Source organism: Mus musculus, chromosome 2 (assembly GCF_000001635.26).
Source record: "Mus musculus strain C57BL/6J chromosome 2, GRCm38.p6 C57BL/6J".
Classification (NCBI taxonomy): domain Eukaryota; kingdom Metazoa; phylum Chordata; class Mammalia; order Rodentia; family Muridae; genus Mus; species Mus musculus.
Genome location: NC_000068.7, coordinates 55,410,505 through 55,698,862, shown reverse-complemented (window position 1 = coordinate 55,698,862; position 288,358 = coordinate 55,410,505). Strand labels below are relative to the sequence as shown.

At 36.5% G+C, this 288,358-nt stretch overlaps 1 protein-coding gene across 19 annotated transcripts; it reads right to left on the bottom strand.

The window, feature by feature from the left end:
• Nucleotides 1-100,717: 100,717 nt before the first annotated feature.
• On the bottom strand, nt 100,718-287,065 carry Kcnj3 (potassium inwardly-rectifying channel, subfamily J, member 3). Of its 19 annotated transcripts, XM_030247725.1 has the most exons (13): nt 286,972-287,065; nt 285,810-285,836; nt 283,732-283,822; nt 277,456-277,807; nt 276,433-276,635; nt 275,842-276,022; nt 271,712-271,867; nt 270,924-270,988; nt 270,283-270,414; nt 267,166-267,485; nt 260,961-266,810; nt 251,821-252,037; nt 100,719-104,052 (listed from the first exon to the last, which is right to left on the bottom strand). In XM_030247725.1, exons 11-13 carry the CDS (start codon nt 261,660-261,662, stop codon nt 103,466-103,468), a joined length of 1,506 nt encoding a protein of 501 aa, XP_030103585.1. In that variant the 5' UTR covers nt 261,663-266,810; nt 267,166-267,485; nt 270,283-270,414; nt 270,924-270,988; nt 271,712-271,867; nt 275,842-276,022; nt 276,433-276,635; nt 277,456-277,807; nt 283,732-283,822; nt 285,810-285,836; nt 286,972-287,065; the 3' UTR covers nt 100,719-103,465. The 19 variants fall into 19 exon arrangements, with proteins under 19 accessions (XP_030103609.1, NP_001342047.1, NP_032452.1 ...); XM_030247723.1 differs by lacking the exon at nt 267,166-267,485 and having other exon boundaries at nt 275,842-276,100; XM_030247736.1 differs by lacking the exon at nt 267,166-267,485.
• Nucleotides 287,066-288,358: the final 1,293 nt, after the last annotated feature.

Genomic DNA, 288,358 nt, shown 5'->3' with positions numbered 1-288,358 from the left:
ATCAAGTGTAAATCTTGAATGTTAGCATAGCCCTAACATGACAAAAAATGACAAAAAGCTAGTCTACGCTTAAGAATGCCACTGCTGTTTTTGTTCTCAATTAAGGGACCAGGTTGGTGGAAAAACCGGGTAAGTGGTTAATACTACTTCCCTATTCTTGATACCCCATATTCTGTGAAAAGCAGGGAGCATCATGCTACAATAAAACAAATGTGCAATTCTGTATATTAGGCTTGTGAACATTATCTCTTTGTCAAGCAAAGAATGGTACAATATAATATGCTATTGAAATTGTATATGGCATAAATTTCTCTCCAGAATACTAGTAGATATGTGTGCATATAACTGATATTTTAAAGATTACAAAGACACTGGTACCACATACCAAAGCCTATATACAAAGCCTAATATACATTTTTTCTGATTAACTTATTTTCAACTCAGAAATTTATTCCTCAAAATTAATGTAAGTTGCTAGATATTGCCATACTTTTAACACAGCTCATATCTTTGTTTTAGACTCATTAGACCTACACAGAGCATGCTGAATTGATGATAACATAGGTATACAAGTTCATATGCATTATTCAAAATTATATGAAATAGGAGAATTTCTATTCTCATTTTTATAATGTGGCTAACAAAAATGTTGAAATGCTTTGTGTTGCTTACTTTTTTGACTCATATTTATATATGACAACATAGCATTTTACTATATTAAATGCATATGCCCAGAAAAATACATATTTGAATTTATGTTTTTAAAGAAAAACATTTTTAAAGTTTGGATATTGACTTCAATTTAATAAAAACACATATACTTATGTTTGTGTTTATTGATTTTTAATTTTAATACGTTTTACTTAAAATACAATATCATTATTTGCTTCCCCTCCTTTTGTTCTCCAGACTGTGTACCATACTCTTAAATTGATGAACCCTTTTTATTACTATTTTACAACACACACACACACACACACACACACACACACACACAAAGCAAGGGGGACATGGATAGAGAGATCTCTTAGAATAGCAAGCAAGCAGAACATAGAGAGATGCAAACTGGAAAAGCTGGATCAAGCAGAGCACAGAGAATCAACTTGATTCTGTGATTTGATTTCAAGTCTTCTCCAGGCCAATGCTAGTCTTTTGCACCTTCTGTTCAATTAGGAGATGATGGTTACCAAAAATATGTGAGTTCCACTTAATGCATCTTTACGTATATCTCATTGTGTTTCATAGGTGTTATTACTGAACAGAAATAACTCCAAGACTATTTTATAAAATCTCAAGAAATTGTATTTTGTACTACCAAGTAATACATAACATTAATCAAGTGTTCGATTTTGCTTATGTTTATTTCTTAGAAAGTACATTAGATTAATCAGGGAAAAATATGCTTCTAACTCTCGAAAACTTAACAAAACTGGCAAATGATGTAATAAATATGTCATTTGTAAGCCATCAATATTCTGTGCTCTTTATATCCACTTTGTGTCAAGAAGCAATATGTTTAGCAACCATCTTAAAAGTCTATAAGATAATTGATCTTAGTTTTAATTTCCAACCTAAACAAGAACCTCTAGCTCCTTCTAATTTTATGTTTCATACACAAATGAATAAACAGTTATAAATAGAGACACACCATTGAGTTCAATCCAAATGAAATTGAAATATTATAAACAAAAGGAAAGATAGAAGTGCACATAGACTGTTCCTATGAAATCTGTAAGGATTTGACTTATGCAAACACAGTCTGCATCAGTTTGTGTGCAGAGCCACCTACCTGCTGGGAATCCCTATGCTGACCATGTTGAATTTCACCATAACCAATTAGGGAGGTGAGATTCAAACAATCAATTAACACTTTGGCCAGTTCCAGGAATATGTATGCATGTTTTTATTTCATGGTTAATTTGAAACTGTAAAAATTATCACAAAACTAAAGAACACTTAATTGAGTGTCTCTGCTCGCAGCCTGCACTATTTTTCTGTGAATTTTGAATGAAAAGAAATTTGGGGAAGATATTTGCATTTATATTTGGGAGGGTGAGAAGCAATGGCTTAGAGAAGACTAGTCCTAAACTCATCTGGATTTGGGCAGGTGAGACATGATATTGACAGAACACTGAGGGGTGTACGAAGTTTTCATTGAGAAGAGCCTGCTATGAGGTGGACATTGAATTTCTAGTAAAGCATCTGCAAGTCCCTCATCAGCATCCTAATCTGAAATTTTCTAAAGAGCTGGTGTAGCCAGAGTCATCCAACTCTGAGGGGATCCTCCAAGTAAGAATCAAACAAACACACACACACACACACACACACACACACACACACACACACACACACACAAAGCAAGGGGGACATGGATAGAGAGATCTCTTAGAATAGCAAGCAAGCAGAACATAGAGAGATGCAAACTGGAAAAGCTGGATCAAGCAGAGCACAGAGAATCAACTTGATTCTGTGATTTGATTTCAAGTCTTCTCCAGGCCAATGCTAGTCTTTTGCACCTTCTGTTCAATTAGGAGATGATGGTTACCAAAAATATGTGAGTTCCACTTAATGCATCTTTACGTATATCTCATTGTGTTTCATAGGTGTTATTACTGAACAGAAATAACTCCAAGACTATTTTATAAAATCTCAAGAAATTGTATTTTGTACTACCAAGTAATACATAACATTAATCAAGTGTTCGATTTTGCTTATGTTTATTTCTTAGAAAGTACATTAGATTAATCAGGGAAAAATATGCTTCTAACTCTCGAAAACTTAACAAAACTGGCAAATGATGTAATAAATATGTCATTTGTAAGCCATCAATATTCTGTGCTCTTTATATCCACTTTGTGTCAAGAAGCAATATGTTTAGCAACCATCTTAAAAGTCTATAAGATAATTGATCTTAGTTTTAATTTCCAACCTAAACAAAGAACCTCTAGCTCCTTCTAATTTTATGTTTCATACACAAATGAATAAACAGTTATAAATAGAGACACACCATTGAGTTCAATCCAAATGAAATTGAAATATTATAAACAAAAGGAAAGATAGAAGTGCACATAGACTGTTCCTATGAAATCTGTAAGGATTTGACTTATGCAAACACAGTCTGCATCAGTTTGTGTGCAGAGCCACCTACCTGCTGGGAATCCCTATGCTGACCATGTTGAATTTCACCATAACCAATTAGGGAGGTGAGATTCAAACAATCAATTAACACTTTGGCCAGTTCCAGGAATATGTATGCATGTTTTTATTTCATGGTTAATTTGAAACTGTAAAAATTATCACAAAACTAAAGAACACTTAATTGAGTGTCTCTGCTCGCAGCCTGCACTATTTTTCTGTGAATTTTGAATGAAAAGAAATTTGGGGAAGATATTTGCATTTATATTTGGGAGGGTGAGAAGCAATGGCTTAGAGAAGACTAGTCCTAAACTCATCTGGATTTGGGCAGGTGAGACATGATATTGACAGAACACTGAGGGGTGTACGAAGTTTTCATTGAGAAGAGCCTGCTATGAGGTGGACATTGAATTTCTAGTAAAGCATCTGCAAGTCCCTCATCAGCATCCTAATCTGAAATTTTCTAAAGAGCTGGTGTAGCCAGAGTCATCCAACTCTGAGGGGATCCTCCAAGTAAGAATCAAACAAACACACACACACACACACACACACACACACACACACACACACACTGAAGTGGTGGCAAGACAGGAAATAATTTAATCAAAAGACATATCATATTAGGGAAATAAATTCAACCATTCAACCATTCAACCTAATTGTTGTGTTACGAACATGAGCTTTACTTTAAATAGGGAAAGAATTGAAGCATATACAAATGATGTCTGTAAGAATATTTTATGCAGTGTTGGTTAAATTTACCTTGATAGGTGATGAGATTAATTAGGCAGACACTGTTTGGATGATTAACATATCTGTTTGCAATGTAGAACTCTGACTCTAAAAAACCCCCAAATTACAGATATTGGATGTAAACAGAGGTGTCAGGCTTTAATTCTGGATTTGGTTACCATGCAATCTCCAAAGAGGAGTGAGTGCTCCTTATCAAAATCGGTTTCTAAGTCCATGCAACAGAAATGTCACATGGTAGCCAAGCATACCCATATCAAAACTCTCTTCTAATTAATTAGCTTTCACTTCCATTTCCTGTGTGATATATCTTGTGAACATCTCTATTCTTGTACTTTTCATACTTTATTAGAGCCATTTACGAGTTCACCTCCACTAAAACAATTACCCTCATGGACAATGACTGAGATTAGTTAGTTATCCATTTAATTAACTTAATACCAATGCCTAGAAAGCAATGCCTCTCAGATCCAGAATTTATTTCAGCTATAAATTCATTAACTTCTTCTGATCTGTACAGACAATTCTCACCAAACACAATCATGTAGGTACCTAGGTTGATTTATGGTGCTTTTTTCAGCAGTACTTTCATACCTCCTCTGACCCTTTTTTCAACTCCATGAACATGCTTAATTCATTTCTCCTTTCATTGTGGTTTTTCATGTTCTCCACATACACTAACTTATGCTGCTTCTGTGATGATTTGATTTCTATGAGATTCCAATAATGGTGGCACTTGGCTTGAGTTATATTTAGTGTCCTTACTTAGAATGATCTTATAACTGATCTATCCTGTCTTCTCAGAATATATGCATGAGTTTTCCCATTGATTTGCAATAATAGTAAGGCTTGACCTGTTAAGTAGAAATAACCAAATACTATTAAGTAAATACTTGAAATGCAGGAAGTCTTGCAAAAAATGAGTTTAAAAAATCTTATGAGAATAAGAAAGTATGATAACCTCAATTATGTACATACTTAAAAGATAGATTAAAATTTCAAAATAGTTATTTAAGATATATGTGTTTTTTAATGATGTACCTTGAAAGAAATTCGATATAATGCCCACAAGACATAAGAAGAAAGTCTATCTGGCATTATTTATAGTTATATCTATACCTTTGAGTTTAAAATCTATATTAGTTGTGATTTGCATTGATTCAAAAACCTTCATACTGTCCCTACCACTATAGCAACATAATTCCCAGTATGGAGAATCAAGCTGCTGTGGTCTCTAGGATGTCCCACTGCTTGCTTTGGATTTGTTCACAGCTTCTGATGCATTTTAATCTGCACCCCAACCCATATGGCTACACCGAGTGCACTCAGAATTAGTCTCAGGTACATAGTTACTCAGCTCTAAGACAAAAGCATAACCATGTCAGGCACATAAGTTGTTCATCATCAATGCAGTAATTTATGACTCATAAAGATGTGATGTAGACCCTCCTGAAGCTTATTAATTTCTAACTCCTCTTAATATCAGGATCTAAATCTGGCTTTTCTCCCAGTATGAGGGGCATGCTCAGAGAAGATGGATACTCAAAATGTTTTCACCACTGAGCGGGGGTAGGAAGCTTCCATCTGAGTAGGAGTTCAGGATCTGTTCTGTGATTTCTGTTGCTAAGCAACTGCTTCCTTTGTCTGCTCTGTTCAGAACAGTTGCTTTATTTATGCTCAGTTTAAATGATGCAGATCATAATGTGAAACCATAAAAGAAAATAGAGAATATTATGAGAAAATTTGCTTCAGAAATTTGCAATATGGTGCAGAAACTAATGAGCATGAAAGCAAATAATGTTTTAATAGGAAAAAAAACCCTAAAAAGTCTGTATCTCTCAGTTCTATTACATGAGAGGTTTTGAACAGGATACAGAACAATGACTTAACTTTTGACATTATCTAAGAATGACAGAAACACAAACAAGCTCAGAGGCAGGAAGTCATTAACTACTACTAAACAATCTTTAGAGAAAAGTTTAGAAAAAAAAAAACATTTTAAGTACCAGATGTTGAGATAAATGTGTTAAATTAAAAATAAAATTCTTAAAATTAAAAGATCAAATAAAGGATGGTTCAAGGATAAATGAGGAAGAATGTATTTCTCAGTTTTTCAATTTTTCCAAGTTTAAGAATCCTTGATCTGTGTGTGTGTGTGTGTGTGTGTGTGTGTGTGTGTGTGTGTGCGTGCGCGTGCATGTGTGTGACCAGGTAAAGGTGTTTTCTGCCAAGCATGATTATCCAAGTCAGTTGAAGACTCACATAATTGAAGCAGAAAACACAATCTGGAAAGTTGTACCCTAATGACACACATGAGCTCACACACACACACACACACACACACACACACACACACAGACACACACACACACACACACAAACATTCACACACCATTAGACATAAAAACGAAAGGAAAATTTAAAAGTCTACTCTAATTCTGACCCTCACATACAATAGAATTGAAAAAATAACCCTCCTAGTTGATTAAAAAGAACTTCACCCTTTTATACTACCTGTAAAATTATTTTAGTGGTTCTGAATATATTTTAAAGCCAATTGCTACATTAAAAGGGTGTGGTCTCTAGAGTAGTTACTAAAGTTTTACACATGTCCTTAGTTTCTTCTTTAGTAAGAACTTAATGTTTATTCACTTATTATGAGCAGTAAATCAATGTGTGTCAATAAGACCAAGTTATATTAACACTTTGAAGATACTAGTGCAAACATGCAGTGATCGTTGAAGGTAATACTAGTATTACTGTTATCTCTATTAAAAAGAGAAAAACGGACAGCATGCAGAGCCACGTTTTAAACACACATGCTTTGATGTAGCTCTGCCTGTTGAGAATTTGCTAATCTAAGAACTATTTTTACTGCATTTCTTTCCTATGGTAAAATTTTGTAGCTAACCGCCATCTCTTTTGAAAGCCTTCTCATTAGGAATTATGGTAAAACACTATATATTTCCCTCTGTGCCCTGGGGATCGTCAGTCCATATTGGTCCCCTGTGGCAAATGGAGCAGCAGGACAGATCAGATTATGGAAGCCCCATTAGTAAGGACTGACATGACAACATTCCTGCATAAGCATCAGAGAGATAGACCCACTTTATTCAGGGTGAGTCAAGGTTTTACAGTTTGGGAAAAGAAGGTAGGGATATCCAGGGTGAGAAAAGGTCACTTGCTGAAGGCTAAGACACTGAGATGTCTCCTTAGCATGGGGTAGTATTCCAGGAATCTCAGGTTTCTTTTACAGAGAAAAGGAGTTAGACCTGGAATTTCTTAAGGGCTGCACAATATTCCACAGGAGGCAGAATGGAGTCTGGATCCCTCAGCTAGAAAACAGTAAGCCTTGCTGACAGAGTGAGTCTGCCATTTTTCACCATGCTCTAAGAGCTTTCAGGTAATGTCAAACTTCAACCATAGGACCAGGGTTTTCCTATACTAGATAATTAGAATCTTCTGTGTTTCCTATTTTTATTCTTAAGACTATATACCATGATTATAAAGTCCTTGCCCTGCTATGCTATAGTTACAAATGTTACCTAAATATATCCTATTCCTGCCATTGATTTTTATGTCTCTCTACTATTCCTTAACATACTGAGGTTTGTAATGATAAGCAGATTTGAAGAAGTTGCAACCTCAGCTTTTGGGTAATTGGCTCAATTAATTATGAATGTCTTCATGCCTTCAGTTTTACTACATGTAGAAGTGTTAAATAATAATAAGAACCAAGGACTGTCTGATCATTATTGGAATCACTAAATTCTTACTGTCTTTATTATGGCTTATAAGATTAGATATTTAAAAATATTTTTCATTTATATTTTTGATAATTTTTTACACTATACTTTGATCATATTATTGCCCTTCCTCCAACTACTCCCAGATAACCCCAATATTACCTATTCAACATGTTATTCATTCTTTCTTATTAAAAGAAAAAGAAAAGCACACATAAAACAAAAACAACAAAGCCACCAAAAATTATGGAGTACAATTTATATTGGCCAATCACTACTGCCGTGCAGTATAGTTTGCATAACCAATGCCACTTCACTGGACAAAACTGATTTTCACTTCCTAGCAGGTATCAATTCCTTCACTCTCTGAACTTGGAGACTGTGACTTCCCACACAAGATTTGCACACATTCAAGTCAGACACGCTCTCAGAATGGAGAAAAGGATGTGGTTTCAGAATTCCAGCCCTATTCATGCAGATATGTGAAATTTGTCCTTTTTTATTCAAGTCAAAGAAAAATTATCCTGGGCACATACCCTAAAGATGTTGTAACATATAACAAAGACACATGATCCACCTTCTTCGTTGCAATCGTATTTAAAATAGCCAGAAGCTGGAAACAGTCCAGATGTCCCTCAACTGAAGAGTGTATACAGAAAATGTGGTACATTTACAAAATGGAGTACTACTCAGCTATTAAAACAATGATTTCATGAAATGTGTGGCCAAATGGATGGAACTGGAAAATACCACCCTGAGTTAAGTAACCCAGTCACAAAAGAACACACATGGTATGCACTCACTGATAAGTGGATATGAGGAAAAATGCTCAGAATACCCACAATATAATTCACAAACCATATGAAGCTCAAGAAGAAGGAAAACCAAAGTGTGGAGGCTTCAGTCCTACTTAGAATGGGGAATAAAATAACAAAGAAGGTAGAGAGTGAGGGGGACTTGGGAGGAAGAGAAGAGGGGGGCAGGAAAAGAAGGGGCCAGGATCAAGTGTAGGAGGAGATGGGGAGAATGTCAGAAGGTCAGGAAATTGAAGAGAAGTGCATAGCAATTGGGGATGGGGATCTTAGGTTAGCCACCAGAAAGTCCCAGATTCAAGGAAAGTAAGAGGCCCCCAGTGCCCAAATGTGGATGACATTCACTGAAATACCCAACAAAGAGGAGAGAGAGCCTGTAGAGATTATACAGAGAAGTTAGATATGGCCTTCAAATGACTGATGGGGCTACCCACCCATCTCAGAAATTTGAACCTAGGATTGCTCCTGTCTAAAGGAAATATAGGGACACATTGTGGAACAAAGAATGAAGTAAATACCATCCAGAGACTACCTGGGAATTCATCCCATATGCAGCCACCAAACCCAGACACTATTGCTGATGCCAAGACTTGTTTGCTGACAGGAGCCTGATATAGCAGTCTCCTGAGAGGCTCTGCCAGAGCCTTACAAATACAGATGCAGATGCTTGCAGCCAAACATCAAACTGAGCCTGGGGACCCCAGTGGAGAAATTAGAGGAAGGACTGAAGGAGCTAAAGGGGTTTGTAATCCCATAGGAAGAACAATATCAACCAACCAGAATCCCCCAGAGCTTCCAAGAACTAAACCACCAACCAAAGTGTTCATGGAAGGACCCATGACTACAGCCACTTATTTAGGAGAGGATTGTCTTATCTGGTTTCAATGAGAGGGGAGGCCCTTGATCCTTTATAGATTTCATGCCCCAATGTAGGGGAGCTCTACAGGGGTGTAGTGGGAGTGGGTGGGTGTGAAAGCTACCTCATAGAAGCAGGGGGGAGGGAGAATGGGATAGAGGGTTTGTGGAGGGGAAATGGGGAAGGGGTATAACAATTGGAATGTAAATAAATAAAATAACCAATTTAAGTAAAAGGAAAACTTAAATCAAACATTTGCAGGAAAGTGGTTGAAACTAGAAATTATTATGTGAAACATATTAAGTTCAACATGAGAACACAAATGTGGCATGTCCTATGTCAGATACTGACTTTACATTTAAATGTGTATGTATGTGTGTTTTGTACCATTTATGAAAATAGAAAAGACCATGAGAGGGGTGAAAGAAAAATTAAGGAAGTGGAAAGGGGAGGAAAAGGAGAAAATAATGGAATATATGTAACATAAATACAAATGGTGGAGTTATATGTGGCAAGTTAGAAAGCCAGCAAGAGCTTCCCAGACAAAAAAGAAAAGAAAAGAAAAGAAAAAAAACAGTGTCTGTGTGTGTGTATGTGTGTGCGCGCACACACATACACACACACCATTTTTGTGATTGTGTGACTGTTACTCTTAGAAAAATATGAGGCTCCACTTTGATAGAGTAACAATTTGTGTATTCTATATGTAGTTAACTTTTAATGACATTCACATCTGGAAGTCAATAGTTCCTAAACTGCATCAAATAGAGAACAGTGTGTGGAAAGCACACTACTTTATTGTTTTTTGGGTTTTTTTTTCTTTATTAACCTGAAGTAGAGAAGCAATGAAAAATCCAAACAAGTAATATTGCTCACAGTGAGCCAGGGTTACATTTCCTTATTGACATATACAGTTTCCATGTGAGTCTATCAATATTCTTTCACCAAACAAAAATTATTTGAGTATATATATGAAACTATAATTTTTACAATATTTTTATCTTGTTAATAATACACTATAATAAAAATAGTTTTTATCAAAATTACTATAATCATCATCTGCTAATTTGAAAATAAATATTTTTATTACTAAAACCTTCTTTGGAGTAATATGATTAATGGGCTTGATATTTCATATGTGTTAGAAATTAAATGGCTAATATTTCTTAAAAACAAGTTTTTAAACATTAACTTTTCAAATTTTAATAAAAGATTATAGAATTAATATGCTTATTTAAGGCAACCCCATAGGAAGACCAACAGTATCAAATAATCCATATCGCTGGGAACTACCAGAGACTAAGCCCCCATCCAAAGAGCATATGTGGCTATGGACTGCCTTTCTGGCCTCAGTAGGAGAGGATTCACTGAATCCTGTAGAGACTTGATGCAACAGGGACAAGTGATGGGGAGGGAAGTAACCTCTCAGAGGCAAAGGGGAAAGGAGGAGCGGTAAAGAACTGTAGGAGGGGTACCAGGAAGGGGAGGGCAACATTAGTAAAATAATGAATTAAAAATTTAAAAAGTAGAAAAAAAGAAAGAAAATGCAGAAATAATAATAATAATAAAAATTGACTGGGATGTGTGTTGCACACCAAGAAACAGTTATGAGGACTAACTACAGTACAGGACAACGACTGTGGTACAGAACACTCACTCTACTAAAGAAGTGGTTAGTATCAAGCATACTATCAAATAGAGTGAGATTTTAATGTACACAGAAAAGGAATGAAACAAGCAAATTGTTGGAATACTCAAGAAAGGAGATCCATGAAATGTTATGCCCAAATTGCAGGTACCCTAAGGAGCACTGAGGAGCCAATTTCGATGAAAATACACGAGTCTTTATTACAAGCAAAGTTTCTCACCATCCCTGTCAGAGTGACAGCCCCAAGTTTAGGGATACAGAATTTTTATTGTGATTACAGCAAACTTGGGGCATTTCCATGTGTGTCAGCAAGTTAATATTTTTAAAACAGCATTTCTGGCGTAATCTGCAGGAACCAAACACGAGGGCAGAACCACCTGACAAGCAGGATGGTCAGGTTATCTATTTCCTGCAGGATGTCTTAGGTTTTGTGTGTGTGCCTTGATCTTACTATTGTAGCCTGACTGTTGCTAAAGGAGATGGGGTGTAATATTCTTCCTAGAATTGGAGTTTTCCCTGGTCTTGCACAAAATGGAGTTTCTTCAAAGAACAAGGATGTTTGGGCTTTACTAATGTGATCATTTCTAAAAAGACAGTTTTTCCTTTCTTTTCTTTCTTTTTCTATTGTTTTGTTGAGGACCAGTTCATAAAATCAAATGACAGCAAAAGCCGTACAAGTATCAAAAACCACTGTATCAGGCTGGCTAATACATAACAGAGAGTCAAAACATCCAAATGATAGACTTTTTTTCTACTTTTTTTCTTTTTCTTTTTCTTCTTTTTTTTTTTATAGTTATCCACTGAATACAAATAGGAATTTATACAGCAAGATGGAAAATTTATATTTTAAATACATAATAAGAAAAAAAGACTATGTATGCAATGCTAATTCACTTGTGTGATGTTAAGACCTACTGTTGACCTTGATTAATTTATTTTATATAATAGCCTCCTGTAACTTCCTGTAGCAGATGTTGGTATAACCTTTTTGTTGTTGTTGTTTTTCTGAAGGTGATCCAGGAAGCAGGTGACTGGCAATCTAAGGATTCATAGTGTTGACAGTCTAGATGGATAGAACTGTAGGGTAACCTAGGGGATGATTAATTTGGCTTTCACATTTCCTTTTAAAGACTCAATGAAAGATAGTATTTTAGAAAGGCAGAAGGAATGTTAGAGCCACAGGGGAAGGATCTCATTAAGGAAAGCAAACATTCTAAACACAAACAAGTAAATACATAGAGGGGTAGCATGCGCAGGGTCTGCATAGCTCCGAGAGTCACGTGAGGTTCAAGCACTGGAAGAAGGAGACCCTTGCCCCCATATCTATCCCAGAAGCTTTCTCTAATAACCACTTGCAAATGTAAAAAGCAGTGCAGTCTCACTGGGCATACACAGCACTCGTAAGGGAAGCCTCTATGCCTAGCAGTAGATGTCAACACAAAATTTATATCACTGACATTTGGGGGTAGTCTCATAATATTTCACCAGGTTGTATTTTTTAACCTTACAGGTCCTTTGTATATATATATTATGGCTTCCACTTTTGTGTCTTTTATGGAACTCTATGTGGACAAATGTGTGTTTCTCTGTGTTCATATGTGCTTCCCTTGATTTTTCTTCAGCTCTCTTTTTTTCTGTTTTTTTTTCTATTTCCATTTGCTTTGTTATATTTTATTTTACTATTATTTAGATTATTTATTTTATGTGAGTACACTGTCACTAGGCAAATGGATGGACCTGGAAGACATCATCCTGAGTGAGGTAACCCAATCACAAAAGAACTCACATAATATGTACTCACTGATAAGAGGATATTAGCTCAGAAACTTAGAATACCCAAGATATAAGATACAATTTGTAAAACACATGAAACTCAAGAAGAACGAAGACCAAAGTGTGGACACTTTGCCCCTTCTTAGAATCGGGAACAAAACGTCCATGGAAAGAACTACAGAGATAAAGTTTGGAGCTGAGATGAAAGGATAGACCATCTAGAAATTGCCATATCCAGGGATCCCTCCCATAATTAGCTTCCAAATGCTGACACCATTGCATACACTAGCAAGATTTTGCTGAAAAGACCCAGATATAGCTGTTTCTTGTGAGACTATGCTGGGGCCTAGCAAACACAAAAGTGGGTGCTCACAGTCAGCTATTGGATGGATCACCTGGCCCCCAATGGAGGAGCTAGAGAAAATAACCAAGGAGCTAAAGGAATCTGCAACTTTATTGCTGGAACAACAATATGAACTAACCAGTACCCCCCAGAGCTCATGTCTCTAGCTGCATATGTATCAGAAGATGGCCTAGTCTGCCATCAGTGGAAAGAGAGGCCCATTGGTCGTGCAAACTTTATATGCCTCAGTATAGGGGAACGTGTGGGGGACTTTTGGGATAGCATTGGAAATGTAAATGAAATAAATACCTAATTTTAAAAAAAGTAAAGAAGAAGAAGAAGAAGAAGAAGAAGAAGAAGAAGAAGAAGAAGAAGAAGAAGAAGAAGAAGAAGAAGAAGAAGAAGAAGAAGAAGAAGAAGAAGAAGAAGAGCAGCTACATAAACCACACACAGGGCAGCAGGGCAGGCTATGAGCTTTCCAGGCAAGGCTCTAGCCTACTGAAGCAAGGCCTCTCAAGTCTCAGAAGCCAAGTGGGCTTTCTTCCTGCCACTGCCTAGAAAACGTGTTCTGCCTCACAGCTCCAGTCTCCCCCATTCCACAACATCAATGGAAGGCATTTCCCACTACATAGTCTCTGTATGCTACTTTAGCCTTTTCCTTTTAAAACCCTGTCCATAACGCTGAACATGCAAAAAATAAACATGGAAACCAGGAGAAAAAATTTACATTTTCAATTAATTAATTAATTAATTAATTAAGACAGGGTTTTTCTGTGTAGCCCTGGCTGCCCAGGAACAATTTGTAAAAATTTGCATTTTATTTATTTATTTAGACAGGGTTTTTTTTTTTTTTTTTCTGTGTAGCCCTGGCTGCCCAGGAACTTACTTTGTAGGCCAGGCTGGCCTCAAACTCAGAAATCTACCTGCCTTTGCTTCCCAAGTGCTGGGATTAAAGGCGTGAGCTACCATTGCCAGGTGAAAAATTTACATTCTTAGCACATGTGTATGAGAATACATTTTTCTTTAAATCTTGACTGCTTTTCTTTTAAAAAATAATCACTTGATTTGCAAGGTAATATTGATTTGCAAGATAATATCTCCTTGTTTTCTTGGGAGCTGCTGTATTTGAGACGGTATAATATAGGTAGCTAAAGCATCCAAACTCACTATGCAGATGAAATTAGACTCAAATTCCTGATCCTTCCACCTCTTCTTTCAAAGTGCTGACTTCAGTTAGTTTGGTTTGTGATTTCTCTGGCTGCTTAAAGCAACTGGTCCTTATTTTTCATATGTTTGTCCCATAACCTATAAACTCTAACTCTATCATTACTACAAAAATGATCAAGTACTTATATTATTATTCAAGTCTTAGTTCTTAAAATACTGGATGAATGAATACTGAGCATCCTAAATTAATTATCTATTAGTTTTGGGGGATTTTAAAGGGGATAAAGCTCCTTATTCATCACAAGAACATTTTAAGTGTTAGAGAATATTATCTCATATTGAAATGCAAGATAGAATAAAAATATATTGTATTTGTTTAAAATTGACAGAAGAATTGGTCTGTAATTCAATTGTACAAATAGGAACTAGGTCATTTATGATGAATAATAAATATACCCTATTTGAGATATATAAAAAGAAATGCTAAATGAATAATTGACTTAGAATAATTGCAGTCTATCTTGGCCAATCTATATAATCTACTTCATTAGTTTTTTCTCACTGATGAGAAAAATTAGAATTTTTCTGGTTTGATTTAAAATTCCTTGTAGCTTGCTAACAGTTCAAGTCAGAAAAGTGAATGCTTATGTAAATACACACCATTGGTGTTGATAAAACAAAACTCAAGATACAATTCAAAAATATCTGCTTTTAAAGTACTCCTGTATAGAAGCAAGGGTTTTGTCCACATGCTGACCAAATTAGACATAATTACACAGAGAACATAGACATAACAGAATTCCCACTTAACACGCTAATATTTTTCTGTTGTGTTTCTAGTTATAAGCTCTGTGTCTACAGGACTTAAAGAGCTCAGAGCTATAATGAGTGGATTAAAAGCACAGCCATTTGGTGCAGTGATGTTGTAAAGCATTGCAGGAGGCACCATCAGTGAGAACAGCAAGATGAGCTTTGTTAAGGGAACTCTGCCACCCTTTGCAAATAAAATTCAAGCTGTTCTTAAACATCAGTCCCTATGCAGGTTGCCTTCCAGAAGTAGAATTCTTTCCAAAATTGCACTATGAAAGTTCTTCCCCTGGGGATGTCAATTAGATTTGAAAAAAAAAAATCATTCTGGCTTTTAACACTCTGATAGTTCTTCACTTATTTTTTCTCCATAAGCTTATGCCACTACATTAAAGGGGAACAATCCACTTGTGTGCTTTAAATTTCTACATAAGTGTTTTGTCTTGTGTTTTTTTTTTTTTTAACAGTCAATGCCAATTTTAATTGCTGACACATTTAATTACCCAATTCTGTTATGATTAAGTCTTTACTTGCCGGCTTTAAGATAGAACCCCTCAGTGTTAAAAGTAAAGTCTTGATGTGTGTCCTGATGATGCTCAGTTAACTCTGATAATAATCAGACTTCTGAGGTCTGCTTCGTTACTGTTTGTGTGTTACCAGGATAAAGTTATCTTGACTGTCTTTCTTTGTCTTGTTAGATTTTGTAGCAGTTTTCAAATGAACAAACCACTGGTGTCCATTATATTTTGGAATATCATTCTTTGCTCTTTCATAATGTGATAAGCAGAAAGCGACCCCTGATAAAAGATAATGATGACACAGAAGGAATTTAGGGATTGACTTTGATATTTTCTTTATACAACATCCATGATGCCAGGTTGGGGAGGGAGGGCAAATATCAAGTTTGTCTTCTCTGTCGTGAGTGGTTGTTGATTGGTTTTAGAATGTATAATAAAATATTTAAAGGAAAAATAAGATACAATGGTAACAAAACACAAATAAATAAAACTCAAAGAATTTAATAGTCATGTTTAAGTAAACTTTTAAACTTTTTAAAAGCATCTAGGTAAATTTCCAAGCTCTATCTCTCAGCACTATTGCACTAACGAATGTATACACACACACACACACACACATAAACATACACCACCACCATATCTGCCACCACTACCACCACCACCACCAACAACAACAACAACAACAACAAAATATTCTACAAGGTATTTGAAAATCGCATCCAAGGATACGTCTGCATACTATATACTAATCTGTACCTCAACAGAACCTGTGTGCTGTGGCAAAAGCTCCTCTCAGATTTCTAGATTCTTTCCATTTCCTTGGAATACATGTAAAATAGAAACAAAGTAATAATATAGCTATCAAGTATTCAGAAGATGAGAGGACAATACTGCTTTTATTCTATGAACATAAAGACCTTTAAATACATTAATTTTATTTTTACTATCGATATTTGTGTTTATGTGGCCATATGAGAGAATAATAGGTGTATGTATTTGGGGTGGGAGTGGTGACAACAGAAAAGAGAAAAGGGTTTCAGAACCTCAGGGGCTGGGGTTTCATTTAGAGTGGCTTTTCCATGGGTTCTAGCAACTGAACTTGGCCTCTAGTGGAACAGCAACTACTCCTAGAACTAAGCCATCCACCACTACAGCCCCTCAAAATCCTTCCTAAGTGGATTTTTATCATGACTTTTTCCATGGCAAAGTTCATCAGCAAATTGCCTTAAAGAATGTTTTGTTTTTAATTTATTATATAGAATATTTAAAGATTAAAGAGAAAAAATGTGATAGTTTGACACTACAATCTTTTAAAACCGTTCTATATTTTGTTAATATTTAAGCATCTGCCCCAAACACATACACAGATATAGACACAGACACACAGACAAATAGACAAGCACATACTCACACATGGGTAAGATATAGATTCTTCACTATTTTGATTAAAAGTACCTAGTCAAGAAGTAACAGCTTAATCCAAATTGGCTATTTAGGGAAGATCAAAGATCAGATAACACAATTCAGTTGTTCTGCATTAAGGATATAATAAAGCTTAATTCCAAAAGATTCACAGTTATGTCAAGTGAAATTCAAAAGTTTCCAACAGCATTTTATAAAAATATTCATATGTATGACTTTATGCAATTACTTTTAAAATATCTTAAATATCATAGCTAAAGCCAACGTGATGAAAAACATAGAAAAAATGGACTTTGTCAAAATTAAACTTTGTTGCCATAGCATACTAAGGACAGAATGCAAAGCAACTCACCAAATGAAAGAAAATATATCATATCCTTGTTGAGAGATCACTGCCCCAAATAATCTCATAATCTTAAAACGAAACATCAAAACACTAGCTTAAAAATGGGAAAAGTTCTTAAAGGGATATTTCTTCAAGGAAGACTTACACTTGATTAACAAACACTTGAAAATACGTTTGTTCATATAATAACTCATTAGGAAGTGAAAATCAGAATCATGGTAAATATTATATAATTGTGATAATTGCTGATAATTGCAAGTGATAAAAACAGAGAATTATAATATTAATGAGAGGAAGGGAACATATATGAATTACTGGTAAGAATGCAGAGTTGTGCCTTCCTGCTTGCATCTACTCCCAGGAAAAGATCCTGTGCCCCAGTCCTCCTCCCCCAACCCCACCCAAAGACAGCTTCCCCCCTAGGGGTTATTAAATGTCTAGATATTTGTGTGACATAGCTAAAGAAGAAAAGAATACTGACAAATGTCAAAAGGTAGGATAGATTTGAAATGCGTCAATGGATGAATTTATAAATGTATGTTGAACACATATACAATGGAACACAATTTAGTTTGGTCAATGTTAAAAAATTGACACACACATAATGCAATATGGTTGAACTTTAATGATACTTTATATATTGAAAATACTAATAAAGTGAAAAAGAAACATAAAATGACAAAGATTGTGTGTCTGCACATATATGAGCTGTTGATTTGGACAGTTAATAAGGAAGGAAGAAGCATGGTCGTGGCAGAAGGCTGAATGAAGAAAGAACATCAAGCTATTACTTAATGGATAATAAATTTCAAAATTAAAAACAGTGATGACAGTTGTACAGCATTGTAAAAGTACTTAATGTCATTGAAATGCTTCTTTAAAATATTAAAATGAATGTATGCTTTATCTAATTTTAATAATTGAAATTGAGGTGGAAGAGGGTAGGTGTGTTGAGGAGCACACTAATAGAAGCAGGGAGAGCAGGGAAGCGATAGGGGGTATACAGAGGGGAAACTAGGAAAGGGGATAACATTTGAAATTTATATTTAAAAAAATGTTCATATAAACAGACCCATAGCATAGAATCTTCTAGGGTTGGCTTGTTTCACTCGAAAGCATTTTTTGGAGAGTAGTTTCCCTTCTGTTGCCAATTCTCCCATGCACTACAATGTTTTAGACCCCATTACAGGGCTGGGTTTGGCTATCATGCTTGAAGCTGCTATTCATTCACTATATTCTTTTTATGTTAACATACACCCCCATTTCTCTGGAATAAATGTTCAAGGGTCTACTGTACCTATGGCAACTGAATTGTATTTTTAAATGATATTACCAAACTGTTTTCCAGAAAAATTGTACCAATTTGGACCCACAGTATATGAGAGTGTTAGAGACCCCAGTTTCACACCCTCAATAACATTTGATGCTGCATCTTTAAAAGAAAATATTTATATTAAAAGCAAAATAAAAAACAAATGAGAAAAGAAAAAAATTAAAATGGATAATGTTTAGTTCAGAAGTTGCCTTAGTTAGGTTCACACTCTAGACCTCACCGAGAGTCATCTGAAGGAGTCTTAACTGAAGGGGTCTCCAGATGAGGTGGACCTGTGGCCATGTCTGTGAGAGCTTGTCTTGATTTATTATTGCTATAGAAGTGTCCATAATACTGTACAATGTGCTTTCTGGCATCCAACTCGCTAAATCTCAGTTCTAAAAATGAAAACCCTAAGATGTGGCCATAGGTAAATGTAAGAAGAATTTTATGACTAGAAAGACACAATTCGCAATTATTATTTGAAGATGAAGGCAAAGAGTAATAGTAATGTAGACAGCAAGCAGTGTTCAGAGACAGAAAACAAGGCAAAGAAAACCCAGTCTCACAGTCATAGAAATCTTGTCTGCCAACACTTGAATAGACTTAGAAGCAATTGTCCTCCAGAAAGCAGCCCTGGTGAGTTCCAAGACTGATTCTGGCCAGGTTACTTATACAGTAGACTCAGGCACTGATCCTTCTCTGCTATATTACTGTTAGAAAACATGGTGTCTTTAAGATCTGAAATTTTTGAATGTTTTATTTCATCTATAGAAAATTAGGGGGGATATATGAAAAGAAATTAATTGAAACTATAGATATAATTTTAATAAAAAAGAAAAATTACAGTAATGTGAAAATGTTAAAATTAAAATTAGGTTCTTTGACAATATTCATAAGAGATGAAAACTTACTGTAAGAAAAATTTAGAAAATTAAAGAAACAGAAGAGATTTTAGAAAAGTAATAATAACAATGATATTGAATGACATAGTTTTCAGCTGACTATATGGAGTAGTCACAGATATATGGAGCAACACTAAATACATCCAGCTCTGTGTATGTGTGTGTGTGTGTTTGTGTGTGTGTGTGCATGTATGTGAATTAAAGAAAGAATCAAGGGATATTGGGGGTATAATTGATTGAGTGATAAAAATTTTGTAAATCCCATGTTCATGAATAAAAATTTAAATATGTATAAATTTCAAAAATGTGTTACTATTTCAAATACCCTGTTGTTGGCCTGTAGTGTATTGTTGGACTGAATGACAGTCCGTTTTGCCTTTAGCATTCTGCTTTTTCTAAGAATTATTCTATAAAGTGGTTGGTTTTTCCGTAGTGAAAAATAATAAATATAAAATAGGTGACTAATAAAGGAACATATTTAGAAAGAAAACAAAATGTAAATAGTTGTATGATGCATAGATTTTAAGTATTACTCAAGACTAGAGAAATAGTTGGTATGGTGTGTTCAGAGACCATAAGTTCACAAACCAAAAGTCAATATAATATTCTTCAGTAACTTATTTGTAGGGTTAACTATTACATAATAATTGAAACTAAACTTTCAAGACACGTCATTTTATTTATACGTTTGAAAAATATGGAAAGATGTCAGACAAAATTTATTTTTGTTTGTATATGTATGAATTTTACAATAAGCGAAACAAGTTTACTGATTTAGAAGCTCATATAACATCACCTTGTTTTCCATTTTTGTCAATGACAGGAATAAAGGTGTTATTTGAAGGTTTAAAGTATTTCATATCATGACTTCAGGGACATTTAACTTCATCAAGCCACTGTTCTATAACTAGCATGTAAGTTGTTCTTCTACAGTACATATAATGTTAGAAATAAAAGGCAAAATAACTAAAAATTTTTGTTTACATGTAAGCACTTTGATCAGCATTATCAAAATAATTTTATTATCTTTTTGAGATTATAAAATATTTACATTTCTCCCTTCCTTTTCTTTTTTTTTTTTTTAACGTGTGTTTTTAGTTTAATTTTAATTCCTATTCATATATAACCACCCTTTACAAACATCATCTATTGATTTAAAAACATCTAGTGAATAATTACTGTATACAATCTTTCTTTACTTGAGGAGCTCCCTCTCAATAGTCACCTTAAAGTGTAGAACTTGTCTCCTTCCTGTTGCTTTTTTCAGCTTCCTTGAGAATAATTGCTCTTCTCTCCCATCTTGCTACTACAGCTGCTTTCCATTTATGGTTATTTTTTCCTGTTTTTGCATTTTATCTACTTATGTCTTGAGTTTTCTAAAGTCAATACAATCATCCTTTTTAGGATCATGAGTTCCCTACAGTATTGGTGTTCAATAAATGCTGAATATATACAGTGATTGGTATTAACTGAGTTCCTGTCTAATAATGCCACAGACCAGTGTGTGTGTGTGTGTGTGTGTGTGTGTGTGTGTTTGTCTGTCTGTCTTCCTATGTGTATAGATGTGCAAGATAGTCAAGTGTCCAGGTGCTGTGTGAGTTAGAGTTTTTCTGAGGTCTAGTAAAGATGAGCTATTACTGACAACTCAGACTAAGAGAAAACTCAGCAACTAAGATTGGCTATATTTTTATTTTTAATAATTTCTGCTTGTATGTTATATAAGAGAAATATCACTGTGGCCTTATTTGTTTATTAGCTTCTTTTTTTTATGATTTATTTATTTTTTTTTCCATTTTTTATTAGGTATTTAGCTCATTTACATTTCCAATGCTATACCAAAAGTCCCCCTTACCCACCCACCCCCACTCCCCTACCCACCCACTCCCCCCCTTTGGCCCTGGCGTTCCCCTGTACCGGGGCACACAAAGTCTGCGTGTCCAATGGGCCTCTCTTTCCAGTGATGGCCGACTAGGCCATCTTTTGATACATATGCAGCTAGAGTCAAGAGCTCAGGGGTACTGGTTAGTTCATAATGTTGTTCCACCTATAGGGTTGAAGATCCCTTTAGCTCCTTGGGTACTTTCTCTAGCTCCTCCATTGGGAGCCCTGTGATCCATCCATTAGCTGACTGTGAGCATCCACTTCTGTGTTTGCTAGGCCCCGGCATAGTCTCACAAGAGACAGCTACATCTGGGTCCTTTCAGTAAAATCTTGCTAGTGTATGCAATGGTGTCAGCATTTGGAAGCTGATTATGGGGTGGATCCCTGGATATGGCAGTCTCTACATGGTCCATCCTTTCATCTCAGCTCCAAACTTTGTTTCTGTAACTCCTTCCATGGGTGTTTTGTTCCCACTTCTAAGGAGGGGCATAGTGTCCACACTTCAGTCTTCATTTTTCTTGAGTTTCATGTGTTTAGGAAATTGTATCTTATATCGTGGGTATCCTAGGTTTTGGGCTAGTATCCACTTATCAGTGAGTACATATTGTGTGAGTTCCTTTGTGATTGTGTTACCTCACTCAGGATGATGCTCTCCAGGTCCATCCATTTGGCTAGGAATTTCATAAATTCATTCTTTTTAATAGCTGAGTAGTACTCCATTGTGTAGATATACCACATTTTCTGTATCCATTCCTCTGTTGAGGGGCATCTGGGTTCTTTCCAGTTTCTGGCTATTATAAATAAGGCTGCTATGAACATAGTGGAGCATGTGTCCTTCTTACCAGTTGGGGCTTCTTCTGGATATATGCCCAGGAGAGGTATTGCTGGATCCTCCGGTAGTACTATGTCCAATTTTCTGAGGAACCGCCAGACTGATTTCCAGAGTGGTTGTACAAGCCTGCAATCCCACCAACAATGGAGGAGTGTTCCTCTTTCTCCACATCCTCGCCAGCATCTGCTGTCACCTGAATTTTTGATCTTAGCCATTCTCACTGGTGTGAGGTGGAATCTCAGGGTTGTTTTGATTTGCATTTCCCTGATGATTAAGGATGTTGAACATTTTTTCAGGTGCTTCTCTGCCATTCGGTATTCCTCAGGTGAGAATTCTTTGTTCAGTTCTGAGCCCCATTTTTTAAGGGGGTTATTTGATTTTCTGAGGTCCACCTTCTTGAGTTCTTTATATATGTTGGATATTAGTCCCCTATCTGATTTAGGATAGGTAAAGATCCTTTCCCAGTCTGTTGGTGGTCTTTTTGTCTTATAGACAGTGTCTTTTGCCTTGCAGAAACTTTGGAGTTTCATTAGGTCCCATTTGTCAATTCTCGATCTTACAGCACAAGCCATTGCTGTTCTGTTCAGGAATTTTTCCCCTGTGCCCATATCTTCAAGGCTTTCCCCCCCTTTCTCCTCTATAAGTTTCAGTGTCTCTGGTTTTATGTGAAGTTCCTTGATCCACTTAGATTTGACCTTAGTACAAGGAGATAAGTATGGATCGATTCGCATTCTTCTACATGATAACAACCAGTTGTGCCAGCACCAATTGTTGAAAATGCTGTCTTTCTTCCACTGGATGGTTTTGGCTCCCTTGTCGAAGATCAAGTGACCATAGGTGTGTGGGTTCATTTCTGGGTCTTCAATTCTATTCCATTGGTCCACTTGTCTGTCTCTATACCAGTACCATGCAGTTTTTATCACAATTGCTCTGTAGTAAAGCTTTAGGTCAGGCATGGTGATTCCACCAGAGGTTCTTTTATCCTTGAGAAGAGTTTTTGCTATCCTCGGTTTTTTGTTATTCCAGATGAATTTGCAAATTGCTCCTTCTAATTCGTTGAAGAATTGAGTTGGAATTTTAATGGGGATTGCATTGAATCTGTAGATTGCTTTTGGCAAGATAGCCATTTTTACAATGTTGGTCCTGCCAATCCATGAGCATGGGAGATCTTTCCATCTTCTGAGATCTTCTTTAATTTCTTTCTTCAGGGACTTGAAGTTTTTATCATACAGATCTTTCACTTCCTTCGTTAGAGTCACGCCGAGATATTTTATATTATTTGTGGCTATTGAGAAGGGTGTTGTTTCCCTAATTTCTTTCTCAGCCTGTTTATTCTTTGTGTAGAGAAAGGCCATTGACTTGTTTGAGTTAATTTTATATCCAGCTACTTCACCGAAGCTGTTTATCAGGTTTAGGAGTTCTCTGTTGGAATTTTTAGGGTCACTTATATATACTATCATATCATCTGCAAAAAGTGATATTTTGACTTCCTCTTTTCCAATTTGTATCCCCTTGATCTCCTTTTGTTGTCGAATTGCTCTGGCTAATACTTCAAGTACTATGTTGAAAAGGTAGGGAGAAAGTGGGCAGCCTGTCTAGTCCCTGATTTTAGTGGGATTGCTTCCAGCTTCTCTCCATTTACTTTGATGTTGGCTACTGGTTTGCTGTAGATTGCTTTTATCATGTTTAGGTATTGGCCTTGAATTCCTGATCTTTCCAGAACTTTTATCATGAATGGGTGTTGGATCTTGTCAAATGCTTTTTCTGCATCTAAGAGATGATCATGTGGTTTTTGTCTTTGAGTTTGTTTATATAATGGATTACATTGATGGATTTTCGTATATTAAACCATCCCTGCATCCCTGGAATAAAACCTACTTGGTCAGGATGGATGATTGCTTTAATGTGTTCTTGGATTCGGTTAGCGAGAATTTTATTAAGGATTTTTGCATCGATGTTCATAAGAGAAATTGGTCTGAAGTTCTCTATCTTTGTTGGATCTTTCTGTGGTTTAGGTATCAGAGTAATAGTGGCTTCATAAAATGAGTTGGGTAGAATACCTTCTACTTCTATCTTGTGAAAAAGTTTGTGCAGAACTGTAGTTAGATCTTCTTTGAAGGTCTGATAGAACTCTGCACTAAACCCGTCTGGTCCTGGGCTTTTTTTGGCTGGGAGACTATTAATAACTGCTTCTATTTCTTTAGGGGATATGGGACTGTTTAGAAGGTCAACTTGATCCTGATTCAACTTTGGTACCTGGTATCTGTCCAGAAATTTGTCCATTTCGTCCAGGTTTTCCAGTTTTGTTGAGTATAGCCTTTTGTAGAAGGATCTGATGGTGTTTTGGATTTCTTCAGGATCTGTTGTTATGTCTCCCTTTTCATTTCTGATTTTGTTAATTAGGATTTTGTCCCTGTGCCCTTTAGTGAGTCTAGCTAAGGGTTTATCTATCTTGTTGATTTTCTCAAAGAACCAACTCCTCGTTTGGTTAATTCTATGAATAGTTCTTCTTGTTTCCACTTGGTTGATTTCACCCCTGAGTTTGATTATTTCCTGCCGTCTACTCCTCTTGGGTGAATTTGCTTCCTTTTTTTCTAGAGCTTTTAGATGTGTTGTCAAGCTGCTAGTATGTGCTCTCTCCCGTTTTTTCTTGAAGGCACTCATAGCTATGAGTTTCCCTCTTAGAAATGCTTTCCTTGTGTCCCAAAGGTTTGGGTACATTGTGGCTTCATTTTCATTAAACTCTAAAAAGTCTTTAATTTCTTTCTTTATTCCTTCCTTGACCAAGGTATCATTGAGAAGAGTGTTGTTCAGTTTCCATGTGAATGTTGGCTTTCTGTTATTTATTTTATTATTGAAGATCAGCCTTAGTGCATGGTGATCTGATAGGATACATGGGACAATTTCAATATTTTTGAATCTGTTGAGGCCTGATTTGTGACCTATTATGTGGTCAATTTTGGAGAAGGTACCATGAGGTGCTGAGAAGAAGGTATATCCTTTTGTTTTAGGATAAAATGTTCTGTAGATATCTGTCAGATCCATTTGTTTCATCACTTCTGTTAGTTTCAGTGTGTCCCTGTTTAGTTTCTGTTTCCATGATCTGTCCATTGGTAAAAGTGGTGTGTTGAAGTCTCCCACTATTATTGTGTGAGGCACAATGTGTGCTTTGAGCTTTACTAAAGTTTCTTTAGTGAATGTGGCTGCTCTTGTATTTGGAGCATAGATATTCAGAATTGAGAGTTCCTCTTGGAGGATTTTACCTTTGATGAGAATGAAGTGTCCCTCCTTGTCTTTTTTGATGACTTTGGGTTGGAAGTCAATCTTATCAGATATTAGGATGGCTACTCCTGCTTGTTTCTTCATACCATTTGCTTGGAAAATTGTTTTCCAGCCTTTCATTCTGAGGTAGTGTCTATCTTTTTCTCTGAGATGAGTTTCCTGTAAGCAGCAAAATGTTGGGTCTTGTTTGTGTAGCCAGTTTGTTAGTCTATGTCTTTTTATTGGCGAGTTGAGACCATTGATGTTAAGAGATATTAAGGAAAAGTAATTGTTGCTTCCTGTTATTTTAGTTGTTAAAGGTGGCATTCTGTTCTTGTGGCTGTCTTCTTTTAGGTTTGTTGAGGGATTACCTTCTTGTTTTTTCTAGGGCGTTGTTCCCGTTCTTGTACTGGTTTTTTTCTGTTATTATCCTTTGAAGGGCTGGATTCGTGGAGAGATAATGCGTGAATTTGGTTTTGTCGTGGAATACTTTGGTTTCTCCCTCTATGATAATTGAGAGTTTGGTTGGGTATAGTAGCCTGGGCTGCAGTTTGTGTTCTCTTAGTGTCTGTATAACATCTGTCCAGGCTCTTCTGGCTTTCATAGTCTCTGGTGAAAAATCTGGTGTAATTCTGATAGGCTTGCCTTTATATGTTACTTGACCTTTTTCCCTTACTGCTTTTAGTATTCTATCTTTATTTAGTGCATTTGATGTTCTGATTATTATGTGTCGGGAGGAATTTCTTTTCTGGTCCAGTCTATTTGGAGTTCTGTAGGCTTCTTGTATGTTCATATGCATCTCATTCTTTAGATTTGGGAAGTTTTCTTCAATAATTTTGTTGAAGATGTTTGCTGGACCTTTGAGTTGAAAATCTTCATTCTCATCCACTCCTATTATCCGTACGTTTGGTCTTCTTATTGTGTCCTGGATTTCCTGGATATTTTGAGTTAGGATCTTTTTGCATTTTCCATTTTCTTTGATTGTTGTGCCGATGTTCTCTATGGAATCTTCTGCACCTGAGATTCTCTCTTCCATCTCTTGTATTCTGTTGCTGATGCTCAAATCTATGGTTCCAGATTTCTTTCCTAGGGTTTCTATCTCTAGTGTTGCCTCGCTTTGAGTTTTCTTTATTGTGTCTACTTCCCTTTTTAGGTCTAGTATGGTTTTGTTCATTTCCATCACCTTTTTGTATGTTTTTTCCTCTTTTTCTGTAAGGACTTCTACCTGTTTGATTGTGTTTTCCTGTTTTTCTTTAAGGACTTGTAACTCTTTAGCAGTGTTCTCCTGTATTTCTTTAAGTGATTTATTAAAGTCCTTCTTGATGTCCTCTACCATCATCATGAGATATGCTTTTAAATCTAGGTCTAGGTTCTCAGGTGTGTTGGGGTTCCCTGGACTGGGCGAAGTGGGTGTGCTGGGTTCTGGTGATGGTGAGTGGTCTTGGTTCCTGTTAGTAAGATTCCTCCGTTTACCTTTCGCCATCTGGTAATCTCTGGAGTTAGTAGTTATAGTTGACTCTGTTTAGAGATTGTTCTTCTGGTGATTCTGTTACCGTCTATCAGCAGACCTGGGAGACAGATTCTCTCCTCTGAGTTTCAGTGCTCAGAGCACTCTCTGCTGGCAAGCTCTCTTACAGGGAAGGTGCGCAGATATCTTGTATTTGGACCTCCTCCTGGCCGAAGAAGAAGGCCCAAAACAGGACCTTTCTCAGACACTGTGTTGCTTTGGCAGTTCCCAGGTGGTACAGACTCTCACCTAAGCAGACTAAATTCCTAAGTTCCTTGGAGTCCCGGGACCAAGATGGCGACCGCTGCTGCTGTGGCTTAGGCCGCCTCCCCAGCCGGGTGGGCACCTGTCCTCCGATCCGGAAGGTGGCCGGCTGTCCCCGGCCCACACAGGGTGCTGCCTCAGCGCCTCTGTGCTTCTGCCTGTTCCAGAAGCTGTCAGGTTCTCTCCTCCCTTCCTTTTCTTGCCTGTGTGATTTTCTATATAATCCTCCTTGTTATGCTTTAATCTCCTGGCCTCATTTCTCAGTAATTGTTATATGTGTATATGCACACACACACACACACACACACACACACACACACACACATATTCCCTAAGTATAGCCTGCTCAGTCTATATAATATTACTTGTATGCGTGTTTTCAAGATTTATTTTTGAATAAAAAATGGCTATGCTCTTCCCTGTCAAAAAAGGTTTTTCCACCCTCAGCCTTTATTAGATTTCTGAGTAGGATTGAGGCCTCCTAGATTTTTCCCCTGTCTGCTTTGACATGTCTCTTATGCTCAAGGATGTTATGACATCCTTGTTAAGTTCAAGATTAAGTACCCATGTTGTTGAGTTTTTATAGACATAGCTTCTGACACTACAAAAAAAAGCATTACTTCCTAGAAACATGTTTTCAAAATTGAATGAGGATGTTTTTTGTCAATATGACTAACTATTTTAAAAGATGAGATTTAAATATTGTAAAGAGAAAACAAAATTCTGATTATTTATAGATGGCACATTTTATAAGCAAAAAATCCAGAAGATTGAACAAGAAAATCATGAAAATTCATAGGAAGTTTCTGCAATGTTGTCATCCATAATATACATACATACATACATATACTGGTACATACATACATACATACATACATACATACATACATACATACATATACTGGTACAGTTTCAAATATAAGAGACAATCACTTAGATATCACAAGTAAAAAATTCTATTATAAACATCTAATCTATTTATAGCATGCTTTTGTCTAAAATGTAAATGCTGTCTAACATCAAGATCAAGAAAACATGTAAATTGACAGAAATTAATTCTAAAGTATAACTAATAAACCAAGGTCCTTTGTGAAACACTAAGTAAACTACATTAAGAAGTGGCATTTAAGCTGGGTGTGGTGGTGCACGACTTTAATCCCAGCACTTGGGAGGCAGAGGCAGGCAGATTTCTGAGTTCGAGGCCAGCCTCGTCCAGGACAGCCAGAGCTACAGAAAAATCCTGTCTCAAAAAGCCAAAAAAAAAAAAAAAAAAAAAAAAAAAAAAAAAAAGACTAAAGCAATTGGACTTTCTGACATAAGTTAAATGTCTCCCTTATGGCTTGGCTAGTCATAGGCTGTAAATAGGCACAAATGCAGAGACACTTTTATTTTTAAAAAGTAATTCTTCAAAAATAAAATACAATTATACTGATCAAAAGTATAAAGATCCCAGGGGCTAAACCACCAACCAAAGAGTACACTGCATGTACCCATGGCTCCAACTGGGTATGTAGCAAAGGACTGCCTTATGTGGCATTACAGGGAGAGGAACCCCTTCCCCTTGGTCCCATAGAGGCTTGATGGCCCAGAATAGGGGAGTGCTTGGCTGCTGAGGCAGGAGTGGGTGGAAGGGTGGGGGAGGAAAGGATAGGAAGCTTGTGGGGGGAGGAATTTGGAAGGAGGATAAGGTTTGAAATGTAAAAAAAACAAAGTAATCAATAAAAATGAAAAAAGTTGTATGAGATAAATTTAAAAGAAAAACCAAAGTCTGAAAATAAGAATTATAATGCACATTGTTCATATTTTGGTTGTAATACTCTATCGAACGACACCTGCGTCATGTATATAGAGAAACGGTACAAGTGCTATCAACAACAACGATTCTGAAAAAAGTGATTTTGGAAGTAAAACACACTATTGACTTGTGTTATAAATGTGTAAAACACACATATAAATACATGAAAACTCATATACATGTGTAAATATGTATCTGTATAAATTATTGAAGCATATAAAATTATGCACACATTTGCAGTACTAATTGGTTTGGAAGGGTTAAAAGAAAATAGGATACATGGGTAAATAAGAGAGAATGGATCTGGCAAGAGTTGGGTAATGAAGGTAGAGATGAACAAAACACATGTGAATCTCTCAAAAAGCTAATAAAAAAAAGTTACAGAAAGATTTGATATGGATAAGAGAGTTAATTCCAGTGGGGGTAGGAAATATAAGAGAAATCTAGAAATTCAAAAAATGACACCAGGTTATAACAAATTGAAAATTAATCAAAAATAAGTTTTTAGGACTTGACATATATATCTTTTAATTATAATTATATTTTATCTTATTGGGTCAGAACCTTGTGCCAGCTTGTCCCCAAGAAGTGTAAATCCAGCTGTGGACTTCTTCTCCAGCTGCTGCATCAGTTTGGAACTCACTGTTACAGAGGAAGGTGATGTTAATGAAGTCAGTATGCTCCTCCTCTGTAAAAGAAACTTTTATTCAGAGGCTTACAGTTGAATAAACTACACCCTCTAGCTCTTTCTGAATTTCAGCTGGCTAGTTCAACACAGCTGTTCTGACTGTAAACCCTCTCCAAGCTAACTGATTCAATCTGGCTTCTCTTGGTTTCTCACTGAATTGCTCTGCTTGGCCTCTAACTATCTCTGGCAATTTGTTCTAATCTTGTGGCTCCTTATTCTTTGGCTCATTCTGTCCTCACCTGTGTCTTTGTAAAAGTGTCCCAGGAAAATAGCCTCTGCTGTTTATGAACTTATCTGCACTGTACTGACTGTACCACAGAGAACTGACTCAACCAAACTCAAGTTCATTGCACTGACTCTAATTGAACTCCACTAAACTAAAAGGAACTGCAGGAACCAAATTGGCTCAACTTAACTGACCTGAATCTGTGAACTGAACTGCATTGACCACAAGAACTGAACAGAACTGCCGGAACTCAACTGAACTCAATTTTGTTCAACTGAACTACACTGAACTGAACTCAAGGAAACTCTACTGCACTTCCTGAACTCAACTGAACTGCGCTTACTGAACTGCCCTCTACTCCTAATTTAACTTTGTACTACTCTTAACTAGCCTCGTTTTTTCTATCTGTTCTCATGAGATTTGGGCATATCCTCTCTCTGACTCATCCTGTCAAATCTTTCTCTGATTTTTGACCTTCAATTAGACTTCACTTTCAAATATGACTACTTCCTTCTACAAACTAAGTTTGATTCATTATTTGATTTAAAGTCATGTACTAGGGTGTATCTGTATTACAGCCAGAGAGATTAAATATGTACCATGCTGTCAGTTCACATAGAAGGCCTCTGGATGTGATCTCTTTCCAGAGCTGTGTTGTTTAAAGAGGATTAAAGCTCCTCTACATAATTAAATCTTGTTTAGGCAACAGTATTGCTGAGGTTTCAGACGTGAAACTTTCCTGTCACATCTAGAAGAATATCTTTGAAGAGACATGATGGTTCTCTGTAAATCTTCAGTGATTTTCCCTGAGACATGATTTTGCTAAATTGCTCATTTTGCCCTAGAAGAAAAGGTCCCCCTAGTCTCTGTATCCTACAGAAGAAAAACCTCATCTTCTCATTGGTGAATCATCATAGCATCTTTTATAAATTGTATATAAATTGTCTGATATGTTTTTCCTTATCTGTAGCATACTTTTTGTTTTATACTGATTTTTGGAAAAGAAGATGATGTTGTTGAAATTCAATATATTATTTTATATTTATAGTTCATGTCCCTTTTTTCCAATAAATTTTTGCATAATCTAAGCAGAAATAATTTTCAGTTCTATTATACTTTTTGTTTAACTTTAAGCCTTTTTTCTTCAAGGTTTTATGTATATAATGTGAATAAAGAATGAAGTTTTATTTCCTTTTTTAAAAATAACAGTTGAATTATGATCACACTGTTCAACAGGTTTTTATTTCCCATCTGAATTGCCTTGGTGACAGACTACATCGATAAGTTGATTTATGTGTATTTATTCTGAGTTTGTTTCTGGACTAGATTCTGTTCCATGGTTGTTGATGTCTCTGTACAAAGCAGCATTGTTGCCTTGGCTTGTCTCAGCTTCTATTTGTTCTGAAAGAATCTCCATTTTCCGGAAATCTTGAAATCAAGTCATCCCTACCCTCTCACTCATTTCTACTCTTTCATAATCAATTTTGTGGTTATGATGAATTGCATAGATGGTTTTGCTCAATAAATATGCTGGGATTTCCCTTGAGATTGCACTTAAATTATCTAAGAATTTTGTATATTAGCGAACATTTTCTTCCAAAATCCAAGTACTTCTTAGGTTAGATTACATTCCTCTTTTTTCCACAATACCTATATAATTTCATGTAGAATTTTCTAAATCTTCTAATATATATATATATATATATATATATATATATATACATACATATACATATATGTATATATATGTATCTGTACTATGATGTATTTAATTTCAACTTATTTTTCATAATTTTTAATAATTGGTTACTTTTGTTCCTGTACATGTGTGTGTGATATTCTTGCTTATATGTGCTGTAGTATACAGACATACATATAGAAATCAGCAGGAACTGTAACTAAATTCATAGAGAACTTATTCATAAAAGTAGAATTAAAAACAAAGATCATAAGAGCTCATAATGAATGGCTGTGATCTTTTATTAATCTACTTAACTCAGTATATAAAAAAAGGCATTGCAATATAAAGAATACATGCTGTCTGTAATCATACCTTGCAATAAAACAGCACAAAACACTCATGAATGGTAGGTTATTATGGAAAATTAGTAAATAAGTAGCTAGCATTATCCCTATTCAAGGATCATAGTAAAACTAAGTGATTCAGTTAAGTTTAATATATGCATGTACTACATCTTGGCTGGACAATATTGTTTGTTTACTTGCTTTTTAACAAATCTTTTAAAATGAATTTTCTTGAATTTTATTTTGTGAGTACAGGAGCGGGCATTCACATTCCACAGTGTGTAAGTGACAATAGATGAAAGGTTTACTATCAACAGTCAGTTATCTTGGTTATGTGGGTCTCAGGGATTAAACTGAGGTCATCAGCCTTGGGAACAGGTATCTGTGCTTCCTGAGTAATCTCAGTGAGATAATAATAAAATCCAGCTTTGCCTTCTTCTGCTTTGCCCCCCTCATTCCTCCTTCCTTGCTTCCCTATTTCCCCCAATAAATCTCTTCTCATGAAAAAAAAATTCAGCATTAATCAGAATATGCAACATTCGGTAATATAAGCTTAAGCAATAATCTATTATTATTTTCTCATAAAATTGGTACTATTCTCTTTGTGAATCAAGTTGTCTGATACACATTTTACTTCTAAAATAACACATCATCAAATGTGCTTGAGTTCAAAAGCTGTATCTAATCATAGAGTATGATCACTACAAATTTAACTATGTACTACATAACTTATTTTCAATAAATACAAAATTCTGATAACATTGTATTTATTTTACTTGATTTTTTTTATTGAATAGATTTTATTAAATTTATTTATTCATTCCATTTGCATGCCAATATCAGCCCTTCCTCCCCTCTTAGTACTCCTCTCCCCCTCATCCCACACACATCAAGTTGATATAGAACTAAGCACATCCTCTCCCCCTGAAGCCAGACAAAGCTGTCCATTTAGGGGTGTGGGATCCACAGGCAGGCAGGCAATAGGCTCAGGGACAACCCCTGCTACAGTTGTTTGGAAGACCCATATGAACACAAAGCTGCTCATCTGCTACATATGTGCAGGAGACCTAGGTCCAACTCGGTACTTGCTCTTTGGTTGGTGGTTCAGTCTCTAGGAGTTCCCTAGGGTCCAGGTGAGTTGATATTATTGGTCTTTCTGTAGAGTTCCTGTCTTCTCCAGGTAACTCAAATTTTCTGTCAACTCATCTGTAAGATTCGTCAAGCTCCTTCTATGTCTGGGTATGACTCTCTACATCTGTTTCCATTGACTGATGTGTAAAGTATCTCAGAGAACAGGTAGTCCTGGCTCCTTCTGCAAGTATAATGGAGTATCATTAATAGTGTCAGGGGTTGGTTCTTACTCATGGGATGGTTCTGAATTTGGGGATGTCATTGGTTGGTCATGCCCTCAGTCTCTGCTCTATCCTTGTTCCTGAATACCCTGTAGGCAGGACACATTTTGGGTCAAAGACTTTGTGAATGTGTTGTGGTTCTTATCCTTCTACTGGGAGTAGTGCCTGGGTAAAGGAAGTGGCCATTTCAGGATCCATATCCCCCACTGATAGAGTTGTCCCCTTAGACCTTCTGGGGCCTCTCCCCAACTCAGGTCTCTGGCACCTCTTAGAGATTGCCACCCCAAATCAATTACCTTCTCTACCTCCTGCTCTACCTACATATGATCTTCCCCAACCTGTACCACTCCCTCTTCCCATCCCCTTTTCCATCTACTTCTCTCCTTCCATCTATCCCTGATATATATTTTGTTTCCACTTCTGAGAAAGATCCAAAATTGTACCTGTGTACAGTGCTTTTTATTTGGCACCTTTGGATCTGTGGATTATAGCATGCTTATCCTGTACTTTACTGTTAATATCAACTTATTATTGAGTACATATCATGTATGTCCTTTTAGGTCTGGGTTACCTCACCCAGGATGATATTTTTTAGTTCCATCCATTTGCTTTGGGAATTCTGTATGATTTCATGTCATTTTTAGCAAAGGATGAAAATTAACTAGACTTTTAAAAACAAAGATGTGATTATGCTTATAAAAGTTTTAGTTTTGAGTGCAGAAATTTAATGTTGATAGATATCAAAAAACATGAAAATTCTAAAAGAAATTTTCAATAAAATTATATACATAATAGATCAATAATGTTTCATACTTCGTTAATCCCAGCACATGGTTGAAAGAGGCAGGCAAATTTCTGAGTTTGAGGTCATCCTGGTCTACAGAGGGACTTCCAGGATAGACAGGGATACACAGAGAAATGCTATTTTGCAAAAAACAAAAAACAAAAAACAAAAAAAGCAAAAACAAAACAGAACAAAAACCAAAACCAAAAAAAAAAAAACAAAAAAATTAAAAAATGGGGAAAAATACAATTCTATAGATTGAGGAAATGCAACAAACTCCAAAGAATATATAGTTCTATGAAAGGCACATGAACAAACATCTTAGTGAAACATTTGAAATGTAAATGCAAAGAGCTAGTTAAAAATCACAGTATCCCAAAAACAATGTATGTGGTAGTGAATGACTTACTGGGAACACAACTATCAATAAATAAATAAATAATAAATAAATAAATAAATAAATAAATAAATAAATCCTTCCAGTCCATCCTTTCTGCTGGGACAGACTGCTACCTAGACTATTCCCCTAAAGACTCCACATCCTGAGCCATCCCAAGAGATCCCCTGTACTCAGGGCATATCACACCATAGCCTGAGGCATCCAATGAAATCCACTGCACTCAGGGTAACTGACATGCCAGCCTGAGGCATCTCAGAAGATCAGCTGCAATCAGGGCAACTTGCATCCCAGGAGATCTGCTCCCCACAGGGTAACTGACACCATAGCCTGAAGGCATCCTAGGAGATCTTGTACACAGAGGAGAACTGGTCAACTGACAACACAGTCTAAAGACATGTCCAGGACTTTGTGGCATGCAGGGCAACTGACTTAACAGACTGAAAGCCTCCCTGGAGTTCTGCTGAATACAGGAAAAGTCTGGAAGCTCCCCTGGAGAACAGTGTCACACAGGACATCTTGACTGCTCCTCTGAAGACCCAACAGTCTGAAGGTCTCCTAGGAGATCTGCTGTAGCCAAGGCAACAGATCAGCAGTGTTTCTTCTCCTCTGAAGACCCCACAGTTGGAAGGCCCCATGGAATGTCTGTGACAGACAGGGCCACAGGCCTATAAGGAGACCCAAAGCAACCCAGGGACAAAAGAGGCAGAATCCAGACAGAGTCACCAGAGTAGCAAAACACCAGGGAAAACCAGATGGTGAGAGGCAAGCACAAGACAATAAGCAACAGAAGCCAATATACGTAGGCATCATGAAAACCCAGTTCTCCCACCACAACAAGCCTTGAATATACCAACTCATCTGAAAATCAGGAAGCTGACCTAAATTTCTATCTCATGAAGAAAATAGAGTTCATTAAGGAGATAAAAACTCACTGAAAGAAATAAAAAAAGCACAGGTAAACAAGTAGAAACACTTAAACGGGAAACAAATAAATCCCTTAAAGAAATAGAGGAAAACACAATCAAATAGGTAAAGGAATCAAATAAAGCAATCCAAGACCTAAAAATGGAAGTAGAAACAATAAAGAAAACATAAATGAAGGCAAACCTGGAAATGAAAATCTAAGAATAAGGTCAGGAATTACAGTTGTTGATCATCACCAACAGAATAAAAGAAATAGAAGAGAGAATCTCAGGTATAGAAGACACTTTACAAAAGATTGACACAGCTGTCAAAGAAAATTCAAAACATAAAAACTTCTAACCCAACACATCAAGGAAATTCAGGATACAATGAAAAGACCAAATCTACGAAAAATTGGAATAGTGGAGGATGAAGATTCCCAGCTCAAAGAACCTGAAAACATCTTCAACAAAATCATAGAAGTCTTCCCCAAACCAAAAATGAGAAGGCCATAAATTTACAAGAAGCCTATAGTACACCAAATAAGTGGGACCAAACAAAAAATCCTCTAGGCACATAATAATCAAAACACTAATTGCACACAACAACAATAACAACATTAAAAGCTGTAAGGGGAAAAAGACAGGTAAAATAGAAAGATAGAGCTATCAGAATTACACCAGAAAACAGAGACACTAAAAGCCAGAAGAGCCTGGTCAGAAATCATGCAGACTCTAAGAGAACACAAATGCCAGCACCTGCTGCTATACCCAACAAAACTCTCAATCAACATAGATAGAGAAATGAAAATATTCTATGATAAAAACCAAGTTCAAACACTATCTATCTACTAATCCAGCCCTGCAGAGGGCTCTAGAAGGAAAACTCCAACACAAAGAGGGTACCTACACCAAAGAAAAGACAAAATATTAATCATCTCACAACAAAGCCAATAGGAGAGAACCACATGCACATAAAGCCACTTACAAAAACAAACATAACAGTATCTAACAGTCATCTGTCTTTAATATCTCTCAATATTAATGGACTCAACTCACCTATAAAAAGACATAAGCTAACAGACTGCATATTCAAACAGGATCCAGCACTTTACTGCATACAAAAAACATACTTCAATAAAAAAAAGACAGACACCATCACAGGGTAAAAGTCTGGAAAAAGGTCTTTCAAGCAATAAATATTCATAAGTTGTCATCCTAATGTCCAATAAATAGAATTTCAACAAAAAGTTATCAAGCATGATCAAAAAGGACACTTCATATTCATCAAAGGGAAAGTCCACCAAAAGAAAAATCTCAATTCTGAATATCTATTCCCCAAATGCAAGGGTACACACATTCATAAAAGAAACTTTACTAAAGCTCAAAACACACATTGAAACCCGCACAATAATAGTGGGAGACTTCAACAACCCACTCACACAAATGGACAGGTATTTGAAACAAAAATTAAACAGAGACAATAAAAGTAATAGAGCTTATGAACCAAAGGGATATAACAGATATCTACAAAGCATTTCACCCTAAAACAAAGGAATATATCTTCTCAGCACCTCATGGTACCTTCTCCAAAATCAGCACAAAATTGACAATTGGTCACAAAACAAACCTCAACCAATACAAGGAGATTGCAATAATTTAATGCATCCTCTCAGATCACCATGGTCTAAGCCTGTTCTTCAGTAACAACAACAACAACAACAACAACAACAACAACAACAACAACAACAAAACCAGAAAGACCATATATAAGTGGAAACTGAATTCTCTACACAATGATAACTTGGTTAGGGAAGAAGTAAAGAAAGAAATTAAAGACTTTCTGAAATTCAATGAAAATGTTGACACAACATACCTAAACATATGTGATACAAAGAAAGCAGTACTATGAGGAAAAATCATAACACTAAGTGCCCTGGTGAAGAAACTGGAGAGAACATACACTAGGAACTTAACAGCACACCTGAGAGGTCTAGAACAGAAAGAAGCAAACATATCAAAGAGAAATAGACTTCAGGAAATAGTCAAACTCAGTGTCAAAATCAACCAAATAGAAACAAAGAGAACAATACAAAGAATCAAAAAAAACAAAAGCTGTTTCTTTGAGGGAATCAACAAAATAGATAAACCCCCTAGCCAAACTAACTAAAGGGCCCAGTGGCAGGGTCCAAATTAAGAAAATCAGAAATGAAAAGGGAGACATAACAAGAGAAAAAAAATTCAAAAAATCATCAGGTCCTACTACAAAAGCCTATACCCAAGAAAACTGGAAAATCTAGACGAAATATATGGATTTTTAGACACATATCCAATACCAAAGTTAAATCAAGATCAGGTAAGCTATCTAAAACAGGCCCATATCCCATAAGCAAACAGAAGAAGTTATTAAATCCCTTCCAACCAATAAAAGCACAGGGGCAGACAGATTTAGTGCAGAATTCTACCAGACCATCAAAATATACCTAATACAAATATTTCTCAAATTATTCCATAAAACAGACAGAACACTACTTACCACATTCTATGAAGCAACAATTACTCTAATACCTAAACCACACACAGACACAACCAAAAAAGAGAACATCAGACCAAACTCAGTTATGGATATCAAAGCAAAAATACTCAATAAAATTCTTGCAAACCAAATCCAAGAACAGATCAAAACCATCATTCACCACAATCAAGTAGGCTTCATCCCAAGGATACAAGATTGGTCCAATATACAAAAGTCCATCAACATAGTCCACTACATAAACAAACACAAAGGAAAAAAAAAGACATGATCATCTCCTTAGATGCAGAAAAAGCATTTGACAAAGTACAACACCCCTTCATGTTAAAAGTATTGGAGAGATCAGGAATTCAATGCCCATAACTAAACATAATAAAACCAATTTACTGCAAACCAGTAGCCATTAATCAAATTAAATGGAGACATACTTGAAGCAATCCCACTAAAATCGGGGACCAGAAAAGGATGCCCACTCTCCCCATATCTATTCAATATAGTAATCAAAGTGCTAGCTAAAGCAATAAGACAATAAAAAGAGATCAAGGGGACACAAATTGGCAAAGAAGAAATAAAGGAAGCACTATTTGCAGATGATATGATAGTAGACACAAGGAACACCAAAAACTCTACCAGAGAAATTCTCCAGCTGATAAACAACTTAGAAAAGTAGCTGGATATAAAATTAACTCAAATAAATAAGTAGTATTTATTTATACAAATTATATGTAGGCTGTGAAAGTAATTAGTGAAACATCTCCTTTCATAATAGCCACGGATAATATAAAATATCTTGGGGTAACTCTAACTAAACAAGTGAAAGCTCTATATGACAATACCTCCAAGTCTCTCAAGAAAGAAATCAAAGAAGATCTCAGAAGAGGGAGAGATTTCCCATGATCATGGATTAGCAGAATTAACATAGTAAAAATGGCCATCTTACCAAAGACAATCTGCTGATTCAATGCAATCCCCATCAAAATCCAAACACAATTCTTCAAAAACATGGAAAGAGCAATTCTCAAATTTATCTGGAAAGGAAAAAAGCACAGAATAGCTAAAACAATTCTTAACAATAAAACAACTGCAGGAGGAATCACCAGCCCTGACCTCATCCTATACTACAGAGCAATAGTGATAAAATCTGCATTGTATTGGTACAGAGACTGACATGTTGGTCAAAGGAATAGAATTGAAGACCCAGAAATAAAACCACACACTTATGGACACTTGATCTTTGACAAAGAAGCCAAAAGTATACAATGGAAAAAATGAAAGCATATTTAATAAATATGGCTGGTCTAACTGGCAGTAAGAATGTAGAAAAAGGAAAATAGATCCTTGCACAAAGCTCAAGTCCAAGTGGATCAAGGACATTAACATAAAACCAGATATACTGAATCTATTAGAAGACAAAGTGGGAAAGAGCCTCCAACTCATGGAAAAGGGGAAACTTTTCTATAGAGAACCCCAATAGCTGAGGATCTAAGATCAAGAATTGATATAAGGGACTTTATGAAACTGAAAAGTTTCTGTAAGGCAAAGGACATAGTCAATGGAACAAATCTGAAAACTACAAATTGGGAAAAAAACTTCACTATCCCTACACCTGATAGAGGGCTAATATCCAAAATATATAAAGAACTCAAGAAGCTAACTATCAAAAAAAACCAAACAACCCAATCAAAAAATGGGATATTGAAATCAACAGAGAATTCACAATAGAGGAATCTCAGATGGCTGAGAAGCACCTAAAGAAATATTCAAAGTCCACAGTGATCAGAGAAATGCAAATCAAAAAGACCCAATCAAGAGATTCCAATATTATGGCTAAGATCAAAACCTCAGGTGACAACACATGTTGGTGAGAATGTAGAGAAATAGGAACCCTCTTCCATTGCTGGTAGGATGGCAAACTGGTCTGGAGGGTCCTCAGAAAATTGGTAATAGATCTACCTGAAGATCTAGCAATACCACTCTTAGGATTATACTCTAAGGAAGCCCCACCAGGCCATAGAGGCACATGCTCCACTATGTTCATAGTGGCTTTTTTTGTGATAGCCAGAAGCTGGAATCAACCCAGATGTCCCACAACAGAAGAATGGATCCAGAAAATGTGATTCATTTACACAATGGAATACTACTCAGCTATTAAGAACAAGGGCATCCTGAGTTTTGCAGGCAAATTGGTGGAAATAGTAAATATCATCCTGAGTGAGGTAACTCAAACCTAAATGGACATGCATATTGTGTACTCACAAATAAGTGATATTACTCCCCACTCCTATAAAAAAGTACAGAATACTCAAGATAAAGTCCACAGAATTAAAAAAGGTCAACAAGCTAAAGGACCCAAGTGAGGAAAAAGAAAGCTATCGTAAGGGTGTAGAGTAGGACATGGGTGGGAAAAGTGATGGAGAAAGAAGGGAACATGATCTAGTATTAGGTGGTGGGAAAGAACAGAAGTGTTGAGGGCCAGCAGAAAGAATGGAAGCAGGCCACTTCGAGAGGTAGGAGGTAGGGGGGACTCTCCAGAATGTACCAGAGACCCAGGAGGTGAGCGACTCTCAGGACCCAATGGGAGAGACCTTAGATGAAATGCATTGCAGTGGGAAGGGGAAACTTGTAGAGCCCATCTCCAGCAGAAAGCAGGACATCAAGTGGAGAGATGGGGTTGCCATCACACAATCAAAACTCTGACTCATAATTGTTCCTGTCTGAAAGAACTGCAGGGACAAAAATGGAGAGGACACTGAGGGAAAGGAGGTCCAGTCACAGGCTCAGGGTGGGATCCAGCTCAAGGGGAGGACCCAAGGCTTGACATTATCACTGAGGTTATGGAGAGCTCAAAAAACGGAGCTATCATGACTGCCCTCCAAAAGACCCAACAAGCTGCTGAAAGAGACAGATGCAGATATTTGCACCCAACTAATGGACAGAAGCTAGTGACCCCTGTGGTTAAATTAGGGAAAGCTGGAAGAAGCTAAGAAAGAGGGAGACCCTATAAGAGGACCAGTAGTCTCAATTAACCTGGACCCCTGAGATCTGTCAGACACTGGACCACCAACAAGGAAGCATACACCTACTGATACGAGGCCCCCAACATATACACAGCAGAGGACCGCCGGGTCTGGGTTCAGCCAGAGAAGATACACCTAACCTTCAAGATCCTGGAAACACCAGGGAGTCTAGAGGTCTGGTGGGGTAGGAGGTTAGAGGATGGTGACATCCTCATGGAGTCAATGGGTTTTGGAAGGAGTCATGGGATGGGTAATAGTAAGAATGAGGGGTACAAAAATCTGGAGTGTAAACTTAAAAAAATTAAATAATTTTTTAAATGAAACCATCATTTTCCCTCCAAAAGAGTCAACCTATAATATGTTACAATCACAGAACTTGTAATTGAATGTATAATACAGACATGTAGAAGGAAAAAATATAAATAAATGCGTACATAAATAAATCAGTAAAATGATTTCTAATGATCTTTTTCTACACTCATAGGTCTGTGTCTTGCCCAGCAATCATCACAGAGGCTTCCTCTGGCCACAGAAAATGGAAGATACAGAGACTCACAGTCAGACATTACAAGGACAGAGAGTGTAAATTGGAGGTCTCTGTCATCGGTTCCCTCTACTCAGAACTCAGAGAACCCAGAAAAGGAGGGAGAAGAAAAATTGTAGATATCAGATGGGTGGAAGGACATACATAGAAAAAGTTTCCACTTAATCAAATAACCAGGGCTCATACAAAATCACAGAGACTGAACAGAAATCTCAGGTCCTGCAAAGGTCTACACCAGGTCCTCTGTGTTTATAAGATGGTGGTTGGCTTGGTGTTTTTTGTGGTCTCCTAACAATGGAAACAGATGTATCTCTGAATCTCTTTCCAGGTTTTTGAACTCTTTTCTTCCTATTGGGTTGTCTTCTCCATCCTCAATATGATGGCTGTTGCCTTATCATGTTTTGATTGTTTGTTTGACTATTGGCTCTTGGAGGTCTGTTCCTTTCGGGAAGTGAAAAGAGAGGTGGGTCCAGGGCAGAGGTGGGGTTGGGAGAATATAGGAGTAGTAGATTGAGGGGAAATTGTGGTTGGGATATATTATATGAGAGAAGAGTATATTTTCAAGTAAGGAAAAATAAAAGAATTAATTATAGAAACAGAGTGCAATGCAAACTTCCCCCTCCTATATAAGGAGCAACTGGTAGTTAATAGCTACTGTGTTGGATTCAATTTATTAGGATTCAGTCACTGGTAAGAATATTGACCCCATGGTCAGATGAATGTGAGAAACATTAATTGTACTAATGGGTGAAAAATAAAATTGTAAAGAGGACATGAATCTGGAAGTAAGATATGATGAAGGAATAGGAAAGGTTGAAGTGAAGAGTGAGGAGCAAATATTCACATGAGTTCAAATAATATTTCTAATTAATAAAAATAGTAAATGTGAAATTAAGATAGCTTCAAACAATGGATAACCAGGACTTTGTCATCAGCAGTGTCTTGCAGAAGAATGACTAAGGGAAATAACTTATGCTGAAAGAAAACAATGGGAAATTAGATAGAACATTACATAGGAGCACAATTTAATAAGCTAAAGGATACAAACACAAATAATACAACACATTTTTTCCTTCTGTTTGAATGTTCAAAATCTTATCTCTTGGTGGAAAGGATAGTTGTGACATCCCATGATAGGAGAAGAATGTTCAACAAAATATTTGAAAAGCAAATGTAAGTGGGGGTAAAATGATATAAAGTTAGGGTAACAGCTTGCATATTATGTACACTGGTAAAATGGTATTATCAGTGGGGTATCACATTTGTTTTCTATTTACATAGAGCACCAAATCTACACAAAGACATATCTTCATGATCCTGTTAATACATCAAAGTAGAAGTATAAAAATATTAAAGACATTCACAGAAACGTAGATAAAGGAAAAGAAGTAATCCCTGTGAATAAAAACAATAAAAAGACCTAAGACGCAGGATATCAATAAACAATGGAAACACAAATAGCTTAAAATAGCAGTTAGAGAGCATCAATGGAAACATCACGGGATACTTCATACATGCCATCACGTGTTTTGTGTGTCTGTTAAAACTTAACATTAAATATAAGAAAGATAGCAATCAAATAACTACACTTTAGCATGACCTATATTATACTGATTCCATGAGCTCAAAAGTCCTAAGTTCATGCAAATAATTATGACAAGTACTACATGTAGTGAAATAGAATAATAATGTCAATAGTAACAGTTATTGTAAGGCTGTATTTGCGATGAATTTTATTAAATCAGCCACAGTACCAAGTACTTCAAACTCTTAATTTACACTGGCCCTCCTTTCTCCTCCTAGGGATGTCTACAACTAGATGTAAATGTATATTTTTCTTCGTTGCAAATATTCAAAGTGATTCTTACTGAAAACCATGAAGCTGTGAGAAACTGAGAAGCACAAGATTCATGATGCTTATGAAATCCCAGTGAAGACTTAAAGCTAAAAGGAGGTTCATCTTCCAAAATATGTCAGGACAAAGACTTTCAAGCGGGATGGGATTTTATTCATACAGAATCTGCCGTTATGTCATTATAAATGGTGCACAGGTACAGCTTATCTTAGTAAGTGAATTCAAAGTGGAGAAGCTGCCTTTATTTCAGTGTGCTTAAAAACGGTTATTTCATGGAGTTCAAATTTTAATTGTATATGCATAGACAAATATACTCATTTTTAAATAAATTATGTGATATTGCTTCCTTGTATCCAGAAGCTAAACTATGAGTATAAAATTATAGCGAGGATCTGTAAACATCCTATATATCTCATGGCTGAGTACAAAGGGTAGCATAAGATAATACAACCTCCACTTTCTTGATTTCTCTGGATTTAAAGTGGAAGAGGCAAACACCACTAAGAAAAAGTCTGATGCTAAAGGCATCTGTATCACATGAACATATTTTAGATGAGGTGAGGTCTCCACTCTTACTCATTATATATTATTTGTTTGTAATATTAAGGCATAATGTATGCATGAATATAACTCTATATAGTGTAAATACTTAAGTATGACATTTACTAGTAGATTATTGTCTGATATTTACTCCCTAGTTATTATCAATGTTTACTCGAAATGAATTAAATTAAATGTATTTACATTTCAATTGCTGCTCCCCTCCATGCCCCCCCTCAAAGAGTCCTCCATTTCTCTTCTCTTCTTCCCTGAAAGGGTAGGCCCCCCAACTTTGTATCCCCCCACCATGACACATCGACTCTCTGCTAGACTAGACACATCCACTCCCACTGAGACCATAAAACACAGCCACTGTCTAGATTGAGCTGCAAGTCAGCTACATCAGAGCCTGGGTCCTCATTCCAGCCCATGTATGTTCTTTGGTTGGTGGCTTAGTTTCAGAGAACTCCCAGAGGTCCAGGCTAGTGGACTCTGTTGGTCTTCCTGTAGAGTTCTGTAGAGTTCCCATCCCCATTAGGGTTTTCGATCCTTCTCTCAACTCTTCCAAGAGAATTCAACTTCTGTCCAATGTTTCTGTGGTACCTCATCTGTTTCAGTCTGTTGCTAGGTAGGGCCTCTCAGAGGTTAGTTATTTTGATGGTCTGGTAGAATTCTGCACTAAATCTGTCTGCCCCTGTGTCAGGGACTGGTGCTTGCCCATGGGTCTCAATTTGTGCTGATAATTGGTTGTCCATTTTTTTCTGTCTTGGCTCCATCTTTGTCCCTGTATTTCTTTTAGACAGGAGAAATTTTGGTTTAACAACTTTGTGGGTGAGTTTGTTTCCTTATCCCTCCAGTAGGGTGGAGGTTCCTGCCTGGCTATAAGAGGGGCCTCTTCAGGTTTCATATCCCAATGTTAGCCTTCTTGGCCCCACCCCTGATAACTGCAGATTTCCATCCATTTTCCAGGCTCTCTGGGCCTGTCTCATAACTCTTCCCACACCTGATTCTGCCCTCCATTTTCCTTACCCTTCCCTCTCCCTGGCTAATACCTCCTTCCCTCTGCCTTCTATGACTATTTTGTTTTCCCTTTCTAAGTGTGATTCAAGCATCCTTGGTTGGATATCCCACAACTGAAAAACAAATATATATATATATATATATATATAATATAAATATATATATATTTATATATATATATGTAAAACGTGGTACATTTACACAATGGAGTACTTTTCAGCTATTAAAAAGAAAGACATCATGAATTTTTCAGGCAAACGAATGGAACTAGAAAATATCAGCCTGAGTTTTGTATCCCGGACTGAAAATGACTTGCATGGTATGTACTTACTGAAAATTAGATATTAGACAAAAATATAGAGAATACCCATGTTATAGCTCACAGACCCAATCAAGTTAAACAAGAAGAAAGGCCCAAGTGAGGATGGTTGAGTAACATTTGCCTTAACAGTTTCAATTTACTCCTCCTGCTACACTCATTGTATTCTTACCTGGTGGTGGTGTGTGTCACTGTCGTCACATCTTTCTCCTTCTTTCCTTCCTCGACCTTCATCTAGAACTAAATGGTTTTGGAGTCCTCACACTTTTTCATTAATTTTATATTTTATTTCCTTCAGAAGGTATTAATTCTTTGCCTTTTCAAGATTATAATATGATTACAGCATTTTCCCTTCCCTTTCCTTCCTCCAAACTGTCCCCGCTATCTCTCTTTGCTTCTTTCTTTCTTTAAAATTCATAGCATTTTTTTATGGCTATTTCATGCGTATTTGTGTGTGTGTGTGGCGGGGGGGGGGGGTTGTTGCTGAAAATAGCTGTCTCTGTCTGTACGACTTTACTTGTTTGTATATTTTTAGAGCTGACCATTGGGTATTGGATAATCAACTGGTGTGCTTGTCCCTGGGGAAGATTTTCTCCTGCTCCAAGTTTTGCTCAGTTGCCTGTAGTCATTTGTGTAGGGCTGAGGCCTCAGGGGCTTTGCACCATCCATTGTGGCATGTTCATTTTTGACATCCTTGTTCAGCTCATATTTGTGGTATTATGCTTATGAGACTTTATAGGTCTATTTTATGACATTACACAATCCCACAGCAAACTTTCTGACCCCGTGGTTCTCCCTTTAATATTCCTGATACAAGTAAACTCAAAAAGTTCATACTCCTAAGATATTAATGCATACTTTCCATGATAATTACTATGATAATTTTATTAATGATTCTGACATTGAAATATTAATACCATTCTTATTATAGTGATCATTCATAGGTATCCTTGAAGTGAGCACTTAAAAATATTATAATCCTTCACACTGAATGTTTCAAACCAGAAAGGAAAGAAGTTAGTAATATACAGCACCCACACAACTGGTTAATACCAGCTGCAAATGATGTGGTAGTTGTTACACATACATGGGCATTCACTGCTTTCAGAAAAATCACAATCCAAACAATTCTGTCTCCATTTGACTTGAATTCTCTTGTTTCAATTTCTCCAGCATTGCCCAAAGTGAGCCCTTTGCTGAATATCCATTAGTTGACTCTCTGCCTGCAAGTACCTACTGCTTTCTTTTTAATACTTCTTTCAGGAATATACATCAAGAAAATTATATTATATGTCTATTTCCGAAACTCTCCAGCCTTCATTTTAGCTGAACGACAAAATTTCATTTTTAAAGCATGATGAGTGCAGGCTTTATCACCTGACTTTCTTCCCACCACCCACAGCCCTAAGTCTAACCTGCTGGAATATTGAGTTATTACTGGTTTCTTTCAAAGGGCAATCAACACATGCAGAACTATATTATCCTCTATCATCATTTCCTTCAAAATATTCAGTCTGAAATTTTTCATAAAAGTTTTATTCTTTCAAAGGCTATATTGTAGTCGCTTTCTATACCACTATGCAAACCTCCAAATGAAATGAAAATTTCCTCAAATATTTTCGCAGTTTATTTCTGTACATTCTCTTCATTATTTACAGCATGCATTTAGTCTTTAAGCAGTGTCTTTTCCTACTAAAATATTAAATTCTAAGTCATTTTAATTTATATTTGAATAAATATATTATATAAATTGCACACATATACAGATCAGCATGTTACATTTCAGAGCATGTGCATATCATACAATGTATATCTCAGAATATACCTCCTTTTCCAAACATTCAAATTTTTCTTCATTATGATTATCTATAATTAACCTGCTGTACTTTATGACACTAGAGGTTCCGATTGTCTATAATTGTAACTTACCACCTACTGAACAAAATCACCTACCATCTCTACTGTCTCCTAACTGCTTTAGAAATCACCTTTCTATTTCCAGCTCAAACTTGTTATTTCTTGAATGGGAAAAATCATGTTCATTATAGGCATAGTCAAGGCACATACTGGGAGCACAATTAATAGCTATGGATTACATGTGTCTCAAGCCCAGACTTACATCTTAAAGGAACTCATGGATGCGATATTTTCATTAATACATGCAATTGTTTTCCATATGCAGGGCTCCAGGAGAAGTTCAGTATATTACCTGTCACTCAGTTAATGTATCATTAGTATGAAATATTTGACAGGATCTCTCTCTCTCTCTCTCTCTCTCTCTCTCTCTCTGTCTCTCTTAGATAAGAAAGAAAGTTAGATGGAAAAGGGTCTGTCAATATAGTTAGACTACTTCCTGCTGATTAGGGATATAGAGTTCCTTGGTGCAAGTCCAGTTTCTTCTACCTAACAAACTGAAACCAGAAGAATCCAACAAGCAACAGCAGTAATCAGCAGCAGTAACCGTGCCTCATAGGGCTCCAACATTCATATACCTTCTGAACAATAAATAATATTAAATGATATATATGGTATATATATATACTTATATATAATTTCTCAACTATGCAAAAATGAAGATGCAATATGAATTGTATTAGGAGTGTCACAGATCCAAAGGAATAGAAGCATCTGCACTATAAGTCAGCTTGTCAGAAAAATACAAAGACAGGCAGACTCAAACACAGGCAGATTCCTGTGTTCATGGTCAGTCTGGACAGAGAAAATTTAGGTCCAGGCATTGTTGGCATGGTGACTCCAGGGCAGGGTCCTACACAGCTATCTTATTATCTGTCTCTTGATGCTTGATGTCTCTTCCTAAGAGTCAAGTGGCTAAGGTCATGGGTTGCTGATTCATGGGGTGGTCAACAGGGAACCTAGAAAAAAATAACTGAATTGATGTGTAAATAAAAAACGGGGCTTTTGGTCTGCCTGAGATGAGCTGGCAAAAAGTGGTAATAGTTCTTCCTCAGAGTTTTCTCCAGTGATAACTGAGCTGGCTGGAGGTCTCTGGAGAGTGAACACAGATCTTCAAGAAGTTTTTCTTATAGGATTTCTGATTTTCATTGGAATATCTATGAAGAGGAAGCAACTCTTCTAGAATTTTTCATGGCTCTTTTAGAATTTTTTTCTAAAAGGATTTCTGCCTTCCTATTTTTCTTCTTCTTTATCCATTAAGGTTTTATCTTTCATTCTTTTTAAAAAATATTATCATCCCCTAAATCATTCTCTCTATAAATACAGTTTTACATCTTTGTCAAACATGTTTAGAAACATATCAACATATGCATGCACACAAATGAACATAATATCTTTGAAATGGTCTTAATGACATATCATTAAAGCACCTTTAAATACTATGCAACTATGTCTTTCAATAGTTGCTACATTTATATAATGCAATATGCAATAAATACAAAATAAATTCTTTCTGTAAGTCTTCTCCATAAGTTCATTCAAAACAGTGAATCCACCCTTGGCTCTAAATGTATTTCATTAAAACTCCTGTGTTAAACCATGGCCCTGGACATGGTTAAGGTGGAGAAATGGTTCCTTGATGCATTATGGGACCAGTAATAGGGGTAATGTTCTTAAATTTAATTACTGCTATGACTGCTATGACTATTACTAGTCTTATTATTAGTTACAGGAATGAGGCAAGAGCATATGTTATATGGTAAATGGCAATTGCACACTATCTAAAGTTTCCTTAAGTAATAAATACAACATAAACATAGTTTTTAAAGTTTTGAGTAAGTTGTCACATTTACTTGGAGAAACTGAATAAAGTTTTTCGTACTCAGAGGCCTTCACTTATAGACTAGTCACAGCTACTGAATCTATAACTTTTTTTCTGCAAAATAAAAATAGCAAGTACTAGTTGCAGCTGTTCAGCTTTGCTCCAATAGCATGATGAGTGCTGACCACTGTGAGACAGAGTCAACATGCTTTCTTAGATATTCTTTCCTCTATCAACTATTATTTCAATTAATCTCCATCACCTAAACAGAAAAGTAAGGTAGATGTATTCATTGCTGGAACAACTTAGTATACTGTAAAATAGTGTCAACTGTTAAGATAGTTTCTAGAGAAAAAAATAGAATATGGGGGTTGTATTCATATGGGATTCAAAAGAAAATCAACAAATTTGCATAGCATTTAAAAATATGACAGTTTTCTGGCTAGCAAATAAATATTTCTGTTATGGTCCTTACATTAGTAAGGTTCTATTAGGAAAGCTGTACAGATGCCCACTTTGATCAGAAAAGGACTACATTTTATATTTTGGTGCCATAACTGAATGATGTGGGTATCACATTGCTGGATTTGTTTTATTTCAATGTGACATATGAGATGATATGTTCAAGAATGTGTTTTGTGTTGCTATATTTTAGTGCTTGTGGCTCTGATTTTTTATAATCTTTTGTTTTATTCGAATTTTTCATTTTTCTTGAAAAATTTAAAATGTATCTCTATATTACATTGCTCACTTAAGGAGACTTTTCTAGATAGTACACAACTGCCTTTTATCATATAGTGCATGCCCCTTCTCATTGGATAGAGGTAAAAATATATATTAGCAAAGTTATCTTCGGTATTTGGAAATATATATATATGTGTGCTTTCTACTTGTTCTTCAACTTTCTTGCCAAAGGCTGATCAACATCCCAAACAGTGCTTTCTACACTAATCCCTGTATTTTATCTTCTTATAGTCTAGGTAAATAGGACAAACAAGGGGAACAGATCTGCGGGCAATAGATGTGGTTGAAATGAGATATAGAAGTGTGCTAATTAACTGGTAAAAGTGAGGTAGCATAAGATACAAATATGAGATATTAAACATTAAATCATTAATAGGTAACACCTATGATGAGGACAGAGTCTACAAGATCTTGTGATTGTTAATGTTTCTTCTGGTTGTAGTAAAACTGAGCTATTGTGTAGTCTATATGTTGCTGTCTCTCCAGTTTCCTAATTGTTGAATTTTAACTCAGTATGGCAGTGAGTTGATCCGGGGGAGAGAGGGAGAGAGAGAGAGAGAGAGAGAGAGAGAGAGAGAGAGAGAGAGAGAGAGAGAGAGAGAGAGAGACTACATAACCTAAAGGAAAATGCTTGTGGTTTTGATACTTTAAATTTTCAGATGGACAGAGACAATGCACTGTTACTATTTACAATAAGCGAAATAGGGTCCATTATACATTCAATTTATTACTACTTCAAACCATGTACAAAGTCTAATATCAGTGGAAAAGAAACTTGAGCCTCAATGTAAAAGTAACCTATATTTTTCTAAGGGAATAGAAATAATTTTGGCTTTGATTTAAAATCCCTAAGATACATTGCTAACATTGTAATTATCTGAAATTTTAAAATCCTGTCACTTTGGACTCCATAAAAATTAAGACCTTTTTCTCAAAAATCATCATTGGGAAAATACTTAATAATGAATATGAGAAAATATTTGTAGCTCAGATAAAAATGTGTTAGAATTATGAAAAGAGACTAAGACAAATGTAAAAACATAAGAAAAATTAATATAGCAATTGCTCTACTCTTTTGATGTTTACAAAACATCATTTTTTTATTTTATGGAAACTTGGCTTTATTTTTTCAAAATTGAACACAGTTATTACATATTGTCTATGCTTTGTATGTGAACACACACACACCTTAAGTCCTTTATTTTCAAGATAATTACAACATTGCATTTTAAAATAAGCTAACAGAACACCTACTATATATTGAATAAAATTTTAATAACAGAAACGTCTCATATTTCTACAGGCTAGAAAATTAAAGATCAAAGCACTGGCAGGGTCTGTGCCTAGAACACACTTAATTGCTCAGAGCAGCTGAAAATGAACTAATTTTATTTGGTTAATTTTTATCACAATAAAATTGCTACAATGAAATACCATGTATAATATAGATAATTCTCCTTTTAAGGTGTCAAAAGCAATGAGTGATAAAAATGACTTGGTAATGATGTTATTTCATAGTTTTTTGTGATTTAAGTGAATATGATATGGTATCTCTGGACACATGATAATTAATGTTAATTGTAATGTGAATGGGATTTAGGTGAAATCTAGATTTGTAAAGCACACTTCTGAGTTACCTGTGAGGGAATTTCCAAAGAGAACAAGCTAACCAGAAGTTTTCCTTGAATATGTTGGCACCATCACCTAGTCTGGAGCCAACGGAAGAAATGATTAAAGGAAAGAACCAAATTCACTTTGCGTGTTTGTTTGTTTTGTTTCTGCTTCTTAAATACCATGATGTGACTTCTCTTTATCTCCTGGCTTCTTTTTATTATGGATTAAAATCTCAGAAAGCAACAAAAAAGTCAGTATTTTTCTCATTTACTTTCCACCTGATATTTTGTTGCAGCATTGAGAACAGTTTGGGTATTTATATCTGAAAAAATAACATTCTTCATGAATTTGCACTCAAAAGATATTGTTTCTATATTTTTGCCTGAGTTTTTAATTAAGATATTAATTTTGTGCTTTGCAGAATGAACATGATTATAGAAGAAATTGAAGTTGCAGTATAAGCCCTCAGGGATGAAGCTAAATGAGAATTGCCCAGGATTGTGCTTCAACTTTATATTAGATATCTGTATCATTCATTGATTACATATAGTAAAAGCAATTTAAATGGATGCTGGATGGTAAGTCATATTTCCTTGAGGCTGTTAAAAAAGATCTGTTTACATATCTGAAAAATGCCATAATGAAAAAAATCATTCACTTTACTGTAAAAGGCTTTATAGTTTCTCATAATACATCAAAATGCACTTAAGGAAATGCAACTTTTCAGTAAATTTACTCCTGTGTGGTTGGTAATATATATGTTGGTTTAAAAGCACAAGGTAAGTTCTAATGAATGATATTAGGAAAAACTACTGATATACTAAATAAAGTAACAAAATATATGAGAAACTTTGCATTAAGATAACATCAGCTTTAGCCTTTTTATTCTTTTCAAAGCATGGAATAGATAAATGGGAAAATTGTTTCCCTACTCTCTGTGTACTAATGTGTAAAGAGTAATAATCTAATAACCCATTTGTAAATAAGAAACACATTTTATTCATTTGAAAATGTCAGAATTCTGAAGCTTCTGAGCCTTGGTGCATTTAGTTCTCACAATGGAGGTTTCCACCATGAAGAAGCATGCTCCACAAAACATTTGGTCATGGAAACAATGCACCATTTGATTAGGTGGCTGAGAAGAAAATAGATCTTTTGTACATGATGATATTTGCATATGCACACACACACACACACACACTGTTCTTTAAGAAACCAATATGTACCAATTTTTTTCTTGCTATTAATATTTTGTGGCATGATCTTATCTAAAATCTGCTCAAAGGGAACTGTGGGAAGAGAAGCCTTTGATCTTTGATAAGTAGTTGATCCCTCTTCACTAGACAGATGTCCATTTAATAGAGGTCATGAAGTTGCACACAACATGGCAACTAACAGAGCAGTGTCATCTCAACATGACCACAGATCTGTCAGGTCCTCAGCTTCCTTTCTAGTTCCTAACGAAATGTGCTCTGAAACTGAATCCTTTTCTAAGCTGTACTAAAGATTCTGATGGATGACATTTGTAGCTTGTGACAATATAAAGAATGGTTGAAAATGAAACACAAAATTTTTTACTGGCCTTTGCCCCAATTTTAAGGTCATCAACTTCCATGAAAAACTTGGACTATTTCTTTTATAAAGTTGGAAAATGCTATACCTATCTTAGCAATAGAATGGAAATAAGAATTACAAGTAGACACATTTAGAATATGACCAAAGACAAACTTCAATGTCGTAATCATGTTTTCAGCTTTGAATTGCTTTAAAATGTGTTGTATTTGAAATAAATATAATGCTTATCACTTCTGTAATTATTTTACTATATTAGATGGTGAAGCCATTGAAATAAAAATATGAAGACATGTGTATTTTATTTTAAACATCATTGCTTTATCCTGTCTTCATATTTTCCAGTATTTAAACAATTATAATTATATCTCCATATGTCAAAGTAAAATTCATTCTATTTGCTTTTAAAATTAGTAATCTGTCATATTCTCTAAAATATATGACACAATTTATTACTATTTATTATTATAGTCCTCTTCTATTCAGTGAGTTAGTACATTACATATTTAATACACTAATTACAGTTGATGGTTTCCTGATTCCTTCTTATATGATGTCTTAGTCAGGGTTTCTATTCTTGTACAAACATCATGACCAAGAAACAATTTGGGGAGGAAAGGATTTATTCAGCTTATAATTCCACACTACTGTTCATCACCAAAGGAAGTCAGGACTGGAACTCAAGCACGTCAGGAAGCAGGAGTTGATACTGAGGCTACGGAGGAATTCTACTTACTGGCTTGCTTCCCTTGGCTTGCTCAGCTTGCTTTTTTATAGAACCCAAGACTACTAGCCTAGGGATGGCACCACTCAAAATGGGCTGGGGCCTCCCTCCTTGACCACTAATTGAGAAAATACCTTACAGCTGGATCTCATGAAAGCAATTCCTCAAGGAAGACTCCTTTCTCTGTGATAACTCCACCTTGTGTCAAAATGACACACAAATCATGTCAGTACACATGCATTGTCATTTACTGTACATACACATAAATATGTATGTGCATATATGATATATATGCTAAATTTCATTTATTTATAAACAAAGAGTAATTTTATCTGTATATGTCACAGTGAAAAGCCCACTCATTACACTGATCATTCATTCTAGTGCCTATACTGACATACTTGTAGTTGGAAATGTTGGTTTTGTGGTAGTATTGATTTTCTTAAGATTCAATGAAGCTCATAGAAGCAATGGTATAGCTCAGTGTCTTAGTGTTTTATTGATATGAAGACACACCATGATCATGGCAACTCTTATAAACGCAAAAATTTAAAGGAGTCTTGCTTATAATTTCAGAAGTTTAGTCCATTATCATCATGGAGGGAAACATGGTAGCATGCAGACAGACATACTACTGGAGGACCCAAGATCTCTACACCATGATCCAAAGGCAGCAAAGAGGAGACACTGCTCCACACTGGGCAGAAATTGAACATAAGAGACCTCAAAACTTGCCCCCTATCCCACACTTTCTCCAAGAAGGCCACATCTCCATAGGGCAAGCATTCAATTACATGAGTATATGGGAGCCATGAGTATTCAAAAGACCACACTCAGTAACAGATTATTAAAAGGACATATTCTGTGATTTAGCTTTGATTAAGGTACTGTGAAAGAGAGTTTAAGCAATCATGAATTCCAATCAGTATACTCACATTCATTTTTTCAATGCTACCATAATGGCCAATTTGTAGGACCTCCTTTTACTTTTCTTAGAAAATGTTTTCACAATTCCATGACTAATAAAACATGTAAGCATTTGTACATATTCATGTTTCTCTTTTTTCATTCTGTTAGTTATATATTATTAGTAGTAAGCATGAATTTTCCCAACAACTGTATTTCTAATTATATTTCTGATTAATATGTCTTATGAAACTAATAATAATTATAATAATCAAAGCTATAAGACAATGTGTAGTCAAACCAAACATGGCTGTTTACCGAAAATCCGTTTAGTCAAAATTTATTTTCACTTTCTCATTCTGCTGGACATCGTTCATAATATTTTATTTAGAATTAGTATATTTATGAGAATAAGTTTTAGACCATATTATTATATATCATATAATAATTACATTAGTTATTTTTCTATTGTTCTGATAAAATACTATGACCAAAGCAAATTATAATGGAAAGTTTATTTTGGCTTATAGTTGCAAAAAGAGTAGACTCCATCCTGGCAATGGAGTCATGGCCCCAGGTAAAGGAAGCTGGGTGCCACACCTTCAATCACAAAAAGGAAACAAGAAGCAGAGAGCTAGTTGTATGTGTAGTTATGGTGTAAACTCAGAAATCCTATCACCAATGATGTACTTCCTCTAGCAATGTTCCACCACCCAAACTTCTACAAACTGGGCACCAAGTTTTCAAATACTTGAGCCATAAGAGACAGTCTCAATCAAAGCACCACACTGAACTTGCCAACATATTTTTCATTCAAAACTATACTAAACTTACATTTTAAAGAGTTTACCTGATTCTTCTTTCTTCTAAGAGAAGGAAATAAGCTTGGATTTAGCCCTAACTCATCTGTCTTTCCAAGTAAGGGAAAAGTTTGTCAACTGTTTAGTTTTGCTTACAATACATAATAAAAGAAGGGATGAAAAAATAATGACTGATATCACCAATAAATTCCTACTATTATCATTATTATTTCATGTACTTTATTTTATTTTGGTTTATTGTTTTATTTAACCAACTCTTAGAAGAGATTTTAGCACATTGATTTTAGTTATTTTCTCTTAATATTATTTAAGGGAAGTTAATGTTTCCTTTTATTTAGTTGCATCCTGCAAATTTTGAAAGCTGTCCTGCTATTATTTTACTAAATACTGCTTCTTTTCAAGTATAATTTATTGAAGCATGGAATTCAACAGTATTGTTAATATTTAAATACATTATTTCTAGCTATCTATTGTATGTTGGTTAATACCCAAGTGGTTTTGCAACAAGGGAAATTCCATAAATATTTTTCTAGATAACCTATAGCTTCTTTAATGAATTGATTTAGATATTTACAGTCTAAATGCTCTAAATGCTACCCCCTTCTACTTCCTCCCTCACAGAGTCCCTTCTGCAAACCCCCTTCAATTTGCCTCTGAGAGTATGAGTCTCCCTGGGTATGCCCCCTACTCTGCCAAATCAAGTCTGCAGGATTATGTGAATCCTCTTGCACTGAAGCCAGACAGGACAGCCCTCTGCTGCATATGTGCCAGGAGCTTCAGTATGTAAGCTCTTTGGATGTTGGCTCAGTCTCTGAAAGTGACAAGAGGTTCAGGCCAGTTAGCAGTGTTGGTATTCCTGACGGGTGCCCATCTCCTTCAGGGACTTCAATCCTTCCCCCATAAGGGTATCTGGCCTTCAACGGACATTTAATTGTGGGTATCTACATCTATTTCATTCAGCTGCTGGATAAAGCAACTAAGAGGACAGTTATGCTAGGCTCCTATCTGCAAGTATAATGGAGTGTGATTAATAGTGTTAGAGATTAGTGCTTGTCTATGGGATGGGTCTCCAGTTGGGCTACTTATTCTCAAGTTGGCTGGTCATAATTCAGTCTCTGCTCCATCAGTGTCACTGCATTTCTTTTAAACAGGACAAATTTTAAGTTTGAAACTTGTTGACATTTGCTTTTTGGTACAATGAATGATTTTTTTTAACAACAAATATTATTCTCTCTTAAAGGAATGCAATAGTCTAAGAAAATGTCATTAATTTTTATGATTATAGTTTGGAAATAAATTTTTCCAAAAAGATTATTATTGAAAGCTTGACCTCCAATTTATACTGCATCTTGAAACTCCTTTCTCAGCAGCTATTGGCAGGCAGTTAGATAAAGCTAAGGGAAGAGGCCTTTGCACTACATAACCTGCAGTCTGTGTTTATGCAAACGACCTTACTCAAACAAAATGGTTTATACACAAACAAAGGACACGGTAACTGAAATTGCACTAAGTGGAAGCAGCAAAGACTTCACCAGGAAAGGGAGGAGCACAAAAAAAAAAAAAAAAAAAAAAAAAAAAAAAAAAAAAAAAAGGTAATAGAATAAAAATGGCTAAGTTTATCTTATGCATCTACAAAAGTATCAACAAATTGATTGAACAATGAGGATGGGAGATTAATTTATTTCTGAATCCCTTACTAAACGTTTTATTAGGAGTTGGGAACCTGTCAGAGGAAATTGACAACTGGAGGCCTTTCAAAGCTGCACATTTTTCCTGTTTCTAGGGTATCTTTCTTTCTTTCTTTGCTTCCTGGCTATTATAATAAATATAATATAAACTGCTTTATTCTGACATGCTCTTCCACCAACTCACAGGCTTAAGAATATGGAGCCAAGCAATTGTGTACTAAAATCTCTAAAAATCACAAAACAAAGTATTCTTTTTTTATTTATATGTAATCAACATCATAAACATCATGTGTTTTCTGTCTAATGCAATAATTAATTCACCCCCTCTTGCTATTGCTATGCATGTGCATGTGTGTATGTGTGTCTGTCTGCCTGTCTGTCTACACACACATGCATACATGTGCACACATATGGATGACAGCTGATGTTTGCAGTGCACAGACTCCACAAGAGTGTGCCCAATTCCAGGGCAATAGAGGTACAAGCAGTTATGAGCCATGACATGCAAGTGCTGAGAACAAAACTCAAGTCATCTGGAAGATTAAAAAGTGCTCTTAACTACTGAGACATCTCTCTAGCCCCCAGTACGGAAACATTTTTATTCACCATTCTATAGAGTTTTCTAGTTACTTAAAAGTATTTTTTAACAATCCCATTGTAATTATCACATTTTAAATATCCCATTTATTTCCTTATTTTTTCCTTTTTAAAAATTTTGTTGGATTTTGTCTATTTGTATATCTGCATTTGTATACGTATATGTGTGTGTCTGTGTGTACACCTACCATATTCACATATGGGTAACAAAAGACAACTTAATGAAATACCTTTTCTTTTTCTACCATGAGGGTTTTCAGCAAGTACCTTTAACCAACTTCATTAATATTTCAACAGATACATTTCATATTTCTTTTTTATATCTGTTCTAATTGAATATTTATTTATAATGATCTCCAGCACAGAACTATACTTTATTGTTTGACTTTCATCACTGTTAATAATGTTTTATAACTTAAAACTCTATGTATACTATTGCTAACATATCTATGCAAAGATTGTCTGGAATATCATTTTCATTTACACCAATTTGTCTGTATATCCTGTGTGTTTTTTGAAAACAAAATATAGAGTTAAAATTTAATAGTCAATCATTTGATAGAATTGCTTTATAAATTCATTTATTGTGAAACTTTACTGTTTTAGTCACAATGGATTTAGAAACATCTGCCAAACAATGATGTGGAAATATTAGTATGCAAATGGTTTCAGATTGGCCTTTATTAAAAAAGTGGAACACATTGTTCACGAAAGCCATTCAAGGTCTATTTTCAGAATCTAATTCATCAATTTTACAATTCTTATTCTGCCTTGCTATGAAATTCTATCACACTTTTATTTGTACTGTATGAAATATTGATGTGCAAGAATAATAGACTTGATTTAATTAATGTGCAAAGGAAAGTGACAGTCTAAAATGTGTATAGTAATACTTTGAAACAAGTTTCCATTTTTACTTTCTAATAAGTCACTCATCTGTAAGTTTCTCGTGTTCTAACTCTGTGTTTAAAGCCACTTACCCATTCTCTGCCTACTGTGCTGATGCTAGAATGTTTGATCTTTTGTATCATTTATTTGCTTCTAACATCTCAACTATATACAGATGATATAACATAGTTTTGAAACTCAGAACCATACACTTCTAAACTTTTAAACTATAATAAGATGTAGAATCATTTGAATCAGTAGTAAATTGTGACATTGTTTATCTAATGCTATTAATGATATTGTTATGATTAGAAATGTGAATGGCTATTTCAGCCAGGGAAACAGGTAGGCTAACTTCCTGCAGATTTTCATCTCTCTCTCTCTCTCTCTCACTGATCTTCCCATTTCAATTTCAATCCTTTAGTGTTCAGATCTGCAGTTGAACAATTGTGTTGTCCTTCCCCCACTTCATCTCTGGTAGATTCCATAGATCTTCTCTTCCTTACCTCCTTACTCTGGTTCCTTGCTGTGTCCCACTCCCTGCTGCAGCAGGCATTGATGGTAATTCACAGGTCACTTTAGCCAGGAAAACAATTAATCCAACTGCAAATCTTACCTCTCTCTCCATACTTCCAAATCCAGTTCCCAAGTTTCATCCCTAGTTCTATAGCAGACCTTCTGCTGTGGCCTATCCCCATATTATGCCCTTATTCCTAGGGAACTAACTATGCATACTCTGTAGAAACCCTGTTATCTTCGTTCTTGGGATGTCTCTCCATCACCCTCAGCCCACCTGCCTTTCTAAATTTCAGATTCCTTCCAATACTCAGGCACACATTTAACTTGACAAATCCAGTGCTCACACCTATCAGAACGAAAGATTTTCTGAGAGTCAATTGATATTCAGCACACTTTCTTTAGGACCAGAAAGGAAATAGATACCAACCAACAAAACATCCACCCCCCAAAAAGATAAGACCAAATGTCAACACCTATTGTAGAGGAATTTTAATCCAGCAACATAACTGCTCTCATCAATCTAAAGACCTTCTAGGTTTCTGAGATGTGGCTGGAAAGCAGACATGGGTTTAGTACACACCTTTAAGACCTCTGGCTGGAATACTTTAGTATACATCTTTAATCCCAAGTAATGACATCTAATTGGTGGGGGGGGGCAGATAACGTGATGAAACAGAGAAAGATTTGACAAAATGAGATAGAGATAGGATATGCCCAACTCTCAGAAGAAAAGCTATTTAAGAGCAGCTCAAGCAGTTGAATTTAGTTCAGTCAGTTGGGAGTCAGTGTAGTGAGTTCAAGACATTGGAGATGAGTTCATTCCTGACTCAGTGCAGCTCAGCAGAGGCTGTTGAAGTCAGAGAATGAGAAGAAATCAGATTAGAATAAGTTGCCAGGGTTAGTTTGAGGGCAAGCAGAGCAATTCAGTGAGCATCTGAGAAAACCCAGATTGAATCAATCAGCTTGACAAGGAGTTTGAGCAAGGACAGATGAGTTGAACTAGCTAGTCAGAAAGAATTAAAAAGGGTAGGATTATTGGGTAGTAAGCCTGCAAGATGACCATTATGTGTGGGAAATTAAAGTTATTTTTACAACCTAGAATTACAACCCTCCCAATACTAGAGGCCTTAATGAAAGTGTAAAAACACAATTGATAATAGCCAGCATAGTATGACTCTACCAAATCCCATCAACCCTACCCTAATAGTGCCTCAGTATTGCAACATAGCTGAAGTATGAGACAAAGGCCTTCATAAGTATGAAAAAGTTCCTTAAAAGAGGAATCTAATATGTCTGTCAAACAAATCCATGAAAACACACAAAACAACAAACAAACAAACAAACAAACAAACAAACAAAACTAGGAGAAGGAAATGAATAAAACCCATTCAAGATTTAAGAATGGAAATATGATCCAATAAAGAAAATACAAACTGAGAGAAATCCTGCAATGACAAATTTAGGAGCTTGAATAGGAACTACAGAGGCAAGCTTCACCACAAGGGATAGAAGGAAGAAGTCCCATGTGGTTTCATGTTGTGTTTCCACCTTACCACTGGGGTGTCAGAAAGCTAATGGGGACAAAACTCAGAGACACCAAGTTCCTTTTTTACCTAATGAGATGCAGGGCTCCTCTGATGCCCACATGCTGCTCAGGGAAGATGAAACACAGCCTATGATCAGGGTCCCAGCCCATGCTTCTCTGGATAAGAAACTGTGTGGGCTGGGGCTGAGGCAGTGGTTCCTGGGCATCCAGACACCTCTGTAAACTGTAATGAGTAGAAAACACTGTGCTGCAGGCCTAAGATGAACCCATGGCAGGCAGGGGAAGGACAGGAGGAGCAGGGATGGGGGTGAGGGTGAAGGTGCAGGAGCAGAGGGGATGGGGCAGGGGATTTGAGGTGGGGCAGGGAACTTAGCTCACCGTGATGTCAGGGAGTGCTGAGGGGCCTCTAAGGGAGACTTAGGTGCAGCTTTGTATCATGAACTCTTTGCCTCCATTGCAGTCTCTAATGAGGGAGGCAGTCAGTCCTTTATTGTCCAAACTGTTTATTCATATAAGAAAAAGATGCATACAAAAGAAACAAGTTACTTGCTAGAGTAAAATAGACATCAAACTAAAACTATTTAGAAGAAATAAGGAAGGATACTACATACTTTTCACAGAAGAAAACAAAACAACAACAACAACAACAAAACACCTAACAGAGTACAGTGCAATTATTGTCTATGCCCCAAACACAAAGGATTTCAAGTTCGAAAAAATAAGAAAAAACAAAAAGAAAGAAAAAAAAACTTCATTTTTACAGTTTAAATAATGCAATGATAATCACAAGCTCCTAATGGGAGACTTCAACGTTCCACTCTCAGGTGAAAAAGACAAATGCAGAAAACAAACAAACAAACAAACAACAACAACAAAACTAAATGGAGAAATGCTGGAATTCATTGAAGTTATAAACTAAATGGACCTAGCAGATACTACAAGACATTTTACCCAAGTACAAAACAATGTATGTTCCTCTCAGAACCTTATGGAACTATGTCCAAAATTGACAAAATTCTCGGGCACAAAGTTAATCTCATCAGATACAAAAATATAGAAATAACACCCTGCATTCTATTTTATCAGCATGGATTAAAGCTGGATATCAACAACAACAGAAACAAGAGAATGCATAAAAATCCATGGAAACAATTATGTACTGAATGAAAAAATTTGGGTCAACAGAAACTACGAAGAAACTTAAAGACTTTATAAAATTGAATGGAAATAAACACAACATACACACAAGTATGGGACCCAATGAAGGCTATTCATAGCACTAAGTGAGGACCCACACATACACAAAAGCAACTTTACAGCATACCTATAAAAAACAGCTCTATAAAAAAGGGAAGAAATCACACCAAAAAGGAGTAGACTGTAAAAAAATACACAAACTCTGATCAAAAATAAATAATATTGGCACAGACAAGGGTGTGGACCACAGAAGCTAGCAGCTTCTGGGACAGACGAGAGCCACAGAGCTACTGAGGCAGCGCCATTTTCAGGCTCTAGACACCCGGCCACCTTCCCAGCCAGAGGACAGGGGTCTGCCAGGCCTGGGAGGTTTTTGCCTCAGAATCCTCGGGAGCCATTTTGGTTCCAGGACTCCACAGAAAGTTGTCTGCACAGATGAGAGTGTGGACAACAGAAGCTAACAGCTTCTGGGACAGGTGAGAGCCACAGAGCTTCTGAGGCAGCGCCGTTTTCAGGTTCCAAATATCCAGCCACCTTCCCAGCCAGAGGTCAGGTGTCTGCCCAGCCCTGGAGGCCCTAGCCTCAGAATCCTCGGGAGCCATTTTGGTTCCAGGACTTCGCAGAAAGTAGTCTGCACAGGTGAGAGTGTGGACTACTGAAATTAACAGCTTCTGGGACAGGCCAAAGCAACACAGCTTCTGGGAAAGGTTCTGTTTTGGCGATTCATCTTCGGCCAGGAGGAGGTCCAAACGCCATATAACTGTGCACCTTCCCTGTAAGAGGTGAGCTTGCCTGCAGAGAGTGCTCTGACCTCTGAAACTCAGAGGAGAGAACTAGTCTCCCAGGTCTGCTGATAGAGGGTAACAAAATCACCAGAGGAACAATCTCTAAACAGAGACAACTATAACAACTAACTTCAGAGATTAACAGATGGAGAAAGGTAAACTTAAGAATCGTACTAACAGAAACCAAGACCACTCACCATCATCAGAACCCAGCACTCCCACTTCGCCTAGTCCAGGGCACCCCAACACACCCGAAAAGCTAGACCCGGATTTAAAAGCATATCTCATGATGATGCTAGAGGACATCAAGAAGGACTTTAATAACTCACTTAAAGAAATACAGGAGAACACTGCTAAAGAGTTACAAGTCCTTAAAGAAAAATAGGAAAACACAACCAAACAGGTAGAAGTCCTTAAAGAAAAACAGGAAAACACATTCAAACAGGTGATGGAAATGAACAAAACCATACTAGACCTAAAAAGGGAAGTAGACACAATAAAGAAAACCCAAAGTGAGGCAACACTGGAGAGAGAAACCCTAGGAAAGAAATCTGGAACCATAGATGCGAGCATCAGCAACAGAATACAAGAGATGGAAGAGAGAATCTCAGGTGCAGAAGATTCCATAGAGAACATTGGCACAACAATCAAAGAAAATGGAAAATGCAAAAAGATCCTAACTCAAAACATCCAGAAAATCCAGGACACAATGAGAAGACCAAACCTATTAATAATAGGAGTGGATGAGAATGAAGATTTTCAACTCAAAGGACCAGCCAATATCTTCAACAAAATCATAGAAGAAAACTTCCCAAATCTAAAGAAAGAGATACCCATGAACATACAGAAGCCTACAGAACTCCAAATAGACTGGACCAGAAAAGAAATACCTCCCGACATATAATAATCAGAACAACAAATGCACTAAATAAAGATAGAATACTAAAAACAGTAAGGGAAAAAGTTCAAGTAACATATAAAGGCAGAATTACACCAGATTTTTCACCAGAGACTATGAAAGCCAGAAGAGCATGGACAGATGTTATACACACACTAAGAGAACACAAATTCCAGCCCAGACTACTATACCCAGCTAAACTCTCAATTACCATAGATGGAGAAACCAAAGTATTCCAGGACAAAACCAAATTCACGTATTATCTTTCCACAAATCCAGCCCTTCAAAGGATAACAGAAAAAAACCAATACAAGGACTGGAACCATGCCTTAGAAAAAACAAGAAGGTAATCCCTCAACAAACCTAAAAGAAGACAGCCACAAGAGGAGAATGCCAACTTTAACAACAAAAATAACAGTAAGCAACAATTACTTTTCCTTAATATCTCTTAATATCAATGGACTCAAATCCCCAATAAAAAGACATAGACTAAAAAACTGGCTACACAAACAAGACCCAACATTTTGCTGCTTACAGGAAACTCATCTCAGAGAAAAAGAGAAACTACCTCATAATGAAAGGCTGGAAAACAATTTTCCAAGCAAATGGTATGAAGAAACAAGCTGGAGTAGCCATTCTAATATCTAATAAAATTGACTTCCAACTCAAAGTCATCAAAAAAGACAAGGAGGGGCACTTCATACTTATCAAAGGTAAAATCCTCCAAGAGGAACTATCAATTCTGAATATCTATGCACCAAAATATTCTGCTTTCATTTTTTTTTAGTTTTTACCTTTCTATAATTATTAAATATAATTAATGTATAGTGATTTGCTTAATATTATAATTCTATATCATTGACTATTCTGTTAACAAAGGCATAAACATTTTAACATTTCCTGATTTATATTATTGATTTTACTTAGTTCTTTTTACTCATTATCTTTTAAATTTTTAAATTAAATTAAAATCTAAAGTCTTATATCTATAAAAAAAATAAAATAAAAGGGCAGCCACATTCATTAAAGAAACTTTAGTAAAGCTCAAAGCACACATTGCACCTCACGCAATAATAGTGGGAGACTTCAACACACCACTTTCAACAATGGACAGATCGTGGAAACAAAAACTAAACAGGAACACAGTGAAACTAACAGAACTTATTAAACAAATGGATCTGACAGATATCTACAGAACATTTTATCCTAAAACAAAAGGATATACCTTCTTCTCAGCACCTCATGGTACATTCTCCAAAATTGACCACATAATTGGTCACAAAACAAGCCTCAACATATACAAAAATATTGAAATTGTCCCATGCATCCTATCAGATCACCATGGACTAAGGTTGATCTTCCATAACACAATAAATAATAGAAAGCCAACATTCACATGGAAACTGAACAACACTCTTCTCAATGATACCTTGGTCAAGGAAGGAATAAAGAAAGAAATTAAAGACTTTTTAGAGTTCAATGAAAATGAAGCCACAACATACCCAAACTTATGTGACACAATTAAAGCATTTCTAAGAGGAAAACTCATAGCTCTGAGTGCCTCCAAAAAAAAACTAGAGAGAACACACATTAACAGCTTGAAAACACACATAAAACTCTAGAACAAAAGGAAGCAAATTCACCAAAAAGGAGTAGAAGGCAGGAAATAATCAAACTCAGGGGTGAAATCAACCAAGTGGAAACAAGAAGAACTATTCAAAGAATCAACCAAAGGAGGAGCTGGTTCTTTGAGAAAATCAACAAGATAGACAAACCCTTAGCCAGACTTACTAGTGGGCACAGGGAAAGCATTCTAATTAACAAAATCAGAAATGAAAAGGGAGACATAACAACAGATCTTGAAGAAATCCAAAACACCATCAGATCCTTCTACAAAAGACTATACTCAACAAAACTAGAGAACCTGGATGAAACAGAGAAGTTTCTAGACAGACACCAGGTATCAAAGTTGAATCAAGATCAGGATAATGATCTAAACAGCCCTGTATCGCCCAAAGAAATAGAAACATTCATTAATAGTCTCCCAACCAAAAAAAAGCCCAGGACCAAATGGGTTTAGTGCAGAGTTCTCTCAGGCCTTCAAAGAAGATCTAATCTCAGTTCTTCACAAACTATTCCACAAAATAGAAACAGAAGGTACTGTACCCAACTCATTCTATGAAGCTACAATTACTCTGATACCTAAACCACAAAAAGACCCAACAAAGATAGAGAACTTCAGACCAATTTCCCTTATGTATATTGATGCAAAAATCAATAAAATTCTTGCTAACCGAATCCAAGAACACATCAAAACAATCATCCATCCTGACCAAGTAGGTTTCATCCCAGAGATGCAGGGATGTTTCCATATACGGAAATCCATCAACTTAATCCAGTATATAAACAAACTCAAAGACAAAAACCACATGATCATCTCATTAGATTCAGAGAAAGCATTTGTCAAAATCCAACACCCTTTCATGATAAAAGTCTTGGAAAGATCAGGAATTCAAGGCCCATACCTAAACATGATGAAAGCATTCTACAGCAAACCAATAGCCAACATCAAAGTAAATGGTGAGAAGCTGGAAGCAATCCCACTAAAATCAGGGACTAGACAAAGCTGTCCACTCTCTCCCTACCTATTCAACATTGTACTTGAAGTCCTAGCCAGAGCAATTAGACAACAAAAGGAGATCAAGGGGATACAAATTGGAAAGGAAGAAGTCAAAATATCACTTTTTGCAGATGATATGATAGTATATATAAGTGACCCTAAAAATTACACCAGAGAACTCCTAATCTGATAAACAGCTTCAATGAAGTAGCTGGATATAAAATTAACTCAAACAAGACAATGGCATTTCTGTACACAAAGAATAAACAGGCTGAGAGAGAAATTAGGGAGACAACACCCTTCTCAATAGTCACAAATAATATAAAATACCTTGTTGTGACTCTAAAGAAGTGAAAGATCTGTATGATAAGAACTTCATGTCTCTAAAGAAAGAAATTAAAGAAGATCTCAGAAGATGGAAAGATCTCCCATGCTCATGAATTCACAGGATCAATATAGTAAAAATGGCTATCTACAGATTCAATGCAATCCCCATCAAAATTCCAAGATAATTCTTCAACGAATTTGAAAGGGAAACCGGCAGATTCATCTGGAATAACAAAAAACCTAGGATAGCAAAAACTCTTCTCAAGAATAAAAGAACCTCTGGTGGAATCACCATGCCCGACCTAAAGCTGTACTACAGAGCAACTGTGATAAAAACTGCATGGTACTGGTATAGTGACAGACAAGTAAACCAATGGAACAGAATTGAAGACCCAGAGATGAACCCACACACCTATGGTAACTTGATCTTTGACAAGGGAGCTAAAACCATCCAGTGGAAAAAAGACAGCATTTTCAACAATTGGTGTTGGCACAACTGGTTGTTATCATGTAGAAGAATGCGAATCGATCCATACTTATCTCCTTGTACTAAGGTCAAATCTAAGTGGATCAAGGAACTTCACATAAAACCAGAGACACTGAAACTTATAGAGGAGAAAGTAGGGAAAAGCCTCGAAGATATGTGTACAGGGGAAACATTCCTGAATAACAATGGCTAGTGCTGTAAGATCGAGAATCGATAAATGGGACCTCATAAAATTGCAGAGCTTCTGCAAAGCAAAAGACACCCTCAATAAGACAAAAAGACCACCAACAGATTGGGAAAGGATCTTTACCTACCCCAAATCGTATAGGGGACTAATATCCAATATATATAAAGAACTCAAGAAGGTGGACTCCATAAACTCAAATAACCCCATTAAAAACGGGGCTCAGAACAGAACAAAGCATTCTCCCCTGAGGAATACCAAATGGCAGAGAAGCACCTGAAAAAATGTTCAACATCTTTAACCATCAGGGAAATGCAAATCAAAACAACCCTGAGATTCCACCTCACACCAGTCAGAATGGCTAAGATCAAAAATTCAGGTGACAGCAGATGCTGGCAGTGATGTGGAGAAAGAGGAGCACCCCTCCATTGTTGGTGGGATTGCAAGCTTGTACAACCACTCTGGCAATCAGCCTGGCGGTTCCTCAGAAAATTGGACATAGTACTACCGGAGGATCCCGCAGTACCTCTCCTGGGCATATATCCAGTAGATGTCCCAACCGGTATGAAGGACACATGCTCCACTATGTGCATAGCAGCCTTATTTATAATAGCCAGAAGGTGGAAAGAACCCAGATGCCCCTCAACAGAGAAATGGATACAGAAAATGTGGTACATTTACACAAAGGAGTACTACTCAGCTATTAAAAAGAATGAATTTATGAAATTCCTAGGCAAATGGATGGACCAGGAGGGCATCATCCTGAGTGAGGTAACCCAATTACAAAGGAACTCCCACAACATGTACTCACTGATAAGTGGATATTAGCCCAGAAACTTAGGATACCCACGATATAAGATACAATTTGCTAAACCCATGAAACTCAAGAAGAACGAAGACCAAAGTGTGGACACTTTGCCCCTTCTTAGAATTGGGAGCAAAACACCCATGGAAGGAGTTACAGAGACGAAATTTGGAGCTGTGAAGAAAGGATGGACTATCTAGTGATTGCCATATCCAGGGATCCATACCATAATCAGCTTCCAAACGCTGACACCATTGCATACACTAGCAAGATTTTGCTGAAAGGACCCAGATATAGCTGTCTCTTGTGAGACTATGCCGGGGCCTAGCATACACAGAAGTGGACACTCACAGTCAGCTATTGGATGGATCACAGGGCTCCCAATGGAGGAACTAGAGAAAGTACCCAAGGAGCTAAAGGGAACTGCAACCCTATATGTGAAACAACAATACGAACTAACCAGTACCCCAGAGCTCTTGTCTCTAGATGCATATGTATCAAAAGATGGCCTAGTTGGCCATCACTGGAAAGAGAGGCCCATTGGACTTGCAAACTTTATATGCTACAGTACAGGGGAACTCCAGGGTCAAAAACGGGAAGTGCGTGGGTAGATTGGTGGGGGGCTGGTTATGGGGGACTTTTGGGAAATGTAAATGAGGAAAATACCTAATTAAAAAAAGGAAAAAATCAATAATATTGAAACAAACAAACCAAAAATACCAATAGAAAATTTGATTCTTTGAGTATATCAATAAGATTGAATTACTAAAAATCAACCAAAATGCAGAGAGACACAAATTAACAAAATATCCAAATTAACAAAATTAAAAATGAAAAGGGTATGTAAAAACAGCTACAAAGGCAGTCCAGAGAATCATAAGGACACATTGAAAAACTGTATTCTACTTAACTGGTAAATCTAAAACAAATGCAAAATTTTCTCAATGCATTCCATTTACCTTACCAAAGTTAAACCAACATTAGATTGGCCAATTAAATAGATCTATAAGTCAAGAGCAGTGACTAAAAGTCTCCCAACCAAAGAAATGTAAGAATGCTTAGATATAGGTGGTTATGGCCTAAAATTCTACCAGACATTCAAAGAAGAGTTTACTTAGAATCACTCTATGAACTAGAAATATGGTGGGGGTGTCATTACCCAGTATACTGTACAGGGAAATAGTACCCTAATATCTAAACCACATAAAGACCCAATAAAAACTTGCAACCCTATTCTCATTATGAACATAGACAAAAAAATAAAATTAAAAAAAAAATCTCACTAATGCAGGAAAGTCCTTTGACAAAATCTCACACCACTTCCTGATAAAAATCCTGGAAAGATTAGGAACAGAAGTCACAAACTTCAATAAAAGTAACAGGCAGCAAGCCCATAACCAACACCAAGTTAAATTGAGAGAAACTCAATTACACTAAACTCGGGAAAAGGAAAAGGCTGTCCACTCCAGTCTTAGCTAGAGCGATACGAGAACTGAAGAAAACCTAAAGGTCATAAATTTAAGAGAAAGAAGTACAGCATAAGTAATAGCATTATCCCAAAGTGAAAGCATTGAACACAGAAAGGAGAGGCGGACCCAAAACAACAAACAGCAATCTTAAAACAGCAATGTTGAGGAGGCGGCCTCAGCCTCAGCAGCAGAGGTCGCCATCTGGGTTCCGGGACTCCGCGGGACCTAGGAAATTAGTCTGAACAGGTTAGAGGGTGCGCCAGAGAACCGGACAGCTTCTGGGACGGACGGAAGCACAGAGCTGCTGAGGCAGCACCCTTGGCGGGCCGCAGACAGCCGGACACCATCCGGACCAGAGGACAGGTATCCGCCTGGCTTGGGAGGATGCCTCAGCCTCAGCAGCAGAGGTCGCCATCTTGGTTCCGGGACTCAGCAGAACTTAGGAAATTAGTCTTAACAGGTTAGAGGGTGCGCCAGAGAACCGGACAGCTTCTGGGACGGGCAGAAGCACAGAGCCGCTGAGGCAGCACCCTTGGTGGGCCGCAGACAGCCGGCCACCATCCGGACCAGAGGACAGGTGTCCGCCTGGCTTGGGAGGCGGCCTCAGCCTCAGCAGCAGCGGTTGCCATCTGGGTTCTGGAACTCCGCGGGACCTAGGAAATTAGTCTGAACAGTTTAGAGGGTGCGCGAGAGAACCGGACAGCTTCTGGGACAGGCGGAAGCACAGAGCCGCTGAGGCAGTACCCTTTGCAGGCTGCAAACAGCTGGCCACCTTCCGGACCAGAGGACAGGTGTCCGCCTGGCTCGGGAGGCGGCCTCAGCCTCAGGAGCAGTGGTCGCCATCTTGGTTCCAGGACTCCCTGGAACTTAGGAATTTGGTCTGCACAGGTGAGAGTCTGCACCACAGAAGCTGACAGCTTCTGGGAACTGCCAAAGCAACACAGCTTCTGAGAGAGGCCCTGTTTTGGGCTTTCTTCTTCGACCAGGAGGAAGTCCAAAAACAAGATATCTGCGCACCTTCCCTGTAAGAGAGCTTGCCAGCAGAGAGTGCTCTGAGCACTGAAACTCAGAGGAAAGAATCTGTCTCCCAGGTCTGCTGAGAGACGGTAACAGAATCACCAGAAGAACAATCTATAAACAGAGTCAACTATAACTACTAACTCCAGAGATTACCAGATGGCGAAACGTAAACGTAGGAATCCTACTAACAGGAACCAAGACCACTCACCATTATCAGAACCCAGCACTCCCACTTCGCCCAGTCCAGGGCACCCCAACACACCCGAAAACCTAGACCTAGATTTAAAAGCATATCTCATGATGATGGTAGAGGACATCAAGAAGGACTTTAATAAATCACTTAAAGAAATACAGGAGAACACTGCTAAAGAGTTACAAGTCCTTAAAGAAAAACAGGAAAACACAATCAAACAGGTAGAAGTCCTTACAGAAAAAGAGGAAAAAACATACAAACAGGTGATGGAAATGAACAAAACCATACTAGACCTAAAAAGGGAAGTAGAAACAATAAAGAAAACTCAAAGTGAGGCAACACTGGAGATAGAAACCCTAGGAAAGAAAACTGGAACCATAGATTTGAGCATCAGCAACAGAATACAAGAGATGGAAGAGAGAATCTCAGGTGCAGAAGATTCCATAGAGAACATCGGCACAACAATCAAAGAAAATGGAAAATGCAAAAAGATCCTAACTCAAAATATCCAGGAAATCCAGGACACAATGAGAAGACCAAACCTACGGATAATAGGAGTGGATGAGAATGAAGATTTTCAACTCAAAGGACCAGCAAACATCTTCAACAAAATTATTGAAGAAAACTTCCCAAATATAAAGAAAGAGATACCTATGAACATACAAGAAGCCTACAGAACTCCAAATAGACTGGACCAGAAAAGAAATTCCTCCCGACACATAATAATCAGAACAACAAATGCACTAAATAAAGATAGAATACTAAAAGCAGTAAGGGAAAAAGGTCAAGTAACGTACAAAGGCAAGCCTATCAGAATTACACCAGATTTTTCACCAGAGACTATGAAAGCCAGAAGAGCCTGGACAGATGTTATACAGACACTAAGAGAACACAAATTCCAGCCAAGGCTACTATACCCAGCCAAACTCTCAATTACCATAGATGGAGAAACCAAAGTATTCCACGACAAAACCAAATTCACACATTATCTCTCCACGAATCCAGCCCTTCAAAGGATAATAACAGAAAAGAAGCAATACAAGGACAGAAATCACGCCCTAGAACAAGCAAGAAAGTAATCACTCAACAAACCAAAAAGAAGACAGCCACAAGAACAGAATGCCAACTCTAACAACAAAAATAACAGGAAGCAACAATTACTTTTCCTTAATATCTCTTAACATCAATGGTCTCAACTCCCCAATAAAAAGACATAGACTAACAAACTGGCTACACAAACAAGACCCAACATTTTGCTGTTTACAGGAGACACATCTCAGAGAAAAAGATAGACACTACCTCAGAATAAAAGGCTGGAAAACAATTTTCCAAGCAAATGGTATGAAGAAACAAGCTGGAGTAGCCATCCTAATATCTGATAAGATTGACTTCCAACCCAAAGTCATCAAAAAAGACAAGGAGGGGCACTTTGTTCTCATCAAAGGTAAAATCCTCCAAGAGGAACTCTCAATTCTGAATATCTATGCTCCAAATACAAGGGCAGCCTCATTCATTAAAGAAACTTTAGTAAAGCTCAAAGCACACATTGCACCTCACACAATAATAGTGGGAGACTTCAAAACACCACTTTCACCAATGGACAGATCATGGAAACAGAATCTAAACAGGGACACACTGAAACTGACAGAAGTGATGAAACAAATGGATCTGACAGATATCTACAGAACATTTTATCCTAAAACAAAAGGATATACCTTCTTCTCAGCACCTCATGGTACCTTCTCCAAAATTGACCACATAATAGGTCACAAAACAGGCCTCAACAGATTCAAAAATATTGAAATTGTCCCATGTATCCTATCAGATCACCATGCACTAAGGCTGATCTTCAATAACAAAAAAAATAACAGAAAGCCAACACTCACGTGGAAACTGAACAACACTCTTCTCAATGATACCTTGGTCAAGGAAGGAATAAAGAAAGAAATTAAAGACTTTTTAGAGTTTAATGAAAATGAAGCCACAACGTACCCAAACCTTTGGGACACAATGAAAGCATTTCTAAGAGGGAAACTCATAGCTCTGAGTGCCTCCAAGAAGAAACGGGAGAGAGCACATACTAGCAGCTTGACAACACATCTAAAAGTTCTAGAAAAAAAGGAAGCAAATTCACCCAAGAGGAGTAGACGGCAGGAAATAATCAAACTCAGGGGTGAAATCAACCAAGTGGAAACAAGAAGAACTATTCAAAGAATTAACCAAATGAGGAGTTGGTTCTTTGAAAAAATCAACAAGATAGATAAACCCTTAGCTAGACTCACTAGAGGGCACAGAGACAAAATCCTAATTAACAAAATCAGAACTGAAAAGGGAGACATAACAACAGATCCTGAAGAAATCCAAAACACCATCAGATCCTTCTACAAAAGGCTATACTCAACAAAACTGGAAAACCTGGACGAAATGGACAAATTTCTGGACAGATACCAGGTACCAATGTTGAATCAGGATCAAGTTGACCTTCTAAACAGTCCCATATACCCTAAATAAATAGAAGCAGTTATAAATAGTCTCCCAGCCAAAAAAAGCCCAGGACCAGACGGGTTTAGTGCAGAGTTCTATCAGACCTTCAAAGAAGATCTAATTCCAGTTCTGCACAAACTTTTTCACAAGATAGAAGTAGAAAGTACTCTACCCAACTCATTTTATGAAGCCACTATTACTCTGATACCTAAACCACAGAAAGATCCAACAAAGATAGAGAACTTCAGACCAATTTCTCTTATGAATATCGATGCCAAAATCCTCAATAAAATTCTCGCTAACCGAATCCAAGAACACATTAAAGCAATCATCCATCCTGACCAAGTAGGTTTTATTCCAGGGATGCAGGGATGGTTTAATATACGAAAATCCATCAATGTAATCCACTATATAAACCAAATTCAAAGACAAAAACCACATGATCATCTCGTTAGATGCAGAAAAAGCATTTGACAAGATCCAACACCCATTCATGATAAAAATGTTGGAAAGATCAGGAATTCAAGGCCCATACCTAAACATGATAAAAGCAATCTACAGCAAACCAGTAGCCAACATCAAAGTAAATGGAGAGAAGCTGGAAGCAATCCCACTAAAATCAGAGACTAGACAAGGCTGCCCACTTTCTCCCTACCTTTTCAACATAGTACTTGAAGTATTAGCCAGAGCAATTCGACAACAAAAGGAGATCAAGGGGATACAAATTGGAAAGGAGGAAGTCAAAATATCACTTTTTGCAGATGATATGATAGTATATATAAGTGACCCTAAAAATTCCACCAGAGAACTCCTAAACCTGATAAACAGCTTCGGTGAAGTAGCTGGATATAAAATTAACTCAAACAAATCAATGGCCTTTCTCTACACAAAGAATAAACAGGCTGAGAAAGAAATTAGGGAAACAACACCCTTCTCAATAGTCACAAATAATATAAAATATCTCGGCGTGACTCTAACTAAGGAAGTGAAAGATCTGTATGATAAAAACTTCAAGTCTCTGAAGAAAGAAATTAAATAAGATCTCAGAAGATGGAAAGATCTCCCATGCTCATGGATTGGCAGGATCAACATTGTAAAAATGGCTATCTTGCCAAAAGGAATCTACAGATTCAATGCAATCCCCATCAAAATTCCAACTCAATTCTTCAATGAATTAGAAGGAGCAATTTGCAAATTCATCTGGAATAACAAAAAACCTAGGATAGCAAAAACTCTTCTCAAGGATAAAAGAACCTCTGGTGGAATCACCATGCCTGACCTAAAGCTTTACTACAGAGCAATTGTGGTAAAAACTGCATGGTACTGGTATAGAGACAGACAAGTAGACCAATGGAATAGAATTGAAGACCCAGAAATGAACCCACACACCTACGGTCACTTGATCTTCGACAAGGGAGCTAAAACCATCGAGTGGAAGAAAGACAGCATTTTCAACAATTGGTGCTGGCACAACTGGTTGTTATCATGTAGAAGAATGCGAATCGATCCATACTTATCTCCTTGTACTAAGGTCAAATCTAAATGGATCAAAGAACTTCACATAAAACCAGAGACACTGAAACTTATAGAGGAGAAAGTGGGGAAAAGCCTTGAAGATATGGGTACAGGGGAAAAATTCCTGAACAGAACAGCAATGGCTTGTGCTGTAAGATCGAGAATTGACAAATGGGACCTAATGAAACTACAAAGTTTCTGCAAGGCAAAAGACACCGTCAATAAGACAAAGAGACCACCAACAGATTGGGAAAGGATCTTTACCTATCCTAAATTAGATAGGGGACTAATATCCAACATATATAAAGAACTCAAGAAGGTGGACTTCAGAAAATCAAATAACCCCATTAAAAAATGGGGCTCAGAACTGAACAAAGAATTCTCACCTGAGGAATACCGAATGGCAGAGAAGCACCTGAAAAAATGTTCAACATCCTTAATCATCAGGGAAATGCAAATCAAAACAACCCTGAGATTCCACCTCACACCAGTCAGAATGTCTAAGATCAAAAATTCAGGTGACAGCAGATGCTGGCGAGGATGTGGAGAAAGAGGAACACTCCTCCATTGTTGGTGGGATTGCAGGCTTGTACAACCACTCTGGAAATCCGTCTGGCGGTTCCTCAGAAAATTGGACATAGTACTACCGGAGGATCCAGCAATACCTCTCCTGGGCATATATCCAGAAGATGCCCCAACTGGTAAGAAGGACACATGCTCCACTATGTTCATAGCAGCCTTATTTATAATAGCCAGAAGCTGGAAAGAACCCAGATGCCCCTCAACAGAGGAATGGATACAGAAAATGTGGTACATCTACACAATGGAGTACTACTCAGCTATTAAAAAGAATGAATTTATGAAATTCCTAGCCAAATGGATGGACCTGGAGGCCATCATCCTGAGTGAGGTAACATATTCACAAAGGAACTCACACAATATGTACTCACTGATAAGTGGATATTAGCCCAAAACCTAGGATACCCAAGATATAAGATACAATTTTCTAAACACACGAAACTCAAGAAAAATGAAGACTGAAGTGTGGACACTATGCCCCTCCTTAGAAGTGGGAACAAAACACCCTTTGAAGGAGTTACAGAGACAAAGTTTGGAGCTGAGATGAAAGGATGGACCATGTAGAGACTACCTTATCCAGGGATCCACCCCATAATCAGCATCCAAACGCTGACACCATTGCATACACTAGCAAGATTTTATCGAAAGGACCCAGATGTAGCTGTCTCTTGTGAGACTATGCCGGCGCCTAGCAAACACAGAAGTGGATGCTCACAGTCAGCTAATGGATGGATCACAGGGCTCCCAATGGAGGAGCTAGAGAAAGTACCCAAGGAGCTAAAGGGATCTGCAACCCTATAGGTGGATCAACATTATGAACTAACCAGTACCCCGGAGCTCTTGACTCTAGCTGCATATGTATCAAAAGATGGCCTAGTCAGCCATCACTGGAAAGAGAGGCCCATTGGACACACAAACTTTATATGCCCCAGAACAGGGGAATGCCAGGGCCAAAAAGGGGGAGTGGGCGGGTAGGGGAGTGGGGGTGGGTGGGTATGGGGGACTTTTGGTATAGCATTGGAAATGTAAATGAGCTAAATACCTAATAAAAAATGGAAAGAAAAAATAAATAAATAAATAAATAAATAAATAAATAAATAAATAAATAAAAACAGCAATGTTGCTTTAAATTTTCAAGAAATGTTTTGGTTCTGAGCTAAATATGAGAGAACATTGCTTAGTATTATCAATTCTTTTGTTGTTGTTGTTTTGTTTTGTTTTGTTTTGTTTTGTTTTGCTTTATTTTGTTTTGTTTTGTTTTGTTTTTCTTTTTCAACATAGGGTTTCTCTGTGTAGCTCTGGCTGTCCTGGAACTCACTCTGTAGACCAGGCTGGCCTTGAACTCAGAAATTCACCTGCCTTTGCCTCCCAAGTGCTGAGATTAAAGGTATGTGCCACCACACCCGGCAGGATTATTAATTCTTACCCTGAACAATACATCCCCTTGAATAACTTGCACACTTATGGAAGTTATATGAGATTTTATAGCCACAAACTAAAGGAAAGTAGTTATATTCCAAAAGTTTATAGATTATAGGGAACTGTGGAAATCTCTCACAGAAGAATTAGATGTTGTCTTTTATACGCTGTTTTAGATTTTGTGGAGTCTAGAAGTTGCTGAAACTTAGTATGTATTTGAAGAGCACTATCTGTATTTACAAGAATGGTAGGTCAAAGGATAAATAAATGTACCACAATTTCTTCATCCATTCTTTGGAGGAGGGACCTCTAAATTGTTTCTACTTTCTAGCTATTACAAATAAAGCTGCTATGAACAAAGTTGAACAAGAATCCTTGTGGTATGGCAGGGCATCCTTCGACTATATGTTCAGGAGTGGTATAACTGGGTCTTGAGATGGATCACTTCACAATTTTCTGAAACCTCCATATTGATTTCAAAAGTTGTGGCACAAGTTTGTGTTTTCACCAGCAGTGGAGATGTGTTCATGTGACTTTACATCCTTGCCAGCAATTACTATGACTTCTGTTTTGGTCTTAGTCAATCAAAATGGTTTAAGGCAGAATCCCAGATTCTGATAGGTAAGAATGTCTTCAAGTGTTTCTTAGCAATTTGAGATTCCCACGTTAAAAATTCTCTATTTAGATATTGATTCCAGTTTTAAATTTAATTATTTGGAACTCAGTGGAGGGTCCCAAGGTCCCCAAAGGACTCTCCATAACACAGGCACCCTAGCACAACCAGGATCATGAGATCACTGGTGAGTGGAATGCAACATCTGTTCAAAAAAAAATCCTGGAGGGTCTTGTGCCAGCAGGAACAGGGACAAAGGAAACCTGCCCAACCAGTGGCTGGGGTTCGTTCTAGTGGCTCCAGTCTCACACCATCTTTTGCACAAACTCAGCAAGCCAGAATCTTGGGATCACTGAGACCATTCTACACAGGAGAGCACATGGGAGGCAGAAGCAACAGAGCTTCTTGGACAGGGTCTCTTCAGGTCTTCATCCTCAGCCAAAAGGCAGAGCTGAGACTCAGACCCCTGGGTACCTTCCCCTCCAGAGGAAAGACAGCCTCCAAGGAAGGGCTCTGACTCAGGGACTCAGGAGATGGATCCCAGCTCCAGACTTCTGTGCACCTTCCCTGCAAGAGGAGAGCTTTCCTGCAGAGAGTGCTCTGACCACTGGGACTAAGGAGCACCTTCCCTGCAAAAGGAGAGCTTGCCTGCAGAGATTGCACTGACTACTGAGACTAAGGAGAGATTTGTACTCCCAGGAGTGCTGACACAGGCTAACAGAATCACAGGAGGAAAAAAGTTCCAGACAGAGACAGAACATCTAACACCAGAGATTATCAGATGGCAAAAGGCAAACGTAAGAATCTTACTAATAGAAACCAAGATCACTTGGCATCATCAGAACCCAGTTCGTCCACCACAGTGAGTCCTAGACACCCCAACACACCCGAAAAGCAAGATTCAGTTTTAAAATCATATCTCATGACTCTGGCAGAGGATTTTAAGAAGGGCATTAATAACTCAGTTAAGGAAATACAGGAGAACACTGATAAACAGGTAGAAATCCTTAAAAAGGAAACACAAAAATCCCTTAAAGAATTATAGGAAAACACAACCAAACAGGTGATGGAATTGGAAAAAAAACCATCCAAGATCTAAATATGGAAATAGAATCAATAAAGAAAACCCAAAGGGAGACAACTCTGGAGATAGAAACCCTAGGAATGAAATCAGGCACCAGAGATGTGAGCATCAGCAACAGAATACAAGAGATGAAAGAGAGAATCTCAGGTGCAGAAGATTCCATAGATAACATGGACACAACAATCAAAGAAAATGCAAAATGCAAAAAGATATTAACTCAAAACATTCAGAAAATTCAAAAAGCAATGAGAAGACCAAACCTAAGGATAATAGGTATAGATGAGAATGAAGATGTTCAACTTAAAGGGCCAGTAAATATCTTCAAAAAATTATAGAAGAAAACTATTCAGTGGAAAAAAGACAGCATTTTCAACAAATGGTGCTGGCACAACATGCAGTTATGTAGAAGAATGTGAATGATCCATTCTTATCTCCTTGTACAAACCTCAAGTCTAAGTGGATCAAGGAACTCCACATAAAACCAGAGACACTAAAACAAATAGAGGAGAAAGAGGGGAAAGCTTCGAGGATATGGGCACAGGGGAAAAATTCCTGAACAGAACAGCAATGGCTTATGCTGTAAGATTGAGAAACCACACATGGGACCCCATAAAATTGCAAAGCTTCTGTAAGGCAAAACACACTGTCAATAAGACAGAAAGGCCACCAACAGATTGGGAAAGTATTTTTACCAATCCTAAATCTGATAGGGGAATAATAACCAATATATACTAACAACTAAATCTGATAGGGGAATAATACCCAATATATACTAACAACTCAAGAATCTGGACTACAGAAAATTAAATAACCCCATTAAAAATGGGGTACAGAGCTAAACAAAGAATTCTCAACTGAGCAATATGGAAGGTCTGAGAAGCACCTGAAAAAATGTTAAACATTCTTAATCATCAGGGAAATGCAAATCAAAACAACCCCGAGATTCTACCTCACACCAGTCAGAATGGCTAAGATCAATAATTCAGGTAACAGCAGATGCTGGCCAGGATGTGGAGAAAGAGGGACACTCCTCCATTGCTGGTAGGATTGTAAGCTAGTACAACCATTCTGAAAATCAGACTGGCAGTTCCTCAGAAAATTGGACATAGTACTATGGGAAGACTCAGCAATACCACTATTGGGCATATACCCAGAAATGCTCAAACATGTAATAAGGACACATGGTCCACTATATTCATAGCAGCCTTATTTATAATAGCCAGAAGCTTGAAAGAATCCAGATGTCCCTCAACAGAGGAACAGATACAGAAATGTGATACATTTACACAATGGAGTACTACTCAGCTATTAAAAACAATGAATTTATGAAGTTCCTAGGCAAATGGATAGATCTGGAGGATATCATCCTGAGTGAGGTAACCTAATCACAAAAGAACTCACATGATATGTACTCACTGATAAGTCAATATTAGCCCAGAAACTTAGAATAACCAAGATACAATTTGCAAAACACAATAAAATCAAGAAGGAAGACCAAAATGTGGATACTTGGTTCCTCCATAGATTGGGAACAAAATAACCATGGAAGGAGTTACAGACACAAAGTTTGGACCTGAGACAGAAGGAAGGACCACCTAGACACTGCCCCACCTGGGGATCCATGCCATAATCAGCCACCAAATGCAGACACTATTGCATATGCCAGGAAGATTTTGCTGAAAGGACCCTTATATGGCTGTCTCTTGTGAGGCTATGCCAATGCCTGGCAAATACAGAAGTGGCTGATCACAGTCATCTATTGGTTGGAACACAGAGTCCCTAATGGAGGAGCTAGATAAAGAACCCAAGGAGCTGAATGGATCTTCAACCCTAAAGGAAGAATAACAGTATGAACTAACCATTACCACCAGAGCTCGTGTCTCTAGCTGCATATGTAGCAGAAGATGGCCTAGTTGGCCATTATTGGGAGGAGAGGCCCTTCCTTGGTCTTGCAAATATTATATGCCCCAGTCAAGTGGAATGCCAGGGCCAGGAAGCAGAGTGTTTGGGTTAGGGAGCGGGGCAGGGGGAGTGGATATGGGACTTTTGGGACAACATTTGAAATGTAAATGAAGAAAATATATAATACAAATACTGTTTAAAAAATTAAGATTTTGGTTTGATAACATCTAGTTTCTTGAGTTCTTTATATATTTTTGATATTAGTCATCATCAGATAAGGAGTTGATTAAAAAATTCCCCATTCTTGAGCAGCCTTTTTGTCCTATTTATGGTGTCCTTTGCTTTATTGAAGCTTTTAAGTTTCTTGGGGTTCCATTTACTAATCGTGGATCTTAGTACCTCTGCTATTGGTCTTCTGTTCAGGAAGTTGTCCTCTGTGCTCATGTATTCAAGACCATTCCCCAATTTATATTCTATCAAATTACTATATTTGTATTTATGTGTTATCTTTGATCTACTTAAACTTAGGTTTTGTTCAAGGCAATAGATATGAAACTACTTGCATTCTTCTATATACTAGCATCCAAGTAGAGTAACAGCATTTGTTAAAGATGCTTTCTTTTTTCCATTTCAAATTTCTAGCCTCTTTATGGAGTATTACGCAGCTCTTATAAACAATGATAGGCAAATCTGTGAAATGAAAAATAAATCATTCTGATGTGATCCAGACCCAGAAAGACAAACATGCTATGTATTTGTTTATAGGTGAGTATTGGGTATGAAGAATAATCATGCTACAATCAAGAGACCCATTGAGGCCAAGTAAGAAGGAGAGCTTACAGGGGAATGCAAGGATCTCCCAGGTAATGGAAAATAGAGTAGATTTCACCAGTGGACTTGGGGTAGGTAAATTTGGGAATAGGAGGGATCAAGGGGAGGAAATACTGGGAGAAATTACTGGTGTGGGAGATATTTTGAGGGGAGGTAGAAACCCATTGCAATGAAAACTCCATGGATTCTAAGAGAATGCACCTAGCAAAGACATCTAGTAATGTGGGACACAGTGACTGTTCTGGCAATATTCTGTGCCAGATAAGGCCTCAAGAAGAAGAATTGGGACACCAACCCAGTCATAAAACCTTCTCTTTACAGTTTGTTCTGCCTACATAGTGTTCAGGTGAAGTATAGCATGGTCATCATTAGAGGGGTCAGACAGACTTTATCCAGCAGCTGATAGGAGCAAATGCAGAGTTCTACATCCAAATATTAGGCAGAGATCAAGGAGTCCTACCGAGGAGAGAATGGAAGGATCTGAGTTACCAGAGGGGCTAGCAACACCAGAAGGACATTCCCCATGCAATCAACTGATCAAGACTCATGGGGGTTCTCCAAAAATAACAGAATCTGTATGAATCTGAGCTAGGTCTTCTATATAGATATTATTTATGAGTAGCTTATGTTCTTGGAGGAATCCTAACAGTGGGAGCAGGTGCTGTCCATGACTCTTTTGCCTACTTATGGAACCCGTTTCCTCTTACTGGCTTGTGATGTCCAGCCTTGATGTTATGGTATGTACCTGGTCTTATTGTAGGTTGTTATACAGTGTTTGGTTGATGTCACTGGAAGACCTGCTCTTTTCTGAGGATAGGCTGAGGGATTGTGGCTCTGGGAAATGGGTGTATATGTTTGTGTGTAAGTGTGTGTGTATATGTGCCTGTGTGTGTGTGTTTTTTTATATATAAAGGCAGATTGTATATATGAAAAATGCTACCAACTGTTAAGTATACTAAGAGGTAAGTTTTCAATATGTCATAATTATTATATTTTGTAGATAATTTGGAGATAATCAAATGTTTTTTTTTTCCAAATCTACTATGGCTTATTTATTACTGTACTCAGATTTTTCTTAGAGTTTGCATCCTAGGAATCCTAAAATCAAGTATAATTTAAATGATTGTCTTTGCCAACAGTTAATAAGTTTATAGTCTTCAAACTGATATGCACACTCTCAGAGATTCATAAATCATAATGTATATCATTTTAGTCAATAATTACATTTGTTTTTCCATTAAAAGAGAATAAAATCTTGTTCTTTTTCAACTGTTTCCTTATAACAATTGGAATCATATAGCTGTTATTAATTAAAGTACTTTTCTGTGGAAGGTATAGGTAAAGAAAACAAAGTTTCTGCTCAATGTTACACAATCTCAATCTAATTCCTGTTCATCAACATAAATGAGACATTGAGCCATTTTTGAACTCTTCTGTAGAATAAAAAAGAAAATATACTTGATTGTATAGTTTCTGAGTATCTCTGAGCAGTGTGGCAAATATGAAAATTGGCCTAATTGTGTCCTGGGTCCCAGGACCCTGGCAAGCCTTTGTAAGAGTTCTCAAAATGTAAAGACTCTTAAGCTGTAAATATCAGGAGGTGGAACTCACAGTTGTACACACTCAAATTTCATATATAAACATTCATATTAGGGCATAGTCTAAGGGGAGTCTGCCATGCCTCTTGAGTTTGGTCCATATGAGTAATTGCTTGGCCTGTGTACCATGGTTTAGTAGTTTCAGAATCCACATCAGGCTATATCTATGTCAAAATGCACATTTTCTCAGAACCTCACTCCCTCAGGAAGTCCCTACAGAAAACCTGTAATGGAGTTCGATCAAGACTCTGAATATTCTTACAAATATCTTTCCCTTTAGTCATCTGTTACTTTTATTTGAGGAGTTAATATAATTGATTTTCCTTGATAAACATCCTTGCAAAGTTTTTATTCTCTAATTTCTAATGTTTTATGGTCAATTGTTATGTGGCAGTTATTATTTAGATATTTTTGTCAGTGAGCTAGATTTACAAGATATATGGAAAGTTTGATTATTTTCACTGACACTTTTAGACCTTTTCAATCATAACTACCTAAATACATACCTTATTTTTTCTTAATTTACTAAAATTTATTTAATTATTTATATCTGACAGATTTTTGCATGCAAAGACATATATGCACCATGTGCTTTCCTGTTGCCTGTGAAGGTCAGAAAAGGGCAGAAGATCACCTAGAAATAGAGATGATTAGGAGTCATGAAATAATATTAATTATTTGTCATGGAAGTTATATTATAAAATTATGAAGGCAATTATACTCATTATTGCAGAAAAACAATCTGTCAGCCAGGTACATTCAAATTTCTAAAATCCAACCACTTTTTACTAAGACCACAAATAGCTCCCTGATGTTTTGTCATCTTCTGTTTATTACATAAAATTCCTCACTGAATATATTTGCACATCTTTTATTCACAGAATGTTTATATCTTGCTGACCAAATAGGACCATTCCAGTTCATATATACCTATATGTCCTTCTGTTTTAATTAGGGTTTTATTGATGTGACAACACACCATGCAACTCTTATAAAAGGAAACATTTAATTGGGGCTGTCTTAGTTTCAGAGGTTCAGTCCACTATAATGGCAAGAAGCATTGAAGCCTGAAGGTAGACATGGAACTAGAGAAAGAGCTGAGAGTTCTACATCTTGATCCAAAAGCAGCCAAGAGGAGGTTGTGTTCTGCAGGTAGCCAAGAAGAGCCTCTGATTCTACACTGGGCAGAAGTTGAGCACTTTGAGACCTCAAATCCTACCCCTATTGTGACACACTTCCTCCAACAAGGCCACATCTACTTAAGCAAGGCCATAGGTCCTAATAGTGAGGCTCCCCACAGGCCAAGCATTCAAGCACATGAATCTATTGGGGCAAAACCTTTTTAAACCAGCACATCTTCTTATTTCTTTGTTTACATTTTAGGTTGGTATTATTATGTTATGTGCATGCATCCATATATGTAACATATATATGTCTGTTGCCTACAAAGATCAGAAAATCGCATCCCTGAGACAGGAGATACAAATAGTTGTGACTCATGAAACAATAATGAATTAATGCCATTCTTGTTTCTGTGAATAATGGCTTCTAGTGAGTGATAGGACTAGGACCTTGGCCCTCTGGAAGAGCAATATGTGGTCTTAGTCACTGATCCAACCCTCCAAACTTCTTATTTTCTCTTGACATCAAAATTTTAAGCATGTTGACAATTTGGTAATATTCCAAGTTGGTGGAATTTTTCCCCCAGAGATCTTCTTTGCCTGGCTCCCTATTTTTATTCCAACCTCACTATCTCTGCCAAGATTTCCTGTCCACACTTTAACACTTTTGTCTCCCTTTCTTCAAATTTCTACATATTTGTTATTGTCTATACATTATCTATTTTATATATAGATTTTGTTTATTGCTCATACCTGCAACTTTATATAATAATTTTATTGGAAAATATATGTATTTTCTTCTCTTGCGGTGTATATTTGTTATCTTGATTAAGGGCTTCTCTGCATGACTTGTCTAACTGAGAGGAAGGCTTCTCGTTTATTTACTCTCATCATGCAAGTAATAGTTGTATTTATTTAATTGAATGACCTTGTAGATTAAAATAGAAAAAATATATATACAATGAAGACTTTGCACTGCACTGTGCTCATATGAACACCATAAAGTTATATTGGTCTGTTACATTTTTAATAAATATATGGTGGGGAATATAGAAAAAAGAAGTATTAAAAACAAACAAACAAACACCCTGCTGCTGATTCCCTAAAGAAATTCCCTAAAGAAATCCACTGAAAGTGGATTGGACAGAGCTGTATGGTCTCTCAGGTTATTATAAGCATTGGTGTTCACATCTAATCACGAGGGTAGTAATTATCAAGTTTTCAGTTTCAACTTTTTTTTTACGTTACTTTCTCATCTATCCTTAAAACTGTCCTATATTTACTATGAAATAAGATGTCCTTGAAAGCAAATGATCACAGTAAGGATATTTTTCTTTCTCTCTCTCTTTCTTTTTTTCTTTCTTCTTTCCTTCCTTTCTTCCTTGCTTCCTTCTTTCCTCTCTGTTTTCCTCTCTTTCTTTTTTTAAATGGCATTACCAATTATCTTTTTATTTTTATTCAATTAATTATTTTATTTATTGTCCATCCATTGCTCCCACCTCCCAGTCACCGTTCCCACAGTTCCTCATCCAATTTCCCCATGCCCCTAGTCTCAAAGAGGGTATATACCCTTCCCCCACTCCCAGTATTTCTCTTCCTTAGGGCCTCAAGTTTCTCAAGGACTAGGTGCATCATCTCTCACTGAGGCCAGACCAGTCAGTTCTCTGTTATATATGTGCTAGGGCCTCAGCCCAACCCCTGTATGCTGTCTGGTTGATGGCTCAGTCTCTTGGAGGTCCCAGGGGTCTGGGTGAGTTAAGATTGCAGGTCTTCCTATAGGGGTGCCCTCCCCTCCAGCTCCTTTAATCCTTCCTCTAATCCAACCATAGGGGTCCCTGACTTCAATCCAATACTTGGGTGTATTTGCATTTGTCTCATTCAACTGGTAGACTACTGTCCGTAAGCACACTATAGCATCAGTAATAGTGTCAAGTCTTAGTACCCCACCATGAGATTGATCTCAAGTTCGGCTGGTCACTGGGCAGCCTTTCTTCAGTCTCTTCTGCAATTAAGTCCCTGCCGTTCTTTTAAACATGAACAATTCTAGGTCAGAAATTGTGACTGTGGGTTGTTGGTCATGCAAGTATAAAAATGTGAAATTAACTCCCCAGTGTTCATGTAACAAGACTTTCCTGGTGATGGAGAGATGATTCATTCAGACCACATGTATTTTCCTGACCTCCAACAACCTCCACACACCTGACACACAGACAGACATGAAGACAAAAATGCATACACATAAAATAAGAGTAAAAACCATTTTTAAAAGAAATAAAGTGGAATGGTGTTGAGGAAGATATCCATTGTCCACCCTGGTCTCCACATTCACGCACACATGCACCTACGTGCACAGGTACATGAACATACACGGAAGGTACAAACAAAACTACAATATTATAGTGATTCTACTAGTTAATCTTTATTTATTACAATTCAGTATTTCAAATGTAAAAATTATTTCATGTATAGCTTATGTATCAATGCTATTTCACTTTTAAATTTCATTTTGGAGCAAAGATGAAGACAATTTATTTATCTGAAACACAGCTGAGAAAAAAATTCTCCTCTTGATTTCCAAAGAATCCCAATACCCTAATTTCTATTTTTAATCTTTGCTTTTACACAGTCCACTTTTTACTGCCTTTCTCTTAACCTGTTTCATGTGATGAATGTAGTGAGGGGGAGGAGAACTCTCAAACGTGATTTTCTTTAGGGAAAAGATCCAGCAGAGAACTTGATTACAAGGAATGGGTAAGGAGACCCTGATGTGAAGTCTTATGTGATTTAAAAGGAACTGCAATTTTCTTTTTCAAATAAGGAAAGCCATATAAAAATGATGCTTCCTTTATGTCATACTTGATAAGTGGAAAAATATTAAGTTTCAGTAACCGCTGACACTAGCAATATTGGGCTCTACACTTAGGGTTCTCTCTCTCTCTCTCTCTCTCTCTCTCTCTCTCTCTCTCTCTCTCTCTCTCTCTCTCTCCCTCTCTCTCTCTCTAAAAGATGCAAGCTATACATAAAGTTCAATAAAAGAAATTCAATATGATTAAAAATGTACAGTTCATTGATTACTCTTTGTTTTATTGAAAATAGATTCTTCTCTTATATAATACACCTCAACCACAATTTCCTCTCCCTCAACTCCTGCCAGTTTCCCTCACCTCCCGTGCCCCCTGTTTCCTCCTCAGAAAAGAGCAGGCTTCCAAGAGACAACAGCTGGACAGGAAATAAGGAGATAAGATAAGATGGAAGTCTTCATGCTGAGGCTAAATAAGCTAACTCAGTAGGAGTGAAAGACTCCAGGTAACAGACAGAATTAAAGAGTTGTGGCTGCTCCTGCTGCTAGGAGTCCCAAGAAGACAGCCAGCAAAACCACTTACTCAAATGACTTGGAGCAGATAGATACATGGAGATCCTGTTTCAGTCTCTGTGATCCAATGTGAGCCCTGCTTGGTTGATTCACTGGATCATGTTCTTCTGTTGGACTCCATCTCCACTGATTCCCACAAGCCTCGCCCAACTCTATTACATGGAGATCTCTGATCTATCCAAATAACTTCTGGATGTTAAGTCTCTGAGCCTACTCCCATCTGCTGCCAAAGGAAGCTGATGATGAGCTGATAAGCTAGCCATATATGAGTGCTGCAGAATATCATTAGAAATCATGTCTTTTTTTTTAATCTTTTGTCTTTTGTTCTTTCTGCCAGTGGTATTTGATTCTACCTTGTCTCAAGTTCCTGTCCATCTAGGAAGTATATGTCATGAAGTCCCTACTGTAGCCTGGCCCTCAAGTTAAACCAAACATTGGTTGACCACTCCAAAAGTTCTTTGCCACCACTGCCCTGTCACATCTTATAGGCAGGAAAGCTTGTAGTTTGAGAGTTTTGTGGCTGGGTTGGTGCCCAGGTTTCTCTTTCTATAGCCTGCAGAGTATCTTATCCTCTAAAAGACACTACAATATAGGGGTGAAGGCTGCAAAGCCACACAAGCTCAACGTCTCTGTATTCAATGAGATAATGGAGCACAACTATCAGTTTTCAGACAGTGATGCTCTGTCCTAGCATCAGCCAGGATTTTGTAGAGATCTCCATTGAACGTGCTTAACCAGCAATTCAAGAGGATGTAACCAAGCCCCACCATTGGAAGGCTCTTTAGTGCCAACAGTGTATTGTTCAAAATATCTTTCTTTTTCCTTAAGGGTAGCATTAATATGCACAGCAACATTTTACAGATTCTGTTTCCCCTATAGATCAATCTTTTACTTATCTGGTGCCTATTCACGCTATAACTAACAACCAGCATAACAAATAGAGAGGAGTATAGCAATTATAAAGACCTGGCATCATGATGCTCTCAAACATTATTTTTCCTCTAACCTGATTATAACCTGGTTGTATTCATTCTTTCATAAGTATAAGCTTTTATAAATTATCCCTTTAAAAGTATTGAGTATTATCATCTCAGGTTATATCTAAATTTACCAAATACTTTTTGCCTTAAATCTGTTTATGATTGAGCATCCATTTTGTGAGTCAAGTAGAATGTAAAGTGACTAACAATTTAGATGAATTCTGATTTTACTGAAAAACTGAAGATTGGAGAGAAACTTAATAAATATGAAAATTTATACAATACAAAATATAAATGATATGAATATCAGAATTGAAAGGTTTATAATTTTACCCTATAGTTTTTTTTATATACTGAAAAGAGAGTTGAGTGAAATCCCTCCAACAAATCCATTTTCTCCTCCAACTTCACTCAAACATCTATAACACATAGCCCTCCTCTCTCTCTCTCTCTCTCTCTCTCTCTCTCTCTCTCTCTCTCTCTCTTACTCACACAATTGGAAAAATAAAAAGCTTGCTGTCTCCAGCACTCATCATTTGTCTCAAGCTAGGTACTTTGCGTTGGATAATTCATCAGGAAGCTCATTCCTGGAGAAAGCTGATTTTCTTTCTCAATAGCCATTTTTAGTCTGTTGTTCTTCATCTAGGAGTAGAAACTTGTGAAATTTCCAAGTTGGTACATTAATTGGGGTTTTCTGCTACACAGATATTGTTTATTCAACCATGCTGTTGAGATTTAATAGGTACAAGCATTCCTGCCATGCGTAGAAGACACCATCTAACAGAAGGCATCTTGGTTCTTTGGCTTTTACAATCTGTTTATTCCTTCTCTTGTGATATTGCCACAGCTTTAACTGTAAGGATTTTAATGAAGGTATAGCAGTTGGAGCTGGGCACACTTGTTATTTATTCTGTCCATTTTGACCAATTGTAGATCTTTATAATATTCACCATCTGTTGAAAAAAAAAAAACTAGCTCTTTGATAAAGGGTAGTAGCTACACATATCTGTGGACTTAAGGATAAGAACTTAGAATACAGTTAGAAATTGCATTGGTTTAAAGAAATAGCAGGTTTTCCTGTAGGGTTTATGACTTCTTCAGCTATTGTCTAGGTTTACAGTACCTAGTATGAATTATCTCCTATTACGTGGCACTTAACTCCAATTATATAAATACATGCTACCCCAAAGATACTAGTGCCACAGTCACATAACTAGGGGATCCATGAAAGACTAGTTATCATTGTCATTTATAGGTTTTAAATATGTATAGTCCTCTTGATTGCTTTCTGCTCTTCTAAGCTTGTATGGCTCCTTTATATACTATAAAATCTAGTCTTTATGAGGGAGGCATTTATAAAATTTCCATCTCAATTTTTACAAGTTTTGTGACTTATGTATGTGTTCTGGAAGACAATTATAGGCATTGGCAATAGCCTATGTTGTTAGGGGAGTCTCTTGTATTTTTCTGACCAACAATTTAAAGGGAATTTTCCTGTGGACTTTTTGTTTATGGTATATGGCTTTGGGGGGATATATTATCTTCTTCTATAGGACAAGTTTCTTTAAGCTACACATATACATACATACATACATACATGCACAGAGAGAGAGAGAGACAGAGACAGAGACAGAGAGAGACAGAGAGACAGAGAAATAGAATGACAAAATGATAGACAGAGAGTAAGAAATAGAGTCAAAGAGACAGAGAGACAGAGGCAAAGAGGCAGAGAAACAGATAAATATAGAAAAATAAAAAAACACAGAGATAAAATGAGACAAAGACAGAGGCAAACGGAAACTAAAATATTATGTATGTATGTATTTATAAATAAGTTTATATTTATATGTTATCCTTGCAGATTGTTCCAACGATATATCTGCTGCTGAATGAAGCAACTAAGTTCTTATCTTTATGACACTAAGATCATGCTTTTTTCTGCCCTCATTGGAATAGTTTCCTCTCTTTTCATCAGGTGAAAAGTTTCCTCTCTTTTCAGTTACACATGAAACTCCAACTAGTTAACATGCAGAGAATAGATTGTACAATGTTCAGCCTTAAATATAGCACCTGTATTACCCCTTTTGCCTCTAATGCTCCTGGATCATTGAGGAAGAGAGTGAAAATATTTTAATAGACTGGAGTAGTGGATATCTGTAGATTATACATTCATGTAACTGGAATTACTCGGAAGGGTTGAAAGTCTTTTGTCTGAAAAGGGAATGAAGAGACAATATTTATGTAAAGAGCATAGTCATTTTTGCAATCATTATATAAAATATAAACTGTATAGAAAAAAATTCACACACTCAGACACATATATATGTTTGTGTGTTTTACATATAGATATGCATATATCATACATGTTTGCATGTATTTATATTTTTATGTAGAATATTTTTGTATCAAAAATAAAATAATGTTTCTTTGTGGTGTGTGTGTGTGTGTGTGTGTGTGTGTGTGTGTGTGTGTGTGTGTATGTGTGTATGTATTTGGGTTAAGATGAACTAGATTTGGATAAATCCTAATTAGGATATTTGGATTATCACACCCATGAGGAGTAACATGCAGATTGAACCCTCATCAAATGGGACCTAAGAGTCATGACCTTGTGTACCTCCCGAGATCTGTACCCTTATCAGCAAGTAAACTTTACACATATGAACTCATAGTATGGGAGCTTATCTGTGAATGGGGATAAAGATGGTGGAAGGGGCCACAGAAGTCAAAACCTTTAAGTTACAAATTGTGGAATCAGAACTCACTTCTTTAAAGTATTTTTATTTCTGATACATTTACAACTAAATTTCTGGCTGAAAAAAGTCACAGTGAAACTGAATTGTAAATGTGTCCGATAGATCTGTCCATAGGTAAGTAAAACACTGTTCAACCAAAGAAAGTCCAGGTGATTACAGTAAAGCATGGTGTTTCAGACAATGAAGAATACATCTGAAATTAACAATATATTTTTAAAAAATGACTTAAAACAAAAAAAGAACTCATTGGGTACCACCATTCCTGACATTAAGCTATGTTACATAGACATAGTAATAAAATCTGCATGGCATTGGTATAGACAGGTTGATCAGTAGAATCAAATAGAAGACCCAGAAATAAACCCACACAAACTTGGCTTTTGATTTAAAAAAAAAAAAAAGCCAAAATCATACAACAGGAAAAAAAGAAAGGTACTGGTCTAACTGGATGTCTGCATGTTGAGAATTTAAGTAGATACTTATTTATCACACTGTACAAAATCAAGTCCAAGTGGATCAAACACTTCAAGATTAGACCAGCTACATTAAATCTAATTGAAAAGAAAGTGGGGAATAGCCTTGAACTCATCCTAACAAGAGACAATTTCCTGAACAGAATACTAGTGGCTCAGGCACTAAGATCAAAAATTAATAAATGGAACCTTATCAAACCAAAAATCTTCTGGAAGTCAAACATCATCAATAGGACAAAATGACAGCCCATGAATTGGGAAAGGATATTAACTCATCCTACATCTGACAGGGGCTAATCTCCAAAATATATAAAGAACTCAAGAAGTTAGACACCATAAACTCAATTAAAAATAAGGTACAGAGCTAAACAGAGAATTCTCAATTGAGGAACCTTGAATGGCCAAGAAGCACCTAAAGAAAAGTTCAACATCTTTACACATCAGGGAAATGCAAATAAAACTTGCTCTGAGATCCCAGCTCACACCAATCAGAATTGCTAAGATCAAAACCTCAAATGATAGCACGTGCTGTTGGCTAGAGGAAGTGCAGCTAGGGAAACAGTTTTCCATAGCTGGGGGGGGGGGGCAAATATGTCCAACCACTGTGGAAATCAATTTGGTGGCTTTCCAGAAAATTGGGAACAATTCTACTTCAAGACCCAGCTCTACCACTCCTGGGCATATACCCAAAAGATGTTCCACCATCCCACAAGGACACTTGTTCAGTTATTTTCATAGCACTTTTATTCATAATTGCCAGAAACTGGAAACAACCTAGATGTTCCTAAGATTGGGTAAAGAAAATGTTCATTTAGACTAGGGTATACTACTCAGCTATTAAAACAAGCACATTGTAAATTTTTCAGACAAATGGATGGTACTAGAAAATGTCCTGAGTGAGGTAACCCAGACTGAAAAGGACATGTATGGTCTATATTCACAAGTGAATATTGTCCATAAAGAACAAAATAAACACACTATAATCCATAGACCCTCCTCCCCTAAAAATAAACAAATAATAACAAAGGCCCAAGGGAGGCTGGTTGAATCTTTCTTAGGATGGGAAATAAAATAAATATATGAGGTGGATGGAAGGAGTGATCTAGGTAGCAGAGGGGAGTGGGGTGGCCTCTGGAGATCAGATCAAGTAGGATTACTAGGGGCAATAGAATAGAAATGGGCCATGGGAAGGAGCTATTGCTAAGAATTGCCAGAGACCTGGGATGGTGGGTATCCCCAGGGTGTCTATAGGGCTGACTGTAGCTGAGACTCAGATAGTAGAGAATATGAATTCTGAAGTAGCTAGCTATGTCCTATAGCCGAGCAGGACTCCCTGTGGAGGTAAAACGAGAGTAACCCACATACAAAAATTTCTACCCAAAATATTTCCTGCCTACAATATGTGCAAGGATAAAGATATAGCAGAGCCTGAGGGAATAGCCAACCAATGACTGATCCAAATTGAAACCCATCCCATGTGTAAGAACCAGTCCCTGACACTTAATGATACTGTGTTATGTTTGCAGCCAGGCGCCTAGCATATCTATGTCTGAGAACCTCCAGCCAGCAGTCCATAGAAACAGACACAAAGACTCACAGTGTCCAGAGAGAAGGGGAAGGAGGAATAGAGGGGTAGATCTGCGTGAGTGGGTACTTGGAGGTGAGGGAGGATGGATATTGGGCTGAAAAGTGAATCAATCAATCAACCAATATTTTAAAAAAACTTTAAATGTACAATAAATTCTAGGAAAAAGAAAAAAAAACTGTGAGTGATATAGATAACCCCAGGAAATATGTAAGAAATAAATGACTGTACAATTTGGCTTAGAAATAGCTATGGAACATAGATGGACCTTGAAATTGTCTTTCTTCCTCTATCTCACAAGAGCTTGGATTTCATGTCCATCACCAGCATATTTAAAAAAACCAAACAAACAAAGCAAAACAAAACACAAAAACAAAACTAGAATTGTAACATAAAAGTAACTGCATAGAAACATGAAATAATATAGAATACTCAACTGCATTTTGCATGACTTAAAGTCCCTATATTGTTTAGAATGAGGGAAAATTTCACTAAGTTATATTTTTATTAGAGCATATATCTCTTTTAACCTCCATGTCTGAGCTATTTATGGGGAAATTTCATTGTGATTCAACATATTTTATGATTTTTTAAAAAAATATCTAGGGGAATTTTAACATAGCTGTGATTTTCCCCCTCCATCCCATACATACATCCCATACATAATTCCCTTTATGCCATTTAAAGTCCCTCCCTTCTCCCATGTTTTCTTCATTTTTTTTAGTTTTTCTAATTTTGTTCTAAAGATCACACATCCTTACCTTGTTTCCTGCATATATTTTACTTAACAGCTCTGCAAATCACAGCAACAAAACCACAGTAAGCTTCCCTGTACAAACACCCAGAAGGATTAAAACCACTGCATGCAGACATTGAAAACATGTTTATGAATTGCTGTTGTCTGGAATATTGAATAATTACACCATAAGTTTCTGAATAAAGTAAAATATTGCACCTCATGTTCAACTAAAACAATGCATTTAACATCTTATCCAAGAACAAGTTTTCTCAAGTGTAAAATCTTCATGTGTCTTCACATTTTTATTTGGGCCAAAAATTCACAAAATTTAAAACTACTATCTAAATAATTGAAATTGGAATACAGTTAGTCCTACCATATATTCCCTATGTTATCCATTGATTATACATAACTTACATGTTTTTACACAATTATGATTTGAGGGAACTTGGCTGAAGAAGTAGCTAGCAGAAGAGTGCTTTGCTACCTTGCCAAGAGCCTCACATTGATCAATGCACCAGGAAAAAAAAGAAAGGATGTAGAAAGGAAGGACAGAGATATTGAAGATACAGGAAAGGATGAATGAATGTAACTTGAACCTGATGTGATGGTGCATACCTGTATCCTCAGCATCAGGGAGGATGAAGAAGGACTGTGAACTTGAAACAAGCTCTTCTCAGAGAGAGAGAAAGAGACAGAGACAGAGACAGAGACAGAGACACAGGAGAGACAGACATAGAGAGACATAAACAGAGAGATTGAGGAGAGAGAAACAAAAACACAAACTTTACAGGTAAAACAATACCAGTGTGTACAATAATAAAGATGATGATAATAACAACAATGTTTATTGAAAAAAATCCTAATTCAAACCATAAGTTTAGAGATTCAAGAAATTTGGTATACATTTGCTCATATTATCTATGTGGTTTTATGTCCATCACATAAATTCAAAGCACTTCTGGTGCCTCCTATGTACAAAGGATGTTAGATCATGTGGTGGTTTGAATATGAGTCACTTTGGTGGGCTGATATGTTCGAATAATTCTGTCCAGATGGAAAAGCTGTTTGACAAGAATTAGGGAGCGTGGCCTTGTTTGAAAGAATATACATAGAGGGATCCATGGCTAGAGACACATCTGTAGAAGAGGATTACTTTATCTGAAATCAATGGGAGGAGAGGCTCTTGGTTCTGTTGAGGCTTGATGCCCCAGCATAGAATGATTCTAGAGCAGTGAGGTGGGAGTGGGTGAGTGGGTGGAGGGGCAACCTCACAGAGGCAAAGGGGATGGGAGGTTGTGGACGGGTATCCAGGAAGGGGGATATTATTTAAAATGTAAATGAATAAAATGATTAATAATAATAATTAATAATAATATAATAAAAAAGAGTTGTATCAATAGGGGTTAGCTACAAGGTTTCATAAGACACATTCCAGTCCTAAACTTTCCCTCTCTGCTTCCTCTTTGAAAATTTATATGTTCCACCCAACACTTGTTCTCCACATTTATGGACTCTAGACATTTGCATCCATAAATCCAAATTAAATATCTTTTATGAGTTATCTTGGTCACAGTTTCTTATCATAGCAATATAAAAGTAACTAAGAGTGAAGTTTGCCAAGTGTGATCTAAGATAGGCTAAAGCTAGCAGGTGGCCTACCTAGAGGTGGCCCACCATTTTTACTTGTTCTACAATGGGTGAGATCCATTGCAGGGTTCCAAAGAGACTTCATCTCAGGATCCCTTCTTGCAGTTGATATGCCTTTCTTGTCACTATTAAATTAATGTAATAATCCCTGGGCATTAACCCACCCAATTGATCAGATTTACTGCAGATCAACATTGTAGCTGGTAGAGGCCACGGGTTACTGGGTTCTTGAAAGGAAACCTGGGGTTGGATGAGGAAGGCAGCGAGAGAAATAACAAGCCAAGACAAAGTTTTCTGATCAAGGCTCAACTTTAATTCTATGGTCTGATATTTAAGTGTGTGTGTGTGTGTGTGTGTGTGTGTGTGTGTGTGTGTGTGTGTGTGTGTGTGTGTTGGGGGAGTCCCATCCCCCACTATGCTAGGATCTCATGGTTGCTTTGTCAGGATCTGTCAGGAAAACAAGCTCATCTCCTCAGCAGGTAGCTTCTTGCAGGAAGCTGCAGATGTGGCAGACAAAAGACCTGGAAGACTCTACCCTAGGTGAGCTAGCAGCTGCAGCAAACAAGGTGTGAGCCAGCCTGCTCAAGGCTGAGGGGAGAGCACACAACATAAAGATGAACTTCTATGAATTAATGCTGTTTAGATGAATTAATAATGAGCCTATAGAATGCCTGATTTGATTTTTAAAAAATTAGGAAGTTTCAAGAGATGATGTTGCAAACTTTATATGCCTCATTACAGGGGAATGCCAGGGCCAAGAAGTAGGAGTGGGTGGGTAGGGGAGTGGGGGGGGGGGTTATGGGGGACTTTTGGGATAGCATTTGAAATGTAAATGAAGAAAATACTTAATTAAAAAGAACAACAAAAAAAGAGAAAAACTTAATAAAGTTAGAATCAAGAATAGAATGTGACCACCCCTTATAATAGTATGTAAAGGCTGCATAATAACTTATACAATGATTTTTCATAATTACACTTTAAAAACGAAATAGACTTGGGAGAAATCTGTATTTAAGGAAAAACATTTAGGTCCAAGGATATAGCCTATAGGTGTGTATTATGATAAGGCAAGACATGTAAACACTGTTGCTTTGAAATTTTAATGAGCATATAAAATGGAACACTGCTTGAAATTAATATCAACATCCTTCTGCAATTCCCATTTTATGTACCATTTTATCTTTGAGGTAAATTTCTAAAGAACTTTTTGCGTAAGAAGGTATAAAAAGGCCAGAGAAAAGAAATAAAGTTGTTTGAATAGTTTGGCTTGGGGAGTTCTGCTCCATTCATCTATCCATCCAAATATATATGTGTGTGTTTGTCTATATGTAGGCATATGTATATATATGCAAGCATGCATAAATACTTGTAGAATGTAAAGACAAGTAGTTGGGCCCAACCAAAACAAATGTGTTAATATATCAATAAGAACATGAATGAAAATGTAAATGTATGTATGAACATATATGTGTTTGTGCATATTTTTCTGTATAGAGCATGTTAATTCTTTTCCTTTCCTTCCTTCACAAAGAGTTAACCATCCTAGCCAGAGAGGCTTCTATATGCCTGAGCAGAGAAAGAAGTGATAGCAACAAACATTTTACTTTGTTCACCACTCCTAGCAAAAGGTGTTAGTTGCCCAAGCCAACGTTTTTTAACCATAGAATAAATAAGCAAGTTCTTAGGATTTTTTTAAAAGGTATAAGCAGGTGTTCACTGTAGTTAGAGAACTAGAAGGCAAGAGACAATCATTCTTTGAAGCTAACACTGTCTGATGCTGTGTTCTGCTTCAAATTATTCCAGGCTGGGCTGGCTCATGGGAGAAGTTAGTTCCAGGAAGTGCTGTATGCTTGTGACACGTTACTTATTGGAATAATGTATAAGGTTTTTTGAACTTTGGCCCAGGAAAGCAGTTGGGTACCATACTTGTAGAAGTATGGAAGACAATATGAATAAGAACAGTGTAGACAATGGAAGTCCTACTAAAGGAGTTTCAGAGGGAATCACTATTAGTAAATAAACTCAAGACTTTCTTGTAATCCTTTGGCAAAGAATGTGGTTCTCTTTGCTAGTGTTCTAAGAATATGAGGCTATATTGAAAAGCAATGAATCAATTTACACAGTGAAGGGGATTATGAGATAGCCTAACATTGACTGTTCTCTCTGGTTATTAGCAATCATTTTTGAACAGGTCTACAATGAAATAGAACATATAGAACATAAAGGGATACAAAATGTACAGTTCATGGAGAAAAATACCACCAGGAAATTGATTGTTTGAGCCAAGGTTTGAACTGAGATGAAAAGTTAGGCCTGATCTTAGGTAAAATAATTGAGGAAATGCTATTTGGGCAATACCCACTCAGATAACCTTCCAACCCCTAAACGGGAAAGGCCTGAGGAACTGTCTGCTCCTAAAAAGTAACAAGCAATCGAAGCTGATATTAATTTTATTCAACATTCCCAGGGTTTATCCCACGTTAGTATTCAAACTTGAAAGTGCCACCTACATTGTTGTGGCTTCAGAGTCATGAAGGATATATGAATAAAGATATTCTTGAATCTTCCTTTATTATGAAGGAAATCCATTGAGACAAGATGTGCAGTAGGGGAGTCCATAAAAGACCACCACCTGAGGCTGTGAAAGATCTTAGAGAGGTCAAAACCATGAACATCTTCCAAGGAAAGCTGTATACCAGAAGTGGACAAGCACAAGCGGGACAAAAGTGTTGTAGGCAGCAAACCTGGAAGGCCCGAACCATCAAAGCCTTTCATATCACCCATAGAACTATAGGATTTAGGGTTTTCCCTTCTGATGTAGGTCTTGCTTAGGTCTGCTGTTTCCTTATTATGTTCTGACCCACTGTTTACGAAATGGTGTATTCTGTGCCATTGTATGTTGACATCTTATAGTCTGATTTTTGATTTATTCAGTGGATTAAAACTAAGAATTTGCCTTGAGTTTCAGAAGAGACTTTGGAACTTGAACTTTTAAAATAATGCTGAGAATGTGAAAGACTAAGGGGACCTTTCAAGTTGGATCAAATGCATTTTGCATTATGATATGGCCACAAACTGTTGGGAACCAGGGGGTGGAACATGATGGTTTAAATGAGAATAGCCCCCATAGGAACATATATGTGAATGCTGTGTCCCTAATTAGTGAAAATGCTTAGGAAGGATTAGGAATATAGACTTGTTGGAAGAGGGATGTCCCTGGGGCTTGATCTGTGAGGGTCCTAAAGACTCGCAGATGCATTCCTTCCTCTCTCTCTCTCTCTCTCTCTGACTACTTGTAGAGGAGTAATTGCTCTCAACTCTTCTGATTAACTTACATCTGCCATCAAGGACATCAACCTTCTGAAACTGTAAGCCCTAATTAAACACTACATTTTCTAAGTTTCCTTGGTCATAATGTCACATAACAGTAGAAAACCAAATGAAACCAACTTCTAATAATGATGTAGGTAATTGTGAGCCCCTGATATGAATGCCAGGAACCAAACCCAGGTTTTTGCATGGTCAGTAAACTCTCCTAACTATAGAGAAATCTCCCCAGCCCTGTAATTTAGTCTTATATGTTTAATTTTTTAAAATATAAATAATTCTGTCCTAACCCCATGTACAGGGAGCAGTGCCTATCAAAGGCTTCATACGGCTCTAGCCTGGTAACACATTTCTTTATATGAAACATTTTTAGGTATACCAACAGATCATGTATCAATATATTATTTAGTAGAAGAAAATAAGTAAAAGAATACTTTTCATTCTTTACTTACCGCAGCTTTTAAAAGTGTTTAATATGGAATGAGTAGCTCTTGAAAGTTCTTCCTATCAGATCTTGAGAAATAAGAAGAATTATTATTTTGGAAATCATAAATCATTGATTTGGGTTCTTGCCCTTGCAGCTGGGGTAGCTCCAGGGAAGACAGAGACGAAGAATTGTAGGAGTCAGAGGGAAATGAAGAACATCAGGACAACACAGCCTACAAAATCACCTAAGCAGGGTTCATAGAGGCTCACCAAGCCTAAGGCAGAAATCATTGAGCCAGGATGGGTCTATATTCAGTCCTCTGCATATACGTTATGGTTACTTGCTTGGTTTTTTGTGGGTCTCCTAACAGTGGGAGTGGGGGTATTTCTGATACTTCCACTTTCTCATGGGACCCTTTTCTTCCTACTGGGAAGCTTTACCCTGCCCTGCTATCAAGGGTTTATGCCTTGTCTTGCTGTGTCTTGCATTGTTCAGTTGATATCACTGGAAGGCCTGATGTTTCTGAGGATAAACAGGAAAAGTGGGTTTGGGGGAGAGGAGAGGTGGGGACGGAGGATGGAAGAAGTGGAGAAAGGGAAAACTGAGGTCAGGGTGTATTGTATGAGAAAAGTACATTTTAAAAGGTAACACAGTATATGAAGGTGTATAGTTCAGTAACAGTAGGAAAGTCAAGAAATAATGTTGATGGCTTGAAAACTATGCCCATTGGTGGTCCAAAATTTTGATGTTTAATTTTAATTAAACTCTTGGTACTGAATATATGAGTTTATCTTTGTAATCCAAACAACTCTGGACATTGAAATCATTACAGATTGTTAGAAAAGATGCTACACACTACATTAATATACAATTCAAGAGTAAATTGTGAAGTGGAAATCAGATTGCATACTCTGCAATCAAACTGAATTTTCTTCATAGTAAAAAAAGGAAAAAAAAAACAAAACAGAAATGTTTCAGCTAGACTATGAGTCACCTGTGCTGTAATATACGTCCAATAAAAATCATGCACTAGATAAATCCATCCTTCCCAGAGAACAGGGCTTTTAAGTACTGGGATAACAGACTACTTTTTTTTTTTAAAGCAAAGCTTTGTGTGAATGATTTAAGAATATTATAAGATTAAAAAGGGTAGCCTATGATAAAATATCCTCTAGTCAATTTTATTTATATTTCTAAAGTATATGCATATATTATATTAAGTTGAAGATAAGCATTTTCCAAATTGTTATGTTTTGTCAACATTTTGATGAACAGGATCAGATAGTTCACTATAATGATTACTACGTGTAAAGTGACAGTAACACATTCCTGTCCAATTATTCAGGTGTTTCTTTTCCTATAGCCACTAAGCAAGGGGTACAAATATTGTCAATATCTGCAGATTGGCATACACTGACTTTCAGTTCTTTTAATTGTATCTCTTACAACTTCTTAAAATGGAAATAGTGTGGTTTATGTTATATGTTATGCTTTTAAAAAACTATAACTTTGGAACCTGAGAGACATGTCACGTGCTGATTAAACTTCTCTTCTAAGAAGTTTTTGAGGCTCAAAAAAAGGTGATAGTGGAATGAGTTTTCCCAAAATGGTCTGTGAACAAAAACAGAAAATCAAGAAAAGGAGAAGAAAGCAATTCTTTATTTTTCCAAATATATTAGACTCAATAATTTTGTTAGTGTCAACAAAACTTTACCATATATCATCCAAACCAGGACATAATAGGATTTAAAGAGAGGGCTACTTATAATTACACAAGTACAACAAGTATAAACCTCGATTTTCCTGGGCAGACTGGATCCTATGATCAACCTAGGAATAGGGATTAAACTGCAAGTACATGCAGAAATCATACTGTTCCCACACGTATGCGGAAAAGGTCAAAGTGTACTGATCACTTGGATTGAGTTTTGGCAACACTGGCTCTTTCTCGTCAGGTTTTTCACTCCTAATGTTAATCAACTCCCTAAATATCATATTCTGAATACATATCATCCTATACCCATTTCCATTACTACCTTGTTTTCATTTTTCTAATTGAAATGTTGACTACTGAATATTCTCTCTGTGTCTCTCTCTGTCTCCGTGTCTCTTGCTGTCTCTGTGTCTCTGTCTCTCTCCGTTTCTGTTTCTCTTTGTGTCTCTCTCTGTGTCTCTCTTGTGTCTCTCTCTGTATCTCTCTGTCTCTCTCTCTTTCTCTTGCTGATACCATGTACATGTCTAAATCCCCAGGAACTAAACTAAAAACAAAAAAAAAAAACAGAAACAAAAACAATGCCTAGGTCAAAGAAGGCATGCAAAAATTTTGTTAAATGAATAAATTCAGAGAGCATGTTTTTGGTTCTTTGCAATACCAAAAACAAATTAAAATGACTCTCTGAAGAATATTATGGCTCTGTATAGTTTTAAGGTGTTGGACTAAATGATCTATGCAGCTTCCTCCACTGCTAAATATACGATACCCACTGGTCCCCTTTTTCTGTCTGCTAATATTTCATCACCTCCATGTAGCAAATAAGAACATTTGGTGATCAAGGGGTAGGGCAACTGCTCTATTCACAGTGGATGGATGCTAATGTTGATCATTTCTCCAGTAGTAATTCCCTGTTATGTGTTTGCACCTACAGAATTTGGTTGATACAGAGGTAGCCAGAAGATATAGTGGATGATATACTGTAGATGTAATAATTTGCCTCTAATAAAATTATCGCAGGATCACTAAACAATAAGGAATGCTGTGTGCTCAAACCAACCATCAGTGATTTATATATTAATGAAAAGTTAAATCAATTCTGGGCCAAGTTGGATTATTACAAATCCCTCATAAATTGTGTAGGAAAATCTACATTAGTATGCAAAGAAGTACTTCTGCAGTTTCAAAAAACTTTTTTATTCTAAAGCTTTGTGTTCAAGGTATACTTCTGACCAAGTTTGATACCAGTCAGATGTTGGGGGTTGAAAGCTAGTAACACTAAAATTATTCTGAGGCCAGGGATTCAAGGCAACAATAAAAGAATTGTTCAACACCAAGACAAAACCAAAAAATCCTGAGTGTACAAACATTGTCAGATCATTTGATATTAATTTCTCTCAGGTCTGTGCTAAACTCTGAGTGACAGACCTGGAATAGGTTTCCAGACCAGTAAATAGTCTCTCCTTTCACAACAAATGCCAGAAACAGGAGAACAGTGTAAAGGGAGTCTCTGTTAGGCATATGCATTTCCAGCAAAAGAATTTATCATCTGTTTCATTGTGCTGTCATGTCTCCTGAAATATCTACAAGTCTTTATGGATGACAAAAGATCCGGAAAAAAGAAGAAAACATTGGCAACCAACTCATTTGGCCACAGGCACTGTTTACCCTGTCAGTTTCACATAGACTCTGACATAGTCACAATAAGCTACTGACTCTTCCAATGATTCCGCATTTGTTCAGAGCCCGTAGTTTTATTAGAGTACAAAACCAAATTCCAGATATTAGTTAGCTTCAGAATCGATGAGTTAACTAACTTTTACTAACCCCTCCCCCACCCAAGTTCTAGTGACTTCTAAAAATCATAAGAAAAGTTCAGTGATGTGTGCTATGTACCAGCACACTCTAAAATTTACAAATTAAATGCATAATAATGATGTCTCTGTGGTGTCATTTGACACCACCAATCTCTGCTATCTTTTCATGGTAAAGTACAGTTGAAAGATTCCATGACGGCAACAGCAGAAAACATTAAATCAGATTTTTAAGTAACAAATAATTTAAGGCTAAAATATTTGGTATTCATAATCAATGCCAGCAGCCTTTCTAGTCTAATAAAGTAAACATGCACAAGAAATACAAATTTGAACAAAACATCACAATTTTTATTAGATATATATGTTTTTATGGGTATGTTTTATATATATGAGTATTTGTGTGTATGTGTCTGTGCATATGCATGTATGTATGTATGTATGTATGTATGTATGTATGTAATTTTAGTGCCCTGAAAGCTATTCACTCATGTTTGGCTTAATACATATATTAGAAATTATGGGGAGAATATCTCCACTTCAAATATATATTTATATATTTTTCCAGAATATTCAATATAAATATGCCATATATAAATCATGCCATAAAACTAAATGCAAAATTTGCACATTATTGCATGCTTGATGTGATAATACATGCCGACTAGTAGCTTCCTTATGATGTCCTCCCTTCATAACTTATGTTCAGCACAATAATAACACTTCAATGAAGAGTTCTCTGATCTATTTGCCAGGCTAGGATAGACCTCTCAGATTTCATAGGGAGGATTATCTTATCAGCCAAATATTGGACTAATACTAAATCAAAACATTAAATAATGCCTAAAGGGGTGTTTTGCTATGTGAAACGGTCAGAGTTCATTTTTCTTAGTTTGGCTGGAAGATTTCCTTCCATCCTGGTAGGTCCTCCAGCCATCTTTTGAAGCTTTGGTGGCAAATCGGCCACAGACTGGCTCATGGGATCAGATAACATCTTGGTGGTTTTAGAAACCAGTTTTTCTTCCGAGTTGCCAGGAACTGAACTTATTCGTTGGAGTTTCATGGGCAAATCACCCAAACTATAGGCTTTTTCTGAGGTTGTAGAACTCATTCTCAGAAGTTTTTTGGGAAAGTCTTCTCTCCCCGTAATTTTCTGCAGCTTCGATGGAAGTTTTGTGCTAATGTCATCTAGTCCATCTAAACACTCCACAGAATTGTGTCTTTCTTTGCTGTTGGTTATGGCTGGTGCTATTAAAGGGGAGGACATGAGAAGCATTTCCTCCTGCTCTTTCACGCTGTAAGGAGGGGTTGGAACTTCAAAGGTTGCATGGAACTGGGAGTAATCGACTTTAAAGAATCCTTCTTCTAAAGAAATTACAGGGAAAAAACGATGACCCCAAAGCACTTCGTCCTCTGTGTATGATGTTCGAGCTTGACAAGTCATTCCTGCAAGCAGAGAGAAATCTTTTAATGAATTATGCACAGTGGAAGCAGAAAAAAAGCAGGAGTCCGTTCTGCTCACACATTCATATAAGTAGACCACACCATACTGGAGTTTCAAAGTTTTACTCTGTATTAGAGCTGTAGTGTGTATACTCTCCTCCCTCAGAAACGCACAAGGTGCTGGAAATGCTCCATAGTTCTTTATCCACAAATCAAATCTAAAATCTACATAGAAGAGCATCAAAACACTTGTCTATACGAGGAAACCGGAGGAGAAATTGTATGATCATTATTATCATTTAACAAGCAATGTGATAGGTCATCTACATCTGGCTCTGAATCCAACCTGCACCAGAGTGTAAAGATAATACAGTTACAAACTTGTGAACAAGTTTCTATAATAAAAGAATAGACACACACCCAAAGTTTCATGCTGTGAACAAGAAGTAAAAGTCATCTGTGGAAACAGAATAAATCATGTGGTTGGCTTTTAATAAATAAGAGTTCATTATTTTTCTTCTTCAGTTAGTGATAAACAAGAGGAGATAAGAAAACCAAAACACTTAATAAATTAACAAAACCAGAGTAATTTCTATGTTTGAACAACAGCTAGTCATCATGGTAGTTCTGCCTTTCAGATCTATATGATCAGTATGAATGTTGGTTAAAATCATGGAAATGTTGTGATAAAATCGCTACGTCGGGCCTTGCATACATCATTTTCCTTTTCTGTTCTCAAGATTTCTGGAAGTAATGCTGGATTGCAGATATAAAACCATGCCACTTATATATTATATTGTTTGAGCATAATGCAACTCATGGTACTCTGATATACACAATTTTGTTTTCTTCAAATACAATTTATTTATATTGTTATTATCTAACCAGTATATTTTTGAATATTCACCAATTGAAAATAACGTTACAATTTAAGAATCATACATCAAATTTTACTCTTATACGAATCATATTATTTTTCATGAGAAACAAAAGAATTGCTTTCCTCCATTTTTATTATCAAACTTCTCTGCTATTAAAAATGTCACTGCATATGTATCTGAAGATGGCCTAGTCGGCCATCAGTGGAAAGAGAGGCCCATTGGTCGTGCAAACTTTATCTGCCTCAGTACAGGGAAAGCCAGGTCCAAGAAGTGGTAGTGGGTGGGTGGGGGAGTGGGTGGGGGACTTTTGGGATAGCATTGGAAATGTAAATGAAATAAATACCTAATTAAAAAAAATGTCAAGGCAAAATGTTAACATATTCCCCTTAAGAACCAAGTGTTATCTAATGAGCAATGTCCGTCTTGCTTTTTTTCAATGGTTCACATCACACAGGTAATTTCTGCTGTTTTACAGCCCGATGGAATTTGAATAAACAAATACCATGCCCTTCTGTAACCTGAAAAGTAATCACACACAGTACTTACATAGAGCAGGGATTAAAGTCTGTCATTTAAAAAGCCATACTGAAGAAAAGTTAAGTCTTTCACTGAATCCCTCCAAAATCTTAGCAAGTGAGCATTATCGGCTCTATGTCACACGCCACTTCATAGTCATCAATGCATGCCATCCTCAAGAAGGGATCACAACTTTCTAATGCAGAAAATACATTTCCATGTCATGGAAGACACTGTGCTGGTTATCCTTGCCTTTCACTATTATCCACTCTACAATCCGGTTAGGGAGATGTGCTTCGGTGATTATAAAGATGAGTAACCCAGGGCTCAGAGGCGTTAAAAACTTATGGGAAAACACATTTAATAGGCTGATATTTTTTATTTGCTTCTTTCTCTCCTCTATCAGACCAGCACATTCTCTCTCCCTCCCTCTCTACTTCCATCCTTCCCTCACCGTCTCTACATTTAATGTTTTAGTTGAGTCTAGATCCAGTAATCACTCTAGCACTGAGATGACACTTACGTGCCTGACAGTGACAAAGTTACAATTTGTAATAAATATTGTGTCAGGAAAATCCCTCTCTATAATCATGTGTTAAGCTAAAAAGTTCAAAAGTAACTTCTAGGTTTATACACACTAGTAGAGATAACATCATTTTGTATTCCAAACATATGTACAATGCCTTCTGAAATAATTTGTAGGAAAATATTGTATTTTATCATTTTATCATAAAATCTAAAAAAGAAATCCCCTGATATATTTACTTGTTATTTTTTCAGAAATTTGAAGTAAAACTACACAGAAATATAAATGTTCTATATACTAAATAATACAGCAAATAATACTGACATATCCTTTAATACCATCCTAAAAAGAAGCCATTCAGTTTGGAGTTACAAAATCATTCTTATGATTTCAATGGAACAAAACTATCAATGTATTTTACATAAGTGATATTGAAATGAAAGTGGTAAGATTTCCCTGAAATTCCCATTTTAACCAAGCTTCTACTCTCCCCTCCCCCACCCCCCACCCCCAGGCAGAGTTCAGTAAAATTGTATGTCAGGTCACATGCTGAGAAAGTCAGAGTTTTGAATCTGTGACAGCTGTGTAGGTTTTTCCTAATATTTTTGTAAACACCATTGTTAATTAAGAAGAGACTTGAAGCCCCAGGGAAGCCGGACGCCTGGTGGGAGGGGGGAAGCGCCTTCTCAGAGGCAAGGGGGAGAAAGAATGGGAAGAACTGTGGGAGGAGGGACTGAGGCGGGGCAATAAGTGGAATGTAAATAAATAAAACAATTTAAATAAACAAAAGACGTCTTAACATAAATTGGAGCCATGAACTTTGTGAAATCATTTCCAACAATCAGGTTAAACACTTAATACTTGATAGATGAACACTTCTATTCTACTGTAGATTATTTTTGCTTGCTTGCTTATATATCTTTTTCTGAGGGAATGTTGATAAAATAGTCAACAATGTGGTTGATTGTTCTTTCTGACCCTTTACTCTCACCTTCTTCTCCACCTCCATAATACCTCTTATAATAAGTCATGTGGTTATGCCATTTTTAAGCACATTCTGCCAACTGTTTGTGACTTATGTAGGCCCTTTCTCTGCCAGCAGAAACGATGGGCAATTACTGAATTAGTCATAATCTGACAGTTTAATTAAGGACCTGTAATAATACCAAGCTTTGTCATTTTCACCTCAAAATTTCTCAGACCTGTTGTTTTAATGAATGTGGAATTAGGTGGAAGACGTGACCTTGGGCTAGGGTAAATAACTGGCTACAGGAAATTCCAAAATTGTTGTCTGCATTGCATTTACAGTTCTAAATTTATAATTCTCCTGGAATGAAAAACATTAAACAATAAGATATACCCTTTTTAATCTCTGAATCAATGCATGGAACAATTTTTTTTTCACAAGATGTTTTTCATCCAAAGATGCTGAAGTCCCAGCTATTTCCAGCAGCAGCATCTGCTGCTTCGCCAGTTTCCACAGGGATGAACTCATGTTGATTTTCACCACATTTGTTCCAGTCTGGAATCTGGTTAAAACATGTAAACAGTTATCTAGCCAACTGAGAGGTGCAATCACATAGTACCTTTGAATGACTGTATTCACCTGCAATTATGTTAATTCAGCTGGTATCTTCAGCCATGAAATAAGTGTGGTTTATTTTTGAATAGTCTAAGAAAAATAATGAAATGATAGAGCATTCTAGAAGGAAAGATGCTATAATGCATGCATATTCTTAGAAAACATAATTAAAACTACTTTAAAGCTCTTCAATTAAAGTTTGCATTTTATCTTGTAAGATACGAGTTTGGGATAGATTTTAAAAATGAAATGGATTCTCAAGTACATATTGATTCATTGTTCAAGGCAAGGAATGGGCAACATGTGTATTTTTCTGTTATCCAACATAAAGCTTCTTCATCATTATCCACATTTAGATTCAAATTAGTAATAATCCAAGGTGAGACTGGATATTAGAGCTATGGTATTTGTGAACATGGATGTCCTATGTGTTCTTACAGCCAAGAAAGAACAGATGGGGGTGAAAGTATGGGTGAAACAGAAAAAGAAATTCTAATGTGTTGAACACTTTTCTTGGTATTATTAATGGGATATCTTGGTAAATTTAGTCATTCACTTACTGAAAGTCTTTTTAATAAAAACAGAATGTTCACACCGAGGCTCTCCATCCATGAAACACATGTAGAATAAAAATTTTGAGAAAAAATTAAAAGGTAGGTATATGAGTAATGTAACTTAAAATATAGGTTTAAGACAAAAATATGGAGTTTGCTTATGGGCCAGCTACTCGTGCAATGGGGTGTGTCCTGGAGTGTCATTGATATACCCAGGGAAACTCTATGGGAAAAAACTTATTCTCCATTTGCCAGCAGAGGATTCAGTTTCTTATAGTTTCACTAGTGGTAGGACCGCCATGGTTTCCATATTTTGATATTTGTTTGTGAGAGAGAGAGAGAGAGAGAGAGAGAGAGAGAGAGAGAGAGAGAGAGAGAGAGAGAGAGGGAGAGGGAGAGGGAGAGGGAGAGGGAGAGGGAGAGGGAGAGGGAGAGGGAGAGGGAGAGGGAGAGAGAGAAAGAAGATGGAAAAGATGGAATTAGTGGATGGGGTGAACAGGATCTGGAAGGACTTGTGAGAAGGGAATATGCAGATTATATTGGTCAATAGTTTTTAAATAAAAAGTTTTAAAAAATATTTTAATTGTTTATAAGTTGACAATTTAAAAAAAATTGGTGATATCCAATGGCTTTGAACATTAGTTTTCTCTATTGCCAATGTATCAAGTTTTTCACTTCATTCAGACAATACTACAGATTTTCTGGTGCACATGAGATAAAAATTGTCACTATGGAGGAAGGAGAACTAGTCAATAAATCACTAAACACCACAGACACTTCCGAACTCTAGATAGTGTCATGAGAGGTTTATGTTGTCTGTAGTTCATAAGGTAGAAGCAGCTTAGAGGACTTTAGGAGAATTTGATAACAAGGTAGTTGTACAGTGGGCAACCAAATCCATCTCTTTTTCATCTTCTTAAAACTGTTGCTTCTCACATCTCAGTCTGTTGTGAGTAGAATTAATTGTACATAGTAGAGCTGTACACTAACTTCTTTGTCAGTGAACACCATACAGGGGGAACTACACAAACAATGTCTGCAAGCACCTTACTATTAAGGAACAGCCAAACATTTGCTTTCAACTCTAGATGTGGTAGCACCTCACTACACCCATGAAGGTCAATATCCAAAACGTTAACATTTTATGATTTTGTTTACCTCACTCTCTCTCCATTTAAGTTTCTCTCCTTCTTTGGTATGGCTTATGGTTTTCTATGGAATATTACTCCAGGTAGACATTAGTTTTCAGCCACATTATGTGGCTTTCTAGGAAACCACTGAGATAGTTTTGTTGTAATTTAATTTTTATTCTATCATTAACAAGGAAAATTCCTATTATTTAAGCCATGTATTAATAATATATGTAGGTGCACATATCAAAGACCTCAATAAGCACTTTCTGTATGACTCCAGTCCTCACAATACTTATACATACTTGAGATAGTAGTACAGCTTTTACAAATTTTATAAGTAAAAATACATAATGGGAAGATGATATAACCAAGGGAGAGTTGGGGCTGAACTGAAGAAACAGGACCTAAAAACGCAGGTTCTTAATAACTATGCTTATATTGACTCTCTATCTAATTGTACTATGTAGTCAAAGAAGAAATGGAAAAGAGTATTAAGAGTATTTGAACTGTAGCCAACATATATTCAGCTTCAAGTGTTAATTTCTATACATGAAGGATTAAAGTTGTAATCTAGTTATCAGGGGCATACAATTGTATATGACAAGGACCAAAATGAAGCATAAGGAGAATTATTATTTCTTTGTGAAAACCATGTCCCTCATACAGATATGGAAACCAAAAACCAAACCCTATGGATGAATCCTGGTATCAGCATCTAGGCTGTGTAACTTTTGGAAGTTTCTTGCCCTTGCTTTGTTGATTCTCAGTTTTTATAATCTTTAAACACTAAAATATTATTGGTTTTTATACCTTATACCTTAACTCATGAAGCCATCAAAATGATCTGATGAGTTAGTGCTTGTACATCTTTTAAAAATGTGAATAAGTACTAGATACTTATATAATATTGCCATTATTTTTAAGCCATATGGAAAATATATGACAAACCAAATATGTCATTACACCCTTAACAATTAAAACAAAAAGAGTTATCATTTAACCACAATAGACATTCTTAGTTTATATTCCTCTGGCTACTGTTTAAAATGATCATTTTTTTATTGTTGTTGCTGTTGTTTTTGTTCTCATTCTTGTTTTTAAGATAACCGTGATAGCATTAATCACACACAGTATACTTGACAGTGGACCTTGATGCTCTGTGCTATGTAGCATAATATTTTTCTATATCATCATCAGGGACACTCTGAAGTCAATTGTACTAAGTACATATTTCAGAGAAATTACTGGATTTTGGAAGAAACCAGAAGCAAAAAATTATCACAGAACCAAATCCAGAGGTCAAAGTGGGAAGCAAATTACACATCAATGACTTCATGTCTCAGGTAGTCTATAGTCACAGAGGGATGGAATCCTATCATAGATATCTCTGTTATATAAATGTGTATAGAAAAATTGGTTCCTTGATTAGGTAAGTCATTATACTGTTCATACTACTGATTAAAAAAATTTCAGATATAGCTGCAATGATATGAACAGAGATTTGTAGGATAGATACAACAAACACGAGTATCTAAAGAAGTGGGTCACATCAGCCCTAGAGGCCACTTGCACAATGGATAAATCATTTTGATGCCAGACCCAGGCAATATCAAACAATGGCTCTCAGCTAATTAATTAATTAATTAATTAATTAATGGATAATCTTGAAGGAAAAAAGCTATTAAGGCTTTTTAAATTTTCAGTTTTGCTATGTGTTAAATTGAATATTCCCTCCAAGGGATAGTATGAGGATGAAATGCAATAAGAAATGTTTATAAATTATTTTATATAATATGCAGTGATCATTTCATTCAGAAAGTCTCTCCAAATGCAGGATATATAAATACAAGTTTCATGTCCAAATACATAAATACACAAACTGAAAATTTTAACCAAAAGCATTATTTTTCTTTCTTAAGTTCGTATTGTATGTGTGTGTGTGCACGCGCGCACACACACACACACACACACACACACACACACACACACACAGAGAGACATATATATGTATTTGGTTTTTTAGAGACAGGATTTCTCTGTGTAGTCCTGGCTGTTCTGGAAATCACTCTGTAGACCAGGCTGGCCTCGAACTCAGAAATCCACCTGCCTCCCAAGTGGTAGGATTAAAGGCATGTGCCACCACTGTATCATTTCTTTAAATTGATAGTTATAAATGCATCACCTAAAAGCTCATACAGGGCATGCTGTCACAAAAAAAAACTTCCCAGTCTATTTTGCATATTGTTTTGAAGATTACTGAATAAGAACCACTGCACTTTCTCCCCTAGAGTACTTCTAGAATTTCCCTCATGCCCCTGAGATAATAACTGCTGGGCTCGTTCAGCTCATTTTTCTTGCTCTCTATGCTCATAGCTGAACACAAATTTAAACTATAAATCCTCCATAGAAGCTCATGATATTTTAACTCCAGTTTGCAAACCAAAAGACGCTGTGTTTTCCACTGTTCAATAACACTGAGGTTATTGGCTCTCCTGAGATATACTACACAGTTATTAACTATACATAAATTGCTTCTAGATACTACAACATTCAAATAGATAGAATTTGTTTAAAGACAAACATACTCTACCAAAGCAGATCTTTAGAGAGGAGTTACAGGCCTATATTCAATTTTATACTATTCTCTATTCTGTGACTTTGCCATGTATTCTCAGACACAAGTTTGCAAATTTTGCTCAAGTGATGTCATAGATTAAAAAAAATTAAAGCACAAGAACCTAATTATGTTTAGAAAGGAATAAAATTACACAAGTGACTTGGTAATGGATATTTAAAGTACACTTAAGGTTTTTAAAAATCTCAAAACAAAAGTAAAGCATATATTTTTAACACTGATCAACAAAATGAGTGTCTACTTTCCAGAACAGAATTTTAGGGTAGATCCTCAGGTTAATTGAAAAGTATGCTATGTGCAGTTAGTTTGTGCTGAACACCCATAATATTGAACAAAGATAGAAATGTAGGCAATACAAATTGGAAAAGAAGAAGTCAAAATATCACTATTTGCATATGATATGGCAGTATACTTAAGTGACCACAAAAATTCAACCAGAGATCTCCTGAACCTGATAAACAACTTCAGGAAAGTAGCTAGATATAAAATTAACTCAAACTCAGTGGCCTTCCTCTACTCAAAGGATAAACAGGCAGAAGAAAGATATTAGGGAAACAATGCTCTTCACAACAGTCACAAATAATATAAAATACCTTGGTGTGACTCTAACTAAGCAAGTGAAATATCTGTATGACAAAAACTTCAAGTCTCTGAAGAAAGAAATGGAAGAAGATCTCAGAAAGAAATTGAAGAAGATCTCAGAAGATGTCAAGATCTCCCATGCTCATGGATTGGCAGGATTAATGTATTTATAATAGCCATCTTGCTGAAAGCAAGTTACAGATTCAATGCACTCATCATCAAAATTCCAACTCAATTCTTCAGAGAATTAGAAAGAGCAATTTGCAAATTCATCTAGACTAAGAAAAAAACCTAGGATATTGAAAACTATTCTCAACAATAAATTAACTTCTGGGGGAAACACCATCCCCAACCTCAAGCTGTACTATGGAGCAATTGTGATTTAAAAAAAAAAACAAAAACAAAAACAAACAACAGTATGGTATTGGTACTGTGACAGGCAGGTAGATCAATGAAATAAAATTAAAGACCCAAAAATCAACTCACACAGCTATGTTCACTTTTTCTTTGACAAAGTAGCTAAAACCATCCAGTGGGGGGAAAAACAGCATTTTCAACAAATGGTACTGGCTCAACTGGCGCTTAACATGTAGAAGAGTGCAAATTGATTCATTCTTATCTCCTTGTACAAAGCTCAAGTTCAAGTGGATCAAGAACTTCTACATAAAACCAGAAACACTGAACGTAAAAGAAAAGAAAGTAGGAAAGAGCCTTGAGCATCTGGGCCCAGGGGAAAATTTCCTGAGCAGAATACCAATAGCATATGCGCTAAGATCAAGCATTGACAAATGGTACCTCATAAAATTACAAAGCTTCTGTAAGGTAAAAAATACTATCAATAGGACAAAATGGCAACCAACAGATTGGGAAAAGATCTTTACCAATCTTACATCCGATAGAGAGCTAATATCCAATACATACAAAGAATTCAAGAAGTTAGACTCCAGAGAACCAAATAACCCTATTTAAAATGGGTTACAGCTCCACCAAAAGAATTCTCAACTGAGGAATACATAAGGAAATGTTCAACATCCTTAGTTATCAGGGAAATGAAAATCAAAACAACTCTGAGATTTCACCTCACACCAGTCAGAATGGCTAAGATCAAGACCTCAGGTGGCAGCACATGCTGGTAAGGATGTGGAGAAAGAGGAACACTCCTCCATTGCTGGTGGGATTGCAATCTGGTACAACCCCTCTGGAAAGCATTTTATCAGTTCCTCAGAAAATTGGACATAGTACTACCTGAGGACCCAGCAATACCACTCCTGGGCATATACCCAGAAGATGCTCCAACATGCAATAAGGACACATGCTCCACTATATTCATTCATAGCAGCCTTATTTAGAGTAGCCAGAACCTGGAAAGAAACCAGATGTCCCTCAACAAAGGAACGGATACAGAAAATGTGGTACATATACACAATCAAATACTACTCAGGTATTTAAGAAGAGAAAAAAAAAACAATGAATTTATGAAGATCTTTGGCAAATGGATTAGAAATAGAAAACATCATCCTGAGTGAAGTAACCCAATCACAAAAGAATACAAGGTATGTACTCTCTGATAAGTGAATATTAGCCTAGAAGCTCAGAATACCCAAGATACAATTTAGAGACCACATGAACCTCAAGAAGAAGGAAGAGCAGAGGGTAGATTTGGTTCTTCTTAGAAGTGGGGACAAAGTACCCATGGAAGGAGTTACAGAGACAAAGTGTGGAGCAGAGATGGAAGGAAAGGCCATCCAGAGACCACCAAACGTCGATATCTATCTTATATATAGTCACCAAACCCAGACACTATTGTGGATGCTAACACGTGTTTGCTGATAGAAACCTGATATAGCTGTCTCCTGAGAGGCTCTACCAGTGCCTGAAAAATGCAGATGTGGAGTATGCCAGCCCACCAATGGACTGAGCACAGGTTCCTCAATGAGGGCCTAGAGTAAGGACTCAAGGAGTTGAAGAGGTTTGCAGCCCCATATGAGGAACAACAATATGAATTACTCAGTAAAACTCAGAGCTCCCTGGGATTCAACCATCACCCAAACAGTACACATGGAGGGACTCATGGCTCCAGCTCCATATGTAGCAGAGGATGGCCTTGTGGGTCATCAGTGGGAAGAGAGGCCTTGGTCCTGTGAAGGCTCTGTGTCCCAGTGTGGGGAAATACCAGGGCCAGGAAGTGGGATTGGGTGGGTAGGTGAGCAGGAGGAAGGGGGAGGAGGAGGTTTGGGGAGGGAAGCAGGAAAGGGGATAACATTTTAAATGTAAATAAAGAAAATATCTAATTAAAAATGTATGCAATAAATTAGCGATTGTTCCTATAAGATCAAAGATGCATTATTTAAACCACATGAAATTAGCTATTATTAAATATGAATAGAACAAAGATTCATACTATCTAATTCCCAAGCTGTTCAGAACATAAATATGTACATGCAAATATATATATATATATATATATATATATATATATATATATATATATATACAAGCATGTATAATCAACTTATGGATCTGCCATATTAACCACTCAATAGTTAAGGATGGGTCATTGGAAGAAATTATTTATCACACACTTTTTTCATTTCTCCCTAACCTAAACATCATTTTAGACACAATTTATGTATTTTCGTATAATCAACTCATTTCTCTGAATCAACTAAAAACAAATCAAATTACCTCTATTATTGTTATTCTCTGGTTATCTGAGTTACCCAAAGATGCCTACATTACCTTGGGGTTAAAGGAAGCATATATTATCACACTTACTAACAACAAATCAATCACCGCTACACATCTGCCTCTCCATGAATCTGTAATATAAGTACAGCAGAGTGACTTCTTCTTGGTAGAGTTAGCTACTCTGAGACACTGACAAGTCACCACCTCCAGCCTCTCAGGCTTATTTCTTTAGGAAGCAATGAAAAATGCCAAATTTGCTTTCATCTGATTATCATTCCCTAGATTTCACAATGAAAATGCTCTCTTCTCAGCCTCCCTATTTTTGGATTTCTCCTTGAAAAATGTATTAAAACGTCCTTCCTTGCATGGTTAATTATAGAATCAAAACAAATCAAGGTTTGCCATTGTTCTTTTTGTAAAAAGACAAGATGTAGTTTCTAAAATATTTTCATTGCATAGCAACAGCATAATTGAGTTACTGCAGAAGAATGGCCTGTAGAAGACTGATAGAAGAAAAGATCATTTTAAAAAGAAAAGGCTAACAAATGTAGCAAAACAAAAAAGAAAAAAAAACACCACAAAAACAAAACAAAACAAATACAAACACAAAACATTATAGAGTGTCTTTTAGGTGACATTAGCAATTAATTTTTTTTTGGGATAACATTCTTATGGGATGAAGAAGGACTTTTAAAATATCTCCTGAAGCAAAACACAGGTCAAACAGTATATACAGTTAGTACAATTAAATGCCTAAATTAATCTTCATCCTCACAGCTAAAATAGTGCCATGCCTAACAATACAAATCTTACACCAACTAACAATAAATACTCTTTCCTCATATAAACTATGAAGACAATAGGATAGACAAACGCATCTCTCCTGAGTCGCCAAGTCTAAGTGGGTAGTAAGGATTGTTTTCCTTCATTCATGCTTCTTTCAAACACTGGGATAACTTCATTCATCTCTGTCAACAATTCCTCAAATCCAAAGCATAAATCAAATACATTTAACTCTACTACATCATTGCCAGCTTTTATATTTTAGCTTTGTAGCTTTAAAAATCTGTTAAATTGCCTCACTTGCACATGCCTGCATGTGTATCAGCATTCCTCATTCACAGGGAACTGTAAAGGACTTGACAGTATAAATAATAGCCTTCATTCATTTATTGAACATGGACTTTCTGTGAAGCATTTTTCCAGTCCTTGTTTACAAGAGTTACAGAAATGAAGTGTAAAATCAACTCTTTCAACATGCATTTGTTCATTATAAACTTACTGTTCGATTGCAGTATTATACACAATAGTCCTTATTGACTATGTGAGCAAATGGTACACCAGTGTGTAAAATATGTAAGGAAAAGCATAATGACCAGCATTTAAACTAAAGGGGCAGCTTGCATTTTTTAAACTTCCTGTAGCAGCACACACATTGGAGATATAAGGATTTTTAAGGGTCAGTGAGATGACTTAAATAACGGCACCTTCAGCAACACCAGACCTGAGTTCCAGCCCTGAGACTTACATTATAGAAGGAAAAAGCTGACTGTTGTAAGCCTCGTCTGATTTCCATAGCTATGCAGTATCATATATATATATGTGCACACACACACAAACACACACACACAACACATACAAACAAAATGGAAAGAGAGAGAAAATGGAATGAAAAGAAAGGAAGGAAAGAAGGGAGGGAAGGAGAAAGGGAGGGAGGGAGGGAGGGAGGGAGGGAGGGGAGGAAGGAAGGAAGGAAGGGAGGGAGGGAGGGAGGGAGGGAGGGAGGGAGGGAGGGAGGGAGGGAGGGAGGGCGGGCAGGCAGGCAGGCAGGCAGGCAATTCCATACAGGAGACCTTAGCTACATCATCTATCTACTTCCAGTGTTGTGCCAGGATAAGATGCTCCATTCTCCAGAAGTAAAAGTAAAAAGGAGGGAGGAAACAGTGAAGTTAAGGAATAGCTGGAAGATGGACTGTTTCTTTTTAAAAATTAGATATTTACTTTATTTACATTCCCAATGTTGTTCCCTTTCCTGGTTTGCCCTCCAAACACCCCTTATCCCCCCCCTCCCCCTGCTTACCTACCCACCCATTCCTGCTTCCTGGTCCTGGCATTCCCCTACACTGGGGCATAGAGCCTTCACAGGATCAAGGACCTCTCCTCCCTTTGATGACCAACTAGGCCATCCTCTGTTACATATGTGGCTAGAGCCAGGAGTCCCACCATATGTACTCTTTGGTTGGTGATTTAATCCCTGGGAGCTCTAGGGGTACTGGTTAGTTCATATTGTTCCTCTTATGGGGCTGCAAATCCCCTTAGCTCCTTGGGTCCTTTCTCTAGTTCCTTCATTGTGGACCCTGTCCAATGGTAGGCTAAGAGGATCTACCTCTGTATTTGTCAGGCACTCTTGGAGCCTTTCCAGAGACAGCTATACCTTGCTTCTGTCAGTAAGCACATGTTGGCATCAACAAGTGTCTGGGTTTGGTGATGGATGGATCCCCAGGTGGGGCTTTTTCTGTATGGTCATTCCTTCAGTCTCTGTTCCACACTTTGTCTCTGTAACTCCTTCCATGGATATTTTGTGGGGAGATGAACTCTTGCAGTATTTCTGTCTACTTGTCAATAACCTATTTTAACACCAGTATGCAAGACTCATTAGCAAAACTGCAGGGAACTTAGTTATTATTAGAGTAAACATCTATAAGATTTCAATCCTGATTTATGTTTCTACATATTGAAAATAATTTGGTGTTGTTATGAATTCAAACAACCCAGAAAAATCTATAAGAATGCTTCTTAAATTGGTTAAACAAGCAAATAAAATTTAAAAATAGATTATATGCAACATGATAAGTAATATACGTCACATTAGATAATTACATCATATTTTCCTTATGGGAGTATGAAGTCATACATAAGTAGATATAGATGAATATTTATACATTAGTAGAGTTATTTAACCTGGAATTAACTATTAAACTATATTACAATTAAACCAATATGACATTTTGTGTAAATGCCAAATGTTGGCCCATATCAAATATATTATTTTGATGAAATTCCTGTCCCTCATATCACTAACTTGGTTTCCTCATACAGTGTGCCACATCTATTTCTACCTGACAGTTAAAAACTTGTTTTCTCCTATCTCGTGACTCTTCCTTTTTATAGAGACTGCCAAATATTTTACAGTCACTGACTGTAGCTACTTTTTAACATCTCCTTTGGCAGAAATTCAACTACACTTTGTGTGCTTGCAGGCTCAGAACAGAGCTGAATAAACATTTGCAATTCAGCAGTTGTTCTGGTTCTATGCTTTGCAGTAAAAGGTCAGGGGATTTTTATTCTAATTTTGCCATTATGCTATTTTTAGACGCCAAGTGAAAAATGAATTCTCTATAATTTTAAGAGAACAGTTTCTGGGGGATTTTATTTTCTAAGTGTGAAAATGACATATCACAGTAATAATCACAAATACATGTTATTAACACATACATTTTAAACTAAAATAAATGATCAGTTGTAGCGTGTATGTACACGTCTTATGAATGAATTTAATTTTCGGGTAAGACAGAGTCTAGAGACTAAGATTAGACTATCAAGTTTTCTAAACACATTGGCTTCTCATCTCCTTCAGTATTTCCTTAATTTATCTCAATTTTATAGCAAAATGTAATAATTTTTTGAAACCCAAATTACAAGAAATGCTAAAACAAACAGTATATGAGAAATAAGACACAGTGAGTTCCTTAAAGTTGTCCTTATCAGAAAGAAATTGTGAATCAAAGTTTCTATCAGTTTATGCTAAAATGAAGCAAACCCTAAAAGTAAGATAAACATTCTCCCAAGCTGTTACGTGAAAAATGACATGTCTGCAAGCATCCCACTAACGTAGAGATCTTCTGCCTAGAGGCAAAATTCTCCAACATTTGCCCTAGTAATATTTGAAGAAATTTTATCATACGCATCTTTGAGAACCATTTAACAAGGTCATTTACCTCACAAAAAGGGGTCACAATTTTAATATCTTAAAATCCCTTTTAGTCAAAGTCTAGATAATAATCAAAAACAAATTAATACTTAACTCTGTACCTGTGATGGGAGGTCAGAAGAACTAAACAATCTGGAATAATCTAAATTAAGAGCTCTGGTCTGATCTTCACTTAGGACTCATCATGAGAAATAGTAATTTATAAAGAAATATTTTTTTGTATCACATATGCACATAGTTACTGTAATTTCAATCATATTTCATCATTCATAATTGGAAGCTGCATTTTCACAGATTCTGTAAATTAGATTTTCTAATTTTGTTTCCAATATTTTATTTAATTTTGCATACAGTGACATTTTCTTTACCTTCTAGATTTGATGAATTCCTTGAGAGAATGGGAAAATTAAATCAAAGAATCAAAATTTCATTTCAGTATTCCAAAAAATTGTACGTTTGTGTATAATTGCTAATTGGATTTTTGTAATTAGGTAACTGGGTTATTTTTACCTAATTACATTTTCATGTATTTTACAATTTCTATGTTATAAAAATTAACAATATTATTTTAATATGATATTAAATAAAACTAGCAGGTAATAAAATATATAAACACATTAAATTCCATTAACTATTAATCCCACCTCTTCTAGTGGAACATGAAAAGCAGCATCGTTTTACCTGAAACAACATAACAAGTGACACTAAGTGAAGCTTTCAAGGCAAGAGTGAAAAGTTTCTGTATAAGACCATGGTGCACCTTAGAAGTGGAAGACTCAGTAAAGGAATCTCAGATCCATTTCTCTTTAGAAACACTCAGAATACCCCTCCATTGCTTATGGGAAATCAAACTGGTATAACCACTTTGGTAATCAATCTGGTGGTTTCTCAGAAAACTGAAAATAGTTTTACCCCCAAACCCAGCTATACTACTCCTGGAAATATACCCAAAAAATGCCCCAATTATATCACAAGAGACTTCCTCAACTATGCTCAAAGCAGCTATTTTCGTAATAGCCAGAAACAGGAAACAACCTAGATGTCCCTCAACTAAAGAACTGATAAACAAAAACAGGCACATCTATACAATGGAATACTACTCATCATTTAAAACAAGAGGCATGAAATTTGCAGGCAAATGGATAGAAATATAAAAATATTATCCTGAATGAAGTAGCCCAAAAGGAGAAAGATACACATGGCATGTACTCACATATAAATCGGCATTAGCCATGAAGAACAGGATAATCATATTACAAGCTACAGACCCAAAGAAACTATGTAATAAGGAGAACCCAAGTAATCTCACTCAAAAGGGTAAACAATAGAGTCATTTGATGCAGACAGAAAGACAGAACTGAATGGGAGAGGGAGTGAGAAGGGGAACAGGTATGAGAATTAGGTATGGAGAGAGGGGATGGGAGAGAGGGCTGGGAGTAAGAACAGCAATCGGTAGGGGGCATCTCTGGTGCTAGCTGGAGACTTGGAACTGGGAGACTCCTAGGAGACTATGCAGGTGACCCTGTCTGATACTTTTAGCAGCTGGGGAATATGAAGACTGAAGTGACTAGCTCCTGTAGCCAGGTGGGACTTCTAGTGGAGGGAGGTGGACATCAATCCATGCACAAAATCTACAACCCAAAATTTGTCTGACCTATAAGCTACACAAAGAGATAAAGATGGAGCAGAGACAGAGGGAATGGCCAACTAAAGACTGTCCCAACTTGAGATACATCCCATGTGAGAGAGCCAATCCCTGATATTATTCATGATGCTCTGCTCTGCTTGCAGAATGGAGCCTATCATAACTGTCTCCTGAAAGGCTTCATCCACAGCAGATGTAAACAGATACAGAGACCCACAGTGAAATATCAGGCAGCACTCACAGAGTTTTGTGTAACACCCAGGAGGTAGAATTGAGCGACCTGGAGAGGGCAAGGACACAATAAGAAGACACACAGAGTCAACTAACCTGGCCCATGGATGACATCAGAGACTGAACAACAAACCAAAGTGCATGCAGGGGTTGGTCCTAAGCTTTGTACACATTTACAGATGTGCAGCTCACTCTTTATTTGGCCTTCCTAAGAATTAGAGCAAAGGCTATCTCTGTCATCAGTTGACTATCATTTGATCCCCTTTTACGAACTAGACTACCTCAGTGGTAGAGGATGACCTTAGGAAAACGGCAACTGGATATAGCAGAGTAGCTGGTACCTTCTCTGAGTAAAAGGAGAGAGGTTAATGGAGAAGGTATTTTTAAGGTACTTGGAGGAGAAGAGAGGCCGGTATAATAATCAGAGTTCTATGGAATCACAGAACTTATGAAATGTCTGTGGGAATTTATTGTAATGACTTACAGTCTGTAGTCCAACCAACTCAACAATGGGCAGCTGTGCATGGGAAGTCCAAGAATCTAGTAGTTGCTCAGTCCCACTAGGCTAGTTGTTTCAGCTTTTCTTCTGCAGAAGTAGGTTTCAGCATATGTGCTGGCAAGCAGGTGAAGAACAGTGAGTCTTCCTTCTTCCAGTATCCTTATGTAGGATCCAAAAGCAAGCCCTCCATGCCAAGATCCAGGTCAAAACTTGTGTTTTCCAGCTTCAAGATCTGAATGACAGGTCTGCCCTCCAATTCTGGATTGTAGTACATTCATACATACTCAAGTTGACAACCAGGAACAGCCATTACAGTGTGTGTGTGTGTGTGTGTGTGTGTGTGTGTGTGTGTGTGTGTGTGTGCGTGTGTGTATTTGAGTGTGAATTCAGGATGTAAAGTGAATAAACTAATTAATTTAAAATATCCCAATAATGTAGCATGTTAAAGGTGAATAATCTCACAATGACTATAGATCAATGAATAAAAATTTCACTGATACGAAGGTTAATTATACAAATAGAAAATATTCTATGCTACCTTACACTTTATTTTTAAAATTAAAATATAAATACACAACTTTTCCCCTTCCTTTTCCTCCCTCTGTTAATCCAGCACTTCTCAATTTGTTGGCATCAACCCTTTATGGTTGAATGACTCTTTCATAGGGGACACATATCAGATATTCTGATATCACATATTAGCATTACAATTCAAAAAGAATAGCAAAATTACAGTTATTAAGTAGCAACAAAATAATTTTATGGTTGGGGGTCACCACATGGAGAACTGTATTAAAGGGCCTCAACATTAGGAAGATTGAAAAACACTTCTCTCATCCCTCCCGTGCCTCTCACTATATTCTCTTTCAAATTCACAGCCTCTTCCTCTTTATTTGATACTCTTACATGTTTAAATCCATAAATACAAAAATACAACTCTGTGAGTTCATTTAATGTTTTTATACGTACATAATTTCAGAGCCAACCACTATGTAGTTATTCCTGAGGGATAAGTAATTCCTACTCTCCTACCAATTTGTAGTTGTATGTAGTTGTTTTTCAAGGTGATGAGCCCTGGAATATTCCACTCTTTCACATTACCTGCCTACTGGTGCTTTCCTTCTTTATGTCTTGTTGGGCAACCATAGAGTTAAGGTATCATGAATGTATCTTCCCTGGCATTTCTAGCAGACAGAATCACATAGCAATTTTCCTGGTTTTCTAGCCCTTATGAGTCTTTCTACATTCATTTCTGTTGTGCTGTTATGTGGCCTGAATTTTAGGCACAGGGGAAGTATTGTGGATGTATCCATTGGGACTAGTCATATTATGATTGTTGTTCTATGAATTTTAATAATTTTTGGTTGTTTTTCTACAATGTTCTACATATTGTACAAAATAGCATCTTTTGAGGATAAATGAGAGTGTAAGAATAATTATTTTATGACAGTTATGAATTATTATAGCTCATTAAATTGGCCATAGTAGGTTCTAATTTAAGACTAGTGGCTGGTATTTGCCTAAGTTTTCAGTATTAGGCATGGCTTAATGAGTGAGCACTAAGTTCAACTATACAGCTTTTGAATATCTCCAAACTATGTGTACCATTATTTTACCTTTACGTATATCTTATCTTATTGTCATTGTTGTGGTTCATAGGTTTCACAAGAAAGCATGGTTAATACAGAGAGGGATGGAAGGTAAAACTAACATTAAGGATGTTTGAAAAAGCCCAAAAAAATTATTTTTATTTACCTAGAATTAAAATTTAAAAAATATGTGTATGCATATATATGTATACACATATGTATGTATGTATGTACATACATATAAAATTTTTGATTGTATGTATGGACATACATATGTGTGCATGTATGTATGTATGAATGAATGAGTGTATGTATGTACAAGCCAAATTTATGACACTTGGGCTGACATTGCTTTCCTAAACCTTCATATACTAATCAAAACCACAATACCAGGCATGGGAAATCCCCTGTCAAGTTGTTCAAAGGAGTGTCAGGAATGTAATGGAAAAAGAAACTATCATTATATCTACACTATGGTATACTGTTCCATGTTTCCTATATGAATTATTTAGGCACAAAAAGACAGGGCATAGTCTTAACTGCATATTATTAACTGAAAGACTCCACTCTGAGAATCATATGTGTTTCATTATTCCGATTATTCGAAGTAAATTGCATTCTAGTAAATAAATTTTGTACAATAAATGATGAATTGTTTTCAAGGGTTAAAGGGAGGGAGAGAGGAATAGGAGGATAATCATATATTTTATCATAGTGAAATATTTCTGTATGGTATTATAATGGTATACACATGACCTTATACAGTCATCAATATTTGGAATAGTCAACACAAAATATAAACTCTGTCACAAACAGTGACATTTGGCTCCTTGATTGTGAGAGACATACTATTCTAGGACTATGATGGAGAAGGAGGATAAGGTAACCATGTTGAGTATATGAAAACTTTGCACTGCTAAAATATAAAACAGAAAGTTAAGCCATAAAACCCATAACTAAGAAAAATTATCTGACTTTCGCAAGATCTTACAGCTTGCATATGTAGCACATTAACTAATGGTAAGACCTTTAACTAGTGTGAATACCTCTTATCAATTTAAATTCTAAATTCCAGTCACCTCATTAGTTATAAAAGTGACATAGGCACTGTGATTTATAAAGTAAAACACACTGAAATATTTATCACAGACGCTATTTCAAGCAATTAAAAAATTTTGATCACTTTAATTCATTAATAGATTTCTTTAACCACTTTTAATGACTGAAACCACAACTCAAGGGATTTTATCTCAACACTACAACACCAAAGATGTGGAAATAACCTATATCTTCATGATGTGGAAAATGGATAAATAACATGTAGTTCACATATTCAATATAGTGCTATTCAGCCATTAAAATGGTTAAAAAAACACTGCTATTTGTGACAACATAGATAGCATGGTGATTCATTAATTAAATATAATACTTAAGTAAAAGTACAAGTACAAATATCATTTCATCCACATGTATGAAGTAATCTTTTCATAAAACAGTTGAGATTGCCACTGGAGGATTAGGAAGGTAGGGGTGAGGGTGGTAAGGAGTAGCTTTAGCAAGAAGTATAAAGTATTATTGTTTCTGGTGTGACTACAAATAATTGAAAAGGTTCATACAATTAAATAACACTAGAAGAAAATATGTAAGTATTTGTGGGAAACTAAGATCCAGTAGCTTATATAATAGCTATCTCATCATACTACATGACTGTATTTACTTTTTAAAAAATATTTTTTAAAGTTAAACAAAAACATAAAGTTACAAACAAAAGGTTAAACAAAAGAACAACAACAAAAATCTCATAAAAAACAATTTAAAGATAAAAAAGTTCTCTGTTAGTTTCTTATAATTTTTTCTTGCAATCACCAAGCTCACCGGATTAGGCCAAGCCTGACTACCTAAATAAGTGAGTTGGACTTCTCTGGTCTCCTAAGAACCCTCAGTTATTCATGTTGTCACAGTCCCATTTTAATCAGCTTTACTTGTTCCATGCTTAATACATATTTTATAAACTTGTTTAAGGAGATTCAATTTCATCACTCTTATAAGATTATGCTAGACTCTTCCTACCATATTTTGTTTTCTTTTCCATTTTCCCCAGGCAGGATTTTACTAAGTAACCCTAACTATGCTGGAACTCATTATGTAGATCAAGACAGCTTAGAACTCAGAGATTTCTTTCTACCTCTGCTTCTCAAGTGCTGGGAATTAGTATGAGCCATCAAACCCAGCCTGTGCTAGAATATTAATAGAGAAATATGCTCATTGCCATCAGACAAAGATGGCATGAACTCTGGAGAGAAACAGGAACTTACTAGAAGTGGAATCTGACACATTAATGAAGTTCAGTTTGGGGCTCAACTTATTACTTGTCCTTTCCATCTTCTTATTTCCATTCTATGACTTTTAATTTTCCTTTACTTAAAGAGATCCTCAGTTTATGTTGTTTCCATTCATACCTTATTCTTCTTCAAATGATTATGATGCAATCAAACTAAGGAATTCATCTACTTTTATTGGCTTGTGTACTAATTTGTGATTATGGTATTTTTAAGTACTAAAAGCCAAACTAATATAATGAATACCAGATCTCTGAGACTTCATAGAGTTTCCCAGACAAGGGGAACCCTCTCTAGGTTAGAGGAGGCTCTCAGGATTCAAGGCAGGTGACATTAGCTAAGATGACTTACAGTGTGGGTGTAGAGTCTGAAGAGGCCACTTCCTGGAGCCAGAAAGGACCCTCAGTGGAGAGATAAGTACATTAACCCTCCTACAAAATTATTGACCTAAAATTTGTCCTGTTTAAAAGAAATTCAGTAACAAAGATGGAGCATATACTCACAGAATGACCAAACAATAACCATCCCAAAATGAGACCCATCTTATGGGCAAACACCAATACCTGACAGTATTAATGATGCTCTATTATGACTGTAGACAGGAGCCTCACATAACTGTACTCTGAGAAGCTCTACTAAACAGATGACTGAAACAGGTGAAGATACCCACAACCAAATTTTGGATGGAGGTCAGGTGCCCTTATGGAAGAGTTTAGGAAAGTTTGAAAGCCCTGAAGGGTATGAGAACCACACAGGAAGATCGAAAGTATCAACTAACCTGGACCCTGGGTGCTCTCAGAGACTGAGCTAACAACCAAAACCACATACAGGCTGGACGGAGGATCTTGGCACATATATAGAAGACATGCAACACATTCTCCATCTGGGTTCCCCAACAAATGGTCCAAGGAGGCCCTACACTAAAGGTGTAGCCTGACTGTGGTATTCATTCCCCAACAGGGCTGCCTTGTCTGGTCTCAATAAGAGAGATTGTGCCTAATCCTTCAGAGACTTGATGTACCAAGGTCGGGGGATACACAGGAGGGGCCCACCCTCTCAGAGAAGATGGGGATGGTGATGGGAGAGGGACTCTGTGAGGAATGGTCTGGGAGCAGGCAGTTTGGGATATAAATAAATAAATAAATAAATAAATAAAGATACCATTTCAGGCTTTTTCTATGTCACTTCAATTTACTTCATATGCCCATACATGTCCTCCTGCACACTGTTCTTTACCTGGTATCATATTCTCCCATAACAATGAAGCCTTCAGAGTGACTTTATACCACATGATGCTATAATTTACTTTGTCTTAAAAAGACTTCCCTTAAAGAGATAGTAAATGAGTAGTGACTGTTACTAATATCAAAATGTTAATATTGATAATCAGGAAATATAGTTTTATGCAAAACTACATATATTGTAAAAGTTTTGACTTTTCCATTTTCTTTGAAAGCAGCAAAACTTCGGTTACGCAAATATTTGCTGTTACATATAGAAGAAAAACTATACTTATCAACTGGAACCCTGTCTTGTTCCACACAGTAGCGGGCAACAGATAGGTTTTCAATGTGAGAGTGTTTTGTAGAGATCACACCGAAAGTTTCATACTGCTAAAATGATAAAGAAGGATATGTTCTCAAATGTCACTGGGGAATTTCCTAAGAACATAAAAATAAAATGATAGTTGAAATCTTATCCTTTCCTTTCTCAAACTTCTCAGCAGCTAGCTGACCACTGTGTAGCCAGCTTGGCAGCAAGCATAGCCATCAGCAGCACTAAGAAAATAATCATCCCTGATCAAGTCACGTGCCTTGAAACGAAGAGCAATTACTGTCTCTGCATTCTGCTTAGATCAGAGGAAATGTTATGATCAAAGTGTCACCTCGTGCCTCAAGTTTCTATATCTGGAATTAATTTTATTAATTATACCCTCTTTGTTTTACTCTGGATCTGCTGACAGAACACTGACTGGGTCTTGGCCAACTAATCAGATCAAATACATTAAGTTTGAAATACATGATGTGCATCTTAATGCCACTGTTTTTTTTTTTTTTTCAAGGCTGTTTTTAGAGTATCAAAAGTCTGGTGGTGGTTTGGTGACATAAAAATAGAGTTTTAATGGAAGCCACTAGCTTTCCTATAATTTGTAGGGACTGTTAGGGACTGTTGAGAAATGGGCATAATTCACTGGGACTTTTCTACGATTATTAGCACAGAACTGGAAAATAATATTGCATTGGTAAGAGCACAGATGAAAGTAAAAGCATCGTAAAAAAATACTTTTCTCCCAGAACTATTACATAATCTACGCTTATTTTACTTGAATAAGTGTTGGAAAACAGATGGTAACTTGTTATAGAGGGGAAACTGAGGTAAAGAAATTACAACCTCTATAGGTGCTAGTCATAGCTTTCCTTTTTGACACAATTTAGTATATAGTGATGTCAATATAGTGAGATGGCATGGGAATATAGGCCCCATGATGAAACTCAATGCACATTATTGGTCTTTTTTTTTATGATGAAGAAAATTGTATGTAATTATATTGTATGTAATTGTCTGAATTATCCAGATTAATTTAGTTCTCTGAACAAGTTGGGAACATTCTGATATACCTCTCATTTTAAATAGCAGCTTTGTTGCTATTATACTGTTCAAAGAAATCAGCCATTTGTCTCATTCTCTGCTGTCACTTAAAAATAATAATTGGACTTTAGACCTTGGCATACCTATTTTGAGGTTCCATCACCCATTTTCAAGAGACAAACTCAAAATGGTACATTAGGTAAATTGCAATAATCAGTACAGATTTAAAGATTTCATTTTAATTCAAAAGCAAAATATTACACAAAATAAATTATGAACATAATTTAATAACAAAACGTAAGTGTATTGTTTACTTTTTCATTTTGAAAAATTTAATCTAATTTTCCCTCTCATTCTACTTACCAGTGTAGAGGAAAGTTGTTCATTTTGAAGAGTTATATGTATCATAGACATGAAGTAAAAAGGAATAAGTGGCAAGAGACCTACTTTGAGAGAGTGCATTACTCAGCAACACCTGCCTATGCTGGTGCCTTATATGAAACTATAGTAGACTGTTGGGTCTGAATTAACAGCTCAGTGTTGTTCTCTTCATCACACACACACACACACACACACACACACACACACACACACACACACACACACACTACACTACACTACAGCACACATTATAGCGCACACTCTCGGTTGTGGTAAGTCCAGAGCTTACATCAACTACTTAACCAGTCTTAAGTTATTAGAAAAAAATGCCATTACTCACCCCAGACCTAGCAAATTGAGAGTCTTAATATGCTACAATCTTCCCTTTCCCAAGACCAAGAAATTCTAACAATGTCCTGCCTTAGATTCATATGCATGTGGGAGGCAGAGCAGACCATACTGGGTATGGCAATAAAGAAATCTACAGCTTGTAATAACTATAAACAAACAACCACCCCACCACCACCAATACCACCAATACCACCACCACCAACAAAGCCCACAAAGAAACAAGTGAAGGTAGTTTTGGCATGAGGGCTCTTCCCAGTGAAACAGCACTGACCTCGAAAAATCCCTGTCACATGTTTTAAGTGTAAACAATAAAAAGTTTTGAACATTTCATTTCGGAATTAAGCCATTGTTATCAGGCTTCTCATTGACTTCTGAGACTGAATTTGGCATACTTATAACACAAATGTTACACGTATCACCCATTTAATATGAAATTAAATAAATATTAAGGAAATCAAGTACGGACCACAGGAAAATGTATTTTCTTGAATCTAACACAAATAAACATCTGACACACTTTAGTTTTATTCCATAGAGTCCAAGTTAGTTACTCAGACTGAAACTGAATTGCTCTTGCCAGACTCTGAGCACTGCAATCACTGAAAGATCCCGGGGAATGATATTGCTTGTTTAGTTTACAGTGACTCACACGCGAAAAGCATGTGTTCATATTAAGGACTGCCTATTAAGAGACAAGAGATTAAGATAGATTACTCAATGCCTTCCTATATATGAAAAAATTTCAAGCACACCGGTTGAAGACCATTCAAATATTTTGGAACGGTCACAAAATAAGATTATTCAAGTCAATCTGAAGTTATTCTAACCCCTCCCCCATGTTCTTTCTCTTGAGATCTAGATAGCCCTTTAGCTAGCAATGCCTAAATTTTTAGAGGATTTCTGTGAATTGTGTTTGAAGCAAGGGCCATGTCTGCGAAGGGGGGCTGGCTTGTCCATATTTGCCAAGTGGAAAATAGGCTCCTGAATATGAGGCAGCCAGCTCAGCAGATCATCTGTTAAATTGAGACAGGAAAAACACAAAGTTCTGTAGAAGTCAAGGGGGAAATTTCTGAGCTGAGTACTAAGCAAAGGAAGGATGATGTTCTTCTTAACATAAACCCCAAGAGGAATGAGAAGCCCTTTCAATACTTCTTTGATTGAAGCTAACAACAACAACAACAACAAAAAAAAAAAACCCAATAAACAAAACTATTGAAAAATATATTTTTCAACTATGACTGAAGCATCTGGAGTCTAAGAATTTTCTCAGCCTGTCAAAAGGAATATAAATTAGTTTAAATGTGTGCTTATGTTAGAATATCAGTTTGCAAAATATAGACATATGAATTAATATATGGGTTAACCATTAAGTATAGGTCTTGAGCTGTTAAGAGAGCTAATCTTAGAGAATGGTATATATCAATGAGATAGGAAAGAAGGCTAAGTAGTTTGATCAGCTGACCTAAGTCAAAGGAAAAGGAGAAACAGAGCAAGGCCTGTCCTTTGGAAAATTAACTTTACTGCAGACAAGGACTATTACAGACCACAACTGTTCAAAGTTCAGAGAGCTGGAGTCCCTTCCCAACTTCATACATTTACAATACAATTTCAGCACCATAGGCTCAAAGAATTTGGTGGGAGAGGAAGCAGAAGTATTGTAAGAGCCCATGGAACAGAGAGCTTGCTGTGAGACTGTTTCTGTTGAATATCAAAAGCTACACTCAATAAGTCTCACCAACGTTTCTGCCCAAACAAGGGATGAGTAAGAATGACACAATAGATATAAAAGCATCAACAGAAGAGAGCTCTTGTGACCTCAACCCTGCACAAAGAACTATAGTTAACTGACAAATGCTGAAAAATGGGGAATTCTGTCAACCCTAGAAAAGAGCACACAAATTGGATATCGAATACTAATTTTTTTCCTGAAAACATACACAAAAAGTAATTTTAATATATGGATTATACAGTCTAAGTGGGTTTTTATATACAAAATATATATTATTGTAGTGGAATTTTAATCTAGCAACATGGCTGCTCTGGCAAGGGATCACGTGCAAAGACCTTCTAAGGCGATACAATCCACCCAGAATGCAGATATGCCTTAGATATGGTCTGGATGGGCCATAGATGCACCATTAGTGCAAACCTTTAATCCCTAACAATAAAGATAAAGTTAGCTTGTAGAAGACAGTAAGAAGAAGCCAGCAGATTAGAGCATATTGGCAAAGCTAGACCAACGAGAGCAAGTTAAACAGAAGCTGAGAGAAGGGAATCAGTCAGTTTGGAAAATTAGATTGTACAGAGGTGGGTAGCTTCCAGTTCTAGGTGCTGGGATAGTTAGAACAGAGATATATTATATACATATTAGCAAACTGTACAAGATGTGTGGAGGGCCTGCATATAATGCATGTAGATTTGACCAGTAAACAAAAATATGTTACTATGATTAAATTTAAAGTTTATAAATGACATACACCTGACTTAAAATTTCAGAAAGTATTACATACACAGAGAGGGGGAGAGAGAGAGAGAAAAAAAGAGAGAGAGGGAGAGAGAGAGAGAGAGAGAGTGCTTGCTAAATATTTACTATATTACGTAGGTATTATAATACAGTTGGCAGTGTGGCAATTATATATAGAACTATTGTGAGAATTATAGTTCAAACTCACAATATCGATCCTCAGTAACCTTGATTTTTTTTTTCGAGACAGGGTATAACCTTGTTTTAATATGTTCTTGTAAACAAGTGATAATTCAAGATTATCCATATTCACTTTATCGAGTTAAATTTAAAATTAGATTTCATGTTGTGTCTGCAAGTAAATTTTAACAATATGTCTTAATAAATTACCCGTGAAGAAGTAATAACGCTTTTTCCACATTATATAGAATTAGAAATGCCCCATGAACTGAACTATAAATGATTGTTTTTATTAGATATGATTTCTTACTTCTTTCAATTTTTTATTAAATATTTTCTTTTACATTTCAAAAGCTATCCCGAAAGTCCCCTATACCCTCCCCCTGCCCTGCTCCCCTACCCACTGCCTTCTACTTCTTGGCCCAGGTGTTCCCTTGTACTGGGGCATATAAAGTTTGCAAGACCAAGGGGCCTCTCTTCCCAATGATGGCCGACTAGGCCATCTTCTGCTACATATGCAGCTAGAGACACGAGCTCTGGGGTTACTGGTTAGTTCATATTGCTGTTTCACCTATAGAGTTGCTGATCCCTTCAGATCCTTGGGTACTACAAGAAAACAGAAAAGATTTATAATTCTTCAAATATTTTACAGGCATCTTCAAGTTTTCAGATTCCTAGACCCACCGTTTTTTGTTTGTTTGTTTGTTTGTTTTTTTAAGAAGAATATCTGCTGTTTGTACAAACATTACATCCAATTTTATTTGCAAAAATTTGACATATTCTCTTGGATAATTTTTTCTACACAAATGACTTTTCTACTGATTAGTTGAGTGTAATCATAGCTTGCTCTTAATAAGTAGCTCTTGACTATTGAGGAGGAATTAATGACCAGGGATGCCAGAAAGAGTTTAGAGCCCCATTCTGTCCCTTTTTCCTCAGTGTCTCTTACAAATTAAGTATTTATGTGATATGACTATTCTGTAAGTCCACTAAATTTAAAATAAGTGTTGATTCTGAGAATATGTTTTTTAAAAATAGTGTTTCAGCTGGGCATGGTGGTACCTGCCTTTAATCCCAGCACTTGGGAGGCAGAGGCAGGCGAATTTCTGAGTTCGAGGCCAGCCTGGTCTACAGAGTGAGTTCCAGGACAGCCAGGACTGCACAGAGAAATCCTGTCTTGAAAAACAAAACAAAACAAAACAAAAATAGTGTTTTATCACGGACATTTTGCTTAATAATATTTTTGTACTCTGTGTTCTTGAATATATGTGCATGCATAATTAATCTTATTTTTAATTACTAATCACGTGAGGCCTGGGGTATATGAGTCTCCATTCTTGCTGCTTGTGCCTACAAACTTCTCCTGCAAATTAACATTTGTCCTAATATTTATAATGAGATCATTAATGTATTCATTCACATATTAGGCATTGACCAGACCATGAAGAGAGCCACATGTATTTGGGCCCCTCTTTTCAACATCTTTCTAACATCTTTTCACAACAGACTATTCAAATGCTATTTCAGGGAACTGGAGAGATGTTACAGGAGTTGACCTAGGTACCTTCCCCAGAGCTACCACAGTGACTCATAATCATGTGTAAGCCCATTCCTATGGCTTTCAATAATCTCTTTGGCCTTGAGGGTACCAACCACCCAAAGTAGTACACAGTCATACATGTAGACCAAATATACAGCAGAAATAAAACAATTTAAATAACAGTATTTCAGCAATTGGTGAAGAAATAATTACAGAGTAAACATCTCTGGAACAGAAAGCACAGAAAGTTGTTCCTCTTCAAGGAATCAAGGCATGTGATTGAAGGATGACAAAGAGTGGTTCTGATGGAGCCCAATAGCACAGGCTTGGAATCCTCACAACTTCTGAGTTTCAAACAGGACAATAAAAATGCAAGGACAACCTAACTGGGCTACAGAATAAGGCATGACTACACCAAGTCTGTTAGTATAGCTCATTGGTGGGTACTGGTGTGGCATGTGGAAATCCCTAGATTCAATTCATAGGGTTGATTAAAAACTAAAATAGAAAAAAAAAAACAAAAAAAAGAATAGAGCAGTAGTTTCTTTTGGGGAGTGGTTGTTCCATGAAACAAGTTCTGCTGAACAAAATACCAGCCAGAATATTAACTGAAATGAACTGAGGAAATGTAACAGAAAAGGCATAAGATACTAGAAACAAGAAAACTAAGAATAAACAAATAAATAACTTGGAGTGGCCAGGTCATGGAGAAGCATGAAGATAACATTCAGTCAATGGTTTCAACCACTTCTCCCTTCTAAGGATGATCATATTCCTATCACTTTGATTTCTCTATTAAAGACCCTCACAGACTGCTTTTCACTATTTTTCTACTGGACTCTACATAGCTGTTTATGCATCTTTGAATCAGTGTTGAGGTTTAAAAGACTCTCTGAAATATTTATTACCAGGATAGATTTAATAGAAAATATTTTTACTTATACAAACATTCATCTGATTTCTACAATATGCTTTATTATAGTTGAATTATCTTTCTGCTTCTTTATAAATAAAATATATGTGCTTATTTTTATATCACACGATTTTAAAAGAGGCATTGAACCTTTTATAGTCTTCTCAATATGGAAAATACTATCCCAAACAAGAAGCATACTTGGAGATTTATCCCTCACTGATTTAACCCTCACTGATTTAATTTCAGAAATGCACACTTTTTAAAATAAGGAACATACTCTTTTATTAAGGAGCACACACACACTTATAAATAATTACCTAAGTCATAGCATATGAAGCAGTGTGAGTTTTATGTAGAACATAATTTAGAACATAAATATTTCCAGAGTTAAGACAGATATTTAATATTTTAAGATGTTTATATGAATTTACCAAAGCAAATATCAACACAATATTATAATGACATAAGCTCAAATACAGGAACATTGTCCAAGGATAAGTAGATTTTTCTCAGTTCATATTTGATGACTAAATGAAAAGAAGAAACATCTCTATGTTTTACTTCAGAGGGGTAGCAAATCTTCATTCATTCACTCACTCACAGCATTTTTATTAGAACTTCCTCTATTTATACAAAAAAGGTGTGAGAATAGAACAGAGTTGAATAAAAAATAAAGCATAGAAAACCCCTATTCCCAAATAGTTAACTATCATTGATACACAACAAAAATATGGACAGGGATCTCACCATACACACCAAATGAAAGCAAACAACCAAATGACCAACCAAACAAGAATGCTCCAAACAACAACAACAACAACAACAACAACAACAACAACAAGGATCAGCCACATAAGTCATGAACGTACAAAGATTGCAATGATAAAAATGTTAACTCTTTAGTATTAGAAAGCTTAGAAAGCATTCATAAATCGTACAGACTTCTAAATGAGGAGGTAATATATGAACTTGAATGGTAATTGTGATGATTTGAATATGCTTGACACGGGGAGTGATACTATTACGTGGTATGACCTGGTTGGAGGAAGTGTGTTTTTGTGGGCATGGGCTAGAATGACAATCCTAGCTGCCTGTAAGTCAGTTTTCTCCTAGCTGCGTTCAGATGAAGATATTGAACAATTAGTTCCTCCTGAACCATACCTGCCTGGATGCTACCATGCCCTGATAGTATTGCATTGAACTTCTGAACCTGTAGGCCACCCTCAATTAAATGTTGTTCTTTTAAGGGTTACCTTGGTAATGGTATCTGTTCATAGCAGTAAAACCCTAAGACAATAATATACAAATAAATTATATATTTTAAACAAAGAGAATCAATGTGTTCAAGGATTAGCGAAGGCAGTGAAATGACAGGCAGGAAATTACAATGAGATATGCTGGCTTTAGTGTCCATGTGTTTAACAGATGATGGGGTTTGGAAAATATGAACTGGCTAAATGACTGAATACATGAATGCATTGTTTATTGCTGGACTTTGGTCATTGATTGGTGATCTGGGAGAAAGTGGAAAATTACTGTGGTATATGAATCCTTTTATCCTTTATTTTTCACCTCAATTTTTATATTGTTTGATGGTATCATTCTTTATCAACATTACTGCAACTAGGTTTGACACTGTCTTTTTGTTTACATTATTATTCAGAAATGTATATTTGTATATAGCAGTAAGAGGATAAAATTCAATTCAAAATATCTTTTGCATAATCTTCTACACCTAGTTTTTGTGATTGTAGAGTAATATAAATTGATAGGAATATCAGTTAAAAATATGCATAGATAAAATTAATTAACAATGATTTCTTCATATTAAAATATTGAGTATATTAGTAAGGTTCTAATACAAAGTATGATTATAAATGTAATATGTATTAATTATAAATGATAAGAAATAGTCATTTTAGACATAGTATTGTTTTTAAAAAACACGCAATGTTGTTTCACCTAAAATTTAAAATATTTCAGTTCTAGTTACTCATGCTAAAATCATTTGTAATTCAAGTATCATAAATTTTACTTCTGTATAATATATTATATTAGCCAACATATTTGATACATTGTGCTTTCAAGTATTTTAGGAAAACGGGTTTTTAGTAACTTGACAAATTAAAAATAACTGATATTTGCACTTTTTTATGATAACTATTCAACTATGTAGTTAAGTTGGGGCTGTGCTCTTTTAAGTTAATTCAGCTATGCTTCAGATCTGCTTTTCCATCATTGGAACAAAAGATTCAGAAACTTATGCATGACACAGCAGCTCCATTGGATGAACTAGCTTCATTCCATTTTGTTGTGCACCAGAAGCCAGTGTGAAGATGCTTATATTCTTTGTCTTGCTGAATTGGGAGATTTATCTTTCTAACATATGCCATTTTGATGTTTTATTTCTGAACTGAAATTGAATAAAATAGATAAGTGTTCCTGGAGGTCAGCTATAGCCGATGAAAGGCACCAGTGGTTCTGAACAATGATGAAGCACAGCTTGTAGATGGACATCTTGTGAATATTCCACTTATGATTTTAGTATTAATATCATACCTGAAAAAGTCAGTGATCATGTGCCTATGGTCTATTTCAGCTTGACACTTGAAAATCTGATAATGTTCACTGGCAAATATGTAAAGAGATATGTCAAAAGTAATTAGTGGGTTCAGAAAAAGTATTCCACTGTTCTTTTGTTTTTACATCTTTGTGGAAACCACCATGGTATCTGTTTTATTCTGACATGTCCTGAGTCCAGAAGTGGGGAGACTGGAGGTATGGTTGCCTTTTGGTGAAGTACTTCAGGCACATACACACTGATGGTTGAACATTTCACACATTCTCCTGGTGTGAGAATTTCCATTGTAACAGTATAATTTGTGGGAGCAGGGAGTGCCTTTTATGAAATGTGAAGCCATCCCAAACAAGATGGAAGCAAGATCTTTTACAATTATAAAATTTTTTGGCATTTCTATATTTAAAAATGATATGTAGATAGACCATTTTGGTAGGACACAGGAATTATATTTTTAACCAAAATGCCAACTTCAAAAAATATAGTAAATTATTTTTAATTATTCATTATTGGTAATATGCCCAAGAAATACTACATTTCAAAGAAAAGGTGTCCATATTTTACTTTTTAGGCCCTAGCTATAGTATTTCAATGACATTTTTAAAGAAAAAAAGGGAAAATAAAACGAGAACTTGAAATTTTTGGATGATTATCTCATTAGAAATCTGCAGAAGAAAACACAAAAGATGGGACTCACAATTTACCATGGAAATCAAGACAGCCATCAAACTCCTAATAGGATTGTGTGCAAAGGGTAAAGATGTCTTTTAGATATGTTTCATTCTGATGAGAGATTTGAGTGTGAAAAAGAATAATGAGTATAATTTACCAGATACCTAGACTATACAAAGCTCAGAAACTGATCAAAATATTTTAACATGCATGCATAGATCCAGAAATGGATCACCTAAATTAGAGCAAGAGAATATGTGTAAAAGAGAACCATATCTCTATCTATCATGGTAGCTGTCAGTGTGACAATGTTAACTGCAGAAACTGGTGATGGAAAAATGAAGTTAAATTCATGGTAACTGACTACCTCTGCTAATTCAGGGCATTGTTTCTCTTTAAAAGTAAGTACTTCTAGATTAAGCTATTTTTGAGTTTATAATATAAATACATCATTTTCTACCTCATTTTCTTCTTTCCAAAAGAGGCAGTCCATGGTTTTAAGGCAATTATTGACATGATGGAAAGAAGATGAGTGAAACCATACCCTAGGGCAGGACTGGGGTTAAATACCTTTTGCAGGGAGGAAGGTCTGGGAAAGAGAGTATATTGGCTAAGTCCTCCAGGCCTTTAGGTACCTCATTAAAATGGAGATCTGTCTTGAGCCTATGTGACCACAGGTCAAGTCCTCTACCTGTTAAGGGTCTTAGGGCATTGCTCTTACGTGACTGATGGCCACAAATCTATGCAGGGTTCAGGATGGGGGCATGTGTCCACTTCTCCTTTTAGCTCTAGAACCCATTTGGTGTAGACGCATGCAGATTTTGCATGCCGCTGCAGTCACTTTGAGTTAAGGTGCGCATCAATCCTGTTAAGTAAGAGGATCTTGTTTCCAGGGTGTCCTCCATCTCCTCTGGATCTTACAACTTTTTTATCTTCAAGGTTTCCTGAGTCCCGAGGGGAAGGATTTGATGGATACTTCCTATTTATAGCTAAGTGCTCCAAGTTTTCCCACTCTGCAAATTTTCTGGCTTTGAGTCTCTATTTTTTTCCATCTGCTGCAGGAGGAAGTTTCTCTAATGATGGCTGATCTATACAGAATGTTATCATGGGTCAGTTCATTGCTATGCTCTTTTATAAGAGAACAGTAGTATTTGGCTTACTCTAGGTCCCTGGCATATCTAGTCCCTGCTTTTTGGTTACCCAAGCAATATTGGCTATAGGTCTAAATCATGAAGTGGGAGTGGGCTTTAGGCCCCACTAGTTCACCTTCTCCATATCCAATGAGTTTTTTAAGCATTGCCATTAGTAATTGGAATTTGCTGTCAGTTTGTGGAGTGAAACATTATCTAGAGAATAATCTTGGTTGTAATGTTAATTTCTTGATTTTTTTTGAGCATTGTGCCATGACTATAATATTAATAGATGGAAATGTTCTGAAAATCAATACTATTGGTCAGTGTTTAAGTAATTCTAAAATTTTTTGTAATTGAACATTTAAAAATAGTAAGGGGCAGATCAACGGCAGCCCACATCACTTCTCTTTCAGATTTAAGTACATCAGCTTTGAAGTGAAACATTTTAGAAAAACTAGAAAATTAAGATACAATTCAGAATTAGATTTCTTAATTTTCCTATATCATAATAATGGTTTTGGTATTAGAAAAAAGTATTATTTGGAAAAATAAAAATTTTATGGTATAATGTTGGCATAAAGATGTTTTACATATATCTATAGAAAATAATAGTTATTACTTGTTCCTTCTTGACCTTGGCTAAATCAGAAAATGAATATACCATCTCTCAATACATGTGGTAATTTGCAAGCTATAATAAACCAAAGTTGCTAAAAAAATGTTTATATTTTAAAACTTTTGCTTGGCTATACTGGAAATATAAAATTTTGGGCCTGACTTAGCCTTTATTTATATTTTCTTTACATTATGTTTTTGTTAAACATCCCTAACATCCCTTGGTGATTTAAAGTTTGTGGATATTCTCTGTGTTCACCCTAAGACTCAAAGGAGAATGTTTAGAGATGCTTTAAAACATATGATTTCAACTTAAGCTTGGATATTTTGATAATTCTATTATATAGAGTTCATCATTTGATTCTAATAAAGCTAAAAAATACCCATAAATTTCTCAAAAATGAGCACAAACCAGCAGCATAGCATTGAAATGAATAACATTATTGTTTGTTCTTAGAAAACACATATTTTTGTTAAATTTCTGACGTTAACATGGCATTCTTTCATCTTCAATTTACCTTGTACATAGGATAGAGGAAGGTAATAACACTTGCAATTCAGAAACAATGGAAATAATGTAAACACATATGAAAAGGTCTACTGCAAAATGTATATTGAATCAGGGTCAGTAACAATGATATTTGAGTGATACCTCTCAGACTGAGACAAAATATGCCATCCTTAACAAACTAGAGGAGAGAAAGATAGCCCGTGATTTTGTGATAAATGCATATTGTTTTCCCAGAACTAGTCAGTAGAGTAATTATCATAGTTCTGTACTCTGAAAAGTTTGATATGGGTATTTCATTTGTAGAATCCAATGTCATTCATGATTTTAACAAGCAGGTAAGAAGAGAGTAATACTACAAAAATAATTGTGGCAATTCAAATACATAGCACTCAAGAGATTTTCTTAATTGATTAATAAATATGATATCAATTAACCAAGTTTTACCTTTCAGACGTTTCATTGCCCAAGATTTTCATCTCATAGAATGAAATGGAGTATTTACATATTTCTTTGTTTGCTAGACATGGGTTTGTATAAAAAATATAGAAGCAAAAGGATACCAAACAAAGGTTGAAAGTGGAGAAGAGAAAAAGATTTCACCATTAGGAATCACTTCCCTACAATGAGATCTATTAGAGCAGGGCAAGTTTTCCTGAGGGAAGTAGAGAATTGTTCTGGACCAAGTCATTTTAATAGCTAGAGAGAATAATCAGATATGTCATTAAGGGAACAGTCCCTGAAGAGAAAGAAAGGGCTGGAGAAGTGATTAGATAATCTAATTGAGATCTTTTATCGTTATTTTTCCATGATTCTAAAATTATATGAGATTTTAGACAGTTTGATCCCTCACGAGAGAGACTTCAATTTCATCTGTATGACATGTCTAATAGGTGAACAGCAGTGATTGTGCAAGCTCGGCTTGCCTTGCTCTCTGGGGCTTGGATTTCTGGCTCATAGCTAACTGCAGTGCTACATAAACCTCAATGAAACCAATAATCACTAAGTAATCCCTGTTCAGACTTTCTGTTAGGCATCCAAGTCTCATACGAGCTCTACTAATGTTGAATTATTGAAGTTTAAATCAGAAGTGTTTATCCAACACCATGATGAGATAAAATGATTTGAAACTGCTTACCATGATTAAGTCTGCACATTGCAGGTTATTATTAGAATGAAAACAGAATATGAATTAATTGGAAGAAAACCAAACATAGTTTTTTTTTTTTTTAATTATCAGAGGGGAGAAAGAAGATTGTTTCTAGAATGCAACTAGTTCATTTGAATGACTGTAGTATTCTCCTGTTTCCACACATAAAACACTTTTATTACAGAAGATTGCCACAACCATGATATAATGCCTAGGGATAGAATCACATGGCAAGAGAACAAAACAAAGTCTTGATCTGTTTAATATCACAATTGGGATTTATCTTTAGCATGCAGAAACATTATTAGTGACTTTGTAAAGGTCAACAAGCAATAGCAATAAGAAGAGAAAGGCTAACATTGAGTTGTTTTAAATTCTAAATTCTCAACATTTCTACAGAGTAATTAATACTTGGAGCAAAACATGACCCCAGAGAAAAATGTTTTTGCTAAGGTTTTATAGAAATTTTAAAACTTTATTTTTAATTTTAATTACATTTACTTATTTACTTTATATATTTGTATAATATTTTATACACAAAGCCATACAGAATAGATATGAATTGTACATTATTTTTATTATTCAGTGTATTATTATGCATATATGTAACACTGGAGTCAATCATTTCTGCCTTATATGTTCAAGAGTTCATAGGTTTTTTAAAGCAGTTGAAGATAGAATTTTATTTATAGGTACAAGTATCTAATTTTAGCTTTGGAATACCATTTATACATGTAATTGTGTTAACTTACTAAATTACTTTAAATATTGTAAATTTTCAAATAAAGGTTTATCTTTATTCAATTAACAGTTCTGTGTACTTAGTATGTGATAGGCAAAATAACACCACCATAAAGTATGATTTCAGAGAAGAAAAGGTAAAGGTTTAAAAAAAAGAAAGAAAAAAGAAACAAATGAACAACCTCAGGTCTCTCAGTAATCATTTCTTGAAGAAAATCAAACAGAATGGTAAAAGACACATTTGCACCATGCATTGCCAGAAATTCTTCCCCAGTAGCAATTTTAAATGAAACTATGAAGTTGTCTGTTAGAGGAGGTTTCCTGGTCTGGTAAGGGGGCATTTAGCCTCAAGGTTGGATAATGCCACATAATGTAAGTCTGACAACTTGGTAACTATATGTTATGAGAAGAGAACTACTTCCCTTCACTTGTATGCTATACTATTATACAAAAGCTATAAAACATGCATGCATGAGTGCATACACACACACACAAACACACACACACACAGAAGCATGCATATGCATATGTACCATTTAGACTTTTTTATGAATAAAATTCTAGAAAAAATAGACAATAACTGCAAAGACCTTGAGATGGTCACATCTCCAACACTATGGGAAGCAGCAGGCCAGAAGTGTTGAAAAGCAAGCAATGAGGTAGGTATTGAATGGAAGCACTAACAAGGGGACCTGATCATGTAGCTTAAAGATGTGCAAGGACATGGATGCACTGCATAAAGAATCCTGTTAGAAAGGGTGTCTCTCTAAACAGAGCAACAGTCCTTCATTTATGGGTTTGTTTAAGGGCATGCTAGATCAATACTAGGGTAAAAAACAAATTTTCCATCTGTCCATCTAATTGATTCTTCTCCGCCAACATGACAGAAAACTATAAATAAATCACAAGGCAAGATACAGCTGGAAACTTACAATGTAGTCATTATTGATGCTTAACAGAACCATTTTACAAACATGACATAAAATAGGAACTGAGAAAAAGATGAAAGAACATGACTGATATTGCCAATTTTTCACATGGATCAGTAGAGAAGGGTTAGCTGTTGAAATTGTCTATAACTCTAAAAATTCTGTGCAGCTGAATTGATAACCTTACATTTTCTTAAGTGTAAGTTATACTCAAAACACACAATATATATACTCAAGCCAAGAAGATACAAGAAAATAATTTACAAAGAAAAACTATTTTAAAGGAAATGCTTATATTGAAAATAAATTTAAAATTAGGTAAGTCTATTGACATATCTCCTCTTTCTGAAGACCATAGAAGATATATGAGTGTGCCCCATACAGATACACAGCTTTCCCTCTAAGGAGGTCATGAGGTCTGCAGGAAGTGTCTTTCCGACTTATGACTGTGATTCAGGAATTTCTTTATTGGTATAAAATAATTATTTGTTTAATATTCTATCTTATAATACAAATCTCTTAATTCTACTCTGTTCATAGAATTTGATAATTCCAACATGCTCATGAGACCTTTTATGATAGTGAACTTGGTGTCACAAGGTTCAAGTAAAAGTATTTGAAAACATTCTATTCATGTAAAAGTTAAAATTAAGAAATGAGACTTCTCGGCCTTTTGGCTAAAATCAAATGAAGAAATGAGAAAAATAATTTTTATCAGTTTCATTTATAGAGAGTTTCTTCTGTTATGTACTTCTTTGCCTCATTTCCAAACTCTTTAGGAATTTTGTTATTGCTATATAACCTGGTAGACATAATATTTAAGTTGTACTAACGCTTTCTATCCCGACAGCTGTCCTCTGAACATGAACATCTCAAAAGTCCTGTTGAAACTTGAAGTTAAAGTTCATATAACTAAGTAAAAATTTCAGTATGTTTGCTTACTTTAAAATAAAATTCAGCTTTTAAATTGTGCTAAGTACTAATCTTGACAGATTTCTGAGAATACAATGACAAGATTGGAGAAGATAAGATGTAACTAAGTCCTAAGGAACTAAGGAACTTGGGTGAAGAGGAAATAGGGATAGTCTGAAGGCAATGTATGACCACCACCATCAAAAGGCTGCTGTAGACATTTGGAAATGCTACAGGAAAGACTATTTTCTGAAGTCTGTAAACTCATTTAGGGTGTTGTATGGAGATAAAGAGGGAATCTCTGATTTCATAGGACAGTAGTTATCTCTGATTCCATAGAACAGTAATACACTGTTATTTGTAAATGAGAAAGGTGGAATCTGATATTACTCAGGTCTAAAACTCAAGGACAACCTCACTCTGAACATTCTTTCCTTAGGAAAAAAGTTTGTTATTTTCAAAATTAGTAATATTCTTTATATATTTCACACTCTGTTTTTAAATTTTGATTCAGCTCAAATAATACTTGATAGTAAAAAATAATTTTATTTCATATTTTGTGGTAAACTATCCAATCCCAAAAGAGTAAAATCTATATCTTTTCCAACTGAAAAATTAGCATGCATACTTAAACCTATTTTCTGTCAGAATACACTGAAGAGGTTAAAAATATTAGAACAAAAGGAAAGAAATCCTTAAACTTTCAATCCTTAAACTTTCAATCCTTAGTTGAAGTAATTTCTGTCACCCTGAAAAACAGTCTGACACCACATTGAGGAACCAGAATGAAAGACAGAAAGACAGAGACAGAGAGACAGTGACAGAGGACAGTTGAGAGACAAGGAGAGAGAGAGAGAGAGAGAGAGAGAGAGAGAGATCTGAAATAACTTTAGGAAGTCTATAAACTGTGGCATTCATAACAACAGAGTCATAAATTAACAAGGGCAATGTAGGAAAGTATGGAGATTGATGTCCAAAGATTGTTTAGAATTACATATTAATTTATAAGATTATTTTTTCTCAAACTTTTATTTTACTTCTATTGAGTTAGCATGACTCTCACATATGATCAGACAGGCTGTCAACACATTCTTGATATGAGTGCTTGTTTGCCTCTTAAAATTATTTAGATTTTTGTTAATTATAGGGATAAATATGAATAGCATTACTTTTATCATAGTCAGAAAATGGTTTATTTTTGTAATAGTCAATAAGGATTTATTAGAAAAATTAAATAGATATCACTCAATTACTTTTGCAGTGCTCTTAAAATGGGTCATAAACATTTAAAACTATCTCAAATTATTTTACGTTATGGTAAAAAAAAAATCCTACTCTACAACTGCACTTATTTTTTGCTGATAAGTGGGAAAGAACATTAAACTGAGACTTTTTATTTGCCTAAAATTTATGAGTAACTAGTAAACTGAAAAGAAAACATACACACACACAATGATTAATAAAAAACAAGCCATGAATTAGATGGAGAAGAAGGAGGAACAGGGTTTAGAGTGAAGACAGGGAGGTAGAAATGATATAATTATATTACCTGAAAATAAAATCATAAAAAATTAATAATATATAAATGATTTTTAAACTTCAATTCTTCTTCCATAATCTGTCTGCTGAACTGTTACAAGGATACACTGAAATATATCTCTCACTTAATATTTTGTGATCCTGAAGCCTAGCTGGATAGATCCAGTTGTAGGAGTGGTACTCAGCAAAAATGCTTTAACTACAGCTCAGGGCTGGACAGAAAACAAAACAAAACAAAACAAAACGAAACAAAACAAAACAAAACAAACAAAAAGCCTGCAACACTCTTCAAGGAATTTATGGCCAATAGGACAAAATGGTAGCCTACAAACTGGCAAACAATCTCACTAATCCTACATCTGACAGAGGACTAATATCCAAAATATACAAAAGACTACAGAAATTAGACTCCAACAAGCCAAATGACCCAATTAAAAAATCTAGTGATTGCCATATCCAGAGATCCACCCCATGATTAGCTTCCAAACGCTGAACACCATTGCATACACTAGCAAGATTTTGCTGAAAGGACCCAGATATAGCTGTCTCTTGTGAGACTATGCCAGGGCCTAGCAAACACAGAAGTGGATGCTCACAGTCAGCTATTGAATGGACCACAGAGCCCCCCATGGAGGAACTAGAGAAAGCACCCAAGGAACTAAAGGGAATTGCAACCCTATAGGTGGAACAACAATATGAACTAAACAGTACCCCGGAGCTCTTGTCTCTAGCTGCATATGTATCAAAAGATGGCCTAGTCGGCCATCACTGCAAAGAGAGGCCCATTGAACTTGCAAACTTTATATGCCCCAGTACAGGGGAACGCCAGGGCCAAAAAGGGGAAGTGGGTGGGTAGGGGAGTGGGGGGGGGTGGGTATGGGGGACTTTTGGTATAGCATTGGAAATGTAAATGAGCTAAATACCTAATTAAAAATGGGAAAAAAATGGCGGAAAAACAAAACAAAACAAAAAAATCAGGATACAGTGTTAAACAGAGAATTCTAAACAGAGGAATCTCAAATGTTTGAGAAGCATTTAAAGAAATGTTCAACGTCCTTAACCATCAGGAAAATTCAAATCAAAATTACCTAAGATTCCATCTTACATGAATTAAAATTGCTAAGGATAAAATCTCAAGCAATACCACACGCTGGCCAGGATGCGGAGAAAGGGAACACTTCTCCATTGCTGGTGGGATTGCAAGCTGCTACAACCACTCTGGAAATCAATCTGATGGCTTTTTCAACAACAACAACAACAAAAAGTAAATAGTTCTACCTGAAGATCCAGGTATTTCACATGTCCACATATACCCAGATGCTAGACTATAGCTAAGAACATATTGTTCACTATGTTCACAACAGCTTTATACGTAATAGCCAGAAACTGTAAACAACCCAGATGTCCTCAACCAAAGCATGGCTACCAAGAATGTAGTTCATTTACATAATGGAACACTTTTAAGCTATTAAAAACAAGGACATCATGAAATTTTCAGGCAAATAGATGGGACTAGAAAATATTATCCTAGGTGAAGTAACCCAGACCCAAAAAAACATGTATGGTATGTCCTCATCGATAAGTGAATAGTAGCCAAAAAAGTACATTATACCCATGATATATCCCAACTCCCTAAAGAAGTTAAATAAGAAAGAAGGCCCAAGTGAGGATGTTGTATCACACTTAGAAGGTGGAACAAAATAGTCATAAGAGGCAGAGGTAGAGATGGAAGTGGGTAGGGGTGGAGAGAAATTGGGGAGTAGGATGAGGTGTGTAGAGGGAGAGAGGAATGAATGAAAATCTGTAGCTACTCAGGGTAGGGGAGGAGGGAGAATCTTTCCTAAGTCCCAGAGGTCTGAGATGCAGGAGGCACCTAGGAGTCAATGTGGGCAACCTTAACTAAGATGTCTAACAATGGGGACATGGAACCTGTAGAGGCCTCTGCCTGTAGCCAAGCAGGACCTCCAGTGGAGGGAATAGTACACCAACCTACCCACAAAATTTTCAACCCAAATTTATCCTGTCTGTAAGGAATATGGGGGACAAAGATAGAGCAAAGACTGCTAACCAACAGCTGGCTTAACTTGAAACCCATTGCATGGGCAAACACCACTCCCTGAAATTACTGATACTCTGTTGTGCTTGCAGACAGCAACCTAGCATAACTGTTCTCTGAGAGGGTCTATCCAGCAATTGAATGAAACAGAAACATTCATTCAGATACCCATGGCTAACATTGGATGAATATTGAGGATTATTATGGAAGAGTTGGTGAAAGGATTGATGGCCCTAAAGGGGATAAGTACCCTTCTTATGGAAGTCCAATAGAGTCAACTAACCTGGATATCTGGTTAGCTCTCAGAGACTAAGCTATTAAGCAAAGAACACATATGGGCTTGAATAAGGTCCTGGAATACATGTAACAGACATGCAGCTTAGTATCAAAGTGGGTTCCCCTAACAACTGGAGCAGATGTTCTCTCTTAAAGCTGTAGCCTGACTGTGATAACCTTTCTCTAACAGGACTACCTTGTCTGGCCTCAGTGAGAGAGGATGCATCTACTCTGGCAGATGCCCCAGAATGGGAGCAATACACAGAGGAGCCCTACCCTTTCAGAGAAGAAGGGAAAGTGAGATGGTGGGAGGTTCTCTGTACAGGGATAACTGGGAGGGAGAAGCATTTGATATACATAAATAAGCACATTAAAAAATTAAACTGTGAATTTTAATCCTCAAATGTTCAAAACACTTAAAAATTAGCCTCTAGCTAATCAATATGTGATAAAATCTTATTAATTGTTCTTGATTTTTGGTTGATATTTTGAAACATTCTTCTAACAACAAACTAATTGTTACAGAAATATTTGGTGATTTTTCATAATATAAAATTGTTGTGAAATGGAAGGTTTAAGACATAACATCTGTTTTTTAGTCTTATGTTTTTACTAAAGGTTCTAAATACTGTCATAATGATGCTATTTTAAGAATTAGATGTTTTAATTTTGATAAAATACTTTAATAACAGTACCTCAAGCACTATATGATTTTCAACGTGTCTAGTCTTATTTTTCTTACTTGTGATTAAAAAAAAAATGTCCTTTAAAGCAGCATCTAGGATCCTCAACCTATAAATGTGTCTTACAGCTTATAAAGAACTAAAGGAAGAAAAATGTAAATAAAATTAATATGAGTATGTGTGAATACATATATACCCATCAGTTCTAATAATTTGCTGAGGCATAGATAAAAACACAGGTATGGAATACATTTCTATGATACAGATTTAATATATAAATTTCATACATATATGAAATATATAATAAATAAGCCTAATCCAGAGGAGAAACACACATGCTATCACACAAATGGCTTTATGCATATTAGGTCCTCATATAACTACTGTGGAGAAGCACTATTAAGTAGATCGTTGTTTTCCATATGCATATCTAACCAATCTTGTAGATTGAACTTATGGCCATGGATTTTTTTTTTAAGCAAAGCACTCTGCCATTGAAATATATCCCAGCCCAATATGGTCTTCAGTGTTATTTCAAAAATCACAAATGATCAGGAAATACAGGTGAAGCCTTTGGGAGGCTAAAGTATGAGAATTCTAAGTCTGATGTCAAATTGGCCCTCATAATGACTTCTAGGACAGTCTAAGGTGCAGAGTGAAACTCTGCCTAAAAACATGGATAATTAAACTTAATTTTAAAAAATAGGTGCAACTCACACATCTCTAAAAGACAACTGATAAAGAAACACCTCTGATCAAGGTGTTGTTTATTTCTGTTGTTGTTGTTGAACCACTGCACTTTATTGGGGTTATTTACAGAAATATGGGAAGTGGTTGCTTATCAAAGTCAAATGTACAAAAAGAGCACTGCCATTATGAAACTTTCAACTAGCATGAGATACATCTTATGAAAACTATACATCCAAAAAGGACATCACACACATATAGGCATGCATACAGGTTAAAGATCATCCTATCTAGGTGGCTGAGTTTGTCAAAGCCTCTTCTTAGTAGCATGAGTGATATCAGTTTCTTAATGTGACTTAAGCAGAGTGAATCCTGTCAGTTTCAGGAGATTCTTGAAGTTATTTTGAAGCGTATATATCTACTTTCTTTTTTATAGGAACATAATGTTTTATTAATTATTTGGGAATTTTATACAATATTCCCTGATCACCCTCACTTCCCATTTGATCCCAGTTTCACTTTCCCATCTTTGCACTCCCCCTAAAAAACAAAATTCACAAACAAGCAAAAACTAAATCTAACTTTTGTTGTTCATATACTCAGTGGAACATGGTAAAACTCCCAGTCGCCAGCCCTTTAATGATAACTGAGTCCTCTCCTACCCTTCACCAGAATCCCAAAACTGTTAAGAACTTTAATTCAGCATCTTTATCATAATTTTTAAGGACTCAAAGAGTCAGAAAATCTTTTTTTTTTTATATATATATAAGGAGCTTTAAAACCACAAGTTCATAAATTCATTAATTTTTATTCTCATCCTTGTATGGATGTTCATAATGATTTCTTTTATGTATGAGTCACATTGCCTTTCAATTTTGTAATTAACCTGATTCTATCATTTAATTATCTAGCCTAACTACTGTCACAGCACTATTATAGCTTAGATTCTCTCTCTCCCCCCTCCTCTCTCCCCTCTTCTCTTTCTCCCTTTCTCCCTTTCTCCCTTCCCCAACCCCTCTCTCTCTCTGCCTTAAATACTGAAAGTTCTAATCTCTCATTTATATTGAATAAAATTTCTTATTTTGTCTTACCTCTCTAATGAAGATATCTGGAGAAAGATCTACAATTCACTAAGGCTAAAGCCTCCTTCTCCTAGCCCCAATGTGCTACATTACAAAGTATCCACTGTTAGAGCTTCCTCAAGTTTCCTGAGCTAATTCCATTTGGAGATAGGGGCAAGACTGTTATGAAATGTTAGGTTTGTTCAGTCAATACTGGCCCTCTTCTCTTGGATCACTAAGCTAGCCTGACCCATGATTCTGTCTTTTTGGAACATTATCATTCAAGAATACTGTGGTTTTGTCTCAAATAACACCCCATAGCAGTCAGTTAGCAGTCAGGGAACTGCAGTGGGGGCTTTTATTGTATTTTTCATTCTTAAATGCTTTGTAAGGAGTGACATAGTTTCTAAAATGCACACTATATTTGGTACATATACAGAAATGTCATGATAACATGAAAAAACTGTTTTTATGATTAATATAAACCAGTTAAAAAGCAAATTTACACTCATTAGCAAAGTGTTTTTGAGCAGGATCTATTATATCCAAATTAATCTCAAACTTGCCAGTGATGGCTTTTAGCTTCTTATTTATCTGATTTTTACCTCCCAATTGTTGGTATTTCAGGGCTGTACCACTGTGTGTGCAAATTAAGAAAGATTTCTGAACATTTTCTTTCTCTTATCTTGATGCACAAAGTCAGTAATGGTAGTGCTGTTCCTTAAGGGTCTCCCTTCCTTGATCTTCTCCTGGGTGAAGATTGGAATTAATGAGCAGAGGAGTCATACAGACTTGCCTCAAAAGACTAAGATTTTATCCTACTGTAATACTTACCTCCTACTCTAACAATATCCCTACACGAACCTGGTAGGTACACAGGTAATGTAGCATTTTGCTAGGAAAATTACCTAAGGATTCCCATTCAATTATTTTTCAATAACTATGTTCTTTTGTTGGATTGTTATAATCTTTAGGTCATAAAGACAATGAGCACTGCTTAAATGCCATGATTTCTGAATATGACATAGGCATAGTGGGAAAAATAAAACAACTCAATAATTTAAATCAAATATATTATTAATGCTCCACATGTCAAGTCTTGGTGCTGGGAAATAATTAAGGAAGAAAATTGAATGTATAGTCACTAGAATGTGAAACTATGCCTTTGGGAGACTGTGAAGAAGGCAGCAATTTCAACTTCCCAGGAAGTAGCGAAATACCTAACATCCAAGTAAGGGTGGAACAGAGGGAGACTTTAATCATTTGTCTTCAGTGTAACTTCTGTTTTTTTTTTCTTACAAAGAAACCTATCCAAACTCCACTCTATCAAATGGAATTAGGTAGCTTAAACAAAAAAATTTCTCAGTCTTCCATATCCTACAAAATGTCTATGAGTCTAACTTTACTAAGCAGCCAGTCACAAAAAAATAAATTGGCAACACCAGTTCCTATACTCATTATCAAAATGCATTAAATTTATAAGTCTTCTAATTCTATCTTAATCAGTAGATTACCCCAAGGGATAGGTAGAAAACACCAGACACATGACATAAATCAAATGTTATAGATTCTCCTGTCTTCAGGAAGCCTCTCTTAAGTGACTTATGGTATTAAGCTTGGGAAGAGAGCACACTGGAGGCACTGTTTATGCATTAAAAGTGGTCCATGACTAATTAAGTCAATCTTGGTGTGAACAATTGCAATTAGCATTTCTTTCCAGAAGTACATGTGCTCCCAGAACTGTAATGCCTCCATGGAAACTACACTTTTAACAGGTATTTTCTCAGGACTCATTATAAAAGTTCTTCAAGTACTGAATAAAACATTACCAGATCATGAAGTCCTGATTACTAGAGAGATATGATTGAAATTAGTTCCCAGGAGGTACAAATAATAATTTATTGATATGGGCTTCTCTGGTGGATAGCTCTATAATGATAAGTATCCAACTAAAAATGTCATGAACAATATTCTTCACTTTAGATAAAGTTATCAAGTATACTAATTTTAATACTAAAGGAATGCAGGTCCAAATTAACTGACCAAAAACCTGTTAGAATAATTGTTGTTGTTGTTGGTTGGTTGGTTTGGTTTAATTTGATTTTCTTTATTTTGAGAACACATTGTAGCCTTAATCATCACAAGTGTATCTTAGTGAATCTGAATTAGTTAGTTATCTTAGTCAAGAGGAAGAGTCAAAAAGAAAAGAAAATGAAAAAGATAGCCATATATCTCTGCCTAGAATACTCTTTAGGGTTTTGTTTGTTTGTTTGTTTGTTTTTATAGAGCTGATTCTGAGACACTTTGGGGAATAATTGAAGTAAGTAGTTCAAAGTTATGTGGAGTCATGGTGACAGTCCTAAGCAAATGTAATATGTACTGTGCCATGTAGATACAGAATCTGCTGATAAGATTTCCATTATGCCCATGCAACAACAGATTCATAGGAAAGTTTGAGTTTAGCTAAGAACATTTAGTGCTTTTTGTTTTTTCATGGGTATCCTTCCAGAGTTCTGAGTATCCTGTATTTTCTTCGTGAATGACAAGAAGTTTTATCTGTTCTATGGTAGAGAGCAGAATTTCTAGGTCCAACACAAGCTAAATAGGTAAATTCACCTAAGCACTAAGCAAGTTTAGCAGAGGTTGAGAATTTCATTGCTTTTTCCCCAAGGAAAAGCTATTTACTTCTCTGATATTGTTACTGTGTTTGATGCTTGGGCAGAAGTATGAGGCTTTACCAAATGAGTTATAGTCATCAATTATTAAAAAATAAAACACTGTTTTGTAGTATCTCTCTAAATATCTAGTTCCATCAAGAAGTAATTAGCAGGTTAGGAAGATATACTCCAGGACACTCACATGCCTGCTGCCAGCTCTACTGTAATTAAATTCTTCATTTCTAATCCAGCAGTCCCATGTTTCTGCCATATTCCACGTAACAAAATAACTTGGCGGTTTCTATATAGTATAAAATAAAATCTTGGAATATTTTTAACTCTCAAAGAAAACAATATGTATTTAAAATGGGATATAGCCATACTACTTTTAACCATCTCTTCATGATTTTGAATTTTAAAAGTATGAATGACTCTTTCTAATATGATTAGATGCATGTAGAAGGCAAACTAATATTTTAATTTAACATCACTGATGAACAGTACAGTTAAACTGTCAGTCAATACTTCCGTATATGCTGACAGTTTCAGAATGGTAGAATATTTTTTTAATTTACTTACTATATTCCCCATATGATTTTCCCTTTATCAGTTTTATTAGTTATTAAAGAAAATTTAAAAAGCCTTATATTTTACTTTGTAGCTAATTTTCATATATTTATATATCTGATAAATAGAATCTTTAGTATGCTCATTATGCACACATATTCTTAGCACAAATTAGCAAGTCAACTATATAATATCCATGGTACATGCTATAGTCTATCATTTCTGTAATAAAGGTTAAGGATATCAATTTCATAGTAAAATTTTAAATGAAGATATATCTTAGTCCTTTAATTTAAAAATTTCAAAGGTCTTCATGCTAAAGGTTTGGAAGTAAAAATATGCTCTTTTAGTTCCTTTGCTTCATTGTGTAATTCATATGTTGTACCAACTTTGCAACTATTCCTGCAGTGCAATTCAGTAATTAATCAGGAAGAAAAAGAGATAATTTTAAATGATTTCAAAGTGTTAGTGAAATATTTTCTGAAACAGAAAAGAAGAAAGACTTAACGATACTCTATTTATAAGTACAAAGTAGTTCAACTTCACAAGACTTTATCTTAGCCTGAGGTAGATCTACTCTCACTAAAATTCCACTTCCCTGTAGGCACTTAGGTCACTGCTACATCCCAGCATTCCAAGGTAAAGACACTCTTTCATCAGCACCAAAGCAATTTGGCTGAGGTTAATTCTATCATTTTCTTTTTTTTTTTTTCCATTTTTTATTAGGTATTTAACTCATTTACATTTCCAATGCTATACCAAAAGTCCCCCATATCCACCCACCCCCACTCCCCTGCCCACCCACTCCCCCTTTTTGGCCCTGGTGTTCCCCTGTACTGGGGCATATAAAGTTTGCAAGTCCAATGAGCCTCTCTTTCCAGTGATGGCCGACTAGGCCATCTTTTGATATATATGCAGCTAGAGTCAAGAGCTCCAGGGTACTGGTTAGTTCATAATGTTGTTCCACCTATAGGGTTGCAGATCCCTTTAGCTCCTTGGCTACTTTCTCTAGCTCCTCCATTGGGAGCCCTATGATCCATCCATTAGCTGACTGTGAGCATCCACTTCTGTGTTTGCTAGGCCCCGGCATAGTCTCACAAGAGACAGCTACATCTGGGTCCTTTCAATAAAATCTTGCTAGTGTATGCAATGGTGTCAGCGTTTGGATGCTGATTATGGGGTGGATCCCTGGATATGGCAGTCTCTACATGGTCCATCCTTTTATCTCAGCTCCAAACTTTGTCTCTGTAACTCCTTCCATGGGTGTTTTGTTCCCAAATCTAAGGAGGGGCATAGTGTCCACACTTCAGTCTTCATTCTTCTTGAGTTTCATGTGTTTAGCAAATTATATCTTATATCTTGGTTATCCTAGGTTTGGGGCTAATATCCACTTATCAGTGAATACATATTGTGTGAGTTTCTTTGTGAATGTGTTACCTCACTCAGGATGATGCCCTCCAGGTCCATCCATTTGGCTAGGAATTTCATAAATTCATTCTTTTTAATAGCTGAGTAGTACTCCATTGTGTAGATGTACCACATTTTCTGTATCCATTCCTCTGTTGAGGGGCATCTAGGTTCTTTCCAGCTTCTGGCTATTATAAATAAGGCTGCTATGAACATAGTGGAGCATGTGTCCTTCTTACCAGTTGGGGCATCTTCTGGATATATGCCCAGGAGAGGAATTGCTGGATCCTCCGGTAGTACTATGTCCAGTTTTCTGAGGAACCGCCAGACTGATTTCCAGAGTGGTTGTACAAGCCTGCACTCCCACCAACAATGGAGGAGTGTTCCTCTTTCTCCACATCCACGCCAACATCTGCTGTCACCCGAATTTTTGATCTTAGCCATTCTGACTGGTGTGAGGTGGAATCTCAGGGTTGTTTTGATTTGCATTTCCCTGATGATTAAGGATGTTGAACATTTTTTCAAGTGCTTCTTTGCCATTCGGTATTCCTCAGGTGAGAATTCTTTGTTCAGTTCTGAGCCCCATTTTTTAATGGGGTTATTAGATTTTCTGAAGTCCACCTTCTTGAGTTCTTTATATATGTTGGATATTAGTCCCCTATCTGATTTAGGATAGGTAAAGATCCTTTCCCAATCCGTTGGTGGTCTTTTTGTCTTATTGACAGTGTCTTTTGCCTTGCAGAAACTTTGGAGTTTCATTAGGTCCCATTTGTCAATTCTCGATCTCTTTAATCTACCAGGACAGGGTTTGGGAAATGTCCATCTGAATGTGGGAGTTACCTCACTGCAGCTAGCTTACATATGTTATTAAATACATATCTTGTACACACATCTTTACATTGTGACTTTTCACTTGTTACAATATGAATGTATCATGTAGTTGATGTCAGGACACCTTATGGAATGTGTTCACTTCCTCAGGATTTCATTGTTTTCCCTACCATTCGCAAGAGGATGCTGTGAAACACCTTTTCTTTTCCTTTGCCACATTTTTTAAAAGATTAAATAAGACGCATTATTTGTCAAAAACAAAAATAAATTTTATGATAAGAATATGGCAAGAGGTGGTGGCAAATTGTAGAGTCCACCACCAGTAGAAAGACAGGGCATCAAGTGGAGGGATAAGGTTGCCATCCTACAGTCAAAATTTCTGACCTAGAATTGTTCCTGTCTTAAAGAACTGCAGGGACAAAATTAGAGAAGAGCCTGAGGCAAAGGAGACCAGTGACAGGCTCAAATTGGGATCTAGCACATAGGGAGTCTCCAAGGCCTGACACTACTACTGGTGGTATGATGTACTTACAAACAGGAGCCTAGCATGACTGCCCTCCAAGAGGCCCAACAAGCAGCTGAAAGAGTCAGATGCAGTTACTTACATGCAACCAATGGACAGAAGCTGGGGACCTCTGTGGTGCAATTAGGGCAAAGCTGAAGGAAGCTGAAGAGGTAGGCAATCCTATAGGAAAACCAGCAGTCTCAACTAACTTGGACCCTCGATATATCTCTGATACTGAGCTAACAACCAGACAACACACGCCAGCTGATATGATTCCTCAACACATAAACAGCAGTGAACTGCCTGGTCTGGCTCCAGTGAGAGAAGATGCAACTAACCCTCCAAAGAAGTGAGGGCCCAGGGAGTGGGGAGGTCCAGTGGGGTAGTGGTGGTGGTCGGGAGGAGATGAGGTAGGAGGTTAGGAATAAGGAACAATCAGAGTCAGAACCAGCAGGGGTATAATAAATGGGCTGTAAAAAAAGTTGATAAAGAATAAGAAAAAAAAAGAAAAGGAAAAAGAAAGAAAAGAAAAAGAAAACAATAAAGAAAATCTATTATGTTTGTATATAATAGTAAATAAAATAAAGAATAAATGTGCCTCACTCATTTAATTGTTGATATTTGGCAATCCCTCTCTTACATGTTAAATGTTGGTGCTGGTGAGATGCCAGAGGAAGCAATTGTGTTTTCTGCCAAGCCTGAGGGCCTAAGTTCAACATTGGGATCCATGTAATAGGAGCAGAGAATGTGTTTGTGTGACCTTGACACTCATGCCATGGCATTCATCATCTCTCCTTCTTGCTTTCCTTTTCTCAAGCAAATAACTGAATAAATATATGTCAAATTTAAATATGTGCTTATTAATTTAATTCTAACAATAAGTCCCTAAAGTTAGTGGTAATTTTAATTTTACTTCTTGGATCAGAATAACAAAGAGTAGAGAAATTAAAGTTAGGAACCTTCCCTGGATCATAGATCTGACAAGAAGGCAGAGATGTAATTTCATTCTGGAATCTGGTAGCAAACTCTCTATACTTTACCTTTTACACTGATGGCTGTAAATAAGTGAGAATGTCTGAGACAGATTCTAAGCATCCAGTGACTCCTCTTGAAATCACCAGAAGCCAGATAGGCAGTGTTCTGGTGAGGTCATGGAGGCTAAAGGACCTTGTTCCTCTAATGGCCAGGAGGGTTCAAAAGGCCTACCTTGGTGGCAGGTTATGCTTTTTGTACCTTACTGGAAACATACTCTATGTGATAAACAGAGGCTTCCACTTAAGGCTTGGGAAAGGTACACCAATAAAAAAATATTTGAAATGGAACTCAAATATAGTTATTACAAAGAATTATGCTTTCTCTATAAAGCACAAAATGTTCCATCAAGAAAAAATAAGTCAGGATACAAAAACACACAGGAGTGAAGAGAATGTTTTTAAAACTTGAAGAAAGAAAAATCCTGTCTAATGATGCTCAATTAACATTCATTATGTAGACAATATGAAGGAGAATTAAACAGTGAAACCTATAATACTAGGGGAAACAAGATACCTGACCTGAAAATACAGGGGGAACCTTAAATGCAAATATGTGAGAGTGACTAGGGCAGATTGTAAGCATAACGAAGGAAGAGAACTCCTGCTCTTTGCTTCACCATTCAACAAGCACGCAAGAAGCATGTTTCTAGGTTTGGCTATCAATGGTATCAAATGTTAAATTATTCACACATTCTAGTAGGATTCATAAATTTAGAAAGGCAAAATTTACCTTTCTTTTTCATAATTTTACTATACTGACAAGCACTCTTGTAGAAAAATCTGAAATATTTTCAGAGATGTATATGTAAGATATAATATATACTTATGTATGTGTGCATAAGTATGTGAATATGCATGTGTGTTTGTATATGTGGACATGTTTATGTGTGTATGTATAAATATATGTGATCCTGGGAATTGAACTGACAACCTCAAACAAGCTAGTTAACTTCTAACCAAGTCTTTCAGAGGTTTCAACAATAAATCATTTTGAGCTAAGGCTGAGAAGAGCCTAACCAACAGATAAAGGAAGGCAATAATGACCTGACAAACAAAATATGTAAGTGTGTGTGTGTGTGTGTGTGTGTGTGTGTGTGTGTGTGTGTGTGTGTATGTGTGTGAAGGATCAGGAGAACAAACTTTCTAGTATAGAGTCTCAGCATTTGCAAGTCTAATCTCCTTTTTCAAGGCAACACAAATGTCACCTTCCCATTGACAGTGCCCTGACTTTTCTATTGAAAATTACAACCCTCTGTAAAGGTTATGCCAACGTGTTCATTTTATTAACATAAGATAATGCTAGGCTATATAACACTCATAAATGCACGTTTCACATTTTCAGAAAGATTAACACTGTTTAGGGTGTAAATAGAAAAGATTACAACTTTCTTCCCACGTCTCTGCCATTTCATCACATTTTCATTTATGGTCAGGACTTGCTATATCTTGATATAATAACAATATAATCAATCTACTCTATGATGAGATCAAGATCTAAATGGGATGGGGATTTTTCTTAATGATTATTAAAATTAGGTTCATTAAATAGAAAATAGTGTGTAGTGCCAATAAGGATACTAGTAAGTGTTTATTAAATTAATGAATGAAGTCCACCAAAAGAGATATTTTCTAAAAATAGAGAGGACACAGAGTGCTGCTTATATTGGAAGCCTGGAATGAATAGGAAATGAGATTTTTTTTCTAAGATTTTTTTTTATTATTGGGTATTTATTTCATTTACATTTCCAATGCTATCCCAAAAGTCCCCCAGACCCTCCCACACCCACTCCCCCACCCACCCATTCCCACCTCTTGGCCCTGGCGTTTCCCTGTACTGGGGCATATAAAGTCTGCATGACCAATGGGCCTCTCTTTCCACTGATGGCCGACCAGGCTATCTTCTGATACATATGCAGCTAGAGACACGAGCTCTGGGGGGGTGGGCGGGGTTACTGGATACTGAGGGTCTAGAAATGGTTATATTGGCAATTGGTTCAGTTTTGAGCTCTCAACAGCAAAAGGTATCAATGGGTACAACCTTTGAACTTCTAGGATATAATCAGACCATTGGCTTCTCCAGCACCATAGTCAGTCTCTGATAGACCTTCCCTTCCTAACCATTTTATTATCCACAATATTGAACTCTAAAGGCTTGTTTCTTCCTTTGATTATAGAGTCTGCCTGGTCTGTGAGATAATATGCATATATAAGAAAATAACCAAGGCAGACTCTAGGCATGCAGTGATTCTTCTTGAAATCACCAGGGGTCAGATAGGTGGTGTGTTGTAAGCTCATGAAAGCCAGAAAGGCCTATTCCTCAAATATATTACATATACATAATAGATTGTACTTATTAATATTTATATATTATATACATATACATACATATATATATATATATATATATATATATATATATATATATATATATATATATATTCTTAAATACTAAGCATCTCCCACCATATAAACATGTATACACTTACACAAGCACACACACACAAATACAGTTTCTAATGTATAGTACCTGTGCTGGTAACAATGCAAAATATGTACAGTCAAAGTTAAAAGTTCTCTACACAAAAGATTACATGTTTTAAGTAATTCAGCACTTATGAAATACATCAATAATCACTACATTTTCTAAATAAATCTGAAAAACAATGTATTCATGGACTGTGTCTGTGAGTTATGGAGAGTGTGTGTGTGTGTGTGTGTGTGTGTGTGTTAGAACATACTTGTAATCCCAGAAAATGGGTTGCTGTGATATAATGATCACCAGTTTAGGACTAACCTGGGCCACAAAGTGAAACCCTGCCTGTAATGGCATATAGGAGGAATATACACAATATATACGTTTCTTACAAAAAACAAACTACCTGATATGTGTGTGTTAAACAAATATTGAAAATAACTACAGTAGTTTTCAAAATTAACACATTAAAAAAGTAATAAATAAATAAATGTGTTGACATTTTTTAATGAATGTAAACTCACAACAGAATACTAACCTGTGAACAGTGATTTCTGGGAAGGAGGAAGTCCTGGATTACTGGGTATTTTCATAAAGAATATTTTATGTTAGTTTTATAGTTAATTTTACATTACTAAGTGTCAAACAAAGCTTCTTATAATACTTAATTTAAGGCTCATATGAACTTCATGAAACGCAAACAGACAGTTATTAATATTAAAAATAGCAGAACAACTCGAAGATGGTCCACAGAATGTATTTGGAATACTTAGGGAAAGTGCCAACTGTCTTTATTTGACAAGCACGTAGAGCACTAGGTAGCACATTGTGTCTTACTAAATGTTAAGTGAAATGAGGGGTAGGTAGATGGTTTTAGAGTCCAAGGGCCTAACCTGGGCTTCAATGCATTCTCTGTTCACCTACCCAGAACAAGAAAATCTTTGCTGAGCACTTCCTAGCAGATGTTTCTCAGCCTTTTGGTTAGCCTTGCGATAATAGAGTGGGAAGAAATACGTTTAAAATTCAATGACTGATCCTGCCAACTGTGCCCACAGATTGCACATCAAGTATTGTTTTCAAAAGAAACATTCATTTCCTATCTAGATTATTCTGTTTTTCTAATCAGCATGGTCTTTGACTAAAATAATTTTCCAAATTGAAAACTTAAGAAGTGGTTAACAAGCTAACTGCACGATACTCTGGAAACTCCATTGTCCTGGTTTAAAATTCCATACTCTCTACTTTCATTTGTAATATGTGGTATCATTTCTTTAAAACTGCCGTGGAAAAGGAGATTTTAAAGTGTGGTATAAGTATGGGGCATAAAACCAATAGGCAACAAAGACTCATCTTTTATCTCTCTAAACACTGTTTTTTTTTTTCCCTGTATTGGATAAATATACAATCAAGAACCCTCTACTAATCTAAGATCAAAAGACATCACACTTAGCGAAGTACTCACTTTCAAAAAGACAAACATATCATTATCAACATAACAATTAATTCACCAAGAGAAAATATAAAAATAATCAAATCAGAATCTTCAACACTTTCTAGACAATGTAATTGGAATATCTGCAATTATATTTAGCTTTTTGTACAATGAAATGTTTTATTTTACAAAATTTAGAATTTCTCCCTGGCTTGTCATTTCTTTTCAGAAACCACCTTCTCAGGATCTGAAAGACCAAGTTCAAGTCTTTCCATTCCTCATGAAACTTTGTCTGGTTATATAATATTCCACAGTTTCAATTTCTTTCTTTCTTTCTTTCTTTCTTTCTTTCTTTCTTTCTTTCTTTCTTTCTTTCTTTCTTTCTTTCTGAAGTCAATGGCAGTTTCAGAGGGTTATTTTTATTTAGTAATTTGTCTCATATGTCTTGGTCAATGAAATTAATTGATATTTAATTTCTTAATTTCACATTTCAGGCCTTATGCCTATATATTATGGTTTCTAATTTTATGTCATTGTTTTAAATTTGAAGTCTATGTGTAAATTTGTGTCTTTGTATTTAAATGTGTTTCTTTGCTTTTTCTTTTTTTTCATTATTTTTAATTAGGTATTTTCTTCATTTTCATTTCCAATGTTACCCGAAAAGTCCCCCAATGCCCCCCCCCACTTACACCCCCCACTCCCACTTTTTTGGCCCTGGCGTTCCCCTGTACTGAGGCATATAAAGTTTGCAAGACGAATGGGCCTCTCTTTCCACTGGTGGCCAACTAAGCCATTTTCATATATATGTGCAACTAGAGACATGAGCTCCAGGGAGTACCGGTTAGATCATATTGTTGTTCCACCTATAGGGTTGCAGACCCCTTTAGCTCTTTGGGTACTTTCTCTAGCTCCTCCATTGGGGGCCCTGTGATCCAGCACATCCTAGAAAAAGCAAGAAATTAATCCTTGAACAAACCTAAAATAAGACAGCCACAAGGACAGAATGCCAACTCTAACAATAAAAATAATAGGAAGCAATAATTACTTCTCCTTAATATCTCTTAATATCAATGGACTCAATTCCCCAATAAAAAGACATAGACTAACAGACTGGCTACAAAACAGGACCCAACATTTTGCTGCTTACAGGAAACCCATCTCAGGGAAAAAGACAGACACTACCTCAGAGTGAATGGCTGAAAATCAATTTTCAATTTATTTCTTAAATCTCGCTCAGAACACTCAAAATCATTTAAATCTATAGCTGTTCAGTCAACTACTTGGGGCTTAAATGTCCTACTTAGAGAAAAGCCAGTGAAAGAAAAATCTGAAACCCAGTAAGAGTCACTATCCGGGTTCTTGTGAATCACCCTGTGGACATTCCAAAGGGACGCTTCTTTGAGAGTTAGAATCACAGTCATTAACAATCTATTGGGGAAATTCAATTCCTTAGAATCTAATTTCCCAGGGTGAAACCTAATTATCCAAGTTTTGCCTTATTCTGCATGATGCTTTGTGCTCAACACAGATTCAACATGGGAACAAACCAGAAAGCATCCACAAAAGACATGGTAGAGAGAATGTACACAGCACCATTCTGTGACTTAAAAGAGTCCTGAGTCAAATGCTGACACCATTGCATACACTAGCAAGATTTCGCTGAAAGGACCCAGATATAGCTCTCTCTTGTGAGACTATGCCGGGGCCTAGCAAACACAGAAGTGGATGATCACAGTCAGCTATTGGAAGGGTCACACGGCCCCTAATGGAGGAGCTAGAGAAAATACCCAAGGAGCTAAAGGGAACTGCAACCCTATAGGTGGAACAACAATATCAACTAACCAGTACCTGGGAGTTCTTGTCTTTAGCTGCATATGTATCAAAAGATGGCCTAGTCGGCCATCACTGCAAAGAGAGGCCCATTGGACTTGCAAACTTTATATGCCCCAGTACAGGGGAACGCCAGGGCCAAAAAGGGGGAGTGGGTGGGTAGGGGGTTGGGGGGGGTGGGTATGGGGGACCTTTGGGATAGCATTGAAAATGTAAACGAGGTAAATACCTAATTAAAAAAAAAAAAGAGTCCTGAGTCTAAAACGAGCATGGTGGTGCAAGCCTTTAATCCCAGCCCCAGGGAGGCAGAGGCAGGCAGATTTCTGAGTTCGAGGCCAGCCTGATCTACAAAGTGAGTCCCAGGACAGCCAGGGCTATACAGAGAAACCCTGTCTCAAAAAACAAACAAACAAACAAACAAGTCCTGAGTATAAAGTACATATGAAAAAATATCACTCAAGATTCACCCCATCCAGGCAGTTACGAACAAAACTAACATGAGCCATTAATAAAAAAGATTTCTAGTTGTCTTCAAGAAAACAAAGGAGACTGTTACTCCTTATACTTCTTTAATGTCTAACTGTATAATTCCATCCATACAATATTGAGTATTAGGAGAGAAAATTGTCCTAGGACAGAAAGATGGTAGACCACACTGTATGGACACTCTGTGTGTCATTACTGTATGTCTGGAGTACCTAGTATGTGATGAACTATACGAATATTGTAGTGTAACTAAGCATTTAAATTGCCTTTTGTTGATAACAAGCAAAATAATCATTCTATTATTTAGTCATGTTTAGTATATCACATAAATTTAAATTAAATGTTATGTAAGGCAATAGCCTCATTTGCTGATTTAGGGAATTCACTGTGACCTTGAGTCCAGTATGCCAATTGTCCAACTAATCATCTTTGATGGACAAATGCAAAGAGAGATTTTCTGTGAGCATTCCACTGAATGCATTCATTGCTGAATCTTTTTCTTTCCCCCAGTCCAACATACTGCAACATATTGCACACTGATCCAATTTGGAACAAGAACCAACCTTAAAATTCAAATTGGAAATCTTTAAAAATAGACTGTGCATAGCATGACGAATCAAACATTTAAAATATCACTGTTGGCAAGGTGGCTTTTCCTTAAATTTGAAAATGTTAACATTTTACAAGAAGGTGAATTATGTTTTCTTGGCAAAAATATATTAGAGAACATTGAAAGGAAATACTGAATAAGACCAAAAGTTTCTAAAGCAAAATCAGTTCACTGAAAGAAAATTATACATGATAGAGGAATGACAATAAAAAAATAGAATATGGATATTGATTTATTTCACAAAGCTAATGTGTATAAAGATTTATTTAAATAGTTTCTTAGCAACAAAAATTACAAATTCCACTCAATAGTCCAGGAAACAAAATTATATAATATATGTATCTCATGCTTCAATTAGAATTGAAATGTCTGCACCGAGTTCAGAAAAAAACCAAACTTTCCTCAGAGATTGGCTTCGAGGAGTTTCTAGGCACCTCCACTTCACAGTGCTGAAAGTGAACACTCAGCAGCCTGAAAATAGCAAGGTATTTGCTTCAGGGAAGGAAATTACCATAATGTTTGGGCTCAGAATCACAATCCAAGTGCCTAGAGGCATTAAATCCAATTACATTCAACCCACCTTCATTTTATTGGATAGTATTCACTCTTGATTCATTCAGCCAGACAGTGTCAATTAAGTGCCAGGCTTTCTACAGTGGTTCCAGAGTTGACATCAATACATGTTAAATGTTAAAGGTCAGTCCATCATTTTTAGAAACTTATATTGTGTGAGTAGGTATATGTGTGTGAGAAAGAGAGAGAGAGAGACAGAGAGAGAGAGAGAGAGAGAGAGAGAGAGAGAGAGAGAGAGAGAGAGAGAGAGAGAAATACAATGCTTCTTGTTACCTACTTCTGAAACTGGTGAACCTAATACTTTGCAATGTGATATATAAACATGATTATGCATGATTCTTAAAATACCCACTAATTTCATGCATACAAAGATTATTTTTGAAAGGATTCTGGAACAGCTGAAGAGACTCAAGAAGTCACCCTTTCTGTTCTAGTGTAGTTCTGGAATTATATGTATTTCAAAAGACGCAAGAGGTTGTATATATATTTTTAAAAATGTAAAGGGGGAATAATGGTGACTAGTCTGACTGTTTAGAAAAGGACCACAACCTACCTTCTTCAAACACTGATGAGTGTGGCCCAGACAGCACAAACCAAATAGTCTAGCCGGGCATGGTGGCGCATGCCTTTAATCCCACCACTCGGGAGGCAGAGGCAGGTGGATTTCTGAGTTCGAGTTCGAGGCCAGCCTGGTCTACAGAGTGAGTTCCAGGACAGCCAGGGCTATACAGAGAAACCCTGTCTCGAAAAACCAAAACCAAAACCAAAAACAAACAAACAAACAAAAACAAAACAAAACAAAACAAAACAAAAACAAAAAAAAAAAAAACAAAAAAAACAACAAATAGTCTGGGTAGGTGCCTTTGAATACTCAATAAAAATTGAATGCCATTGGTGAATATTTTCCAGTGAGTAAATGGGAGAACAAGAAGACCCACACATACTGTATTTCCTCCAGTGAGGGATGATGTGTCAAAGGTCATTTTTGCAACCTAGGCTTGTACATTTTTCACTGATGATTTGTTTAATAAAATCTTGAATTTATTTTCTGTCTATTGAACATTGCACATGTTCCATATCCTTAATGGAAGCAGCCTGTTGACTGTTTGTCATTTCCACAAAACTGCATTTTAAGAAGCCTTTGTAACATGTCATTTAAGATAGCTCCAGTTTCAATTCAAATAAATAATGCTTTAGAAAACAAGTTTTCAGTTCACTTCTGGAGATTCATGGTGGAGATCTATGGTAAAAATTTTCTGCTATAATTTTTCTGCCTCTGCGCTGCTTATTTATAATCATGACAGGTAACTTTGTTCAGATAACTGTTCCCTACAGAGGCTGATATATGGTTATATAGCACAGAAGACTAAGTGAATATTGTTAAGTTATTCTACTTATTCATTTTAAACACAATTAACTGAGACAGAGAAAAATAAACAATCACAGCACTTTTCTGTTGCCACAGCCTTTTCCTATTGCCACATCTCTCTTCTCCATGAATCTTGATTTTTTAAAAAAATGGATTTTTCTAAACAAATATAGCCAGAGAAAAAGAGGAGGGGGCCACAGGGAAATGGGAGAGGGTATTTTTGGTATTATAGTTAACAGGTTCACAGAGTCTGAAAGAAAATCCAGAACCTCACGGTTAGAAGGCAGAAACATCAACATATGTGTGTTCATTCTGCCAGGAGAAAATTATTCAGAGAAACTCCTGAGGGCTAGGCACCAATGAAGTAGCATGTGCACAGCACGTATATGCACAGCACATATATGCACAGCTTGTCTGGCTTCAATATGCACAGCACGTATATGGTACCAAGAGAGAATCTCAAGAAGGAGTGAGCACGCCTTTGCACTTAGGCTAAGAGGACGATCAGACCTGTGTCATTGATTCTGTACCTGTTTAGAAATGCCTGTTTTATAGATGCTTGATCTGAAATAGATAAAGGAATAGGCAAGACCTTGCCATTTCAACACACTAGAGGAAAGAAACAGGAGCAGGGAGAGACTGGGGTAACTTCCTCTCAGAACATCTGAAAATTGCTTTGTACGTATCCAAGATTAGGAAGGCATGCTCTCAGAACTAGAAATATGACAGCAGTTAAAAGACCAACCACCCACTCCTGCTTGTTCCTCGCCTCCCAAAAGGCCACATGAGGACAGGCACTCTTATTTGCTTGCTGACTAATGCAATGTCAGACCTGATCTAAAACTCAACCCGTCATAAGATTTCTATGGTGGCTTTCTTCAATGAATTCAGGGATTCTATTTTCTGGTGCACTTGCCAGGTTTTCCTGAACATTCTGCTGATTAAACAGCTAGTGTTGGGATACATTCTGCTTGAATCAGTACCTCTGACTATGTTAAAAGTTGAATTGTTCCTATTGATTAGTGATACAGGATTTTTAGTCTCTGCTGTGTAGTTATGGGTGCTACATGAAGCCCTCTACCCTTTATTTAATACAAGATGAGACATGGTCAAAGAGATTTGGCCATGGACATCCCAGAATGTTTTCCAATTACCCTTTTCTTTGCTCTTCACAGCCATGCAATCTTTCCCTATGATTTACCACCTCCTGCACAAGTCCACATTGACTAACATCCTGGATATGTGGTCATCATGATGTGAAGTTTGAGAATATGTCCCAACCATATAGCTACAACATGCAGAGTTAGTTCAAACAGCTCAGACAGGTTTAGCATACTCTCCTGGATTTAAATTCTTCAATGACAGTAATTTAATAAATCTGATAGAGCTTTAATGGGATAGTTTGCAAGCAGTGTGCAGAATAAGCTACACAACAACCTCCAACAGTGAATAAAAAATTCACCCATTAACCGGAAACTGGAGACTGAATAGTTCAGAGACAAGCTAGGAAAAAAAAATCACTACTGTTCTCCACCATCACAATTCAATGAAGTAATTCTTAATGATATTTTACAGTACTCATAGATCAGTGCTTTGTCCAGTCTTTATCAGAGACGCTTCTTCTGGCCACCAGTACAGAGAAGCAGAGCCAAAAAATATCTAGAAAGGGGATCTAAATTGGTGGTCTTTATTATTTCTCTCCCCTCGGAAATCAGAGAACACCAAGGAAGAAGGGAAGAAAAGATTGTAGGAGTCACAGAATGGGAGACACCAGAGAGCATGACTCACCAAATCAACTAAGAATTGCTCATATGGATTAACAAGGACTGAGGCAGCAGACATGGGACCTGCAAGGTTCTACGAGTACATTATGGCTATTAGCTTCATGGTTTTGTGGGATTTATAACACTGGTATGTCTCTGATTCTTTTGGCTGCTCTTGGAATTCTTCCCCCTGCCTCTCATGTCACTCACTATGGGTTGTCTTGTCCGGCTTCAATATGAGGCCTTTGTTTGTCTTATTGTATCTCAGGTTTTTTTTTTATTTGTTTGTTGTCTCTTGAGGATGGCTCTTTTGTGACAGTAATCAAAGATAGAGTGATCTGGGGCAAAAGTAGTTGGGCAGGGCAGGGTTGAGAGGAACGGATGTACAAAATGTGTGGTCAGAATGTATTGTATGTGAGAAAAATGTACACTCAATTAAAACAAAACAACAAAAAGAAGAAGAAGAAATGAAAACAGGGGTGTGGCAACAGATACTGAGGAAATTCAAAGCATCATAAATATGCAGTTTTAAAAACCTGTAGAAATTATCTCATTAAATGTAGAAAAAGTCATGACAAAATTAAACACACTTTCATGATAAAAGTCTGAGGAATATAAACAACATTCATCAACATAATAAAGGTAGTTTATAGCAAGCTTATAGCTTAGTATCAACTTAAATGGGGAGAAATGTGAAGCAATTATACTGAAATCAGGAAGAAGATAAGATTGTCCACTTTCTCTGTCCCTGTTTAATAGAGTACCTGAAGTCTTAGCTAGAGCGATAAGGCAACAGAAAGAAAGTTTTTATAAAGTCATCCATATATTTAATTCTAAAGCATTGATTGAAAAAGCAACTGCAGATCTGCCTACTCACTCTTACCAGGAATGAATTTTGGACATATTTTTTAGCTTCTCAGTTGCTTTTTAGAAATTAATTAATGAAGGGTTTCCCTGTGTTTTAAGTTAATAAGGCTTTAATTGTAACTATTTAAATGCTCTTAACTATTAGTAACTAGTTACCACTGTAACTCAGGCAGGAGTAACAGAAGTCACTAGTCAGCAATGAGGTGGACTTTTTTTTAACCTATCTTCCCTCCTCTCCATAGTGATCTCCTATACTTACGAAACAGATTCTAGGTACAGAACTTGTAGTAGTGTATGAAGACTGTAAAGGTGGAATCAAAGTCTTATGAAATACTGGTCGTCTCTTGAAGTATCTTTTGATTTCTACAACAGGTAATGCCCGTTTTTGGTTGAGGTACCCTCACTAGCCTTCTTATCAAAGGGGCTAAGCCAGGTGGGCATGTCATTGAAGGCTTATGGATATTTAAACATGGTATCATCTAATTGGAAGCTAATGATAATAACAAAATAGTGTTAACCATAAAACAACACTGATTTGGCTTAATATTGGACACTTTTAATCCCAGCACTTAGGAAGCCTGAGGTAGGAGGATGTCAATGACCAGGTGGGCCTCGAAGTTACATATCTAAATTCTATCTTGACAAATAAAAACAAACAATAAGATAGTCTTGTGTCTTATGGTAACCTAGACTTTACAAACCTGGGCATCTCTCTCTCTCTCTCTCTCTCTCTCTCTCTCTCTCTCTCTCTCTCTCTCTCTCTCTCTCTCTTAAGCAAGCATCTTCAAATAACAAACCTATAACAAAACTTTATGGACAAATGTGAGACCACTAATACAGTCAACCAACAAGGGCTCCCTCATCCCCATCTTTCACTGCCATGATCATTGATTCTAGAAGTCACCAAGTAAGTCAGGCGTGTAGCTAGAAAGTTGGGTTAATCAAAGCCCATTCAGCAATATAATTAATAAATCACGGCTGTGCTCAAGTGCCACTAGCCCTCCTTCCTGTCTGTTATTCTGCATGCCTTGTAATTTCCTTTTTAGAGCATGATATGCTAAACTTAAAAGTGTCTTCTGATAATACACTACTGTGTGAGCTGTGAGGGAAAATGGGCATTCTAGGATAATGTTTCAGCCATCTAAATCATTTTTAGTACATACTGAAAGAGATGTTAAAAGTGAGTCTGACACCCTCCTGTTTATCCATAGTGAAGAAGAGATACAATAATAAGCAATGATGAAAATGGTTATTAAGGTGGCATCGGATCAGTTGCCCTGCCTTTCTATTATCTATTATAGATAGTAAAGCCACTGACTATTATCAGTAGGCTTGTTTGTTTTTATTTTATCATTATAAAATATCTTTAATAACATTCCTATAAAAGTACCCTTGGTGATACTTATGCATTCTATATTCCATTAGTTATTCTAAAAGCTCAGGACTGAAAATCCTTACATAACCCATTCAAATTGCCTTCCCTTCTCAACCTCGCTACTTAGAAATACCTAAAGACTTTCCTAAATGGACATCTTAATAAAAATAAATATGTATTTCTGCATTTAATGTTAATAAAGATTTTAGACAGTATAGGACAATTTGGAATATCTGAGTGAAAACAAAGGCATGTGTGTGAATGTGTGTGTGTGTGTGTGTGTGTGTGTGTCTCTGTGTGTGTATTGCATGTGTGTGTACTTGTATGTGTATGCTTTGTATATATATATCTTTTGACACAAGCACAGAGATAAAGGAAATTAAGCATTGGATATACTTTTTTCTGAAATATTTTTGTCTGTGTTTTGTCTTACCAAGAAACATTAGTTATAATAATCTAATAATATCTGATATGTGAACAATGCTTTATAGGTCTCAAGGTGGTTTATCATACACTATTTTAGGAAACAGAGCTTATCTCTGGAATCTATGCCATTAAATATCTTTAAAGTACCAGATTCAGAGTCTTCCAAAGAAAATAACTTTCGTTCTGAAGATTGGCTTGCTCGCTAGTTCTGATTAAGCCCTCTATTAAAGAAATTTATAAAATTCAGATGGGTAGGTAAAATAAATACTCTCAGTGTTTTCCTCACTGATAAGCCTCATGGTGTTTCAAGAAACAAAGTAAATTCAAAGAGAGCCTTGCTTTAATTTCCCCTGTGGCCACTGTCTTCTTTGCTTTAAGTTTACCCTGATTGTGATTAGGCCCATGGTACATAGTAAATTCCGGGCTTGTTGGAAAAAGAAAATCCAATACTCAGATACCCTTGTGATTCTTTTTTCCAATATTATTCTGCTAAGAAAAATATCAGCCACCAAATCTTTGTATCTTGAATGAATCAAAACTTATCCAATCTTTCTAACCTAGGAATCTAAAGTAATAGCCAGAAGCTGCAAACAACCCAGTTGTCCCTCAACCTAATAATGGATACAGAAAATGTAGTACATTTCCACAAAGAGATACAATTTAGCTATGAAAAATGAGGGCATCATGGGTTTTGCAGGCAAATGGATGGATCTAGAAAATATTATCTTCAGTGAGGTAACTCAGACCCAAAAGGACATCATGGTATGTGCTCACTGATAAGTGGATATTGGCCAAAACATACAGAATACCTAGGATACAACTTTAGACCACCTCAGCCCATAAGAAGTGTAACAAGAAGAAATGCCCACCTAAGGAGGTTTCAACCCCACCTAGAAAGGTGACAGAGTGATAGAGGTAAGCTAAGGGAAGGAGGGACCTGGGTGAAAGAGGGAAGGGTGAAGGGAAAAGGGAAATGGGATCATATATGGGGGTGTGAGACAAGAGAGAACCCCAGAGGGTCAAGATAATTTAGAAATAAGCAGCCTTGGGGAGTGGGAGGTGGGCTACACACTATAGAGAATACCAGAGACCTGGGGAGTGAGACACTCTCTGGACGCATTGAGAGTGACCTCAGCCAAAATATGTATCATTGGGGAAAGGAAAATAGAAAAGTCCACTTCCAATAGAAAGATAAGTCCTCAAGTGGAGGGATGGGGTTACTAACCCACAGTCAAAATTCCTGACCCAGAATGGCTCCTGTCTAAAAGAAATGCAGGGGCAAAACTGGAGTAAAAACTGAAGGAAAGGTGGTCCAATGACCCGTCCAACTTGGGATACATCTCACAGGGAGGATACCAAGCCCCAACACTATGATGCTATGATGTGCTTACAGATTGGAGTCTGGTATGACTGTCCTCAGAGAGATCCTACTAGCAGCTGACTGAGACAGAAGCAGATACTTTTACTCAACCATTGGAATGAAGTCGGGGACCCCTATGATTAAATTAGGGGAAGAGTTGAAGAAGCTGAAAGGGAGAGAGACTCCATAGGAAGCCCAGCAGACTCAACTAACCCAGACCCCAGGAGCTCCTAGAGACTGAGCCACCAACCAGGAACATACACTGGCTGGTCCAAGGTCCCTGGAACATATGTAGCAAATGTCTACCTGGTCTGGCCTCAGTGGGAGAAGATGCATTTAATCCTCAAGAGCCTTGAGACCCCAGGGAAGGGGTAGGCCTTGTGGTGGGGGGAAGCGCCCTATAGGAGGCAAGGAGGAGAAGGAATGGAGTGAAGAACTGTGAGTAGCAACTGAGGGGGCAATGACTGGAATGTGCATAAATAAAATTGTTTAATTTTTCAAAAAAAGAAAATTTAGCATCCATGAATGTAAATTCCCAGTCACTTGATAAAGTTACTTAAACCTTAAAAGTATTCTGAAGCACTGAACTATCAAAAGGCATTCATTTTATGCAGGAAGCATCATTATTATTATTATTCTCTATAACTCTCAGTCTTCCCCTATGTGGCCCATCCAGTTCATACCATAATAAATTTTGAGAAACCATTTTATTTTATCTCTAGAACAATATCCTAGTTCTTGAAAACTATTCTCTGATATATTTATTTGCAATTCTAAGACCTGAGAGTCAACCAAACACCTCAAACTTATGGAGTAAATTTTTTCTATCACCTTAAAAATTATAGAGACATTAATAGTAGCAAATGTAATATAGTTGAAACTAATGTTTTCAAAACAGGAAGTATGTGATCATACAAACAAGTATTTCTAGTCTGTATAATTAACCACCAAATCTTTCTCCAAGAATATTTTTTTATAATACTTGTTTTAATAACAGAAAGACAGTAGGAGGTCTAAATATTTGAGAGGAAAACAAAAGAACACATTTTCAGGCACATGAATGCTTCTCTAGTAAACTGTGTCATATGCACTCTGAGAAGAGACTGCCCATTTTATATAGATATCAGGACTGCCTCTTTGTCCAGCATCTGAACGTTTATCAGTCTAGTGATCTTGAGTCATGTATCCAGGTCAGTATCTTAGACAATACACACCTCCATGTACTACACAATAAGCAGACATAATCATATTTCATAATATTTTCTTCTTGCTTTAATATAGTGTCTCAATGCTTTCATTTGAGTAACTGCATATCTTAGTTATGATTCATTCATCAGTAAAGAATTTAGCAAAGGATGTTGGCACTTCTTGTCCTCTCTATAGCTTTGTTCTCTGTATATTAAACCTCCAATGCTGAATTCAAGCTCACAGTCTCAATTGCCAAAAATTTTGTGGTCATATAAAAAAAAAAAACTTGGATAAAATTGTTTATCATTTTCAGAACACAAAGGATTAATTAGCAAACTTTATGTTGGCTTTTATTATAAGGAAAGGAAAACTTGTTACTCTAAAAATCACACTGAATCTCATTTTCTTGAGCAGTACGCTGAATAGCACCTGGGGAATATTTGTAATGGTTATGGCATTTCCAAAGGTAGAGATGGAGGATGTTTCATTTTATTTAGTATGAGAATCATGGGGATAACCTTTAAGTATAAAAGGGAACAAAATAATTTTAGGAACCTGAGGAGTAGAGGCTGGACCATGGCCTGGGTATGCATTATTCTAACACACTATTGAGATTACCTGGAGATGACTTTTCCATGCATTAACTTCTAAATATGAGAAGTGGACTTTATAAAGTTCAAGAAAAGAAAAGAAATTTCAGAAAAATAAATAAATAATAAAGAACCGAATAGGAAACAAGCCCCCATGTGGTTCTTGGAACAGATTCAGGCTTTGTTCTCATTCTGCTGAGGTTTCAAAGAGATGCCTAAGGCATTGCACCTGGAGTGCAGATGAGGAAGAAAAGAGATGAAGGGCACATCTCAAATCGATCATCAGTGCAGACTAGCTCCATAAAGACACTTTGACAATCTACTAAAGGTTTTATTTTAAAAATACAATGAAAAGAGCAACCAAGTAGTAAAATCAATTTATTTCAAAAGACTACTAGGAGAGAGGGCCATTAGTGAATGATGGACCTGGATGAAAAAATGAAAAGAAGATAATGGAATGTCAATTATACTAAATGTTTTGAAAATGCAAGAAAGAAGCAGTAGCACACAGTTCCTGAAAAATATTGAATAGTGATTTCTCCCATTTCTCAATTACATTTTTTCATTTACAATATGCTTTGAAATATTTTTAAATCGATACATTGTTTCTAATGGTATATATATAAAAGTTTCCAACCAGTAGAAGAAAGAATCAACATATGTTTGCTCTTTTTATCTCAAAATTACTCTAAATCACAATCCAGCCAAAATTTGGCTATAGCAAGTCAATATCTTCTGCTTTGTATTACATGCAAAGCTACACATTTTATTCTTGTCTTCTACAATTAGACATTTATACATAGTTCATACACATTTTATTCTTAGGTTCCTCTTCAGTGACTAGTGATTTCTCCATTAATTTGTGTGTGTGTGTGTGTGTGTGTGTGTGTGTGTGTGTGTGTGTGTGTGTGTGTGTGTGAAATTGTTTCATAATGCAGAATTCAAGAACTTGATGTACCAAGAAGTTTAACTAAAAATAGCGCAAAGGAATGACCCCCCCCCATTGTTTACAAGAGTAGTATCTAATATCCAACTGTCAATCATGTAGCTTTGATAGAGAAAGATCATTGAACCTAAAACATGTTTCCCTTGTCTGATATCTGATGACTCAGAAGTAAATGAAATATTTACAGATTTTTGTTCTTGTTGATGTAAGAAGTGACAAGACTTCAATGACCTCTGGCTTCCCAGGAGTATAGAGTATTCATAATTTCCTCTTCATCATTTTCAAAGTATATTGATAAAAGTTTCAACCAAAATAAAACTCTTTCCTTTTCTATATGGTAGACATTTCATCTACATGAATAAAGTCCAAGGCCTATTCCAAAGATTTCTTGCAGATTTAGAGCCCTATACAATGAGGTCTGTCTGGCAAGGCCATGCTGTTCAACCTTGCTTGGGATTAGACACCTGTTTCACAACAGTAATTTTAAAGATGGACATCTTCAACTCTGAGATTAAAACTTTGAAAAGAGATGGCTGACATTTTAGAGTCATTCCTGACACTTAATAATCAATTTGAAATTCATTAGCTCCCAGAAAGAGCATGAGGGTATGGGGGCCTAGTTTAGTGGAAAGTGCTTGTCATGAATATATGAGGCTTCAAATTTTCCACCTTCAAAATGGTGGTAGCATTAGGGAGGCTATCTTAAAAACAACAGCAACAACAACAAAAAAACCAAAGCAAATAAACAAACAACAACAACAAAAATGTGCTCTTCTCTTTTATTTCTCAGAGTCCTGACTGAATTTTGAAGTAGGAACATAAATAGATGATGAAAGTTAGCATCTTTAGGTGACCAATGGGACAGGTCTCCTGAGACAGTTTTGGATGCAGAGACAGACAGGAGAGATATGTATGAACAAAGGATCACATGTTACCACAACAAAAACAAAGCCTCAGATGGAGCTGTGCTTGCCATCATCTTGTTCTTGAGCTAGCAAGCTTAAGCTATAAAATGCAATATTAAATTGTTTCTGGTTTCAGTCAGAGAAGAATCACATAAACCTCAAGAAACTGGGGGCCCCAGAGAGTTTAGAGGTCTGGTGGATTGGAGGTGTGGGTAGTAGGGACATCCTCGTGAAGACAGGAGTGTGGGAAGGAGGTATGGGATGGGAAAGAGTTGGAGGGTGTAAGGGGGATGGATTATACAAAAAATACATAAATAAAAGACAAAAAAATTGTTTTCCTTAACGACAACCAAGACTTTACTACTCTTTTTAATTCAAAGTAACACATTTATTTGTCTTATGTTTCCTAAGAGAAAATTATTGAAAACAAGCCTTCTCAGGAAAAAAATCATATGTATGTCTAATATTTTGCCCTATATCTATCCTTTAGCCATTTAGATCTGCTAAGGCCCTCATCCTCTTCTTCCTTATCTCTCTCTTTTTCCTTTTACTGTAACCGTTATTAGAACAAGAAGTATTTATGAAAAAATCAATATGCTGTAAACACTTTTCAGTATTTTATATATTAAACTAGTTAGTGCTAACAGGAAACTGGAAAACAAAGAGTTTTATAACTTTCCCTAATTCATTGATACTAAAGTACTTGTAGAGTTTAAGTGCCCCTTTCTGGCCTTCTTTAACTATTATGTCACAGGACCTTCAAAACATAACTCTGACTTCTGGGAAGTTAAACTGCCTGTTCTTAATTCAGTGACTTTTCTTCAGATAAACTAAGACTTTAATACAGCCAGGGCTGTAAAACAGAAACCCTGTCCCAGAAAACCAAAAGAGAGAGAGATAGAGAAAAAGATTTGCATTTGATACCAGTGAGTATTATATTTAAAAAAATAAAGTTGAGGAGTGTATTAGATTTGTTTAAGAAATTTTCAGGCCAAGCAGTGGTGGCACATGCTTTTAATCCCAGTACTTGTGAGGCAGAGGCAAGTGGATGTCTGAGTTCAAGGCTAGCCTGGTCTACAGAGTGAGTTCCAGGACAGCCAAGGCTATTCAGAAAAACCCGTCTCAAAAAACCAAAAACAAATCAAAGAAATTTTCATAATATTGAATGAAGTTAAAAAATGAGTCAAATAATAGACATGTATGATTCAATTTGTGTAAGAGTCAAAAATTGGGCATGTATGATATATTTGTATATACTTGTATATGCAAAAGAAAAGATATGAAAGAATATACATTAAAGTGTTAGCAGTGATATCCTCTGATGAACGGGAGTGGAGAGAAGGTGGTTTACTTGGTTTGTGTACAGTAGGTAAGTGTTATGCTTTTATTTCTGTAGCTCAGTTTTATAATGTGTATTATTTTTGTAATAAAATGTTAATTTAACAACAACAACAAAAACAAGTTTTTCTTCAGATAAACTAAGACTTTAATACAAACATCACATCCACACTTTCTTTAAAGATTTTTTTCTTTCAGGTAACTTCAATATAGTTTTGACTAAGATAGATAATTCTAGACTATATTGCATTCTTCCGTGATCATAAATAATTCTTCCATGATAGATAATAATTTTAAAGGTTAAACTTTATTTGAAAATTTTTGGTTAACATTATGAATTTTCACACCGAATTGAGTCTTGTCACAAGGATTGACATATTCATATCAAAATCTACTTTCAAAGCTAAATGTGGCATATTACAACATTCAAATATGTCTTCTATCAAGAAAACATTTGAAATTGGATTTTTATTTAAGGTTTATGAAACACAGAGAATTCTAGTCCCTCCCTGCCACTTCCTCTCCCTTTTATTACCTGAACCTTACTTTCTGCTCAAAAAAGGGGAGGCCACCCATTGATGTTGCTCTGTCTTGGCCTACCAAGTTGCAGTAAGACTAGGTCCATCTTCTTATATTGAGGCTAGACAAAGTAGCCCACTTATGAGAAAGAGATCCAAATCCAAGCAACAGTGTCAGAGAGAGCATCTGCTACTGCTACTAGGAGCCCCACATGAAGACCAACCTGTTCTACTGTTACTTAAGTGCAGAGGGCCTACATCAGTCCCATGCATGCTATCTCATAGATGGTTGAGTCTCTGTGAGCACTAATGGGCATATGTTAGTTGATTCTGTAGGTTTACTTGTAATGTCCTTGTCCCCTTTTGCTCCTTCAAACCTTCCTTCCCTTTTACACAGGATTGTCCCAAGCTCTGCCTAATGTTTAGCTATGGGTCTATGCATTTATTTCCATCAGTTCCTGGGTGAAACCTCTCAGATGACAGTTATGCTAGGCTCCTGTTTTTCCAAGTATAACAGACTATCATTACTAGTTTCAGAGGTGGGCTCTCCTTCATGGCGTGGGCTTCAAGCAGGGCCAGTGATTAATTAGCTATTCCCTCAATTTGTCCTCTGTCTTTACCTCTGCACATCTTGAAGGGAGGACAAATTATGTGGCTAAGGTTTTGTGGCTGGGTTGGTGTCCCAATCCCTTCATTAGATATATTGCCTGGTTAAAGGAGATGGCCATGTTGGGTTCCATATTGCCTATTGCTAGGGTTACCCTCATAGATTCCTGGCAGTTTCCATTGCCATAGGTTTCTAGATAGTCCTAGAAATGCACCCCATTTCAGTTGTCACTTGTAACAATCTATCTTTCAATTCAGTCCTACTGCCACCAGATTCCTCCTGCTTCAATCCCCACCTCCACCCCCATCTAGTCCCTTCTCCCTGTCTAACCCTGATGATGTTACTGTATTTCCTCTTCTCAGTGGGATCCATGTGCCCCACCCCACTTTAAGCCACACCTATAACTTAGCTCCTTTGGGTCTGTGAATTATAAAATAGTTATCATGTACCTTATGGACAATATCCAGTCATGTGAGTACACACTATGTTTGTCTTTCTGAGTCTGGGTTACCTCAGTCAGGATAATCTTTTCTAAAGTTCCATCCATTTTCCTGCAAATTTCATGGTGTCTTTGTTATTTAACAGCTGAGCAGTATTGTGTAAATGCACCACATTTTTTTTATCCATTATGCGGTCGAAGGACATCTAAGTTGTTTCCAGTTCAAATGTATATTTAAGAAAAAAAGTTATATCTAGCATTTATTTATCAACTGATAGGAATGATTACAGCTCTGCCCACAATATGTATACTAATTCCTCTAAGCATGCCAATATCTGCATGAAGCAGTTTTTACCTACATCTTATACAAAATGAAACCAAAGCACTGAAAGGGTGAAGAATTTCCTCAGAATCATGTGGCAGTCAAGTATTAAAATGACGTTTGACCAAATATCCTCAATCTATAACTCTTACTCTCCAGAGTTCCAATGTGCCTTTCCGCCTTTTACCTCAGCAATCACACCATGTCTAGTCAAGAAGAAACAACAAAAGTATCCAAAACTAATCAATAGTTTTACTCATATGTCAGTATCACCAGCAAGCAAAATAATCCCAGGAAGACATTTAAAATCACCATAGAACATTATTTAATAACACATATAAGGATATTTCTTAGCACTCAAATCCATAAGCATTATACACAATAAAACATTACTTTCCTAACACTTAACCTGACCTAGTTAAAGCACTAAATGAAGGTAATTTAATTAATTAAAATTCTGTTGCTCTCTTTCTTGTGAATAATCAAGAAAATGGGAGAAATTTTAAAAAATCACAAATGTATTCCACATTTACAATAATGTTAATATCTACTAGTTATTCTCAGTAGACTACAAAATTCCAGGGATAACCAAAAAAAATACAAATTAGGATTTTTCCATTTAATAGCTATTTAGCCAGGTTTTTCATAGCCCTAATGCATGCCAATCGAAAGTCAAGGTTATTGAATTCTACTGCTATTTTGAAGATTAAAATGCATAGCATTTTGGTTTAATTTTCTAACCACAGCCTTCATGAGTCATTCTTGAATATCTACTTTCTGCACACTGCTTCATCTTTTTACTCAAAGACTGCTCCCAACCTAGAAACATATATATATATATATATATATATATATATATATATATATATAAACTAAACATAAAAGATAAGAGTTTGTTGAAAAGTTGTGGATAATGCCTGGATATTAATGCACTACTTGCAATTTCCTGGAGATAATTGATTCTAAATGAACTCAATTAAAATGTTACAGCCAAAAGGCTCATTTGTGTAGTACAGGTAAATCTATTTATCATAGCAACAATAACTTATCATTATAGCTCAAAATAAATATGCTATCTTATTGTCCTGTAAATCTGAAATGGACTGTAAACCTTATGGTCTAAAGTCGTGGAGAACTGGAGAGCATCCATCATGGCCATGATGAAGAGATTTTGTTTCTTGAACTTTCCACTTTCTTGAGACTTTCTTCACTCCTCTTTTCATGGTCTCCTCCACCTCAAAGCCATCAGTGACAGGCTGTTCTCATTCTTAATCTTCATTACTCAATTAGCATCCACCTTTTACCAATTTCTTTTTCTATATCTGGGCATTCCAAAACACATCTGCTGTGGATAGTCTCCCAATTTGGGGCTCGCCTGATTGACTGGATGCCTTAGTTCATCTGTTGCTTTAATTTCCTATACCTAAGTATTGTAGCATTGTTGGAGGTTGGGGGAGCATGTTGTGAATATCTCGAGGTGGGGTCATTATTCTTTCCACCAAAGAAGACAATGTCTTCATTGCTTTTGAAAAATAACTCCAGATAATCCTTTTGTTTAAAACAAACATATACTTGAAATAGTTTCTAATGTGTAGCTAATATACATGTATAAAATCCATGAAAACCTAGATAAAAAAGTCCTTGCCTATAGAGCCTTTGTGAGAGGCTTTGGAGACGAAGGTCTGATTCCTGGCAGAGAGCATAGCTCAGACAACTCGTGTTACCATCCCTCCTCTGTTTTCTCTTCCTTCTCTCATGCATAGCTCTCTCTTTTTTCTCCCTTCCTTCTCTCTATTATGTCCTTTCTTTTACTGTCTGATGGCAATGTTAGCCCTTCAAGGACACATTTTAAATAATCATCCTTGGGTAGATACATCATTTATTTGAAGCTCACTGACACATGTATGCAGAATAAAATGATGCATGGAAGAGTTTTGTTCCTCTTTACAATGGTAAAGAAAAGGGCGTTTTGAAGCCATCAAAGTAAAATCCCAATGCATCATTCTCCTAAATTAGAGGAGTGCATTATTCAACAAACACATTATTCAAATGCAAAGGCAACACAACAAACTGACCCTATGTGTCAGTAAGTATTTTATTCATTGGTAGCCAAAGGGAGCACTCATGTTAGTGAAACCTGTAATGAAACCTGAGCAATCAGGTCTTTATACATCATTTCATAGAAAAGAACATATTACAGAAAAGAATTTGGCTAAAGATGAGTGAATCCAAACTAATATAGCTAAACTTCTAAAGTAATTTTATATTTAATCGGTTTCCAAAACAGACACTGCTACAAATAGCCAATAACTATAGTTTTATTTTCCTACATAAAAATAAAAAGTATTTTTAAATTTAAGAATAAAAAGCTTTGTTAAGGTGGGAAGTGGCTATGTATGCCTTTAATTCCAGAATTTGGGAAGCAAAAGCAGGAAGATCTCTGTGAATCTGAGGATAGTCTAAGTAAAAAGGTGAGATCAAGGACAGCAAATGCTGTTACACAGAAAACCCTGTCTCCAAAACCAAACAAAAAACAAACCAAACCACAACAAACAAAAAATCTACAGTAAGAAACAAAGAAGTACCTTTGTTAAATATCATTAAATAGAATTTTTTTCTAGACCTGTGTGATTTACATGTTTAATTTTATGATACCTTACAGAATGGCAAATATAGGAAGAAATAGAAAATTTGGGCATTACATAAATACTCTGGTGCTAAGAACACAATGCTTTAGACCCCATTACCAATAAGCCCAGACCCTAAACGATATGTTTTCCGCTTTAACACTGAGCATGAGCACAAAATTAGTATAAATCGTTAGTGTTTCTGACACACAGCAAAAAAGAGAAGAACACATATTACAATATAGAATATAGATTGTTCAAACATTGAATATTAAAATATAGAATAGAATAAATATTCCAGCTCAATAGGAATTTCAAAGAAAGACTTGCTTTTCCAAAGAGGCATACACACACACACACACACACACACACACACACACACACACACACATATATATATATATGAATGATAATACTATAAAAATTTTTGGGGGCTCCTTTAGCTTCTGCATTGTTTGAATTATGCTTCAAAAACACAATATTTTGAATAAGAAAAAAATATCATTCTCTCACAGGTTCACCAAAAAATACCTCCTGCCTTTGAACTTCAAACTACAGCATGAAAATTATCAAAAGGAAGTTTGTCATCTATACTTAATTTTCTCATTTTTAAATATTACTTTTTATTAATAATTCCTTTCTTTGAAAAGAATAAACTTTTGCCTCCCCCCCTACAACCTCATATCTCTCTCAGCCTGATACCCACTTTTTTGTATGTTATTGTTAGACCCTGAGTGCAGTTAGTGCTATTCATGTGCTCACACTCATGGTTGTGGTCATCCACTGAGTCATAAACAACCTACCAGAGCCATATCCACTATTGAAGAGGAGTTATTAACTGGAAATAGCTCCTCCAGTAGGGGTAGAGTCTTGGGGGTTCTCTGCCTCATCCATGCTGATTGGACAGGCTCCATCCTTTGCCAAGAATCACAGCTGCTGTCAGTTGACTCATGCAACAGCCACATCCTTTTTGAAAGGGTTCTAAAAGACCAGTGGATGTCCATTTGTAACACTACTTTAAATATCTCAGTTCACTACAGGAATCTTGGTAAAAGCTTCCTAACCCAGGGTCATAGCTGATCATTTGTTCAATTTTAGTTGAAGAAAATGAATTATTCCTAAGTGGACTTTTAAAAAGTGACTATTAGTGAAACTAGAAAACAGTTCCTGTTCACATAAGATATGGGGAAATCTTTAGCACACAAATAACTGACTCATATGGTAGATCACAGTCTTCATCTCAGAATCTGGAGATGACAAAACTGTATGGTTGTCACAAACAGCACCATTCACTTTTGCTTTCTGTTCATTGATCCTTTTCTTTGGTTTAACAGTTGACTTCATTTTTATATATGTCTTAAATAAAGAGACTTAAACATCTCAACAAACAATGGGATGTTTTCAAGAAAGTAAATGAAGACAATAAATAGACACACTAGAGAGTTCCCCTTGTACGTCAAGGAAGAAACACCAGATTGTGGGTAACATGACTATTGAATTAAGTTTAAGTTCTTTGTAAAGCCCCGTGTTTGTGGCTATGTATTATTTCCCAAGATAAAGTTTCCACGAAGCCAGTCTCCTTTACCCTTTCTTTGGCCACCCAAGTTTGTGAAATTAAATTGGGACTACATACTCAGAGGTTACTATAGCTTAACATTTCAACACATTTATGCAAGGAAAAAAATCACCCTTATAAGTCCTTTACAAAAGATTACTGAAGGAATATATTCTAAAAGGAAAAAGTAAACGTTAAATGTTCCCCATGTCCCTATATTTACAAAGAATATACCATACAGTCAGTGTCAAGAATAGGTTATTACTGCCTCAACAACTTCTTCCACTTTCAATAACTTACATCCAGCAGACCTATAAAAACATGTCAGCTGCATGTCAGAGAATGATAGAGAGACAAAGATGAAGCAAAATAGAAGACAGCTTGAAAGAAAATAAGGAAGGAGTCATGAGAAGTACATGATGTTGATGTGACAGTTTGCACTGGGTCAGTGATTTCTGTCAGCAGATGGAACTGGCCTTTATAAGTAGCAAATAAGCAATATTTACTGAAAGGTGGGAAACAATATTAAGTTTGAAATCCACATACACATCTATACTCTACTGCACATACTGCACTCTTAAGTCAGAAAATGGAAAGAGAACACAAAAGTTACATCTATTGAGCTGCATTCTTGAAAATAACCTTCTCACACTGAGCATATTCACATACGGTTGCTAATATTCGAAATGATGTTTTTATACTGAATTTTGTATGCTATTATGATCAACCACAATATGTAGCATGTCCAACTGGATCTTTCCATTTTAATTGCTGTCTCTCTGTCTGTCTCTCTCTGTGTATGTCTATTTTTTGTATCAATGTCTCCCTGTCTCTCTCTCTCTGTCTCTCACTCTGTCTCTGTCTCTCTCCCCTCCCCACATGTGTCTGTCTGTCTGCCTTTCTGTCCATCTGACTGTCTTAGATAATGTAGAAGTGACTTCTGAAAATTTTAGAAAGAACAAGATTTTCATGGAATTTAGAAACTAAGTGAAGTATTTGTGTGATAGTTTTCAAAACTAGGACCAGAAACCATTGATTCACTCAATTGAAATTCTTTCCTAGGAAAGTATAGGTGTTGCCTCTTAATTGTTAGTGGGTTACTAAGAAACCTGAAAGTAAAAGACAAGAAGAGAAAATTACACCTTCTGAAGCACAGCTTAAAGTCTAGTGTTATTGATTTTTTTTCCTGGATTATTATAGTTTTAGCTAAAGTATTGTACCTAAATATGCATGAATATATACAGTGTGACTAGGGTATTGATGTAATACAATCATAACAGATTAAATAACTTATTAATTCTGACTAAATTTAACTCTAGAAACATAGACCATGTAATTGAGCATTACCTAATTAGAAATAAAAATATTCTCAAATTTGAAAACATTTGTTTTAGTAAGTACAAGCAATGCATTTCAAATATTACCATAAAATTCCCATATTCCTCAACTTCAAATTCACTGAATTTAAGTATTTTGTGACTTAATTCCACTTCATATTGGCAATTTTTGTTTGGTTTTTCCCTTATCACAAACAGTAAGTGAACATCTATATTTGGTCATGTGCCTTCCTCTGCTGTTCATCAAAACTCCAGAGACATAAGAAGTTAGAAAGGGAAAGGGGAGAGAGATTAATTTTAATCTTTAAAAAACATGCTTTACTGTTTGCACACACACACACACACACACACACACACACACACACACACACACACACACACACACATATATATATATATATATATATATATATATATATATATATATATATATAATTTAAATGCTTAGAAGAGCTTTGCATCCCTTACATAGAGTTGACCTCACTAATCTCATTCAAACAATTTATTTCTTAATTATCTCCCAGTTTTGTTCTTGTGTACTATATTGTTCTTACAATATTTTATATTAACATTTGGGTACAAATGGTTTAAAGAAGACTGTAGAATTAATTGTCCACGAGAACATATACAAAATTCTTCTATCTCCAAAATGGATATTCTGTACACAATAGCATTCGTAAAGAATAGAAATGGCTCAAAATTCAATTTATGTAAATGATGAAATGAATTAATTATTTTTTGATTGTCTTTGTTTTCATTTGTTTGATTAGTTGATTTTGATGGGTGTTCTACTTATTTTGAGTTATTTGTGAGAAGGATTCAGTATGTACAGTAGGTGGGCCTAGAACTGCCAATCTTCGGCCTCCTGAGTGCTGGGACATTAGGGCTACAAGCACAACCAAGGGTAACTCATTGGTTCTTGTTTGATATTAGGTCTCTTCCAAAAATGTGTTCCAAATTCAGTCTTTGAATTTTTAGCAAATGTGTTGAAATTCAATCTCTTTGTTTTTTAGCAGTATATAATGTGTAGGAAATGGAGTACACAGAAAGGATCCAGAGAGTAACACAGATGTGCAGTTTTGAAAATAAAAAAAAAAAAACACTAAGGAAGGAAAATGACCTGAGTCACCTGGAGTAGTCATTAAGCAAAAATGCTTCTACAAACCATGCAGTTCTTTAAAAGTCTTTAAGAGATCTTGTCTGTCTGTCTATCTATCTATCTATCTATCTATCTATCTATCTATCTATCTATCTATTTATTTTTACTGTTGAAGGTCTATCTCTGGCCCTACGTCTATCATCAGCATCACATAGGAAAAAACATTTTTTCTTTTATTGAAAAGATACTGTAAGTCAAAATGTTCTGTATTACAAAAGTATGAGAGAGAGAGACAGAGAGAGAGAGAGAGAGAGAGAGAGAGAGAGAGAGAGAGAGAGAGAGAGAGAGAAAGAGAGAGAGATTAACTAAATGAGCATTTAAGGGAGGGCAAGGGCAAGGGTAAGTTATGAAAAATAACATAGTTGTATATGGGATGGATCCCCAGGTGGGGCAGTCTCTGGATGGTCCTTCCTTCCATCTCAGCTCCGAACTTTGTCTCTATAACTCCTTTCATGGGTATTTTGTCCCCCATTCTAAGAAGGAGTGAAGTGTCCATCCCATATACAACCACCAAACCCAGACACTGTTGTATATGCCAGCAAGATTTTGCTGACAGGACTCTGACATAGCTCTCTCTTGTGAGGCTATGCCAATGCCTGCCAAATACAGAGGTGGATGATCACAGTCATCTATTGGATGGAACACAGGGCCCCTAATGAAGGAGCTAGAGAAAGTACCCAAGGAGCTAAAAGGGTCTGCAACCCTATAGGAGGAATAACAATATGAACTAAACACTACTCCTGCCCCCCCAGAGCTGTGTCTCTAGTTGCTTATGTAGCAGAGGATGGCCTAGTCAGCCATCAATGGGAAGAGAAGCCCTTGGTCTTGCTAAGATCATATGCACCAGTACAGGGGAACACCAGGGCCAGGAACTGTGAGTGGATGGATTGGGGAGCAGGGAGGGGGAGGGTATAGGGCTCTTTCGGGATAGCTTTTGAAATGTAAATGAATAAAATATCTAATAAAAAATTCTTTAAAAAAATAGCATGGAAGCCAGCAATGGTGGTACACTCAAACAGAACTCCATGAGTTCATAGCCAGCCTGGTCTACAAATTGAGTCTAGGACAGCTAGAGCTATTATACTGAAAAACCCAGCCTTTAAAACAAAAACAAATAAAAATGAACATGAACACAAACAAAAGCATTAAGAAAATAAAAAATTAAAAGAAGATGTAGGGAGAGAACTACATTTTTTTTTTGCACTTATTTGAATCTTGGATACAGAGGTGCCTAGTTCATGATGTAAAATATATGGCATCCCAGAGAATAATTAGAATGTTTTAAAAAGAAACTTTGCATTTACCAATTCTGCTTTCCTGAAACACTAGAAATCTACATTTCCTCTGTTTCTGAATTTCTCCCAGGCTCTCACATAGAACATGGCAGAAGTTTGCAATTGAGTCAGATTATCTGTCTCCCATCCCATGAAAGCCATTCACCATGAGACCTTAGGAATTTCATGACCTCATACTAAGGGATTATAGAAAAATTAGAGTAAAGAAAGGGAGAGCAGAGTAGAAGGGATAAACTAGGATAGATAATAGACAAAGGTGTTACCAAAAAGTCATATGGAAATCTACCACTGTAAAAATAGATTTATGTATATACAAAATAAGGGTAAATGCTATCAGTTGCAATTCTTAACATCTGTGAGGCAAATACAAGGTCACTCAAGTTCATGTGTGTGAACACTACAACACTTAATTCAAATATTGGCCCACAAATACTGTTAGTGAGAGACTTTAATATTACACACTCACCAATAGACAGGAAATTCAGACAAAAACTAAACAGAGAATTGCCTGAGTTAACTGACACTATAAAACATACGGATCTAAAAGATATGTGTAGAACATTTCTTCTAAACTCAAAGGAATATCCATTCTCCTCAAAAACTCATGGAACTTCTTCCAAAATGGACAATGTACGAGGACACATAACATGTGTCCAAATATACAAGAAAAGTGAAATGATGCCCTTTATCCTCTCTGACAAATACAAATTTAAATTGGATATCAACAACAACAAAAACAACAGAAAGTATGAAACCTCATGGAAACTGAGAAAATTACTGAAGGAAAAAAATGGGTCAACATATGAATTAAGAAATTAAATACTTTTTATAATGAAAATGAATATAAAACATAACCAGATGTTTGGGATACAGTGAAGGCAGTTCTAAGAGACAAGTTCATAGCACTAAAACAAGAGGGAGGGATTGATTTCATACCAGTAGCTTAACAGCACACCTAAAGGCCATAAAACAAAAGAAAAACTCACATTTATAAAGAAAGGATGGCAAGAAATATTCAAACTCATGTCTGGAATCAATAATATAGAAACAAAAAAAATTCAAAAGATCAGTGAAACAAAATGTTGTTTCTTGGTTGAAATCAATAAACTCAAAACATCTAAATTAACTAAAATGCAAGGAGAAAATATTCAAGTTAACAAAATTATAGATGAAAAAAAGGAAATAAACACAGACCAAAAAAACCTCCAGACAACCATAAGGACATACTTTAAAAATTTGTAGTCCAGAAAATTGGAAACTCTAAAACATAATCTTCTTAACATAACACTTACTAAAGTTGGGTCAGGATCAAATACACAATTTACACAGACATAATACCCCTAGTGAAATAGTAGCAGTCATTAAGTCTACCAACCATAAAACGCCAAGAGCCAGTTGGTTTGAGCATATAATATATATACCAGGCTTTCAAAGAAGACTTAATGCCACTAGTTGTCAAATTATTGCACAAAATATAATCAGAAAGAGCATTGCCCAATTCATTACATGAGGTTTGATAAGAAAACCAAAAAAAAAAAAAAAAAAAAAAAAAAGAAAAAAAGAAAAAGAAAAAGAAAAAGTAAAAGAAAAAGAAAAAGAAAAAGAAAAAAACCCACCACCACCAACAACAAAAAAGACCCAACAAGGAAAAAGGTTAACAGACCAGCTTTGCTTATAAATATATATGCAAAAGTTCTCTATGAAATAATTGTAAACCAAATACAAGGACACATCTAAAAAGATCATCTACCATGATTAAGTAGGCTTGATCCCAGAGATACAGAGATGAAGGGATGGTTCAGCATGTGTAAATTGATAAATGCAATCCTCCATATATATTTTAAAAAACATCATGATCATCCCACTAGATTCAGAAAAGGAATTGAGTAAAATCCAATAAGGCTTCATAGTATCCAGAAATCGGAAACAATCTAGATGTTCCTTAAATGAAGTGTTACTTAGTTGTTCGCAAACAGAGAATCATAATATTCTCATGTAAATGGTGAGAGCTATAAAACAATCACCCTAATAGAGATAAGCCAGACCCACTAAGACCAATGTTATGTATTTACTTATGTGCAGACCCTAACTATGAAGTAAAGGATAATGGAGCTACAGTCCATAGACACATAGAAGTTATGTCCAGGGCAAATAGGAAGGACAGATCTCCCTAGGAAGGAAAAGTAGAATAGGTCATTGTATCTCAACTGTCCTAATTAAAGGGCATTACCCTTTAACAGTTCCTCATATTCTAGAGACCCCAACAATATAATAATTTCATTGCTACATTATAACTACATCATTGCTACTGTTATGAATTGTAACATAAATACTTGATATGGAGGCTATCTGATATGTGACCTTATAAACGGTGGCTTGACCCTCAATGGGGCTGTGACCCATTGATTCAGAACCATTGGAAATAGATAGCTATGAGTACATTCAGGGGTTGAGGGTGGGATTACTGGATAGGAGGATCAAATGTGCAATGGAAGGGAAGAAGATCAGAGGGAGAATTACAAGGAGAGATAGGTAGAGATAAAGGCCATTTGAGGGGTATTGTGGAAATCTAAAACATTAGAAGCTTCTTAAAATGTAAACATATATGAAGGGTATCTAAATAAAATCACCAAGTAATTGGGGAAAAGAGTCTCAACTGACAGCCTCCTGTTACCAACTGAAGATCCCAGTGCCATGATTGGTTAACATCTAATTGAGTTGTTAGCCCCATGGTATTGCCAAGACTATAGGTTGCTCTTCACAAACTGACAAGAAGTCCCTATTGCTAAACGCCTACATGATGCATTGAACATAGAGAAATCAAGCCTTTACAAACATAAAGCCCTTATCCCTACACTGTAGTTTGTTTAGTATAGGAAAGCATTTTGCATGTCACTAAAGAGAAACATAAACATCAACCTAGCCACAAACTCTTTGATCTACAGTGGTGTCCTGTCTGCAAGATATTCTAGTGCAATGGTATCATAAAGCTTGTGGAAATAACCAATCAGAGTAAGAAAGGGGAGATGATTACAAACAAACAGTGTCTTCCGGACAAATCAGGGAAGCTCTCCATATTAACTAAGACCTTTGCTGACATCAGGCAAATGGCCTGATGAAGTCCAAACCAGATTAAATCATAGCATGGAAAGGGGAGTCACACATGAAGTTCTACTCCTAACTGAGGAGCTCAAGGCAATTCTTGGCTCCATGAAGAGGAGGGTCTATTTCATCTAATAATAAAGCTCCTATAAAATCAAGTACATTCTAGAGGAAATCTACAGATCCAAAAATTTTTGCACAGCACAAATAGATCTGAAGTGGGTGGAGGGTAGACACAAAGTTACATGGGAAAACAATAGGATTGACTGTCTGGTAAGATAGGGTACACATGATCAAAACATTGTATTATTCTTAAAGAACTAATATTTTTAAAAAGAAGCAACTTTTAAAAATTAAAATGATCAGTTTCAGATTGAAACATGAAAGTGAACACCTGTCTTTCTTGAAGTAATTGTATTATCAGGGAATAAAAACATGCAATAAGTTAGATTTACCCAATGGATCATTTATTACTGTAATATATCCTTGAGTCAACTGATACGAAGGATAAGGAGGCAAATTAGTGCAGCCTTAAATACAAACTTTCTCCACACTTTGTAAAATTCCCCTTGAAGAATTTGACCTGACCATGATGTTGCTTCATTTTCAGGATACATATCCATTAAAAATGATAACCCAGTAGCAAATTATGATGTCAAAGCATAAGCTTTGCTACTTAGATGTGATTAAATTACCAAAATATCACTAGATAGATTTTAAAACTTGGAACAAGAGAGTGAAGTTCATCCTTGGACAACTTTTTATGTGCTAACTACAGCCAAGGGCCTTCTTTGGAACTTCTTGAGTAGTATGAATGGAAAAACTTATCTCTGAAGAAAAACAGAATTAAAGGTTATCAATTATGTATGTATAATATTAGCAGCCTGAGTGGTTGAAGACTAATGATTTTGTATCTCTAAAAATGTATTAGGTAAATTTAATTTTCATGATAAGCCTCACGGTAACTACACAAACGGTTTTAGGAGTTGTAATTTACATATTAAAAGTATGATCTCATGTATGCATATTAGACACTTAATCAATTTAATAACCCTTCAAAATTGTAAAATTACATAATGAAATCTGTGTAACTGAGAGAGAGAGAGAGAGAGAGAGAGAGAGAGAGAGAGAGAGATGTCTGAATTTTTAAGTGAGCAATAGAGCACTGAATACTGATGATCACAAAGTCAGAATCAAAAGGCATTAATTGAAGTACAAGTTCATGTGGCTGTAGCTAGTGGTTCTTGACAAGTGAGAGAAAATTTGTCTGCATCATAGATCTGAGCAAGTTCAAAAATTATTTCAAAAATAAACTTGTTTCTGGACCAAGAAATCTCTTTTCATCCTCTTGTACTTAGTATCCTAATAGTGCCGTCAATCCCCAAATCCCATTTTCAAACTCAAAACACAGTTATGTAGTAAAATAGTTATGAAAAGTTATGTAAAACTTAACTACCACATGAACACATTAAAGATGTCTGCTTTATTACTACTGATATCAGCAGATTATAAACATGAAAGCAGCTGCATGATGAGATGCTCAGGAGTAACACATATGTAAAAAAGATATTTACCCACTAAGAGGGAAAAAATGAATGTATAGAAATAAGTAAAAGTATCCTTATTAATTAAGCTATTACATGTGCTTTTTGGTCCTATTAAATATCTGGGTTTATCAGTGAGGTTGTCCTTTTTGTCACTATTCAAGTCACCTAATTACTTTATTGCTTTATTGCTAGAATGTATGGCTGTACTTGTTTAGGCTTCACAGACTATCCACTGGAGAGCACTGAATACTTGAATCATCTCACAGAATGAGAAAGAAGATTCAAATTTAGCCATCATATTTAAATCCACTCCTGAGTAAATAAAATTGCTTTTGAAGTAAAATATCACATTTGGTTCAATGGTAAAAGTAAACATGTTTCTAGTATGTTGGTCACTCCAAAATGCAGTGCTATATTTGAAACATCTTCAGTTTGGAATGAGATATAATTTTCTCAGAGTCTAGTCTCAGATACCAAACAAGGTATCTTATTAAACAAGCTAAAAATTAATACAGATAAAGAGGAAATGATTAACTATGTGAGTCTCAGCTTCCTCTTATTTATTTATTTGTTTGTTTGTTTATTTATATTTAATACATCCACAGAAAGTATGTGGAGGTCAAATACTTGTGAGAGTTTGTTTCTATCTTCCAAAGTGACATGGGCCTTGGGGATTGGACTGGCTCTCCAGGTTGGTGACAAGCCATCTCCATCCAAGCATTTATTCCCTTTTATCACTTATTCTATTTCATTTTCATCTTATTTCATGAGTGAAGACCAAAGTCCTGTGAGGTTCTCTATTTGACAAAAACAAATTTTGACTAGCATGTTCTTCTGATATTTAGTTACATGTTCCTTTTACATGAAGCCATATACCCGAGGACCTATTTAGTAACGAACATGGTAGTGTTTTTGTCATTGCTCACTGATATCCAACCTCTATCTCCTGTGTAAGTTATGCTACTCAGCAATAATGTTAGGCAGAGACTGCTTGATTGATGAACAGTGGCAAGTTTTTTCTTGTCTAAAAGACACCTTATAATAGCTATAACTGTATCAATTATGCTCAATTTTTAGATGAAGGAACCAAATAAAAATTTATCTAATATCAGAAAGTTAACATAATACAGCATGGAACTGTATCTGTATTGCACAACTGACTGGATAGCATTATTTTCTATATTACTTTATTCCATTTTTGTCAATTAATTTCTGAATGCATATACAAGGTATTATGAAACACAGTAATTTACATTCAATTTCAGTGATAGACTAAAGTGAATTTATGAGGACAACATGATTGGGAACTGTAGATGAATTTTAGTCCAGTAACACAGCTGTTATGGCAAGGGATCACATCCAAAGACTTATGTCTATGTGATCCAGCTACAGTGCAGATGTACAACTGTAGGGCAATGGGCTATGCAATAGGCAGGCTGGTCTCCAGTTGAGTTGAAGCGTGAACTCCGGTGAAACACAGTGTTGGTGATAATTCACCTACATGGGACAGAAGGTGTTCCCTCATGTCTCCTGGGTCCCTGGCTCCTGTTTATGTTACTGCCCCCAAAGCCCCCACAGAGAAGCATGTGGCTAGTAGTCACTTAGACAATATCCCAGGCATCTGACCTTCAGGCTAGACTCCTCCCAGTTACCTAGCAACAGCAAGATAACACAGCCCACTATAAGAGGGGCTGCTTGGCCCCTCCTTGCTCTCTTAAGCTTTTACTTTCCTTCCTCTCCCTCTCTCTCTTTCACCTTTCTTATTCTCTTTCTCTCCTACATAAGCTTCCAACTAAAGCCAATAAAACTTAAAAACTATTTTATTTTCAATGCATTACTATACATTGCTCTGATATCTCATTCCATACTTATAACTCATATTTGAAAATATACTGAATAGCAAATGGATTACTATTTTGTGCCATAGAAATCTACGTTGTTAGGTTCTATAAAACTGGTGCTATGCACAGTTAAATGTATATAATACGATTAATATGCTCAATATTAGGTGGTATAAGAAAAGAACATCCTTGATTTTCTGTCTCATTTACCATTGAAAAAAATCTTTTCATAAAGATTCAATATATGTATAATAGACACAACAAGTATTTTGGGGGGAGTTTGGTTGAAATCCACTCCAGGAAACGAAATTTTTCCAAGAAAAATTGTAGAAATTCTCAAAAATTTGTATATTATTTTATGTAAAATGAATGAAACATAGTGACAGTATAAAGCTTTAGAAATAAATGAAAAATGAATCCCATAAATATATTTTGTTGTCAAAGCATTTTCACAGTAATTATGATTTTTCTTTCATAATGGAGTAAGACACTAGAAAAAAATATTATAAATCCAGAATATAAATTGAGACATTTGAGCATAACAGAATGTCCCTTTAACTCCTTTTTAGCAGTTTTCTAGATGAACAACTTGGGAAAGCTGCTGATTCTGTATTTGTGAGCAGTATGGCAGTGTAAGTGAAGTGGATATTTTTAGAGAGGAAGATTTAGTATGGCAACAGCTGGTTCAGGCTGCTCCCTTATCAGAAATAGGACTTCTAGACTATCAAAAGCAGAAATAGGAGCTTAAAATACAATTTTCACTCAAGCAAGAAAACACTTCACCCATTTTCCCTTCCTGAACTCCTTGCTATTCCACAATGTTACATATGCGCACATTTTGTTTATTCCCTGCATGAGGTCTTGTTAGCTAACACAAGAATTAGCATTGAGATGCTTTACTCAATTTTGTAAACTTAGTGTTTAGTCTTAGATTTTTAAAAATATCTTGGTGTATTCTGTGTGATACAGCTAAATACTAGAATAGGTTATTACAGATAATATAAATGCATTTGTTCCAGCTCTGAATTTGAGGAGTTTCAAGATGAAAATGCTGGTAAATTTTGCGTCTGATGAGGGACCTTCTCTATATCTAAGATGGAAGATTTTGCTTTGTTCCATGGGGCCACAAAGGCTGGAGAATTCTCTGGAGGAGTCTCTTTGTTAAGGCATAAAACTGTTTATGAGGAGGGACCTGGTAAGTCACTTCTGAAAGGCTACACCTCCTAATACCATGACTCTGCCTGAGAGGTTTCACATAGGGATTTTTGGGAAACACTATCCACAGAACATATTTTAACACGCCACAATTAATGCTGGAAAATAGTTAGTACTTTTGACTTAATCTGCTAAATAGGGCCCTCTATTACAGAATTTTAAAATACAAATATATTAAATTATGTGTGTATGTGTGTGGCTGCATGAATGTGTGTGTGCAATGATGTGCATGAGTACACATGTGTGTTTGTGTGTGAGAGAGAGAGAGAGAGACAGAGAGAGAGACAGAGACAGAGACAGAGAGACAGAGACAGAGAGACAGAGAGAGAGAAAGTCTGTGTGTGCAGGTGTCTATAGAAGCTGGAGGATTGGAGGAGGATGTCAAATTGTCTGGATTTGAAATTATAGCCTGTAGTAAGCTTCAAGACATCAAGTTCTCTGCAAGAGAAGTATATGCTCTTAACCCCTGCCTGAGTTGTCTCTCAAATGCCTCAAGAATTTTAAAAACTCAGCAGAGGTTTTAAAGCATGTTTCCTGTTTGAGTAGAGTAAATTTACAGAATTCATGTAAAATCTCGTAAATCCAGAGCAAGACACAGACAAGATGTTTCAGTGGGTAAAGGCACTCACCGTCATGTGTCATGACCTGAATTTGATCCCTGGGACACATATTGTGGGAAAAAAAAAGAATTGAGTTCACTTCTCTCAGTCTACTCTCTGTCTGTCTCTGTCTGTCTGTCTGTCTGTCTGTCTCTCTCTGTCTCTGTCTCTGTCTCTCTCTCTCTCTCTCTCTCTCTCTCTCTCTCTCTCTCTCTCACCACAATGTATAAAACACATATAGGAAAACCAAAAACTTTTGATGCTTTTGTTGCATATGTGGCATTTAGTTAGCAACACTGGTCATAATTTTATTGGGTGTTGTCTTTTAGACAAGTGTATATTTAATGGAAATTAATGTTTAAGAGAAAAACAAAGGAGCTTATATGAGTGTTTACATATGAATTGTGTGTATTTACATATGAGAGCTGAATGTCTGTAGAAAGACTGCATTAAGATGAGGTTATAAGTGAGAATGTTACTTTTACTGAGTTGAAGCAAACGTAGATTTCTTTATTGAATTTGCTATTAAGCTGAGATTAGAGGAGAATAGTCAGGGAGCCAGCTTTGTAGAAAAGTATGCTTCTTAAGTATTTGTCATGACAGCTTGATTTTATATTTTCCTTCCGGGCATATTTACTGACTTCAAGTTTGCAGTTTAAGCAGCTGATTGGACACTTAGGTTTGCCCTGCTGGTCTCTGACAATATCAAAACAAGTTTCATAAGCAAAAAAATATGACATGGTTTGTTTTGTTTTTGCTGACTAAGGGACAGATGGTGCTCAGAACTCTTCCATTAAACATCTATGTAGTGGTAACTTGTGTGTAGCAAACTCTGAGCAAGTCTCAGCCGCAAAGCACAGAACTGCAGAAATGGATTGCACCCTGCAGCAAACTCTAAGTGCTGAACAGGAATGTAAGTCCACTGTTATGACTAGGCCTAGGAGGGAATTTCACACAGACTTGACAGTTCTGGCTTGTTAAACTGATGTCTAGCTGTCTAATCTTTGCCATCCATGCTTATTGATGCATTCTTCACAATTTCAAAGATATGGATTGCGATTAAATCGTCAATAAGGGTGAAGTGGTGTAACCTCCCCTCCCCTCAGCCTGAAACCTGTTTGCTCAGGTTTCACTGTTAGCAAGAAGAGATCATGGGGTAGAGCCTGCCGCCCTATCCTTTCTGCCACTCCCACTGCTGCTGCCTGCTGCCTGGCTGTTCCAGAGCCAAACACGTGGTCACCTGAAACTGGACTCCAGGATGATTTGGTGGGAATGGGCCCCTTAAACCTGCTTCATAATCCAGTGTCTGGAATAGTAAAATTGAACCTTGATCAGACCGTTGTCTTGGTTCCAACTTTCTCGAGTCGACTAGCCCCCTCTTCTCTTCCAGATTCCAAGATGCCTCTCAGACTAGAACCCAGACATGTGAGCCGCTGGCCGGCCGCAACAAAGTGGTAAGAAATGTGTCATACGTTTACATATTGGAAATTACTCAGCTATAGCGAAGAATTAACTTAGGCCCTTTGTAAGATAAATGAATGTAGAACATTATGCTAAGTGAAATAGACCAAATCCCAAAAGACAACTATGGCATCTGTTCTTTAATAGGCAGGCTCTACACTTAAATTTAAGCACACATGCACACTCTCATACACACACACACACACACACACACAAAGTAGGATCAATTGATTAAGAACAATAAAAACAAAATCACATATAGCTCTGTGTGTATGTGTATATTATGAGTATGTGTTATGCATATGTGCCTGTGTGCCTGTCAGTGTGTCTGCTTATTTTTGAAAATGCTATCATGAAATCAATTATTTTATACTTTAAGTTAATAAAATGTTCAAACAAGAAAATCAAGTTCCTTCGTTTACGTGGTCTGCTGGGGAGTGCAGTGATATTTTTATGCTACTAAGAGGGATTTGCTCAGTCTCCATGTTTTGAGCCTCGTTTTCTTAACCTGTCACTCAAGGATAATTCCAAGGCAGATGAATTGAAGAGATAAATAGTAATGAAATAATAAAATGTTCCAGCACTTTATGTGTGCATCTATAATTCTAGTTTTTCATAAAATGCAAAGGAGGAAAACTGACTCTTGGTGTCTGTAACCCAAAAGTGAGCCTGATTTGCTCAGAAGAAGTCTAACATTTTATACTCTGATCTCTTAAACAGAGACCTTCCTCTCAACCCACTGAAAAAATCCAGTACAGGAAAGGAATGAGGAATTTTTTGTCTCACTCCTTTATGGGAGGATATTTGGATATCTATTGATTAAGAACAAGCAGAAAACCAATATCATATACTATCAATCTCTAACCACATGTTTTTGTCATTTTCTTTTTTTATTGTTGTTTGTGGGGGATGGTGTTCAGTTTCAATGCCTTATTATTTTCAGTACATGGTCATAGATCTAGCTACCATACCATGCACACACATATCTGGTTCTGGGTCAGTTGCATGAATGGGTTACTACAAAATAATAGGGAGCATGGTACATCTGGGTGCCAAAAAATAGAAGGACAAATTACAATGTTTCCTTAAAGATCAGCTAATTTTGAATAGGTTGTAAACACAGCAACACAGCATGTAAGCAGATTGATTATATAGTTCTAAATGACCTCAAAGCATGCTATTAACTAGGTTACAGGGAGGGTGAAAGTTTGACTTATCAAGATAAGCCTCGAAAAGCATTTCTAATAAAAACAATTCCCAAGGGCATTTGTAATTTTAGTGATCTAGTTTTAAGGGTATTGTATCATTAATAAAATTTTAATATGTTAGAGACAAACCTTTATGTTGGCTTGAGCTGGTATTATAATGAATTTGATCCCTTACCTAAGAATTCCTGCTATCACTCTTAGGAATAATTTAGGTCAAATAATGAGTGGAATCACCCACTTTTTGTCTCTGCTTTCCTCTGTATTTTCTCGATGTGTCCTACTCATGTGGTTCTATGAAGCCTAGGTTCCTGGTAGTACTCATAATTTGGTCTTGTACTATTCCCTGCTCTTTCAGTATCTTCGCACTGTGCATTGTTATTTGTATTTTATCTAATGTGCAACACTGTGATCTTTTATTTTTTTGTAAAAGAATTGCCTATACTTTATTGAATACCTTCCAAGATTTCTATAACTTCTACATCCTTCAATTACTATATTGAACTCCACACTTTACTATGTTTTTACTAGTAAAAAAAAAACAAACATACAAACAAACAAACAACAAAGAGAAGCAGAAGTAGGGGCAGAAGTCAGAACATTTAAAGCTTTAAAGCCAAGGTAGTTTTGGGTTTGACATCAAGCAAGTAGGCAGTTCACTCCAGGTGTACAGAGTTAAGGCACAGGAATACTAGGTCATGCCTGGGTGGGTTTCAGTTCATACAGTGCTCATGTTAAAAAGACTACAACATTGGGTTGATATACAACAATTGGTTACAAGCTTTGGGAACACAGAATGGTGGACTTTCATATATGAGAAACTGGGTGTTGAATTAGGCCATCAAGTTGGATCTTTCCAGCTGCTTCTAAAGACTAAAATGTGACTAGAATTTAGAGCCCATTGAAGAACAGACAGTATTCAAAGCTTGGATATAAGAAATAATGACATCAAACACTAGCTGTAGCTTCTCAATGATTAATCTGGACCAGCAGAGGCTATTTTCTCTCATATATAGTGAGACTATATGGGAAGTTAAATAGAATAAGGTGAAAACACTTCCCTCTGAATCTGTCATATACAAAATACATATTTAATAAACTAGTATGCTTTCTTATTTTCTCTTCTGCCATATAACTGCTAAAAGATAAAAAAAATACAGCTCATAGGAAAACTTTTAGAGTATATGGCTCTTTTCATAGCCAGTGTGAGGATACAGATAAGATAGAGCTGGCATCTGTGTATCCCCTGTGAATAATACAAAGCCATCATTCAAAGCAACATAATACACTTTTCCTTCAACTGTGATGTCAGTGTTATCAGAGCGCTGACTCACTTAGTTGCTTATAAACACAAAAATGCTGGGCACATCACAGTCACATTCTGCCCTAAGCGAAAACAAACAACAACAACAAAACATCACACACACACTACACACACACAAGCAAAAAGTGAAACAAAACAAACAAAAAAAATCAGCAACAACAACAACAACAACAACAAAAAACTTTTATTAAGATTAATCAAAGCAATCATTCAAAATGAAAACTAAGGACCAAAGACCTCTCTGATCATAAAAGGCTTTCTGCCTTCTACTTTTGGGTTTTCAGTTTGACCAAGTCTGTTTGATCAACCTCTGAACTGGGCAGCTACCAAGTGGCCAGCACCACATGGTCACTTGATGACAGCATAGGTCTTTCAGGAGGTCACTTGCTTTTCCTGATCTGTCACTTTCCAAGCAGAAGGTCAAGTTTGATGTTATATATAGTCTGGTGTTCCTTCTATCCTGAGAATGACTTAGTAAGAATCTTTTTTTTTTTTTTCATTGTATACTTCCATCCATTTCTAACTGGTGGGAATAACTCTGTATTTCAAAAAAAAAAAATGAAAAAAGAAAGAAAGAAAAAAGGAAAGGAAAAACCTTTTGTCTACCGAAGCCTTCTCTCAATTATTTGCTGTATCCTTGTCTGAGTTTTATAAAATCTTTGTGAATGCTACTCACTTAAACAAATGATCGTGAAATCTATAACTACATGGAATTTATATTCTGATACTTACTTTTGCTTTTATAAGTTCTTCGCAAGGTAATGGATATTTTGAGTCAGGTAATATGTTGGAGGATAAAGTCTGAGGTCCTTCACCACTGATACTTTATGTATTGTCATATTTCTCACGTATGGTAACAAAATAACCCTCAGTTGTCCTGTAGAGGGCTAACTCTCTTCCTTTACTGCTTAGGGCAAATGTTACTAAGGGAAACTATTCTCACTGAGAATTATCATTCTTTACCTTTGGTCGAATCTTAACAGGATGGCATACACTTAGTACACAGGTCTCCTTTGTTCACTTAATGCTACAGAAATTATAGAATGAAAGTAATTTTAAGAAGGCAATCTCTGACTTAGAATGGCTTGACTTCATGTGCATGAGAAGACTATTGGTAGAAAAAATATACACAGAGTAGAGAATATTTTAATAAGTTCCTTTTTAAGGCATGCAGTATGCAGGCAGCTGTTCTCTTCCACTGCTTGACAACTGCAGCATGTGGAAGATCCCTGTAAGCCTCATGATTGTGAGGGTAAATAACAAATATGGGCTTGCTGGACCAAGAGGCTCCCAGAAGTTAAGTATACTAAATGAATCTTTTCACTTAAGTGCATTCAACATGCACTAGATTCTCAGATTTAACCTTGTTGTAAGTTGAGAAGTGTCTGTATTAGTATGTTAACTTTCTGCTTAAATATGAAGTTCAGAAATGAAGTAATGTTCCCCTGCCTTATTCCTTATGGTTATTCTGAAGGCTCAGGACCCTCCCTCACATGCAATGAACACTCCAGGATGTACACCTACAGATTTCCCTCTCTTTGAATTTGTACCTGCTGATTTGCGACTACAAAAATGATACTGTTATAAACCAGTGTATCTTTGAAATCATCAGTCTTAACTAAACCCTATGTTCAGTGTTAAGAACCCTACAGTCTTTAGGCTGCATCAAGCTGTGCAGTGAAGTTTGGTGGAAAGAAGTTACAGTAAAGATGGCTATATACCCTGCTAGCTGCTCCTTCTTGTTAGTTTAGTGTCAATATTGGTTCACATTATTTTTTATATGTGGCCACATCTTTTTCTAATCTAATTATTGACAGCTTCTCTTATTGGTGACACATACAAGAGGACAGACTGGATGACAGCCTGATTAAAGATTTTGAAAAATGGTGCAGACAGGTACACATTTGGAAGTAACTGTGGATATTTAAAATTGACAAATTCATTCTTAACATACGCACTACTACTTTTTAAATGACCACTAAGATTCTGAAGATATAACTAGGTTTTTTGCGTTTTGTTGCTTAATGAGTAGAATATATAGATAATGTTAATGATAACAGTACTATAATTTGGGCCAAGAGACATAAAAATTAGCATTTAGACAGTAAGGATGGCAAATGTGATAGGTGAGTAACTCTGTACTAGTCAATTTAACCATATCAAACCAAGAAGTTTTCTTGCAAGCATTATATTTATGATATGTTACTTTATTATCATATAGTAAAGATATAGTAAGAAGCTTAAGAACACTATTTACTGCTAGTTTTCTTCTGCCATGGTAACCTAACTCAGCAAGCCAAAAAAAAAAAAAAAGTGGCAACAATTTAAGAGATTTTCTTTTTTTTTTTTTTTTTTTTTTTTTTTTTTTTTTTTTGCAATTTATTTTATTTTATTTTATTTTTTTTTTTTGCTTGCTGTACCTTTATTTTTCTGTAATTTCTTTTTTTTTTTTTATTTTTTTTTTATTAGGTATTTAGCTCATTTACATTTCCAATGCTATACCAAAAGTCCCCCTTACCCACCCACCCCCACTCCCCTACCCTCCCACTCCCCCCCTTTGGCCCTGGCGTTCCCCTGTACCGGGGCACACAAAGTCTGCGTGTCCAATGGGCCTCTCTTTCCAGTGATGGCCGACTAGGCCATCTTTTGATACATATGCAGCTAGAGTCAAGAGCTCAGGGGTACTGGTTAGTTCATAATGTTGTTCCACCTATAGGGTTGAAGATCCCTTTAGCTCCTTGGGTACTTTCTCTAGCTCCTCCATTGGGAGCCCTGTGATCCATCCATTAGCTGACTGTGAGCATCCACTTCTGTGTTTGCTAGGCCCCGGCATAGTCTCACAAGAGACAGCTACATCTGGGTCCTTTCAGTAAAATCTTGCTAGTGTATGCAATGGTGTCAGCATTTGGAAGCTGATTATGGGGTGGATCCCTGGATATGGCAGTCTCTACATGGTCCATCCTTTCATCTCAGCTCCATACTTTGTTTCTGTAACTCCTTCCATGGGTGTTTTGTTCCCACTTCTAAGGAGGGGCATAGTGTCCATACTTCAGTCTTCATTTTTCTTGAGTTTCATGTGTTTAGGAAATTGTATCTTATATCGTGGGTATCCTAGGTTTTGGGCTAGTATCCACTTATCAGTGAGTACATATTGTGTGAGTTCCTTTGTGATTGTGTTACCTCACTCAGGATGATGCTCTCCAGGTCCATCCATTTGGCTAGGAATTTCATAAATTCATTCTTTTTAATAGCTGAGTAGTACTCCATTGTGTAGATGTACCACATTTTCTGTATCCATTCCTCTGTTGAGGGGCATCTGGGTTCTTTCCAGTTTCTGGCTATTATAAATAAGGCTGCTATGAACATAGTGGAGCATGTGTCCTTCTTACCAGTTGGGGCTTCTTCTGGATATATGCCCAGGAGAGGTATTGCTGGATCCTCCGGTAGTACTATGTCCAATTTTCTGAGGAACCGCCAGACTGATTTCCAGAGTGGTTGTACAAGCCTGCAATCCCACCAACAATGGAGGAGTGTTCCTCTTTCTCCACATCCTCGCCAGCATCTGCTGTCACCTGAATTTTTGATCTTAGCCATTCTCACTGGTGTGAGGTGGAATCTCAGGGTTGTTTTGATTTGCATTTCCCTGATGATTAAGGATGTTGAACATTTTTTCAGGTGCTTCTCTGCCATTCGGTATTCCTCAGGTGAGAATTCTTTGTTCAGTTCTGAGCCCCATTTTTTAAGGGGGTTATTTGATTTTCTGAGGTCCACCTTCTTGAGTTCTTTATATATGTTGGATATTAGTCCCCTATCTGATTTAGGATAGGTAAAGATCCTTTCCCAGTCTGTTGGTGGTCTTTTTGTCTTATAGACAGTGTCTTTTGCCTTGCAGAAACTTTGGAGTTTCATTAGGTCCCATTTGTCAATTCTCGATCTTACAGCACAAGCCATTGCTGTTCTGTTCAGGAATTTTTCCCCTGTGCCCATATCTTCAAGGCTTTTCCCCACTTTCTCCTCTATAAGTTTCAGTGTCTCTGGTTTTATGTGAAGTTCTTTGATCCATTTAGATTTGACCTTAGTACAAGGAGATAAGTATGGATCGATTCGCATTCTTCTACATGATAACAACCAGTTGTGCCAGCACCAATTGTTGAAAATGCTGTCTTTCTTCCACTGGATGGTTTTGGCTCCCTTGTCGAAGATCAAGTGACCATAGGTGTGTGGGTTCATTTCTGGGTCTTCAATTCTATTCCATTGGTCCACTTGTCTGTCTCTATACCAGTACCATGCAGTTTTTATCACAATTGCTCTGTAGTAAAGCTTTAGGTCAGGCATGGTGATTCCACCAGAGGTTCTTTTATCCTTGAGAAGAGTTTTTGCTATCCTCGGTTTTTTGTTATTCCAGATGAATTTGCAAATTGCTCCTTCTAATTCGTTGAAGAATTGAGTTGGAATTTTAATGGGGATTGCATTGAATCTGTAGATTGCTTTTGGCAAGATAGCCATTTTTACAATGTTGGTCCTGCCAATCCATGAGCATGGGAGATCTTTCCATCTTCTGAGATCTTCTTTAATTTCTTTCTTCAGGGACTTGAAGTTTTTATCATACAGATCTTTCACTTCCTTCGTTAGAGTCACGCCGAGATATTTTATATTATTTGTGGCTATTGAGAAGGGTGTTGTTTCCCTAATTTCTTTCTCAGCCTGTTTATTCTTTGTGTAGAGAAAGGCCATTGACTTGTTTGAGTTAATTTTATATCCAGCTACTTCACCGAAGCTGTTTATCAGGTTTAGGAGTTCTCTGTTGGAATTTTTAGGGTCACTTATATATACTATCATATCATCTGCAAAAAGTGATATTTTGACTTCCTCTTTTCCAATTTGTATCCCCTTGATCTCCTTTTGTTGTCGAATTGCTCTGGCTAATACTTCAAGTACTATGTTGAAAAGGTAGGGAGAAAGTGGGCAGCCTTGTCTAGTCCCTGATTTTAGTGGGATTGCTTCCAGCTTCTCTCCATTTACTTTGATGTTGGCTACTGGTTTGCTGTAGATTGCTTTTATCATGTTTAGGTATTGGCCTTGAATTCCTGATCTTTCCAGAACTTTTATCATGAATGGGTGTTGGATCTTGTCAAATGCTTTTTCTGCATCTAACGAGATGATCATGTGGTTTTTGTCTTTGAGTTTGTTTATATAATGGATTACATTGATGGATTTTCGTATATTAAACCATCCCTGCATCCCTGGAATAAAACCTACTTGGTCAGGATGGATGATTGCTTTAATGTGTTCTTGGATTCGGTTAGCGAGAATTTTATTAAGAATTTTTGCATCGATGTTCATAAGAGAAATTGGTCTGAAGTTCTCTATCTTTGTTGGATCTTTCTGTGGTTTAGGTATCAGAGTAATAGTGGCTTCATAAAATGAGTTGGGTAGAATACCTTCTACTTCTATCTTGTGAAAAAGTTTGTGCAGAACTGGAGTTAGATCTTCTTTGAAGGTCTGATAGAACTCTGCACTAAACCCGTCTGGTCCTGGGCTTTTTTTGGCTGGGAGACTATTAATAACTGCTTCTATTTCTTTAGGGGATATGGGACTGTTTAGAAGGTCAACTTGATCCTGATTCAACTTTGGTACCTGGTATCTGTCCAGAAATTTGTCCATTTCGTCCAGGTTTTCCAGTTTTGTTGAGTATAGCCTTTTGTAGAAGGATCTGATGGTGTTTTGGATTTCTTCAGGATCTGTTGTTATGTCTCCCTTTTCAGTTCTGATTTTGTTAATTAGGATTTTGTCCCTGTGCCCTTTAGTGAGTCTAGCTAAGGGTTTATCTATCTTGTTGATTTTCTCAAAGAACCAACTCCTCGTTTGGTTAATTCTTTGAATAGTTCTTCTTGTTTCCACTTGGTTGATTTCACCCCTGAGTTTGATTATTTCCTGCCGTCTACTCCTCTTGGGTGAATTTGCTTCCTTTTTTTCTAGAGCTTTTAGATGTGTTGTCAAGCTGCTAGTATGTGCTCTCTCCCGTTTTTTCTTGAAGGCACTCATAGCTATGAGTTTCCCTCTTAGAAATGCTTTCATTGTGTCCCAAAGGTTTGGGTACGTTGTGGCTTCATTTTCATTAAACTCTAAAAAGTCTTTAATTTCTTTCTTTATTCCTTCCTTGACCAAGGTATCATTGAGAAGAGTGTTGTTCAGTTTCCATGTGAATGTTGGCTTTCTGTTATTTATTTTGTTATTGAAGATCAGCCTTAGTGCATGGTGATCTGATAGGATACATGGGACAATTTCAATATTTTTGAATCTGTTGAGGCCTGATTTGTGACCTGTTATGTGGTCAATTTTGGAGAAGGTACCATGAGGTGCTGAGAAGAAGGTATATCCTTTTGTTTTAGGATAAAATGTTCTGTAGATATCTGTCAGATCCATTTGTTTCATCACTTCTGTTAGTTTCAGTGTGTCCCTGTTTAGTTTCTGTTTCCATGATCTGTCCATTGGTGAAAGTGGTGTGTTGAAGTCTCCCACTATTATTGTGTGAGGCGCAATGTGTGCTTTGAGCTTTACTAAAGTTTCTTTAGTGAATGTGGCTGCTCTTGTATTTGGAGCATAGATATTCAGAATTGAGAGTTCCTCTTGGAGGATTTTACCTTTGATGAGAATGAAGTGTCCCTCCTTGTCTTTTTTGATGACTTTGGGTTGGAAGTCAATCTTATCAGATATTAGGATGGCTACTCCTGCTTGTTTCTTCATACCATTTGCTTGGAAAATTGTTTTCCAGCCTTTCATTCTGAGGTAGTGTCTATCTTTTTCTCTGAGATGAGTTTCCTGTAAGCAGCAAAATGTTGGGTCTTGTTTGTGTAGCCAGTTTGTTAGTCTATGTCTTTTTATTGGCGAGTTGAGACCATTGATGTTAAGAGATATTAAGGAAAAGTAATTGTTGCTTCCTGTTATTTTAGTTGTTAAAGGTGGCATTCTGTTCTTGTGGCTGTCTTCTTTTAGGTTTGTTGAGGGATTACCTTCTTGTTTTTTCTAGGGCGTTGTTCCCGTTCTTGTATTGGTTTTTTTCTGTTATTATCCTTTGAAGGGCTGGATTCGTGGAGAGATAATGCGTGAATTTGGTTTTGTCGTGGAATACTTTGGTTTCTCCCTCTATGATAATTGAGAGTTTGGCTGGGTATAGTAGCCTGGGCTGCAGTTTGTGTTCTCTTAGTGTCTGTATAACATCTGTCCAGGCTCTTCTGGCTTTCATAGTCTCTGGTGAAAAATCTGGTGTAATTCTGATAGGCTTGCCTTTATATGTTACTTGACCTTTTTCCCTTACTGCTTTTAGTATTCTATCTTTATTTAGTGCATTTGATGTTCTGATTATTATGTGTCGGGAGGAATTTCTTTTCTGGTCCAGTCTATTTGGAGTTCTGTAGGCTTCTTGTATGTTCATATGCATCTCATTCTTTAGATTTGGGAAGTTTTCTTCAATAATTTTGTTGAAGATGTTTGCTGGACCTTTGAGTTGAAAATCTTCATTCTCATCCACTCCTATTATCCGTACGTTTGGTCTTCTTATTGTGTCCTGGATTTCCTGGATATTTTGAGTTAGGATCTTTTTGCATTTTCCATTTTCTTTGATTGTTGTGCCGATGTTCTCTATGGAATCTTCTGCACCTGAGATTCTCTCTTCCATCTCTTGTATTCTGTTGCTGATGCTCAAATCTATGGTTCCAGATTTCTTTCCTAGGGTTTCTATCTCTAGTGTTGCCTCGCTTTGAGTTTTCTTTATTGTGTCTACTTCCCTTTTTAGGTCTAGTATGGTTTTGTTCATTTCCATCACCTGTTTGTATGTTTTTTCCTCTTTTTCTGTAAGGACTTCTACCTGTTTGATTGTGTTTTCCTGTTTTTCTTTAAGGACTTGTAACTCTTTAGCAGTGTTCTCCTGTATTTCTTTAAGTGATTTATTAAAGTCCTTCTTGATGTCCTCTACCATCATCATGAGATATGCTTTTAAATCTAGGTCTAGGTTCTCAGGTGTGTTGGGGTTCCCTGGACTGGGCGAAGTGGGTGTGCTGGGTTCTGGTGATGGTGAGTGGTCTTGGTTCCTGTTAGTAAGATTCCTCCGTTTACCTTTCGCCATCTGGTAATCTCTGGAGTTAGTAGTTATAGTTGACTCTGTTTAGAGATTGTTCTTCTGGTGATTCTGTTACCGTCTATCAGCAGACCTGGGAGACAGATTCTCTCCTCTGAGTTTCAGTGCTCAGAGCACTCTCTGCTGGCAAGCTCTCTTACAGGGAAGGTGCGCAGATATCTTGTATTTGGACCTCCTCCTGTTCAGACTAATTTCCTAAGTTCGGCGGGTCCCGGACCAAGATGGCGACCGCTGCTGCTGTGGCTTAGGTCGCCTCCCCAGCCGGGCGGGCACCTGTCCTCCGGTCCGGAAGGTGGCCGGCTGTCCCCGGCCCACACAGGGTGCTGCCTCAGCCCCTCTGTGCTTCTGCCTGTTCCAGAAGCTGTCAGGTTCTCTGGCGCACCCTCTCACCTCTCTCTGGCGCACCCTCTCACCTCGAGATTTTCTAAAGAACATTTGAAGTAACATTATCTGCTCTTAGTTACAGTTTGTATTTCTCGAAGTCTATTTGTCTTGGGGCTGAAATGTGATGAGCTACTTCTAAATGTTAGATTTTCTCAGTGTACACTTACCAGGGCTTTCTCACTATGCACAGCTTAATAATAACATTGGTTTACAGAGTGAGCATTATGTAATTTAACACAATATATACAAAATTTGCATTTTCATATAAACTTTAGTAACATAAAATGCTGTCTGGTAAGGAAGCAATTTAGACACGGGGTAAAATTATTGATGGAACTATATATTCCTTAGGCAGAAAAAGTGCTTCAAACCATAAATCATGAGATTAATTAAACTATTCAAGTAATTTGTAGCAACAAAACTTTTGAAACAGCTACACTGAAAAATTTATACCAGGATTTTAAATCCAATGACAATAAGATAGCAATAGTATTAGTATGAGCTATCTTATCAAAAAATAAAGAAACTATAGAAAGTGAATCTCCAAAATGACTAAATAAAGGAAGTTATTGATCAGAGGGATACATCCATACATTCTTTGAATGTCTCTTCAAAACATAGAAGACTGGTGATATTTAAACAATAGGTTCAAAATCCTATACAAAATAGCTTCATATCAATATAACCAATAAAAGAAAGTATACTCCCCATACATTTAAGTGCCATTGAAGGAAGGCTTATTCAATGTTTAATAACTTATGTTTGGTTGATCAAAATTTCAAGAGTCTATTGAATTTATTGTAAGGATGAATTAAAGAAATAAATCCTAGTGGCTGCATAAATATTGACAAAAGTCAGCACTTATTTATGATAAAAAATAGTAGTAGTTTTCCTTGAAATGTACATACATAAATCCAAATATTTTGGTGAAAGCTTAATTAAGACAAGATATTAGTTATCTCACTCAGCATGATATTTTCCAGTTCCATCCATTTGCCTGCAAAACTCATGAAGTTCTTGTTCTTAATAGCTGAGCTATATTCCATTTTGTAAGTGAACCACATAGTACATGCATGGCTTATACTCACTAATAAGTGTAGATAGCCAAAAAGGTCCAGAATACCCAGGATACAATCCATAGAACTCAAGAAGGTTAACAAGCTAAAGGATCCAAGTAAGGTCACTTAATCCCACTTGGGAGGGAGAAGATAAAGCAATCAGAGTAGGGGGAGGGAGGGACCTGAGTGGGAAACAGGACAAAGAGGGGTAAAGGGGACCCTGATCTGGTATTGGGTGTGGGAACAAGACTGATGTCCTTAGGGCCAGCAGAAAGAATGGAACACGTAACTTCTGGAAGTAGGAGGTGGGGGACCTTCAAGAATGTACCAGAGACCTGGGAGGTGAGAGACTCTCAGGACTCAAAGTGGGGGGACCTTAGATGAAATGCCCTACAGTGGGGAGAGGAAACTTGTAGAACCCACTTCCAGCAGAAAGACAGTGAATCAATTGAACTGATGGGGTTGCCATCCCACAGTCAAAAACTCTGACCCATAATTGTTCCTGTCTGAAAGAGCTGCAGGGACAAAAATAGAGAAGAGCGTAAGGAAAAGAAGGTCCAGCAACAGACCCAAATTGAGATCCAGCTCAAGGGGAGGCCTCAATGCCTGACACTATTATTGATGTTATGATGTGCTCACAGAAAGGGGTCTATAATGACTGCCCTCTGAAAGACCCAACAAGCAGCTTAAAGAGTTGGATGCAGATATTTATAACCAACCAATAGACAGAAGCTGGTGGCCTCTGTGGTTGAATTAGGGAAAAGCTGGAAGAAGCTGAGAACGGGGTCGACCCTATAAGAAGACAAGCAGTCTCAACTAACCTGGACCCTGGAAATCTCTCAGACACTGAACCACCTACCAGTCAGCATACACCAGATGATATGATATGATATGATATGATATGATATGATATGATATGATATGATATAATATATCCCCAACACATAAACAGCAGAGGACTGCTGGATCTGGGTTCAAGCAGAGAAGATGCACCTAACCTTAAAGAGAGTTGAGGCCCCATGGAGTGGGGAGGTCTGGTTGGGTGGGAGTTGGGGTGAGGGTGGGGACATCCTCATGGAGAATGCAGAGGAGGTATGGGATGTGTACAGTCAGCAGGTAGACCAGCAGGGGGATAAATTATGGACTGTAAAAGAAGATTAAATTAAAAAAGAGAGAGAGGAAAATAAAAGGCAACAAAAAGATATTGGTTTTATTTTTGCAAAATACACGTAAAGTTTTTAGTAAAGATAATGATGATTTCATAACTTTTTCCAAGTTATAATGGTTATGAAAAACATGAATGTTAGGAGAAAATAGAGGAAAGTTAAATAAAAGTTTTATATAGCAATTCTATATATCTAAAATATTTTAAGTAATAAATTTAGGGTTTTTAAGTAGCTGTTATTTTATTTTATTGTTTGACAGTTTTAAATTTGTCTAGTTTAAGAAAATGGTAATGCTTCATTTGGTAGTTCAAAATTGTAGTCCCAGTCTCAAAAACTGAGAGAGGAGGACTCCATGTTATTTGAGGATAGCCTGGGGTTCAAGGCAGGGTGACCTACAGTGGGTGACCTTGTCTCAACAATAGAAATATAAGTAAATGTCCTAATGTTAAAAGAGTTTGTCAAAGTCTTAAAAATTAAGTGGATACGAAGTTTGAGTAGGGGGATAAAATTTATACTAATAAAGCAGAAAGTTCATGCAAGAAAGTTACATAATTAAGACGATTTTCTAATACTAAACTTGGGTATGCAAAGAATAATAAATAAGCAGTCAAAATGGAAGGGACATTTTCCTGATGTTGGTGTCAACACAATTTTATTAAGCTGTCACTCCACGTTGTTTCTAAATTGGTTCAGTCAATAGGACATCCTGTTTGTGGGCACTGCTCTGCTGTTCCTGGCAGTGGATAACTGGCGTAAACTGTATTGAAAGAAGTGTGGATCTGCCACATGACCAGACATTGCCCTCCTGATTATAACATTAGCAGCCATTACAACAATGTCATTACATAAACAACAAGACAAAAGTAAAGTCTAGCCTTAGAAAATTAAGATATTCCTCTGAGTATAATAACACTGTCCTGACAAGAATACTGTCTTAAAACAATAACTAATAAGCAAAGTGTACCAGAGTTGTTCTGTTAAGCTGTTTTATGCATGATATTAAACACATTAGATATTATCATGTGTTGTCAGGTTTTTCTTTCTACTACCATCTTTTTACGTCTAATGATGTTTTAATAATTCATAAATTCAATCTATGGCTAGTCACATTACCAATAACTTACTTTATTTAGGTAGAATTGTGGTAGCTTAACACATGCAAAACCCTTATGTCACATTATATATTAGGGGCTGAATTACTACATTTCTATTTTACTATTGAGAAGAGTAACACAGAGAACAACTAGTAACAGGACTTTATTCTAAAAATAATAAATGTTTAAATATTTCATAGATTAGATAATGATTACTTCAGAATTCTATGTCATGTGATGTTTAAGCATTACTATGATCATAATTATTATCAAATAATATTGTATACCATTCCTCATTTTGTAGTTAAGGATTCACAGTGTTTTTTTTTAATTAAGTACTGTTTTCTCAATTTCTTCTTCAACAGTTGCTACTTTTTTTGTGTGTCCTTTAGATCTGAGATTATTCACATGTATTCAATAGTTACATAACTGGCTGACATTGCTTTCATAAATGAATTTGATTTTTCCATTGCCTAATCTTATCGGTTATTGCTATTGCAAAGAAAAATTACCAATTTGGATTGAATGACTTTTACAATGACTGTAGCATAAACTAAATAAACTGTACTACTTATTTTTTAGGTAAAATAGTTCAATTTAAGTATGCCAAAAACTTTACCTATTCAATTTTATTTTTCCTACTCAGCACATACGATGAGATTAAGCAATTTCAATTGCATGAGAATTTGTAACAAGGAATTATTTTTAAATAAAATAAAGGATACCACAATGCTTTAAATGAGAGAAAGATAATTGTAACTTGTGCTGTGGTTTTAAAAACTCTTTCTAAAATATTGAAATCTTAAGTTTTGATCCCTTAGACTATCAGCGTATTAGAGAGAGTGTGTATGTGTGTCTGTATTTAAATAAACAATTAAATGGAAATAAAATAATGGGGAAAAGAACACAGCCAACAGCACTAATATAGCACTATCACTGAGACAAGTAGATGCATAAATTAGGGACAAGCAGATGGACAAAGGAAACTATGTAAAGACAAAGAGAAGTCTTATATCTCCATGGCCCAAATGGAGGTCTCAGAAGAAATGCATATGTATCTCAAGCTTGAATTTCAGATTCTAAGTTATGAATTGAGAGACTGTAACTTTCTGATGTCTAAGTTTCTATGTCTATGTACTTTAATTAAGGATATCCCTCAAAACTAATAGGAACATAGAGACCATTTTTATGATTTAATTCCATAACTTTATTGCACACATATATTCCAAGAAAAGTTTAGCCTCTTGGTTAATTTTTAATAAATATGAAGAAAAGCATACCTAATAAAGATGTACAGTTTGATTGGGATAAACCATATAGGATAAGTTATTGAATAAAAAGCTTTGCTCTGGGAACTAGTCAGATAGCTTAATAGCCTGACAATTTGAGTTAGGTTCCAGTAACACACAATTAAAAAAGAGAACTGATTTCCCAAAATTTGTCTCGAGGCCTACACAGACATAGACACAAACACAGACAAAAATATACACTGTGTCTGGCATACACTTATCAGTAAATACACAATAATAATAAATAATGAATAGATAATAAATAAATAAATAAATAATAAACTTTCTAAAGCTTAACTTGAAATGTCATATATTTAGTAATGAAAATGAAATTCTAAACTCCTTAGCACAAAAATAAATTAAATTCTTTTGAATCATAAGGAAGGATACCTTGTATCAGTAGGCATGGGACCCTTAGATTCTATTATCTTAAAAGTACTTCTTTTCAGGAGAAAACTTATAATGTATGGTAAAATATAAAATTCATAGAACTCTTATATTTTAAGATGGATTGAAAAAACTGTTGATATTCTAATGCTTATATTCAGAACTGGATTTCCAATACCAAATGTTGAAAAGTACTGTTTTTAATGTTGCACAGTTCCCAAGGATATCTGCCATTGCTCTATGCATACAACTTACACCATTTACTTTCAATTTATGGTCTCTCAAAATAAGAAGTTTTAATATACACAAAACTAAAAACAGTCACTGGTTGATAACAGTGCTACAAAGGCAAACAAAATTCTATTTTGCATTAGGGCTACCATTTGAAAGCTCTGATATGAACAAGACCAAGAAGTTATGGGACTGCAGAGAACTCAGTACTGCCTGGTCACTGCTGAAGGCTGCACCTTTGTGCATGTCTGTTAGGCTGACAGAGAGCATACTGAAGCACTGCAGTTCAAAACTTGCCCCTGAAAATGTGTAGAGTCCACAGAAGAAGTCATTGTGTGTGACATAAAAGAAACCATGCTCAGTGCAGGAGGTAAGTTACCATGTTTTTAAGTAAGAGTGAAATTTATTCTTTTTTATTCTTTTTTTTTGAAATTTTATGTTTACCTGTTATTGGGATTCTCTGAAACCATTTTCAGTTTAGCTATTTTTTTTTATTACATTAGCAGCAATAATAGTGTAAAGCCACCACAAATGACCAAAATTTATACTGGAATGTTTTACATACAGAAACCTTTTGAAACTGTGTGATTAATTGCAGCAGGATAGTGGAAGAATACTCTAATTACATACAACATTGCTTTTTATGAGGGCTTACTTCATCTGCGCGTTGCACATCATGCTTAGATGGATCTCAACCCTTTTCAATGGGAGGATCATGATGCAGAAACAAAGAAGAAAACAACATCTTCAATGTTGTTTTCTTATTTTATATACTATAATTTATGATTAAAAATATATAGAAAATAAATTATATTAAGAATAATTTTCAGTGTGGCAATAACTATGTGGTTGAATATTGACTTACTGGTTAATAGACCACCTCACCTTGCAAATATTTTTCCTTCCACCAGATAAGAGAATGACTATAAAGGACGTTGTCGTACATTTCCAAAGCCATAAAGCTAAGAGATAAATCCAGTATTCAAGTGTGTTTTAAATAGAGAGAAGCAAAAGATAAAATGCCCTAAGCTATAGCTCTACACAAAGAGATACGTGCTCAGGGAACTCAATAATTGAGGTGCTAATACAACCATCACATACACCTTTTGTATTCCTTCTGTCTGTATGCAACACACACAATAACGCATGAGGTTATCAAAGTCCATGCTAATGAGTGTTACTCTAATCACCTTTATCACACTTTAAAAACGGCTTATCATTATTTGTGATAGCCAGAAGTTGGAAACAACCTAGATGTCTCATGACAGAAGAATGGATACAGAAAATGTGGTTCATTTACACAATACAATACTACTTAGCTATTAAGAACTAGGGCATCGAGCTGGGTGTGGTGGCCCACACCTTTAATCCCAGCACTCAGGAGGCAGAGGCAGAGGCAGGCAGATTTCTGAGTTCGAGGTCAGTCTGGTCTACAGAGTGAGTTCAATGACAGCCAGGGCTACACAGAGAAACCCTGTCTCAAAAACAAAACAAAACAAAACAAAACAAAACAAAACAAAAACAAAAAAAACAAAAAACAAAAAACAAAAAAACAACAAAAAACAAAAACAAAAACAACCGCCGCCCCCCCCCCCAAAAAAAAAAAAACCTAGGACATCACGAGTTTTGCAGACAAATAGATGGAACTAGAAAATATCATCCTGAGTTAGCTAACTCAGACCCAAAAGGAGATGCATGGCATGTACTCACTAATAAGGGGATATTAGCCTCCCCCCGCAAAAAAAAAAAAAAAAAAAAACAAAAAAAAAAAAACAAACAAACAAAAAAAAACATACAGAATACCCAAGATACAGCCCACAGAACTCAAAAATCTCAACAAGCTGAAGTGCCCAAATGAAGAAGATTCAGTCCTACTTGGGAGAGAGAAGAAAATAATCATGAGTGGAGAGAGAGGGAGGGACATAGGAGGGAAAGTGGATGGGATGGGGGAGTAGAAAGGCAGGGAAAGGGAAACCTGGTCTGATATTGGGTGAAGGAAAAGGACTGAAGCCCTAGGGCCAGCAGAAAGAATCAAACAGGCAACCTCAGGAAATAGGAGGTTGGGAGGACCCTCCAGAATGCACCAGAGACCTGGGAGGTGGGAGACTCCCAGGACTCAAAGGAAGGAAAATTAGATGAAATGCTGGACAGTAAGGAGAGGGAACTTATAGAGCCCACCTCCAGCAGGAAGACGGGACATAAAGTGAGAGATGGGATTGCCATCCCACAGTCACATCTCTGACCCACAATTGTTCCTGTCTGAAAGAATTACAGGGATGGAAATGGAGGTGAGCCTGAAGAAAAGAAGGTCCAGCCACAGGCCCAAAGTAGGATCCAGCTCAATGGGAGGTCCCAAGGCCTGACACTATTACTGAGGCTATGGAGAGCTCACAAGAAAGGATCTATCATGGTTGCTCTCCGATAGACCCAAGGAGCAGCTGAAAGAGTCAGATGCAGATATTTGCACCCAATCAATGGACAGAAGACGCTGACCACTGTTGTTGAATTAGGGAAGGCTGAGAGAAGCTGAGGAGAAGGGTGATCCTGTAGGAGGACCAGCAGTCTCAATTAATCTGGACCCCCAAGATCTCTCAAACACTGGACCACCAAACATCCAGCATACACCAGCTGATATGGGCACCAACCCACATACAGTAGAGCACTGCTGGGTCTGTGTTCATTCGGAGATGGTGCACCTAACCCTCAAGAGACTGGAGGCTCCAGGGAGGTTAGAGGTCAGGTGGGGAGGGGGGTGTAGGCATTCACATGGAGGTGGGGTGCTGTGGGAAGTAGTTGTATATGGAGCAGACAAAAGGTGGATGGGGGCAGGGAATGGAATATGAAGTGTAAAAAATAAATTTAAAATAAAATAAAATAAAAAGTCAAGGAACAGGACATATTCAAGGCCACCTTGATCTATACAACAAGCCCTAGTCAGCCAAAGCCACATAGTGGGACCCTATCTTGAAAACTCATAACAATAAAATAAAACTCCTAGGGAAAAAAATTGCTTATTCGAACAAATGTAGTTTGTTTCATGACTTGCACACAAAACCTGTAACTGCATGTCTTATCTAATGTTATCTAAGAAACCTGTGATTACAAGGATGACAAGAATCATTTGATATTAATATATCCATTTCAAAGATCTCCTGATTGTCATTAAACCTACATTTAATCTTTGTACGCTAGTTCATCTATAAAATATCAATGGCTTCTTCTATAAGAGTGGCAACTTGACTGGTTCATTCATGCTCTCCTTCCAACCACTGTCAAGTTGCCACCTCACCCCTCCAATATCCCCTTTCTCTGAGGCATAAGCCTGTACAGGACCAAATGCTCCCCTCTCAGTTATGCCAGATGAGGCAGTCGTTGAGTGGTCCTGTTAATTGATACTGTTGTTTTTCCTATGGGGTTGCAATACCCTTCAGCTCCTTCAGTCCTTTCCCTATCCATTAAGATTCCTGGGCTCAGTCTAATGGTCAGCTTTGAGTATCTGCATCTGTGTTAGTCAGGTGCTTGCAGAGCATCTCAGAGGACAGCCATACTAGGCTCCTGTCAGCAAGCACATCAGAGTATCTGCAAGTGTCAAAGTTTGGTGTCTGCAGATGGAATGGATCAAAAGGTGGGGCAGTCTCTGGATGGCCTTTCCTTTGTCCTGATTTCTTAATTAATAGACTACAGTAGGGTGAGGTGGGGTCTAAGGAATAGTTGAAAGAGCACAAGGCATGCTAGAAATCCTAAGTAGAATTACTTCTCAGGTGCTTCCATTAGAGAATATCACAATTGAAAACAACTAGAAAACTGCTTGAAAGTGTGCACTCAGTATAGACTATCATATAATGAAATGTCAACAGGCCTGTATTACATTCATGTTTTATTTAAAATGCCATCAGAGTTCAAGCAAATACAAAATAGAAGAAAAGCAGTCAATTAAATGATTCCAATTTGATTCAAAAATGCAAAACTGCTCTCAAAGAACAGAACAGGAATGAACAAAACAGGTATAAATTCTATCCAAGCACTGGGTTTGAGTATAATAAAAGCCCTAATCATCTTTTTCAAGCAGTAAAGCTAATGTAATACACACTATATTTTCTTCTCACACAGTGGACAAGATATTTTAATTTAGTTATGTTTTATACTTAGGGTAGGAGATAAGAGACAAGTATCTCAAACAATTTCTATTGTTTAATCCAAAATGCAACTTTGAAAAACTTTAGGCTCGGTGAAAATTGCACACTAATGATATGTATCCTTCTTTCCCAAACCCATTAAAGGTACATTCAAAGACATTCAGTTTTCATGCCTCAGACCTGACATTTTAAATGTTATTTCTAAAGTGCCTATTTCTCATACCCCAGTTAATAGATATCTCCCATAAATTTTTTGTTTGTTTGTTTTACTAGGCACAATTCTACTATTTCAGGGTCCAATATTTTTTTCACTTCTCAAATATATGAGACATGTCTCATTTCTCATGAGAAATTAACTTTGTGTTTCATTTGTTTGGTTTTTGCTTTTTTTTTTTTTTTTTCAAAACAGGGTTTCTCTGTGTAACAAAGTCTTGGATATCCTGGACTTGCTTCATAGACCAGGCTGGCCTCAAATTCACAGATATCCACCTAACTCTGCTTCTTGTGTGCTGGGATTACATGCAATCAGCACCATGCTTGGCAGTTGTTCATTTTTGTTAATGGAAACCTGAACTCTATTTTATTAGGTCTGGAGATGAAATGATATATTGTTTACTTACAGGAGAGACTAAATGACGTCTTATGGAAGGCTCAGATTTTTAGACACTGTACTCCTACTTGCTTGGAATGGGAACAGAATACAGAATAATATTCTGACTAATAGGTCCTTAATATTGAAAATTCCCAGCCGAAATAATCTATTCTTATCTCTTATTAACTCCTTTTCTGTCAAGATACCAACATAAGAACTAGGGACTTGAGCCCCACTGCCACTATTATGTGACTGGTAGAGGTAATTAACAGCTCAATAAATACACTTTTTGTGGCAATACTCAATCCTGTCATTTTCTAATAAAGCACCACACTGAAAGAGTTTTCACAGAAAAAAAAAAGTGCTACAAGTTTGCTATGAACTACATACATAACAGTACTGTGGAGCTACCTGCTTTTCAATAGCAACAGCAGGGAACAGATCTCTTATTAGAAAGAAGCCCTCATAAGAGGAAGCTAGATAACATTTCTAAGAAGCAGCCTATATGCTATTATTGTCCATGTATTTTAAAAGGCCATCTATTTTTATAATGTAATAATTAACAAAATTGGTTATCCTAAATGTTGTGCAGAAAACATAGTGGTGAAAGAATACACTTGATTTTCCATGTTGTTTAAAAAAATCTCTAATAAATTTTCTGGTGCTAAATATATTCTTATTCAAATAAATAGTATTCATTTTTCATCATGTGAAGTATAGTACAACAAAATGAGGAAGATTACTATGTCACAAGCACAAAGCCCTAAACATAGAACAGTGTTCCCAAAAGAGAAGCAAGGGGTAAGAATAGGGTACTTATATATCAGGCTCCACTACCTGGGTCCCTTAAATCAATAACCCAGGTAGATGTGGCAAGGCAAAAAGTGAGTTAGATAAGGGTAGAGAGAGATATACAGATGATAGATATATGGGAGAGAGAGAGGGAGAGGGAGAGGGAGAGGGAGAGAGAGAGAGAGAGAGAGAGAGAGAGAGAGAGAGAGAGAGAGAGAGAGAGAGGATATAGGAGATACAGGGAGATGGATTGATTGAATTAATGGGGTCTTAAATTTGGTTTATGTCTGTCTACCATGCAGAAAATTAAGTCTTGCATTATATATCTTACTAGAGTATGTCTTCTCTTTCAGTTTTGATGAGCATATCAAAATTCACCATGGGTCTGCTCTATGTCTTTGAGAATTTTATTCAAAATGAGTATACTGAGAAAGCAAGGTATACCTTTAAATGTCAGACTTAAGACATTTTTTTTAAAAAAAAATCTTAAAATACACTAGCATGTGAAAGTATTTCGTGAGGTCATTTTCTTTTAAGGCTGTGTTTCAGAAAACATATTGGTGCAGTACTCCCAAAAGACAACAATTAAATATAGTCTCACAATTAATTCCAGTTACAAGGATTTCTGGAAGTTTGTGTTATACAAGTGAAAATATTTATTTACTTGATACTTGGTAGCAAAACTCAAGGCAAGCTCTGGAAGTGCTTCATCCTAGTCTTCTACAGTGTGCCCCATTTTCATTCAGGCAAGTCAGATGTAGGATCTACAGTGGAATATTCTATGAATTCAAAGTCTGTAGTTTTGATATCATATATCCATGAGCCACATTAAATGACTTTGCACTTATTTTGTATGTGTGGCAGAAATTTTATTATATAAAATGCTCACAAAAATATATACATATATATACACACACACATATATTTAAAATAAAAAAACACAAAAGCAAGTCAGTGTTAAAATAGACCCTTTAAAAGCAAATGCCTGCCATCTGTAGCAAGAGCACTTCACAAAACCCAGGGGTGTCTTCTTACCCAACTGTCAACACCAGGAAAAGTGCCAAGGGGACAGATGCTAAAACTGGAAAGTCTCATTGAGGGCGTGACATCAGAATCCTATAATTTCCCTCTAAAGAAACATCGGCCTCCACAACAAAAACGAGGATTCATGAGAAAACAAAAATGCCCTCCTAATGAAGAAAAGCCTCCATTTCACTCTCACACTATGAAAATTCTGTTAACCAAAATGAGCATACTGCTTTGTGGGATGTGATGCAAAATCTGTATTTGAACAAGTTTCCAAGAAACCAAGAGGCATTTTTTTTAAATCATTGGCAACAACAAGGAACATATGATCAAGCAGGAAAATAATCACAGAAGCCACTACTAAAAATAGTGTCCAATCGCAGTGTAGAATTGAAATGAAACAATAAGGAAATATCTCTCTGTTTAACAATACACTGTCAAGCATGTGGAGATGAAAACTGGAAACTCCCATGTAGCATGCAGCATTTAAAATGAAAAACAATCTATAATACTAAAATATTATTAATACTATAAATATATAACCCTTATTAAGACCTCATTTATGCTCATGAAAAGCCTGTTAAGTTTGAATTTTCACTTTCATTCAACTTTTATCTTTATCAGAAAAATTTTTTGCTTGTAAGGTCGAATATCATAAGCTACAACATGTCTTTCAAAATAAGCTGAATCAAAAAAAGGACCTGCTGACATTGACTTCAGCTCCTAAGGATAAGACCGAAGCAGTGGGCCAAGTACATCACAGGAGAGAAAGAGACAGGCACTGCAAGTACTGGGAACTCGGGAAGCAAGTGCAAGATGCAAGGAATGAACACTCTTCCGCTTCAATCCAGAAAGCAATCCTGCTGCTACCAAATCTCATTTTCAATATAAAGACAAGAACTGTTATTTTAGCTTGAAAAGTCCAAGTTGCATAAGTGTTCATAAATATATCTATCAAGATTTGCTTTAAAACATGAGGAACAAATAAGCTAGATATTATAAGCCTGAAATGTTTACCAGACAGCAATCTCATAAGAATCTCTGTCTCAACTGAAGATCATAACTATAAGCTTGCCTACCTTGCTATGTTTGGTTTTCTTTCAATGCTGTAGTGATTTAACTTTGCTGATACTGTTTAGCTTTGTGCATAAATAGCACTAAGCTAACTAAAGAACACCGAAAATTATGAAGCTCTAACTTCCTCAATAACAGAAAAAAATTTCTAAACTTTACAAGAAATGAAAAAAAAAAATGCCGGGGTTATTTGCTTTTCAGCGAAATGTGTGGGAACACTGTGAGTTCTCATGTCTGTTTCAGATGAGAATCCCCAGTGTTATGCATCCTGGATTCAAGTCTATTTGATGATTCATAGAAAATGATATTATCATTGTAGGGTATGAGCCGTTATAGAAAGTGATCATGGGGAGATGGGGGAGGGGGGGCTTTGTATATTGTTCCTCTCTCCCTTTTTAATAAAGGAGTAAAAGCAAACTGTAATTGCACGATACCTCAACAAATAAAAAGTGATGAAAGGAATGTCACATGAGGCCATTTTATCCATTTCACTTTCAAATTCGTCTCGGGGAACTTTTCCTATCCATTTGTACTTCAGCTCCAGCAAAGGCAAATTGAGGCCTTATTACAATCTAGCCCCTTTCACTTCTGTCACCACTGACTCTCATGCCTTCTGCAGGGAAGAGAACTCATAAATATGCCCCATGACACAATGCTATGTTAAAAATAAAGAGCAAATAAAATATTGTCTTATTTTCCAAACAGTGATATAAAAGAAGGAAAAAAAATGCAAAAACTGTTAAAACATTTTTTGGGGGGCAGGTATTATCTGAACCAACATCCCAAGAACTTAGTTATTCATTTTTAAATACTTTTCCAAATCTGTAATTAGAAGTATATTACATTGCTGGGCTCCTTTAATTTTCTGTTAGAAGAAAATTTAAAAGTCAAAGAGGTATCTCCTTGATAAGGGATGGGAACCACACCCATCTGTGCATATCAGGACACATATTCTAAATGTATTAGTTTGGCATATTAAAGCAGAGTATACGTTCTCCTCCAATATATGACTTTAGAGCCCTGGGCTTTATCTAGGTTTTCAGTACCAGGTACAATTTTGTGTGTGTGTGTGTGTGTGTGTGTGTGTGTGTGTGTGTGTGTGTGTGTATGCACACAAGTGGGGCTCAGAGGTCACCAAGGGTCACATCAATGTTTTGATAGCAACATGGCAGCATGAAGAGTAAGAATGAATCCTTTTCCCCCATTGATAAGGAAGACAATGTTGGCAAGGGATGAGAGTGGATAATAATTACTCAATTATTATTAAATAAGGAAAGTACTAACTAATCACCCTTCAAAAACTCAGTTCAGTACGTATGTCAAGATAGAGTCCTAACTAAGAGTCCCAGCTAGAAATAGAATTTGAATTATTGTGAGATTAGATCCCCAAAAGAAAAGAAAAATCATTTTATTGATCCTTGAATATTTCAAGTATTGGTACAGAGAAAGTCATATAAAAAATCTGGTATATATGCCTCTGGCGTAGTTTACAATAATTTCTATGGGCAATATTTGAACAAATTAATATTACTTCATACTATATGATCTAACAAACTCAACTACATTTAGAAGTCTGAAACAGTGCCTACCTGACATTCTGATCCCTAAAAAAGTCACTTAAAACATTTGTCATACCTGAAAGTGATAGAATTTTTCAACTCTTTTTCTATTTATGTTTCATAGTTTACTCCTATTAACAGCAGTATATCATACAACAAATTGACTAATCTATGAAAATATTTAAAATGTATACTGAAATTAGCCTGGAGATATGGCTCAGTGGGTAAAGGCAGCTTTCACAAGCTTAATGGCCTTAATTAGTTCACAGGAAGAAAATACCTGAAAGGTATCTTCCGAATTCTATCTCCCCATGGAAGCCTGGCATTTGTGCACTTACACAGAAACATGTTAGCATTCATGGGGGCATGCATATGCACACAAGCACATACACACACACAGACACATACATACACACACACACACACACAAATCATACCAGACAGATTTAATTAAAAACTTTAAAATAACACTAACATTTATTTAGGTGAATGTCAGAAGCTATAATCATTGTTTGCAGTAAATGTTTTCATATTCCCTAAGCTTTTGGTGAGCTTTGCTCTATCCAGGATTGATTTACTTGGAAATAGATTCAAATTTTCAAGTACTGCTTTAAACGTTGCCAAGCAGATTTAAAGGAAAAACAAACAAACAAACAAAAAGACAAAGTTATTCTAGAGCTAATTTTGACCTGACATTGCACAAAACCTTAGCCTATTTTATGCAATCACTTATAAATTATGAGATTTTCTACTTTGGTTAACATGAACAAAAATTGTGTCTCAGACTTGCATGTTCCTCAGCTTATCTATCTATAATCTTTCTGAATGGTCTGCTGCAAACAGTTTCCTTCTAAACATTAGCTCAACCATGCCCAATCTAAGACTGAACTTTGCCAGTTTCCATGGTGTTCTCAGTTGTAGCTTTTCCATTTCTGGCATTATTTTCTGTGACTTCAGGCCTCTTTAATCTTCTCTGGACTACTGATTTTCTTCTGCAATTCAAGAAAATCTCCAGGCCCAATCTAGGTTCCTTCTTTCAATACTACAGTAATTTTTTAAAAGATATTTTCTTTATTTACACTTCAAATCCTATCCCGAAAGTTCACTATACGCTCCCCCCGCCCTGCTCCCCTACCCACCCACTCCCACTTCTTAACCCTGGCGTCCCCCTGTACAGGGACATATAAAGTTTGCAAGACCTAAGGGCCTCTCTTCCCAATGATGGCCGATTAGGCCATCTTCTGCTACATATGCAGCTAGAGACACGAGCTCTGGGGTACTGGTTAGTTCATATCGTTGTTCCACCTGTAGGGTTGCAGACCCCTTCAGCTCCTTCGGTACTTTCTCTAGCTCCTCTGTTGGGGGCCCTGTTCCATCCAATAGTTGACTGTGAGCATCTACTTCTGTATTTGCCAGTCACTGGCATAGCCTCATATGAGACAGTTATATAGGGTCCCTTCAGCAAAATCTTGGTGGCACATGAAATAGTGTCTGGGTTTGGTGGCTGATTATGGGATGGATCCCCAGGTGGGGTAGTCTCTACATAGTCCATCCTTTCATCTTAGCTCCAAACTTTGTCTCTGTAACTCCTTTCATGGGTATTTTGTTCCCAATTCTAAGGAGGAATGAAGTATCCACCCATTGTTCTTCCTTCTTCTAGATTTTCTTGTGTGTTGCAAATTATATCTTGGGTATTTTAAGTTTCTGGGCATTTCTTGGGTATTTCTAAATTTCAAAATTGTATAACCTAGAAATTGAAGCTGAACTTTTAAAAAATGTACTGGGTCAAATTATATAGAGTTTTGTTGCAAATTCATATCATATTTTTCTATTAAACCAGATATTTTTGCCAACCAAAAACAAATTTTCATTTTGTTTTTACAGAAAATTAATATGTGAAAGCCAAGAAATGGCTTTTTTTATCCAGAAAATTTGATTGTCTCCTTCAAATGGTTAATTTTAGAAGCTGCCAATAAAATTATGTAATAAAAAATATTAAAATTTTAGAACAATTATCAGAATTGTTTCATATCCTCCTTTTACTTCAAGGTAGACTTCTATATTTCTGAATATATGAGGACATTTTCTATTCACATAAAGAATAATTTTAATTAAATATTCTCAAATCTTTGGACTGAATATCCCCTTGAAAACTGACAATGCACTTTGTCATTGTAACAGTCAAAAACTTAGATCTTTAAGAAAGTTGTATTTTTATTAGATTTCATGAAGATATTGGAATATACAAATCTCTTTTCATTCATATACAAGGAATTTCCAATTTCTGGCACTGTTTCTTGGAGTCTGCCTTTTCCTTATCAGAGAAGTTTCCTTATTGCCTTATATAGTAGTTAATGCAGAATTCCACAACTAATTGAAGTCTTTACATAAATACCTATGTGGCATCCAGCTAAAAATGGCACATCTACATTATCCACCCAATAAATTTCAGGATCAAGTAACATTTGGAGTGAAGTATTGCAAGAGCAAGAGACTGAGGAATACCACGTGGAAACATCTTCTAAATATAACAGTACTCTTACACTGAAGTACTCACAGCAGCTGCAAGGTGCCTCCAGAAGACCGTGATAGTAATGTTATAATATAGAGCATGGAGAGAGGAGGGGTGCATGAGCCCCTATCCTTAACTGGGGAGCTATTGAAAGTTGATGGCTTCTAAGTGAGGCTTCTTTAAGCCAGATTTATTTGAAGAAATTTCCCTAGAATATAGGAGCAATGGAGAAATCCCACACCCTGGACTGTATGGCAGCAGAAACTCAACTCAGTGATATGTATATCACTGAGATATATATCAGAGGTTAGGCTAGTAAGAGGTAGATGGGGTAGGATTTAGGGATAGGTGAGATGAAAAGGATCGTATTTTATTCTTTTTCATCCCAATATATATATTTGGCAGCTTAAAAAAATTCTGTTGCAGTTTGAATAGAAAGGAAATTCAAAGTAATTAAGAATGTATATTCCTCTTGTTGAGTACCTAACTTCAATTCCCAGCACTCACACCAACAATCTCATAACTGTTTTAATGTCAGCTCCATAGGACCTCCACAACTCTCACTTGGATGTATCTGTACTTCTTGGTGGGTTCTTCTCTTCAATAAGTCTATGGGTCCATTTTTGTATAAGCTAAATGTTTCTCTTAAGATGCGTCTCTCTATAACTTGATCTTAGGTATTGCTATAACTTCTGTACTGTAATTATAGCTGAGTTCTGCCTTTTGTACTTTCAAATTAACTTGGGTATGTTTCCTAGTTCTATAAAATATGTGATTGAAATTTTAATTTGAATCAAGACTTTGATATAAGGTATAATACTCTGAAATTGCTAGGCAAAGCATTTCAAGATAGGCAAGGGCATTCCAAACAATTCTCCAGTAGTAGGTTGGAAAGATGGCTCACCAGTGGGGCTGGAGAGAGCACACTGGTTAAGGACACTGGCCTCTCTTCCTGAGGACCAGTGTTCAAATCCCAGCACCCACATGGCAGAAGACAGCTTCCTGTAACTCCACAATCTGACTCTCTCACGTAAACATACATGGAAGCAAATACAAATGCACAATAAAAGAAAAAAGAACATTTCATAAATAAGTAAGACTCCAGTAGCACAGTTTTCCAGTAGCTGGAAAACTGACAAATGGAATACATGAAATGAAGACTCTGTACTGCAAAGCAAACACTCACCAGTGTGAAAAGACTGCTGACAGATTGTGAGAATATCTTTCCCAATTATACATCAGGCAGAGAATTAATATTCATGATGTACAAAAAACTGTAAGAACTAAACATATAAAACCACATGATTTTATCATTACATCAGCGAATGAACTGAGTGGACAGATACAAAACAAAAAGACACAAATTGCCAAACCGTACTTTTAAAAAGATTCAGCATCTTAGTCATGATGAAAATACAAATGCAAACTACTTTAGGATCTCATGTTACCCAAGTCAAAATGATTATTATCACAAAATCAAATAACAAATGCTGGAGAAATGTTAAGAGAAGAACATATATTTGATGATAGCAGGAATGTCAAGCTGTGTAGCCATTATGAAGGTCAGATTGGAGGTTCCTCCCAAACCTGAATATGGAACTTCCTTACGAGTCTTGGAGAGATGACTATGTGGTTAATAGTATTTCCTGTACAAGCCTAAGTCTGGATTCCAGCACCCAAGTAGTAACTAGATCCTCACATATCTATAACTCCAATATAATAGTGGGAGGGCACTTGAGACAGAAGTGGCTGACCACTGGAGAGTGAGAGACACTGTTACAATAAAAAGTGATAGAGGATACCAAATATCATCTTCAGGCCTTTGCACATATGCATAAAGCATACATACATGTGTGTAAATACATCAGGTGTTTGTATACCAAATTTACACAGACTCATACCCATAAAAGAAAACAAAAACAAAAGAAATGAATAAAAAACCTTATAGCTCAGCTATTCAACTTTTGGTTATCTTCCTAAAAAAAAAAAAAAAAAAACAAACTAAGTTCAAAGACTTATACATCCGTTTTCATGTATGTGGTAGTCACAATAAACCAAGATGGAATCAGTCTAGATATCCACCAACAGATGAATGAATAAGGAAAATGTAGTACACAGTGGTAGTTCATTTCTTTGCATCTATAAATAAGAATGAAAACATGATATTTGCAGGAAGAGAATGGAACTAGAAATGAAAAAATTTAAGCAAATTTAACCGGATGATCTCAAGACAAGTAGTACATATTTCCTTTCATATATAGAGCATAGTGTGTGTCTATATATTCATATACTATTTTAGTATGTCTGTAGGTCATGAAACTATGGGAAGGATAATGTAAGTGGAAGAAGAGGGATTGTGTGAGATTGAAAATAGAGATGGTGATGGATTTCATGGAAAAAAATGGGAACTAACAGGGAGTCAAAGGTAACAATCAGCTGAAGGGAGATAGAAAGATAGGAACGTGCACTGGAGGAGGAAAATGATTGAGAACAAATTAGTATAAAACTCTGAATGAAAAATGTCAGTACCTGTTACAGCTGTCTCCTGAGAGGCTCTGCCAGTGCCTAACAAATACAGAAGTGGATGCTCACAGCCATCCACTGGACAGAGCACAGGGTCCCCAACAAAGAAGCTAGAGAAAGTATCCAGGGAGCTGAAGGTGTTTGCAGCCTGATAGGAGGAACAACAATATGAACTAACCAGTGGCCCCAGAACTCCCTGGGACTAAACCACCAATCAAAGAAAATACATGGTGGGACTCGTGTCTCTAGCTGCTCATGTAGCAGAGGATGGCCTAGTCAGTCGTCTATGGGAAGAGAGGGCTTTGATCCTGTGAAGGTTCTATGCCCCAGTATAGCAGAATGCCAGGACCAGGAAGCAGGAGTGGGTACATTGGTGAGCAGGGGAAGGGATTTTGGAGGGGAAGCTAGGAAAGGGGATAACATTTGAAATGTAAATAAAGAAAATATCTAATAAAAAAGAAAAAAAAGATGCACAAAGGACACCAAGAAAAGAAAAGGAAATGAAAAAAGTCACTCTGAAACCCAATAATAAAGCAATTAGAAAATGAATATTAAAACTGATTTTTGAAAAGAACAGTGTTGAGTCTGTTCCCGGGAATTGGCCATTGCCCATGTCTCAAAATTGGGTTTGTTACAACCATGGCCTCCACTCCATGTCTCACTCAGGTTTACCTACTCTTCCACATAGGTTCATTCCTTTTGACATCCGAGACTTCAAAACTATGAGCCAAATACAATTATACTACTTAAACATTACACAGTCTGGTGATTGCTTTAAAGCAACAGAAACAGATTAAGATATCAGATAAAATTAAAATAGTACAATGTTTTACTAATTTTAATGTTTGTCTTAAGGTCTAGAAAAGTGCCTCAATATAATGAAACCTGTTATCACCGTGTGAGCCCGATCATCCTGTCTCATGAGATTTATGTTGACAATATGAACTAAGATATCCCTCTCAGCCACCAGGTCGCATGAGGTTAAAATTCAGCTAGCTAAAGCCACCATTGTTACTTGACTGATCGTAAATGGAATTTCTAAGTGAAGATCCTGAGCATAATATGACAAGAAGACCAAGTGCCTTTCTTGTCTCTCTTCACTCCATTTACACTCTCACATCTTCACTCCTCAACACTCTGCCATATCAACCTTTTAGGTTGCCTCGGGGCATATAACAACCCTTTACCAATTACCACAGCTAAGTTTTGTTAATAAAAAAAAAAATGATAGTGATGTCTAAAAGACAAACTTGACTTTCAAATTCTTTTCAACTTTATTTTTTATTAGTAGGGCCCTGTTAAGTTTCCATCTCAAGTCTCAATTTCTTACAGTTCCCTACACCGTGTGAGCCTTGGAAAGATCAGCAAGACACTGTTGATGATGGGCTTCAACACTGCCACATTTCTAGCTTTATCTGAGTGGATATTGACTAGTTCTTTTGTTCTCCAATGAGTAATCACCAGGTATAGTTCTTTCATATAATATTATGTTGTTCTTAACGGCTCCTACAAGGAAATCTGACAGGATTTCTCCTGCTTACAGTTTTATAGAATGGGATAGAGGTGGAGAAACCCCAATTCCACTAAATTGAAATGATATTTAAGTAATCAACAACTCTTTAAACAGCTTCAGAGACTAGTTACTCCATGAGATAAAGCCCATACTTAACACTGCTAATGTGGCCCAGAGTCTGAGACTAGAAGTAAAGTGACTCCTAATAGCATAGGTCACCATATCACTGAAATCTCATCAGAGAAGAGTCTTCTTTTAGTAGATGATAAATAACACAGGGACCAACAACTAGATAATGTACAGAAAGAGAGAAACTTTTGTTTATGCAGTTGTAACTGTGACTGGAATGTCTCCATCAACCCTCTCTCAGAGCTCAGGGATCTATGCAGAAGAAGGGGGACAGTGTAAGAGTCAGAGATGGTCAATGACCTAAGGAAGCAGTATGCTCAAGATATAATAGGGTTGGTACAGTAGATGATCTCATAGAAACATGGCAGCAAGTAGGACCTGTACAGGTTCAAGACAGATGGGGTCCTAGCACTAAGAAGAGCAATTGGACATTGAGTCCCACCCTAAACAAAGAAGCTATTTGCAAATGATACCTACTAGTTAATGGGAAATCAGTTTTCTCTAATGGAATGTCATTGGGTATATCAACCACATTCCAGGGCAAGCTCCATGCGCAGTGGTAGTTAGCCAACCAATGCAAACTGAAGTACATTTTTTGTGGCCTTTTTTTTTTTTGCATTTTAATTTATTTCAGATATTTTTGTCTCATTGGCTTCAGTTTGCTGAGATTTTATTAATGTGTGTGTGTGTGTTCAGATAGAAAGAGTGAGAGCATGAAGTTTAATAGGTAGGCAGGTGGCAAAGTTCTAGGAGTACTTTAATTAGGGAAAGGTAAAAACATAATCCAAATGTGAAAAGTGAATTAAAAGGAGAAACTAATATATCTTTGCATTCTGAAATGTTCCACATTAATAATTATTGTTTATTGCCATTCAAATGGAGAATAAGGTGTTAATTTTCATTGAACTTTTTTTCTCTTTTCTTAAGAATCCCACAGGCAAGCATCCAGCCTCTTCAGATGTGCTTGTGATGTGAAGCAGCTGTCCCTGACTCATTTCAACTAGAGATTTAGCATTAATAAGAAGGACAGTAAAATTTCTTGAAGTTCCTGGAAATGTGGGTATCATTCACTTAAGATGACACACGTAAAGATCGCTGACTCCAGCTTCTCCATGAATCCAAAGTGTGGCCAATTCAAAATTTATAAGAGATATTCAAGGTAACAAATATATTTTATATTTTATTTAATACTTCTGGGAAAATATAATTTTCTCTTTCACAGCAAAATAGGAATAGCTGACCATTTGCAATTTATATAAAAAAGTTAAGCATTTCTCCTTCAAAACTAAATATTAGATATTACTTTTTCAGAGGCTTGACCTAATTCTTTTAAAAGATATAATACATATAGCATGGGAAGGGAAGAGGCAATTGATAATTATGTATACATAATTTTTAAATGTAAGAATAAATCTTCTAGAGGTAAAATCTACTCAAGAACTCAAAATAAATTCCTACATATGTAGCATAGGTATGTTTAATATTTAAGTTTATATAAAGAAAATTATATTTTGAAAAATTGAATGTATACTGATACATTAAATGTAAATTAGAACCAAAGTTGTTAGTTTTGTCTGATTTTCTCAATATTCTACCAGGAAAACAATGTCCTCTGTTTCATAGCATACAGGAAAAAAAAAGTGATTTACTTTCTAATTTTAAAATAAGTCACCAATAGATGCTAAATGCATTTTTCTGTCCTTGCTAAATCCTTCATACTTTCAAGTGATCCATAAGTAATGCATGCTTGTGAGTGATCTCTTTGCAGATTGCTTGCAACAGGCCTACAGCTACACACTGAATTTTGATGGGCAGTTAACAAAGCAGTGCAAGGAAAGCAGAAATGAACAGCTAATGAGCTACTCCGATGCCAACTTGACATTTTCCCTTTGCAAAACTTCAAGCCCCGTGGTGATACAGAAGAAAATGGATTGAAGCCACTCAGCTTTTGGATCCTGTTCCAAAGCATGACCCTCTAACTTTTCTCTCATGTATTTCTGAAGAGTTCACTAAAGTCCACAGTTGTCTTTTATGTTTTCAAACAGTGGTGGGTAAGAAGTTATTCCATGTTGTCAAGAAAGGGAAGAACTAGAAACACAAATGTTCACGTGGTTTGTTCTTGTTAGGAAAAGAAAATTATATTGCAATAATGTTTCTTTTGCATAAACACAACACTAGAGAAACTTTAAATACTCAGAAATTCAGAATCTAAAAGGAAAAAATGGAAAATTTTAGTAGCCCTCAGCTCTGGAGAGTTTCATGAAAAGGAAAAATATAGTCCATAATAAAGCTTAAACTTTATACTTCTCCTTTTTAACTCAATAGTGAGCAGGATTATTTTAATTTATGTTACACAGGGTGTAATAGATTGAGTGAGCATGGCACTCATAAGCTAATATGTTTAAATGCTTGGATCCCAGTAAGTGGATCTGTTTGAGATAAATAAGGAACTGTGGCCTTCTTGGAGGAAGTGTATCATTGGGGATGAGCTTTGACATTTCAAAAGCCCATTCTCTCTCTCTCTCTCTCTCTCTCTCTCTCTCTCTCTCTGTCTCTCTCTCTCTGTCTCTCCTCTCCTCTCTTCTCAACTCTCAGCTGCTTCTTATCCAGCACCATGCCTGCCTGTATGCTCCCATGCTCATTGACTCCCTCTGAAACTCTAAATAAGTCCCTGACTAAATATTTTCTTTCTTTTTTTTTCTAAGATTTCACTTGTTCATAGTGTCTCTCCAGAACAGTAGTACAGTGACTAATACACAAACCAAAGTTCAAGTTGACTTTTATGACCAAAAGGCAAGTTGATCTGAAACATTTTTTCTTCAGAACACATATGTGATTTAAAAAATATATTTCACATACATATATCTTTATTTCACATATTTTTATGTTTTATAAATATCTTAATTTAATAATCTCAGCATTCTACATAGTTTATATACCCCTAAATATAAAAATATAATGTTAATACTATATAGAGTTATTGTACATTTGTCTTTAAAGCAGAGCATTTGGTAGTAGGCAGCCATTTGGTATTGTCTTCACGGGGAAGAGTATTTTTCTTACTCTGTGTTCCTTTTATAACAGCAATTAATAAAAAAGAGACTATAATGAGAACAAGGGCTGTATGAGAAGGGAAGGGAAAATGGTGTTAAAAATGTCATAGCCTCTTGGTTATGCACAAACCATAAACCACTAACCACAGAACATATAAGGGCTGTACGTAGACTCCCCCACCACACACATAGCAAATGTGGAACTTGGTGTTATGATGGTCCCCAAACAACTGGAGTAGGGTTGCCCCTGACTTTGTTGCCTGCCTGTGGGTCCTGCACCTCTAAATTGTTTGCCTTGTGTGGACTCAATGAGAGATGTGTCTGTCCAAGATCCAGCAGTGATTTGATGTGCCAGTGGGTTGGTACCCAAGGGAGTCCCCTTGTTCTCAGAAATGAAGTGGATGGAAGATAGGAGGAAGAGCTGTGAGGAGAGGAGAGACTGTGTTTGGGGTGGCCTGAGTGAAGTAACCCAATCACAAAGGAACTCGCACAATATGTACTCACTGATAAGTGGATAATAGCCCAGAAACTTAGGATACCCAAGATATAAGATACAACTTGCCAAACGCATGAAATTCAAGAAGAACGAAGACCAAAGTGTGGACACTTTACCCTTTCTTAGAAATGGGAACAAAACACCCATAGAAGGAGTTACAGAGACAAAATTTGGAGCTGTGACGAAAGGATGGACCATCTAGTGACTGCCATATGCAGGGATCCATCCCATAATCAGCTTCCAAATGCTGACACCAGTGCATACACTAGCAAGATTTCGCTGAAAGGACCCAGTTATAGCTCTCTCTTGTGAGACTATGCCGGGGCCTAGCAAACACAGAAGTGGATGATCACAGTCAGCTATTGGATGGGTCACACGGCCCCTAATGGAGGAGCTAGAGAAATTACCCAAGGAGCTAAAGGGAACTGCAATCCTATAGGTGGAACAACAATATGAGCTAACCAGTACCCGGGAGCTCTAGTCTTTAGCTGCATATGTATCAAAAGATGGCCTAGTCGGCCATCACTGCAAAGAGAGGTCCATTGGACTTGCAAACTTTATATGCCTCAGTACAGGGGAACACCAGGGCCAAAAAGGGGGGAGTGGGTGGGTAGAGGATTGGGGGGGTGGGTATGGGGGACCTTTGGGATAGCATTGAAAATGTAAATGAGGAAAATACCTAATTAAAAATAACTGGAAGAAAAAAAAAAAAGAAAAGAAAACCATGGGGGGGGGGGGAAGGAAATAATTTACTGGAGAAAAATAGCATAATCTCAAAAGTAAGATAATTTTAAAAGTTAGACACATAATTTAAATATCTCATTGGTTACCAGTTTCAACTTTCCTCACTTTCATACTACATTGCTGCTGTTCTTCTTTTCCATGCACCAGAGTAACAGGGATTACTTTCACACAATATCAGAATGTGTCTGAACATAGACATTAGTAGACAGTGTTGCTATTCAAATAATGGAAAAAGTCTAGGTGATCCAGAGTACCTTCAACTCGGAAAGCAATAGTAAGGAAAATATTTCCTTGGAAAATGTTAACAAAGTCTTGGTTTTGATTTTTTCCAGAGTACAATTTTCTTGTCCCTATTTGAAATAATAACTCAATAGCAACAAGCATATTGGACATTATTATGAAATATCATCATTTAGTTAAACAGACAGAACTAGTGACATATATTTAAAATGTAACCAGTTAAATAATTTGACTTATTTATTTCAGCTACATTTTAGGAATAAGACTATGCTTGAAATAACTAAATTTTCTAATGCAAGATAGTCATACTGTCAAAAAGTAAAATGAAGATGGGCAATGGAAGCTTGTTGTTGTAATATCAAAATTATGGTACACATACTTTACCTCTTACAGCTGCTCAAGATTCTCCTAATCCCAAAGAAGCGATGTGAGCACCCGTAAGATCTGACGACTCATGTCCTATCATGAGTCGTTCATGTAAGCTATAAATGCAATAACCTGCTTCAGTCAGCACTTACAATCACATCAAATTTTTGCTCTTGGTAATGGAAAATATTCTATGTGCAATTGAAAAGTATCTGTAAGAGACATTTCATGTGAATTGGCTCCCTTGGCCTCACTTTCTCGAGATAATTTCAGTAGATATCTTCTTTTATTGCGAATTCTCTCTCTCTCTTTTTAAAGATTTATTTATTATTATACATAAGTACACTGTAGCTGTCTTCAGACACACCAGAAGAGGGCGTCAGAACTCATTATGGGTGGTTGTGAGCCACCATGTGGTTGCTGGGATCTGAACTCAGGACCTTTAGAAGAGCAGTCAGTGCTCTTAACCGCTGAACCATCTCGCAAATTCTCTCTTATTACATGAATTATATCACCACATTTAAATAAATTATATTCTACTTTTTGGGAAAAAATAATTCTAAATTGCTTACTTTTAAGATCTACTCATTTTTATTTATAAGTGTGTGTGTGTGTGGGGGGGGTGGGTGTGTATGTGTATGTGAGTGTGTGTGTTTGTATGTAGGTACCTATGTCCCCAAGGAAGCCAGAAAATGCTGTCAAATCCCCTGGGGTTGGAGTTATGGGTAGTGTTGAGCTCCCCAATAGGAATAACAAAAATTAATTTGGGTCTTCTCTAAGAGCAGCAAGAGCTCTTAAACAATAGGCCATCTTTGCAGCCCCTGATAAATTATTTCTATACATATTGTAAGGTTTTGGCAGACTTACTGAATTATACATCAAATAAAGAATAATTTTAGTAAATTGTCAGTATGTAAGAATGATATAGATGAGAATCATATAGTGAAAGTACATTTCTCAATTTCTAATGAAACTCAGATGGCTTGTGTCAGGGATAGAAGCCCAGTTAACTGTACAATAAAATTTGATATTTTAAAAATATCATACATGCCATTTGATATATAATATTCATAGATTAATAAGAAAACTTTTGATGTTGGCTTTTTGTTTTATTTTACATTGTCTTAAGGCATACCTTAGTGTTCTTACTTCATTTCAGCAAGCAATGAGGCTGACAACCTCACAGTTTAATAATGCACAATTTAGTAAACTCTACTAATTATGTCTCCTAGACTAAATTATGTACTACTAGAAAAAGACAAAGATCTTTTATTTCATTTCCTGACTTTTAAAATTAATAAGCTAGAAAATTTAATATAAAATAACACTTTTCATCTTATTTCTTTAGCATAACTTTTAAAACTTGGCTGACGAAAGAGTTCATATTCATATGTGAGATTATTCATTCCCACCTCTCATTATTCCTCACTAAAAAAAAGAGAATCTTTATTTAGTCCAAGAATGTATGTAGAGCTAAAAATACTGAATTACTAAAACACATCCAGTAGGGACCAGGGGTGGGAGGAGTTAGTTTTTACCAAAGCAGTGGAAACAGGTTTTCCTAGGAAATATCTTTTTTTCTGAATAAAATGGTAAAACTCTCTCCAGGAGTAAACTATTTATCTTTCCTCTTCCCTAATTTTTCAGCGTATAAGTGAGATGATGTCTGAGTGAGGGAGCCATCCTTAAACCCTAAGGAAGAAAACATGCTAAATTAAAAGTCAAAACCAGGTAGGAGTTTGGCTCCTTAGCAGTTGGGCCAGATATTCTATTTCTGAAAATCTCATTTCAAATAAAAAGTAAAGTAGCTATGTAGGGTTTTCCACTCTTTGAAATAAAATGCACCCCTAATTTACAGAAAAGGCATAGCAAGAATACATCAAGACTACTGGATAGAGTCATTTGATTTAAATGACCTCATTATAGCTTGGGTCATAACAAACATAGTATTCATTTGGTCTAATTTATTTAAAAAGGTAATAGAGTCTGCGAGACTTTTTTATGTGATCCCTCAGTCCACGGTCTCTGCTCCTCCTCAGTAATGAGAAACCATGATACTTAAAGCCCATAGGAAGTATAAGTCCATATATTGTTTTACTATGGTGGTTTATATAACAATGAAGTAAGGAAAAATACATATATTCTCAGAGAAAATGTGGAAAAACTAAGGGAGTGAGTCAATTCAAACTAAATAGTAAGATATTAATAAAAATCATGTATAACAACAATATTATAAATATTGATATTATATTCAAGGTGCTATTCAAGTTCAAAATAAGCTAAATGATCATGATTAATCATATTAACAGAAGTCCTTCACGCCTCTTAGTACTGTGTTTTATGTCACAGCATTTAAAATCATAGATGGGACTGATGGACTTCTCTGATGGTGAGCCAAGCAAACCAATTATAAATGTAGAGATAGAGTACTCCCAATCAGAAATTAATCAATCTAAATTTCTTATTTTTTTCTAGTTATACCTGTGTGTAAGCAAAAACATGCTGAAATAAGAAAATCTTCATCTTTGATACTCATTTCCAAAGTGTTATATATATATATATATATATATATATATATATATATATACATAAATATATATATATATATAAAACAGATGTTAATACATTTCTAGTCTTCAAAAATGAGATAAAATCAAAGTATTTTATTAAATATTTTAAAGATTTACTTAACTCTGTATTTGTGTCTGAGTGTGTGTGTGTGTGTGTGTGTGTGTGTGTGTGCAGCATGTACATGAATGGGGAAACCTATAGAGACCAGAGAGCATTGGTTCACATGGATCTGGAATTATAAATGGTTGGAAGCTGACAGATATGGGTGCTTAGAATCAAACACAGTCCTCTGAAAAAATAGCAGGTAATTGCTCCACCAGCTATATTAAACATTTTTAATGATAAAGAAACAGTATTAGTCAAAGGTATTCTTATATACCAATGAGCTACTTATACCCACTGTGCAGTCATTTTAATGTGGTTAATCTTGCCCTAGCTTCCATGGGGAAATTGCAATGATATAATTTCACCATGAACACAGCATCCATAGGTACCGAGTAAAGAGGAAGTGAAACAACACGTCTAGAATTACACAAATAACACAAGGCACCAAGGCACTAAAGCAGGCAATTTCACTCCAAAGTACTTGCACTCACTCCATGTGAAAGTTCTCTCAAATACAGCAATCCAACTTCCTCCTAGCATCTGAAATATTTTAAACAGCAATAAATGGAAATGTCATCTAACACATTCATCCAAAGAAAAGCTTGACAACTTTCAAGTACCAAATTTTACTACTGAAGATGTGTTTTCCCCAGTGTTTTCAGGAACCACATATAAATAAAAAATAATAATGAAACTGACATCAAACCTGTTAATAGTATTAGGTAAGTTAACCAAGAAAATATATTTTAATATAATGAAGCTTATATAATATATGAACTACAATATAGATATTTGTATATATAGCAATTCAACAAAATTTTATTTATTCTTAGACACACACACACACACACACACACACACACACACGATTTACTGAAAAAATACATATGAAATCCACCACTCACTCCTCTGGACTTCTTTATCCTATATCTTTCACCACTCAATTTCCTGTCCTCTCTTTCTCCCTCTTTCTCCTTCTCCATGCCTTCACCCCTCCGCATCTATAGCTACTTGTGACTAGTCTCTCTAGTCTCCCTTCTCCTCTTCTTCTTCTATAATTCAGTGAGTCAATAGTGCTGTCTATATGATCATGGGTATAGAGTTTGTCATCATATATAATTGTTAACTTATTAAGGAAAAAAGACTGAAGAAAGCAGAGCCATTAAACGCTAGTTCCTCATCAGCTTCTATTGGGAATTGTTTGCTCTTCACTTTATCCATACAAGAGTGTTGATGGGATCGATTTTTTTTTCACATTTTGCGCAGTCAACTATAGCTTTTGCAAGTTCATGTGTGCAATGGCCCTATCATGGCTGGGAGACGCTCCTTTGTTATTGTTGTTTACCACAACCGTTCCTGTCCTCTGGCTTTTATAATCTGTCCACTCTCTCTTCCATGATGTTCCCTGAGCTTTCATCATGGACACATAAAACAGTGTGTATATATACATATTCATATGTGTGTGTGTGCATGTGCGTGTGTAGACAGAGAGAGAGAGAGAGAGAGAGAGAGAGAGAGAGAGAGAGAGAAAGAGAGAGAACAGTGAATATAAATGATATTGCTTAACTCAAGATCACACACTATCTTGAAATGTGCCAGGAATGGAAAATTTCCCTTCTTGGTCAGAGAAACAATGAGATTGCAAAAGTAGCATAGGCCATTATTGTTGTCTTTAGTGTCCTCCTATAATTTATAAGTATAATTCTATTGCTAAAAACATCATATACTTTAGACACAAGACCTGGGGGAATTCAACTGGAAGCCTCCTCCCGGAGAACTAGCTCTCATAGTGTGATCAGGAAAAGCATCACAACTTACACAGACCTAGCCCTTGATAATACATGAAAAAGGACAATCCTTGAGCTGGAATAAAAAGTGAATTAACCATATGTTTTCTCAATATAACAACTGAAAATGTACTTTGTTCAAAATAGAGCAGAATTTATCTGTACTTGTAACTTACTAAATTAATTTTTCACATAAAAAGGAGAAAGATAACAATAATGATAACAATAAGGAAATGCCCTTACTATTATTGATGTACACTTGATATTAAGTGGTCTACATCAGAGCTGAAGAATATGCATTAACATGGACATGCCAGTAATCTTGATATTTTGTCACTAGATCTTGAGACTAATCTGCATGTCTAGAAAAGCTTTGATTTTTACATTCTATATTTCTGTTATTTCCAAATCTAACAGATAACTAAATGGAATAGAATAAAATCTGAACATTTTATTGATATATTTGGTTCAATGATTTAACTGAGGATCTTAATACTAGGGGTAGTTTCCCATGTTACATTTCTCATTCTCATGTGTGTATATGAGACATCTTGGGTATATGATGGGTTACAAAGTCTTTTGTCTTTACAGATTACTGTGGAGGTCAATCACCAATATCATGTCTTCCGTTAATCACTATCTACCTTACTTTCTTGAAGACATTGTTACTCAGTGAACATGCCAGATCAACAAATAGGGTCTGTCTGTCCAACGTCATTATTTTCTTAATGCTGGGATTATAGTCCAAACCAGTTAATGTAGCTTTTTACACAGGGAATGGTGATCAAAAGTCATGCCCTTGTGCTTATGTGACAAGCACTTTACTGACTAAGCTATATCACCTGTGTGTCCCAAACTTGCCTTGTTTTCCAATCTATTTGCTGAAGTGACTAACTCATCTAATCAAAGGTTGGAATCTTGAAATGTCACATTTAAAGTTCATCAGCATGCCTTAATGAAATAAGCTCAGTATATCATCTTCAACTAAAGAAAGAAGCAAGAGATATATTTAAATAGAATATATGAAATATAATAGAATAAAATGGAAATATCACACATATTCCACACTAGTCCAACAAAGGGCTTTAAGATCAGTGACCCATTCACATCATTAAATCCTAGTTTCCGTTTCTGACAAATAGAAATTTTTAACAAGATTATCATTGAGGCACATTTCATCTTATAATTCTATTTCTACTATCCAATTAGGCAATAGCTGAGGACCAAAATAATGTAAATGTATTTTTATTTATTTCTTCTGTATTTATTGTGGTAAGATAGATTGCCAATGAGTTATATGTACTGTCAAAGTAACATTCTAAAAAGAAACTAAATTCAGCTTAGTAGACTGAATATTTTAAAAATTCATCAAGTGAATAAAAATAATGTAGTATGGACCTGTAATGTACTCCCAGTTCCCTACTGCTAATGGCTTGATCCCTGGATGGTAGTATTATTGTGAGTAGAATGGCCTACATGGAGGAAGTTGGGTGAATGGAGGAATACACATGTGGATACTGATACTTCATCATTGTCTGTTTCTTGGGTCCCAAGAGAGGATGGAGTCAAACTCAAATGGATATTCATATGGGCCTTACTCTCTGTCCACCTATTTCTAGGCTTCGAAGAAATAATAGAGGCATAGTCAAGTGGAATTTGGCACCTTCACATTTGCTCTTGATTTATCTGTTTGTTAGCTCCCAAAAAGGGGATGGAGGCATACTCAAGTGGATATTGGTACCTTGAGTCTCCCTATGTCTCTCTGTTCCTTGGCCCCTATGGGGGAGCAGCTTCACCAATACCCGAAGGAATGTAACAGGAAGAAATATAGACTAAGACATGAAATTAGAGGCCAAAACTATTACTATAAATTTCTTGGTGTTTCATCACAAGGAAAGAAAGCCATCACATTACACATATGATCTGTTATGTATTGTGCTGAAAAGATATCAAAAGTTCAAAGTCAAATGCTTCAGCAAATTTTCCCAAACCTCAGGACACTTAAATTTTTCCTCCCCTTGACATATGATTCTACAATCGTAGGTCAAGACCATTAACACATAAATGAGCAGGCTGTGTTCTATAAGTTTGGAACAATTCATATGGACCGTATAGAAAAGTCAGTGGAGGTAAAGAAAGTTGGGGGATATTTTTTGTGGATGTTTTTTGGGTTTTGGTGGGGGTTTCATTGTTGTTGTTATTTTGGATTTTTTTTTACAGGAGACAGGCAAATAAACAAGAAATCAAAACCAGGGGACACATAATAAATGGTAAAATATTTGGGGGAGCTAATAACACTAGTACAAATGAACGCATATACATATGCAAAGAGACAACAGCAGTTTCCTTATCCATTTTCAAAGTAGTGTTTCCAAATTCAGAAAGATTGAAGCCATTTCTAGGGAACTGCTGAATCAGGAGCATGAGTCAGAGAATAAACTCTTAATGCAGAAAATGTATAAAAATAAACTCTCTGAGAACATCCACAAACAGACAGGTATTTTCAGCCTGTGAGGTCCACACTCCTTTCATTCTCAAAGCATGAAGTATTTGCACCCCCCCCCCATACTTATTCTCTTATACATAAGGGGAATACGATTTACTTTCCAAAGAGTTAATACTGACTACATTTAATGGTACTGCAAAACCAAAGATGCCTGGTACTACATGGCTACTTATGGCTTTGAAAGCAAAACAGTTTCAAACATAGATTTAAAAATAAGAAGAAAATTAAATTATATATAATAAAATGCAGAGATTAAATTATATTAGAAATTAACTTAGGGATATATGGAAAATTTATTGACAGTAATATGAGAGGGACTAAGAATTTCTTTCTTTAAAATGCTGTAAGATCTAATCATCTCTCGGTAATGGTCTAGACATAGTTCTGCTTTGAGGTTGACAGCAGTCATAGATCAAGCTACTCCTAGGTTCATAAGGAAATTATTGGTTAAAGACATGAAGCAAACACAGCCTATGAATAACCTAAAAAATTAGAATCAAGGGTAAATCTTCCATTGAACAACATAGAATAAATATCCATCCACCCTGCTTCTCCATATATTCCATAAATGCACTATTCCCATACTTTGATGCCACTTTGAGACTGATATGAATAAATACTAAGATGTCACAGATTCTAAAATAACTTCATGTTAGTTTGCTTTGGTGCTTGTTTTGAGCAGTAACAATGAAACAGTAGCACTGGTATCCACTGGAATTTGCATGCTAATGTCCCCACAATGAGCTGAGTAGGTCCCTGATCTTAGCTTTTTCTCAGACACAGCCTAAGGCATGAAAATAACAGAGTAAAAAAACTAATCAGAGTAAGACACTGTCAAATTGTGCTGGAGTCCTAATTTGTCAAACTACATTCACTCTATCTAAATCTAAAATCTAATCCGTTTGCTATCGTTGTCTATTAAAAGCATTTTCATCTTTAATCTGTGCTATCTCTCCAAATTTGTCCTCAGGAAAGAAAGGTACAAAATGGTTTGGCATTGAATAATTGCCAATGTTTGTTAACTTGTGAAATGAAAGCCATCTTTCTGAACTTTATCTTAAGCATAATGCTATTCCCTCGTGTGCATCAGTAAATAATTGCACATGGTGTTCTGCATCTAATGAGTATTCAGCAAGTTTCCACCCGTGAGTGGCATCAGCACTCTTGTTTGGCATCTATGTCACATCTTTACACCATGTTCCACAATAGATGTCACATCTTGTTCATAGTTAGGATGATGAGCAGCAACACATTTTAATTCATACCCCTGTTTTTCACTGTTTTCTTCCCACATTAATTTGCATTTGGCTACATTGATCAGCACAGTCTGAATCGACACAATCTCTGAAGATGGAACAAATTTAAGAGCTGTGTTCTCCTTCAGATTTAACAGGTGCCAATGTAGAAACTTTATTCATAATATATTGCAATTGAGGGACAGTGAGATGACTCAGTGGGAAAGTGACAGCCAGGCAAGTCTGAAGATCTGAGATCAAACACCAGAACCTAAATAAAGGTAAAACTAGAGAACCTATTGGACAGCAGTCTCCTCTAACTTTCATGTACCTTCCACAAAGGCTTCCCTCCTCCAACCTACACACGTCCTATGCATATATACAAGTAATGATACTTTCTAAATATAAGTAGTAGTACATTGGATTCTTTTTATTTTAAAAGATTCATTGCAGTTCATAGAGCAGCAAGCTACCTCAGTGGGCAAAAGTGTTTCTTGTCAAATCTGACCTGAATTCAATCTTTGGGATTCACATGGAAAAAGAAGAGAACAGACTCCTGAAAGTTGTATTCTTATCAATATATGTGCAAATGTTACACACACACACACACACACACACACAAACACACACAAAAGTAGTGACTGATGTTTTAGAATGTAAAAGTATATTGTAGCTGGGTATTAATTGAATAAATATTTTTACCAAAAGTACCGTTAGAAAGCCTAGAGATGTAGCATAAAACCAAATACTACTGGTCTAAAATAATAAAAGCAACAATAGAATAACTTCTAATGATATTCTGCTACATGCCTTGTTCAGCCATCATCAGAAAATCTTCCTCCTGCAGTAGATGAGGTATAGAGACATTATGCAGAGAAAGAATACCTCTGAATACACAGCTCTAAGTGAAATGACTACATGAAATCCTTCCTCTCAGAGCCCATGGAACCCCATTGAAGAGAAGACGAAAGTACCAAGGGAAATAGAGAGAGGATGGAGGGCAGCCAGAAGAAGAAGACCCTCTAAACAGCTGAGCAAAGCTCAAATAAACTCACAAAAACTGAATCAGCAAGCACAGGGCCTACATGGGTCTGCACCAGGTCCTCAGTTTATAGACTATAGCTTCTGTTTAGTGCTTTTATGGGACTCCTTAATGTGTAAACAAGCAGGTCTCTGATTCTTGGGCTTTCTCTTGGGGTTCTTTTATTTTTCTATTTTCTTCTCTTGCCCAACTCTGATATGATGGCTTTTGTAGTATCTTATTTCATTTTCACATGTTCTGCTGTTATCTCTTCAAAGCCTGTTCTTTTCTAATGAGAGACAGAAAGGGAATGGATACAGATGACAAATTCAATGAGGAGAAACTGGCAGGTGTAGAGGGAGGGAAAACTGTAATCAGATAATATTGTATAAAAAAAATCTGTGTTTCATAGAGTAGGAAAAATTACCTTTTTCGATGCAATTTCTTGATGCTTATATTTAACAATTACCTATGTTATCCAGGAGGGATTTTTACTCCTTTTCCCTATGGTAGCCTTAGACAAAACTAGAAGAGCAGTACAAACAACTAGATCCCCAACTGCCTCCCCAGAAATCTTCCCTCACCCCAATCTTTTACATGATGAATTGGAATTTATGATTTTCTTGGAAACTAAGTTGTGTCACATGATGATTTGATGAAAGTTGTCCTAGGATAGGATGTTTTACTGAAGCAGACACGTGAGAGAGCACGTGATGTTTTGCTGAAAGAAATGCTTCAAAGAGTGCATGATGTTTGGAAAGAGTATATATAGAACTCCTCAAAGAGTAAAAGGGCTCTCACATTGCAATGCCATTCAACAATTTGCTGGTCTCACTTTTTTCACTGGTCTTCACTGGTCATTAGTTCAGAGGAATGCACCAAAGAACCTCTCTTGGTATTCTGGCTGATTCAGGCTGCTTTCACTGACTTGTGTCAATTTGGTGGATGCTTGCAGGTTCTGTTGGATTGTGCCACCTCTACTGATTTGTGTTTGGTGTTTACAATTAGAATATACTCCTACTATCTTGACAACAGAGAGTGGAACTGACTCCCACCCCCACCCCACCCCCCAAAAAACCCTACTTCTAAACAAGGCTACAAATCCCTTTTTCTATTAAGCTTCTTTTTCCCCTACCTCTGGTCAGTTGGCTAGAAGGTGAGTTGAAACTTTTAGAAACCCTGAATAAAATAGGTTTAGAGAAAATTCTAAACCTACAGTGTGGGAGGTGGGAATTTCTGATTTAAAGATGCTAAAGACTGCATCCAACCAACTATAAACGAACAATTAAAAGCTATGGGTAAACTAATTGAATATGTTCTCTCTGTTTGAGAGATTCTGTTGATAAATACAGAACACTTGAAATGGTGGAAAATAACAAACATAAGTGTTGAAAAATCTATTCCATTCCCAATGAAGCAAAATTCATCAGAATTGAAGCTGGCACTTAGGAAGGTTGAACAAATAATCTGGGCCACTGCAGAATGTGAACAGCTATCTCTGTTTGCTCAAGACTTTCCTGGTATCATCATTGAAGTTCCTATATCCCACAAAGCCTTTTAGTAGTAGGCTGCTCTAGTTAGTCATCCTCCTTCATGCTTCAATACAGTAATGTTATTTTTTCCAAGACTGAAAATGTTCTGCTATAACCTATCAACAAAAAACAGTAAGATATAATTTTGTTCAGAAATGGCTTGTCAATTTTGCTTTTATTTAAACAGGGATCTGAGTCTCTGAGTTTCCTGTGGACTCAGTAAATTAAGGGATAAAAAGAAAAATCTACACAAAATCACAAGTGAAAAGCAATAAATATTTAGCGGATCATCACAGAAGTTACTATTAAATGAAGATGCTACTTAGGCACCTTCAATCCATAGAGATTGCCTGTCACTAACATGGGATGGTCATAAATAACTGTGAGTTCCACATAATATGTTGACCTATTCAAAGCTCAGCAATTTGGACAGGGTAAAATTAGGAAAGATGAACACATTTCCAGTAACCATGTCAGCATAGCCTCATTTTAGGTACCACAAGGCAGTCTACTGGTTGCGGCTTCCCAGTAGATCATAAAGGGCTGGTGACTGATTACAGATAATGAGGCAAAATACTGTAAATCACCAAGAAAGGAAAATGATGGCAAATCTCAATTACTAAGAGGGTGAGATGGTACTCTGAATTTTTTTTGGAACATTTTCAGTGAATTTTCATGGGTAAAGAGAGTCAACAGCTTATTATTCCTGTTTTATTTATTATCCTCCCCTAACTCCCGTCCATTCCTATGTCTGAGCTTCTTCTCAGTAAGTAGTAGAAATCCAGAGGGAAGAATCCTAGGGCCTTTTCCCCCTGACCATCTCTGTTTAATCACAAGTAAGATCTTTCAAACCTGAGGCTCTTTTCATTACTTCCAACAGCCAAACTGTTGCCTCGGCACAAAATTTCAAACAGAACTCAATTTCCTCTGCTCTTGCCTGTTGTAAGAGCCTAATGACTGGTCTGTAGTCAGTCTCAAATGCACTGAATCAATCTTCCACTTGCTGCTACAGGGATCTTTCTACCATGAATTATGATCATGGTATACTCCTACTTAACACTTTTCAGTTTCTTTTTCTGTACTCTACACTTGGAAAATTACCCAAGGATCAACCTAGGCTTGTCTTCTGTCAGCCACTCTATACTTCTCTTAGCATTTCGAATTATCTGAGATGCCCTTGGGCAAAATGAGTCCTCTGTGGTCACACTTACTGTTTCTCTGGCTAGAAAGTCAAGATTCCAGTAACCTTCTGATTTATCTGTTATAAATTACTTACAAAATAAATAAAATATAACTACTTGCATTTACATAAAGAAATTGTTTATATCAAAGAATAAGACCTACCAAGGATATTACCTTACTAATTATACAAGCGGATTGTTGATTTAAAAAAAAAAGATGTCATATTAACTGATAATTTTTAAATGGAAGATACAGCCAATATGCAAGCAGAAGAATATGTTCTTTCTCATCAATAATCAAAAGTTTGAAAATAATCACAAACCTTTTAAATGTTTGGTTTTGGTAAATATATGAAGAAATGAGCAACTTAATTTAGAGTTGTTTACTAATACTGAAACCACAGATAGGACTCCTGAGATACATGATAAAAAGTATATGCGCCTGGACAATTAGCTCAGTAGTAAAGAACACTTGTTATTCTTGCAAAGGACCCAGGTTAATGTCATTTCCCACATGACAGCTCACAACTATCACTAACTCCAGGCCCAAAGGATCTGATGCCTTCTCCCAGTTTCTACAGCCAACAGGCAAGCACATATACTTATACACAAACACTTATACACATAAAATAATTTTTAAAAATCAAAAACAAAACAAAACAAAACAAAAAATCAAACCTTAAGAGCAGACTGGATTAGGGTGTGATAAAATGACGCAATGCTTGTCTAACCCAAGCAAGAGCTTGAATTCAATCCCAAGACTATGGAACAAATTCAAATTTAATTGAAATAAACTAAAGGCTAGCGGTATTATATACTTCTTACCCAGTGTACGAACTTGCTTTTGTTTACTGAGATAAAAGATTGAGTGAAAGCAACTTGAGAAGGAAAGCAGTTTTTGGATTGCCAGTTCATCCTGGGGGAATCCAAGGAAGGAACCTGGAGGCAGAAACTGAAGCAGAGTCATGAGAAATTCTGCTCATTCTCCTGCTGTATATATGGGCTACTCAGTCTGCTTTCTTACATAACCCAGAAGCACCTGCTTAGGAGCAGTGGTGCAGGATTTTTTCCCCTGTCCAATCACATTAGGGCAGCAGGAGGCCTGTAATTGGACAGGGAAAAGGGAGGCAGAGCTAAGAGTTGCAGCTATAAGAGGAGAGAGAGTGGAGAAAGAGAATGCAGCAGACATGAAACAGCTTGGCTGGAATTAGTCACAGGTGGTTATGATATCATAAGATTAGAAAAATTGGGATAAAACTTTTATCATTATCCGTTGACTACAGAATAATTGTATTGGCATCATGTAAATTGTGATGTTATTGATAAATAAATCTGACTGGTTAACTGCAAGCTTTAAGAGTTTTGATTCTACTGGGTAAATGGGTATTATGTTTGCTGACTATGGGGTGGGCGGTTGTTGTGTGGCAGAGAGAGGAACTTGGGGGCTCTGGCCCACCAGGAGAGTTGGCAGGCAGAGAGACTGGCAAGTTGGGATCAACCCTTTGGCCCGCAGGTGCCAGCTCAAGTACGAGAACGCGTTGGTACTCATTTTTTAGTATTTCACACAACAGAGCAGTACTAGTCACAATGGATTGAGTCCCCTTACACCAGACATGAATCTAGATGTTTATGGCTATTCTTGCAGCATAGAGAAAAACCAAAATGCCATCCTAGGCAATTAAAACTAGAACGATCACAGACATTTGTAGCAAAAGTGAGTGTGAGTACATGAGATTTATAGGAAGAGTTACAGTCTACTATTCTCCAAATAATAATGATGATGATGATGATGATGATGATAATGATGATGGTGATGATGATAATAATAATTGCATTTTGGAAGTGCTATCATTCGGATTTTTTAACACAGGCCTATGGTGAAAGTGGTGTCTTATACAAATGTGCTGGGCTGTCACAGGCAATTTGCTAGTGAGTAGAGACCTCCTACATGAGCTAAATCTCCATCTGAGCAACTGTGGTTTAGAGGAACTACATGATGCATGTAAAATAGGAAGGTAGAGGGGAACAATACAGACATTGCTAAAAATAGAAACATTTGCCTGGGAACACTCACACCTGCTGACACGGTTGCCTGGAGTCACCTATCTGGGTTTCTTCTTTTACTTCAAGTCCAGCTGTCCACTTTTCATTGTGGCCTTTGGCCTCTCTGCATCCCCAGTTCCCCTGCCCTTCATTCCTGGTTTTTAAACAGCACTTTCCACTTGCTCCCAAGACACATTTTCTTCTATTTGTTGTGTTCCTCTCATAAGAATATGAGTGGCCAGAAGATCAGGAATTTGGGGTTTTTTTTAAATATAATTTATGTTTTCTAGGTTCTGGAATAATATGTTCTCAAGATGTATTTGTGCAAAGAATAAATTAGCTGGATAGGAAAAGGAAAGATGTGGCCTATGGTAAAATATCTTAGTTTCTCAAACAGATAAATGTTATGAAAATAAAATATATTATAATTTGAAAACAGGGTGATAAGATTGTACTTGGAAAAGGAGGTCTTAATCAAAATGACATCACCTAAGTAGAACAATGGGTGGGACTGGTAGAAATGGATCACAGAAGAGTTTCTATCTGGAGACAGAAAGTAGAATGGAAGAATAGTGAGAGATTTGCTGCCTGCTTAAAAAAAAAAAAAAAACATACACATATCTAAACCAGATAGGAAAACAAGCAAAGTCAGAAAACTTGGGAGAATCGGGAGAGCAGATGATACAGAGCAAGGAGGCAGAGATGAAGGACTTAAAGAAGGACTAGAAAATACCACAAAGGAACAAAGGAGAAAGGCAAAATGGGAGAGGTGAAGCTATGCCACTGAATTCCACAAAAAAACTTTCAAAGTATAAATAAATAGATACAGGCACTTCTGGGAGGAAAGAATTGAAAAGATTTTAGACCATAGAAAAGGAATTAATGGGAAGGGAGTGTGGTAGGTTAGTACTGGATATGATACATTGGTGGTGGGCAAAAGTGCTTAAGAAATACAACTAAGCCAGATGTGTTATCTGATACAAATTAGAAAGGTATTCAGGAGGCTGAGACAATACTGTCTGTCATGTGTTCAGAACTAGCCTGGTTAGAGACTATTACACTGTCTCCAAAGAGAGAAAAAAAAAAGGAGCCTTCAAGGGGTGGGGGTTCAGGAAAGCAAAAGAATATAACTATGAGAAGAGAATGAGAGTAAAGAAATGTACCAAAACTGGAGTCTGGGATAGTTTTAAATAGAATAGGTGGAGAAATGACATGCCAGGAAAGGGATGGGACAGCTGGGACTGGGGGCATGGAGAGAGAGAAAGGTCTAAAATAGATCCCATGGGGACTGAGCCTGAGAGTACAGAAAAGACAATTAAAGAGACTGCCAAATAGCAGCAGAAACCAGATTGAAGCCTGAAAGCATCCAGTTCTAATGAGCCAAATCTGCAGTGCTTTGTTTGGGGCCAGCAGTGCTCACTCTCCTGGGAGAAGCAGTGAAGAGAACAAGAAGAGTTAGAGGTATATTCTACCTCAGAGACTTGCTGTGTGAGCAAGGATACAAAAGACACAGCTCGATACCAGGAAGATCATCTAGGCATGCATGCAAGCCTGAGTTACTTGAGGAGGGCAACTCTCTGAGTCTGATCACTGTCTACTTCCAAGGAAAGGAGCAAGTGTTGATTTAGAAGTTCTAGGCTGATCCCTAACTCTTTGTGGAAATTAGGAATCCTCTGATTTCTTACTTCCTTGTTTTCTCCATCCCTGCGGAGACCACAGTAAGAGGAAGATGCAAATGCAGCATAAAGTGTAAGCATTCTTATTAAAGGACTTTCCTGAAGTGACAGGTTGTGGAATGCAGAGCCACAGAGACCATAAGTCAACAGTGGTTGAGAGGACATAGGCAGATGTATACATTTCCAAGACATTTATTTATTAACTTCTAGATAAAGCACGTCAGAAGGAGGGAAACGGGTTTTTTTGTTGAGTTTTCTAAATGATTACTCCTCTTCGTAAAGAACGCCTAATGCTCGCATTCAGTGAAGCTCTAAGTCTGTAGTGAGAGCTGGCCCTTCCTCTTTAACTTCTCCCCTTATGCTCCACATGTTAGCTCTGCTCCACACACAGGCTTTCTCCTGTTTACTAAGACAAATCAAGTTTATTGTACAATTCTGCATTTCTACCAGCTATTTCAGAGGACTCGTTATATTTGACCAGCTGAGATTTGGTTTAAGTATCACCTTTAGAACATGTTCAGGGCATAAACCTAAAGTAGTCTTCAGTCATTGATATCTGCTACTAATAGCTGATTTATTTTTGCAGGGGGTTGTTTTCTGGCTTAATTTTACTTAATACTTGAGAAATGATAACAATTGCTTATTTACAATATAAACCCCAAGGTAAAGTGAGTTCCTGTCTAAGTGACCATTATACCTCTAGTCCTTCAGGTTCTTGAAGCACACAACATATATGCAATAAATGTTTAACTCATAAGTGAATGAATGACACAAATATTGTTGAAACGCTACATCAAAACAAGTCCATCCCAAGGCTCTGAATGCAAAAACCAGAGGAAAAAATTATGGTTTTTTTGGTTCTTAATATCACATGAACCCTCTCTACTTTATTCCCAAGAGTAAGTACTTTGAGAAAGAAAAAAATTATGGTAGATGAAGGCATAGTGTAAAAAAAATGTTCAAAATGAATATGAGTACATTTCAATAAAATTTTAAATGATCAAGTAAAATAAAACTGTGTTATTTTGATCAACCTGGGACATGGGGTCTGGAACCAAGATTTACTGAGTTTGAGTTGTCTCACATTTTATTAGCTGTGGAATGAATATAAACAAAAATATCAGATGAATTGTACATAGAGTATATACTATAAAGCAGCAGTTTAGCTTCATATCTTGCTTAATTAAGAGATTTGTTTTAAGAAAGAGAAATTTATGGTCTTCCCCACCAAAAAAAAAAAATCTCTAAGTAAGTAATTCCATCTCTGTCCAAGTTTCACATTACCTATGGAAAGGGTTGATTGCCAGTTGGTTTTCAACAAAATAGACAGAATAAAAATGTAAGAATGGCATCAAAATAAAATCAATAATATGAATGAATAACTGATGTTAGAGAATACCATCTGACCTTTTAACAGCACCATTTACTAGTCATGATTCTCTGAAATACAGCAAAAATTACAAAGCAAATTGTTTCAGCATTTCCCTTAATATACTGATGTAGAAAAAATAATGAAAGACATCATTTTAAAAACACACATACACACACACACACACACACACACACACACACACACACACACCACACACACACATACTTCAAAAAGAATTAATGAATAAGTAAACACCAGGAACAAATAGCTCTCATCTGTAGACTACCTAGTCTAGATTCTTCAACTATATGAAGTTCAACAAACAAAAATGTGAAGGGCGGAGAGATATTGCAGCAGTTAAAAGCCTTTACTGATCTTGCAAGGACCCTAATTCCATTCCCTGTACCAAATTAAGTGGCTCAAAACTGCCTGTAACTCCATGTCCAGAAGATCTGATAACATCTTCTGGCCTCGGTGGGCATACAAAAGCACAGACACAGACACAGACACATACATATACACATACACCCAAATATACATAATTAAAATAAAGTAAATCTCATACACACACACACACACACACACACACTAAAGCTAAGGAACTTATCATGTTTAAATTGATTTTATAAGAAAACGTTTTCATGTTTAAAAATTATAGTGGTTTTGGTGGGAAATCAGATAAACAGATGAGTACACAGTTACATAGATAATGGCCCTAGTAGATTTTAAGGTTGCCAAAAGAAGAAGGTGGAGGTGGAGAAGAAGAAAGAATGAAAGAAAGAATGATAAATAAGAAAAATCTTACCTATCTCAAAGACTTTGAAAATCAGTTAAATTATAAGCAAGTATTTTGAAGAAATACATATTATAAGTAAAAATAGGAATATCTGCCTTGAAGCTCTAATATATTTTATTATGATAAAAGATATAAACATAGACATCTAAACTAAATTTAAATTGGTTCCTTATTTAGTAACATATTTCATAAAGGTGTTGACATTATTTGTTTCTAATATAAAATCTGAGTTTGGAGTGTAAACCATAAAACAACACAAGTCAAATTTCAGAACTTTTTCATTTAATAAATCTTTAATCACTTCTTTTCAAAAATCTTAATTTTTAAATCTAAACTTTAGTAACAAAGGTAATGTTAGACGTAAGTTGAGTTGGTCATTACATTGCTCTGGCTTTAAAGAAAAAGAAGCAGCTTAGAGACAATCAGCTCCTTGCCTAATTACAATCACTATATCACTATAGCACAAAGAGATACTATGAAGTCAAACACTTTATACAAAACTTGAATTTATATTTTTGACACTGTCAATTCTAGTATTTTCATACTTCAACTGTTAGCATTTCAAAAATAAAACTAAAACATTTCTTGTTTCTTTATTTCCTGAAGAAAATGCAAAAAATAAGATGCATGAATATATATTTGCTTACATAAATAATTATTTATATAGTCCTGTATCCAAGCTTAACTGTCAATGTTTATGGCCCAAGTAATATACTTACATTTATTGGTTCTTTTCTTTGCCTGCCTAATTCTCCTCAGAGTGTAGCAAAATATTTTTGATTATTTCAAAGGCATGGGATGCTTAATGACTAATTAAACTGAAGCAGGAGAAAAAAGGGGGGAGCCCTGTTTTTAAAAGGAAGCCATAACCATTATTTAGCTAAGAAAACAGCTGTTCTGCTCTGAAACAATAACACTGCTTTGTGTGCACACACAAGCACACAGGACACATCCCCTGAGGCTCCACAGAGGAGATGCCAGAGCCTCTTCAATAACTCTCTCCTGCATTTTACCACCACAAGTTAGGATCAGCCTTATTGAACTCAGGCTGATCACAAAATGCCCTAATGATTTCATAACCTTAAATTTTGAAAGACAAATGATTATAGGAAAACTTAGTGTGTTATTAAAACAGAATAGCACACTCATTTTAAGACATTTATCTCAATATACTTTTAAGACATTATTTCAGTTTAGCTTAATTATTATTCCTGGGTTATTATCAGGTATATGACCACCAAAACAAAAATCTTCATTTGCAAAGTATTTTGTGCTATGAAGATGTGAAATGACATGTCTTTACCTTCAGGCTTGTAAACTGAGACATTAGGCCAGTGAATGCAGGTACTGGAACATTGTACAGAATTTTAAATGAAAAACGTGATGGCACATCTACATTCTCACTCACCTGTGGTTTCCACAATGCCTTCCAGGATGACGACAACCTCGAACTGTTCAGTTTGCATGCTTCGCTGGGATAGGTCATAGAAGGGGCTTTTGGCATCGATCACGTGGCAAATTGTGAGAGGGGACACAAGAAAAAGTTGATCGGCCCCTGTACTAAAACCTACATCCAGTTCAAGTTGGTCAAGGGGAAGGAACTCACCCTCAGGTGTCTGCCGAGACTAGACAAGCACACAGAAAAAGAAAAAGAAGAAATCACCACTTGTGCTGAACATTTCAAGGCAGCTCAACAGTCGTAGACATCATGGCCAACATTCTGCACTATCAATCGTCAGCAATGCAATCCAAACAAATCATTATGCAGCTATATTCTACCGAATGGGCTGAAATCTCATGTAGCTCACACAGAACATACATGCATTATTTATAATAAACAATTTACTATAATTACCAGTCCCTAACTCCTGAGCTCTGGAGACATGCCTGCTCTAACAATGGCTGTGAGCACAACTATGGAACTTATTGTGTATCTGCCCACTGCTTGAAAGAAATCTCTGCATAATAACCAATTGAATGCCAGAGCTGTCTTTCCCCAGAAAGCAAATACACTTTGCAATTCAACTGGAAGTTGACAACCTCAGCAGTGCTGACCACAGTTTAAGAAGTGATTTGTTGAAATTTTGAAAAGTAAACTACATAATTGTTTCTTCAGGAATTTTGTAAAGTCACAATTGGCTATAAAACAGAAAAGACATGTTCATACTGAATTGTGACATGGGTGTATGATAATAAATGTGAAAAAAGTGTATGCTAATAGTTCATGGTTTTCATGCACCTAGCAATAACACACTGCATATAATTCTCTACTCCTCTACTTATTAAATTTTTAGTATATCCAAAAAAAATCTGCTCTATTAAACAAAATAGAATTTTAAGAAAGCTGTCTTCAACAAATAGTTCATTAAAACTCTCATATGATAGTGTCATTTTGTTACAATGTAATCACTCAAAAGCGTAAACAAACCAGATACATTATAGGACTGTGGATAAAAAGCAAATGGGAGCAAACCACAAAAGTAGACTTTCTCATTTTTGTTCCATTTGTTTTCATTTTGTTTAACATATTTATTATATAAAATAGTTGTGCAAGCAAATATTTAGGTTTAGCATCAACAAAAGAAGCAAATAGAGCCTGGATATTTAGATTCATACAGAAAAGGATTAGTGGTAAGGGTTTGATCCCAATGGTTTAGTGGAACTTGGAAATATCTGGTATATTTTAAGACCCATCATGAGCAAATTAAACAAATGAAAAAAAAAAAAATAAAATCAAGAGCATGAGTCTGCCCCCCAAAAACAATATTCATTTCAAAACAAAAATCTTATTTTTATTTGTAACAAATATATTGGATTTGGTAAGTAAGGTAAACCATGGTTGGTAAATAAGGCTGAAAATTCTGAAGAATCATTAAATTATCTGCTTTTCCTAGGAAAAGAGCAGTAGTTTCGAGTCAGTGGTTGTAATGTTAGAATTGACAGCGCCACACTCGTCTTTAAAAGCTAAACTGATTCATTTGAGAGGCTCCATTACAATTATTAATACTGGGAAGTTTACTTGGGCAGGACAATCTCCATCGAGCACACTGAGACAAAGTTTCTTGTTTCTTCTCTAAGTAGAATGTAAAAGTAGCAGAAAAGGACCGGGCTGGGGGTTTCTGGACAAAAGATTGGGAAAGAATTGAATTCTGATGGCAGTTTTTGTTTTCAATCTGTGGGGAAACTGATTACCCCAAATGCAAAACCTCAGCCTTAGCCATCAACACTGGAAATAATTTTAGTATTTTCAAAACAGCAGGAAAAAAATGCCTGCTTGGAGCTTTTTCCAGAAACCTATATTCTCAATATAGTCTCAAATTACTAAATTAAAAATGAGACTGGCTGTCTCAGAATACTGCCAGCTGATTGATCACTGATTCGTGTATGGGAATGATAACTGAGAAACAAAAAACAGGGACAAGGCTCACTTTATTGTTCTCTTACCTAAGAAGCAACAGGTGCTACACAAGCACAAGGTGATAATCTGAAATCTATAAGTTATGTCTATAATTTGTGTCTGATAACTAGCTACTTTAAATTCTGGTTTTCTCTACGACAGCCTGAATAATGTATTTAAGCACTCGTTTTTTGGTAATATTTCTCCAAAAAAGATAATTTTTGATCATTATATATATATACCAAAACAGAAATTCACCTTATTTTTGATATATTTGTTATTCATACCTGTGGCTTTAGAGTTATTATGCTTAATATTTCCTAATATTATCCTTTTAACAACTGAAGAAAGAAAGTGATCTAAACACAGCTAGACTACCAGGAGATTGTCAAGCTTGAATTGGGAATACTTCATTGTTTAGTAAAGAGGTTTATTAATACATAGGTGATTTCACTTTAAATGTGCATAGATCCATTCCATTCAGATTCAACATGTCTTTGTTTTTAAATGTTTGCTCATTCCATATAAATTAATGTTGTCTTGTCCACCTTTCAACAACCAATGCCTTTCAACTATGTACCAGATCCAGATCTCCCTATTTTGTGACACTATGGAGAAAGTGCTAATAACTTCGTTTACTTGAAAGGTGCCCCTCATATTTCTTGTAAAATCAGTGATACCCCACACATATGTATTAAAAATTGTTTTGCAGCAGTCACTATATAATCCGTTGTTTAATTTCCGGAAATACTGCAACATAAATTTATCATACACACCTTCATCATTTATGTCAGGACATTAGATACCTCATCCATAAATTCATTCACTTTCTGATTTTTGTTTGTCTCCTGGACTTGATAATAGACTATGAAGTCTATAAATAACTAGAACTAGATAGAAGGCTTTGGAGGAGGTCAAAAGTGAGAGACGTGGTGGTGTCAGGGTGGAGAGTGCTGGAAGACTAAAGCTCTCTGAAGTCTTAACTGCTGACTGGAGTTGAGTTCCACTATCACTGCTATGCCACTTTTGAGCCTGCAGAAAGCTGCACGGGACAACTACATTCATTCTCAAAACAGACCCTTTCTGAACTGGTTTCTAAAAACTATCATCTAGGAGCTCCTACTTCTCATACAAGTCCCAAGATCAGCCAGAGCAAAATTAACAAAGTAATAATAAAAATGCTTTTTAAGTGTTATACTAGACATTGGGTGATTTTGTTTAAAAACTATGACATTTACATGCATATGAAAACTGAAGATAGAGAGGAAAAGATGGTTAAGTAAACAGCCTTCTAAAGGCCTCTGCCCTCTACATTGTGACCACATGCTGATACAGTATATATATATATATATCCTATCAGCTTTCTATCCTGTGTGGCTAATAACTCCTATGTTCAGTGTTGATAATAGGCAGAATCTTTTTTGATAAAATGAGTTTAATCTTTCGTAATTTCATCATGATAAGTGTTCTGAGTCAATAAGCAGACCTCCTTTATTAGAGTGTTTGTGGCTGGTGAACATCGATCCTGAAACAATTTTCCTATTCCAACAGGAGCTTAGAGTAGGATTATTACACTGATAAAATATGAAAGAGTGGTCTGATTAGACAGTAATTCACATTGTCTTTAAAGACAAAAAGTTGTTCAAAATTTAGATTGAAATAGTAAAATATTTAAATAAAGGATCTGATTGTAAAGATTCTGAAAACTGTAGAAGAAATGAGAAAATAAGTAAATGTAGGAAGAAAGAAAACAAAGGGAAGTTGGTAATTCTTAACAATTTAAAAGATAAGTTTTTAAAACTCTCATCTGAAAATGGCTTAGAAACAACTGCAAAATTTGATTATATGGAATTATAGAAAGATACTAAAAAGAGCTCCATTATTCCAAAGCCAAAGCAGTTGTTTTACATACTAAAGAACAAGTTTTGAATTGGCAGAAAGTTACTAAGGCTTACCAATTGCTTGTATGTTCTGTCTCAAATTACAATTTGAGCATGGATTTTTGAAACAAATTGTATAATTTCAATTATAGTAATAAGTTCTAAGTTATTGTTCACATTAAAACATCTATATAAAAATATTCAATTATACAGTTCATACTTAATGAGAAGAGGTCTCTGAATGTATTGTAAGTTTTTTTTCCTAAATGTAAAGTGATGTGTTTGACTTTTAAAGAATCAATTATTATCCAATGACTTTGGGTCCTCTCGGATTCTAAAACAGTGGACAAGATAAGCAAGTACAATTTTACAACTGATAGACAAAAAGAGTCAAATGCTCAGAGGGGAGTGCCTCATTCAGGAACTTTAGACAAATAGATTGCTTTCAGTGTAAGAAACAAAGATAATTGAAGGTTTATACACATTCACATTTGTCTTTGCCCTAGCATACAGAAGCAGACCTGTGTCCATCCACGGTCGTTCTTGGCATTATGTGGCCAGGTGTAAATACCCTGCAAAGCGTCCGCCTTACTAATGCTTCCTAGATACTTGCTAGGCTTCCATCTCTGGCCTGTAACTGAGTTTTGTTTCAGTTTCAAACTGGCAGAGGATTCTGAACAAAATGCCTACTCATTGCTGCCTGATGCTGCCATAGTCAGTAACCTGTTCATACCTTTGATTTTCCACAGTTCTCACCTGACAAAGTTCTGTACCATCAGTGCCAAGGAAAGAAGGATCAGGTAGAGAGGGCAAAATAATCTCTCATACCACTGTCTATCCTTACACCTAGAATTTCACTTCTCTTTAAATGTGCTCTATCATATCTTTGAGTTTTTAATATGCCAGTATGTGGTCAACTCACAAAGAAAAAGTGCATTGAGTGTACTCAGAGTAAGCCCCTAGAGGTAAGAGTAGGAACTGTCTCTAAGACATGTCCTAAGACCAGGCATTAAACTGCCTCTGTGACTCAAAGCAATTATGACAAAACCTATGGCATGCTGGTCAGAATTTACGGTAGCTACAGAAGCATGTAGACCTAAATTTCCATCTGGACTGTCTGTGATGGACAATTTTTACGGTCATTTTGGATGGTTAAACCTTGAAATTTTAGCTCAGGTAGAATTAAAGTCAATGTTAAGTCTAAAAACCACTTTTTTTTAATGCTAAACTAATTAAACCCATAGATATCCTTTTTTAAGAAAGGAATGTACCTTATTTAGATGCAATATAATTTATCTTGTAATAGATTATGTGAGCCTTTTGTACTTATCAAATGAAAGCTCTGCTGTGTGTCTCCATGGGGGCCCTTTGTTGGCTTTATAATAACTGTGGGCAGGATCTGTATCCCTGTTTGCACATTGCTTTCCTACTAAACAACACCCTTCAGTCCATGAAATGCCTTTTCCTGCCTCCTTTTATCATCTGTTCCTGCCTACTGCTGCTTACTTCTGTGCTTTCACATCTCTTACGTTTGTTCATACTTTATGTATGCGCACAATGCACCCTGTACTTTATAAGACCCATATTAAAACAAACAGAAACAAATAAAACAAAATAAAATATTGCTAGCAGTGTAAAAAGTATTTTAGAAAGAGCCTAAGATCTGCACCTATTAGAGAACTTTCATGCTTGGGTCAAAGAGGGCAAAGCTAAAGCAAAACTAAATAATTTCTATATTATTTATTTATTTATTTATTCATTCATTTAGGTTATAATGAGCTCCACTGAAACAACCCATATCAGGCCTGGCTCCTAGCAGTTCTGATGGACTCCATCTTAGAACTCTATGACACTTTAGCAGAAAACATTGATCTTATTCAGATATACACATTTCATGTGGATTGATGTTTTTAAAAAGAAGGTTAGGGTCTAAAGAAAAGTTTCACCAAAATCTATTTTGAAGGCGTCAGTCAGGCAAGATAAGATTATAGACAGTGAAAAACAAAATCTCAAGTGCAAGGTATGAAATAAAGACTTCCAACATCTAATTCTTCAGTTTAGAAGCGCTAGTGCCTCGTGTTTAGAAGAGTAATGGGTTGACAACAAACCAAAAGTACTCTGGAGACAAAACAGTCTTAAGAAATTTCAGTGTTTTCAGTTGGAAACTGGGGGGTGGAACACAAATTGCCTTCATGCAATTGATAAGCAAAATTAAAATTAGGCTTGAGAGTTAAATTTTTTCCACCAGACCATTGGGAATTCCATAGAAGGACGAGTAGGAAGCTTCATATTATCCAATGTTTGAAAGTTTGAAAGGCGCTACCCTGTTCTCAGTGTCTTTGAAAACACTGAAAGTAGATTATTATTATTGAATAAATCTATATTTGTGGTTTTTGTTTTTCATTTTCTGAGTAGAAAATGTTACTTAAATTATAAGAAAATATATGTGTACTATAATTATCATGTTTCAATAATATACTGGCATTGGCATTTGTTGACATGAGAATGCAGTATATTGTGTGTTGAATACACATGACTATAGCATCTATAGTGTTAAAATGGTTTACAATAGCAAACTGGATACCCGAACTGATAATTAGTAAGCATATATGCTATTCATAGCAAGTTTTAAAACTTTTAGCCTTTATATAATTTTTCTCCTATATATCATAGCTGACTGTTTTAGGTCACTTCAAGTGTCTCTTACAGAAAATAAGGGTCACTCATTAAAGCAAACATCCCCTCTAATTTTGCTTAGTATTATTATTTTCTCAGTAGCACATGAGTTCTTTTCCATATTGTATAAGAAAATTATTTAAAAACCTATAAGTATTTATTATAATTACCATGCCTGCCAGAAAAACAAATTTAAAACAAGCTACATTAACTTCATTATAATTTCTGTCAATATACAATAAATGTCACATTTTAATACTTTCAGTTTCTAATAAATCATAAGACAAGTACCTCATTACTGCTCTATTATTTGAGTGTGATATTGATTTTATAACCTTGTGTTCATATAGCACCTTGCTGAAACATTATAATATTTTACTTCTTAATTCAAGATACTGTTCTGGTAATAGTAGTAAATGGAAGTGCATAGTAATTCTTTATGAGTATATGCACACTGCAGAGACCCAAAACTTCCATTCATTTTCCACATCTATATCACTGGTCTCTAGTTTAATTTTAATCGTATCTTGGATTTTTAAAAATAAAAATTGACAATGTTTGCAACAACTAAAATAAGTTGTATGTGGAAACACACCAGTTTTATTACATAACCTTATTTGTTTGAAAAATTAAGAATGGCAAAAACTTGAATTCTTGTGAGTAGGATAAACTACTCTTAACGAGAGTTCCCAAGCGATATCCACACACAGGTTCCTTGACAGTGTTCAAAGATTCAGATTGCTCCAGAGCCTCCCTAAACAATATGGAGAGTTCACTCTACACATAGAAGTGAGCACACACAGCTATCACTATCATAACCATGTTTGCAACTCATCCACTTGGCTGTATCTCCCATCCACTTAATTCAAACAGTTGTGAATAAAACGAAACCCTGCCATAAATTACAACAATTGTGTACATCTAAATTGTATAAAAGAACAAAGTCAATTAAAATTATGTAATCATAGCTATCCATGTGAAAAATGTATACCAGAGCCAGGCTGGGAATTTTACACTCTGATATCAAAACTGCTATTTGTTTACTAAGGCAGCATAGAAAGGACTCATGTGATGAAAAGTGACAGGGCAAGTGAACTGCTTTAATTCAAACACTGAACTGGCCAAGTTGGTCAAGAATAATTAGGATGAGGTCTTATAAGTGCTAATGAAAGTGACAGAAGAGCAAAACATTCTTTTAATCCATGGAGAATACTTTTAATTGTATAACAAGTTGAGGCTGGATAAAACAATATAGTTGAGTGGTGCAAACTGAAATTTCAATGGCAAAATTTTACCTCAACCCAAGTATCAGTCATTTTATTACCTCTAAGTTCTGAACCCAGCTATACTTTTTTATATAATCTCAGATTAATTTTTTTCAATAATGAACTATTAATTTGTGGTTATCGTTTTCAGTTTGTGAACATTTGAAAACCACTCTGGAAAATCCGTGGAAGAGGAGGAAGAGGAGGAGGAGGGGGGAGAGAAGGAAGAAGAAGAAGAAGAAGAAGAAGAAGAAGAAGAAGAAGAGGAGGAGGAGGAGGAGGAGGAGGAGGAGGAGGAGGAGGAGGAGGAGGAGGAGGAGGAGGAGGAATAGGGAGAGGAAGAGGATGAGGAAGAAAAAGTGGTGACATCTGTAGACCTTCAGAGAGAACTAGACTTTAATTCCTCTTTCTCAGACTCTAATTTGCAAATAACTAGGGGACACTTCTTGTTTGCGGTGCTGTCTTCTGAGGGCTACAAGGACCTTACCTTAATAACAACCCTATGATCAATTTGTTTTGGCGTTTACAGCACTGATGTTAGGAAGCAATCTTCTTTAATGGATGCTCAAAAGCTTCAAGTAAAATCTATAATTGACAAAGTCTTCATAGAAACAGGCAATTAAGAATAAAATTAACAAGAGACTCTACAGGGAAAGCACTCAAGCTTTCACAGAATGCATCTCTAGAGGGATACACACACACACACACACACACACACACACACACACACATTATAGTTTTTAAAGAAACAGATATGGTGCCTTCTGTTTTACTAAGAGCTTCCTGGATCTGCTATGTTTGTTTAAAAGATGACCACAGTTAAACTTACTGTGTCCTGAAGAGTAATCCACCTAGTAGCATTATTGGGACAGGGTACACTGCAGACTAAACTCAAACTAAAGTTGAGGCAACTTCCAACATCTAATTCTTCCCATTAGAAGCCTTAGTGCCTCATGTGTAGAAGAGTATTGAGTTGGCAACAAACCAAAAGTGCTCCAGGGACAAAACAGTAGTGGGAGAACAGGAGCCCACAGCTCTCCCTACCACCATTATGGTGTGCTGCAGCACATCAGAGGTGAGGAATATAAACAAGAACAGGGACAAAACCAGAACTGGCAACTATGCCCTCTGCCCAATTACCATCCCTTTTTACCCCTCCCCACATCGCACCCCCTCCTCCAAAGAAGTTTACCTGTGGTGGAAGGAAAAAACCCTGGAGGGAAAACCCAGAGGAGGGAGCAGAGTGGTTCCCAAGGGGATTAAATCTTTGGGTTTCTGGGGTGGGGGGGTGGGGGGACATCTGCTTGAAGAAGGGGAGGGCTGCACTTACTTTGAGCAGCTTGCAGCGGATCTGCGCGGAGACCATGTGGCTGTTGCGCAGGTTGCCCACCCGGAACATGAGAGTGAGTTTTCCGTCCCTCATGGAGATAACCGCATGCTCGCTAAACATGAGGGTCTCGGCGCGCTTTTTGGGCTGGGACATCTTGATGAACATGCAGCCGATGAGGAAAGCGTCCACGATGGAGCCAAGGATGGACTGGAAGAGGAAGAGGATGATGCCCTCGGGGCACTTATCTGTGATGTAGCGGTAGCCATAGCCGATGGTGGCCTCGGTCTCGATGAAGAAGAGGAAGGCAGAGGGGAAGTTATAGACATTGGCCACACAGGGAGTGTAGTTGCCGACATGGGCTTTGTTCAGGTCGCCCCGGGTATAAGCGATCACCCACCACATGGACGCCATGAAGAGCCAGGCCACGGTGTAGGTGAGGATGAAGATAAAGAGGTTCCAACGCCACTTGAGATCCACCAGGGTAGTGAAGAGGTCCGAAAGGTAGCGACTGGTCTCGCTGCCCAGGTTACCATGCTGCACATTGCACCGGCCGTTCTTGTCCACGAACCGCTGCCGTTTCTTCTTGGGCACCAGCTGCTGCTGCGGGCCCTGTCCTGGCCCCTGAGGCTGTAAGCCCGAACCGCTCGACGAAGTGGTCACTACCTGGTAATCGTCCCCAAATTTCCTTCGGAGTGCAGACATAATACGGAGGGGCGAGCCAGATTCAAACACGAAGCGGAGGCGCAGGAGCCAAGCGCTGCAAACCAGCACCAATAAGGAGGTGGGGGCAGGGGATGAAAGCAGGAGGGGAGGGGACGAAAGCAGGCGCCTGGGTTGGGGGTGGGGGTGGGGAGCACCCTGCAGGTAGCAGCAGTCTTTGCCCCGTCCGGATGCCTCTCCTCCCCTGGGACAGAGGCTTTCTTTCCAGGAGCAGGGCTAAAACAGAAGTGTTCTCCCACACTCAAGGCAAGGGGAATGCAAGGGGCAAGAACCCAAGTGAAAATTTGCCTCTGAGCTCTTTGAGGCTTCTCTTTTTCCCCCCACCATCACCATCCCGGGCCACCTCTTACCTTTCCACGGCACCCCACCCTCGACTGTCCTGCAGCACCCATGAACTGGTTGCTGAAAATTAATGAGTTTGACAAACAAGTCCCACCCCACCTGCTAACTCCCCAAGCTTCTAAACTGCTCCACCTGCCTGGTCCAGACCCTCCCCCCTCCCAGCTGCACCCTAATCACCCGCCCCCCAGGAGTGTCCCTAGGTCCCTTGTCACTCCCGCCTCCTATCTTTTAGCCAAAATCCCGCCCAGAGGCATGTCTCCTGGGCAGCGGTGCAACGCCCCCTACCCACTCTCTGCTGGTTCAGAATCCCCCTCCCGGGACTCTAGAGACCTGTACTCCTGAGGTGCGCCGGCGGCCGAGTTTTCACGCGCTCCACCTGGGCCTTTGGGTGGACTCTCCGGAGGGGGTGAGCGGACGTCAAGCTACCCCTGCGCTCCAGGGAGCTCTGGAAGCCTGGGCACTCACCCAGTGACAGAGAACAGGCGGAGGCTCTGCAAGCAGCACAGGCAGTCTGGCCAAGCACCCTGCGCTTAGGGTGCCTGACCCCTTTCTACTTTTCTTGGTGTTCCAAGATGAGAACCAATGCAGGTGTGTCAGGCTCCGTGCCTCCCTGGGGACACTACACAGCCTCTGCCAGAAACCCCTGATGCTCCAAGCAGAGACTGACTCGGACGCCTGACTCCCGGGTTCCTTAGCGTGCGATGCCCTCTTTCCAGGCGACAGTGCGACTGCTGAACGGAGGTCAGACTTTCAGGTTAAACACCGGCTTTTGCTCCAGCTTTTCCCATGCCTCTCAATAGAAACATTTGAGTCTTCCTTCCTTCGATCTCCTATTCCATGTCCGCCCTTTGCTTGTCCCGGATGGATGGAGGATGCAAGGCTCAAGCGGAGGCAACCAGAATGAGGTGTGTGTGTGCTGGTGCGTGTGATCAGCTGCAGAACCACACTAGCCCCGCCTGTCCTTGCCTTCCCCCGCTGCTCAACCAGCCTGAATTGCACCTCCGCGCCTGGGTTGAGCCTGCAGTGTCTGGCAGCTTAGAGAATGTGAGCCCCTCCAATGAGAAGCAGCTTTAAATCTGCTCCCAAAAGGCAGCCAACTCTTCCCCCCTCCCATCCCGCATCAATCAGAAAGCCCCCAGAAAGCAACAAATGCTGCTTTCTGCGGGGAGTACAATATGTCTCTATTTCTAGGACTTTCTTTTAAGCGAATAGAATACTAGGATTTGGGAATGCATCATCAACAGAGATTCGACTTTCAGATAGGCATATTCAGAACCCAAAATTACCAAACCAGAGGGACCTGACAATCAAGAAAGGCTACACTGAACGGAAACACCAAACCCTTTCTGAAAATGATTCTATGAGGGGGGCTTAGAATAACTACAGTTAGTGTGTGGCAATAATTGAGGGAAAAGTGCCACATTTTAATGGCCCCAGCCTGGCAGTTAACTTAATGGAGGGGGCAAAGTGCAAAAACAGCTGATATAGAGCCCTTGAGTAAATGCCAGCTTATTTACCACATTTCATGCTCGTTTTAAAATGTCATGGAGTCTTATGCCATGTTCCATACAGTCCAGATATGCAAAGTTGGTAGTAAGTCATCAACTCTTGCTATAAAAACAAAGGTTGACTATAAGAACTGGAAACAAAAAAAGCACACAATCACTAGACCATTTCTCCCTGGTAGACACTCACTGCTCCTCTGCCCTAAGACAAACATTCATGCACTCAAAAGCAGAGGACTTGCAAAACGTTTAGCTCCAATTACAGCTTCTCCTATGGGGTCTCTGCAAAGAGGACAGCAATGTATTCTCTGGAGGTTAGACAAAACAGGGACTCTCTGGCCCTGGAATCCTAAGGCCCTTTTGAATACAGCTATATCATTTACAAGCTGGGTGACCTTGAGCAAGAGAAAAACCGTGGAGCCTGAATTTCCCCCTCCAAAAAAATAAATAAATGAAAATGAGAGTTTTATATTTTCCCGGTGATGATAGAGAAACAAAGGAATAAAAGAAAAGTAATGCTATTTTTATTATTTATTTTACTATTTAATCATTTCTCCTCCAAAGGATATACTGGGCTGCCAAGTTTTAGCAGTGCAAAGAGGAGACCATGAGTGAGTTATTTAAGTCGTTGCCATGATGTGACCTACCACAACTCCTTATCTTATTTCTGTTTCTCCTCCACTCTGTCCTTGGCAGGCTGCTGTTTCGATTGCTAAAACACTTGCAGACCTAAGCTGATCCCTGGGCTACTCCAGGGTCTTCTTTCTCACCCTGTAATATTCTTGTCCTTCCCATGGGTCTTATTGCCTCCCTGTTTAAGTGTGTTCTCCATAGAAAAGCCTTCCTTAGTATCTCAGACCCTCTTTGTCTCATCAGTCAGGTTCCTTGCTCATGAGCAAGTTTTCTTGATGCTGTTTTCTTTCTGTCAATGTTCTTCTCCCTCTGTTGGCAATCTGATAAAACAGGCTCTACAAGGGTGAAAGTCCTGTCCTTTTTGCCTTTCTTTGTCTCTCCTTCCTAGAATTGTACTGGTCTCATGCTTGGCAAACCATATTTCTTGGATTATTACATATGTCAGTCTAAACCGTTAGCAGCTCCCCAACAATTCACTAAATCTATACTCAGAATGTAACCTGCACTAACTGGCATCCCTTACTTGAAAGAATACGAAAGAACATTGATGCTTAAAAGAGAATATTTCTTGTTACATTAAGAATTTATGTTCTATCAGTCTTTTGGATCTTTACCCAATATGTTTGAAATAATACCTGTACTTTATTTAAAAGGACATGACTAACCTTTCTTTAGGACCCTAGTCAGCCAAACATGGTGGAGTATGATTTTTAATCCCATCATCCAGTAGACAGAGGCAATCAGATCTCTGTGAGTTTGAGGCAAGCTCCAGGCCATCCATGTATAAATAGTGAGGCTCTTATAGAATCATGATGGTTTAATAACAAAAAACAAAGTATTTTCATATCTTCCTACCACCATTCCTTGGTGAGTACTAAACTCAAATTGATTTAATTGCATTGTTTCAGAATGATTGACTTTAAGTTTTTATCTGAGTTAATGAATCTTTTGACAATTGTTTTATGAATTTTTGCCTGGGAGTAGAGCAGAGTTTTCAACCATTTCTGAAATAGCATGAAGCTTTTTTACTTCTGCCATTTGTACTGCATGTAGTACAGGCAAAGTGTCACTCTAGTAGTAACAATTATTAAGTCAAAATATCGTTCAACTGAAAAATCTTGAATTTGCTTCACATGCTGTGATGTCAAATAGTCATCCATGATATACTTCTTTTCCTATAAATAAACTCAAAAAATCGCACAGGTTTATACATTTGTTTTTGTCTTTTACAAGTAGTAAACAGTTACATAAACAAAAGAGTTATTTTAAAATAAAGTCATCTTTTATTATTAATAACATTTGATTTGTTTATATACTTTGCATGCTGAGTGTCCAAGTTGAAAGTTTAAGAAGACTTGGTCAACTTTAATCCTCTTTTTACACATGAGCACACTGTGGGTACAGAGAGTAAATGATTCATGTAACGTAACGGCACACACAGAAAACTAGAGGCTGAAATTTGAATTCAAGTAGTGTGTCCTCAGAGCCTTTGTGGTCCATCCATCTTCTTCCAGCAGTGTTAGAAGAGTAGTTTATTACTCCTAACCTAGACCTTGGGACCCTCTTCTCCACAGGGCATGTTTCTCATTGATGTGAACTTTGATAGACATCCAAAATGGTCTCACATAGCCTATCAAACTCTTTTCTACGTTTCATTCAGAATGAGCTCTTCTCTAGTCAGCTCTGACTGCTAGCAATGATGCTCCATATTAACTCACCTTCAAATAACACACCTCATTTTTCATTACATTGTGTTCTTCCTAAGAAATGTACATCTCAGACACTAGCATACAAGAGGGTAAAAGAACTCATCCACATTTCATGTCAACACCCACTTCTTGCATAACACTGAATCCTCCCAGTGACAATAATCCATCCTTTCCTTTGGTGCCCATTTCTTCCGACTTCATCATGACATGTTTAATATTCCAGTCTGTGTGGAGACTAGAATTCACCAAAATTGTCTAAATAGAAGGCAAACTCCCTGAGCCTGTATCTGCTAATATTTGATACTCTCTTTACTTCAGGGGTACATCCTAACCTTGTATATGTAAAGTACTTAAGAGAGGTCTGAAGAACCAAGCTTTACAAAGAGCTCACTGAAATGCTCCAGGCAACATCACGAGTATCTTAAGGTTGAATTTGGAGAGCCTAGCTAGAAAGACAGTAAGGCAAGGCTTCTAATATACACTGGTTCGCTTTAGGTCTCTGTCACTTTAGAGGCACAGTACTGCCTGCTAAGTTTAATCGTTTCTCATATGCTATCATGTCACTCTTCCCACATGACTGAAGCCTTGACCTCTTTGTGACATTGAGTCCCGCTCCTTGAAAATATTTACAGATGAACCAAGCTCCTCTCTCCTTGTGAGGACAGCTGCTTCCAGGATGAGGATCTGGAGGGCAGCCAGCCACACAGTGCTGAGGCCAGGCGATTGTGTGGAGAACAGATGACAGAAGGCCACTGAATCCGATGGTATTGGATAAACTGAGGGCAAACCTTATGCATGGACTGGGTCAAAATGTGGCAAAGGCACAGAATTACATACCAGGGCACAACTGACATAAAAGTCAGGGGAAAAAAATTGCAGAAGGCATAAACATTTGGAGTCTTCTGTTTGAAGATAAGGTGGTAGATCACAAGCAAACTAACCTGGAGTTCAGAGGGAAAGAGAACAAAGCTATATTTAACAACAGGCTCAGATAAGGCCAGGCTACATATTTATTCTGCCTAGAGAGTACTTTTGGCAATGTCTTATTTGCTGTGTCCAAAATAAGTAATATCATGAATAACTGGTACTTCAAAAATGAAGGATGTGATTTTGTATTTTATACTAAAAAAGCATGACTTTGAACATGCAGTTATCCTATTATGTAACTGAACAGTGTGAGGAAAAGTACATACCTAATATAAAAGATAAAACCTCTGCCCCTGAGAAGACCAAATTCTAAAAATGACTTAATCGGCCAACTGTGACAAAAGCAAGTCTTTGAGCACCCCAGTGTACCTGGAGTGGGCCTCCTCATTCATGGACTGTGACTGTGATGCACCACGTGACTGTGGGAAGGCTTGCCGGCTTGCTGGCTTGCTAGAATTATTAATTTCTTGAATAAAAAAAGTGGCCGATATTATTTGTAGGTGATTTTCTTCTCATTTTTCCAAAAGGAAAATGAAGGAGTGGCAAGCCGGAGACCTAAAGCTTTCATCCTTCAAAAGGCTACGTGCTCCCATTGCCAACAGAGGTTTGGCTACATCTGGGAAGAGGTCACTTTTTGAAATGCTATATGCAATTCTGAGAAATAGAATGATATTCCTTTTCTCACTCTCCTAAAAAAAGAATACAGAAGTTATTTTCTCCCATGCCAAAAAAAGAAGAAGAAGAAAACCAAAGAGAGAAATCAGTTTGAGATTTGATTGCACAGATGAGAACAGAGGCCTTGCCAGACCATGGAAGATGACTCAGGAAGCCTTTAATCTTGGCTCCAACCTGGTCTCTGCCTAAGGGTTCAGAAAGAGGTAATAACCCATTGTCACTAGGAGGCCATTTATTAGCAAGGCTTTCCTCACTGACCCTTCTCTTTACCACAGAGCTGTGCCACAGAGTAGTCTGGTGTATAAAAGAATAAAGACTTTTTAATAGTCTTCTGGAAGTTGGTCTACTTAATAAGGTAAACATTTGTTCTATAAGGTATAAATGTATTGAGGTGGTATACAGAAAACAAACATCCGTACCAATATCAGTATTTCTAAGTTGCCCTCGGGAACATCAATGGAGTTACAGATACACACACACACACACACACACACACACACACACACAGAGAGAGATTATACTTACTTTGATATGCCAGACAATGAAAGTATGTTTACTATGTATCTATCATTAGGCCAAAGTTGACAGGTGGGGAATAATGAAGTCATCATACTAACAGGATGTATTATCAACATTATCTATAACAATAGCAATACTCTATGGATGTGGCAACTATTAAATAAAGAGGATTACTTTATTAGCAATCAGAACAAGTTCCTTAGGGAACTTTTCCAGCTAATGAAACTCTTCCAAGTTCTATCTTACTAGAATCATATTTTGTTCATCATTAGGTAATAGAATTTCAAACCATTTTACAACTCCAAAACTAAAAGATAAAATTCACAACAAAAGTAGGGACAAGATCTGTATATAATTAGAAAAAAATAAAGAATGTTTATGTATGTTTGATAATTAATATTGACTATCAGTTACCTAGAAGATGGACATCTAGGCATACCAGTGAGGGTTTAAGAAGTTAGGCTCTGATCATCTCTTCATAGAGCCTAAATTATTAAACCCTCACTGGCTTGCCTAGATGTCTAGAAGGATTATCTAAATTTGGATAATGGAGATTGTAAAGTCAACAGTTCATGTACTTATCTAGTCCACAGGCTGAGGTGCTAGACTGAAGGAGGAGGAGGAAGTTGAGGAGAAGAAGAAGCAGCAGCAGAAGAAAAAGAAAAGAATGCATAATGTTCTAAGGTTTCTAAATACATATGCAAACTAACCCGCCACATCATGCTCCTACTATGATGTCCCTATGTGGTCCACATTACCCTAGACTATGAGCTGAAATAAACCCGTCCTTACTAAAATTGCTTTTGTCAGGAAACTTACTTCAGCATCAAGGCAAGAAACAGCCTTCACTCCCAGTTAGGAATCCCATATGAAGACTAAGCTACTAAGGCATAACATATAATTCAGAGGACCTAACTCAGACCCTTCTTGATCTTTGTAAGCTTCCATGAGTTCTGGTCAGCTGATTCTATAGTAAAGCAAAAGATAATCATGATACAATCCTCAGACCAGGAGGCTAAGTAACAAGGATGGCTTAAGGCTGGGACACAAGGATCTCCCTGGGAAGAAAAAATAGAATAGATTTTGCTAGTGGACTGGAGCAGGTGATGTTGGGAACAGAAGAGCTCAGGTGGGGGGAGGAGAAAATACTGGGAGAAACAACTGGCATTGGGGGCATTTCAGAGGCAAGGCAGAAACCTAGTCCAACAGAAACTCCATGGAATCTACTAGAGTAACCTTAGGAATGTATCCTAGTAATGGGGGACACTTAGCCTGAAAGAGCTCTTCTGTAACCAGGCAAGGCCTCAAGTGGAGGGATTGGGACACCAATACATCTACAAAACCTTTTATCTACAGTTTGTCTTGCCTGTAGAATGGTTTGAATCCAGAGCAATCATCAGCAGAGAGACTTTATGCAGCAACTGCTATCAGGAGCAGACGCAGAGTCCCGCAATCTCCAACAATAGGTGGAGCCCAGGGAGTGTTGCAGATGAGAAGAGGAAGAACCAGCAGAACCAGAAGGGTCACCACAAGAAACTTCATTTGCAATGTGAGGTTTTGAAAAGATTGAAACTTAATGGGACTATGATACTGATAGAGGCAGAGTCAATGGGAGTTGATAGGATTCGCTAAACTAATCAGGTAGAATGCTTATTAAACACATTATTTAAAAGAAGGAGTGACCAGATTATCTAGAACTAACTGTCAGTGTTATTACCTGTCTTTTGGCATGCGACATCCTTTATAACCAGGGGAAATTGTCAGCCACAGTTATATTACAAAATAGAATCCTGTTAAGTCTCCAGAACTGTGAATTAAGAAAATGTATTTTCTTTATAAAGTTTTGTAGCCTGGAACATGTAGGAATAACGATGAAGAAGTACTACTAAACCCATAAAAGGCACGGAAGATGACCATAATTTAGCAGAAAACTAAGCCATGATGTAAATCAGATACATGTTTACCAAGAAAAATAGGAGCTCTGGAATAAAAGTAACTTACCCTGGTCAGAGAAAGCCTGGACCTTAAACCCAACTAAGCTGCTAATAACTGGCATCCACCAGCGGAAGAGCTGCTTCTGAGAGGACCTGCATGGTTCAAGAGATTGGGAAGAGTGTGACAGCTGTTTCTTCCAGCTAAAGGGGAAACTCCCTGACTGGAAGAGCTAGTAGAATCTGTCCTTGGCTGTTTCTTCAGAAGTCTACTTAGAGATACCTAGAAGTACTTCCATAATTTTACAAAGTCATATTGAATGTACACATTGCAACCTTGGCCTCATTTTGGTGCAGTTACCTCAGACCCTGTGACGGACCATGGGAGTCCCAGGGCTATTTCGGGTCTCAGCTTTGATAGATGTGGCTAGAAAGTAGAAATTCCCCATTGCTGATGCTTTAGCATCTTCCAGTACTAAAGGCTGCTCGAAAACTGCATGGGGGAGACAGAGAGGGAGAACAATGGATCAGTGTGACAGCAGTACACAGCTAGGGACAGAGGAGAACTCGGGAAGTTAGGAAAGATACTGGGAGACAAGGTATGAAGAATGGCAGCCAAAGGTTTTATGGCAGGTAATCTAAGTGAGAAAGGGAAGGAGCGTGGAGAATACAATTTTCTGAAATAGAATAATCAAATAAGCATGTTTACCGCTACTAGCTATGCATTAGCATTACCTTTGGACTTCACTCCAGATCATTTATATCAAGCACTGCAGGAGTGTAACCCTGGCGGGCTTCAGTATTTTTCAAAAGCCTCTCTGTTGGTACTGACAGCATAGCTGGGAATGTGAAGCTGCTGCTTACAAAGTGCACCCCATTAGCAAGAGGCTTCCTAGGAAATGTCACCTACAAGATCCCCATCCATCTTTTCCCCTGTCCTGACAGCCCTCATCTGTAGTGCCAAACTGAGTGTGGATTGGTGACTCCTTTTTCACCACTCACCAGAGTTCACCATTGCTGCACATAAATGTCTGGTTACAGGAGGTCCTTTCCTTCAGTGAGAGCACCTAAGCAAAGCATAATACGTTTTGCACTGAGGGCAAGTTAAACCAATCCTACCACACAGTCATAAATAAAACATGAATAGGGGAATCCAGAGCTACTGGTTGTAAAACCCATAAATGTTTCAAGTTACTCATTAATAATGTTCCTGCTTTCTGCGGAGGAGTATGTAAAAGTTCTGCTTTCATAATTCTTTCTTCTACTAGGTATCACCTTTTCCAGAATCAAGGAAAAAAGGGGAAAAAAAAGCAGAGGAAAAGGGAAGGAAAGAAACACATACATTTACATCGTTGCAATGACAATTTACAAACCAGTCGAGAACTTTATCAGTATGCAGCCAGAAGGACCATGCATGTTGGTCAGTTTTGTTTTCTATGTTTTTCTTGCTGTTCTTTTTATGATTTATTTTATATATAATATATTATAAACACAGTACACACATAATGTATTATAGACACATTATGTAATATATATTATAGACATATTATATATAAACATATATGTTCATCTGCACTATGATTATTTGGACACAATGGAATAAGGAGTAACTGCAGTAATGAAAACAATTACTAGAAACCAGAATATCATTTTATTTTACTTGCTCTTATGCATAATTTCACCTTAATTTTCTCCAGGAAGTTCTATAATAGTCATCAGTTGGTTATTCACTTAGAGAAAGAAACCAGTTTCAAGGTTAGTACACTGAATGACAATATAGACCTGCTTACCTTCATGATTACCCAGCAGCCCACCAAATCGTAGTCTGGATCCTCCAGGAAACCACAGAAGTGGCCACTGATATTCTTTTATAAACTAAGTGGAAATAAAGTAAGACTTTCCACTTCTTTTCATGCAGTCATTTTTCCAACTTAAGCAACACAAATCTGAAACGGAGTAAGTACCAATTTCGGATCAAACTGGTCTGAAAACAAAAGTTATAAACAGTTTGCTTACAGAATAATTGTATATATGCTACCTATATGCTGTGACAACATAGTTAAAATCATAGCTCTAGAAACATCTGCAGGCAGCAGTTATAACTAACTTAATTGCTAAAGCTAATCTTGTTCCTTCTCTCAATTTTTACTGATCATCTGTTCTCCAAACTGAGCTAAGATGACTTATTAAATAAATACATTCATTAAAACTGTGAGTTGTAGAGGTGGAGAGATGGCTCAGCAGTTAAAAACATTAAGGGCACTGGTTGCTCTTCCAGTGGCCCTGAGTTCAATTTTCAGCAACTACATCGTAGCTCATAACTATCTACAATATGATCTGATGCCCTCTTCTGCCATGCAGGTGTGCATGTAGATAGAGCACTCATACTTAAAATTAAAAAAACAAAAACAAAAAAAAAACTGTGAATTGTGTATTATACTCATTGGTATCAGTAAGATGTTCCACAATACTTAGATGTCAGCATTGTTTCAGTGATGTATCAAGCTTTAAATAAGAAAAGGGAATAAAATTTAATGAAGCTATCAACTATTGAATTAACTTTTATGTTAATTATATTAACATTACTATATCTGTAGAAAATATTTTTTCCTGCATGATTATCTTAGTAAAAGCAAAGCAGTGTGTAACCATCAGAAGGAAGATCACGAAGGTCAATGCCCAGTTCCAGCCATCAATCAAGTGCATATTCAATTTTGCATTCTGTGAGGCTGGAGTTGCTGCTGATGCAATGTCCTCACATATTCAGTCAATGTCAGAATACAAACACCACCAAATAAACCCTTGTGTCAAAATGTCATCGAGTGATTAGTTCTGCTTCTTGACACAGAAATGAATGACAAGATGGCTTCTATGGCTGCAAAAGGTCTCATATCAATTGTTGCAGGTAACATAGATGAAGGACAAGATAGTCTCCTCAGAATATACTTCAACTGTCCCAATTGATTAACATGTTAGCACTGGCCAAAACAGCAAGCACTGCTGTGCTTACCCAGGAAAAATATTTTGCTTAGACCATTTTATGTAAAACACTTAAGAAATAACATGCACCACTGGATTCCCTCTGTCAAGAATAAATTCTGTATCTACAACTAAAAAGGAAGTGTCACTCTTTTCTATTTTTTAATTGTTCATTATTACACAGTGCCATTTTTAGGATTGAGTATGTTTGTGTGTGTGTGTGTGTGTGTGTGTGTGTGTGTGTGTGTATACATACTTGCATATGTATGTTTGTGCCAGTGATATGCAAATATGTATACATGCTTTTTGAAGGCATTTGTATATGTACGTAGCCATAGCAACATGCATATGAACATAATTGTACACACACACACACACACACACACACATGTATATACACACATACACACATCTGTTTTTTGCTTTCCTTTTTGTTTGTTTTTTTGTTTTGTTTGTTTGTTTGTTTTTGAGATCGGATTTCTCTGTGTAGCCCTGGATGTTCTGGAACTCAGTCAGTAGATCAGGCTGACCTCATACTCAAAGATCTACCTGCCTTTGTCTCCTGACTGCTGACATGACAGAGTGTACCATTACAGCCCAGGTGATATATAGAATCTGACATAGACCTATCACTATGCTAAGAGATAGAGTAGAAAACCTTATACTTCCTGGCTTTGGGGATTCTGCAAGTTAGTAATCTCTCCATGCTGTTATATATTTTCACTATTAAAATAAGATAGAAATATCATCTATTTCTGAGAGGTATTTGAAGGAAGAGTATAGAACATCTAAATACAACATTAACCCTAAGATCAGGCATGAAATAGTTTCAAGGTCGGTTTTTAAATAGTCAAGACATTTTGTATACTTAAAATTATAATCTCTACATAAAATCTCTAGTTTAATAATGAGGCTATAAAGGATTTTAAAACTAAAAATATTAATTCATTAAATATTAAATCATTTAAATCATAACTAAATTGTAATGTTGTAGGTTTGTAAGCTTTAGCTTCTTTTCTGTTGTGAGATCTCAACACAGAGGGAATCAGAATGTGCCTTGTTTTGCTCCAGATGCTCGTCCACCGCAGTCTCCTACTGTTGTCTGCATCTGACATTACCTCACACTGTCAATCACTGGTCTTTTTAATGGAAAGTTTGCACTCCTGTTCATACCTTTGGCCCCAGATGAGAAAAACCCACTCATCTCCTTGCCCAAGCTCCCAAGAAACCTATTCTTTTGCATCTGAAAAGCATTTAATTCTTATTAATCAAACAAAAGAGATCTTCATCCATGCATTAAAAAACAACAACTGCAACAACCCCCCCCCCAAAAAAAAACAGAATTACATGAAAGAGCAAAACAAAATAATGATTTCTCCTAAAGACTTTCTTGTATTGAAATAGTGAGACGTTTACCCAGCAAAATCTGCCCCAGGAATTGAATCTGACAGATACTGAAACATGGGAAGTCAGGGAGTGGACTCTCAGAGGAAGACCTGAAAACTGCTTGTTATTTCGCCCAGGAAAAGAAGAGAGCTGGAGACTGCACCATCACTACACGAAGATGGACAGCCATTCCCTGGGAAACGGCTCCTCCCAGAAGAGTCCTCACACAGTGTTCCTCAGTCTTAAGATGACTTCTGGGGTCAGTGAAATGCCTGGGCTGCACAGTGACTTTGACAGAAGACAGAACACAGCAGGAGGATCAGGATATCAAGGCTATGAGGCACTAGAGGAAATATCTCCTACAGCTTCTAACCTCTTATAATTTTGGAATGATATGGCTATAAAGTCCAAATCTGTTAGGATATCTCTAAGGAAAAGCAAGGTTCCCACATGACTTTTTCCTTATAATTCTGATTTAAGATATTTTAGATCATTAAAAATCTATATTCCTCCTTAAGTCAAAGTGACTGTCACTATCCCAAGTCAGTGTTTGAAACTCACCTTTCACTGTGCTTCTGTGGATTATGCAGAGCAAAGACTATTTAGAGATTCAGAGATGAGGATGGGCACAGATGTTTTAAGAGCTGTGTAAAGAACAATCTTAACAGTTCTCAGAGAGAATTTCAAATAATGACATCAGAATCTAAACCCACCTAACAGGATAGTGCAAATTTAAACAGATGGTTTTTAAAAGACAAAATAACTATATTATAAAATAACAAAACAAAACAAAACAAAACTGTTATTGATATTTCAATCCTGCATGCCTTTCAGACTCTATGAAAAACTGTAACTTTGTGTTATTTGCTTTAAGTCCTAAATAAAAGCAAAGTCATAACAAGTGTGCATGTGGACACACACACACACGCAGCCACATGCACATGCAGACAAGAGAACACAGGAATATACATGCATACACATTCATGCACATGCATGCACTAATTCAGGATCTGTGAGAAATATGTCATACACAAACTCTAGAGCAAGAGAAGTTCATTTTCAAGGAAAAAGATACTCAACAATAATAAATTGGGTTTTGCAACTATTATGACGAGGATGGAGCTATGTACTAGAAAGTATGTTCTTTAAATCTGCCTGTTACTCCTGATCAATTTGCACAAAGATTGGCAGCACTAATTCCAAAGTTGCTGCTAGTAATGACCAGTGACAAATAGCTCTGGGCTTTATGCTCCATCTAGAAGAGGGCTGGGAAAAAAATTAAATTACTGAAATTCTTCAATGAAAGAAAGCTTCTGAGAATAGAAAAACTAAGAGATGCAGGTCTACTACCATTGAAGCCAGGATGGAAAACAAAGTCCCATCAACTAAGACCCACCAAGGTATAATCAGGGCCTTCTATTCTAGACTAAAGAGATGGCAGTGTTGCTTAATATCAATACACACACACACACACACACACACAGAGAGAGAGAGAGAGAGAGAGAGAGAGAGAGAGAGAGAGAGAGAGAGAGAGAGTCTTACCACATTTCTGTACCTTAGTGCCATAAATTTATAGTTGTAAGTATCCACTGAGAAAGCAATATGGACCGAAGGAACTAAATATTTATAAGGTAAAGCCCTGTTCTGCTCAGTTCAACCTTCGAATATGCATACACTCAGCCAGTGCAGCCAGGAACAAGACAGTTTCTGGTAGAAATCTTCAGGGTGCAGCTTCTCTGTCCAAGAATACCATAACAAAAGGAAAGCTGAAGACATACCAAAGTCTGAGGGACAAACTCCATCTGCTATAGTTTCTAGAATTTAATAGATGAAACAGAAGGAAAAGGTAGCATTGTGTTGAAAAGCAATTTTCTCAGAGATAAAGCATTGCATCATGGTGGGAAGCTACTTAAGTCTCAAGATGCTCTACAGAGAGGTGAAACATCCTGTTCTGCAGGAAGATTTTTAAGACTCGGGAAGTAATGAACTCTAAATCTTCAGGAAATCACTGAAATTGACACGATGCACTTGCTAAATTTCTTCCCAAGGATAGATAAGCAGTAAGGACTGCTGAGATACACTCTAAGACCATCTGGCCTGCCTAGAAGAAGCAGAGATAAGCTAGAATGAACTGAGACCAACTTACCTGCCAGGAAGACACCACAACCTGTTGAGCTGCCTGACATTGTGTATACACTCAAAGTTCCAGCTTCATAAGCCATCATCTATACTAGGTGCATTTCAGTGGCAGAGATGTCTTTGAATCTCTTCTTCTCCAACAAGCAGGACATACCCATACTTCTTTAAGTGGTCCAAATAAAATCCAAAACTAAAAGGCCACCTCTGAAACTGCATATGCACAGACAATAAAAATGGGCTCAATATGTTGTATCTATATATCTACCATATATGTTCATGGATTATGCATAATAATAATTTGTATGCTATATATACCACACACACACACATATATATATGGATATGCTATATATATATCATACACACACATATATATGGATAGAGAGAGAGGGGTTCATATGTGTGTATGTGCAAAATCAAAGAAAAAGAAGCTATCAGTTTTAGAATGGAGAGTACATGGTTGAGAGGAGAATATGGGAAGGGATAGAGGGGACAAATGTTCAAAATGATATTATGAGATTTTTAATTTAAAATGTGCAGAAAGTTTAAAAGTATTTTAGTAGAAAACCATACTAACAAACTCGATTCACTAAACTGAACTTTGTTTATCTTCTTAAGATAATCTGTTTGTTGCTTAAATTGGGTGATTAGAACCTTTTATGTGATGACACATTTGTTTTTGTCTCCCCAGTAGTGTCCCACAACACATAATGAGGGACAATGCTAGCTTTGTCTTAAGGTATGTTCATTTGCCTTCGGATCAAGCGTGGCACAGATTTAACAGAACTGAGTTGCTTGAAGGCTACGGGATCATAAAATTCTTAAGTGGCTTCTTCAAAGAGAAGATGGAATACTTCAGAACAGCTAGTAGCAAATCTTAGTCACCCAGGGATGAGCAATTCTACCATATGCTGCTCTTCACACAAAATGTCTCTTATCCCAGCACTAATGGTCTAATATAATACACAAAACTTACAATTGTTTGGTATGGGAAAGAGTCAGAATGATTCTAATTTAAAAAGTCAAGTACCTGTTTCATTAATATTTCTTTTCTTGTTTTTTTGTTTTTTTTTGGTTTTTTTTGTTTTTTTTTTTTGGTTTTTTTTTTTTTTTTTTGTGAAAGTGGCTGTAGATTGTGGGCCTTAGTCCCACTCTAAAAAAGCAGGGAGCTTTAGAGAAGTTCTTTTGAATAAGCTTGATTTCAAAATCATGGAATGCTCAAAGGATGATTAATTTCTGTTTCAGTATGGGTAGTGGGTATCATGTGTAGAGCACACAGTGCCATCTCAGTGCAGTTCCAGAATTAGTTGCTCAGAAATGGTCCAGGGAAACTGGTAAGTTGGCAGAAGATAAAGATTCTTGCTCTGTGGGACATCGCCATCCTTAAGGAGAATGAAAAAGAAAAAAGAAAAGAATGAAACAAGATCAAGACTGTATTATGTGACCAGACCCCAAATTGCCCTAATAAGTAAACACCAGAAGATTCCTACAGAATATGTGATGGGTGGAGTAATTTACATCATGAAACCCTAAATAAATATTGGGATGGAGGGCCAAGGAAAAGAAAGTTGGCTGTATAGGGTAGGTTGTATCATTACTCTTTCATGTTCCAAAATTGGTCACATTTCTCCTTTGCTTATTGCATTCTCTATCGTTCCCCTCTGTAATATTTCAGACATTTGCATACAGTGCTCATATTCAGTAGGACTTGCTCCAGCCTGGGTGCCTTTCAAGTATATGTATGTCCAGGCAATTGATACTTTGTTATAGAAAAAAGATGAGAAGTCACCATATGAGCTTAGTACTCTTCAGAAAGTTATTCTGTGCTAGAGTCACTGAGAGCTAATAATCTTTTCCAGCACGGCAAAACCAGGTTGGAGAAGAAGGTGGATTTATGTGGCTGATAGGTGGGCAATGGGATCCAGAGGATCTGGCTTCCTGAGAGGACAGGTTGCTGTCCTCTGCCCTGACCCAAGGTTGAGGAAGTTAGATTTCTTGTCTGGGAGAAATATTCATCTTTGTCATAAGAAATATAATGTCAGAGAGCCTCCCAGGTAACCTTCAAAATTGACCTTCAGATCGCAGTCAGACCCTCTGATTGAGGGACCTTGATCTCCTTCGGCAGCTTTAAGTGGCCTGGCTCTTGGCAAAATTCAGAGCCCATGTCTCACTCTCTTATATTCATGAACTAAAAAGATTAAAAGGATTTAAACCCCAATGGAATTAACCTTTCTAATAGCTTTCCCACTCTGAAGATGTTTTGAGTGTACTTTGGAGTACTCTTAAAATTTCCCTGCCTGTGTCTTGCAATCAAAGTTGGATTCTTATGTCAACCTGAAGTTGTCCTTCTGTTACTGGACTTAGGGTTAGCAGCTTGTGTCCCAACAAGCCAGGTTTGGCTACATGTTCTCAATAAGCCAATTAAAGGAGGGGAGGCAAAATAATAATACAAAGCAGAAAAATACTTATTTGTTTGGGAAGAGAGAAAAGAGATACAGCCCTATACACACTACATTGGGTTTTTGGAAAACATTGACAAGAGGTTAGGGTTTAAATAGATAACTATAAGAAGAGATAAACATAACCAAGCAGTCTGGCAAGCTGTGGTCTTGTGCCCACATCTGTTTTTGGCTTCATGTCTGTCCTCCAAAGCTAGATTCTGCCACAAGGCTGTGTAAGCATTATAAATAATTTTCTAGGGGACAAAGTTTCTCCTCTGGATACTCCATGGCTTCATCTATTTAGCCTCTCAAAAGGAGATATATGGGAAAATTTGTATTTCTTTCAATTCATACTGATAGTCAAAAGAGGAACACAAGTGTTTCTTTAGAATAAATTCATTTCTGTGCAACCAAGGGGGTTACCTTTCAGCTTTCTGCTTTTGAGAGCTCATCTCTTTCCTGACATCTTGGCTTTGCTACCAGAATCATAATAGAGTCACTTATGAATTGTTTATCAGCCTCCTCACCAGTATAGCATGTTTCCTATGACAGCCTTTAGCTTTGATTTACATGGTCCTCTATTCAGGAATGGTGGTCCCCTTTCTTCACACTTCCCCATTGTGATTCAGGTGCTTGTTTCATAATGCCAAAAGCTTCAGTGGACACAGGTCAAGAGTGCCTTGTTCTCACCCCACTAAAGCAGTTGTAAGGAAGATATTTAGAAATCTGTCAACTTCCTACAAAGTCACTCACAATATAGGATTTTAATATTAAAGAAATATTTCATATGTTCAGGCAGCAATGCCCAATCAAGCCGTGTTACAAGAATCATTAAGTATTCGCCTTTTCTATTAGATTGTTATACTTTAGTTTAGTACAAGGAATTTATCTTTTTAAATTTTAATATTTTTATGTATTTGCTATTTTTGTTTTTCCATTTTGTAAGACTTGGATGTAATATTTTTTACTCCTGCCCCCATCTTGTAAAACTTTTATGAAAATGTTAAAGTTGTATTTATACAAAAGCTCTGATGCATTCTTAGAAATAAAGTGATTTATTGACAAACCTGTTCAAGCTTTTGTTCATTTTCATTGTGCTGATAATGGAACACTCACACACACACACAACCTGGGAATATTAGTCACCTTGTAATTGATCAATGTTTTAGTCAAAGTTTTATTGCTGTGAAGAGACACCACAACATGGTAATGCTTATAAAGGAGAATATTTAACTGGAGCTGGCTCACAGTTCCAGAAGATTAGTCCATCATCATCATGATAGGAAGCATGGCAGCACAGAGGTAGGCACAAGGCTGAAGAGGTAGCTGAGGGCTCTACATTCAGACCAGCAGACAGCAGGAAGAAAATTAAACAGTGGGCATGGCTTGTGTATTTGAAAACCCAAAGTTCATCCCCAGTGACACACTTCCTCAAGCAATGCCACACCTCCTAATCCCTGTCAAGTAGTCCTACTTTGCACTAGCCAAGCTTTTAAATATAGGAGCCTACTAGGTTATTCCTATTCAAATGACCATAATCACATTATGTATGCATCATAAGATATGACAGTAGATATTAATGTCATATGCTGATCTTTATTCCAATCAATGGATGTTGACAGCAGTATAAAAAAATTGAGGAACCCAAAAACATCATAACACAAATGAGTGCAATTTAGCATCTGATTTTTTTTTCAGTTTTTAGATTAATTTCATATAAGATAGGATTCCCATTCTTCAGCCCAAACTGCCTGCATATCCAGAGCAATCCTCCTGCCTTAGCCTACAGAGTAATACGATTATAGACCTGAGCCACTGTGGTCGTTATTCTGAGCATTTTAAGGTGAAGGAATTTCAGAAAAACTTAAAACCATGTTTTACTAACATGCTTACAAACCCCTTACCCTTTCAGGCTCCCAAGGCTGAACACTTAGAATTTCTGTGGTCTGAAGCAGGTCCTAGAACATTCCTCTGTCCAGAAGAAAATCAAGTAGGAAAGGCCTGTAACTAGGAAAGGCCTGTACTCCTCCCTTCCCTCATGCTCAGCAGTACTCATGTGACAAGAGTTCTGCTCCAGAGCAGGAGAAAAATGGCAGAGAAGCATAAAGGAATCTAAACTAAGAGGTCTCACTGTGCTCGCCCAGGTTATCATTCTCTCATAGCACCACCCTCTCATTGCCTTTCATCAGAATACCATGCAAGTTTGTTTTCCTCAGCTTAAGGGCTTCCTCTCTGAAGACTCCTATGTAGTGAAAAACAGTTGTTAAATAAATTTCTATGCTTGATTTCTGATAAACTTCTTTTTTTAATTTTATTTTCAGTCCCAGCCAGAGAATCTAAAGAGCCTAGGAAATGTTTCTCCCCTAAAAAATGAAGGACAATGTGTACAGAATTGAGCTATAGGATATGAAATATATACATAAATATCTATAATATAAAATTATAATATAATACATAATATATGACATATGATGTACAATGTATGATATGATGTATGATGCATTATATTTGATATATGATAATATGGTATATGACATAATAATATGATATATGATTAAATATGATATATGATGTAGGATGACATGTGATATGTTATTGGTATATGATATGTGATATATCATATATCATATATAAATGATATTGAAGTATGTAAGTTAAAGAGAAATCAACTGAATGGGATCTATCACCCCCAGAAATCTATTTAATAACTTAATAATATATAGATAAATTATAGGCCAGTGAGAAAGGAATGAGTTATTAATAACATATTTCATTACTATTAGTGTTGAGTAATGCCTCAACCTTAGGCATCCAAGGCAAATAAATGCTGATGCAAAGGCTTATGGGATAGGTTTTACCATGGTAAATGCAAGCAACAATAGTAAGGAAAAGGGTAAGGGAAAGTCATGGGAGAGCGAAAATGTGCATTTCATGTTTTCCTCCATATAAGGAGAAGTTATATGAAGCTGTCTTTGATACTTTGTGAGTTCTTCCTTCATCCACCCTTCTCCACCCTCTTTCTTCCACTCTTTCAACCCCCTAACACTAGATAAGAGAGAAAACTGGATAGTGAGGACAGGAAAGAGATTCCCCTACTAAATCCAGGGGTCAGAAAGGGGGCAACATTATCATTAGACTACTTCCTGCTGATTAGGGGCATTGAGTTCCTTGAGTCAAATTTGATCTTCCCTATCAGGATATCTAATTTCTTCTATTGTTGTTTATTCATTGTGCATGACCACTTAGCAAACCATAACCAACAACTGTTGTGGTTTGGTCTGCTGCTATGTATTACAATGTTAAACACTGGCCCTGATTGCCTCAGGGATGAGAGAATCCTCAAGTACATCAAATAATGCAATGTGACCTTGCTCCTTAGCTTAAAGCTATTGGTTGAATAAAGATACAGACAGTCTATAGTTAGGCAGAATAGATGTTGGTGCGGTTTGGGGACCTTGAGCTTGGGGTCTGAAGAAAGCCATGAGGGAGGAAAAAGAAAAGGTGGAGAGAGAAGATGCCATCAAGTAGGCGAATCATAAAAACATGACCATGAGAACTGGTCAGTTGGAATAAGAGCAGCCCAGGCAGACATGTCGAGCCATATCTCAGCGTTATGGGCAGGGAAGTAGACATAATAACATAGAGCACAGACATCTGCCCAGCTTTAGAGCTGTCTAAGACTTATTATGAATATAAAGTTTTATATCTTTTATCTGGGAACTGAATGATCAAAGCAGAGTAGAAAATCTCAACTGAGATTAAATATTTACTACTCCAAACAACAAACAACAACTAACAATAAGCAACAACTCAACCCACCTCTCTGGGTCCTAGTATGTTCATACAATATGAAAAAAAAAATCCAGAACTCCAAACATCACTCAATCACAGAAACTATCTGCAGTTCTCAGAATCATTCCACACCAGAACGTGAGGCAAATCATAGCCAACTCCTGTGGACAATATGAAGCAGCCTCATATCCCATACCTGAGATTAAAATGAAAATGTATTTTTATAATGTTTCTACATTCTTTAAAAGAAATCAGAACTCCAAACTTGTCGCTATAGTTACACCCATATAATGTATCACAAGTTGAAAATACCATTTGTTGAAAATACCTTAGATTCAACTCTCTTAGCAAAAAAGAGTTCAGCAATGTTCTACTGTAGAGGATCAGTTGTTTAACCTCATGATGCCAAGACTTCAGCTCACTGCCATTACTCAAAATTGCATATTAGATAACCCAGGGAGCATCAATAGTTGAAATACAAAGTATAATCTCCACTCACCTTGCTTTCTACACCATTGTAAAGTAGAAAGTTTCAGTAGGCTACTAGAAGTTAAATTCTTTCTGGATTGTGTTTACAACAGGCCCATCTCAGAAGACTTTTTTTTTAAAGGCTATAAAGGGGAGTTTTACTTTCTGCTCTTCCAAAAGACCCACCACACTTGTATGAGACCCAGTACACATATGAGACAGCTCTCATCCTTCATCAATTCCAGCTTGAAATACTTCATTCCAGTTGGTCTTTCTAGGCCATCAGAGTATAAGCATGCATACACACACAGACACAGACACAGACACAGACACAGACACAGACACACACACACACACACACACACACACACACACACACATACACATACAATTAACTAATTATTTAATTAATAATCGATTAATAATTTAAAACTAAAAAAATTCTAAGAGTCAACAAACAGAGCCACTGCTCCCTGCACTTCATCCTCACAACACGTCATCATGGATCAGAAGTCAGAAGACATGTTGTTTGGGCCTGCTCCAGTTGCTGTTGGCTATCAGCATGCTTTGGGAAGATTGATTATGGAAGGTTCCTAAACACATACTGTTAAACAAGCAGAAATAGTGCGCTCTCCTTCGTTTTCACCAAGCCGTAGGCAGGGGTCAGAAGGTCCTTTTTGGTATTAATGATAGATCCTGAAGGTGGCACAAATAAACATATGAGAATCTGTCAAGTGAGCCTATGTGAGACCGAAAAATTCAGTGTGGATTTAGAACAGTAATTATTGCTTTAAACCCATACACCTCAGCATTTACCCCCACCCTCCAAATGTGAATGAATTGAAGATTAAATAACAAAAACAAGACTATTAAATAGGTAGTCCATTAGCAAGTTGTACATTTGCAACTGGTAATTAATTGCAATTTAACTGAAAGTAATTACATCTCTAAAGAAGCTTTAAAGCACCCCAGCACTGGAACAGACTGTAATGCCAGAAGTGAATGGTAGTCTCTGCAGTACTGAAAACCAATCTCTCTTCTCCCTTCACTGTTGCCCAGACCTTCATTATTTCCTGGTAGGCATTTATGTTTTAAACCGCTATCTCTTGGTTTTTATTGTAATGTGTACAGTACTCCAACTTGAGCTAGGTTCCTGCCTTGTTTCTATTTCTGCTTCAATCAGTGTGATCTTTAAGTGATTTTTGTTCTTGCCCTCATTCCAGGATCCAATTATCTATAGGTTGATGTCCTCTGAATCTGTCTTGTCAACTCTTATCTCTTTTGACTTTCATATCAAGATTCCTAATTCTACTTTGATGTCTGACTTTTGTCCTACAACCTTATCAAGGTTAGTTCATTCAAATCTGAAATCAATACTTCCTTCCCCAAGACAAGTTGCTTCCTCTTCTGTCTCAAAGGTGTTATCACAATTACTACACATTCTGTGTTCAAGGTTGAAACCTGAGTTGACACATTCTTTTATCCCTTTCTTCCCCAAATTCAGCTACTTGAATCCTTTGTTAGCTGTTTCTTCAAAAGTCTTTCATCTTGTGTTCCCTCATTGCCTTGCAGATACCTGAGCTCAGAAACTCAAGATTAATCTGAAATCCTGTTTTAGCTTATCATATGATTTTTATCTAACCAGGCTCTCCTCTCTCCTACCTCCTCCATATTTCTAGCAATAGATCCAATTCATTATTAATTAATCATATCTGTGCTTTTTTCAAACAAAAACCCACAGCAAGTTAGACAAAACAAAAGGCACAAAAATACATGGGGTTTATTATGCTTGCCAAGTACTCATGGATATAGGGCTAGCCATGGACCGTGGCTAATATATGCAGGCATCTTACTGCCTAAGATGGAATTACAGTATTTGAAAGCAATGCTTATATTTTTAGTGCCTCATGTCTACTTAAATGGCAAATATAATACTCCTCAATTTCTTTTGCCATATTGATCTTTCATTAAACCTGTAGATAATGGTACTGAAATTTTTAAAGTTCTACCTGGAAATTCCAACTTGTAGATTCCTTCACAGTAAGAAGAACTCTTAATTCATATTTCTATTTCACCGTATAAATGTGCTAAATAATCTATAACAGTAGAAGTCCACATTTGCCATCACCACATGAATTAATAATGGCATTAGGATCTTCAGAATTAGTATCTTATAAATGTGCCTAAGAAGTATGCTAAGTAATGTAAAATAATATGGATTGTGAGGGGAAAAGTTCTGAAGATTTTAGAAAAAGGTTGAAACCATTTTTCCCTAGAGTATCAGAATCATTAATTTTCTATTTCATACCATGACTCAGTAGAACAACAGTAAAAAGTATTAATTGAATGTCTCGATGACTGAACTAGTATTTCAAATGAGTAACATCTAAAGGAAATAGTTTTAGAAATACTTCTATAAATGAACTATATAATTTATTGTACAAAGCTATAAAGCAGACTTCCTCCCATCTGTAGCTGTAGCTTAATTATGCAGGAGAATGTGAAACATCCCAAAGATATAGTTTTCTTTTAATTAAAATTTGAGGATTATTCAAAGTGAGAGATACTTAGAGAAGGTGACTTTTGATGCCATTTTAAATAGATATGGATTATGTCATATTATATAATAATGATACATTAATAACAGAATATGTACATTCTTTTTGTTTGGGATTATACTCACAATATTAATGCATATTTTAGTTCAAGACTGAGAATCCAATGAAAAATGATGGCAGAAAGCAAGCATATTCATGTTTAGTGTGGATGCTATAAGCAAACAATTCAAGAAAATAATGAGAACATCTATATTATTAGGTTGTTCAAAAGATAGACATAAAACCACAGACAAAAGTGACTACTTGTGACCATTAAAAAAAACTTTATCTGTGACTATTAAAAGAGATAACTGAATCTATGTATTTTTATTTTTATTATGCTTAGATTTTCAATTAAGATGCAAAGTAACTGGTTTCATTATGGCATTTTCAGACTTTGTTGAATTTTTATATTTTTAATGCAATATTTTTGATCATATTACTTTTTCCTCTCCTGAGTCCTCTCAAATCTGCTTTACTTCTCTCCTCATCCAACTTCATGCTATTTGTCCTATATTTCTGAAAGAATAAAAATGGGCAAAACAAAGTGAACAGAAAACAAAATAAAATTTAGAAACAAAAATTGACAAAAATTAAAGCAAAGAAACAAACAAAATAACACAGCAAGTTAGATAAAACAAAAAAGTAAAACAAAACAAAAGGCACAAAAATACACGGGGTTTGTTATGCTTTCCAAGTACTCATGATTATAATAATTCAGATTATAAATATTATAATTAATTCAGATACTCACAATTTCACAATGGACAGACAGAAAAAGAAAGAGAGGGGAGGAGGAGGAAGAGGAGAAAGAGACAGAGAGAGAGAGAAAGAGAGAGAGAGATGATTTTAGAGTAGCCTTAAGTATAATCTATATCAAACCTCTTGCCTCCAAACTCAAGGATCTATGTGGAAGAAGATGCATAAAGATATTAATAGCTAGATGATAAAAACAATAAACTAGTGTCTTCTACACATAACAGCACTGATACATATATGAACTCATAGAGATTGCAATAGTGTGTACAAGACATGAACAAGTTCAAGCCAGATAAAATCACAGTATTGATATGTATTTTTTATATAAATTCAATGTCATTAAGTCACAGGAAAATTACTGCATATTAATCTTCAAATATAATGGTCTAATAAGCAGCTATATAAAGGAAAAAGCAAATTTTATATCTCAATTTAGATGGCACAGAAGATCAAGGTATTTCGTCAGATATCTGGGGAAAGCAAGCTTACCTTGATGTGACAGAGACTGAAGGTCTACATAGAACAAAATATTGGTCTATCCTGGACAAGGCAATGCTTCAGGACACGGGTTTGCATTTCATTTGCAGTTCTGACTCCTCCTGGTATACCAACATGCTAAATTAGGACTCCAAATGCAATTTGCTGGTCACCTATTTTAGATTTGAGGTCATCGTGTCTCCAAACTAATATGACCCAATTTTCAAAAGTAAATATCTCTATTTTTTTCATCTCTCCTTCCTCTCTCTCCACCTCATATAATTGAGGACATAGATTTAAGAACAATAATATTTGTTTCACTTTGATCCATGTTGGTGTGATAAATCACCCTGACCAAAAAGCAAATTTTGGAGCAAAGGGTTTATTGATTTTCCAGATCACAATCAATCAATGAGTGAAATCAGGGCAGGAATTCAAGGTAGAAACTGTTGACAGAAACCACAGTGGAAAATAGCTTACTCACCTGGTCTTTAGTTCATGCTGAGCTACTTTCTTATACAGCTCAGATCTCATGTTTAGAAATGGCATCACACATAGTAGGCTGATCCCTCCCACATTTATCAATACAATCTACCATGGATTTTGCCATATGTCAGTCGATCAAGACAATTCTTCAGGTGGAGTCCTCTCATCCAGGTGATTATAGGCTGTATCTAGTTAATATAAAAACCTTATAAGTACGATATTACACATAATTTATCTAAATGTAGATATAGACCTATTTATTGTGTTCCAGGGACCTTATTATCTGGGAATATTGACAAATTAGATATATTCACATTTAGTACAGATGACATTTTCCCAAGTATTTTTTAACTCATGACTGGTTGAATTTAGAAGTTCAAAACACATGGATACGAAGTATGAATAAAACATGTATATCTTTGTACCCTTAAGAATTAATAATGTTTTTAACACACTCTTTGTTCTACTTCTCCAAGTAATACTAACTAATGCACAGCAAAATTACTGCCCAAGTATACTGCTGAATATGCAGTTATTAGAACATGTTCCAAGCATGACTGTGAACTATCTATTGCTTGCTTGCCATTATCTCTGCTCCATTTATTAGTCTGTCTACTCACATCTGCATTGCCATGTGAGGCTGAAGAGACTGTTTCCTTGAAGAATCAAAAATAGTATCAATGAGTGAAATCAGTCTCTCTTGACACATCTGGAATGTGCTCAAATGTCTAGGACATTTGGTGCATGGTTTCTTGTGCCATGCCAAGATCAATAGACTTTGTATTTTCTTTTAATTTTTCAATGCCAAGGACTATGGAAAGACACCAAAAGTTCTTATGTTAAAGTGTCCTGATTAGGGATTATGTTTTATAATATGCTTCTTCTGGAAGCTGGGGAAACTTATAAAGCAGTA

Coding starts and splice junctions, on each gene's coding strand:
- Kcnj3 (XM_030247723.1), bottom strand. CDS start 261,662: ATGTCTGCACTCCGAAGGAAATTTGGGGACGATTACCAGGTAGTGACC. Junction 252,038..260,960: donor TCCGCTGCAAGCTGCTCAAA/GTAAGTGCAGCC, acceptor GTGCTTGTCTAG/TCTCGGCAGACACCTGAGGG. Junction 104,053..251,820: donor AGGCATTGTGGAAACCACAG/GTGAGTGAGAAT, acceptor CTCTGCTTGCAG/GAATGACTTGTCAAGCTCGA.